Genomic DNA, 225,733 nt, shown 5'->3' with positions numbered 1-225,733 from the left:
ACGGGGATTAGGCAGTAGCCTAGATTAGAATAAGTAACAACCCTTTAAGAAATATCCTGTCATTGGCCTAAAGTAGTACGTTAGACCAGGTAGCTTGGGATCAGATAAAAACAATAATCTGAGCTAGACAAAGTGGTAGCCTAGCTATAAGGTTACATACTAGTGAGTTTCTGCTTTATATAGCCTATACATTTAAGAGTGGTCTAAAAAATCTGGATTAGGCATTAGACTATACTAGGTTAACCCACGATGGCCGGTGCCACAAAAGTACGACGGCTGTGTATTGATATTTACAAAAAAAAAAAAAAAAATGAAAAAACCATACAGTAATAATATTTTTTGCTTGAATTTATAAGTAGTTGGTATCATTGAAATTGCAAGAAGATGAGCATTTTGAATATGCTATTTATTTTTCTATATATTGTTAACTAGTTTGGGTACCATCAGAAAAGTCTTCAGAAATTACAGTTGCAAGAAAAAAAATAAAATTGCTTTGAAGCTGGATTATTACAAAACTTATTATTCCTATTCCTATTTGTATTATTAGTGTTGATTGTTGAAAGAATTTAGTCTTGAAAAAGTCCTGAAAAAGACAAAATATTCTGTCCAGCAATAGCATGGTAAAAAATTATGTATCAACATATCAAGTGACACTTTTTCACTGTGTAGTAATTCTGAATTACGTACATAAGTAACCTTGAGTATATAATTCTGGGTACCCACGAATTCAAGAATGAAGCTTCTTCACATGTAGATTAGAGCATTGAATTTATTGAGAGTCTTTGTGGTCGTCATCGTCTTCATGTTTCCTCTTAGGATGACCTTTCACCCTAAAGTAATGTTGCAGCTTTGGCCAGCATTGCATCCAGGACACCAGTGCTTAGAACACTTGGGACAAACAGCACATAATCTTTGCATGCAACCATCTAACCTGGCATATACATGGCTTGAACCAGGTGAACTGACTGGAATAAGGTTACAACTTGGTAAATTAGAAATTTGGCTACCTGGCGACTGTCGAATGAGAGGGTAAGATGCAGCATCCTTGACTGACACTTTCAATAATGTCACAAAGGAAGTCATCTCGCTTGGATGGCTTATCAGTATTTTGCTGATAAATAATATAAGCATTTAGAACTGAAATATCTGTGCAGCATAATGATAAATTTTTTGTCCGAAAGGTCAGCACTTCCCATACCAACATTATAGTCATTTATGGCTTTAGGGTTGACTTTTTCTCCGTGTCTTGTCTGTAATGTAACATTCTCAGCATAAGCATATGTTGTCAAAAGGTAAACTGGTTTACAAGTGGCTTTTTCTTTGAAACCACAGGTAAGCAACTTTCCTTTTCTCACGTAGACAGTATCACTTCTGCCGAGCTTCTGCTTGACCAAAATTTGAGGCAGAAATCTAGAATTAATCTTTACTGTTCCTGTGAGTGATGTCTTTTGTGTTAGTAGGGCTTCTGCCAGAGGAATCTTTGTATAAAAGTTGTCAGTAATCAGGTGGTAACCTGTATTGAGAAGCTTGCTTTTCTCCATTATATTTATTATTACTGTATGAGTAAAGCCTTGCCGACTTCCAGTAGCATAAAAATCACGTCCTGAGTATAAAATCAATATGATAAACATATCCAGCAGAAGCTTCACATAGTTCAGACTTTTTTTATCCCATATCTACAGTGCCATCTATTGGGCATATATTGTATGAATGCACACCTATTGTGCATACCAATCATGCTTTCATCAAGGGAAACAGTCTGCTGAAGAATGTAATGTTCCTTGAACAATTTATTACAGGAATCTAAAAGAGGGCATACTCGAAATCAGGGGTCATACTGTGGGTCACCTCTGGGCTTATTCAAGGTATTATTATTCATATGAAGAAAGCTACTAAGAAGATACCTATATTCATCTTTTGGCATTTCTCCAAAAAAAGGAATCTGAGTTGAATGAAAAGTACTCCAGAAATCCTTGATATCCTGCTCTCTTATCAATCCCATGAACAAACTAAGACCTAAAAACTTTTTAATTCTTTCACAAGTTACTGGTTTCCATCTTCTCTCACCCACTCTTCCTTACTAGCTAAAAATCTGTCAGCATATTTGTTGGTTTCACGAACAAGAATATCTATAATATCATCAGTTACAAATAAAGAAAAGTATTCAATAGGCTTTGCGTTGCGGTTAGGAATCCCTAAAGGGCCTACATTTCTTTGGGTAAAAACAAAATCACTCCCACAATCAATGCCTTCAGGTGGATAAACGTGCCCAGGATGAAGCAACAGGTACAGTGTCAAGATCGTCATCATAAAGGTCACTATCGCTGATATAATCATTACTCTCATACTCACTATGGCTGTCTAAATCATGAGCACTTGTTTCTCAATCACTGTGATAATCAATATCAGCCATTATAAAACAAAAACACTTACTTTTGCATAAAAAAAGTTAACTTTTACTGGGCCGGCAGAGAACAAAAAATCAGACTGATAAGCTAGACAGCCCCCACCTCCACCTCCAACCCCAAATTAAAAAATTTTTTGGCAATTTTGCTTTCTAAACGATCATTGATTGGCTACACTAGCCTGTGATGTTGATAGAAGGTGGAGCTAAAGCCATACATATAGGCGAGGAAGGAGGGAAAAAATGCATCCACAATATAGATGCTCTCAAGTTGATAGCAATGAATGCATCCATTGTATGGACGGGTCGTCCTTCATGGGTTAAGAAATATCCTATTATTGGCCTAAGTAGTATCTTAGACAAGATAGCCTGAGATTAAATAAAAACAATAACCTTGGCTAGACAAGATAGTAGCTTAGCTATGAGGCTACATATTAGTGAGTTTGTTTTATATAGCCTGTACATTACAGCTCTGTAGCTTATTTGTAAGGCTACATATTAGTGGGGTTCTTATGCAGCCTGTATCCTTAAAGGTGATATAAACCCAGTCCAGGCAGTAGCCCAACTAGATTGAGTAGGAACTCCTTTAGGGAATATTCTACTATTAGCCTAATCAGTATGTAGATTAAATAAAGCAGTGGCTGAATATCAGATAAAAGAGTGATCTTGGCCAGATGAAACGGTAAACTAGATTATAAGAGGGTATTTCCTGTATAGTTTATATCAGTAAGTATGATTTAAATAAGCCTAGACTTGGCAGTGGCCTAGAATAGGTTAAGTGAGAACCTTTTAAGTAATCCTCTATTCTTAGTCTAAAGGTAAATTATGCTAGAAGCATGAACCTAAGCCATATAAAACAGTAGCCCGGGTTAAATAAACAAATTGGTTTATAGCAGTTTGCCTGAATGGCATGACATTCAAAAATTAAATTTCACATAGCCCTTGCACAAGGACTAACAGTGTTTAGTAATACAGCTATATACTGGTATCAAAATTAACCAAAATCTTAGTGTTTTAAGTTAATGTAGATATTCAACACATAACAATTTAGTAAATAAAATATATTACAAACAAATTAGGAAAAATATATTACAGCTACACACTTGTAATCAAGTTAGCCTGTAATATCAAATATACCCCTTGATGATACTGATAACCCTTGGCAAGATGCCTCTATGTGCATTTTTTCTTCTGATGCTAAGTATCTAATTAATGAGAGAAAAACCATGGTCAAAGTTGTATATGTGGAATTTAGAGACGGGCCAGCATTCCTTAGTACAGAATGGCGCCTGGTACCACCTTCAGCAAACATTGGGAAACCACTAAAAGAAACGGTTTTCCTACCTGTGTCTATAGCATTAAAAGCTATAGAAGACACCCTTTACCAGGTCAATGGAAAATGGATCTCTACTGTTATCTTGGATAAGACCAAAACTGCTCACTGAGTAGCCCCAGCCTTCTGTCCCTTCGCTTTTAAAATAACTAACCATGTGAAGGCAGATTATCAGAGTTTTGAGTGATTAAAAAATGAGAGACAATGGCAGAATTAAAGCCATTTGCCACGGTCATCCCAGTCTCGAATAATTCCACCAAGGAATGGGCAATGCTTCAATTCCTTTTTGAAAGGAAAAAGCTCCCTCTAAATACAGTCACTCAGCAGTTTGGGACCCCCATGATAAGAATCTCAGAGGGGACAGCTCGGCAGGATTTCATGATAGGATCTGCCTCCTTAGTATTATAACCTCTACCACCTTGCTGGAAGTTGCCACCAAAAGGCTTCCAGAAGATTCTAGAACAATTTTTGCTGTTGTGGCCAAAAGTTTTATGAGAACCCTATGGGAAGCCATCTATGAATTTCTAGAATGGTGCATAAAAGTGTATTGTAAATGGAAACACTGGAGGGCTCCAACAAGCCACTCCCCAGTGTGACTTCATTATTACACTCTAACCCATTCTTTAAGGACCTGTTTGAGGAGTCTTTTGTGGCTCAGCGAGCAAGCCTGCCAGCAGAATTGTAAAGTGTACGCTCTCCTTGGAAAAAGGTAATTCAGGAAACAAACACCGGAAACTTCCCTTTACCCAACCCAAAAAGGCTCGCTATGACCAAATATATAAGCCTTCAGTCACCCCTAAAAGTTTCCTTCAAAAACAGTTAGGTGGTCAGAAGGGACAACTGACTGCAGGGAGACAACAGCAACAGCAAGGATATCCTTTTCACAGGGTCCAAAGACACTCTTATAGGGGAAAAGGGAAAGCAACACTTGTAATACTTATCAAGGGGAAAGGCAGAGAAAGAGGTGGATCCCAATAGGAATTGTATGGTTGGGGGTTGGCTTCGACAACACCACAGGCAGTGGAAGTCTTCCTCTTGGGGACACAGCATCATTTTCAATGGGCTGGGGTGGAAATGGTCTCATCCCCCTCCCCCCCTTACATGCAGAAGGCCCTGTTAAAGGGAGCAATAGAGAAATATGTATATTCGCCATCAAGCACTTCCCTTCAGCGTCCCCAAGAAGAATTCCTCCGAAGGAATATTGATCCTCGACCTATCAACATTGAACATGTTTGTCAAAAGTTTCAGATGACTGCAGTTGCCCAAGTACATTCATTCATTCCTCAGGGGACCTGGACAGCTGCTAAAGATCTGAAAGATGCATACTAGCACGTCCCTATCACCATTCCCTCCTACCCCTTCCTAGGGTTCCGGACAGGGCAAGGTACACATAGATTCAAAGTCATGCCCTTTGGGCTAAACATTGCCCCAAGAATTTGTACAAAATTAGCAATGGTAGGTGTCTGAGAACTCAGACAAGAAGGAATACAGCTCATAGCCTACCTAGATGATTGCTTAATCTGGGGCCCCACAAGAAAATAGTGTTGAGGAGCCCTAAGAGCAGTGGTCAACAGACTCCAGTCAAAAGGCTTTTTAATAAATTGGAAAAAATCCCGCATCACGCCCAGCAGACATTTTCAGTGACTGGGATTGTGTTGGGACACACTTCACGGCCAGTTGTATCTCCCCTTCAGTACTGAAAACATAATAAGGAAAGACCTCAAAACGTTCCTTACACACCCCAGAGTTTCCAGATCCAATACTTAGATTGCAGCAAAATAATGTGAACAAATTCTGGGTATCACATGCAAGAAAAAAGATGTGAGACCAACCTCATCAACAGAATAAAAAATTTTGGGAGATACTTCAGTCTTGGACCCGGAAGGAGTCCCTGGCGAAACAGGTCACCCTGGCTCATCTGTACGAGCGACAATACTGTACACGCAGATGCCTTGTTGGCTGACTGGGGAGGACATTGGGAGGATCTTCAGGTGGCAGGGAGGTGGTCATCTACTCTGAGAATTGTCATATCAATTTCCTGGAGTTGATGGCTGTCTTTTTGTCTCTCAAAAACCTCAAACCTCCAAAAGAGACAAACATTTTGTTGGTTCTAGACAACATGACTGCAGTGTCCTGCATCAAGAGGTCGGGATCATGTTCATCACCTCTCAATATGGTAATGCTAGCCATCCTTCGAATGGCACAAGCAAGGAAGTGGCACTTGTCTGCAATTCACCTCACAGGGTCTCTCAATGTAATAGCAGCCCCTCTATCAAGGAAAACAACAGCCTTAACAGAGTGGATGTTGGACAACCACTCTTTTCAAACAATAGCCAACCGGATGTTGACCTGTTTGCCACATACAAGAATCACAAACTTCCAGTGTATGTGTCTCCAAACTTGGACAATCAAACAACAGCAAGAGATGCCTTCCTACAAGACTGGAACAAATGGAAGACAATACTGTATACCTTTTACCTCTATTGTCCCAGATTTCGAAAGTTTTGAGCAAGCTTCTAACCTTCAAAGGAACTACTTACTTAATAGCCCCAATTTGGCCAAACAGACATGGGTTCCTGTCGCTTCAACAACGAGTGAAGAGAACAATTCCACTACCATCTGCTGTTCTGTCCCAGACAGTAGGAGGGAAGGTCATCTACACGTCCTCCTTTCTGAGCCAACACCTTCATTTGTGGATTTTTTAAATATTGTCTATCCATGCTGAGAGCCCAGTTGAGATCTCTATGGAAACACTTAAATTTTCTCATATATCTTTTTAAAGACAAACAACTTGCTGTTGTAACAGTCATGGCATATAAGGCAGCATTAATAGAACCCTTTCTTTATGGATTTGGTATTGACTCTAGTATAGAAATTGTCACTTCCCTTCTTTGGTCTTTGCGCTACAAAGACTCACTCCTGTAAGGTTTCCAATTACTTGGTTCCTGAATAAGGTGCTTAGACTGCCAACCCCTCAATTCAGCAGATCCAATACAACCACAACTCACATGCTGCAAAAGGTGATCTTGATTGTGTTAGCATCAGGAGCTCGTATTAGTGAACTGGGCTGTCTTAGATGGAGACGATACATCATACAAACAGCGGACCATCATTTATTACTGTATTGTTCCCTGGCCCATCATTCCTTTCCAAGAATGAGAATCCTTTTAAGAAGGAAATCTATTTTGATAAGAAAACTCAATTTAGCAGACAAAACGTCATGCCTGGTTCAAGCACTAAAGGTTTACTTAGAGGTCACGGCAAACACCACAGAGGGTCCAATTTTCCTACACCCTAGAACAAACAAGCCACTCTCTCTACAAGGACAGAGAATTATTTTAGTGTCCCTCATGAAAAAAGGCAAATTCATGCTCCTTTCATAGGTCACATGATATTAGGAAAGTAAGTACGTGGCTGGCCTTCTTCAGAAACGTCTCTTTCGAAGAAGTCTCCAAATGTACAGTAAACACCCCATATTCATGGATGCGTACCACAACCCCTCACAAATAGTTTAAATCCACAAGTAGTTAACACACCCCCCCCCTCTAAAAATGCTTATAACTGCCTGTATACCTTAAATATATTCTTTAAATTAGTATCCTACAACAAATTGAAATGACATTATTAATATCATTTCAAAGTTGTCTTAAACATTTTACCCTTAAAAATATATACATAAGTACCTCTAACCTTTCCAGCCAATGACAGAGAGAGTATAGATGGGAATCTGTCTATGATTTATTGGAGGCAAAAAGAGGAAGAGAGAGAGAGTTATTTTTTAGATATCAAAAGATGGGAATTCATGATTTATAATCGAGATTTTTCAGTATCCGTATAATCGTCTGTGGGCAACATTATCTCCCCTTCTGGCCAATATGTCAAAATGTCAAGTTAATTGACAGGTACTTGCACCCCCTCGCCCTGAAGAATCTGAGAAAAGACTGGGAATGATATGTTTTTGTTTTAAATTTTTAATGATTTAATATACAAATGCAAAAAGTTGTAATTATAACATGGAAAATATAAAAAAAAAATTAATAACAAAGTAACGTCACATTTCTCTATAAAACTAAAGTATACAAAACAAATAAGCATATGTTACTTATGCATCTCAGTGACAAAGAGAGAGATTTTTCAGTATCTTCGTAGTCCTACCCTTGAGGTCAGTATGTCGATGTTTGACATATTTGACTGGTTACACCCCCCTTGCTCCAAAGCTTCGGGAAAAAGATGAGGGGAAAGAATTTATATTGAACTAAAATCATACTAATTCACTATGTAATTTTTAATGAATTGACATTTTGCAGTTTTTAGTACATTAATATTAATATTTTAAAATTAGTAAATCATTTCTTTATCATACAAAACAAGTAAACATAATGTACATATTACATATGCATAAAAATTCTCTCATTTCAGTAACAGAGAGGGAGAGAGAATTATTATTTTCATATTTTAATATTATTTAAACTAATTTTCAAATATTAATATTTGAAAATTAGTTCAGTTAAGCTCCCGTATTCAGTCTCACAATTCGCGGATTTCTCTATGGAACATATATACACATTATTTGCTGAAAATTCCCCCATTTGTGGTATTTTTCACTGAGAAATGTTCACTAATTACTGTATTTTCATGTCATTTTCATGACTAAATGCACTTTTTGATAAAACTATTAAAATACTCAGGTACCCAGTTAGTGCTCGAGTTACGATAACTCGCCTTACGATAATTTGATGGGGTAAGCAATTAATACCGATACAACAATATTTAGAAAATATTTTTAAATTTCTCATTTGCGCAGGCAGCAGCATACAATCAGGCAGTGAGAGACCAAATTACAATAGACCACCTTCTTTTCCTCCATCTCTTTATCCCATCTTCTAGTTAAAAAGGTAAAGGAGAATGATAAAAGTATTGTTAACAACGTTATACTCTTGTGTAAATGCGTACAGCCATAAACAACTGAACAAGAAACTGGTGTTCTGCTTATAACCGAATTGGATAACAATAGCCTGTTTGCTTATATGTCAACCATCGCACATTAATAAACAATTACAGTAGTTATAGTATGAATGAATTTAAGTAGAATAGGACTGATATATTTTTACATTATACACTTATTCGGTATGGATAAAAGAATGGCAAGGAAATGTACTGCTAAATTTAGGCTGCAAGTTGTTGCTGAAGCTGAGAAAACAATGTTCAAGCTGCTAATGACTATAAATTGTCGTGCATCGGCAACATGAATGAAACTCGACCGTAATTAAAATGGGAGAGGATGTATTTTAATCAAAACTACTGGGCATAAAAGAACACATATTACTACTTTTTTTATGTCGATAAACTCGTATCATGATAAAATCAAGTGAAAATAGCGAATGGAATCTTGATTTTTTACACAAAACAAACATGCCCCCAAACGGCCATTGTCATCTATTAATGAAAAAAAGAGGTAAATTAATTTCACAATGAGACTTAAGTTATATATCGACTTGAAAACACTTCATATAACGAAAAAAAACCTTGCCCCATTTAAATAAAGTATTTAGAGATTCATTTACGCTAATTATAAGCAAGAAAAGCACTCTGAACTGAGTTGAACACAGCGAAATAAACTTACCGCATAATCTATTTCCAAACAAAAACATTTATTGCTATGATCGCAATTTATAATACAAAAGCAATATAATATATACAATATTATTGGATACAACATGGAAAAGATGCATATTCATTATGTTGATGTTTGTATAATACGATATTATACATTGAATTATCATAAGTCACTCTGCATGAACCTCCAGAATTAGCTGATATTAATAATTACTATACCATGTATGTATAGAGTATACTCCATAGTGTAGGCTAGATTATCATATTTGTATACATGGTACTGAATACCCTATTGAAGGCTAGGCTATATTCGAGATATGTGTTTTCCAACAAACGATGGGTTTTTTGGAACCTAACCCCATCGTAAGTAGGATAATACCTGTATAAGTATTTTTAGAGTTTTTTTGTTTTTGAACTATCAAAATATGCAGCTCTAAGTGTTTTTAGAAAGTATCTAAGTATTCGCGGATTATAGCTATTCACGAGGGCGTGTGGTATGCATCCCCCCGAAAATGGGGCATTTACTGTACTGTAAATCATTATTTTATCATAAAATGTATATGTAGGGACAGTACAGTACAGTATATAGCCACAAAAATATTATGAAAATACAGAATATTGCCATACGAAAAAATCCGCGAATGGGTGAGTTTTCCAGCGAATAATTTATAGATAGCTTCCACAGAAAATTCTGCAAATTGCTGAGTCTGCGAGTTGTGAGAACGTGAATCCGATCCGGGGGATTTACTGTACAGGGTGGTCATCAGAGAAAGTATTCTTAAAACATTATTGCCACGAGCTCAAACAAATTCAACTATACTGTGTATCAGTAGGTGGTATGGTTAGTCCTAACCTCTTAGGCGCTACAGCGGAAAACCAGGGGTCTTCCTGATGGGTGGTGCTAGCTATCGCTCAGGGAAGGTGCGACAATACTGCAACCAAACCCAGCATGCTTATGTAAATCACTGTAGAACTATATCCTAAAACATAAGTTATGTTTAATAATTATGTTCTTTGTCACCAAAACCTAAGGGGTATTTGGAATAAAGAATGGGGCTTGAAACTTGTGGCTTGACCTCGGACCAGAAATGTTTTTTCTTTGGGTTGTTGGGATTAAAATTTGAGAGCTTAAGTCATTTCGTCAGATGTAAATTTCTTGTTGAAAGTTCCTTAGGGAAAAACAAGCGATTACCCTATCAAAAAACAGCTTTTGACATAGGAAAAACTTATTTTTGGTAGTTGTTGTTGAGTCCTCAAAACACACCCACTGTCCTGACGAAAAGGGATGTGATTTGGGCGAGGGATCATCCTGCATTGACAAACAGAAAGTAGTGGCTTCTTGGTCTCTTGCCAGTCTTTTTGTTGACAATATGGTGGACTGCGCATGTACGATAATCGCTTCCTCTTCTAGCAGGTTTGATGAAGGAAATAACCTGGGTACAGCTTTGCTGTAAGGTAAGGGAAAGAGCCCTCTTATCTTTGAGTCCATTACATACTCCATCATGTGTTATAGTGTTTATCAGTATGACACAATACCTGGCAAAGAGGCCAACTAAAAGAGAATTCTTTGATATTAATTTGGTCACCATAGAGCGTTGACAGACCCATGGAAGGTAGCTCCTTGAGAACTCAACAGCGACCACCAAAAATAGGTTTATCCTACATCAAAACCTGATATATATATATATATATATATATATATATATATATATATATATATATATATATATATATATATATATATATATATAGTGTGTGTGTGTGTGTGTGTGTGTGTATGTATATATATATATATACACAGGCAGTCCCCGGTTTACAACGGGTTCCATTCTTATGCCAGCGTCATAAGCCTAAAATCGTTGTAAGCCCAAAATCATCAAAAATCCTTAAAAAAATTTACTTTTAAAGCTCTGAGTGTATTGAAAATGATATAAACTGCATTTTTATTGAGTTTTTCATCAAAAAACCTCCAAATTTTGATTATTCTGCCGTTTTGAGCCATATTTCTTCCGTCGGATCAGCGTAGAAGTGCATCGTGAACCCTGAAACGTGTCGGAAAACGGGAAATAATTTCTGATGAATATATGTGAAAAGTGTCGTAACCTTGAATGTCATAAGCCGGACTTGTCGGAAACCGGGACTGCCTATATATATATATATATATATATATATATATATATATATATATATATATATATATATATATATATATATATATATATATATATATATATATATATATATATATATATATATATATATATATATATATATATATATACATATATATTATATATATATATATAGAGGCAGTCCCCAGTTAACAGCGATCCGGTTTTACAACTCTTGTCTAGTGACAAAAATCGGCAATTTTTGGCGCCGAAAATCACTGATTTCCACTTATCGGCGCTGATAATTGGGTATTGGCGCCAATACATAACTAACAGAGGCACCAATAACCAAAAATCAGCACTTTTAGTGCTGATAAGCCCTGAAAATTGCTGAAAAAGCCCAAAGATCAATTTTCGGTCAGCGGCAATTTTCGGTTATCATCACATCCTCAGAACGGAACCCCACCAATAAGTGGGGACTGCCAGGTGTGTGTGTATATATATATATATATATATATATATATATATATATATATATATATATATATATATATATATATATATATTTATTTATTTATTTATTTATGTGTTATACATTATATAAGAAACCTGGTTGAATTATAAAATTATTCCAGAATTATGTTAGAATTTAACCTAATGAGGAATTGTTGAAATTTTTCATCTGGTTTGTGGTGGTAGTTTTTCACCGTTTAAAGTAAGAGTAATGAATGATTTATATAAATAATTTACATTGAGTATACAGCTGCTTGCTAAGAAGTGCAAAATAGTGTCACACATTTTATCCAGTGGTAACTATAAAACTTCATTCTTGCTCTTTTACAAGGTAAAGTTTTAATTTTAAGAAAATATTCAATGCACAGGAGAGTGGTTAGGAATACGTTTTGATAGCTTAAGCAAGATTTTGTTATGTTGTAGGAGGAGGGAGTTTAGTGTAATGAAACTGTACTGTGGACTTTCATTTATTGCAGCTACATTAGGCTCATTTATTATCTTGGAAGTATTTGTTCTTACATGTGTTATTTTTGTTGTCTTGGATGGTGATAAAGTGGTGAAGTGCAGAAATGATAAACAGTAACCTTCCAAAAAAATAGAATTTATCCTTTTTATTTTCTAATCACTTTCTTCATCTAACATGAATGGAAGACAATACAGCACTAGTTTTGGGTTGTTGTTTTACCTTAGAGCAGTGATATTTATATATCATGTCAAGAAAATTAATATTGACTAGATTTTTACACCAGCTCACCCAGCCATAATGTTTGACTGAGATGCCTTGTATTGGCTTTTGGTTCCTATGGTGATACAAACCTCTGCTTTTCATAAATGGGGTTATCAAACTCATTGTGCTTGTTGGTTATGTACAGACAAAAAAAAAAAAAATGGCTGCCACAGGTAGGCCTGGGTCATCTTCCCAGACCTATGTTGGCCTACCTTGTCCATTTGTTTCTAGCTGTGCTCACAGAAGGCTGTTTTTGTGTACAAAATGCTTTGTGGCGATGCCTTTAGTGTTTGATGTGTTTGTTGTTCACCTTGTATGTCCCACTTGTGACCCCTTTGTTCTCGTGATGGCTACTGTGGAAAGAAAACTTTAATCTTGTCGTTGTTCAGGAAAAGAGAGGTCCTGCATAGTTCATGTCTCCAGGGGCAGTAGGTTCGTATTCTGTGTTTTTGATGTTGGTGGCATGAGTGTTCAAGCAATATGACTTGTTCAGAACGTGACAGTTAGTGGCCTCCTCAGTGGAGTCACTATGAAGGACAATGACAGAAACAGAAGGGAAATGAATTGTTGAGGAATCCATGAACCCTTCCCCCATCCCTACTTTAGTTCCTTCTTTCCCTTCACCCTCCCTCAGTAGCAGTGGTGGCATAGACGAAGTCTTGTTCTGCCCCTGGGAAGGAAGGACCATCAGCTGAGATGGCAGAAATGTGGAAAGAGACATTCTCCATCCTTCAAGAAGGTTCAAGAAACCAATGTGGCAGCTCGTGTAAGTTTCCTGTAGATGTGTCCCACCCCTTCACCTTCCCCCAGCATTAATGAGTAGGGTGGGAAGGGGGTGCCCTAGACTTAAGAAGCAGCCGAGGTCCCCTGCTTACCCCCCCCCCCCTTCCAAGTTCAAAAAAAGAGAGAGAGCTTGCAGAAGAAGAGCAGAGCGAGACATTTCTTTCTCTGCCTCTCTGTCACCCAGTGTTTCCCTGCTTCTGCCATGGTTTTTTTTTATCCTGGTTTTGAGTTATAGGAAGTGTGAAAGTGCACCTGTGTATAGGAACTATACATATGTTATTAAGTAGGTATTAGCAATTTAATCTGGTCTGCTTCTTGCATGGCATCACTAATGTTAATGGCTCCCAAGCTTTTCTGACTCAAGGCACCCCTGCCAGACATTTCTGAAGTTCCCAGTCCTAATTAAAATAACCATGTCTGTCAGTATTGTGTATTAAATTCAGTGTCACTGTGACAAAACTTCATCCCTGAATAAATTGAAAATGAAAATACTAGTTTGTGCTCTGATATTGTTTTATTCAACATTAAAGTGGATGAAAATCAAAATGTAATTTTAATGGTAGTTATAACAGTTACATACTAAATTCTGTATATGAGTAATGAGCACTTTGATAAAACTGAAACAAGCTAACAAGGTATAATAGGCCACACAGTGAGAAAGCATAGTATTTTTAAAAAAACAAAAAATTCATGTGATTGGTACAGTTTTAAACCACAATTTTGTGTTCTGTGTGAAACATGTTTTCTTAAAAAACAATTCAAAATGTTCAAGTGTTCAGGTAGAAACATAAACGTGTGTTTTTGGGTTTATTTCATTTAAAGTAAAATGGATTTAACCATTTGTAAATGAAATATGTTCTTTTTTAGAACAATTGTCATTTGCTTAGGAACAATTTCTATTTTTCAGGGGGTAAATACTTTCATAATTTGCGGTGCTTTCAAATGGGGAATAAACTCCAAATGGAGTCAGTCTTAATATATCTACAAATTTTGCACTCAAAAACATTTTCACACAGCCCATATGACAAAACAAAAATGCATTTACAAAAACTCAGGAAATCTGAGGATGTTTCATTAATAAACACAACCTGTTTAAATATAAACATAAATATTTTCATTACAATGTGCCAAAATGCACAATTTTACAAAATATCAATACTGCTGCTACTATGGATGAGAAAGAGAACTGATAATACAAAAGATTTTGCAATTTTTTACTTTTTATTTTCCCTAAATATTGGAACACCCCTAGCTAATCATACAACAACACCTCTGATGTCTGTCCTCAGCTGGGGGCAGGAACTACCAACAGGATTAACTACGTCAAGCAAGACACGCAATGTACTTTAAAATTGAAATCTGTCATGTTTTCTGTGGGTTGGGTTTACTGGCCTTTGCCAAGTGCAGCACTATCCCACCATCCTTGTCAGTGTGGTGGTCAGCTGTATGAATGTTTGGTAAGGTTTATAGAAATAATAGCAGTTTTCGTATTAAAATTGTTATTCCTGTACTTGCCTAACACACTAAGTACCCATACAACTTCCCCACAATCCAGTGAGCAAAACTTGAAGCTATGTACCAACAGGAATATAAGGATGAGATAGGCCGATAACCATGTACAGAAATAACCAATTGTAATGTGGAAATTGGTATTTTATTAAATTCTCTTAAAAAAACATAATAATGTGGAAGACTATGAAATTGTAATAGTCCATGTAGCAGAAATAAAGGAACCTCTTTAAAAATAGCAAATATAGAATTTGAAGGACAAGATCTTCCGTTGAAAATTAAACTTTTGTTTAAAATAGAGAAGACAATATTTTCCTAAACCCTTGTGATGCAGAAATTTCAGTGAATATGGACACATAACAAAAAAAAAAATTAAAAAGACCAAAGCAGCTCCAGATGTGCATACCATAGATCAAATGATCACAGGTCACGCAACAAACTGGAACTGTCATGAACCAACTTGCATACACTAAGATTTGATTTGATAGTGAAGGAGTTGGAGTGGTTGGACAACAAGATTGAAGAAAGGTGCTTGCACAGTTGTCAGATTCACCACGCTAGATCTAAAGTGTGCACGTTATATATACAATAAACCCCATATTTGCGGAGAATGCGTACCGCAAACCCCCCCCCCCCCTGCGAATAGCTAAAATCCGTGAACACTTAAAAACCCTCCAAAAACACTTAGAACTGCCTATTTTGATAGTTTAAACACAAGAAAAATCCTCTAAAAATGCTTATACCTGAGTAGTTTAATAGTTTTATCACAAAAAAGTGCGTTTAGTCATGAAAATGATATGAAAATACAGTAATTAGTGAATATTTCTGGGTGAAAAATACCGCAAATGGGCGAATTTCTGTGAATAATTGGTAGATACGTTCCACAAAGAAATCCACGAATACGGGGGGTTTACTATACAACACTAGACTAAGAATACTTTAGGATATTGGTGGAATGACCATAAGAGAAGCTAGACTGAAACTGAAAGTAAGCATTTAATGATCCAGCAAAAACACACGTGAAGCAAGATATGAGATGAAAAATATTAAAACGAAGATTAGAAGAATGAAAAGGCCCTGTTGATTATTGGAAGTACTGTATATCATGAAAGACACTCCTAAAGACGTAAAACGGCAACTTTGTACCCTTACTTCCCCTACCATGTGAAGTAACCATCTTTAGCGATTCACTAAGTTCAATAAATGCAATAAACTCTTATACTCCAAAAAATCAAATTGTAAATGCAATTAGACATACATTACATGAAATGAAAATGCAAAAGATATCTGTTACTCTGTTGGATACCATCTCACATAGGATTAGAAGGCAATGAAAAAGCTGACACCTATGCAAAAGAGGCTAGAACACTCCCAATATCAGCAGAATTATTACCATTAGAAGATTATACTAGATACAGTAAAGCGGTGATTAAGAAGAAATGGCAAAATAACTGGAGGGAAAGCAATCTTAACAATAAATTAAGAGAAATAAAGAAACTGTAGACCCGTGGCCATCATCCTATCAGAATTGCCGCAGGTTTTCAGTAATGTTGACACGGCTAAGAATTGGTCACTAAACTGACACATGGTTACCTGATGAGTAACCCCATGCCCCTATACCTATGTGCGAAATATGTAATATACAAATAACAGTAAAGCATATTTTTAAAGGTATGTCCAAAATATAGAATCCAAAGAGACATTTTATTTAGAAGATATTCCTTTAAAGATATACTGTCAGAAAATGACAAATTTTCACTTTTTAATATTTTAAAATTCCTTAAATTTAATCATTTATACAATAAAATATAAGATTCATAGAATAATTTATAATATATTCCTAATTAACTTAATTAGTTCTTAGATTAACATATGTCGCTAGGTTTAATTAAATTATTAGAGTTTAAATAGCTTGTCTAATCCTTCGGGCCACCCCTAGGAGAGTTAATATTAACTCAGTGGTCTGGTTAAACTAACGTTAAAAAAAAAAAAATACAGTTAGTTCTCAATTTATGTCGTAAGACCTACGTCATTTTGTGATTAAGTCTCACAAACTCCGATAAATTTATTTACAAATTCTTGGATGTAAATTAAAACTTCGCGCGGGGACTAGTTTGCACACGGAGTGACAAATAACATCGTCCCGCGCTGGAATACAGGGAAGACGGCGTCTGTCATTCACTGACTGTAAGCCATCTTGAATTAACCTGTCTTTTAATTTGAGATATATGTGTCAGCCGAGACACACCCGTGTTCTCATCTAGAACAACAAATCTATTCCATGTCTTTACTTCTACAACACGAAAAGGACCTTCAAATTCAGGACCTAGCTTATAGTTCAACTGATTCCCGACATTTATTTTCACAAAAACCCTATCTCCCACAGCAACTTTAACTCTATCTGGCTTTGCATTGCTCCTATTAACCATATCCTGAGTTTTCACCTCAAGATTCATAGCAAGACCCGCATATCTCTCTTTAGCCATGGAAACAAGGGTCCTGATCATTTCATCACCTGATGGAATAGGCAACAAATCAAACGCACCCAACGCTGGGTAACCAAACAGCGCCTCATTGGAAGACATTCCAATGGTATTACTAACCATTTTATTTATACTATGTTGCACCTGTGGGATATATCGATCCCAATTTACATCACTTCCCCCAACGGTCATTCAAAGAGCTTCAATGACCTTCCTATTTGCCCGTTCACACAGCCCATTAGCTCCTGGTCTATTGGTCTATAGGGAATAATAGTGACCTTCCGAATGCCCATTACATCTGCAAGACACTCTAATGTCTTATTCACAAATTCCCTCCCATTATCAGTAATCAGAACCTCAGGAACCCCATAACGACAAATATACCCATTAAAGAACGCAATTGTCACCTCTTCCGCTGTTTTATGCTTCAATAGAAAAATCTCTGCGAACCTGGTTAATCGATCAAAAACCACCAACAGGTGCCTATGGCCATAACCAGATTTACAGAAATTTCTCAAAAGATCAGTATGGACCCTTGAGAATGGCCTACTCAGAGTAGGAAATGAACCCGATTTACAAGAAACGACCTTTGATGCCTGACAAGCATTACAGACTGAACAACTTCTCACAAATGCAGACTGCCAGACCTACCGTGAACAATATCTAGCACTGTAGGTACTAAACTCCCAGGAACAACTATCTGCTTTGTATCACCTTTATCCTCACTATTCCTCATTCTGTATCTAATCTTCCTAACTAACAAATTACCCTCTAATTCAAGCCCTGCAAAAGGCGGCTTATACCCCTTCCTAACTAATTCCCCTTTAAGAAACGTTTTTGCATCTGCCAAAATCTCATCCTCATCCTGCTTAGCTTCTACTAAACCAATATCCCAATCTATGCAATCTCCAGATACATAAAATACATGAGTACCATCTGCATCAGAAAAACTTCTACTAATGGCGTCTGCTACAACATTATGTCTACCTTCTATATACCTAAGCTTAGCATCAAAATCCCTGATTGTCAGATACCATCGAGCTCTCTTTGAGGAAAGATCCGGCTTATTAAATAGATCCAATGGCTTATGATCCGTCAGAACCTCTACTTGATTGCCCAACAGCAACATTTTGAAATGCACTGAGCTAGACACTACGGCAAAGGCCTCTTTGTCTTCTACCGACCATAACCGTTCATTACTACCTCGTGTCTTAAACTTCCTGCTGTAAAATGCAATCGGATGGTGTCTTCCATCGAACTTCTGCAAAAGGCATGCCCCTATACCATCATAACTCGCGTCCATTACCAACGTGAAAGGATGTTCCAAATCTTGCCCCCAATCTGAACAAATAAATCTGGCAAACACGCCATAGGGTAGTGATCAGGAAAGGTTTTCTCGTTCAACTTCCTAAAGTCCACACAAATTCGGACTGAACCATCCTTCTTAGGCACTGCCAACAACGGGAAATTAAAAGGCAAGGAACTGGGCCTAACAATGCCTTCTTCCTCCCACTTGTTAACCTCTTGCTGTACCTGTTCTCTAATCTTAAAAGGAGTTCTATATGAAGGAACAAAAATAGGGTTAGTCTTGTCCTCCAACTGAACTTTGTGTTCTAACACATTTGTTAATCCTAACTTGTCCCCTTTGAGTGCAACTATGTCCACAGACTCGGCCAGAACATTTTCTACACCCCCAGCATATTCTTTATAATCAGCGTTGGCTAAATGATCCTTAAGAACCTGCCTCCTAGCCTGTAAATCTGCTTCTGAAAAACTACAAAAATCCCCGACAATAGCCACTGAATTATCTTCATCAACCCAGTCAACAAAGTCGATTGCATAAGTATCCTTTTTGGTAATTGAGGACTGAATCATTACAGTTTAGCAATTCCACCCAAGTACCCCGTGAACCCGATACATAGAACCTGTACAGTGTACACACTACCCCCTTCAGCTTCTCGCTACACTCATGCACACACATGTCTGGGTTTATGCACTCCTTTCACTCAAACATTCGCCATAGCAACCATCCCATGACCTAGCACCATATCATCCACCAAAACCCCCTTATAACACTTCTCATCCCCTGACACGTGTTCATCATCCACCTGTAGATACTCATGTACACCCGATCCATCCTCATCCACTACACTCACATCTGTCCCCTCATAAGGCACAAACACACCAGGTACTCCCACAGTTATACCACATACCCCTGTATGAACCGAGATTTTCCATTTCTGACATGCTGGATGACCCAGTTACAAAGTATTCCCCAAAGCAGCCCCTCGTATAACCAAAAATGGTTTTGTAAAAGTTTTACCCCCAAGAGACAGATCCACATCTACATATCCCAAAACCCGTAACCTATTTACTTGAACATAGCATACTGTATCTGTAGCAAGTCTCAAAGATCGATCAGAAAACATTGATCTAAACAACTCATAATTCATCAAACTAATAGAGGAGCCTGTATCTATAAAAACTCTTACATTTATCCCATGCACAGACCCTTTTACTATTGGCTTTGACCCTGAGTGTTCCCCCAGAAGTCCTATATCCCAAGAAACACCCATCCAGTTTTCCTTTGCAACTGGTTGGTTTTTAGACAATGCTCTCTGATCACAGGATCCCCTCGAAAAATTCGCGTGAGGAACTTTCTTGTCTGAGCTACCAAAATTCTGAAATACAGGCCTACCGTTATACTGTCCCTGAGACGGACAGGACCGCCAGGGATGACCATAACTCTTACAACTGCCACAATATTTAACACGGCAAAATCTCTTAATGTGTCCCTGTAAAGTTCCTGCTAAGCGGGTCTTCTATGATGGCGACCCGTTTTCTATGCCACTCCTATAGTAGCGGGTCATGCAGGAGCAGCCATGCTGAATCATCCAAACTAATCTATGTAAATTTATACCTGTTTCTAACTTATATTGCATATGTTTCTTTTGCTCATGTATCAGAATGTTGTCAACTTGATCATTGTCCATTTTGCAACTCAAGAGTGTATTTATTCATTGTATTTATTGTCAAGAGTAATTGACCTCAGGTCACCCTGGTTCTCATTGTATTCCTCGGTGTGACGTCAGTCTGCTGCTATATAAACCGCCTGTGTCCTCAATAAATCAGCAGTAACTTTTCTCCTGCTCATTCTTTAGCACCTTTTAAAGTGGTGACCCCGGAGTGGTTCCTGGAGCCATTAGCAGACTCACGCAGCGACTTAGTCTTGGCTCCACGAACTACCCCACGCCCCTAGCAGACTAATGACGGTGCTTTAACCAGTTTGGGCGTGCTGACTCTTGTCGGCAAATCACCAGCGACATTAACGGACTCATACGGCGCGCTCACAAGTGCGTATTGACGCGAGTATCCCCCTCCAATTAAGAGGGCTAGAGTGAGCATGGACACGAACATTCCCTCCCACGTTCAGTTAGCCGCGAACCTCGCGGACTCAGACATTTACCTCCCGCTCATATCACCCGTGCCCTCCCCCATGCCAAGATTCATGCGCTCCTCCACGCTGCTACCTGCGCCCTGCACACTGCCCTGCCCGGCAGATCAAACAAAAGCCGCCCTCGCCATAAAGCTACCAACCTTCACACAGGGGAAACCCATCATCATGGCTTTACAGGGTCAAGGGTCAGTTCAGGCTGGCGGGAGTCACGGACGAGGTGCTGCAAGCCGACGCAGTAATCAACGCCCTGCAGGAGGAGGTCTACAGAAAACTTGTCCCGTGGTTGTCTGCCACACGCCCCCTCACCTACCGCGACCTGAAAACATCCCTCATTGAGACATGCTCCCTGCTGATCGCCGAGAGGGCTGCCCGCGCCCTCGACCTCGTCACCAACCCCCGGCATGACCAGAGCATCATGGAGTCGTGGGGCATGATCCAGGACCTCTTCACCCTCCCCGGCACCGACAGCAGCGGCAGGCAGGCCGAGATCAGGCTGTCGAGGGAGATCCTCCTCTGTCAGCTCCTCCCAGAGATCCAAACTCAGATCCTCGATCCCTACACCATGCCGCTCGAGGACTTGATTAGAACGGTGCAGCAGCTGACCGACTCCGCAAGGGCAGTGAAGTGGTCATCAGGGCCCGCACACCCCATCAGTTCCATTCAGCAGGAGGAGGGCACAGAGGAGGAGATAAGCATCGTCACCAAAAGGAGGCCAGCATATCATCACAAGAAGAACCCACCGGGCCCTTGCTACTACCACTAGCGGTACGGCAAGGACGCCAGGAACTACCCCCTTGCTCATTCGCCCATCCAAAAAACGGGGGAGGCGGCGGCCAACAGAACAGGCCTCCATGGCAGTAGAGGAACCCAGGAGCCCAAAACCATTAGGCTTCTAAGTCCGCGACACCATCTCCGGCAGGATGATGTTGGTCGACACCGGGGCCGTTCGATCAATATTTCCACCATCCAGGGAGAACCTAGTGCCCGCTGGACCTGGCTGCCTTCCTGACGGCCGCCAACGGGCCCCCCATCCTCTCCTATGGCACCAGGCTCTTGTCGATCTCCATCCTTGGCCGGAGATATACGTGGAATTTCGTCAGCACGGACACAAGGGCCCCACTCCTGGGTGCGGATTTCCTCGCCCACTTTGGGCTGGCAGTCGACATCGGTTGCAAGCGTCTCCTCGACACCAACTCCTGCCAGTCCCTCCCACTGGCACCGGGACCAAGAGTGCCTACCATCTGCTCCGTCGCCCCCACCAGTACGCCCAGCTGCTGAAGGAGTTCCCCTACGTGTTCAAGCCCGAGCTCCATCAGGTACCTGGGGCCCCAGCAAAACATGGCATCTACCATCACATCAAGACAAAGGGCCCCCCCTGCACATGCAAAGTTCTGGAGGCTTCCCCCTCGGCACCTTCAGGAGGCCAAGGACGCCTTCGCCGAGATGGAGCGGATGGGGATATGCAAGAAGGCCTCCAGCCTGTGGGCCTCTCTCCTCCACATGGTGCAGAAACCGGATGGCTCCTGGAGACCCTGCGGCGACTACAGGTGGCTCAACCTCACAACTGAACCTGACCATTTGCCCCTGCCAAACATGCAAGATCTTACAGCCTCCTTTCACGGGGCCAAGATATTCTCTAAATTAGATCTTTTAAAATCGTACTTTAGGTACCAGTTGCTCCAGAGGATATCCTGAAAACCGCCATCATCACCCCCTTTGGGTCCTATGTCTTCGCCTTCTCCACCTTCGGCCTGAGGAACGCTGGGGCGACTTTCCAGAGGCTGATGGACGGCATCCTGGGGGACCTGAACTTCTGCGTCTGCTATGTGGATGATATCCTTATATTTTCCAGGTCCCACAAAGAGCACCAGGGGCACATCTGGGCAGTCCTGCAGTGCCTGCAGGAGAACGGCCTCGTCGTCAGATTTGACAAGTGCACCTTCGGCGTCGAGAAAGCTGACTTCCTAGGCCACGAGATATCCCCAGATGGCGTCCGCCCACTCACATCAAAGGTCGCAGCCGTCACCAGGTTCCCCGCCCCTACCTCTGTCAAGGCCGTCCAGGAGTTCCTTGGGATGGTAAATTACTACAGGAGGTTCATCCCTGGGATTGCACACACCATTGCCCCCCTGACGGAGATCCTGAATGGCCAACCAAAATCCTTAGTGTGGGGACCCAGCCAGCAGCAGGCCTTCTCCCTGATGAAGGCCACCCTCGCCGAGGCAACCGCCTTGGCCCACCAGGACCCAAGCACTCTCCTCCAACTGACGACGGACACCAGCGGCGTCGCCTGCGGAGCTGTCCTGGAGCAGATCGTCGACAGCACCCCCCAGCCCATCGCCTTCTTCAGCAAAAAGTTCAACCCCGCAAAGGCCTGCTACAGCACCTTCGACAGGGAACTCTGCACAGTGTACTGGGCAGTCCGGCACTTCAAGTTCCTCCTGGAGGGTTCGCCCTTCACAATCTACATGGACCACCAGTCGCTGGTTCACGCCTTCACCAAGCAGGGGGACGCATGGTCTTCCAGGCAGCAGCAACACCTCGCGCCCGTCACGGAATTCACCTGCTCAATCAAGTACCTCTCCGGCAGGAAGAACCATAGCAGACGCCCTCTCCAGAATCGAGCTCAACGCGGTGCAGTTTGGGATCAACTACAGGGACCTCGCCCGGGAACATGTCGCCGACCCAGAGACCCAAGCCTACCGCACCACCATCACGTCCCTAAAGTGGAAGGACATGGCCCTCACCCCTGGGGGACCAAGACTGTGCAATGTCAGTACCAGCCAGCCTCGCCCCCTGGTGCCTGCCTCCCGCCACCTGCCTCCCGCCGCCTGCCTCCCGCCGCCGCCAGGTATTCAACGTCATCCACGGGCTGTCCCACCCCTCCGGCAGGACAACGTCCAAGCTGCTGACAGAGAAGTTTGTCTGGAACGGGATGCAGAAGGACGCGAGGACTTGGGTGAGACAGTGTCGCTGGTGCCAAACCAGCAAGATAGGACGTCACACCGAGTCCAGGGTAGGGGAGTTTCCACAGCCAGGGAGGCGATTTGGTCACACACACATCGACGTCGTCAGCCCTCTTCCCCCATCAGGCAGGGCCAGATATCTCCTGACGATCGTCAACCGCTTAACCAGGTGGCCTGAAGCGACGCCCATGCAGGAAGCCACTGCCAGTGCGTGCACTGAGGCCCTCCTCTCCAGCTGGATCAGCCAGTTCGGCATCCCAGACCACATAACCACCGACAGGAGCCCTGCCTTCCTGTCTGAGTTGTGGTCCGCACGCCTGGGGACATCTCACCACACCACCACCGCTTACAACCCCGCAGCCAACAGCTTGGTGGAGAGGTTCCACAGGTTCCTGAAAGCGTCCCTTATGGCCCGCTGCACCGCTGAAGATTGGAAATACCAGCTGCCTTGGGTCCTCCTCAGGCTGAGAACCGCCCCCAGAGCCAACGGCGACCCGTCCGCAGCAGAGAAAATCTACGGGGAGCCCCTTGTAGTCCCGGGCAAACTAGTCATGGAAGATCGGCACAACCCGTCAGTCCAGAGGCTTCGCGACATAGTCAGCAAATTTGCCCCCTGTAAGCGGACGTACACCAACAGGTCAGTTGCCTTCACGCCTCCCGGCTTGTCCTCCACCACCCACGTCTTCGTCAGGGATGACGCCGTCCGCCCCCCCCCCCCCCCCGGTAACCAGGCCCTACAGGGGCCCTTCCACGTGCTTGAGAGGAACAACAAGGCTTTCTGCCTCGCCCTTCACGGAAAAGACGACTGGGTGACGATCAACCGCATCAAGCCCGCCCTCCTGGAGGAAGAAGCAGGTGTTACAGCACCACGCCCTCCGCCAGAGCAGTCGCCACTGCAGAAGGAGATCACGGGGCTGCCCCCAGAAACATCCGCCCACACCCGCAGCCAGCCACTCCCACACACAACACAACCCCCAGCTCACTTCGCGTAGCCATGGTACTCTTCAACGCCCCAGCAAGATACATGGATTGATCAGACGTTACCCATCTGGGGGGGGGGGAGTATCTGTAAAGTCCCCACTAAGCAGGTCTTCTATGATGACGACCCGTTTTCTATACCGCTCCTATAGTAGCGGGTCACACAGGAGCAGCCATACTGAATCATCCAAACTAATCTATGTAAATTTATACCTGTTACTAACTTATATTGCATATGTTTCTTTTGCTCATGTATCAGAATGTTGTCAACTTGGTCATTGTCCATTTTTGCAGCCCAGAGTGTATTTATTCATTATATTTATTGTCAAGAGTAATTGACCTCAGGTCACCCTGGTTCTCATGGTATTCCTCGGCGTGACGTCAGTCTTCCGCCATATAAACTGCCTGTGTCCTCAATAAATCAGCAGTAACTTTTCTCCTGCTCATTCTTTAGCACCTCTTAAATCCCTGCATTACAATTAAAGCAACGAACCCGTGGGGTCCGCGAACCAGCCAACCATCGATCTTTGGCTATTCCGAACTTCAACAAAACCCTTCGAACGGCGAACTGAATCTCCGCGCCCTACACAACCATATGCTGATCTAACGAATCTCTGATCACTATATCCTCTCCTCATTTTTGCAGCTTTTATCTTCGTAAATAAATCCGTTCACTTATTCTTGGCTGGTCACAAATGCAAAATTTCCCCTTACAGAAAAACACAAAAAAAGAAAACAATTTCCCCTGAAAGAATTCCCACACAGTAAGAAACCCAGGATGTTAATTCCCATTATTTTAACAATTCTCAAAACTCAAAAAAAGTGCTAATCAAACCCACAATCAAATCCAAAATTAATTAAACCCACAATTAAATCCAAAATCAATTAAAACCACAATTAAAAATTCATTAAACCCCAAAATTAAATTCAAAATTAATTAACCCCACAATTAAAATCAAAATTATCTAACTCCACAATTAAATCCAAAGTCCCATGGGGAAAAAAAATAGGCGGGCCGAGCACACAGCTGATTTGCAAAGTGGGTCAGGATCAACTTAACATCAAGGGCCAGCAAAAAAAAACATTGTCTCGAACGTGAAAGTGAGAGAGAGAGAGAGAAAGGGAAAGAATTCGTCTCTCACCCCCTCAGTGCAACACCTCACTCCCCCTATCACCCCATCCAAGGCCTGCTGAAGCCTACAGAAAAAAATGCTGTGCGCCAAAACCCTGAAGAGACAGGCTCGCCAGTCGTCAGGGCAAAAAAAAAAAACAAATTGCTGAGTAAGCTCATAGCAACCGCTTCTACCTTATCATACACATATGTATGCACCCAAAATGAAACACGTACATGTGTAATTATAAAAAATAAAAAAAAACAGTTTAAAAAACTAGGAAATTTATACATACTTGCGTAAGAAATGTTTACACACAGTAACTCAACAAATATCAAATAAATTACTACCCAATTATCAAAGTCCCCAGAGATAATGCAGTAATAAAATACTCACCTTATTAAACCCTAAACGCTGATGTGAACTGCCAATTGCTATTTATAAAAAGATATGAGGCACACCCAACATTCAGATGCGCGGCACAGAGTATGGTGAAGACAGCAAGACACTCCGCCCAAACTAATGACGTCACTGACATGTCACTCAGGTGATGACGTGACTGACAGCCACCACCCGAATTTTAGTTGCAGTGCAATAAAAATCAATCCCATCTGAAATTAAAATTAACAATAAAAAAAGTAATGATAACACTTACGTGCACCTTCTGCTTGACGAACGTGAGAAAGCTCTCACCAAAGAAAGAGAGAGAGGGGGAAAAAAAGAAACACTTGCACGTTTTCACATCTTTTAACACATACAAGTGAGCAAGATACCTCAATTACTCACACTGCGCCGATTATATATGCCTAAACACTCCCCAGTATGAACTAACACCTGTAAGTCCCTATTCACATTAAAACCTTGTGCCTCGAGAAAAACTGACTCAGGCATGTCTCACAACATCTCACTACCCTGAATCACTGACCCCATCAAAATCCTATATTGAGTTGCCAATACTAGTATTAATAAGATATGTCTCTTCGGAAGCGTATCCCTAACTATCTATTTATCTATCTATGTGTAACACTGCTGCAACCACTGTTAAATGACCCTATCCCCAGGTCAGATAGGGTCATCTTATTGCTGTAATCTGTTTTAAGAACAGAATCAATCATCTTACTTTCCTAAGATGTCTCTGGTAGCCGAGGTCATCCTGGGTCAGGAAATTCCTTCTTTGTTGAATTCTGTCACTGAACCTATCTTAAACAAAGGCCTACTGGAATGAAACACTGATAAACAAAATTAGACTTTATTTGCAAATTTAACGAAGGTGATTCGGCAAAAATTACGATCATGAAATGGAGTGAATTTCCACCCCCTATAAATGGAAATCACTACTAGAGGAAATCCTGATTCACAAATATTCAGGTTACTAATCCGAGACCAGCTAATACTAGTGACTAACACCCTGGTCACCAAATAAAGTAATAAGGTCATAATTATTCTAGACCACAATAAATGTCATATAGTATGTAAAAGAATAACACCACTTCCCAAATTAGTTGTTCTCACAAGATGAACCCAGAACTCCTGTCGAAAGAAACATATTATATATTAAAACCTGAAATGGTGTAAAATACATGAATATTCAAAACAGGAAAATGCACATGGAAAATGGAGCAGGAAAATCCATAAGGGCGACACAGTGGGGTTTCACTGCAGCAGTACTAGGTCTTTCCACGAAATGTCTGGAAAAGATATGAAGTGTTCATGAGCTATTGTACTCACTTTCTAAGGCGACAAATAACAGATTTTCCAGTGGCGATCTTCCAACACTTCACCACTAACCAAAACAGACCCAGTCTCTTAATGAAGCCCCCCTGCAAGAGTCTATCCCCCTTTTAATATGCCATAAGCGAGCGCAACACACATACGCACTCACACAATCATTTCTTCCGGAAATGTGATGACCTCTGGTCAATGTTCGATCACGCTGTCTCCATGGACTTAAATCGTGATCAAATAGCTCTCTGTATCCAACTGTGCAAACCTCTGACGTAGACACAAATACACCTGCAGTGGAAGTACCACTGCCAGGCCAGTACATGGTCCTTCAAAGTTGTCCCAGACTTAATATATATATATATATATATATATATATATATATATATATATATATATATATATATATATATATATATATATATATATGTATGTATGTATGTATGGTCCCCCTTACACATAACAATAATTGTAATGGTCATTGTTACCGCTAGCACTTATGAGTATGTGTGTGGTCATTGTACAAAAGTGGGCGGAGCCTGGTGATTAGACGATTTTCGCAGGTTCACGATCCCGATTAATGTCTGCAGTTTCAGGATTTTTTAAGATGGCCACAACGATCTGTGGCGGTGCCCTGGTGGCAGCTTGCTAAACTATGTAGTACAGCTTTGCTCAAATCTGATGCAACATGATTCTTTTGTATCATCCAAATTCTCAGACTCAACATACCGTTGCCAAATAGTGTTGAACTTTTTTTTGATTGTCAGTGTCATACATGTCGACAAGGTTGTGAATTCACAGCTAGCACTGTTATCCCTTGGTTATATAAATATGATCCCATTTATGCTTTGGTATAATTCGTAGTGATTTGAACTGATTTTTCTTTTTTTATTGCTTAGCTCAAAGCTTGGTGTGATAAGGTTAGCAGTGCCATCAATGACAGCGCGCTAAACATGCTCTTCAGGATGGTCAATGTGTAAGGGACTGCATGGCTGTCCTACAGGCACGCTTGCGTGTGAGTCAGCCATCGGACAAAACAAGACAAAGCATCCCGCTTCCTCTCTCTCCCTCCCGTGCGTCAGTGGCAATCGCTCGAAAGAAGGCAACTTCTACCATACAATATTCCTGTTATTTCTCTCTAACCATTGTTGTCTCGATTCATGTACAATCACCACTACTTGCATTGCCATGCAAGCATTCCGATCATGTACTCATAATGTTCCACTGAATCTTCTGTATCAAACTACATGTATGTTTATGTTTGTGAAGACGCCAAACGTCTCACCATTTCACATATATTATGCTACTGCATTGTATTCATTAATCTGTCTCGAATCTCATGCAAATGTCCATATGTGGAATTTACTGGCCTTTCCATTGATATATGTTTTATCATTGTACATTTATTATGTCTCTCACAATCGCCATCTGTTTGTCTGTCGACAAACACAGATGTCTGAAACATAATCTCTGTTTTGCCTTGTCTGTGTGTAGAAACTACATTGCAGCTCGCACCAGCCAATAACAACTTTGAAGATCCTGTACATTGATTCAGTAAGGAACCAGTAATAAACTAGACATCACCCAGCCAGTACATCACTCAAACCTTCCTTACACTGGTGACCCCAGAGTGACCCAAAGGAGCTGATGGTAGACGTCCGACCCACGATTATGACCCATGCGCCAACAAGCCCTTCGCCGCCTCCCAGACTCAGCCTCCCGTCGTTCCCAAGGCTTCAGTAGGTGTCTGACCCTCCAAGATGACCCACCCCACCACCGGAGCCCTGGACGCCTCCTCCAGGCAGCCTGGAGGGACCTGGAGCAACCTGAACGAACTGTAAGGTCTGTAAGGACGCTGCCCCCCGAACTCATACCGGACGAACTGACCAACAAAGGACCAGCCGACGTCATCCTTCAGCCTGCTGTCATCCCCCTCAAGCTGACTACCGAAGGATCAGCCGACATCATCCTTCAGCCTGCCGCCATCACCCTCGAGCTGGCTACTGAAGGATCAGCTGACGTCATCCTTCAACCCGCTGCTGTCCTCCTCAAGTTCCTGCTGGCCGGCGTCATCCTGACCGGCATGGCCCTTCAGCCTGCTGCCCGCCCAAAGCCCAAGCCCTTCACGCCCATTCGAGTTGTCAGCAAGACGATTTCCGTTATCGGGTCCTTGCTTTTGGGGGGGGAGTAGTGTAAGGGACCACATGGCGGTCCTACGGGCAGACATGCGTGTGAGTCAGCCATCGGACAAAACAAGACAAAGCAGTACTTGTCTCCCTGCTCATTATTTCGCACCTCTCTCACAAACGCAATTAACTCTGCAGCATTATAAAGTAGACCTAATAAGCTCAACATTCGTAATAACATTTTCAAATTAGGGATACGAATTACAACTTTTCTTTGAATGTTGAAGTTTTAGGCTGTGTTCAAGCTACCTGTATGTTGCCAAAAGATTTATGGACCTAAATAATAATTTAAGCCTTCTGAAATTTAATCTCTTATTACTAAAGAATTTATTTGTAGAGGTTACCTGTTCTTTGAAGAATAAATGATGATGATGATTTTAATTGCATGGAGAAGATGCTGTTAATCGAAATATCTACTAGTATTAATGTCAAGGCCTATAGAACACTTGTTTTTTAACTGGCTTAAAACATTATTTTCTTAAAGGTCTTTCTGCTCGCTTTTGGTGTATAATTTATTCATTCATAAGGTAACTTGAAGTGCAAGAATCTGTAGATAATCACATGATTTCTGGCCAGAAATTGTTAATATAGAGATGTGAATGCTAAGTATAATGTATTTATAGTAAGTAAAGAAATCTAAGACACCTAGGCCTAGGAACAATATCTTTGCTTTAACAAAAGAATAATTGCATAGGCGAATATTTGCTAGTGAGCCATAGTTTTTGAAGTGGTTAAGAAATATAACTTAATTAATTTTATTTTTATGAAAATCCAAATATTCCTCTAACAAATGTAAAACAAATGGTTTCAAGATAATTTCATCGTCGCTACTCATTGTTGACCTATGTCCCAGGTGATTTATGTTGCGCCACCACTCTAATGGTTTCGTCACACACTGTCTGCTCTCTGCTCACCCGTTGATATCGGTGGATGTGTAAGAGACCAGGCCCATTGCACCGATGGCGGTCTCTTCCAAACACACGCGTGTGTGTTCGTCATCCATCGGAGGGAACAAGACAGACAAGAGCACCCCATTTTCTCTCACGCAACTTCTATCATACAATATTTCCGTCTGTTTCTCCCTAACCATTGTTGTCTTGATATATGTATAATCATTGGAAGCAATACTGATGTTATGACAATTTTTTTCGTTAACATTTGAACTGAGGTTTGAGGATGACTTATTTTTGTCAAATGCATCAGCGATGAGTGAACAAAAACTGTTTTTGAGGAATTTGGCTACACGTGATATTTTCTTACAGTTTTGAAATATATGACAGATTTCACTCTTATTAAAAACGTTATGGCCTGATTGTATGCAATAACAGTGTTTTCGCATTGAAATAATAAATAAATCCTATGCAATCGTGTCGTGTTGCGTAAGAGCATAGGTGTACAACTATGCTTTTCAGCAATAAGACATGATTGCATAGGATTTCGTTCAAAATTCATGGACTGGCAACTAACATGCTCCATATTTTTCTCTTATACCAATGCGAAAACGCGATTATTACATACAATAAGGCCATGGTATGTTCCATAAGAGTGAAATCTGTCATATATTTCAAAACTGTAAGAAAATATCAAACTTTCGTTCACTCATTGCCAATGCATTTGACAAAAAAAGTCATCATCAAACCTCAGTTCAAAACGAAAAAAATTGTCATAACATTAATATTGCTTCCAATGCAACCATAAAATTTGAAATAGTCTTATATGATTGTTTTTTTTTACACCTCAACGCTGAAAACATGTAAATAAGTAAATACAAAAGTAGAATTCATCCACCGATATCAACGGGTGAGCGGAGCAACATGAATCACCTGGTGTAACATTGGTCGCCAATGGGTAGCAACAATGAAATTATCTTGAAACCATTTATTTTATCCTTATTAGAGGAATGTTTGGATTTTCATAAAAATAAAATTATTTAAGTTATATTTTTTACTTCAAAAATTATTATTCTTTTGTTAAAGCCAAGATTTTATTCCTAGGCCTAGGTGTGTTAGATTTCTTTACTTACTATAAATACATTACACTTGGCATTCACATCTCTATATTAAAAATTTCCGGACAGAAAGCATATGAAGTTATCTACACATTCTTTGCTTCAAGTTACCTTATGAATGAATAAATTATACACCAAAAGCGAGCAGAAAGACTTTTTAAGAAAATAATGTTTTAAGCCAGTTAAAAAACAAATGTTCCATAGTCCTTGACATTAATACTAATAAACATATTTCGATTAATAGCCATCTTCTCCATATAATTAAAATCATCACCATCTTTTATTCCTCAAAGAACAGGTAATCTCTGCAAATAAATTCTTTAGTAATAGAGATTACATCTCAGAAGGCTTAGATTATTGTTTAAGCCTATAAATCATTTAGCAACATACAAGCAGCTTGAACACAGCCTAAAACTTCAACATTCAAAGAAAACTTGTAGTAATTTATATTCCTATTTTGAAAATGTTGTTATGACGGTTGAGCTTATCAGGTCTACTGTTATAATGCTGCAGGGGTATAGTTACGTTGACTAGCCCGAGGAGCATGTTAAGCGCACTGTCATCGACGGCACTGCTAACCTTATCACACTGTGCTTTGAGCTAAGCCATGAAAAAAAAAATCAGTTCAAATAACAAAGGTTACGAATTATATACCAAGGCATAAAAGGGATCATATTTAACCATAGGGAAAATAGTGCTAGCTGTGAATTCGCAAACTTGTCGACATGTATGGCACTGGAAATAAAAAAGAAAAAAGTTTAACACTACTTGGCAATGTTACGTTGCGTCTAAGATTTTGGACATTACAAAAAGAATCAAGTCGCATCAGATTTGAGCATAGCTGTGCAAGTATTCAGATTACATCTCCAGCTCTTACTGACCCTGTGTGGCATTGCCTTGGTATTCTGCTTCTTTTCACAGCATAATCGATTGTTTGAGTAATTGACTTAATGAGCCTTTTCCAGGAATATCTATACAAATTTTAACCATGCAGCATAAAATAGAATATACCATTATATTTTGTTTATCCCCCACCTCTCTCTCTCTCTCTCTCTCTCTCTCTCTCTCTCTCTCTCTCTCTCTCTCTCTCTCTCTCTCTCTCTCTCTCTCTCTCTCTCTCTAATGTGTGCACACTTTTTTCTGTATCTTTTCTTTTTCCTAAAATCTTTTATTTTAAAGGGCTTTAAGTCATTTGACATGCTCATAAAATTGCAAGTACTGATCTTGTACTTATTTTCTAGTTGTGTGCTGCCCGTTGCAAGCTCGAGCACTATACATGACAACAATTAAATGCCTTTTATTTAATGACAATATTACGTTAACAAGCGATCTGAGACATAGTAATGATTATCTATTATAATTTATTGGTATATAAGCTAATTTTATATATGATTATTAGCTAAGCCTCAGGGAAAAAAAACTCTATGTCCTCTCCTGGGAATTCCCTGCACGTATCTAAATAAAGCGTTATTATTAGGATAAGGGAATTGTATCCAAAACCCCTAGAACGTAAAGGTTTTGTTCCTTCTATGTAGTCACTATACCCAGTTCTTCTGTCAGTTCATCGAATCCGGCGTTAGAACTCGAGTATAGACGAGTTTTTGGGCTGAGTCAATCCACTCACCAGGACAGATGAACTGATGGAATTACCTTAAATTCCTCCGACCGACTGTTGGGTGACTGCATGTGTGGATCGGTATGCAACCATTTCGTGTCAGTCTCCGCCGGATGTCTCCTGTGATGGATCTCGGCCGCTCTGAACCGATTGTGCAATGCAAATCAAGAGAATAAAGATTCCGGGAAAGAAATTATTGATATATATATATATATATATATATATATATATATATATATATATATATATATATATATATATATATATATATATATATATATATATATATATATATATATATATATATATGTGTGTGTGTGTGTGTGTGTGTATAGGGTAGTCCTTGTTTATGGAAAATAATATATATATCCAAAAGACAATCGCCAGTCTACTATATAACATTAGGCCTAAATCACTTCTCTTGAATATGTTTTCTCCCGCTTCCTTTTCCCTCAAAATTTGGAATCCTAAGGTCCTCCATGAAATGTATGATATAGAAAACGAGCATGGCTGAAATTACAGAGAATAAGAAGTATTATTGGTGGTACTTTTATATATGCAACAGAAATACAATGACGTTCTAATTTATAATATATATAATTTTACTGCAGACTTTAGGATATAGAATAATATGCCACTCGCTTAATACGTATTTGATTACGTTATAATGGCACTGCATCTCTTGCATTACCCCGACAAAGCTACGAAACCCGTGCAGCAAATATGACGAAAACTCCTAAGATGTTTTCAGGAAAACTAATACTGTATTAGCTTATGATACTCGTGGACCCCAGGCATTTGAATAAGGGATTAAAAATTCAAATACTTGCCAATAAAGTTGCCACACTTGAAAAATTTGAGCCATGAGTTTACGGAATAAAATGGGTTTCATAACTGAGCACTGATAAACATTTGAAGTTGCACATGACACTAATAAATTCTATTGAGACTGAGGCTGTACAAATATATTTGTGCAAATATCACATTTTTAAAAAATTTGAATCTCCAACGATAATTTCAATTCAGTATTCATATTTAGTTAAATTAACCCTTGAATTTGTATGTCCAGTTACTCAAAAATGTTTTGCAACATGTACCAGAAGTTTTCGTTCACCTAACAATCATCCATTCGCGTTATATATACAAGAAAATGTGCCTTTCTTATTCGAATTTGGTTATTAATTATATGGTTAACAATATATGAAAGAATGGTGAGTGAAAAATCTGTATTACGAAAAATAACAAAACATTTTGAAAAATTTTACTCATGATGTTAGGGTAAAAGAGTCAAATAAAAAAATTATAATCAGTCATCCATTCAGTCCTTATGGGAGTAAGTTCAGATACTTTCTTCTTCATGGATAAATAAACCAATGGAAAGTATAGGGAGAAAATCCGGTAACACCCAAAAAGTTAAGTATACCTTAGTTTATCCAGACCACTGAGCTGATTAACGGCCCTCCTAGGGTTGGCCCGAAGGATTAGAATTATTTTACGTGGCTAAGAACCAATTGGTTACCTAGCAACGGGACCTACAGCTTATTGTGGAATCCGAACCACATTATTACGAGAAATTAATTTCTATCACCAGAAATAAATTCCCCTAATTCTTCATTGGCCGGTCGGAGAATCGAGCGCGGGCCCAGTAGAGTGCTAGCGGAGAACAATACCAACCCGTCCAATGAGGAACCTAGGTAACACCCACTGGATACTTAGTAGCAGAGAGAGAGAGAGAATGTAGGATGGTTGATTGTGTGTGATGTATGTTGTCAGGAGGAGAGCGGAATTGGCGCCAATGTTTCCCGCGCGTCTGCACCTTACTTGCAGTCACGCCTCTGTACTGACTGGGCGTGTAATAAAGCACTGGAGTGTCCCACTGGTTTCCTTCTGCCTCTAACATGGCGCAGTGAGTAGGATGCTGTAAAAGGATAAGGATGTCTACACCAGGGATACCATCTTTCACGACAAGGAGGGAACGACGATCCTCCAGGGGTGCCCACAGTACTCCCGTTGGAGTGGCGCCAAGATCACCAGCTCTTCAACATGTAGTTCCCGAAGGGCGAGACGTGTTGCAAGCCCTTAATGACCGCTTGGCCACAATGGCGAGTGGCTTGTGTCTACAGAGCAGTCCCAGGGCCCCAGCCCCACCACTACCAGAGAATTGTGCTTTGGAAATGTCGCGGCCTCCTTCAGGACTTGGAAGCGGTCCATGACACAGTGGCTTAGGCTATATAATTTTCAACCAACGGATGCAGTTCAACACATTAGGCTTCACTGCACCCCAGAGTTGCAACGTACACTGGATGCCAGGTATAGTGATGCACAGTGGGCTAATTTGTCTCCAGAAGGGCTTTGGATGCTATAGGGGCCATGGTTCTGCGCTTGAACCAGGCCGTGCATTGGGCTGAAGTTTTTGTGTATATGCAAGGACGTGTGGAGTCAATTAGTGAATATTTTGCAAAGTGCTCTCAAAAAGCCATGGATTGTGGCTTCCAGTGTCCTAGCTGTCATAGCGATTCGTCCGAATATATGCTTATTAGGAAGCTTATGGTAGGTCTAAGGGATGAGATATTGAAAAAGAGACCTCTATAGGTCGTGTGATTCCATTTGTAGTGTAGATGCCTTATGGGCAGTGTGTGTGACATATGAGGGCAGCCCGCAAAGATGCTTCCATGCCCCAGCATGACACATGGCATCGAGAGCCACGTGCGGCCGATGTGGAGACAGACCCCAGCCCCTGGAGTGTGCAGCGGTGAAGAGTGGTGAGAGGTCCTCAGTTTCCATCAATGCTCGTATGTGTGGGAACTGTGGAGTGCAGCATGAGCCAAGGAAGGTTTTGTGCCCGGCGAGAAATAGTGTTTGTCATGGCTGTCAAAAAATTGTCCACCTGAAACGGTTCTGTAGGAGCAAGAAGATGATGGTTACTGCTTCATCAGTAACACTGGGAGCAGTCACCGCCGGGGTACAACCCAGTGTGCAGCCTACTATACAAGTGATAGTGTCCTCATCAGTGCATGGGCCTAGGCCTAAGGGTCACAAGCCTGTACGGGCTGTGGTAGACACAGGGACCCAAGTGTGTGTTGCAGGCCCCACCTTGCTGTCGACCCTCATTGGAAGACCTGCCCTTTCACAAAACTGCAGGGGCCTACGTGATGTTGCCAATGTTCGATTGGAGTGTATGGGGACTGCCCCTCTTCGCATTCAGTACGGTGCCAGGACAACCGTCCAAGAAGTGTATTTCATCAAGTCTGCAAGGTCTTTCTTTCTTTCATTGGCTGCTTGTAAGGACCTTGGCCTCATGCCCCAGTCCTTTCCCCACCACCTACCAGTGTCAGCAAGCCTCGCACTGGAGCATGAGGTCCCCACACCCATTGGGCCATCCCTGCCTAAGCCCTCATCCATGCTCTTTCCACCAGTGGAGGAGAACGTCCCAAAGTTGGAGCAGTGGCTCTTGCGCCATTTTCATCATCAACTTTCAATACAGAGGGAGCCCTCTCAGTCATGGAGGGCAAGCGCACCATATTCATCTACTGCTGGGGGCAACCCTATGCATGCCACACCCCAGCATCAGTGCCGAAGCACTGGGAGTCAGAAGTGAAGAAGCAGTTGGACCAGGACATCAAGAAGGGCATCATTGAGGAGGTACCCACTGGTGAAGCAACAGAATGGTGTGCGAGGATGGTCATTGTTGCCAAGAAGTCAGGTCAGCCCCACCGCACTGTGAACTTTCAACGCCTTAATGCCTCCTGCAGGAGAGAGACGCATCACACCCCTGCTCCTTTTGACATGATCTCTGGGGTGCCTTTACATTCCTTCAAGACAGTGGCAGATGCGCATTGGGGCTTCCACCAGGTGGAGTTAGATGAAGAGAGCCGCAGACTCACAACCTTTATCACACCCTGGGGCATTACTGGTACAGAAGAACACCCATGGGACACTGTTCAGCTTCAGATGCCTACACCAAGAGGTTTGATGATGCCATCAGGACATCCCCAAAAACACAAATGTGGACGATACTCTTCTGTATGACAACAGCATCGAGGAGGCCTTCTGGCACACCTATAATTTCTTGGACACGTGTGCCAAAAAGGGCATAACCTCAAGCCAGAGAAATTCAGTTTCTGCTGAAGAGAAGTGAACTTCGTCGGATTCCAGCTGGGATGGGATTCCTACAGGCCCACAGAGGAGAGTCTAGCTGCCATACGGAGATTCCCTATGCCAGACAACCCCTCTGTGACTGACATCAGGTCATGGTATGGCTTTGTCAACCAGTTGGCACCCTTCCTCGCCACTGCCCCAACTTACTGATCGTGACTGATCACCGCCCGCTGGTCAAGCTCCTGGGTGATAGAGAGCTGAAGGATATACTAAACCCAAGACTCTTCCGTCTCAAGGAGAAGACCCTACAATACAGGTTCCAAGTAAGATACTTGCCAGGAAAGAGGGTGCGCTGCTGACTTCTTATCACGCTTCCTTGCTCTCTGTTGCGAACCAGATGACAAGGATTCTGAACTTGAAGAGATATGACTGCTGCCCTTGTCGCTGCTTGGGCCACCGCCCTTGAGCAAGAATGCCTCATACTGGATGAGGAGAGGGTCAAAGAAGCAGCCTCTAAAGACCCTGTGTACCAGCTGCTGGCAGCTAAAGTTGCAATAAATGACTGGCGCCCTCCAGAAGGCACAGGAGGTGGCCTGCCTACATCAGTTTTTACTCCAGTTAGGGACAGGTTATCTATGGTAGAAGACCTGATAGTCTACACTTACTGAACAAGGATGCCCACGTCTGCTCATCCCAGAGGAACTTCGCTGTCAAGTCATTACAGGCCTTCATGCAGGACATCAGGGTAGACTCCATGCTCCATGAGGGCTAGACAATCGGTTTACTGGCCAGAGATGGAAGGTGACCTGCAGAGCCACAGGGATGGATGTGCCTCTTGTGATGTACATGCTCCATCACAACCTGCTGAACCATTAGTACTCACACCACCCCAGAATACCCATTCCAGTCGACAGTGGTGGACATGCTACAGTTGGAGGGCCATATGTACATGGCCTATGCAGACAGGCTCACTGGGTGGCTGGAAGTGGCACACTTCCCACATGGCACAACATCATCAAGAATTATATCGGTCTTGAGGACATACTTCACAAGATGGGGAGCACCAGAGCTAATCTCGACAGATGGGGGCACAAACCTCATTAGTGAAGGGACCACATCATTCTTCAGAAAATGGGGGGTTACGGTACGTCTGTCGTCAACCCATTACCCCCAGTCTAACAGAAGGGCTGAAGCAGCAGTCAAGACTGCCAAGAGGATCATCAGGTCTAACATAGGCAAAGGAGGCAGCCTCGATTGCAACAAGGCATCCCTGGCAATTCTTCAGTACCTCAATACACCCCCTAAGGGGTTTGACAAGTCCCCAGCACAGTTCGCTATTGGCAGGCAGCTCAGAGATGGAGTGCCAACACCCAGACAGCATTACAAGGTGGAGAGACACTGGGATGAGATAATTCAGCGGAGGGAGCTACGAATGGCAGAGGCCCAAGAGGAGACCCCACCACATACTGGTATCAGAGAGCTTCTACCCCTGGTTGTAGGCTGCAGGGTAAGAGTGCAGGATCCTGTAACCAAAACCTGGGACCGATCTGGGTTGGTAGTGGAGTCTAAGGGCCACCGACAGTATCTCATTAGGCTGGATGGAAGCGGTGGTGTCACTTAGAAACAGGAAGCACCTGAAAGTGTTAAAACGGCAGCTAACGTCCTCAGCCATTCCCCCACGCCTGGAACCCGCTCCACCTCGTCCAAAAAGGAGCACAGTGCAACCCTCATGGATGGGCGAGTATATCATGGGTGATATCCAGCGTTAACCCATGCTTGTGCTTGTGTCACCTTGTACAGTTACATTTTGTTGTCCCTTATGCTCATTTTATCTTTTGTTTTCAGTGAGCTGAATTGGATAGAAATTCTGTTGTGCAAACATATTTTATGCATGTACTATATATTGTTGCCATGCATGTCCTTGTATGTTGTGACACTCAGTGTTAACCATTACTTTTGTCCTATGGGGATCTTCCTTTTACAGCTTTCTTTGTCTATATATATGTATTTAATACATATTTACTTATTATTTTCATTTAATATTTTGCCATTCTGCCATGCCATAATCTTAGGGGGGGGGGATGTAGGATGGTTGACTATGTGTGATGTATGTTGTCAGGAGGAGAGCGGAATTGGCGCCAATGTTTCCCGCGCGTCTGCACCTTACTTGCAGTCACACCTCTGTACTGATTGGAAGTGTAATAAAGCACTGGAGTGTCCCACTGGTTTCCTTCTGCCTCTAACAGAGAATGAATTATTAAATAAATGAAGTATAGTAATGACGAAGAGAGAAATAAAGGAATTGTAATAATGATAGAGAGAAATAAAAACTTGTTAAAAGGAAACAGGAGGTAATTTTTCTGACGCACCTGTTTCATGAACTTACGACGGAGTTGGCAAATAGCACAGATGTCACCATTATAAGCTTTTGTCCGAAAAGTTTTGAAGTATGGTGCAAAACATTTTTGAGTGACTGTACATGGACTTCTATGTCGTCACGATCCTTGGACACATCATTTGTGACATACGTTAGACCTGACAAGGAAGTGGAAAAAGCTCCGGTAATGCATTACCAAAGTACCACTACTACTACCACTATCATTTCAGTGTAGCTTTTTTTTTTTTTTTTCGTCTGATGCTGAGGTCAAATAGCGATATCTGGCATCTCTCTGTGGCCACACTGACTACGACTACATCTTTCTTTGTAATAAAAAAAAAAAAAAAAAACTTTATAACTGCATTAAATTTTGGTAATTAAGCTTTGATAATGAAAAAAAAACTACCATAAAATATATAGAAATATACTTTTTTATTTAATCCTTAAATAATAAAAGTTTAAAGATGTATCAAAGTTTATAAAGTCGAATCAAATATCTGTCTCCTAATGACAGCCAACTTTGACCATTACTGAGGCAAATTATGCAGATGCAATGGCAACGGCAACACTGACGTTTAGTCGTAAGGCGGCCAAGAAAATCGTACGACCACAAAAGATGCCCAAATTCGAAGACGGCAAAGATAAGTCCTTGAATATCCTCACATAAATACAAATGCAGTACATAAGATTTAATTCATTTGACTAAAGCTGACATGATGTGAGTACTACTGTTTGACATTTTCCAAACACAAAAGACGTCTACTTGAGATTCATTAGATACTTAAATTCTTTGGCAACAGATTTTCTTGTTTTACTAATCAGTACTAATCAATTACTAAGACTTCCAATACTGTATTTACTAACATGTATTGTATTTTGTTTTATTTTATTGTATTGTAATTAAGGGAGATGTTTAGAATTTTTGTAATTTTTAAGTGATTTTTTCAATTTACTTTAATTCAAGGGAAGAGTTTATGGTTTTTTTTATTTTTAAAGACCTGGTTTGTCTTTAATTTTTTCTTTTTGAGATATTACTGCCATAACTTAATTCAGTTATATTTGACGTTTAAGAATTTACTTACCATTAATGAGTAAATGAACAGAAAGAGATCGGCACGTAATAAGAAAGTAAGAACTCCTGTTCATACGAGAAGCCAAACAAAGCAATTGAAAATGGCTACTCCTACTCCCTCAGCTTCATCAAACTTAACCTCCACGGTTGATCATAAACTACCTGCGAGTGACCATATTAACAGGTTTTGGGAAGGAAGGGAGAACACAAGGCTTGTAATCTAGAAACATGGATTGAGCAAGTAGAAACATAGCTGGAACAGACACACAAATTAAATGAACCAAAACCTACCTAGATTTGTCTTCAGGAGATATAGGATGTTACATTCATTCTGGTGCCTATAGAAGAGTTAAGAATTGGGAAGAACTAAAGCAATACCTGAGGAGAATATATTCCACAGTAGGCAAAACGGATCCTGTTATCAGCCTCAAAAAGATAGTTCAAAAGAAACTACCTCAGAATGAATCCTCAGTTGTTTAGCCATTTCAAGGAATGGAGCCATTTGGTTGCAGTCACTCCATGGTCAACGACGTTAGGAGATCAAAGGGTAATAACAATTGAAAACTGCCATAATATGTTTAGGTTAGCTTTGCTGTTGGGAAGCCTACCATCAAAGGCTACTGAAAAGATGAATCGTACTTGGGGTTTAAAAGACGGCGTCATTGAAAATGAAGTGAGGAAAATTTTAGGTAGAAATCATGAAGAGAATTATCTATACAGACCTTTAGTTACTGTAGGACAAGAGAAAGGGAAACCTAGTCACCAGAATAGGAGATCTAGGACACCAGCTAGAAATCAGAATAGGAATCCAGGTAACACATATCAAGGAAGACCTTCCACAGTTACATGTTACAACTACCAAAAGAGAGGGCATTACGCAAGTGAATGCTATGGAACAGCTTATTGTCCTTACCACAAGAAAACAGGACATAGTGCCAGAGACTGTAAGAGTAGACCTAGACATAGATCACAGTCACAACGTAGAGGTAGAAATCGTAGTCAGTCTCCACAGATAAGAAGGTACAGTACAGAGATCAGAATTATAATAGAGATCAGAACAACGACCAAACTGCAAACCTAGTATACCAACCAGATCAAGAAATATCAGACGATTCGACAGTAAATTTTTGTATCACTGGTATCATGGACATTCCTACTTAGTAGAAGAAAAGACTAGAGCATCACCCTTAAACCAAACTAAGTGTATTAGCAAAAGTTAGTGTAAGAAATGAATATAGTTATAGACCTGTATTTCCCGCCCATGTTAGTTTAGCAAAGCCTATAACCATATTCTCTGATACAGGAAGTCCCAAGAATATAATGTCTGAAAAGGTGTATCAGGCATATTTTTCTCATTTAAGCTTAAACTCAGTAGTAGACTGTAAAATCACAGATGTCCAGGGAAACAGAATCGAACTAGTAGGACAAACTGATTTACCTTTTAAGTTAGGAAGAATCCCACTTAAAGAAAAGGTTCTAGTAGCAAGGAGAATTCATTTTGCATTTGCACACCTATTGATTGGTTATCTAACTATGGCTAGACAGGGAACCACAAATGACGCGCCTAGAGAACAATTAGTGATCACAAGGAAGCATAGGAATTGTAGAATACCACTATGTAAAATGATAAGAAGAAACAAAGCTCAGAAAACCTCCTTGCTGACAAGTATCTTAAGAAAAGATAACACAGAAAAGGCATATAGAGTATGTAACACGAATGCACAACTAATCAGCAATAACCTAGAATCTTACCAGGAGATTTATCTGAAATTAAACATAGAATTAAGACTTAAACCAGGAGAAAGCACCTGGATAGAATGCACAGTAAATCCATTATATGAAGGAAAAGAAGTTCTAACCCTCACAGAAGGAGCACAAGTAAATGGAATACATTATTCCTCCAGTCTACACGAAGTTAGACAAGGTAAAATAGCTTTACAAGTTATAAATAACAGAGGAGGAAAAGTTAGGTTATCACAAGGTACTGAGATAGGTTTAGCAGAAGTATATACTTTCCCCTATTCAAGTAGTAGGGAAGGAAACAGTAGCAGCTATTAATAAAGAGCACAAAAATTCAACTCACGAACCAGAAATGAGAAAAGCAAAGATATGGACTCACTTGAAAGACATCGAAGAAGACTGCTAGAGAGAAACTCATTGATTTACTGAGTGAATATAATGATATAGTCGCCATAGAGGGAGACACCCTTGACAATACAGGAGAGATAACCCATAGAATAGATATTCCACAGAATACTAAGCCAGTCTACATACCTGCTTATAGAGTAGCACATTCCCAGAAAGAGATTATTGAAAGAGAATGCAAGGGATAATAGAACCATCAAAATCTCCGTGGTCTTTTCCACTTTTGCTAGTTCCAAAGAAAGATAAAACATACCGAGTAGTAGTTGATTTTAGAAGGTTAAATAAGATAACTGAGAATGATCCTTATCCAATGCCATCCATGAGAGATCATATCACATCCATTGGAGCCAAGAAATATTTCACCACAATAGATTTGTTGCAAGGATTTTTACGAATTCCTTTAGACGAAGAAAGTAAGTCTTTGACAGCTTTTTCCACTAGTAATGGCAGATACCAGCATATGAAAATGCCCTTTGGTCTAAAGTCAAGCCCTGTAACATTTGAGATTAATGGATAAGATTTTAGGTGATTTGTTAGGCAAGGATGCACATTGCTATATAGACGATTTGGTAATAGCAACAGATACAACTGAAGAACACATCGACCAGTGAGAGAAGTCCAAAAGAGAGTGAGGATAGCAAATCTAAAACTAAAGTTAAAAAAGTTCAATTTCCTTAGAAGGAAAATAGACTGCTTGGGACATACTTTGAGTGAAAAGGTTAAGTCAATCAAAGAGTATCCTACACCTAACTGTAAGAAAGACGTTAAATCATTCTTGGGTTTGGCAGGTTTTTACCGAAAATTTATAAAAGATTTCGCTACCATAGCAGCGCCACTGACTGAATTATTAAAAGAACACATACCGTTCTGGTGGTCAACCAAACAACTGTAGGCATTCGATGAACTGAAAGAAAGATTGACACACCCACCAGTACTTAGTTTTCTAGATTTTAATGAAGAATTCTTCTTAGCCACAGACGCAGGCCGTACTGGTATAGGAGCATGCTTAATGCAAAGACATCATAATAAATATCGTGCTGTAGCTTATTACAGTAGAAAGCTAAAACCAACAGAAGTAAATTACTCAGTAACCGACCTAGAGTCTTTAGCCATAATAGGCGCCTTAAAGCACTTCAGATGCATAATATTTGACTATAAAATAACTGTATTCACTGATCATTCAGCTGCAGTAGAAATGTTAAAAAATCCTATTTTTTCCGGCCGTGGAGCTCGATGGGTTATGACTGCCCAAGATTATCACATAGAAATGAAATGTTTGCCAGGGAAAACAAATTAAGTAGCAAACGCATTATCAAGATAAAGATACATTCCACAAGGAGATAGTGTAAATATGATTAGCCAAGAAACAAAGACAAGTGAACCCATATGCAATGTATTTACACAGAAGAACTTTCCAGGCAAAACTTCATAAGGAAACAAAGAGAGGGTGGAGATTTGAAAGAAGTTTTCAGGTTTGTAAAAAATAAGAAGGAATTTGGTCTACAAGAGCAAATAGAAATAAGTAAGAAAGTTGGATGTCCCATAGATGCAGTGAATATCAGAGACAACGCATTAGTCTGGATGTGTGAAGAATGTGACCCATTTAAGTCTTTTCAAGGTGTAACTCACAACAGAATAGTTCCTAAGAGCCTAAGAAGTAAAGTTATTGAACTAATGCATGATGATGATATGACAGCACACCCAGGAAGAGGTGAGACAGTTTGATTAATTAGAGGATCTTTCCATTGGAATGGAATTTACAAAGATGTTAGCAACTGTGTGAAAAGCTTCAATACTTGTAACAGTTATAAAGGAGGAACAGATAAAGAAGTTCCTCTAGGGAAGTATCCCATTCCACAAACTCCATTTGAAAGAGTAGCAATAGATCTCATCACTAACTTGCATACCACGAGTAAGGGGAATAAGAATATACTAGGGTGTATAGATGCACTTACCAGATACACAGAGCTAATACCAATAACAGGAAAGGGAGCTAAAGAATGTGCAGTCGCTCTCTTTGACAAAATCTTTTGTAGATATTCTGCCCTACAGCTTATATCTGACAATGGTACCGAATTCAATAAAACTAGTGCAAGAAATCTGTGATGCATTCAAAGTAGAGAAAGTAACAATACAACCACATCACCCAGCTAGCAATGGTTTAGTACAAAGAAATAACAGAAAGGTTCTAGATGCATTGAGGCATACAGTAGGACAGGATCCTGAATGGGATATCAACTTACCTTTAGTCCAATTGTCATTAAATGCTATAAATCATTCCAGTATCCAAGCAACGCCCATAAAAGCTTTGATGGGATATGAACCATGATTACCATATGCATGGCTGAATCAGCCAATACAGCCAAATTATTCTGAAGACATCATGAAGATAAGAATTAGTAATTTCAAGGTAATTCATAAACAGTTACACAAGAATCTAGAAGAAGCCCAGAAGACCATGATCGACAAGCATCAAGAACGATTAAAGCCAGTAGATTACAAGATAGGGGCTGAAGTCTACATCAAGAAGGAAGTAAGAAGTGGAGTTAATTATAAGTTAGCCACTAAATTCACAGGTCCGTACAAAGTCATAGATATACAGTACAAGAAACAAAAGTGAAAGTGACGAAAGTAAAAAAATCAAATACCTTCCACATATGCTGAATCACTGGAAGAGGGACTTTGGATAAATGAAGACAAAGTCAACAGAACTAAGTAAGTTAAGGAACCAGAATTGACTGAAGAATTCGAAAAAGGAAAAACTAGGTATAACCTAAGAAATAGACGAGTCACATTTCAGTAATTATAATAAGAACAAACCCATCAATCATCCTATTATTCCCTGTATTTGATTTCTTTATTGCTAAGTTTACCTTCATCGGTTGACTTAAGAATAAAACTTTTTTTGTTTTGTATTGTTGCAATTCTTACTTTGATTAGTTGGTTTAGTAGCAAAAGTTCGGGGTTAGACGTCAACTTCGAATTTACTTTTCTTTGACTATAAAGGGAATATTTAGGAAACGAGGGAATGCAAGTACATTAAAAAAATTAAATGTAATCATTTTAAGGAGTTTATCAATTATATAAGTTTCTAACCAAGCACGACTAATATCTTTTAAGAAGGAATTTCCTAGATAGAAACATAAAGAAAAGGGGTTAAGATAGACGCTGAATAATTTTAAGAAAAGAATTCTTTTACCATTAATTCAGATTTTATTACAGTAACTAACACACTTACCTTATTTACTCTTATTTACTTGTTTAGAAGATTTTAATCAAAGAAAACTTACTAATTATTGTTACAGTAAATATAGAAAAATTTACAAGTACTAATCTCTTACCACTTTCTTTAATTGAGTTGCCAATCATACCTTTAATGTTGAATAATGAATATACAAAACTTATCATACGAGAAAAATACTTATAGTCACATCAAAGAAGTCAAAATAAATTTGTATAAACACATAACACACTTGTTGGCACATACAATTACACAAGAATATTCCTCCAGGACGTTTCAAGAAGGGCAAAATCGAGAAGGCAGCCGTCAAGTCTACTGTACATCCCCCTTCGCATGGTTTACCAAGAAATGCTATGACTTTCGTCGTCGTCAGAAGTGAAGAAAAACATATTTATCAAATTCCATAAATAAATAGTAGGGCGATAGCCACCTGAATAGCATAGGACTGAGGACTGAGTAATGATTTTGTAACTTGGATAGCAAATTGTATTTTGTTTTACAAGTACATTTGAATATTTTATTTCATTTTGATTGAAGAAATGATTATTTTTATATTCAATTCAATGCTTTAAAAGTTATCTTATCAATTATGTGATTTTCCTAAGGAGCATGTGTTAGGAGTCCTCGTAGATATACTATTTTTGCCTTAGTTTAGCTGGAGTCAGCTGGGTAGCTGGCCGAGATTATAATGGAATTGAGTCTATAATTGAGTAAACTAAATATCTTAATATCCGCACGAGGGCATACAGAAAATCATTGATAAAGACAGAGCAACACAGAAAGGGGCGATAATTGAACTAAGTGATTCCAGATGCCGAGTTGGACCGTTCGTCACCCATTTGAATCAAAGTTGTTTATCACACACTGCACTGGGCAGATGAGCTAATTTAGATCTTGACCTCGCCCGATGACGTCTCGCACACCATAACATTAACTCGATAACAACCTTTGAACGAATTGCGTAGATAATTAAACGTGAAACATTAATGAAAAAGGGAAGCCCATCTGGACGAAACTTGGGAAAACTATACCAGATTTCGGCATCGAATGTATACCCATATATGCGAAGACTCTGGAAGGAGAGTCAGTTAGAAAAAGGTGTAAGAGCCCGACGCCGTCTCTTCCTCACGTGTGTGTTCGTGTGTTCGTCAATCCAGTCCTTACACTGGTGACCCCGGAGTGACCCAAAGGACCCGGCCGACCCAAGATGACGACCCACTCGCCAACAGACCCTTCGCTGCCTCGCTGCTTCCCGCTGTTCCCGAGTTCTCAGTAGATGTCCGACCCTCCAAGATGACCCACCCCACCACCGGAGCCCTGGACGCCTCCTCCAGGAAACCGGACGAGCTGACCAATGAAGGGCCAGCCAACGTCATCCTTCAGCCTGCTGCCGCCCCCCTCGAGCTGGCTACCAAGGATCAGCCGCTGTCATCCTTCAGCCCTCGAGCCGGCTACCAAAGGATCAGCCTCCTTCAGCTATCCCCCTCCAGCTGGCTACCGAAGGATCATCCGACGTCACCCTTCAATCCGCTACCATCCTCGAGTTCCTGCCGGCCGGTGCCGCCCTTCAGCCTCCTGCCCGCCCCTAGCCCAAGCCCTTCGAGCCAATTACAACTGTCGGCAAGACGATTTCCGCATCGATGCCTTGCTTGGCTGGGGGAGTATTGTAAGAGCCCGTCGCCCTGACGCCGTCTCTTCCAAACACACGTGTGTGTTCACCTGCAGCCAGACGCTCCCACGCACAGCGCAACCCTCGCTCACTTCGCATAGCTGCGGCACTCTTCAACGCTCCAGCGGATACATCGATTAATCAGATGTTACCCACGTCTTGGGGGAGAGTATTTGTAAGAGCCCGATGCCGTCTCTTCCATACGTGTGTGTTCGTGTGTTCGTCAATCGTCATCCATCGGAGTGGACAAGACAAAACAAGAGCATCTCATTTTCTTTCTCTGAAGGAATGCGACTTCAACCATACAATATTTCTGTCTGTTTCTCCCTAACCATTGTTGTCTTGATGTATGTACAATCACCACTACTTGCATTGCTATGCAAGCATTCTAATCATGTACTCATAATGTTCCAACGAATCTTCTGTATCAAACTGTGTGTATGTTTCTGTTTGTGAAGACGCCAAACGTCTCACCATTTCACATATATTAGGCTACTGCATTGTATTCATTAATCTGTCTTGAATCTCATGCAATTGGCCATATGTAGAATTTCCTGGCCATTCCATTGATGTATGTTTTAACACTGTACATTTATTATGTCTATCAATATCGCCATCTGTTTGTCTGCCGACAAACACAGATGTCTGAATCTTTTACCTCTGTTTTCACCTGTCTGTGTGTAGATGCTACTTTACTGCTCACACACGTCAATAACATCTTCGAAGATTCTGTACATTTATCTCAGAAAGGAACCACCAGTAAACCAGTTAACACCCAGCCGGTATGTCACTCAATCTCCTGTCCTTACAAAGGCATCGGGTCAGGGAGTGTGTGATGTGTGCAAAGGTGACAGTGAAACTGTAAGAGCCCGATGCCGTCTCTTCCAAACACGTGTGTGTTCGTCAATCGTCATTCATCAGAGTGGACGAGACAAAACAAGAGCATGTCGTTTTCCTTTCTCTGACGGAACGCAATTTCAACCATACAATATTTCCGTCTGTTTCTCCTTAACCATTGTTGTCTCGATTTGTGTACAATCACCATTACTGGCATTGCCATGCAAGCGTTCTAATCATGTACTCATAATTTTCCACCAAATCTTCTGTACCAAACTGTATGTATGTTTCTGTTTGTGAAGACGCCAAACGTCTCGCCATTTCACATATATTATGCTACTGCAGTGTATTCATTAATCTGTCTCGAATCTAATGCAATTGGTCATATGTAGAATTTCCTGGCCTTTCCATTGATATATGTTTCATCACTGTATGTTAATCATGTCTTTCAATATCGCATCTGTTTGTCTGCCGACAAACACAGATGCCCGAATCTGTACCTCTGTTTTTACCTGTCTGTGTGTAGATGCTACCTTACCGCTTGCACACGTCAATAACATCTTCGAAGATTCTGTACATTTATCTCAGTAAGGAACTACCAATAAACCAGTTAACACCCAGCCAGTATGTCATTCAATCTCCAGTCCTTTCACTGGTGACCCCGGAATGACCTGAAGGACCCGGCCGACCCAAGATGACGACCCATGTGCTAACAGACCGTTCGCCGCCTCGCTGCTTCCCACCATTCCCGAGTTCTCAGTAGAAGTCCATCCCTCCGAGATGACCCACCCCACCACCAGAGCCCTGGACGCCTCCTCCAGGAAACCTGAAGCCACCCCTGCACTCGTGCTGGACGAACTGACCAATGAAGGACCAGCCAACGTCATCCTTCAGCCTGCTGCCGCCCCTCTCGAGCTGGCTACCAAGGATCAGCCGCTGTCATCCTTCAGCCTGCTGCCGCCCCTCTCGAGCTGGCTACCAAGGATCAGCCGCTGTCATCCTTCAGCCCTCAAGCCGGCCACCGAAGGATCATCCAACGTCACCCTTCAACCTGTTCCTGTCCTCCTCGAGCTCCTGCCTGCCGGCACCGCCCTTCAGCCTCCTACCCACCCGCCCCTAGCCCAAGCCCTTTGAGCCAACTACAATTATCGGCAAGACAATTTCCGCCGATTGCCTCGCTTTGGGGGAGTATTATAAAGCCCGTCGCCCTGACGCCGTCTCTTCCAAACACAACGCACCGCACCCTCCGCCTGAGGTACTCCGAGTAATCAGACATTACCCACGTCTTGGGGAGAGTATTTGTAAGAGCCCGATGCCGTCTCTTCCAAACACGTGTGTGTTCGTCAGTCGTCATCCATCGGAGTGGACAAGACAAAACAAGAGCATCTCGTTTTCCTTTCTCTGACGGAACGCGATTTCAGCCATACAATATTTCCGTCTGTTTCTCCTTAACCATTGTTGTCTCGATTTGTGTACAATCACCATTACTGGCATTGCCATGCAAGCGTTCTAATCATGTACTCATAATGTTCCACCGAATCTTCTGTACCTAACTGTATGTATGATTATGTTTGTGAAGACGCCAAACGTCTCGCCATTTCACATATATTATGCTACTGCATTGTATTCATTAATCTGTCTCGAATCTCATGCAATTGGCCATATGTAGAATTTCCTGGCCTTTCCATTGATATATGTTTCATCACTGTATGTTAATCATGTCTCTCAATATTGCCATCTGTTTGTCTGCCGACAAACACAGATGCCCGAATCTGTACCTCTGTTTTTACCTGTCTGTGTGTAGATGCTACCTTATCGCTTGCACATGTCAATAACATCTTCGAAGATTCTGTACATTTATCTCAGTAAGGAACTACCAATAAACCAGTTAACACCCAGCCAGTATGTCATTCAATCTCCAGTCCTTACACTGGTGACCCCGGAATGACCCGAAGGACCAGGCCGACCCAAGATGATGACCCATGTGCTGACAGACCGTTCGCGCCTCGCTGCTTCCCGCCATTCCCGAGTTCTCAGTAGAAGTCCGACCCTCTGAGATGACTCACCCCACCACCGGAGCCCTGGACGCCTCCTCCAGGAAACCTGAAGCCGCCCCCGCACTCGTACTGGACGAGCTGACCAATGAAGGATCAGCCAACGTCATTCTTCAGCCTGCTGCCGCCCCTCTCGAGCTGGCTACCAAGGATCAGCCGCTGCCATCCTTCAGCCCTCGAGCCGGCCACCGAAGGATCATCCAACGTCACCCTTCAACCTGTTCCTGTCCTCCTTGAGCTCCTGCCGGCCGGCGCCGCCCTTCAGCCTCCTACCCGCCCCTAGCCCAAGCCCTTTGAGCCAACTACAATTGTTGGCAAGACAATTTCCGCATCGGTGCCTCGCTTTGTGGGGGGAGTATTGTAAGAGCCCGTCGCCCCGACACCGTCTCTTCCTAACACAACGCACCGCACCCTCCGCGTGAGGTATGCCGATTAATCAGACGTTACCCACGTCTTGGGGGAGAGTATTTGTAAGAGCCCGATGCCGTCTCTTCCAAACACGTGTGTGTTCGTCAGTTGTCATCCATCGGAGTGGACGAGACAAAACAAGAGCATCTCGTTTTCCTTTCTCTGACGGAACGCGATTTCAACCATACAATATTTCCGTCTGTTCCTCCCTAACGATTGTTGTCTCGATTTGTGTACAATCACCATTACCGGCATTGCCATGCAAGCGTTCTAATCATGTACTCATAATGTTCCACCGAATCTTCTGTACCAAACTGTATGCATGTTTCTGTTTGTGAAGACACCAAACGTCTCACCATTTCACATATATTATGCTACTGCATTGTATTCATTAATCTGTCTTGAATCTCATGCAATTGGCCATACGTAGAATTTCCTGGCCTTTCCTTTGATATATGTTTCATCACTGTATGTTAATCATGTCTCTCAATATCGCCATCTGTTTGTCTGCCGGCAAACACAGATGCCCGAATCTGTACCTCTGTTTTTACCTGTCTGTGTGTAGATGCTACCTTACCGCTCACACACGTCGATAACATCTTCGAAGATTCTGTACATTTATCTCAGTAAGGAACTACCAATAAACCAGTTAACACTCAATCTCCAGTCCTTACAAAACCTCAAAACTTGTGAACTTATATAAAATTTCTGAATGCCCACAGTAAGTGAAATTCTAAGTCCAAGAATTTTACACTGTGCCTTTTAAGATAAAGATTCGGTCACTACTAGCCATTGAAAGGTAGAAAGGTTATACAGCTTAAAGACTAAATAAATGTATTTAAGGGGAAACATAATTTTCATTTAACCAAAATATATAAAAGGAAAACTTTTGAAAATTTGGAAGACAGCCAACATCTGAGCACGATAAGCGAAGCTCCAACATAGTTAATTATTGAGCAACTTGTTCCTGTGGAAGTGAAAGCATGCAGCATAACAGACAGTTTATAAGAAGTGATTACCTTCCCCACTACAAACATCCTTCATAATTGGTGGACTGAAAAAACGAATGTTTTCATCTTATCAATATGTTAAGTTGACCACTCGAAGTTGAAGTTGTCTATGATTGAGAGTGCGTACAGAAGTCAAAGCCAATAAATACAAGCCACGTCACTTCCAGGACGCCATGTGTTGTCAAAAGTTACACCTTTCACCACCTTGCTGGGCCCCTGCTGCCAAAAACCACATGTCATCTTTCTGGTTCTCATGGAGCCAGACGAAGTTAGTTATGAACATACCTCTGTCTCGTCTGGACGGCGCTAATGCGCGTTTGAGACATGTCCAATTGGCGGGAAAGCCGCAATTACGCCTCCTCAAACGAGTATAAAAGGTGGAAGCGGGCTCAAATGACCGGCTCTCTGATCCAGAACGTGTTAGAGATCACTTGGAAAATTAGTAAGCACTTCGAGGTTCCCTGTTCTATCACCCATCTTATGGTACAGCAAGGTAGGATAATAAATTAATTGAATTCTGTAAATGTGTCCACGGAGGTTTAATTGTAAGTTATTTCAAAACCGGTAGTAAATATCTAAAGTTAATTTTTTTGCTATATGTGATATTATTTAACTAAGAGAATTCCATTGTAATCGTGTATCCATTAGTGATGAGTACTTGTATGTAAATAGTTGTAAATAAATTAGTTTTTAAGTCAACATTTTAAAACTGTTGTCTCATTGAGCCTTCCTAGTTTGTAGACGTCCTCATCATCCTTTGCAATCCTTTAGTTAACAACATCAGCAAAGAAACAGTGCGTTGTGGATGAAAATTCGCAACACCATGTTTGTTTACATTTAAGGCAAGGTGCACAGCGCTCCAAACGACCTTGGGGCGTAACTATCAGTTTGGTGGGTGACAGCAAAGCCTATTAATACTTTTTTTGGTGATGGTATGCTCTGAAACAGCTTAATTTCACCAAATTAGTGGAATTTGCTTGACAATGCCAGCTTATTGTTTAGCTTATGAATGTAACAACGACAAGGTGTTTGAAAAGCAGATCCAGTTCGGGGCCCCTGGGTGTTTCAGTTGCTGCTGCCATGGTGGCCTGTGTGGCTGGCCGCCGCCTCCCCTGTTTTTTTGGAGGGAAGAAAAGGCAGGGGGCTTCGCATCTCTAGGCAGCTTTCCCAAACCTCTGGTGGCGATAGCAAAGCCCTGGCCTCTCCTTCTTCTGCTGGTGGGATGGCTTCTTCTGGACGACAAAGTTGACGCCCTCTGTGGTGGGGTCCTCCAGCTGGAGGCAGTTGATGGCGGGCATGGGCACCTTCTTTGCCGCCTTTGTGGAGTCCGTCAGCTTCTGCGCCACCCTGATCAGGTCCTCGACTGGCAGGGTGTATGCCTCTGTGATCTGCCCATGGACCTCTGGCAGTAGCTGCCACAGGAAGATCTCCCTTGACAGGCTGATTTCTTTGCGCCTGCCGCTGCTGTCAGTCACGGGGAGGAGGAGGTCCTGGAGGACATGCCATGTTTCCAAGAGGTTTCCCTCCTGCCAGTGGTTGAGGGCAAGGTCGAGGGCGCGGGCAGCTCTCTCGGAGACCAGCAGGGAGCAGGTCTCGACGAGAGTGGCTTTTAACTCGTAGAAGGTGGTGGGGCTCGAAGTTGTCATTAACCACGGGGCGATCCTCTTGTATATCTCCTCCGGAAGGAGGCGATGTCTGCCTTCAACACCTCGTCAGTTAGGCCTGCTATCCTGAATTGCTCCTCGACCCTGTAGAACCAGGACGTTGCATTTTGGTGGGTGAATGGCGGCAGCCTTATGCTGAGGGCTGCCTTTGGTTGGTCCGTCAGGGGGGTCATCACGTGAGGTGCAGGTACCGGCGTGGAGGAGTGCGCGGGAGGGGGTTGCACGAGGGAGGCGTCTGCCTCCGAGAAGTTCGCGGTAATTTGTATGTGGTTGGGAATGTCTGCGTCCATGCTCATTCCGCGCTCTCACTTGGAGTGTGAGGGAACACTCACGTCAGTACACTCTTGGGAGCATGCCGTGTGGGTCCGCTAATGACAGCGGTGACCTGCCGACAAGGGTCGGTAACACCTGAACGCTTTGTTGGAGCGCCGTAGTTAGTCCATTAGGGTCGTGGGTTGGTTCACCGGGCCAAGACTTAGTCGCCATTTGGGTCCGTTAATGGCTTCTGGGAACCACTCTGGGGGTCACCACTGTGGGAGAGTGTGAAATAATGACCAGGAAGACAAGTACCGCTAGTTTATTGATGAAGCGATCCGCTTATAAAACGGCGTGTGGACGTCTGCATATAATGCAGAGACCGCTGGTACAAAGATTTACAGGTGACCTGAGGTCAAACTATTTCTCTACAAAAACAGGACAGGCACATACAGAAAACATAATGATTAACATGTACATGTTACAAAAATACTTTGTTACATGTACATAATGCATAGTCACTTGAACAGACAATAAAATATACAATTCACAATAATGATAATAATTTGTGTTCAGCCGACCCAGGTCGAATGTGAAGACACCACAGAAAATGGGATGTTCATTACAGAGAACGTGTTGAGCGGGGACTTTACACACCTGTTTCCTGGCTCTGGAGTAAAAAGAGAACAGGTAATGCGTGCATAGCTAAGATGTAATCATTTGGTAAAATCACGTTTGGTAAGTCAAGAAGATGCTGAAATGCCCGTTATGAATGGAAATTAAAATGGCATCGCAAAGGTAGTTTTGGTGTACTTGACATACAGAAAACATCAACGTAAAAATGCATTCAATTCTTATACACTGTGTAATCATACCCCACGAAGCCAGCGGCATATGATACAAAAGAAGCACGTCATTACTAATTGACGTTACAAAGAAAATCCTATACTAAAATGAGCTTCTGACTTTTTGCAATTTTGAGAAATTCAGAGAACTCCTCCACACATTACTTGTGTAACTTTATTCGTTTGGCTAAAAATAAGATTGCAAGAACGACGCAATAATCAGAGTTGTTTTGAAACACAGTAAGATCTAAGATACACCAAAAGGACCTTTAAAAATTTGACCAAATGTTTCATTGTCAAAGAAGAAATTTCATATCTCCAAGAGGACTTGGATGGATTTCAGAACATGCAGAAATTACGCAAAATAGAATTGCTCTGACACATCTGCAGACGAAAAACCTCACAGATGTGCCCGCGCGAGTTCGTATGAAATATGTGACATCTGGCTCGAACAGCTGTTCAGTGCTAAAGGTACTGGCCAGTTTTCCTCCAGTGGAACCAGTTAAATTTCAAAGGTGTTTCTAAGTATGATCTTTATACCATAATGAAAACAGGGTCAATATTATGTTCAACAGAACTACTGCAATAACGATTCTGTAACACTTGTGCAGAATCCTTATTTCGCTTATGCATATATAACTAGGATCAGCAAAATATGCATAACACGACATTCTACTACTCAGCTTAATCTTGAGTTGGGATCATTATTTATGATGGCCCTCCTTTAGCTATTTGTATTTTGAACGGCTCGTTTCATAACTGCTATTTGCCGATATCTGGCTGACGGATATTCTCACCGTTTATCCAGGCATGGGGCCGACCCTGAGTGGGGATGGATTGACACCCAATCCTCAGTGGCTGGGTTGCACGACGCGACATTCAGTCTGAGAAAGCAATTCCAAAGGGAAATTGTGGGAAAACAATTACTCTCAAAATATGAACGAGTTTATGTCGTCGTCTTACATCTCATTGCAATAATGCAGTCGTTTTAAATTGTTATGAATAGCGTTCCTGACTGAATAATAGCCGCCAATGCTGAGTAATTTTAAAGAAACTGTAATAACATTTCGCTAGTACCGAATGCCATTGATAGTTTTTTTCTGCCTTGTGCATGTTTAGACTTAATTGTTTGCTAACCTCTTCTTTTTTCTATTTTCTATTTTTGTCCAACCCCAAACCCTCTTGTAAAGTGCTCATTCAGAAAAAAAACTAATGTTATTCCTTCCTCGAATTTAACTTTGACAAACTAACGCTACCAGGAGTTGTGCTACATGAAGGAAATGAGGTTGATAATCAGATTCCACTCGAGATGGCCACTCTTGGAGAGTCTTCGGCCATCTTCCATCTTTACCCAGCCTTGGGGTGCAAATTTATGCTTGCAACTTTTAGCTTAAAATGATAATTTCCAGCAAGATTTCTCTGACAATATATTCGTCACGGTAATGAAAGTAGTAGTATTTAAAAGCAGCTCTTAATCGTGCCAGCAAATGTTTCTCAACGAGATCATTGGACTAAGGAACCAACTTTACAGAAAAATTGCATCTTGTCAGTGCAAAGCCATGGGACTAGCAGCACAATATATTTTTGCCACATACACCACCGTGACATATTTTTGTTGGTGAATGTTATTTCGAGGTTGAGTGAATTTGATAATAAATTAAATTTGTAGCTTAATGCTAATGAATATATATATATATATATATATATATATATATATATATATATATATATATGTATATATATATATATTTATATGTATTATATAGTAGGATATATCTATCTATCTATCTATCTATATATATATATATATATATATATATATATATATATATATATATATATATATATATACAGGTGGGTGTGGAGTGGAGTGTAGAATTTTGGCCAAAGGCCAGGCGCTGGGACCTGATGTCATTCAGCACTGAAAGAAAATTGAGAGTAGAAAAGTCGAAAGTTGCAGCAGCAGGAAAACCTCGCAGTTTCGCCATGAAACAGCTTTTATGGGAGGGTAGAAAGAATGATATAAGAAGGACGAATATGAACCGTGGTACAATGAAAGGGGTTGCAGCTAGGGGCGGAAGGAACGCTGCAAAGAACCTTAAGTAATGCTTACAGTGCACCGCGTGGTGTGCACTGACGACGCTACCCTCCTGTGGGAGAGGCAGGTGTGTGTGCATGCGTAGGTGGCCCAAGGTCACCGCAACTAACGGTAGTGGTGAAGATTCGCGGTGATGTAGATGAGCCTTCTGGGTATGTATATCGTGGGGCTAACGTGGAAGTTTTAGGCACAGGTACTTCATCTGCAATTTACCTATTGAACTACGAATGTAGCAGTGAATATTTTGTTTTTTCGCTTGGCCACTCCTGCTTGAGGAAATGGCTTAATGCATTTATGTATCTGTCTATACATACACACACACATTATTTTATATATATATATATATATATATATATATATATATATATATATATATATATATATATATATATATATATATATATATATATATATATATATATATATATATATATATATATATATATATATATATATATATATATATATATATATATATATATATATATATATATATATATATATATATATATATATATATATATATATATATATATATATATATATATATGTATATGTATATGTATATATGCACTGTAAGCATTACTTAAGGTTCTTTTTGTCCCTTCGGCCCCTAGCTGCAACCCCTTTCATTCCTTTCATTGTACCTCGGTTCATATTCGTCCTTCTTATATCATTCTTTCTACTCTCCCCTAAAAGTTGTTTCATGGCGAAACTGCAAGGTTTTCCTGCTGTTGCAACTTTCGACTTTTCCACTCTCAATTTTCTTTCAGCTCTGACTGACCTCAGGTCTCAGCGCCTGGCCTTTGGCCAAAATTCTATATTCCAATCCTCACCCACCTCATATATATATATATATATATATATATATATATATATATATATATATATATATATATATATATATATATATATATATATATATATATATATATATATATATATATAGTATATATGTATATATATATAGTATATACCACAGTGCCCTCTTAACTTCTCAACCTAAGGCTTTGAAATGGCAAGTGTATCCAAAAAGCGTGAAGAATTCGGGAAGTTAAGATGGCATTGTGACAATTAAAATTACTTACGTATCTGGTAAAAGGTGACCTGTGGATTCTATATATACATACATATATATATATATATATATATATATATATATATATATATATATATATATATATATATATATATATATATATATATATATATATTGTGAGGTCAAAGAAGACAGAACTGGGTACTGATTGATTTATTACCTGGGCATAAGGTATACATAGCAGCGTGCAGACGGAAATGTGGTGCCTGACCCCAGGTCTCTGTGACCCGCACACTGAGTGAGAGCAATTTGTGTTTGTTAACAGTCAATCCAATAACAATAGCAAGAGAATGTACATACAGTGATAAAATATATATTGGCGAAAATACCAGGAAATTCTACATACAAATATATACATGAGATTCTTGCTGCGTTGATAGATGTGATACATGATCGTAATTGATGGGTAAAGAATACGTCTTTACAAGTACTCCCCCCCCAAGACAGTTATTATGAAATAATGATTGGATGATCTGTTGAATGTTAATCACGGTATCTTTTTGGGAGTAGGAGTAGACCCCAAGTTCTTGATATCTGTGGTTGTGGGGCAGTTTCGACTGCTGAGTCGTCCGGCAGTTTTGCCAGGTGGATGACATCCTTAGTGCGGCCCTTGGGACGTCCTCGGCCTTGTTTCGGGATGCCGATCTCTTCATCTGAGGTCTTGTTTTGTGGAGGAATTCTGGGACGTCTGCCGGTTTCCTCCCAGGTTCCGCTGTCCATTAGGAAGGCTGGCTTTAACCTGTCGATAGATATCCAGTCTTCCCGCCCATGGATGTTGACGAGGTATGCCTTGGATGTTCTACTGACGACTCGGTATGGTCCTCTGTATGGTCTGGTCAAGGGTGGGCGGTGGGCGTCGTTCTTCATGAAGATGTGTTACAGGTTTTCAGGCCTTCTGGGCTGAAGTTATGGGTCCTGTCCGTGAAAGTCTTCTGGCAAGGCGCGAACTTCTTCGCAATTTCTCTTAGTCTTAATAGTAGGGCTTCCGTGCTGGTGCTTGTTGATGCTTCTACCATTGGGGTTGCTTCTGGCCATCTTGTGGGATGGTCTATGACTGTCAGGAGGTATCTGGCACCCCCTGATTGTGACAGAGGTCCTACGACGTCTACATGGATGTACCCGAAATATCGTTGTGGTTGAGAGAAGTCTCCGATACCTGATTCCGTGTACCTTGTGATCTCACTTGTCTGGAACAATATGGTGTTCTTCACCCATTCTCGTACATCCTTCCTGATCCTGTGCCCCACGAATTTCTCTGTCATCAGGTGCATTGTTGTTCGTCCTGATGGATGGGACAGCCTGTGGATGATGTCGAACGCCTGCTTTCATCGTAACTTGGGTATCAGGGGGCGTGGGTGGCCTGTGCTGGTGTCGCAGAGAAGTGTCGATCCGGATTCACCTATTGGCACGTCTTCCCACTTCAGTGCGGTAAATGCTGTGCAGTAAGCTGCCGTTTCCAGGTCTGTGGCCTGTTCCTTCGCTAGATCTTCATAGTCTATGCCCAGGTGGACTGAATTTATTTCAATCCTTGGTAGGGCGTTGGCTACTGGGTTCGTCTTGCCGGGGACATAACTGATGGTGCATCCAAATTCGGAGATAGCAGCCAGATGCCGTTGCTGTCTTGCCGACCATGCATCTCCCGCCTTTGTGAACGCATGTACCAACAGCTTGTGGTCTGTCAGGATGGTGAATGGGCTGCCATCCAAGAGGTACTTGCAGTGCCACACAGCTTGGTGGATTGCCAGCAGTTCCCTGTCAAGTGCACTGTAGCGGGTCTCTGGCTGCTTTAACTTGCAGCTAAAAAACGCAAGCAGGCGGAGGGAACCGTCTACTATCTGTTGCAGCATGGCTCCGCAAGTGACATTGCTGGCATTGGTGGTAAGTCTCAGGGGGACGGCGGGGTCTTGATATGTTAAGGTGGTGGCTTTGGTGAGGGCTGCCTTCATCTGTTCGAATGCCTTTTGCTGCGGGACTTCCAAAGTCAGTGCTTTTGGCTTCCCCTTCAGCACTCCGGTTAGGGGATACATGATGCGGGCGATGTCTGGCACAAATCGTTGGTAGTAGTTGACCATGCTGAGGAACTCCTGCAGGGACTTGATTGTTTTTGGTGTTGGAAAATCCTTCACTGCATCCACCTTGGAGGCCATGGGGCAGACACCTGTTGGAGAGACCTCATGTCCCAGGACGTCGTCCATGTAGCAAACGCAGAAAGGTAGGTCCCCCAAGATGCTGTCCATCAGGCGTTGGAATGTGGCCCCAGCGTTCCTGAGGCCGAAGGTGGAGTAGGAGAAGGTATATGTCCCAAATGGCATGATGATAGCTGCCTTCAGTATGTCGTCGGGATGTACTGGCACCTGAAAATAGGACTTGAGCAAATCCATTTTTGTGAATATCTTGGCCCTGTGCAGGGCTCCTGTTAGGTCCTGTTAGGTCAGGTGTTGTCACTAGGTTCAGCTGACAATAGTCCCCACAGGGCCCCAAGAACCATCTGGTTTCCTCACTATGTGGACGGGGGGACACCCATGGACTCGATGCCTTTTTGCAGATACCCATCCTTTACATCTCGGCGAATGTTTGTTTAGCATCCTGGAGTTTCTTAGGCGGGAGGTGGCGGAACTTGGCATGTGTCGGCGGGCCTGTGGTGGTGATGTGGTGATGGATGCCGTGCTTGGCTTGGGTACCTGGCACCTGACGCAGTTCTGGCTTGAAGACATCTGGGAATTCGTGCAGGAGGGCGCTGTATTTGTTGAATGAGATGGAGCATATGGCAGGCATTCCTGGTCCAGCAGAGAGCGGCTGGGAGCGGCAGATTCCGGTATCCAGCAGGTGTTTTCGGCCAACCTCCACCAGCAGTCCATGTTGTGCAAGGAAATCGTCACCTAGTAATGGAAACTTGACATCCGCGATGATGAAGGGCCATTCATATTTATGGCCCAGGATGGATATTCTGCGGGTCCAAGTTCCGTAGCAGCAGATGGGGCTTCCATTTGCGGCCACTAGTGTGGCTGTGGTGCTGGATGTGCGGTCGTGGTCCTCCCCGATGGCGGAAATACTGACTGCGTAGCCCCTGTGTCTATCAGCATCCATCGTTCCGATATGGCATCATGGATGAAGAATCCTACTGGTTGGGATTCTCTAAGGTTTGTGGCCACTGCTGCTATGGGTGGCCGCCTTCCTAGTTTTTTGTGAAAGAACAGGGGGCTCTGCAATTCTTGGCGTCCTTTCCGAACCTCCGATGGAAGTAACACCTGGCTGGATTTGTCCTTGTCTTCTGCTGCTGCGGCGGCACCTTCTTCTTGTATACTGCTTTCATGTCTCCCTCTTTGGCTTCTTCTGCTACCAGGCTGCAGGCTACAGATGTTGCAGCTTGCTTGGAGGCCTTGGTGGCCTCGTGGAGTTTGTGTGCAAGGCTCACCAATTCGTCCATTGAGAGCGCGTCTGCTTCCATGATTTGTGCCCTCATCTCCTGTGGAAGGTGCTGCAGAATATTTCCCATGACAAGCTGATCTCCCTCCTCCACCCGTCTGAGTCGAAGCCCGGCAGCATCAGGAGACCTTGTAGTTCATCCCAGGCGTCCCTGGGTGATGTGCCTCCCAGGGGCTGGTTCATCAGGTCAAGGGTGCATTGGGCTCTCTCTGGGATGGGCATGGAGTACGTGTCAATGAGTGTCTTTCGTAGGTCTTTGTACTTGACTTTGCCTGGCTGTAAGTCCAACCATGGGATGATTCTGTTGAAGACCTCCTCCAACAACATTGTCATGGTGATGTCTGCTTTGGCTTCCTCGTCCATGATTTTAGCTACATGGAAATGGACGTCTGCCCGTAGGAACCAGGATGTGGTATTTTGCCGCGAGAACGGTGGCAGTTTCATCGCCTGGGTTATTGCTGACTCTGAAGGCGAGAGAGGGATGCAGAGGATCTGTGTGTCCTCGGAGCGACTTTCTACCTCAGTGTCTGACATTCTGAATTACGCCAAAACACGAAATAAGCACCGTATTTAGTCTGTTAATGGTGTCTGGGGCTCATCAGAAGTCAAAACTATACACCGTGTGGTTCCGTTAATGACTTCTGAATAGGATCAATGTGAATCGTAAATTGCAGGGCCAAACCATTCAAGAATGCCAGAACATACCTGAAGAAGGTACGCCATAATTAGCCCATTAATGGCGTGGGTGTTCTCCAAGGAAGATGCTTTCAGAGGTCTAGACTTTGTCACTGCATGGTTCCATTAAAGGCTCTCTGAAGGCAAAGCAGCCATAGAGAGTCTATTAATGGCGAAGCCAAAACCGCTGTGTTTACCGTAACTGCGGGGTCACCAGTTGTGATGTCAAAGAAGTTAGAAATGGGTACTGATTGATTTATTACCTGGGCATAAGGTATACATAGCAGCATGTGGACGGAAACGTGGTGCCCTACCCCAGGTCTCTGTGACCTGCACACTGAGTGAGAGCAACTTGTGTTTGTTAACAGTCAATCAAATAACGATAACAAGAGACATAATGTACATACAGTGATAAAATATATATTTGCGAAAAGGCCAGGAAATTTTACATACAAATACATACATGAGATTCTTGCTGCGTTGATAGATGCGATACATGATCGTAATTAATGGATATAAAGAAGACTTCTGTACAATATATATATATATATATATATATATATATATATATATATATATATATATATATATATATATATATATATATATATATAAATATATATATATATATATATATATATATATATATATATATATATATATATATATATATATATATATATATATGCTTTTGCTGATTTTCTCCGGTATTTGAAGGTAGGGAATCGGAAATCGCTATGTGAAACTAAATGTTTTTCAATGCAGGAAATCTGTGTTCTTATTAAATAGATGAAAAGTAGACTGCTGTACACGCGGAAGAAATTCTTTTTCGATTGCATACAATATATTGTGCTCTACCTACCAATTATTGTCTAAATATGCTACTGTTAGATGTTGGAACTTAAATTAATTTTCAGGGAATTCATCATTGTATAGATTGTATCTCGTTCGCATGTCTATTGAAGTTGCCAACAACTGCTATCAAACAAAGCTAGCGAACAGATAGATTAAAGTCATCATCATCAAGCGATTATGAAATTGTAATATTCTGTGTCATTTTCATCATATTTTGTTTTGATTAGATTATACAGTTCTTGAAGTCTCCTCTCGCTCCTAAGGAAATATTTGCAAAATTTTGCAAACAAAAGCAATCTCGATTAACGGGTATTTTGGTAAGGTGTGGTATAAAATCACCAACTGGCACCTTTTTCAGGCACGTGTAGTGGCGGGCGGCAGCTCTGCTGCGTCAGACCCCGTCACCCCGACACAGACGCTGCAAGGCATACGAGGCGACTGCTGAGCAAGTACGTAGCGCTTTTGTTGTGTAAGAGTGGGCTACTTTCGGACAGAAACAACCACAGTTGACAATGAAGTGCCCCGAGGCGAACTTTTCTGAGAAGACAAATCGAAGTGACATGCAGCTTTACCAAGGTAAAATGGACATTTTGTTTGAAGTGACTTAGCTTCCAGTAACTTGCTCGTGTGAAAGCATTGATTCAGGCCCTCCCGTCCACCAGTACATTTAGGGTGCAGGCCTTCTTTCTCCTTTTTTATTTAAATCAGATTAACGCTAGGCCGTATTCGTGATATGTTCATTCACAAATATCAGCGGCTTGTATAACCTTTATGTACTCTTTGGTGTGCGGGCCATGGCTCTCAGAAATCAGAATTGATTGCAATGATGACATAACCTGAAACGATGTTTACACACCACCGTGCTTTTAAAAATGTCGCATTTGTTGTCACTTAGACCACATAGCCTAAATACCTTTTTTTGTAGGTTCAGTGTTAGCTAGAATTTATTTAGTTGTCACTTGTCACTTATTTCTTCTATATCACAAACCATTGTGCAATATAGTTTAGTGTAATAGCTAAATAGTTATTAATGTTTTTGGTTTAATAGCCTAGACAAATCATATTTTAGGCTAAAACTTAGTATGTTGAGCAGGACGTTTTATGGATGTCTTCATCTCCAGATGGGGGAATTTAGGTATACTTTGATTAATGCTGAAGTAGGACAAGTCCCTAGGACTTAAGTGCAACATACAGTATAATAAAGTTGAATTAAATGCGTAAGCTCTTAGAGTTGCTAGAAAGAAAGTTATTGCCTGTGTTTTTTGAAACTGCATTTGCTACATGGTTAAACTGTTCGGTTGCTAACCCTAATCTAGATTCTCTCTCTCTCTCTCTCTCTCTCTCTCTCTCTCTCTCTCTCTCTCTCTCTCTCTCTGCACTTCATGTCCGCACTTAGTCCATCATCCTGGTTTCACGTGTCCTCAGCATCGTTCCACTGTCTGTATAGCTTCTGCTGTCTCTTAGCGTAGGTTGCACTTCCTTCTCTTTATTTGCCTTGTGTGTGACTTCAGAATTTGGCGTTACAGAATTTGGCGTTAATGCCGTGTGGACCCATCTTTGCCTTTTCTGCCCCTATTTCAATTAGGGCCACACCTCTTACTTTCATCAGTGTATAGATTTCCACTGTAAGTTTGGGTGTATCACATGATGTTTCCTTTTCCTCTTTTGTCCACATAGAATTTTGATTATAGTGCCCTTAAATTTCTCTCTCTCTCTCTCTCTCTCTCTCTCTCTCTCTCTCTCTCTCTCTCTCTCTCTCTCTCTCTCTCTCTCTCAGCAATGTATAACATTCTCTCTCTCTTTTCTTTTCTTTTCTCTCTCCTATTTTATCCTTTTAACATTTTCTCTCTCTCTCTCTCTCTCTCTCTCTCTCTCTCTCTCTCTTTTCTCTCTCTCAGCAATGTATAACATTTTCTTTTGTTTTCTCTATCCTAAGCGTTTTCAAAGTATGTCATACTTGGCTCTTATGTAATCACCTGTGTTACAATCTCCCCTCTGAGAATCGAGTTTTCGTCTTGCTCATCTGTGTATTTCATAACTAGGACTGCCTACTTTTGTATGATACCCAAATCCTTCTATGTAGCCTGCAGTGCCAGTCTGTATAAAGCACTTGTATGAATCCTCACAGTTTGAAAGTGTCTTCCTTCTCTTTGCTGTGTCACTGTCTAGTGTTGGCTATCTTGGCTTTGGACTAAAATTTTGCCCTTCCTTTTTTGCTTGGCCGTATCATCTGTATGTATCATCTTATAACTGAATTTCCATCATTCTAGTTCATTCGTTTTCTGTATGGTGCACATCTCCAGGAATCATCACAAGTGCGAATTTCCTTCCCCCTTGTGTTTCTCTTTTGCTTCGTGAAATCCATTGTGACGCTGGTTTTAGTAACCAGGATTCAATCAGTAAATCGTGAAATCCATCCTCTTTGTATCTCAGTAACTTTGGATTTTTGTCCTTCTACCTTTATCATGGTCGTAATTAATAGGTGTGAATCCTCTAAGTTACGCAGTCACTTTCCGCTGCTCACAGCCCATTCCCGTATGCAGTTTCATTACTTGATTCGTTTCCTTTAAATTTGTTCCTTGCCAATTTTTCGTCTGTATCATATATGGAATCCCGTTTTTTGGCCCTGCCTTCACTTGCGATTATCCCAGTAGGCTATCTCCTTGCTTTACGACGTCGGCTTGCCGTCCGATTTCCTCGGTTTTCGTCTCTCGCTCTCTGTAGATATTCAGGAATTGGTATGACCTAGTTTCGGCTCTACTCTTGTCACCCAGCTGATATCATCCTTTGCCCTTTCACGGGAGTATTTGGGTAGATTTGTTTCCACTACGTTGCACCCTCATATCTTTAAAATTGTTTCAATAACATATCCGCTCATTTTACTTTGGTTTTCCGGGGGTTTCATTTTACCATCAAAACTTTGTTTGCCCTTCCATGACCATCGAAGGTTTGTTTGAAATAGACCGTATTCACACTGATTTATTTAAAATTCCTTTTATCTTCGTTGAATTTCGCTTTTCATTTTCCGTTCACGGTACTTCTTATATTAGTTTAGATTTCATTGGGCCCTCATAGAATTGTACACAATTCAGGATACCGTCTTAGATTTATTTAAACTTCAATATACCACCATGAATTTGTTTGACCAGAATTTGAACATCATCGACTATGTTATGTTAATTGTGCCCTCACTAATTTGTTGTTTTTCAGTAATACCCTTCTCGATTCATTGAAACTTGAAGTAGCTTCGTCAGCTGAGGAGCAGTTCCTTAGGTTGGGGAAGTAGTTCATCAAGAGCGCTAGATACACACACACACACCCACACACTATATATATATATATATATATATATATATATATATATATATATATATATATATATATATATATACATATACATATATATATATACTATATATATATATATATACATATATATATATATATATATATATATATTATTATATATATATATATATATTGTTATCAGGTGTGGAAAGTAGATTTTAAATTTTTGTGGAAGAATATTCTAGAATTTTCAGTAAGATGTCTTAGCCTTTGAAATCCTGATTTAGTAGTTATACTGTACGTTCCAAACATCTGCTAAACGCATTGATCTTGAGATGCTAATCCAGATACGAAAGTCTGTCTTTTTCCCACTGTTCATGGCTTGGTTATCCCTTTTGTCTGTTCGAATTGAGAGTTAGGCTCCACTCCCCGGTCTTTTGAAATAATTTCTGGTGCTTTTTTTTTTTTTTAATAGCAGAGCGTTGTCCCTCATTTGCATCGAAAGCAAATCAACTGTTGGGCCCCACAACCTCTTGCTCCTCCGGTAGTCCCTCGCTCTCTTGCCTTAACCTTCATTGGTCAGCTTTGTTTTATTTCCTCTTGTTCATGCTACTTATGTTCTGTTTGATAATCTGTTCTCCCTTTTCCTCTCTCCTCCGCTTTACTATTATTGTATTCCATTTAGATTTTTTACTTTACTTTCCGTTTAAGGGTCCGTTCAAAAATTACGTAACACTTTTGTGGGGGTAATTTTTGACACCCTCTCCCCTTGTCACACTTCATAACACATGTCCAGGCTCCCCCTTGAAAATTATGTAGTAGTAGTATTAAAGTAGTTTAACCAGACCACTGAGCTGACTTTCAGCTCTCATAGGGCTGGCCTGAAGGATTAGAATAAAATTCCACATAGACTAACGTCCTCATACTGTAACATACACACAATAAATACATTTACTCATGCTTCCATACTTAAAAGGTATATTAAAATTCATAATAAGTTAAGTAATATTTATAAGAAAATTAAATTTAAATTCGACAAATGCTATAAGGGGTTTCGTGCTTTTACTTTTTACTTTTTATATTTTATTAATTACACCAAGGTTCCTCATGAACAGCAAAATCGGAACGCCTGAAAATGTAAAAGATTTTGACAAAATTATATAACATCAGCTAGTACCCCCCCCCCCATTTAGTATGTTTCCCCCTTTTTAATGCAGTAATATATTAAAATCTAGTCTAATACCTGGAAATTATTACCTATAGGCTTTTCTTTATACTTTTATGGTATTAAAGATTCAACGATAATTTGAAATGAAAATGTTCTCTTATGCATTGTTTAGAAGTGGATTAATTTAATTTGTGATATTTTTTAAAGTCATATTTATGCATAATGTAGAGAATGTCGGAGCTCAGAAAAGGGATGAGTTCGTGATATATGGCAAGTAATACATATAGTAGAAAATTTTAAAGTACAAACAAGGGTTGAGTTTGGGATTTTTTAAAACATTTAATTATGCCAAAAAAATAAATAAATACCTGATCTCAATATTACTAAAATATAATCGAAGTTTATTGCAGAATCTTTGCTCTCTCTCTTTTGTCCTGCTGCATTTATAGCTTTTCAATAGAAACAAAAGAAAAAAGCTGAAAATTTTGTGTAACATGGGTGCACCCACCTTCTCCCACTGCCACACTCATAACCCTTTACAATACCCCCATCTCCCTAAGGCGTTACGTAATTTTTGAACGGCCCCTAACTTGTCAGTAACCCCTAACTTTGGCTGAGATGATGAGCAAGGTGCGGTGCCTCACAGCGTTGAAAGGGAAAGGCGATCGCGAAGCCTCGGCCTTGCCCTACATCATATGCTGCAGTGGCATGATTTTGCATCGCCCGACTGCGCAGGAGCAGAAAATGGGAATGAATAGGAAATGGGTGGAATAATCAGTAACGAGTAAAAATGGTGGCGTCTAAGTTAAACGTTAAGTATACTTTAGTTCAACCAACCAGACCACTGAGCTGATTAACAGCTCTCCTAGGGCTGGGTCGAAGGATTAGACTTATTTTACGTGGCTAAGAACCAGTTGGTTACCTAGCAACGGGACCTACAGTTTATTGTGGAATCCGAACCACATTATACCGAGAAATTAATTGCTATCACCAGAAATAAATTCCTCCTCTAATTTTTCATTGGCCGGCCGGAAAGTATGTTGGTGTCTGACCAGTGGAATGAAAATGAATGAAAATTATTTCAAGGCTAAGCATGTGTGGCCGAAACTAAGTAGAGTACGAAGAAGTAATGCGCGGCAGACTTAGTAACGGAGGGAAAGCATATTGACTTGAAGTTAGTCAACAAACAAGTGTTGAGACGTAAAACTGACTTTTTAGTTCAATTACTAAAGCAATCAGTTTTCTGCACAACACTAGAATGAGATCAACCCTTGGCAGGATGCAAGGAGGATTTAGACATGGAAATGAGATCTGTAGTAGAAAAGTCTAAAGGAAATTGAAGGACCGAACACGAAATGGAGATGTCAGATCATTCTTGTAGTTGAACCAGTATGAAGCTTTGTATCGGTAAAAGGGACTGGAAATAGCTGCAGTCCACAATGCAGAAAGAGGGCAGCCTCAATACCCTCCAAAAAATAAGCGTCAGGTTTGGTTTTAGGTCTAAAATCATGTTACAAACTCGAAGTAGAACATCAACTTTTAACGTGAAGTCTGTTGAAGGATCGGTTGTGAAACGAGATGAAGGATCTGTTGTGAAACGAGAAGAAGGATCGGTTGTGAAACGAGACTGTCAAAAAAGGACAACTATTTTAGTAAACAGAACGAGACATTTTGAACAGAGACTTCAAACTGTGCCTTGCTGCAAAAGTGAAAATGGAAGTGGGGAAGATTGATAAGAGGAATTGTAGTTCCATGAATGCACACGAAATAACGTTACAAAAAAAATGAGTGAGATTTAGCAAAAATTGGCCCAGCAGTATTCCAAACGTCATACGACGAATAGAGAAGGAAATCTGGATTTCTTCCTAGAGATGGTCAAAGATAATGTATAAGATTTAGTAGTACAGTATATGTGCCGTTCATCTTTATCATCGTATGATAAACTAGTGTTGTGATGCCAGTTCTTACAATTTCAAGGAGAACGGTTTGGCGCTGGTTTGTCGTTGATGATGCAAAAGTCATTTAAGTCACAGAGATAGTGGCAACTAACGTTAAGGCTGTTCAGTTAAAGATCAAGATAGTTGACTATCTTGATCTTTCGTCATGGTAGCACATCAGCTTAAGAGGACACGTGTCACCAGTTCTGCATTCTCTCTCTCTCTCTCTCTCTCTCTCTCTCTCTCTCTCTCTCTCTCTCTCTCTCTCTCTCTCTCTCTGAGTTGGTTCACTTGTGCAATTATGGGGACTCTTGGAAAAGCTTGAGTTTGTAAAAATCACATTAAGGAAAAGAATTTACTTCATTCTATTACAGGAGTTAATTAGTTCATTTCAGAAAGTTCTCCAGTCTTTCTCTTTCCTTTAGGTATCGTCCTCTCAATGACTTTTGGTCTCATCTTCAGTAACAAATACTAAATACTTGCTCCTATATCGCATGGCCCAAGCCAGCTTTGAACCCTAAAGTATAGTGTCTAAAGTATAGTGTGATGTCTTCCGTTATTTAAAGATCGTAATAGAAAGTTGCTTTTTTATTTCAAATATTTATGTAAAGAATAAGAGAATCCTTCTTGCCCAATTCTTAAGCAAGATTAGTGTCTACAATATACAAATTTGGTGTTTCATTTTAACAATAGTCTTGGCCATGTTCCCGAATTCCAAGCGACTGAGCAGTGTTACCAACCGATTTGGTACACGATGTTACCAACTGACTTGATACTCTAACCCTATGTACATGCAGTATTACCAACCGATGTGACTCGCAAGTATTAACTAACTGATTTTATCTAGATTTAACCAGCTCTATCCGGCTATGTTATCTTGGTAGGGACCACTTGAAATATTTGTTAGTCGTTGGTCAAGTTATCTGATAACTGAAGGCCAGCTATCAGTGATATTTATGTCAGGGGGTTAGAGTACATAACCATTTTGTAAGCCTTAGCCGACTTTAAGTGTAGGTGCAGGTTTAGTCCATTAATGATATCATATAATACTGTTATCTGTCAAGTTGTATTAAGCAGCTCAAGATACCACTTAAGCATAACTTTACTGAATCAGTGTATTTGTCTTGAATTTTTAGCTTGAATTTTAGGCTTATAAACATTTTGTTTAAAGTACAGGGTCATGGTATGCTCAATTATTGTTCTTTAACGTAACTAAGTAGGATGATTGACCTGTGTCTTTTTTTCTTTATTTTTTTTCATATCGTGGTGCTGTGCAGAAGCCCTGTCATGGTAAGGTGGTTCATAATGATGAAATCATACTATGTCTCTTTCGCTCTCTTCTCTCTTCCTTGCCCCTGACTTTTATCCTGTTAAGCTCAGTTAACTTGTCAAATCTCGAAATTCTCTTGTGTCATGTACTTTTGTTGAACGTTTTCCCTACCTCTTGTGTGTTTGTCTTTTCATTTTCTTCCCTTTACACACACACACACACACACACACACACACACATACTGTACATGTTTATGTTGTATTTTCACTAGTTTTCTTGTGTATGAATACTTACAGACAAGTTTAAGACACGCAAGTGTTTTTTTTTTTTTTCACATAAAGTGTATGCTGTTTTCACTCACTTATTCAAGTCTTTTGACTTCCACATAATCTATAGGAACAGTACAACAGCTGCTCTAAGATTTTCGGTGTTGGAGGTTGTTTTAATGCACATTATATATTTTTTTAATAGATAACTATCGAAAGGAGTTTGTAAGTTAGTATATTGTTTTCGTGTGAGAATGAGAGAGAAAATAAGAGTAAGAGTTAAACAAAGGGTGAAATAACTAGATTTCCATGATATAAGTGTAATGTGTGTGTGTGTGTGCACCATGTAAATCTTGGGCTTCCATTGGCTGGAAACCCTTGATTAATAGCTTCTCTCTCCGAGAGCCTGGGTAAGATGGTGGCTATCCTCTTTCTGAGGTTTTTGAAGGAAAAGACACCTTTGATTATCGATCTGGTTTTAAAGTGATTCTTGAAGCTGGGTCTTAACTTGCAGTTTAGTTATAGTCAAATTAGACAGATACAAACCTGAGACACTCATGTTAGATGGTGTCTAATCAGTGCTTGAGGGAGGATGTGTGTTTGCATACTTTTTATTTATGTAAATTAAGTATTTTTTTGCCACGGATATTATTTATGTAAGTAAATTAGGTTTTGCCAAGGATAGAATGCATTGTTAAGTTCAGTGACCAATCAAATTAAGCTTGGACGCGATGTCTCCATTCGTTGCCCAATGGACACCTGTCGAGTAAATCCGTTTCTCAGGTGTCTGTTAATTTATTTATCTACTTATTTATTTATTTATTTATTTATTTATTTATTTATTGTATTATGAACTTATGATCCTTTAAATGAAGAGTAGCATTTGCCATTACTTACTGAGGAAAGTCTTGGTTTTCAGCACAAGCATTTTATTGTTTTGTCAGTGTAATTGATTAATGCGTACCAATATGTGTATCTCTGCTACTGATATTTTGCAGCGGTTTTTTTCTTTCGTGTTTGTTGATTGGCCTGTAGCCGAATGAAGAGGAAGAAAGGGGGTTTCTCGGAATAATTTAGAATAAAAACTGAAAATTTAAGTAGCATGGTTCATTGATTGACTTTCCTCCACTGAGCCACTGTCGTTTGAATTTTAGGCCTTTGAAATGCACAAAGAATTATTCTTATAAAATGACGGTATTATTATTATTATTATTATTATTATTATTATTATTATTATTATTATTATTGTTGTTGTTGTTGTTGTTGTTGTTGTTGTTGTTGTTGTTGTTAACAAGCATTCATTTGAGAACAAGCCAAGAGGCCATGAATGATTATTCATATGTGAAAAATAAAAAGAGTAAGGAAGAATGAATTAGTCATAAAGATACACGATAATAAATGGTTTCCATTATATATAATTTATGTCATTACAAAGGAAAAAAATTATAAATATATATATATATATATATATATATATATATATATATATATATATATATATATATATATATATATATATATATATATATATATATATATATATATATATACTGTATATGTGTGTGTATGTATGTATATATATATATATATATATATATATATATATATATATATATATATATATATATATATATATATATATATATATATATATATATATATGTGTGTGTATATGAAACTGGAGTAAATGAAATGATTATTGAAAGCAAGAAAATGGATATACCAAAGAACATACCCTCAAGCAAAAAAAAAAAGTTAAGTATATCTTAGTTTAACCAGACCACTGAGCTGATTAACAGTTCTCCTAGGGCTGGCCCGAAGGATTAGACTTATTTTTACGTGGCTAAGAACCAATTGGTTACCTAGCAACGGGACCTACAGCTTATTGTGGAATATCACTGGCCGGTCGGAGATTCGAACTCGCGACCAATAGAGTGGTAGCTGAAAACGGAACCCGCTTACCCAGCGAAGTACCCCTCAAGCAAAAGAACGGCCCATGGCTGTGGAAGGCCGTGGTACAGAGACTGTCGCACAGCCCTAGATAGGCATGACTTACACAAGGCATAAGAGTGATTTTGCAAGCCCAAGGGCTCCAGTAGGGAAAGCAGACCAGTATAGAATAAATGAAGTAAAGAATAGACTATATAAGTGAAATAACAACGAAAAACACAAGGGATAAAAACTAGTAAGACAATGATCTGAGACTAGTGCGAGCCTGCCCAATCAAAATGCATTATTTTGCACCTTACCTCCACCCCGAGAGGCTCCAGCAATTCCACATCAAAACTAAAAAGCCCAATCCAAAGTTTGGTCACAGCTGGGACAAAAATTGTAGAAAACCGTGTGTATTGAGCCTCACGAAAGAAAAGACAACTGTTAGAATTAATTGACTCCTAGTACCGCATTGTGGATCGTATAGACTAGGAAAGTCTTTCAAAGGAAGAGGCGAGTCTGTTCATTCACCTTGTAATATCAGTTTCTGGTGTAATATCCCTTTGTAACACCTTACCCATAATCAAACCATTTAATTCTTACCTGTACAGTATGTTAGTTCTTCATTGGCTGGCTTTCAGACTTTAACTTGGATTTGCATCTGCTTCTGTTTTGATTGCAGCAGAGTAGAAGTACAAATCAACGTTTTGTTTTTGTTATAGTAAACCATTTGATTAATCTCTCTCTCTCTCTCTCTCTCTCTCTCTCTCTCTCTCTCTCTCTCTCTCTCTCTCTCTCTCTCTCTTTTATGTGGATTCCACCCGAGCTGTGGATGTCTGGCAAGCAGAAAGTCACAAGTAGTCTGCCTCAAGGTTCAGTTCTGCATCGTTTGGTCTTTATTACGTAGAATATGTAGATAAATGGCGTGGACGTCTTGTGATTGTTAGCAAAACAAGAAAGTTACCCAAAATTGGTATCACTGCAGAAAGGCAGTTACAAGACCTGGAAATAAACTGACAGATTCCTTTCAACTCAGAAAAATGAAGGTCATGGACATAGGTCATAAAAACGATAATGTCGAATGTGAAAGGTCATAAAAACAATAATGTCGAGTGTGAACTACTGGATAAAAAGATAAGGGTTGCCGTCAAGAGAAATGGCTAAAGTAAATATCACTAGTGTGAGGTACTTTAAGTAGTAACCGAACTAGATCCAGTGGATGGACACTGGAACTAAATTCTGTGTACTTCAGCCCTTGTGGTAACTTCTCTACAAAATAATATCGTTTTGGAACAAACCCTCTGCTGGGGTTATGAATAATAGTAATACCACCAGCCAGTTCAAGAATAGACCAGATATATATACTGATTGACAAATTTGTGTGAATTTTAGGTTCCCCTCAATTGGACTGATGAGCCTAAGGCACTTGTATACACATAGCTCTCTCTCTCTCTCTCTCTCTCTCTCTCTCTCTCTCTCTCTCTCTCTCTCTCTCTCTCTCTCTCTCTCTCTCTCTCTCTCTCAACAGCTTCTATAGAGTGGCCATGACCCCTACCTTACTCACTCTGTTAGTTCCCATCTCGGTTTGGTTATTGATCTTAGTGACCATCAAGAAATATTCAGTCCCTAGGAATGGGTACTGTCTGTAGTATTCTCTATACAGCAGGGAGTGCTAAAGGTATAAACTTTATAATGTCTCCTAGGCCTCAATGTTGTTGCTTTTGGTCTTTTCCTCGCATATGTTCCCTTTCAAACTTCCTTTGGCCTTCTGATTTATTTGAATTTTTTTTTTAATTTTCATGTTGCAATTTTTTCTCCAAAGAGAGTCCAGAAATTTTATTTGGATATCTGATTAAACAATGATAATTTTAATTTAATGGCTTAGCATTAACCAAATATTATGCAGTAGTTTGCCATACATATATGTGGCGTAGTCTCCGTGAATGTATTTTATCCTACTGAGAAGTATTATTTTTAATTCTAAACATTGGCAAGTTCCTCGTGTCATTTTCCCATCATTTTCAATTTAATTTTTATTCTTTTATTATACTACATTCCTTGACAGATATTCCATGAGTCTAAGGCATGTGCTCAGGTAGCAATTTGAGCATGTTTGCAGTGTACATTGGTCTAAATATACATTGCAACATATAAATTGCACCGTATTTGTACACTATTTCAAATTGCACATATTGTGGTGTATATTTAACTGCATTCACTACAAACTTGTACACATTGTGGTATGTGCACGTTTGTAAAGTATTTTGGGCTAAATACAAGAAGAGTATGTATGTACAGTACGTATGTATGTATGTATGTATGTATTGGTGTATGTTCTGTAATAGCAGATAATGTGCTGCGGTGAAAATATCTCAGCAGCCACACCACCACCACCTCCAAAGGGTAACCAAGCTTATCTCAAAAGTTATGTGAACTTTAAAGTCTTTAGGGCAGAGTAGCTTTGGTGGCAGTAATTCCAGGGGTTACTCAAATGCTAACTTAGTCTTCCCATCTGTTGCAGCCTCTCACATCAGTTGTTTTGTGCATTGGATAAGTTTTTTATTATATTCAGTTAGAAGTGACAGTGAATGTGTGGTGAGTGTGGACTTCTCATGGACATTGGGAAAGATTAATTGTAAAGAGCAGTTTTAGTTAATACACATTTATCTAACAAACAAAGACTTTGTTCCATAGAAATTTTGAGCCTATATATCCCCAAGTCTTGGCTGGCTACAATATATTGTAGGGTGTTTTTATGTGTCTCCCTTTATTCTCTTGCAGTCTGTTTTGTTTTTCATTCTTCTTTCCATTACTCTTAGTTGGTGTAAGTATATTGTTTTTATGTTGTATTCTGTGCCTCTAGAAAAAGCAAGGCACTGTATTACTCTATTATGTATTTTTTCAAACAAATTTTATTTCATAATTATGTAAATTTAATTCTTTTAGGATTATTATACTCAAGTTTGTATTACCTTTACTGTTTTGTACAAGTAATAAAGTATTATTATTATTATTATTATTATTATTATTATTATTATTATTATTATTATTATTATTATTATTATTATTATTATTATTTTGAAAATTGTTACTCCGTCTGGTAAGTTCAATATGTAGTAAGTCTTTGAGTCTTCCTATTATTACGTTCTCACTGGCATTTATGGTCGTTAAGTAACTGTCCATTTATCCATTTTTTCTTCATTGGAGAAGGATACAAATACTATGAGGATTCTTTTGATAAGGAAATTTGACAGGTGCAGAAATTATGGTTAAGGGTGAGATACAGATGGAATGCGTAGGTTGTCAAGGTATTCAACGATGATATTTCATATGGGGTATCATGACAAACCTTCTCTCAGGCTCTGATGAGTTTGTGTGCATCAGGGTTGCTGAGAAGGCTGATTAAAGGAGTTGGGTCCTGCTTCTTCATAAGGGGGTCCTCTTTGGGTGGTAGTGTCTGGTTTTCATTTGGTGTTATTTGACACGACCTGTTGTTATTATATTAATAATTAGTTACATGCTGCTGGCTCTCTCGTCTGGATGTATGGTCTTGTTGGGGTACTGGGTTACACAAGTTGTTGGTATGATGGTGTATATTGGTTGAGAGGAGAAATGTTTCGTGTGCTGTACTCGGGATATTAAGGGGTTCTAATATCCGTAGCTTGCCTTCCATCAGGGACACTTCCAATTACATGTATCTTGATGTTGTTGATAATGGTGTCACAAGTGGTGGTTTGTGCATTTCTCATATAGTTATTGATGGCCCCTTCTTGTACATGGCAAGAGATCCTCTTTGCCAGGTGCATTGTCATCATCCCAGTTTCGGAGCTGGAGAATCCATGGACTTAGCCTGTGTGTTGGCAGACAATGTTATTTCGTTTGAGAGGGTCTTGTAAAGAAGGGCTGGGTTATTTTTCATTATCAAATTTTTTTTAATTTTTTTGGTAACAAATCACCAAATGAATTTTTTGCTGGTCAGGAATACTCTGTCAGTAAAGGAATTCTTTAGGGCTTTGTCATCCTCTAGGAACTTGCTTTGTGTTCTGCCTTTATAGTAGAGATTAGTTATGGCCTTCCTGGAGGCCCTTCGTTGCCTGAGTCGGTAGAGCTTCAGACTGTCACTCGATGGGCCGGAGTTCAATTCCCCCGGCCGGCTGATGAAGAGTTAGAGGAATTTATTACTGGTGATAGAAATTCATATCTCGCTATAATGTGGTTCGGATTCCACAATAAGCTGTAGGTCCCGTTGCTAAGTAACCAATTGGTTCTTAGCCACGTACAATAAGTCTAATCCCTCGGGCCAGCCCTAGGAGAGCTGTTAATCAGCTCAGTGTTCTGGTAAAACTAAGGTATACTTACTTGGCCTTCCTGGATGCTGGTTGGTGTTGCTCAGTGCTATACCATTGGTTTAGCATTTTTAAAATACATCTTTTATCTTTGTGGGTTTCTTACTATTGGGTAGGACACTGATTCAGGCCATTTATGCAGAGCCCAATTTTTTGGGTGTTTTACTGTGTATGGTGGTATCAAAGCCTTCATCTGCTTAAGTAACCAATAATCCTGTGATTGGGAGTTCCTCATTGTTACTGAATTCAATGGTATAACATAGGTTACTATATTCTTCTAATGTGCAGCAAAGTGGGAGATGCCCATTGTTACTGAATCCAGTGGTGTAACATTCTTCTAATGTGCAGCAAAGCTGATCCTCTTCTTGATCATTATTGGTGAAGGGGACCTCCTGTCCCAAGCAAGAAGGTGTGCCATCAATAACAATATGAGAAATGCACACACTACCACCATCACTCATAAGACTTACCAGCAACTTTAAGATAATCATCAGTGCCTCTGATGCCAGACAAGCTACAGATATTTGGAGCTCTTAATATCCTGAAGGAGAAACCTGACAAAAATACAACACAGGAGACATTTCTCCTTCCCACCAATATACTCCATCCTACCTACAACTCCTGTGCCCCACCACCCCAACAAGAGCATACATCCAGAGAAGAAAGCCAGCAGTACGCCCGAGAGGTGCTCTCTGTGAGTGGGAAAAATTACATAATCATTCCAGGCAAGAGCCACATAACACCAAACAAAAACTAGGCACTACCATGATACTTGCAGCAGCTGAGAAACTGCTAACTATTTTTTTTACCTGTCAGATCCCCAGCAGAGCCTGAGAGAAACGTCTTCTAGACAGCCAACAGGTAATACGGGTCGACCATCACTATGTGATGAGGATAGTGTAAAATGTAAATTTTAAAAATCATAATGTAAGTGTAACAACATGAACCAAAATAAGCAGTAGCAGTTACCTGATGCCAGCGAATGGGTTTGTGCGTCGTACGACGTACCCTATGCAAAACATAATAATTTTGGGTAGTAAAAATAAAAAATGAGAAAATACAGTAAAAATATAGATGACAATAGCATAGAATATATATAAAAAAAATTGCAAGTCCCAATGATGCCACATAGTGATGGCATCATTGGGACCTGCAAGATGCCGTATTAGTGATTTTGTTGGATTTCAGAGTGGTTAGCTTAGAATACACTTAACCGTTAACCACTGCATCCTACATTTAATAAAATACCCTGCAAATCAGTACAAGTTGGTTAATAAGGAAAAAAAGGAATATTAAATGAAATTCAAGTGAATTTTAATGAAGCAAGGGAAAAATAAATGGTACAGGTAATTCTGTTGACTTACATTCACCACTGCTGCTTCCAAAGTGAAGAGCTGAAATTTGGAACTAACCACCTTGACATGTCTTGAGGTGAAGGGCTGCCAGGATTCCCATCGTCTTCATATTGGAATTTTTTTATAAATTCTATGCTATTGTCATCTGTATTTTTAGTGTATTTTCTCATTTTTTATTTTTACTACCCAAAAGAATTATGGTTTGCATAGGGTACGTCGTACGATGCACAAACTCATTCGCTGGCATCGGGTAACTGCTACTGCTTGTTTTGGTTCATGTTGTTACACTTATGATTTTTAAAATTTACATTTTACACTATCCTCATCCATATTTTTTCTGTATTTTTTAGTTTTTTTCCCATTTTTACAGCTCAAAAGATAACCGCAGTCATGTGCATAGTGTACATATTATGAATGCACAAACTCATTCGCTGGCATCAGAGAACTTGGTACAGCTGTTTTTGGTTTGTGTTGTTACTTTTTTTTATGTTTTTATTGATATTTTACGGTATTCTTTATTTTTACTCTATTTTCTCATTTTTTACTTTTACAGCATCAAAAGATAAACGCACACATATACAAAGTACGAATGCACAAACTCATTCACTTGCGTCCGAGAACTTGCTACAGCTTGTTTTGTTTAGTTTTGTGACGTGTATGATTTTCTTATTTATATTTTATGCTACAGTATTCTGATTTATATTGTATATATATATATATATATATATATATATATATATATATATATATATATATATATATATATATATATATATATATATATATATATATATATATATATATATATACAGGCAGTCCCCGGTTTCGTGTTCCGACTTCTGACGTTCGAGGTTACGACGCTTTTCAAATATATTCATCAGAAATTATTTCCCGGCTTACGATGCATGTTCGGGGTTACGACGCGTCATACGCCGATCCAACGGAAGAAATTTGGCCCCAAAACGGCAGAATAATCATAATTTGAAGGTTTTTTGATGTAAAACTCAATAATAATGCAGTTTACGTCGTTTTCAATGCACCCAGAGCATTAAAAGTAAGGTTTTCTTATGATTTTTGACGATTTTCGATTTTCCAGTTTACGACGATTTTGGGTTACGACTGGCAAGCAAGAACGGAACCCCGTCGTAAAACTGGGACCGCCTGTATATATATATATATATATATATATATATATATATATATATATATATATATATATATATATATATATATATATATATATATATATATATATATATGTGTGTGTGTGTGTGTGTGTGTGTGTACTACTATTTATCTTTTTTTAACAACCAAGAAGATGAATGGAACTGTATGCATAGTGTATACTGTATAACGCATTTGAGCACAAGTAGCGGCAGGTTGGTGCAGTGACCCTCATGAAATTTGAAAATGGGCTAGCTGAAATTAGTGCCAGATTAGTGATGGAACTGAATAAATGAATGCCAGATTAATGATGGTTGAACTGTACTAACAGAGTTCCTCGTCATCCTACCCCTCCCACTTGTGCCTCACGCTTACCTGTAATTTTTTATACCTGCTACAATTTCTTTGTCAAAGGAATTCTCACACTACAGTACCTGCATCTTTTACTCTCTCCAACAATGAAGAAATGAATATTGGACAGGTATTAGCAGATTAAAGTAATAGCAAGAATATAATAATTAGGAAGATTGAAAAGACTTGCTACAATAAGCTCAGTAGATGCAGCAATAATTTCCAATACTGTGCGATACGTATGTTTACAAGAAAAGTCTCCTTCCAGTCTGTTACTATTGTTATTGCTGTTACTGCTGTTTATGTTTTAAATATCACTTGTTGCTACTAGTATTCATTTAATTTAAATATTTATATAATGTATAATATAATTCATTTTAGCAGTGTAATTTTCAGAAATGGTGGTGAAATTAGCACTCTTTATTTATCCTCACAATTTAAATGATACTTAGTCATATCATGGTTACCAGAGCATACTTTGATATTACAATGAATTTCTAAACAAAATTAATGGAAAATTTTAGTAATTGTTAACTTATTTGCAAAGCTAGCAGTTGACATATGTAAAAATATCGCTAGTGTTTTGTCTCACCATGTCTCTTTCTGATAGTTTGCCATTCCTTTCAGCATGGAGCTCATTGCTTCCCAGCTGGAGGAAGACTATGATCAGCCAGTGGTGACGAGGCTGTATGAACAGTGTATGTCTGCTATACATGAGCTGAAGAGTGCCCAGCACAACCCCCACATTTCAGTATGTATGGGAGAAGTCTTTTTATGTTAACGTTTATATAGGAATTATTTGTATTTGATGCCCAAGTATAAATACATTGGAGTAACGTAGGTTGCTACATTTTTTAAACATGCAGTATTTTGCTCCACTTCTGCTATATTGTAATTGTTTAATTTTTCAACTAGTTTGATTAACCCTTGATGGATCTATAGGTAGGTTGCTTTCCTAATGGAGAAGATACACTATAGCTCTTAGTTTCCAGTTGAATCCTCTCTCAGCAATTCCAGTGCTTCTGATCTTTGTACTCTACTCTTGTGTAATCTTGTGCACTTCCTAATATTCTCTTGCATTTCTTAACAATTATAAAGGCATCTGACCTGAGTTGTATTATGGAAGTTAGCTGATGAATTGGTTCCATTCCTTTGCTGTTTTTTATTCTAATTAATTTCTGAACCTTACCACTGTTGCCTCATTTTCTTTTGGTAAAGTATTTGAAACTTGACTCAACCCATTTTCTGAAACACTTTGAATCTAATGCTCCTTTCATATTGTCAAATTCTTCTTCACAGCACCGTATGCTATGAGTCTAACCCTCCTTTCATATTGTCAAATTCCTCTTCACAGCACCGTATACTATGAGTCTAACTCTCCTTTCTTATTGTCAAATTCATCTTCACAGCACCATATGCTATGAGTCTAACGCTCCTTTCATATTGTCAAATTCATCTTCACAGCACCGTATGCTACTGTAAGGAAAGATATTCTGGTACCCCTTTTCCCTGTTTCATTTGTCTTTGCTCATCTTTTCATGGGACCTGTGGTACATGATATCTTAGGCATATGACAGCTAATGTGATTCTAATAAGCTGATATTTTTTATAGATTTACTCCCTCCATGCATTAGTGGAATTTTACCTTCATGTTTAGTTGTTTTTTATCATTTGTTGTTGCCATTGCAACATTGGGAAAAGGGGAATCAAAAAGATTTCTGAAAGCTCTCTGTTTAGATTTATTTTTAAAGATATTTATACTCATGCATAACTGGATTTGTTTCTCCACTGGTAGTAAGTATTCATGAGGTCTAAGGTACTGTTCCATATTCATTCCTTCCTATTGATCAAGGATTTTTTCCAGTATACCTCCTATTTTACTCATAATCCTGTGGATAATTTAACCTTACACTTTTTTTCTACATTCATCTTACCAGCCATATCCTTCAGACGATACTGTAGTGTCCAATTGCTGTTTTCTATCAGCTTTGATATTGTGAGCTTAACTGAATTAGAATTCTGTAAATTAGTCAATCTGGATGCCTCCAATATATAGTCTGTATATTTTTCTATGTCCTTAGCCTTCCAATCTCTGTTTTTTTTTTTTTTTTTTTTTACAAAATGTGATTGAATATTTTTATCATTTGATATTGTGGGTGTTCAGGTTGCCTTGTATGGAATATTGCTCTTACATTTGGGTTGCTTCATCTTTTGCTACCCCTTAATAGGATTTAATCCAAGGCAGTTTGACCAGTGACATCTTTAATTCATCTCTCAATCCTTTACCTGTCCAGTATGAGGTAACTCTCTCTTTCTCTCTCTCTCTCTCCAGCTAACCCTTATGGACAGTGTCAAGTTTATAAACCAAAGAGGGCACCAAAGGGAAATCAGTTTTCAGAGAGAGACAAGTAATAGGAAATGGTGATAAATAAATAAATATGAGGGAATAGAAAGTAAAATCGATACACCTGAAATTTAGATGTCAGCAGAAAGCAGGAATGAGTTTGCTTCTCACTTAAATATTTGGAGATCAGAAGATTTCACAACTGTACTTGGCAAACTATTACACATTTTAGTTGTAGCAAAGATATAACTAGCAAACCGAATAGTATTAAACCTGATGCTAGAAAACAATACACAGTCTGCATCAGCAGCCTGCCTAGTGTTGTGTGTAAAAATAGGTAGGTCAGGTGAAGTGTAGAGGATGTTTGTTTTTGTAGTAAATTTTATGAAACATACATAATGAACTCACTTTGTCTGTGCCACAAATCAACATTAAAAGTTGGCAAAATAAACTTGACTTATGGTATAACTCTGTCCAAGAATTTGATGTGGAAATCATCACTGGAAGGCAAATTGGAGAACAGTATTTCAAACAAGGGAGAAGATAGTTATTATATTTGGTCTCTTCTCCATGAAGATCAAGGGGAGAGTTATGCTCCCCATGAGGTGGCTTTGGAAAATCCCATATGTCACCTTATCACTCATTTACTCTAAAAATATTCCAATCATCAAACTGCGCCAAGCTTTAGAATTTTCTCCTTGCATCGTACTTTCAAAACTCGTGTACGAGTAAGCTGTTTTACTTTCAGAAGGACCTTTCACCTCCCTCATATTTAAGCCTGTATCTTCTACATTTTCCAGTTTCTGGATTTCTGCAGTTACAAGGTGTAGAGGGGGCATTTGGTTGTCCATCCCTTAATCTTTGCATTTCAGTCCCTTCCGTAAGACATTTTCCTTTAGAGATGGCCCCAAAGTATACTAATCTGGTGTATGGGTGGCCTCTTTTGAAAGGGTGCTAGCTTTCTATCTAATTACTAGACCAGTGTTCCGGGCGCACTGGTGCGCCGTGGAAGACAACCAGGTGCGCCCTAAGATAACAAAAGATTTAATTTATGTAATATGTTTATATTTTAAAACTCTGATTTTCATATATTTTAGAGACATCAAGTATGTGGTTTCTACTGTAAGTGTGAGTCATGTCTTCGCCACTTGACATTTTGAACTGGAAGTAAATTCCTTAATGACTGTATTTTCAAGAAGCAATGGATAATCGTTTCACTTTTCCTTTCTTTGGGGATTTAAATCGATCGTTACTCACCTCTCTCTCTCAAAAAAAAAAAAAAAAAAATAGATATTGTCTATAATTCCATCTCCTGCTAATCTTCTTTTGAAATGTTGGCCAAAAATGACAACCAGTAAAGGCCAATGACTTCACCGTATGGTAAATGAAAAGGACAAATTTGATATAAAATTTCCCTTGAGGTCAGTTTGTAGTAGATGATAGAATTAAGTAGGACTAAACCAAAATACAGTAGTCCAGGTTGGTGACACATAATCCAGGTTAATAACTTCACCATGTGGTGAATGACAGTTCAAAGGGGGTTCATAATTCGGGACAGTGACCTCTTTGTCCTACAAATGCGAAGTCTTCTGCGATTGCGGTCAGTCTGAAGAGGCACCCATGTGCTGCTACATTACTTTTCAAAGTTCTCATTCAAGACACTCACTGACTTATAATTCTTGTTTTTTTTTTATATATTTAAAAAAATTAACTACCCATAGAGTGACATGAAGTGTCCAGCCAAGAAAAATAAGAGCAGACCCATTCGCATACACGACAGAAGTTGTTCAAGTTATGGCTTCCTTCATGTGGGCTGGATATGAAAATCAGCCTCAGCCATCGTGTTTGGTTTGTGGATGCAAAATGTCAAACGAGTCGGTGCTTCCTAGTAAATGCAGCAAGCATTTTCAAACATCACACTGCAATCTTCAAGGAAAAGATGTACCTAAGTTATTTCAAAAGATTACTTGATCAACGCTTTCAAAAGGAGAGCAGCGGTGTCTGAGAAAGCTCAAATCGCTTCTTAGGAAATATCAGAAATGACAGCTGTAAAAATGAAGTCACATGCTTTTGCTGAGTCTATTATTTTGGCCGCTTGTAAAAAGATGGTGAAAACTATTTCAGCAGACAATGTAGAGAAACAAATAAGTAAAATTCCATCATCAAATGATAGTGTTCAGAGGCGCATTCTAACAATACTGAAGAAAATTTTTGCGGTAATAAACTTCAGGATTCATACTTTGCACTCCAAGTAGATGAACCAACCGACATAGCCAACAAAGCACAGTTGCTTGCCTTTATTCGCTTTATTGATGGGGAAACTATAGTAAATCAGTATCTTTGTTGCAAAGAACTGCTTACCACCACTGCAGGTGAAGATGTGCTTCATAATTGAAATCATTCTTTTGAGAAATGGAACATATCCTGGAAGTCGTGTGCTGGGGTTTGTACTGATGGAGCTCCACCAATGACTGGTTCTGTTGAAGGTCTTGCATCTTTTGTAAAGCAACACCATATCAACACTATAACAACTCAGTGTTTCTTGCACAGAGGCGCCCTGATGGCAAAAACACTTGGTAATAAATTGAAAGAAGTTTTTGATCAAGACCAAGTTGCTGAAATGGTAAAAGCTCGTATATTTGAGCTTCTTTGTGAAAACATGGATTCACAACACACACGCTTACTTTTGCACACACAAGTTTGATGGCTATCAAGAGGGAAATTACTCTGAATTTCGTCAAGAACTATTGGCATTTTTTGAGAAAGAAAATAAAAGTAAATTTTGTTAACTTCTGAAATGTGAGTTTTGGACTTCAAAAATGAGACATCTGATCAAAGTGTTTGAACACCTTAATAGTCAGAACGTGTCCATGCAAAATGGAAATTAAAACATTCACTTATCTACCGACAAAATTCAAGCATTCCAGAAATAACCAGCAGTTTGGAAAAGAAAAGCTAGTTCAGGCTGTTTGGAAATGTTTCCTTTGGTTCAAAAAGGCCATTCAGACAATTTAATTCCTTTAATAGGAGATCACTTAGCAATTCTGGAAGGTAATCTGAACCGAGCAATACGATTGGATTCGCAACCCTTTCTTTGACATTTCAACTGATGACGCTGGCTTTTCGTTAGCAGAAGAGGAGGAGCTGGCAGCCATATCTGCTAATCGTGGCTTAAAGATCAAGCAGAAGGAGGTGCCCATCAGTCAGTTCTGGATTTCAATCAAAGAAAAATCTCCTTCAGTAGCTAGGAAAGCTTTGACTGTTTTACTGCAGTTGTCCACATCGTTTCTCTGTTAACAAGGATTTTCTCTACCAACATTAAATGTAAAAATAGATAAAAACTAAATCCATTGATGAAGAGATGAGAGTACAGTATGTTTATCACATATAAGGCCAAGATTCAGAAAATTGCGAAATCTCATCAAGCATGTTTCACATTCAGATACTTAAATGAAAAATATCTTAAAAATAAATGGTTATTTCAGGTACGTCTTTATCATTTTCTTATTTTCAAATTTCATGACTAATTTTTCCATATCAAAATCAAAGATGCGCCCCAAAAGTTTTGGTTTTTCGTAGGTGTGCCCTCAAGTAAAAAGGTTTGAGAAACACTGTACTAGATACTTAATTCTCTGCTTGGGCCAACAGGGACACAATGGATTTTTCATTAAATGGGCCTAAAGATCTCTTCCCTCCATGGGATCTAACTCTGGTCTTTTCCTTGTGAGTTGAGATGATTAACATTGTTACCGGAATAATCATCAGTTAACTTTTTAAGTGTAATTAAAGTTCTCTATTGCTAACAAATATCATGAAAATATAATTAAATTAATATAATTTAGGAAATATAATTTTTAAATAAGTATAAATGTGTTTGTTTCTCCTTCTCAAATGCATGTATCATCTTCCATAGGATTCTCTAGAGAGCCTCCTGGAAACGCTGTCTCTTCAGCAGTCTTCACTTGAAGTGCGTCGTAGTGGACCTGGATGCCTTCGGAAGCGTACATTAAGTGAAGGCTACAGATTAACTGGTGGTAATTATTCAGAAATTAATGTAACTTATCTTTTATAAAACGGAACTAAAATGGGCTCAAACTTCATCAAGTCTGGACACTGAAATTAGATTTATTCCTACACGATTACAAACTGTCGGTCTTTACATGGGAATTACCTTCAACGCAAGCTGGAGCAGGCTATTCTTCACAACAAAGTTGTTTGGTAGTTGAACTACCGATGGGAGGGGCAAGGGTTACCCTCACCACCTCCCTTCGCTGAGTTGCACAACCACTTGCTTTATAGCCTTCATCCAGAGTGGACACGCTACTCGCCTTCCTCAGCCTGAATGTTTGCCAACTGTTTTCCTGTGCTTCAATCCCTGTTTTTCCTGTTTTGTTCTGTTTTGTGTGATAATGTTGATATTTTGATTACTTTCTTGATCTCTTGCAAATGCAGACCCAAGAGTCATCTCTACCTGAACCCAGTCTTTGTCCTGGTGTGGGAAAGCGGCGGTGTAACTGTTTTCTGTCAACTGTTGAAGTAGACCCTCACACCGTTTGCACAAAATGCCACAAATGGGTGTGTTCAATTACTGATCCTTGTATTGAGTGTCACGATTGGTCCCCAGAGCAGTGGATGTGGTTTGCTGGAAAGAGAAAATCCAGGAAGGCTGCCTGCCTGTCCCCAGAGGGATATTCTCTGAAAATTTTCCTAGCCTAATCCATCTGAAAATGCTTCAATTATGCGATCCACCCATCTGTGCACATTGTTCTTCTTTCACTATACAATCCAGCTTACGACAACAAAAACCACAAAACAGGCTTACAAACCAAAATGACCGACCTAACCTTCAGGGAGCTCTCTCTACTGTAGTACAATCTGTTCAACTCTGCCGCCTGTATTTGTTTACATTTTGCTCCCTCCCACCATTTTCGTCCTATGACGTCACAACAAGAACAGATACTTTTTAAACATAAAGAATGCTTTGCTATAAAAACATCTTATAAAATTAAACGTGCTTTTTATACATTTTGTAATGCCCATACCATTTCACTAACGCAGAAAATAAAAATAAAATAATGACTAACTTATAAAACTAACATATAATCATTCTCCTCTGAGGACGCCAGGTAGCTCCTTGTCTCTTTCCATGCAACTCCCCATTGCTGCTACCTCTTCTAGGGGAGAGGTCACTCCCCCACGTTCCCCTGTAGCTTCGGCAATGAGTGGTTGGCATGGGAGGGCTAGGGCTGATTACGATCTCTTGAGGACTTCCTCCGTTTGGTTGGGGGATGAGCAACCCCCCACCCCCAGAACAAAGGAAGGCAGCCCCTACTCGCCTGTCTTTTGCAGGTCTGGGAGAGGTCAAGAAGACTTTCCAAGAACTTATGGATCTCTGGCCCTCCCTAGGTTTTCCCGGGGAGCCATTGGTATGGGACTTGATTGCACACTTATGTGCCTCCAATTTGCCTCCTGTCTCTTCTGCCTCAGTAAATGGGACTATGGTTTCAGTTACGGGTTCTAAGGGAACCACGACTATGGTCACGTCAACTTCGGTTGTGTACCCGGTCCCTTCGACCTCTGTACTCCCGCCAATGTCTCCTGATGCTAAAGATCTTCTCCTAGACAAGTTGTTGAAGAGATACAAGCGCGACCACAAGAGGGCGTCAAAGATGAGATCCCGTTCGCCATGGTTGTCTTTATCAGTATCTTCTTCTCCACCTGCCTTCGCCTCGTCCCCTCCTTCTTCCAAGGGTCCCGTTATGTGGACAGACCCAAGGAAGGAAAAGACTGCTTCTCTCAACTGTAAGAAGGCCTGTTGGCTCTCTCACAGCATGTCTTCTTCCATTGAACAAGCATTGGGAACTCTCTACGGCTCTCCCTTGTCCCCGGACAGGGAATCTGCGTCTTGGGTCTCCCTGGACATCTGAGGCGTGGAAGCGGCCCATGCTCGGGTCAGCCACAACTCTGGCTCCCACTAGTCCTGGGGCAGTTCTTGCTCGCGTGAGCGGGCCTCCTCTTCCTGGGATAACTTCCGAGCAGGTTTGCAGGATCGTGTGTATCCTCCCAGGGACAACCCCCTTTCACCTTCACGTGATGGAAGCTCTCCCAGACCCTTGTATTGATTGTCACCACGGGTAAACAATCGTTCACGGCCTTCTTCTCCTACCAAGACTTCAGCGTCTGGCAGGTCTGCAAAGGGTGGTAGGCCCCTTGCAGCTGTTCCTTCGTCCTCCTGGAGGTATACCGGTAGCTGTGAGACGGACAGGACTCGGGTTGGCAATGCAGAGCGAGTGACGTGAGAGGACTGCGACTTGGAAGGGCCAGAAGGTCCTCTTCCCAAGGATGCAGACACCCTGAGCTGCAGAGGTCCTATTTGGAGATTGTCAAACTGATTCGTCAGTACAACAATCTTGGAGAAGAGACTTTGGCCTCCAGTGAAGTTGTTCCTCTGGGCCTCAAAGCACTGGTCGGTGCCCTCAAGGAATCCTCACCTTGGATTGAGTTGCCATGGTCGAAGCTTGCCGAGTCAGTCCTTGGCCAAGTGAGTTCTCTCGCCTCTGGGAGGGAGAACTCACTTCAGGCCAGCTGCACGTTCATGCTGCTTCCTCCGCCTCTCCCTCATCAGAAGAAATTCTATAAGCCCATAGAGAGGTCAATTCCAACAGCACAGGTTGACCCGGACTTAGTTCGTCTCAGTCCAGGTCTGTCATTGGAGCATCTCTGTGTGGAGGGCATCTCCCCCTCGCATCAGGATTCGGTGACTTTGGAGATGGCTGCCATGGCAGTGTTTCAAGCAGTCTTTTGGATGGACCATTGGTCCACTACCATGGTTAAGATTATCACTTCCTCTTCATCACACACTAACGAAGATGTGGCTAACCTTAACAGACTGTTCCTATCTGGAGGAGGATGATCACCTACCTAGCCCACCAGGCAGCTAACTTGAGGACAAACTTGATGCTCAAAAGGAGAGATGCAGTTCTCTCCCTAGTCTCCAAGTTTGTTGGTCTTGAGTTAGTCTTGAACAAACTTGAGTCAGTCTTGACCTTGAGGAATGGTCCGTTGCTGGGTTCCACTTCTCCCGCTGACAGGGAGCAAGTGGACGCCGTGGTAGATCGTCGAAGAGTAGATGACAGTGACCATCTCGTCCACCATGCAGTGGCAAAGACCTCCAGGCCTTTGCGCGCCACCTTTGGGTCAGGCTGGCCCTTCCTCCTTGGGTCCTAGGAAACCCCAGAATCCTAAGGTCCCTCAGGAAGGGTGCAAACCAGCATTCCTTTCGGTCCTCTGCCCGGCCAGGTAGAGGAGGTAAGGGGAAAAAGGGAGGAAGACGCTAGGGCCGGCACTCCCCTCCACATGCTGCCATTGGTGGGGTGGTGCCTGTTGAGCCATTGGGCAGTAATGGCAGCAACACAGCAGGATCTTTCTCGTAGAGAAAGCATCAGGGGGATAGAGGCTGGTCATAGATCTGTTTGCCCTGAACCGATTCGTTCACCAGACTCGGTTCAAGATGGAAATGACACATTCAGTACTCACGGCCATCAGGGAGTCCGACCTCATGCTTACAGTGGATGTGCAGGATTCGTATTTCCAGATACCCATCCATCAGTCCTCCTGCAAGTTCCTCTGCTTTATCCTCAAAGGGACAGTGTACCAATTCAGAGCACTTTTGTTTTGGGCTTTCAACCGCTCCCCAGGTTTCATGTGAGTGTTCACCCTGTGTCGACTTAGGCCTATTCGCACAGGATACACCTTCTGAGGTATCTCGATGATTGGCTAGTCCTGGCGAACTCTCGTTCGAAGTTGCCCCAGGATAGAGATTGCCTTCTCGATTTTTGTCACAGCCTAGGCATTGTGATAAATCTTGAGAAGTTGGACCTCATACCCAAGCAGAGGATAACGTACCTGGGCATGCTGATAGATATGGCAGCAGTGAGTCTTTCCCTCAGACTCCCATGTCAGCTGGTTCAGGGAGGCAGTGCAGTCATTTTTGTCCGGACAGGAACAACCAGCTAGGGTGTGGCAAGTTGTCCACGGTAACCTGTCATCTTTGGAGAAGCTGGTCCCTCATGGGTGGCTTCACCTTCATTCCCTTGAGTGGAGAATGAAGGCATTCTGGTCTCAAGCAAGGGACCCACCATCCCTTCTCATTCCTCTTTCGAGAGAAGTGAGACAGGACTTAGCCTGGTGGATAGACGACAGGAACCTCATAATAGTTCACACTCGCCCGCCCAAGATGCTTCTATTCTTGGACGCTTCAAGAGAGGGATGGGGCGCACGCGTGGAGGAGTTGATAACTTCGGGGGTGTGGAATCAGAATGACAGGCACTTCCACATCAACGTTCTAGGCCTCCAAGAGTTCCGGGATTGAGTGATGGGGCACTCTGAGCAACAATACCACGTTAGTGGCAAACGTCAACAAGCAAAGGGGACTAGTGTCCCTTCAGCTTCACCAGTTGATGTTGTAAGTGCACGAGTAGCAGTAGCACACTCAGTGGAGTGGTCAGCCAGATACATCCCAGGCAAGAGGAATGCAGTGGCAGACAAACTCAGCCGTCAGGGTCAAGTGATAGGGACAAAGTGGTCCCTACACCCAGACATCGTGGAGAGATTGTTTGGCTTTTGGGGATGTCTAGTAATAGACCTCTTTGCAGCCTGGCACAACAGGAAGTTGCTGGTGTTCTGCTTGGTCATCCCAGACCCTTGGGCTGCAGCAGAGGACGCCTTTCAGCACCCCTGGGACAATTTCAATGCACACACTTTTCCCCCCATCCTGTCTTATTTGTCAGGCGATCAACAGGGTAATGACCACCACAGATCTCAGCATGACCCTGGTGGCTCCCAAATGGCCACATGCCGAATGGTACCCGGACCTGCTAACTCTGCTATCCCAGGCACCAAGAGAAATTCCTCCTTGGTACAACCTCCTTTGCCAACCCCACAGAGAGGTTCCATCAGTCCATAGAATTCCTATCCCTTCATGTTTGGATACTATCCAGCGTTTCTTGCAAGAGAGAGGCTTTTCTCACTGAACAGCATTAGAGATGTCTGGATATCTTTGGAAATCCTCTGCAGACTTGTACTAGGGGAAATGGGCCATCTTCTGTGGTTGGTGTCATGGAAAGGGTTTCTCTCTGTTTGGAGCTACTATTCAGCAGGGAGTGGACTGTCTCGTCTTACTTCGCAGATAGAAGCATCTCTATGTTTCAGCAATCAAGGGCTACAGAGCCGCCCTGGGCCTAGTCCTATACCTAAAAGGTATACGTCTCTCTCCCTCATGAGAGATCTCCATGCTGATGAGAAGCTTCGAAAAGTCTTGCACTCCCAGGGAACTCAGGCCCCCTGAGTGGGATGTGACTCTCATCCTTCGAAGCCTGACTCATGCTCCATACAAGCCTCTACGAGAGTTGTCAGACAGAGATCTGACCCTCAAGAATGTTTTTCTGCTTGGCCTGGCATCAGCGAAGAGAGTAGGCAAACTCCATGGTCTTTTTTGTAATGTCAAATAACATTTATAAGTTAGGTTTTCCCTTTAGTGGGAAAGACTTGTTATAATTTTCTTTGTTCTCCTCTGTCATGTACTTTTCTTCTTGATTTCCCATTTGCGCCACATGGAAAGAAATCTTAAGTCAACTAAATAAATTGAACGTCCATTTCAGATTCACCAGCCAGTTTCTTTTATAGTAAAAGAAATCTTTATTAAACTGTATAATTAAACAGTAATATCTGCAATTCCTCCTTGCCAGTAATGTATGTTTCTCTTTTAGAATATGCTTCACTGTGTAAGGTTACAGTGCCCACAGATACTGGTAAGTTAGATCTGATGCTGGTGTTAGGTTTAAAGCTGTGGGTCATGTGCTTTCTAAATACTGTAAAAGAAATTCCAACCCTCCATAATTTTGTTATTTTTAAACTCCTGAGTTCACTACTGTATACTCAAGTAGTTTTGCTTTAAGACACCCACAGGCTATTGGAGATCTTGAAGTGGTTTTATTTATGAAATTGTTGCAGTGAAGAGATTCACTTTTGCTGAGTAGTCTCCATTTTGCTTGGCAGTGGTAAAGCAGACACCAGGGTGGGAAGCTTAGCATCAAACATGCAAAAAACTATTCCTTTGATATTTAGACACACTACCCAAGGTATTGAGAGAAAAATCAAAGAAATTTGACATTGTTGTGGGAGAGTCCGACTATCAGTAACCAGAATATGTTGGAAGTGACCAGCTCTCTCATCGATATACAGTATGCCCATGAAGAGGGACACTGCCTTCTATCATATACTACGTTCATTTTTAGTGGATTTTTAAATGCTGGTTAAGTCCAGGCCATTTTCAGTGACTTCTCAGTTCTCGTAATTGTTCAACACGTCATGGTAGAGCACCTTAGTGAAGAGAATACTATATTTTTATTTACAAATCAACAAGGATTTTTTTAGTTTCCTATAAAATGTGGTCTTTGCAAATTGTAGTTATTGCTTTGTCATCTTATATTTACATCATATGACCATTTTAATAGAATTTTTAAATGCATGATTCCTTGGCAGTAAATTGTAAGAGTACAGTCATTAGGTGAGATTATTTTAATTTTTCCTATTATAGAAATATAAATTTTAATGCCAGTTTTATGTAATAATCAGTTTTTCAAGATCATACAGATTCTACTGTCTACAGCTTGTAATTTTTTTTTTTAACTTTGCTGTCATTCATGGAAGTGTTCAAAATTGGTACTGTATAAAGGTTTGGCATCTACAGTAGTTAGATACATTTTTACTTTGATGCAAGGTTCTTTAAGCAAGTTCATGATCACTGTCACAGTATGTGATATACAGTTTGTATACAGTTTGTGTATAGACAACTAATGGAGAAATTCGGGGAAAAACAAAGGGACCTACATATGGTATTCATTGACCTTGAAAAGGCTTACGACCGAGTCCCCAGACAAGAGGTATGGAGGAGCCTGAGGGAGAGGATGGTGCCAGAGAAGTACGTGCGATTGATACAGGAGATGTACCGGAATGTATTTACCAGAGTGAGGAGCAGTGTTGGGGAGACGGAGGGTTTTGAGGTGAGAGTAGGATTACACCAGGGGTCGGCTCTTAGCCCATTTATTTTTAACATAGTGATGGACGTTATCATAGAGGAAGTAAGGGAGGCAGTACCGTGGAACATATTGTATGCGGATGATATTGTCCTGTGTGCAGAGAGCAGGGAAGATCTGGAAATGAAACTGGAAAGATGGAGACAAGTACTGGAGGACAGAGGAATGAGAATAAGTAGATCTAAGACAGAATATATGTGTACCACCAATGATGGGGGTGATAGGAAAGTGTTCAGCTTGGGGAGAATCAATAAAAAGAGTTGAAAACTTTAAGTATTTGGAATCCTTTATTAATGCTGGAGGACGTATGGAAGAAGAGGTAGAACATCGGGTACAGGCAGGCTGGAACAACTGGAGAGCGGCCTCCGGAGTTCTTTGTGACAAAAGAGTACCGCTGAGGTTAAAAGGAAAATTTCATAAGACAGTGGTAAGAACAGCAATGATATATGGCACAGAAACAGCAAGCTTGAGAAAGACAGAGGAGAAGAAGATGGATGTGGCAGAAATGAGAATGCTTAGATGGATGGCTGGGGTGACGAGAGAGGATAGGATCCGAAATGATTACATTAGGGGGTCTACTAAGGTGGTGGAAATATCAAAGAAAGTGCAGGAGGGGAGGCTGAGATGGTATGGACACCTGTTGAGAAGAGATGAGGACCACGTTGGTAGACATACTATGGGGATGGAGGTCCAGGGAAGAAGAAGAAGAGGGAGACCAAGAAAGAGATGGAAGGACTGTGTGAGGGGAGACCTGCGTGAGAAGGGAATTGATGAGGCAGAAGCACAGGATAGAAATAGATGGAAACAGCTCATCCGAAACGGCGACCCCATATAAAAATGGGAACAAGCTGGGAAGAAGAAGAAGATATAGCTGGTGGTGGGAAGTGGCGTAGTGGCTTTATTATGTGGTGTGGTTAAAACACTTATTAAAAGATAAAATATACAATTTATTCACTGTGTTCTTCACAGTGTGATTTCACTTTTTACTGGGTGTGGTCTAGTGGAGGTTCTGTGTACACACACACACACACACACACTCTCTCTCTCTCTCTCTCTCTCTCTCTCTCTCTCTCTCTCTCTCTCTCTCTCTCTCTCTCTCTCTCTCTCTCTCTCTCTCTCTCTCTGGAATGGCTCCCCTCTTACCTGCTGCTAAAAGAAATTCCTTTAAACAAAGTCCTGGGTTCATCTTTTTATATGGGAAGATGGGAAGGGATGTGAGGTACGTTACCTTCTATCAGTCTGCCCACTCTGCTGTCTACCTGACTCTCTGCAGCATTAACTTCAAGCCTTGAATCTTAGTACTTGAAGTTTGTGTTCCCATTTCCTCTCAGCTTCCTGTCTCTGCCCTTTGGCTTCTTGTCTTGTTTCTTTTCTTACTTTTAATTCATAAGCTCTTTACCGCTTCTGCTTCTTTGGTTACTCCCCTGTTTTTTTCTGTAGCTTGTAAAATTTTCTTTTCCTTTGTCTCATTCTTGAGCCAATTCGGTGAGTTTTAGAAGCTTTGTTGCCAGTTTCATTTTACTTCTCTCACCTTATATGCTAACATCAAAATCACACCAGATCATTTATGCTGATTAGTCCAGGGACAGTTGCCAAATAATTCCACAGCATGTGAGATATATATATCATGTATTGTAACAATTACTTTTTTTTTTTTTTTGCAGTAAAATTATTTGCATCCAAGGTGTTTGTCCAAATTTTATACTGTCCTGTTGTTTGAGCATCAGATCTGACAACTGTTCACCTTGACCAAAGGTCATATGGTCTAGTTCAAGGTCACATATATTTTCTTCAATATGTCCTTCATCATTACCCATGCTGCTGACTTGCAAGTTTTTCTAAATGTGTGGTGTTTATAGTACTATTCTTTATGATAGATATTTTTTGGTCAAATATGTTTAGAGTTCTTTAGGTATGTCCTTTTTATTATCTTTTGAGTCTTACATGCTATTGTTGCAGTTGCACTATACAGTAGTGATAATATTCATTACTTCATCATAAAATGAAGGCATTCAGTGAGAAGAGGTTCTTTTCAAAATACTGTAATACCAGCTACACTTTAAAGATTTATGTACAAAGGAAATTAATAAACATTGTTAACTGAACTTATAGTAATGAAACAGCTTACTAGTAAAAAGGAGAACAAAACATTTTTGATTGATAAGAAATTTACATGCACTTAAGGCCAGAATATTATGAGAGTCAATGGTGTTTTATTATAAATGATAATTTAAATTGTTAGAAGAGTAATGTCAAATAGCATATATGGGGCTGTGCACCAAAAAGTGCTTGACTGCCAGCAGTTTACTCCAGTGGGAATACTCTCCTGATCTTTTACTCCTAAACTGAAAATATGCGTCTATCCCTTCCAGAATGCTAAGATGATTTTTGTCCTCTTACACACATACAGTACATGAATAATGAAAATGACCAAGGTTTGAGTTTGACTAATATAAAATGAGGGCATGCTCCCTTGAGTATCAGCCACAGCTTTGCCTTGAAGGTATGACAGTCTTGTACCTCTGATGTTGATTAATATCTTGGGCAGTGTGACAAAGTGCTTCACTGTCAGCTGTACCATAATAAGAACACTTCCTTCTCAAAATGTACTGTTAGGTCAAGTACGTAAAATCATTCATGTACATATACTTATTCAAATGGAATGAAGATACCTAAGCTTGATATTATTCCAAATGTGTTTATATAGTTTCATGACAAGAGAACGGGAAGTCATCTATCCTGCCATTACCTTAAAAATGTGCAACTGTATTGGTTACATCAATCAGTTGGGATCTTTAGTATTTAATTTTGAAGTTGAAATGACAGGGTTCTCTTTCAACTGAAGCAATATTCTCCAAAGTATGATCTGAAGGTCAACAGATCATGGCTTAAAATTGAAGTCACTTTAGTTGCTACTTGTGCAGTGAAAATCGTGGTGGTTCGTACTATCTTGTTCACCTTATTTCCAGGATCCAAACTTGTGCTGGGACCAAATGGAAATGGAAATAGATATTGTTTTGGCATTTGTGGAAATGTCATTCAAGGCAATGCTCTCACTGACTCTTTTCTTATTGCAGGTGTTACCATCCTTTACGAATACCTTTTGTAAAAATTCATACATATGATTGTTAGAGTTGGTAAGTTGTTTAGGGTAAATTCATTTTATTCTGAGTGTGTTGAGAACTCTTGACTAAGCAGTATGCAAACCATATTTCAGCACAGGGAAAACATTCTTCCTTGTTCACTCTATGTTGTTTACTGTCTGTTGCTTAGAGTGGATGTATTGTATTAGTATTTTTCCTGTATCATTATTACTCAAAGTCTAATGTTATAGATATTGTTTCACAGCTAGTGCTAGCAGTGGACGAGGACCTCTTTCTCGAACAGTGTCAGAATGCATCTCATCAACTGACAGAGGAATATCACTAGAAGATATGTTGATGTCATGTAATGTGCAAGGAGGATCTCTTGATGACATTGTAGGACTGGAAGACGTGAAGCAGATTTTGAGGGAAGCTGTAATAATGCCTAGTCAGTACCCACAACTATTCCAAGGTAAGTAGAATTCTATAATATTTTTTATTAGGTTTTGAAGTTTTTAAACTTCATGATGCACAGTGTGTTAGGATGGGACTAGGCATTCACAGATGACAATGGATGAGGAAATTACACAGAAATTTAATGAGAATGAACTTACGTTTTTCAGTGATGTACAGTAGAACTCTTCAGAATAGACATCAAGGAAGTTTTCTATATTTTCCTTGAGAGTAGTGCTCTTGTCCACATTTTTCCTCCACCTGTGACTCTGTTAAAAAAGCCAAAATAGATAAAAATTGTGAGTGAAAAGGTAGTATTACTATTTGTCACTGTAATTATAGGTGGAGCAAAGCCATGGACAAGGTTGTTGTTGTACGGACCTCCTGGTACAGGGAAGACAAAGCTCGCAAAAGTTATTGCTGCAGAACTGAACTGTAAATTTTATTGTGTCTCATCTGCCAACATATTATCATCATGGATTGGAGAGTCTGAAAAGTAAGAATTTTTTTATCACACTGCAACTCATGAACATGAAAAGTCAGCTGAATGTAACATTATATGCAAATTAGGTATTGGTAATAGGTCCAATTATAGTAATCTGAAGAGGTATTGGTTTTTCCTTTCAGACTAATACAAGAACTATTCCAAAAGGCTCGTGAACAAGAAGGTCAGAGTGTCATTTTCATTGATGAAATAGACTCTCTCTGCCGAAAACGTTCCCAGAGAGAAGATGAACATTCCCGAAGGTCTGTTGGAGTGTCATATACCCTTACTATATGGCATTATAGCACACAGCATATAATTTGTATTAGTTTCATGAAATTTAAACAATTTACTACAACATCCTGCTTTATCTTTGCATGTATACAATGGTATTTTTCCTGCTTCCGAATTTTTTGGTGTTCATTATAAAGCTAAAGAGGAATAGTAAAGTGTTCGTTTTCTTGTTGCTTTGACAGTGTCAATAGTAATAAATGTCACAATCTTTTTAAGGTAAATTGCATTTTTCTTAGGTATATAAATCTGTAGCCTTTTATGTGGCAGGTATACCTATGGTGTGAGTTGGTTCATTCGTTAAAGCTTGGTAACAATCTAGTTAATTATTACATACAGTTGACCACCAGTATTTGCGGGGGATGCCTACCACCACCCCTCACAAATACTTAAAATCTGCAAATACTTAAAACCCCTCTGAAAACGCTTATAACTGCCTGTCTTAATAGTTCAAAACACCAAAAAAAAAAAACTAAAAATGCTTATACCTGAATATTTTAATAGTTTTATCACAAAAAGTGCATTTACTCCTGAAAATTATATGAAAATACAGTAATTTGTGAATATTTGTCCATAAAAAATACCACGAATAGGTGAATTTTCCGCAAATAATGTGTGTGTATGTTCCATAGAGAAATCCACGAATAGGTGATTCCATGAATCCGGAACCGCAATTTGGCGGGGGTCGACTGTATTTGGTAGGCAGAGGAGGTAGGCTACTACCAACTTACTGATTATTAGGATTCACTTTTTCCTTCAGCATCAGGGGCAAATATGGAGATGGTTAGGGATGGGATTATGATAAGGTAATGTCTAAGAAAAAATGATTTATCCCCCCCCCCAAATTTTTTTTTCTTACAAGAATACAAACCTTCACCTTACATTAGGAGATTCATTCCATTGGTAAGAGATATTGTCCAAGTTACACGGCTGCAGTTGTTCCTACCACCCAGTATTGCGAGCTTGCATCTCACATACAAGGATAACCCTTATAACCTCTACAGCTTGGCAAATGTGATGTACAGTCATCCTTAATTCATTCAGGGGAAGGATGACTCTTGCAACCACCTGTATAACTTGGCAAATGTGTACCAGTCATCTTTCATTCATTCATTCTGACCTTATCCCATGAACCTTAGGTTAGATGCTTTTATATCCATTGGAGCTTGGGCAGCTACACAGTATGATGACCAAGCACTGCAGGTCCTAAGAAGAAAGTGTCCAGTGACATGGCATGATATCCCTTAGATGAAGGTAAAGGTGGTCTGGTAGTGCCTGACATCTTCCCTCAGTCCATTTGCCACTGAGAAATTTTTTTTTAACACAGTTGACAGTGTAATGCTCCTGACTATGTAGGCTCTCTTCCAGGGTTGAGAATTGTTTCCATCCCTAGGACGAAATGATGTGCTGGACAAATGTTGAGTGTTACTTTTGACTGCAGATATTGAGATCTGTTTCCTTCCTGTAAACTTGTACTGTTGCAGCTTTGATTATAAAAATTGGGTGATACCGTAATGGAGATAATTTTTCTAAAACTGATACACCTTGGAACTGATCATTAAAACTTTTTCTGTCCCATGATAGTAGTAACTGGCATATTCATCCTGTAACTGAATCCTGGATGAACCACTTGAATGAAAATATCTGCATCATCACAGCTGCTTCATAACTGTGTGTGGAAGTCTCATCAGTAGCGTAACCCCTCTTCCCCTTCCCATCATGTACTTCAAAATTCACTTGACTCGTGCATTCATGCTCTTCTTTATGTTATAACACTTTTGCCACAGTAGCAACCTAGCAGTTAGTGGGTTTTACATCTGATATCCTTGCAAAACTGTAAAAAACATTTCCTAGGTAGCAGCCTGTCTTCTCTTATTCTCTATGACCAGAGTACTTCAGACATACTTATCAATCTATCAGTCTTTTCACTTTATACTCACATTTTACATCTTGTTTCCAACAGTTTCAGTCAGTTTTTCTTAAACTATGATATTACAGTTATCTGAAGAATATCAGTCTTATTTCTTTTAATTTATAGTCACTAGTCACACTAAACTTTATATGTAAATGTATGGAGAAAGAATATTTTGAAACATATCTCATTATATTTATAGGTCTGTAAATGGAGTTGGCAAGAAGACTTTTTGTAGTATCCATTTGGCCCCAGCTACATTGCTGTATGCCATCTACTTTCCATCCTTTCTTACTGAACTATTCCCACATAACTGTCCAAATTGTTTAACTTTACTGGTCTCTAAACTTCACCTCTCATTTTAGAGCAGATCCTTTGGGCAAGCCTTACAATAGTTTAGAAATGTGACTCAGCTGTTTGATTAACTAATAATAATAATATAATTAATAATAATAATAATAATACTAATAATAATAATAAAGAAATATAGAAAATTGAACTTGAGTGTGTCATTTCCTCTATTAAAAATTTGCTTGAAATGTGGTATAATATAACCACAGAAGGAAAGTCACTTGACCACGTACTATTGAGCATTATCATTATGTTGTGGCAGGGAAATTAGAAATACGAAATGGATATTTTTTTATTTGGTAGGAATTAGCTTTAGTACTTACTTGTTTTTCAGTACAAACTTATGTTGTGAGATACAGTGTACTAAGGATGACTTTTCTTTAGTCCATGAATGTTATAAATTGACCTTGTAACTTTTTTAATCATCAGAGTCAAGACAGAGTTGTTGAAACAAATAGAAGGCATTGATGATGAAAACTCGGCAACTGTCTTTCTCTTAGGAGCAACAAATTGCCCCTGGGATCTTGATCCTGCCTTTCTGAGGCGCTTTCAACGACGAGTGTTTGTTTCACTACCAGACAGGCAAGTATTTATTCTTATTTCATGAATAAAGAAATCAGGGAATCTCATAAGGTTACATTTATAAAGATTTCAATTTTCTTTAAATCTTGATCCACAGAATCTTAGTAATTGAAAATTAAATTTAAAATTTTGTGATATTACCAGTAGCATAAACTTTATGTTAGATAAATTATTTTGTTTTTATACAACGTGGGCACTTCCTGCTAACTTTTCTCTGAGCATGAAAGAAACCATATTGAAAAAACCAACAAAGTAAATAGTGTGTGTGTGTGTGTGTGTGTGACAGCATAGTAGTTTTATTTAGTGTTTCCCATAGTTACCAACATGCTTAAGTAAGTTGAGGAAGATTTTATTGTAATTTCTTGAGAGCAGAATGTTTAGTTTTGTAATTTGTGTGAAACTTAGAAAAAGCATTCTAAATCATTTGAAATTTTTAATATTTAGCTCTATAACAATTTAATATCAAAGCTTGATAAACTTTGCCATGTAGTGTATGAGACTGCACTTGAAGGTGTGAAGGTGCCTGTATTTGCAAACATATAATTCAAGAGAAAGTGTGAGAATGTCATGAATTTACCATACTGTTGTCATACAGTTTCTCAAAATCTTGGTCAACTCATTTCCAGCTTAGATGTAGTTGTTTCAAGTCCAAATCTTTACTAACCAATTTAAGACTACTGTATTTGAAGCTTAGATGCAAAATTTGTAAGTTTAATATCTTGACAATTAGTGCCATCATTTTATTGTAAGTTACTGTTACTGTTTTATAGTAATTCTGATTATTGTTAACTTATGTGTATTGTAGGATATAGAGTACATTGAACAGAGAATTACAAATGTTGAATGTCAGTTTTGTTAAATTGTACATAGTACCTCTGCTAAAATAACTTGTTCTCTCATGACAGGGAAGGACGTCGTCAAATTATTTCCAAGCAGTTTACAAGTGTGCCACTTCAGCTAACAGATGCAGACTGGATAAAGTTACTTGATGCAACAGAAGGATATTCTGGGGCTGATCTTACTCACTTAACCATGGCTGCAGCATTTCAACCAATCAGGGAGTTGCAGTCTTCAAGATACTGGAGGTTTACAAAGGGTAAAGACAAATACTCTACCTTTGATTACCATCCATTCATTTAAATCAAGACTGAATCCAAGAGGTTGCATTTCACCCTTAATATACTTTTTAAACAGGAATATTGCTGGAAATAAATTAAGGAAATAGGTTTCCAAAGTAGGTGCTTACGTAATTTTGTTATCTAACAATGAAAATACAAGGCAGGGATAGGGAAGAAGTTTATATCTAGTTGCAAGCACTTTATGGTTGTTCTTCAACTATTTTGTCTTCATAGTGATATATTCTCAAAGTCCATTTTGTTGTATTTGTTTTCACAGTTATTTTTAGATTTAATTTTTTATAGCATTACAGCGCAGTATATGTGTATGAGTTTTGTCCTGTTAGCCCGGTTTTCTCTCCGGTTTTCTCCGGGGGTTTTCCTGGTCTGACTAGGCTAAGTCGCTGCTACGGTACTCTGCTCCGGCATCCGTTCCAGCATGGCCACTTCTCATACGTTTTCAGCTGGTTTTGTCGAGTGCAGGAATGCTCCGCTATCCTGCAACAAGCCAGCGGTCACAGAGTCTATAGTTCCCATTCCGGTGCGCAGTCTGTTTTGGAGAATTTATAGTTTGGCACGGAAGGTTGTGAAGTTCGCTATGCTCTCCCCGAGCAGACTTCTTGATGAACCCGTAGGTTTTATATACACCTGTCGGTTTCGTCTCCGCCAAACTCCGCCTCATGTTGCTTATTCTTGGCTTGGAAGGTTGTAAAGTACGCTATGCTCTCTCCGAGCAGGCTACTTGATGAATCCGTATGTTTTATTTACACCAGTCGGTTTTATCTCCGCCAAACGCCGCCTCATATGGCTTATTATTAGTCGTTTGGTACCCGGCAGGTTGCGTTGTACGCTATGCTCTCTCCGAGCAGGCTGCCTGATGAATCCGTAGGTTTCATATACACCTGTCGGTTTTACCTCCGTCAAGCTCCGCCTCATGTGGCTTATTAATAGTCGCTCTATCGGTGTTTGGGCTCTCTCCGGGCGAGATTCTCGGTGGATCGGTAGGTTTTATATACGCCTATCGATTTCCCTCCGGCAAACTCCGTCTCCGGGCGAGATTCTCGATAAATCGGTAGGTTTCATATACACCTATCGGTTTTTCCTTCGCCAAACTCCGTCTCATATGACTTATTAATAGTGGCTCCTCCGGTGTTTGGGGTCCTAATTTTCCCCCTTCCTGGAGGCCGGCCGCAAGCCTCGTAACTCTGCTGTTTACGGAGAGTTTTCTGAAGACGTTGTGGCCTTCTGTCTCGTTCTCGAACCTGTGAACATCGTCCCGGAGCGATAAGTAGGTGCGAGAATAAGTGAGGCAAACCTTTTCCGCTTAGCTCGGAATTAGGTGAGGCAAACTTTTCCTTTAGGGGATTCGTTAGCTCCTCATCCCTTTTCGACGGTTCCTGGTCTACCGTCCCTAAGGTGAAATCAGTTAAAAAAAAAAAAAAAAAAAAAAATTTTTTTAAACCAAGAAGACCCGCTCAGGGCCCCTCGAGGACGTCTCGGATCTCTAATCCGGTGCCGTTCACGAGTTTGGCCTCGTCTTCTGGAAAGGGACACGGCCCAAGCAAAGCAAGGCGGTTACCCCCTCCTTCCTTTGTTGAAGACTCTTTTACGGGTCTCCTTTTAAGGAGCTCGATTTGAGGGTCATTGTCAACCTATCAAACTATCTATCTACCTCATGGTCCATGCCTTCCCTTTCCCAGGAGCTTAAATCCCAAAGAGATTAATCTCAAGACTCATTGTCAATGGATCACCTGTAAAATCCTGCTCCGTTCCGGAATTCTATCGTTCCGGACACCTCCGCCTCTTTTCCCCTCCGGTCTGGGGAACCTTTGGCGCCTAACCCTTTATGCTTCCCAGCATGAAGGCACCCTCCTATCGGGGGTGTGGGCACACGGAGGTTGGTGGAATTGCATTTCTTCCCTTCCGGCCTGGTATCCCCTTATCCGGGTTTTACCAGACTATCAGAAGGAGCATGGTATCTATCTGGCAGGATCCCTAAGAGAGCCCTCATCTTCCCTAGGGGCTGGGCACATCGTCTCCGTTGAGAACTCTAATGGAGTGGCAGGCGGAGAATTCCAAGTTCACGCCAGCTATGGGGTCTTACCGTGTTCTCTTTGAGAGCCCTGCTTCTTACCCCTTGTGCTCCGAATGTAGCCCCTCTTATCAACAGGCTTGTTTCGAAAATAAACCGCTGACGCATTTCTGGGAGACAGATATCACAGATACGTTCACAATGAATCTTCTAACCCCGGACTACGCTTCTAATTTATTCAGCGTACAGCTCCCTAAGCTTCCGGAGTCAATTCCGGAAGCTGAAACAGGGGTGTAAGTCAGGCTTGCCAGGCCCTGGAATTCTTTGACTTTAACAGAAACAATGTCTGTGGTATATAATGGCGGTTCGTTGTTTCGGGTCCTGATAAAATCTCTCTTGTCAGGTTTTCTGCAGGTCCCGCTTTATTTCATCAGTCCGGTTGGACAGCTGAAAACACTTTTTTCGCCAGCCATATTCCGCCTTGAGCCGAAAAATCTTATGAACAAGTTTCACCTGGAGAATTAATCTTTTCCCCAGGTGGGCGTTGTTACGGTCCGTCCGGGGCTACTAATGTTAATCAGAGCCTCCGTTCTCGTGGGTGTCTACCTTACGAGCGGAAACAATCTGATCTTGCCGGGCCCTATCCCAAGTCCGGCAAGAAGTTCATGTAGTTCAAGCGCCCCCCTGCTCAGGCGGTGGTGCAGGCTCTTCAGGTTCCTGCCCTGGACAGCCGTCAGCCTCTCACTCACAGCCTCCACCTCGATGTGTGCGGGTTCAGCCAACACATCAGCCCCTTGTAACACCCCCGTGTGTCTCTGCCTCCCCCATGTGCCTCCGCCGGAGTTTTCTTTGCTTCATACGAAAACCCAAGGAAAGAATTTTCACTAGACATTCTGCCAGAGGCTCTGACCCTCGGGGTTATCATAGGAGCAGGGAAGCATCCTGCCCCTCTCCGAGAAATTGGGAAGGCATACGCTTCAGGGGAGACAATCAAGCCTCCTCCCTGTAGTATTTCTCATATGGGTGGGAGGCTGTACCATTTTCGGGGCCACTGGAACTTCAGTCCCTGGGCCCAGAGTATAGTTATCAAGGCCCGGGGTGGAGCTGGACTGTTTGTCCCCCTCCCCCAATCAGGTTCAGTCAGCTTCCGGCCAGAGTTCTGGAGGCCATTTCAGTCTGCCAAGGAAGTTCCCTTCCACTGGAAAATTTTTCCGGGCGTGTCCCGTTTATTTTCCTCATTCAATGCGGCAAGTCTCGGTTGCTTTCAGTCTTGTGGGTTCGGATCCTACTGCTCCGTGGAGCCGTAACCACCTCTATAGACCTTTCCGACGCTTCCTTTCACATCTTGGTTGCAGAAAGGTTCTATCCTTCTTGGGATTCAGACTCGGGAGCAGGCGCACCCCTTCAGGTTCATGCCCTCCTCAATGCAGCCCCCAGAGTCTTTGCCAGTTTGAACAGTACCGTAGTTCAACAGCTGCGGTATTAGAAGGTTATGCTAGCCGCATATCTAGTTGCCTGGCTCATTTGGGCACCCAGCGTCGGGAATTGCCTGAGGGTGCCGGTCATTATAATCGGTTTTCTAGAGTCTCTGGGCTTCTAAGTACACAGGAAGGAATCCCACCTGATTCCGGAGAGTAGCCTTCAGTAGTTGTGAATCCAGTGGAAGCGAAGAGATAGCAAGGGCGACCTAACATTTCATCAACACAAGCATACCTCTCCGTGCCCAAGAAAAGGTCTTGGGCTCTCCAGTTTGCTTCAGTGACAGTTCTCCTTCTGAAGTCAAAGCTGGAGTTTATAACCGGGGTATGGCGGAGTCAGGGACGTGTCTCCCTGATTCCTCCTGTTTGAATAGTGGCCTCCGGCCTTGCACAACTGTCAAGTGCTTATCGAAGTCAGTTCCTCTCCAGCTTTCCCCTCTGGTCTCAGTATTCCACACCGTCACCTCTCTGGGCAGGTGGGGTGGATATTTTTTGGCCCCATGAAGTACATGGAACTTAGTCGGTCACGTTCCGGCAGTTCCATATCAACGCTTTGGAGGGCTGTGGCAGTCTTCCTGTCCTTGGGAAACTTCTTCCTCCCAAGAGGTTTCATTTTAGGCTGGTTCTGAACAAAACAGCAATAGTGCGCTACGTAAACAAGTGGGTTCGAACTCGAGTTGCTTCATTCAGGTTATGGTTCATTCTTCTCCATAACCGACAGACACAAGTGCCTCTGTCTGCCACCCTTCTCGTAGGGGTCCAAAAGGTCACTACTTTTTCCCTATCTAGGGCCTCCCCCCTGGTGTCGGAATAGTCCTTAGACGGAGTGTCATTCAGGTAGTCTTGTGACCTTTTCCTGTACCTGGAAGTAGGTCTGTTTGCAACCCAATTCAGCCACAAACTATCAAGCTGTCACGACTGGTATAAACTCAGCCTGCGTCAGCCCCCTCAAAGTTCTGATGCCCTGGCTTTGTGGTCTTTGTGAATCTTACAGTTTAGGAGGAAACTGATCTTGGTCCTGTTATTACTGTTTTCCTAAAATCACTCAAGGGATCCTACTCTACTGCAGTATGGTTCTGCAGTTAAGTAACTAGCACTCTTCACATAGTTTTCGAAGCTACAGTAATGATGCGGCCGCATTGGCCCCGAGGAAAGTGTTTTGTTGGAACCAGACTCACAGGCTCTTAACTTTCATCCCTAAGGTCTGTGTTCATCTGAGACCAGTATTCCGTCCACATTCAGTTTCTTGGTCTTTGAGTAATGTATCGGAGCTAGCTTCGGTAACCAACAATCATCTTGTTCTTACCTTTCCTTGTTGGGGAAGACCCAAAATTTTTAATCAGCTTAGCTTCTAGTGTTAGTTTTCCTGTACTGTCTGCCCTGTCTAGCGGAACCAATCATTTTGGTTTCCCCTCATCAGGGTAGTGTTGTGAATTCCTCACCCTAACTTTCTATCTACAGTTGAAGGTCCTCATTTTCGGTGGTCACCTTGGAAAGTACTCCCCCTTTTACAAGGTCTGTTTCTGTGCCCAGTTTTCTCCTTACAGGCTTATTTAGACAGGACCTCGCAATTTTGTCAGATCCTCTCTTTTTAAAAAAAAAGGGGGGGTTACTGTCATTGTGTCTGCTATTAGGCAGAAAGTATTTTCTTAATACAAGCCTATTCAGGTTCAATTCTAAAGCTCATGATCTTAGACGGTGACCACTTACATTATTTTCATTACATGAATTTAGAGGACCTTACTAATGTTCAGGGTAAAATTCTCCTAGTTTTCAACGTCTCTATTTAAGTTTTTAATAGCATAAGAATGATGTTTATTTCTCTTTTATTATTTCATCGGCTGACACGGGACCCCGATCCAGAAAAAGGATTTTGACAAAGGAAAATCTATTTCTGGGAGGGGCCCGTGTCACCCGTGACCCACCCCTGTTTTTTCATTCTCTCCTCCCATGGTAAACATCATTCTAGTGGGGTGGGTGCTAACATGGAATGCGACTAGTGTTGCCTTGTGTACAGTCCGTGAGTAGTGCATGGGCTTGTATCGGCACCTCTCTCAATGGGACTTTTGACATTGGGAATCTTTATAGGGCAGGGTCCCGTGATTGTGACAATCTCACCCTTTACCACATACGACTCCATTTCTTGGAGCTCGCTCTGGGGGTAGTAACCCCAGCTTTACATTTAGCTTTTCTCTGGTATCTAGCAACGGAATTACCTAGAAATAAGTGCTGAATGGATTATTTCACCGGGTGACACGGGCCCCTCCCCAGAAATAGATTTTTCCTTTGTCAAAATCCTTTTTTTGGAAAGGGGAGTAGTGAATGACTGGAAAGAGAGAGAGTGTGGGTTATGCAGAAGAATACCATAGTTGCTTTTAGGACTTATGTTAGGTTATGTAAAGAATTGAGCAAAAGTACTGGTTTTCTCATTGTTTTACTCTATGGTTAGTGCTTTATACATTTCGAATCGGAAATTTCATGATTTGTGGAATACTGTATCAATTGATAAAGACCACTTTGTGCAGGATTTTGAACTAGTAAAGGCATACATTCTGAGAAGTGCTGCAAGAAGTGTTATAATGTAAGCTGTAATGGCTCCCTATATTGTCTATTCATATGTTATACATTCTGTATGACAATTGTGTAAAGCTCTCTAAGGTACATTTAGCATTTCCTACAAGATTCATATATAAAATACTTCACTGATTGATGGCACTCTTAGGCTGCCCTTCAAGCCAGCAGTACAATTCGAGATTTTTGCTACAGTATTAATCTTATTGATGGAATTGAAATATTGAAGATTTTACCTACAAGCTTTGTATTTGTAATAATCATCTTCACTCTTTTATGAGTGTTGTTATTTTTATGATAATGAAGTTTAAGAAAACTGCCGAGCAAATATTTGTTAGAAACTTTTAAAGTTCCATAAATAAGTCTAAAAGTGTTGATTTACAACTTCAACCCTGTCTCTTGTTGCACTGTAAAATTAAACTGATTGGATGGAAAGCTAGCGAGGTGGGAAGAGGTCAGAGGAGACAAATGAAAATTAAAAGATTGAAAGGTTTATTGTTAATGGGAATACTGTGCCTTTCTGATAGTCACTTCCAGTGGTAATTTGTGGAGTGAATATTGTATCGCTAGTGAAAAAATTGTATCTCAAATAACCATATAGGCAGAGTTGACTGTAATGTATTTCATATCCAGCCATCATAGTACTCTACCTTCACATTATCCACAAGTGAAGAGCTGTAGATAAACTTACAAAAAATACTGTCATTGTTATGTATCTTTATTGAATCCTTATTAGGGGTCATAGTGTAAGGAGAATGCTTTTTGTACATATTTGTTTCCTGATAAAATCTCAACCTGATAAAATCTCAACCACTTTTATGTGTATCATTCTGTGTATCTTTTTGTGAGATAATCTTGAATATATTGTCATTTTTAAAGGTTATATTAATGTAACTGAAGGGATTTGAAAATTAAGGCTTCTGAAATACTCCTCCAATTTGTTTACAGTTTACTGAAAAAATTTAATAGAAGATACATTTTTATTCTTGTAATCATTATTCTGTTTTTTGCAGATAACAAGATAACTCCTTGTTCCAGTGATACCTTGGGGGCAATGCAGTATACTCTTAACAAGCTTCCTGCTGATATGGTAATTACAGTTTACAGTGATTGCATGTAATAATAAGTCTGGTTGTACAGTATCATCAAAGTTGAAACCATTAGGTTGGTTAACCTGTAAGGCACAGCTCCATCAAATGCACTTCTAGTCATTTTTACGGGCTACACCTGTTATATATAGAGGCAATCCCTGCTTATCGGTGGCATCAGTTAACGACGTCTCGGTTTTACGACGCCTAGCTAACAATGTTTGTTAACCTATTCTAACTCATTCAGAATAAGTAGAGCATTTCAAACCGTCAGTGTTATCGTATAGCCTAAACGATTCGAAATGTACTGACCTAATCGTAGCCTAAGTCTTACACTATGACACCCAGGTTACTTCATTCTTATGATAGTTGAAATTGTGATTATATCAATACATTGCGTTGTGTATATTAATCTAAACATAAACAATATAAACTTACTGTTGGCACATTCAATGTTCCTAGCTTGAAATACAGTAGTCAGATTAGTGTGAGCACAATATCTGTTTCGTGTTCCTCATCCAAAGCACACCTCAAGAAATTCTCCTTACATTTAGATATGCATATCTCCTAAAGGAACTTTTCCCTAAATGTACTTTAAGGTGAATAGGAATACTTAAGTGGATTTGAAGGCACCGACAACTGTTGCTGCATTCTTGAGTCCCTACTAGCTTGAGCCACTCCGTATCAAGGTTATGAAGAGACTGACTTCACGGCTGTCTTTCACGGCTGTCTTTGACCGACACCAAACCTTCAACTAACCACAGGACAAACAACCAATACCGGTAGTTAAGCACTATTACATATACAGTATACTGTACTTACAATTAAACACACAAAACAGCCAAGAAAACATTTTTCATTACTAAATACAAACACAACAAAACATAATATCCTTCTTCTACATAATACACATTTCCACTATACGTAAATGTAAAGAGAATACATAAAACTATACCACAACTTGTGGAAAAGTACAATCTCTCTTGTCGCAGTTTCGACATAACCAGATTTTTGGCACCGGTTAGTAGTTTATCAGCGTCGGTAGGGAGTTTATTGGCATCTGTGAGTGGCATAATTTTTGTGATGTTCAGGTTAACAACTATTTTTAGTTATTGGCGCTTGGTCGGGAATGGAACCCCCATCGTTAACTGGAGACAGTTGTCGAACTTGGCAACAAGGCAATTAATTGGTGTAGATGGTGGGTGGGAGAATTTCTCTTATTCACCCAGTGCTGTATTCATTTTTTCTTTGGCTACCAGATAGAGAAAACGTGTTTCCCCTCTCTATCCAGTATGGTCATTGGATATGGATGATTAGCATGCTACACTTGTTGCTGTGCAAATGCATTTGTTTCTTTTTGTACTGTGTAGTTTTCTATGTTATGATGCACCAGTTTGGTCTTGTTTTTCTTTCATTATGGAGAAGAAACATATTCAATTTCATGTGAACCTTAATGGTAGACCAACATAAGTACAGTATTTCTCTTTTTGTAGGGTAAAGATTGTACTTATTCTTTACCCAGGATGCACATGTGTTATAAGGGAAAGATTGAGTACAATCTTTCCCTTATGACACATGTGCACTTATTCTTTACCCAGGATGCACATGTGTTATAAGGGAAAGATTGAGTACAATCTTTCCCTTATGACACATGTGCATCCTGACCCTCTTCCCAGTGGAAGAAGTTTGGTAGAGGAGGAAGAAGGACAAGAGGCATTCACCAGCTTCTTTGGGGTCTAATACTCCACCAGTGACACCACTGAACCATCCAGCTTTTTTTTCCACTGATTTCCATTCCTCCTCCTCCTACACCTAGATCTACCCTTCAAGGAGGATTAGCTCATCCCTTGTAACAAACCTCTCATACCATCTCATCAGGGGACAATGAATCGTGTGATGCTCAGGAATTGATTCATACAAGTTCTGTATTTGCAAAAGATATTTCCTACTCTTAATTTTCCAGGTAGTCTGTCTGTGGCTGCATTCCTTGACGACCTGGCAGGAGAGAAGGACAAACCAAGCCTTCTTTGATGTTGCTGCTGATCCTGTTGTTTTTACAGCCCCCATGGCTTCTTCTTCTACAGCAAAGGAAGAGGATCCTCTGGTTGCTGTGGTTCTTCCAGTAGGTAACCCTTTGGCAGGTGTCTTGATGTCTCCTGTTCCAGCCTCAGCCAGCCCTTCAGTGTGGAAGATAATGAAGGTGTACCAGGGAAAAAGGAAGGAACATTCTCGCTGTTCTTCCTTTTAATCATCTTCCTCATCATCATTTTCGTTGTCCTCCTTGTTCCCAGATTCACTTCTTCCACAAAAAGGAGAGGAAGGGAACATCTAAGCCCCTCTGAAAAGATGCTTTTCTGGTTTGGGACAAGATCATGAATGAGTGAGAGGGCTCTTCCCACTTCCCACATTCATGCCTGGAGATTATCCAGGGAGAGAGAGAAAGACTTTTCTCCTGGGGTACCTCTGTTGCTTCTCTGCAAGTATGTACCAAGGAAAGTAGGGCATATTTTGTGATTGGTGTTATAGAAGGGGTCCCTCTCCAGTTGGAGCATCTGGCCAGCAAATCACAGACTTCCTTGTCTACTTTCACAATGCAAACTCGTCAGTTTCTGAGGTAAAAGGCTACCACTCAGTCTTTACTCAGGTCTTCAGACTGAAGGGACTGGATCTCTCCATTTCTGTGGAGAGATCCAGTCCCTTTGAATAATCCTGTCCCCCTTGAAAGCTCCAGCTCCTGGAGTGGAACTTGTTAATAGTGTTACAGAGCCTTACTATGCACCCCCTACCTGTTCCAGATGAGACATTCAAATTTTTCAATTTTCTCCCTCCGAGACTGTTGGTGGAGACCTGGATGAGATGTTTATTTGCCTGGTCTGCGCCATAAAGTTATTACTTGAAAAGAACACACCTCTTGAGGCAGGGATGTAGCAGACTTTTTGTTAGTAAAGTACAGGTAGGTGTAAGGAGATGCCCAGGAGCACCTTATCTTTCTGGCTTTTTAAGGTAATCAGGCAAGCCTATGACTTCTCTGCAGAGGCAGTCAGCCTCCCACCTTCCTCAGGAGCACATGAAGTCAGGGCTTGAGGTTGTCTATCACTTTTCAGAACTTCACAGTGTTTCAGATAATGACGTCAGGGGTCTAGTATAGCCAGACTGCCCTTACCTCACTCTTGAAGGTTGTCACCCACAAGTCGATAGATACTGTCTCTTTGGGACCTCTGGTGGCTACTCAACAAGTTGTGTAACTTCCCAATTTCTGATCAAACCCTTTAGTATTTCATCCGAGTATCTAAATCCAGGATAAGTCTGGAGGTGAAAGTATTGAATGACTGGACCATCATCTCTACTGAGAGTAGCATCTGGCCCAGAATACATGTTGGAATTGGATAAGATGCAGGTGAATGCATAGTGACCGCCTATTTTTTAGTGTAGTTTTAGAATGTGTCACCTTCTGTCCTTCCTCTTCAACACAGGGGTGGAGGACTTGGTAGAGCTTTTTTTGAATCCAATACTTGGTAATAGCCAGAATTGGCTGCCTGCCAACGTAACGAATCCTACAAGGGATGCCACGGTTCTCCAAAATCTTTTCTTACTGGAGTCCCCGCTCTTGTTTCAGGTTCTTTAGCCCAGGTCCCAATTGTTCTGGTCAACCCATTTCACCATTTCATTAGGAGTTTCCAGGAGTCATGACAACTTGCTTGCATATGCAACTGGGAGTATACAAGTCCCTGTGGAATTCAACTCCAGTCAGTTGCAGCGAATACCCCTCTTCTAAAGCAGAAGTCTTCAGAACTGTATGTATAAAAAGTGTTGGCTGTATCCTTGTTGGAATAAATAACAAAACTTAAAGTAATTCGTATTTTTGTAGGTATAAAATCCAGAGCCTTTTATATAAGTTCAACCCACCTCAACCACCCTTTGTACCCCTGTAGTCAAAGGAAAGAGATAATAGCAATGGGCGAGTGAAGGATGTATCCCTGCTCTCCCCCTGTCTCTGCCAGTTAACTGCCTTGTTACCAAGTTCAACAACCATCCTCAGCTCGCCCTAAAGACTAGTCCTTTACGGTATATAAAAGGCTTTGGTTTTTATACCTGGGAAAAATACAAAATTGCTTCATGGTTTAGCCCTACAGTTTCAAACTCTCCTCAAAACAAAAGCTTGTCTAGTATGAGGTGACTAAATGGCAAAAATTTAAAAAGACCAGAACTTTGTTTCCTGAAAAACATTGCCTTGCTGTAGATTTTTTTAATAACCTAATTATGACTGGTGAAATGCTTAGACTTTTATACATGTGGTATAAAACAAATTTTTCAAGTAATGTGTTACAAAGCAGACTTTTATGTTAAAGTATACCTCAGTGCAAGCTGGAATTGGTCATGAAAATTTGTAACAAGGTAGTTAATTGGTAGTTGGTGGGACGAGTGATGGCATACCCTCATTCATTTGCCTTCCCCAAGCATTTTCTCCTTCAGCATCATAGAAAAAGGTTACTTTAAAAATGTGTTGGTTTCTATGTAGGAGAGGTTGTTTCAGCTGACTGGAGATTGAAACTCATCCAGAAATGCCTTGCTCCCTGTTAGCGAGGGAGTGACGACTCCCTCAACTCATATTTGGTCTGGTATATGTATGACAGAGCTATAGGACCCTGAGCTGGAGTAAATTTCGATTCTCCTTCATTATAAAGCAATCTTCATAAAACCAAAGGTAACCCCATAAGGATTACACGTCAGAAGGCAGCTACATCTGGATGATACAGTTGATGGGTTCAGAATATAGCTCTACCACCATCCAGTGAAAAGGAAGAGTGTAGGGAGTTGCATCATATCTGCGGAAGTGAGTTACAATTAGTTGCTCGAGTAGTCACTTGGATGAACACCTTGTCCAGCATGTTCTCAGGCCATAGGTTTGCATGAAGGAAGACCATCTCATCTGTCACACATACCTTGTTGTCTTAACTCCTCTATATAGTTTAAGGGATTTCTGTAAAATGTGATACAAAGGCATGTCCATCACATTTTTCTCATTGCAACTTGTACATGGTTGAAGGGATCTCCTACATGATTACAAGGTAGACCATCATGCATAGTTCTGCATCTTATCTGTCTATTCATCAGCGTAACACTTAGTTTAAGGAATTTTAGACAAACTTGTGACAAAGTGAGATCATCTTGCGCAGATATGTAAAACAGGATTGTCTGAAAACTTCCTGTACTATTGGAGGGATGTTTGTCAAACTTTTGTGTATGTTCAAAGACTGCAGTGTTACTCTAAGTATTTCATTAGACAAAATTCTCTTAGAGAAAAACCTGTTGGGGACAAGTATTGCTAGTACAGTATTTTTTTTTTTTTTTTTACTGGATTTTGCTATTAATTATACATATAAATTTTCTGTTCTTGTAATTTTTTTGCAAAAATTTTATCAGATGTATTAAAATCTTATTTTTTATTATTCAGTCCTATTTTATCTTCTTTAGCTAAATGTGGGCATTCTGTTCTGTGAAAGCTTGTTATGCAGGTTAATGACTTTCCAGATGAAGCCCTAATAATGTACAGTAATGGTCACTGTGAATAATGCATATGAAAAATAGTTTAGGTATAATATCAGATGCAGTCATAACTGTCCCTCTTTTAACAAGACTGGATTAAAGATTTTTATATTGATTTATCAAAAATGAATAAGCTTTTACTTCCATTATCAAAATTTTCCATTACCTGGATTTTTGGCAAACTAAAAATTATTTGTAAGTTGATAAGAAATATGTTGCATTAATTTTTTTAATGTTGAGTAGTACTATATACATATCAAGTTGCACTTCATGTAACCAAGAGTGGGGACCTATGGTTCTGTAGCAGGTAATAGTTTTTTGTACTATAATAATCATTATTACTGCAGTGTGCAGCATAGTGAGAAACTAACAGACAGTTAAATGGTAGTTGAGGCTAATTTTTTTACTTCAGATAAGCATGAAATATAAAATAATTGCAGTTGGGATTATTTTTTTAACTTAGATAATCATGGATTGTTCAGTAATAGCCTATCACACAATTTAATCCCAAAATGTTATTCCAGATATTGGCTCGGGAGGTGGAGATCAAAGATTTCTTAACTGCTCTCAAAACTACCCCAAGCACAGTATCTTCAAGCTCTATACAACAGTACAATGATTTTGCTTCTATAGTGCATCAGACATGAGATGTATCAGAGCTTCCTCATTGTATAAAACTTTAATTTTTTTTTCTTCAAAAGGTAATGGTCAAACCATAACTGGAGGATATATTTTTCATGACATTAAAGCTCATTTATTTTCTTATGAGAAATACTATGTACTCTTTGTATTCTAAGCTTTTGATCTGAATAGATATATCTTGAAACTTGAGAAGCTAGTGTGTATAATTAACTTTTGCTCTATTGTATGTAATTAACTTTTGCTCAAGACATTATTGTAATTGCTAACCTCTTTATTAAAGGTGATTCAAGTAGTATTAAACATGAAATTTATGTCGACTTTTCTACATAATATTCTCAAGCTTTCAAAAAGTAGTACCAATATTATAAATCTTTGCAAAGCAATGTTACTACAATAATGACATGTTGCAGCGACTTTACTATTATGCTTGCATTATCTAATTACTGCAGTCAACACACTTGGCCCTTAAAAATGAAGGAAAGTATTAAAAAAAAAAACACTGAAGTGGCATGTATCCATCAATGAATGCAAATTATTTCTTGGGAATGACAAAATTTGAATTTTATTAATAGTTTATTTTCATAAATTCAATTATCAATAGAAAGAAATATGAACAAAGGTCAAGCATGATAGTTTATTTTCATAAATTCAATTATCAATAGAAAGAAATATGAATAAAGGTCAAGCATGACTGTAGGTGAAAATTAAATTAAAATAACTGCGATGAGACCTTGCTATGGGAAAGTTTCAAGCTGTGAAAATCAAAGATTTAATTTATCAAATGTTACAATAAAAGTTTACTTGTGAAATAAAAATGTATACAATATAATGTCAGTGGTGTGATTTAAATTAGGATCACTTTTCAGTCCTACAATACAGACATGGAATTACATCATAACAGTGACTAATTTTGGGGCAGAATTGGCATACAAATTAAGCTTAAGCTACCAGCTTAGAGATCCCAAGATACTCTGATAACAATAGAGTGCACTAACTGTTCTTTTTACAAATACATGTAGTCAACATAAACCATACATAAGGTACTATTAAGAAGCAAAGTTAAGCCTGCTGAAATAGCAGTTACATAAGAAGAATTTAAAGGTATACGAAAAAAAAATTGAGTGCACAGGAGAGAAAGAGTAGCATGGCAAGGTTAATGAATATTGCAAATATATGGTTTGTTTACACTACATGTATTTACTACTTCATTGCACTTGGTTGTATCACATCCATCCCTAATTTAATTAATTAGAAAGACTAAGACCACTAATATTTACAAGGGAAATTTTGATTTCAATAAATATTAAAATGCTCTATTGACTTAAACTAACACAGGTTTCTAGCCAATAAAATAAAAACATAATAAGATACTTTTCTGGAAACTTATAAATCTGAACTTGAATATTAGAGAAGTTACAATGTAACCTAAATTTCAAGGATAAAGAGATTTCATAAAATAAAAGCCATGTTTATCCTTAAGAAAATTTTTGAGGGGAAATCTTCCCATAAAGAAAATCATTACCAATCACTTCTGACAGCAAATTCTCTTGCTTGTAAAGATAACTCTGCCTACAATCCTTGGTGCAAATTTGTATATCAAGCCCTAAAAAATATTGTACAATTCTGATGACAACATTCTCCCTTGGCAAGACTTAAATTCAAAGTTAAAAACATTTATAAAATCACAAACTTGTTCAGGTCTTGTTACAAATTCAATTTGACCTGAAAACTATTACCCATTGAATACCCTGGTGAAGATTATATCGAGGAATCTTAATATATGATTTCAGTTTTCATAGAATGGAAGATAGATATCAATGACTGACACCTAGTTAAATCGTAACTACTAGTACCCTGAAAACGAAGGCAAAATACGGCACTATACTTTTGGTGAATTAATGTATGTTGTGTATTTGACAATATCAATTACATCATAACAAGGAACACAGGAACAAAAACACCTATAGGTTAAGTGCAATGTAAATGGGAGAACATGAATTTCAGACAATGCATCCAATACTTACAAAAAAAAAAAAAATATACGATTTCCCAAAAACTAGAATTGTTTAGGAGCACTGCCCCATAATCATATTTGTGCAAAACAATCACTCCAACCATACAGGAAACCTGTTTAAGGAATAAAACCTTATCCTTGATAACAACAAAGGATTAAGGAAAGCATCTACACTGAATCTGGGTCCAATTTAAATCCGTGTAGAAATTTAATCAGTCTTGGAAGCTATTACAGACACAAAACAAAAAGAGAACACATTATTACTAACTGAATGCTTATAAGTGTTAGAATGACTGGACTGGAGCCCCAACAATGAAACAGTGATGCTGTCCCAAAGATTACAAGCATATCTCATTGAATTCTTACCAAATAACTTGGAAAGTGACTAGGTGAATTCTTTATAGCTCTACTCCATTTTTAATTTTCTCATAGTCATGCCATATGCCTTCAAAATTACATATTTATACCATGTCACTCCCTATCTAATATTTGTATCACTCCCTACCATGGAGTAAAAACTACTTTACATGAGGAGTTGGCACGTTCTTTTCCCAATATTTCAATTAATAAATAGTTGAACAAAATGCCATTAACATACTAGATAACAACCACCATTTGAAATGAAGTATAAATTCACTATATATTTAACACACAGCAAATCTGTGATATTGTATCTGTAACTGAAGAATGAAAAATATAAATATAACTAAGTACTGCCTTTTAGACAAACCTCCTAAAGAAAATGAAGTAGAGGAATTTCAACAACAATTATTCAACAATACATCCACTGCCTTATTACATTATGTAGATCACATTTACCATGCAACTTGCCAAAGTAGAAAACTATGCCATAGCTCCAAAGACAGGGTTGTGTCTACAAATGCTTGGCCCTTTCTCTTCATATTCTGCTTTCGTATGGCAAACTTGATAGAAGTCCGGCTGAAGAACAAGAGAAAAAATTGCCAATCTTAATAACTGGTCATGTACATTATCTAAAACACATTACTTCAATTATTCTTGAACACCAGACAAACTTGTCCTAGTATCGCAGTGATACCAGACAAAACCCAAGTTGGAAAATAATCGTGATCAAAAACTTCATCCATTGGATTAGTTCATTACACAGAACAGTTTAATATGATCACCAAGCACAAAACTCTCTCTCACAAGGCTCCTTCAAGAGTTTTGCTCTGAAAAAAATAAAATTATGCTTCATCTACCAACCAGCTGAAGCAAGAGATGTACTGGAATACTCAATTTATGAAAGCGAAGGTTCATATCCCTGTAGGAACAATTATACTTCATCTACTCAATTATAGCTATAGTACTACTTGTCATTTATTGGAGACTGAAATTTAGCCTTCACTTATTCACAAAAAATATAAATCTATTTATTGTAAACATATGGGGGAAATGGGTGGCTATTGTGTAACCATGTCATATAAAGGTGGTCCTTATTCTCGACTGATTATACCACTTGTACATTTCTGTTTAGTTTTGATGACTGCTGCATCCCTAATGCATATTGAGTCTGCTGTGCTTTAACTTGCTATTATTCATTCCATCATCTGGTCAACTGAAGCAAACTTTGCTGGTTTATCTGCATCGTCATTTCCTTTAAAACCTACGTGCATGGGGTCCCAGCATGGCTCAATATTTGTACTGGCTTCATGTATGTGTGGTAAAGGGAATATTTTGGGAAAGTGATGTTTACGTACTTCTATGGTACTTACGCAAATACTGAAAGTTGCACTTTTATGAACATCTATTATTAAATATCACAATGGCAGATATTGAGTAAATCCTACTTCTGGTTAAACTATTTAATAATTGGAAGATTTGATCCAACCGTTATTGCAGTGCAGACCTTTTTCTTACATACTTACAATGTTTTGGTGTTTTTAATAAAACACCAAAACATCGTAAGCATATAAGATAAAAAGGTCTGCACTGCAATAATAGTTCTTAATAAAAATTTTTATAATAGAGATAAGAGCATGTTCGGATTTTATGCATCAATCAAGAAGGAGGAAGTTCAACTGCTGGAGTTTGGTTACATTTAAAGTGTCACGAGTCTATTAGTTTTAACCAGATATGGTGATCAGTGATTATTTATGAAAACCTCACTCAGATCAAATAATTTTTTTTGGCAAGCAAATCAACGGCTTATGTCTTTAACAGTACAGGCAGTCCACGGTTAATGGCGATCCAGTTTTATGGCGCTTATCTAGCAGCGAAAATTGTCAATTTTCGGCGCTGAAAATCGCCGATTTCCGCTTATTGGCACCAATACATACCTAACAGAGGTGCTGATAACCGAAAATCGGCACTTTTCGGCACCGATAAGCCTGAAAATCGCCGATTTTCGGTTATCATCACACCCCCAGAACGCAACCCCCGCCAATAACCGAGGACTGCCTGTATTCCAATTTCTATTAGATCACAGTGTAAGAGCAAGGGTGGTTCACCACTCTTAGGTTTACTTAGAGAGGACTTAACCATACAAGCTCTAGTGCACATTGTGTCTTTCATTATAAACTGATACAAAAAAGTCTTTAAGGTGCAGTAGATCCATTTATTTGACTCCCATCACCAATTACTGTACGTGTATTGGTCGAACTACTGCTAAACAGTAATATTAGGGTTAGCTTGTCAGCACATTTTTACTTCTGATTTTTAGATAAGCTGCACAAGCTTTCCAACTGAGGTGTCCATCAAAGATTAAGCCTTGGAATTTTAGTTTGGCTTATGTGTATTAGGTTGCTTTTCAACTTTCATTCAATTTCATCATCTTAACCTTTGTTTTATAGAGAATTGGAAGTTGAAGTCAAAGAAAATCATCCATATACAGAGGTTACCAGGAAGTTTTAATTCCAATATCAGAAAGGTTTTATTTTTATCTGTTTTGGCTAACTTTCTTTTCATTTTTATACTAGACAATTATTTAGATTTGTGCACACGTTTCAACAGGTTCTCTGAATGTGGTTCAAGTTTAAAGAGGAAACCTGGTCTTTTATGTATGTCTTTTTGTAAGAGATTTTTTCATGGATAAGTATCTTATCTTTCAACCAACTACAATTTAGTACCTTTTGCTGAGATTTGTGTCCTTATCCCTCCAGCAATAGAACATAATTTCCTTGGAAGATGCATAACAAGCAAACATGTATCTATTCATGTCACTGTACTATATTTTTTATTGTTATTTGTCCTCAAACTTGTGAGAATTCCACTATATCACAAATTATAATGAACTGCCAGTAAACACAATCACCACAGAACATAAAAGATATTGATAGTAAGGACAGATACTGGTAATTTTATATTATTACAGGCAGTCCTTGGTTAACGGTGGGGCTCTGTTCCCGACAGCGTGACGATAACTGAAAATCAGCAATAATGGCACCGATCCCTGATTACTGGCGCTGCCAGTAAGTGGGGACTGGTGCCAATAAGCGGGGATCAGCGCCAATAACCGGAGATCAGTGCATATCGGTGCCAAAAATCCAGTTATCGTCGCTAGACAAGTGCCATAAAACCAGATCGCCGATAACCAAGGCCATAATAACGGGGCTGCCTGTATTTTATTTTATGACTAAGTATAACCCAGTGAGTTTTAATTAAAATTTATAAAAATTATGACATATGAAAAGAAAATATTTTTTGTTAAATTACGTTAAAATGAAATTTGGGAAACACTTCTATAAGGTGTCGAGTTCATTTATGGTACAGGAAGGCATACCACAGCACTGAAACTACCTCATGCCAGCATATAAGGTGCAGGGTGATATTCTGGGACTTTTTATATAAAGCATGAATTATAAGCCCAAAATATGGTATATAAAAATTACTTTCATGCATAAGCAGCATACCTTGGAGCATAGGTCAAAAGAAGATTTTGTTTCAGTAATATGTAACCTGGTTTCCAAAAAAATACTTTTGTTTCAGTGCCTTAATGTTACCATTTTCTGATTATATAATTGTTTGATAAAAATGTGTTGTTTCAGCAACTGTAAAATATATTTTGTAATGTTAATTGTAATTAATTTAAAAAAGGTCCGCTGAACAATCTAAAACTTGTAAAGAGACTACCATGTAAAAAAATCTCACAATAGTTCTAAGATCCACTGGTCTAAATTATGCAATATACACAGATGGGTCCAAACCCCCTGTTGGTAGGGACCTACTGCAATACTATATCCAGTTTACCTCTCAATTCTGGCCAAGGTTTTCAATTTTTTGTAGTGGATTTTATCCCATGAATTTGATCTTATGTGCTGCTGCTCATCAAGGATCAGTCCTAAACCCATTTTATTTTACCATAATAACAAAGGAAGCTACAAGGAGTGCAGTAAGGGAGTTCCTCAGAGCTGCTATATGCAGATGACATTGTGTTAATGGCAGAATCAGATGGGAAATTCAACTGGTGTTTGAATGCAAAAGCAGAGAGGAAAGAGATGGCTGAAAATCAACATAAGCAAAACAAAGTTTATAGTGACAGGAAAGAATGCAGAGAAGTAAAAAGTGATTGTTTGACAACTGTTAAAAAGGTATAACATTATCAAATAGAGCTGAAACTTAATGTATGTATAAGGTATGTACAGGCAGTCCCCGGGGTTACCTCAAGTTCAGGTTATGTCATTCCGGGCTTATGGGGCTTGCCTCATGGCGTCGTTAACCCTGATTTTTCAGCACCGTAAGTGAATTTACAGCACTGTTACCCACTTTACAATGCCGTTACCTGGGCCTACGGCGCTGTAAGCGCAATTTATTCCCATTATAATTATGATGCTTCAGGTTACGCGATTTTCAGCTTACGGCACACTGCCAGGGGCGGAACCCCTGCCATAAACTGGGGACTGCCTGTATTACTCTATACAACAAAGACATGGGCACTGACAAAGAAAATGGTGTGGCTACATAATGCTAAGATACACACCTACAGTGCAATGGAAATATTGCATTACAAATGAGAAAGTTGCTGTGAAATGTCTTCTGGTACCTAGTGACTTGGAAAGATACAAAGATGATTTGGATCTGATGCAAAGGGCTGAGGAAAAGTCAGTCAGAAGAGTAGTACTGCAGGTATGGAAGCAGTAGGAAGAAGAAATCAAGGGAAAAGGACATAGATGAAAACCTTACCATACTGTGGAAGGAAGTCATTTAAAATTTAACTACATAAAGGGACATCCTGTCATTAAAATGTTGATGAAAACATTATCCTGATTGTTGCACTGTGATTGTTTTTTGCTGAGGAACTGCTATATCTCCAAGTCATGGATGCTGTTATACCCTAATCTCAATGATTCCAGTATGATAAGCATCTCATGATTTTAAGTCTGATTCTATGCCTAGGATTTCTTTAAGGTTTGAAAAACAATTAACTAGGTTTTAGTGGATACTTTTATCAACTGTTCCAATATTCTCTATAGCATGCCATACATTTCTCACATGGGACATAAACTTCCTAAATGCTCTCTACAACTGTTCAAAATGTTGTTAAAATGGCATTCATGGGCACAAGAGTAGCTATACTGGATTTAATGCTTCTTTGGGGTGGGATATCTATACCACACCCACTTTTACTACCATTCATCATAATTTAAAGGGAAATTTTGCTCTGCTCCATAGTCATGATTTTATTTTCATTAAGGATTGACTCCAGATGGGTCCTACCAACGGCAATCAACCTGAACCTACAATTAAACTTCAGTGTCTTAGGGGCCAATAGTACATCAAAGCTGGATAATTATGTTGTGAGTTATCAAAATTGTATTAAATGGCATGTAGGATTTGTCAATATCAATCATGACAGGACAAAAGGTAAAAAGAAGGTAAAAGATAAGACAGCACTGTAAGTTTAGCTAGAGCAAAGCAACTACAGTGATACCTCACTACTCACTGGCTTCAAAAATCGTTGAATTTGGTACTCAACACATTTTGACAAGAAAAAGCTGTCTTGGTACTCATCGTTTGGTTGATGCTCAATATGCAAGCTAATACATGTTTGTCTTGAGACACCATGACACATTTCCTCTTCCACACCAAACAAAGAGTAAAGCATTTGTCACAGAGTAGCTCTCAGTCAGTGCAGGATCCGTCTCAATCCATTATAACCTTTTTGGTAAGTTTTTTTGCATTTTCATACTATTTTTGTGCATACTCTACATCGTGGCTCTGGGGTGAGTCTCATTTTCAGAAGAATATCCTAGGCTAGGTTTACTATGCCTATCACATTTTTGGACAGTTCCATTGATAATGAACATTACATCTCAAGTTAGTGTTTCCAAAAAGCAAACAATCGGTGAACTAAATGCAAATCGTCATACATTTAAGCAGGTTTACCAAACTTATGGCCTGTCAAATAATTAATTACTATCACAGTACTTATAATTAAAACCACTTACTGCACCAAGCAAAACACTGGCACAAAGAGCAGCCAGCACTAACATAAATATCCAAGTTGCCAGTGTTAAGTTACCGTAATGATCATACATTTAATAAGAGTTGCATTACACTGACTTAATAAAAATTTGCCAGTTGTCAGTGGTGACTTCCATAAGTAAACATAAAGTGAACTTCATTAATATTTCACCCAAGGGACGAGAAGGTCTTAAGAAAGTACATATAACACTGAATTTAAGCTGCAGCTGAATAAAAAATGAATGATGGGCAAAATGTTTTGCAATAGGCAAAATCAACATCCGGAACTGACGAATCAGTACTTTGCTTAATTTTAAATTTACTGCATATACATATTCAACGCCCAGGGATTCGCAGGGGATGCGTAACACTAGCCCTTGCGAAGCTCAAATCCGCAAATACTTAAAAACCCTTTAAAAATGCATATAACTGCCTATTTTGATAGTTCAAAACACCAAAAATGCTTATACCTAAATATTTTAATAGTTTTATCATAAAAAGTGCATTTAACCCTTAAACGCCTACTGGACGTATCATACGTCGACTAAAATTGTCTGTTGGGTGTCAAGTGGACATACCGTAAGTCGACTACAAAAAATTTCAACCTTCGGTCAACTTTGACTCGACCGAAATGGTCGAAAAACGCAATTGTAAGCTAAAACTCTTACATTCTAGTAATATTCAATCATGTACCCTCATTTTGCAACAAATTGGAAGTCTCTAGCACAATATTTCGATTTATGGTGAATTTTTGAAAAACTTTTTCCTTACGACCGCGCGGTAACTCAGCCGAAAATTTCAGAAATTCTTTCGTCATTTTGTCGTAATTTTTGCACTGTTTTATATTAGCCGTTACATAAAGTTTTATATATGAAAATGTGTGCAATTTCGTGTAAAATACAGCAAAATACAACCCATGGTTGTAGCTTTTATCAGTTTGGAAATATTTTCATATAAACCACGATAACTGCCAAAATTTCAACCTTCGGTCAACTTTGACTCGACCGAAATGGTCAAAAAACGCAATTGCAAGCTAAAACTCTTACATTCTAGTAATATTCAATCATTTACCTTCATTTTGCAACAAATTGGAAGTCTCTAGCACAATATTTCGATTTATGGTGAATTTTTGAAAAAACTTTTCCTTACGTCTGCGCCAGAAATTCTTTAAATCACGTTGTCGTAATGTTTGCACCGTTTTATATTAGTCGTTACATAAAGTTTTATATATGAAAATGTGTGCAATTTCATGTAGAATACAACAGAAAATAACTCATGGTTGTAGCAATTATCAGTTTTGAAATATTTTCATATAAATCACGATAACTGCCAAAATTTCAACCTTCGGTCAACTTTAACTCCACCGAAATGGTAAAAAAATGCAATTATAAGCTAAAACTCTTACATTCTAGTAATATTCAATCATGTACCTTCATTTTGCAACAAACTGGAAGCCTCTAGCACAATATTTTGATTTATAGTGAATTTCTGAAAAAAAACTTTTTCCTTACGTCTCGCACGGTAACTCGGCCGAACATCTCAGAAATTCTTTTCGTCACGTTGTCGTAATGTTTGCATCGTTTTACATTAGTCGTTACATAAACTTTTATATATGAAAATGTGCGCAATTTCATGTAGAATACAACAGCAAATAGCTCATGGTTGTAGCTTTATCAGTTTTGAAATATTTTCACATGAATCACGATAACTGCCAAAATTTCAACCTTCGGTCAACTTTAACTTGGCGAAATGGTCAAAAACGCAATTGTAAGCTAAAACTCTTACATTCTAGTAATATTCAATCATTTACCTTCATTTTGCAATAAATTGGAAGTCTCTAGCACAATATTTCGATTTATGGTGAATTTTTGAAAAAACATTTTCCTTACGTCCGCTGTAACTCGGCCTAACATCTCAAAAATTCTTTCGTCACGTTGTCGTAATATTTGCAATGTTTTATATTAGTCGTTACATAAAGTTTTATATATGGAAATGTGCGAAATTTCATGTACAATACAAGCGAAAATAACTCATGGTTGTAGCTTTTATCAGTTTTGAAATATTTTCATATAAATCACGATAAATAGAAAAAATTTGACTTTCGGTCAACTTTAACTCGACCGAAATGGTCGAAAACTGCAATTGTAAGCTAAAGCACTTACAGTCTAGTAATATTCAATCAATTAGCTTCATTTTTCAACAAACGGGAAGTCTCTAGCACAATATTTCGATTTATGGTGAATTTTTGAAAAAAACATTTTTTTACGTCCTCGCATTATGAATTCATGCATCATTTTGTGATAATATTTTCTCTGTGTTGCTTTGATCGTTTTACAATTTGTTATATACCAAAATCATCGCAATTTAGTGTACAATACAAAGAAAAAAAAATAACCCGTTAGCTCTAACCGTTTTGCTCACAGCGCGATTTGTATAAAATTATATATGAAAATTTTTTTTTGCGCTGTCATATATTTCAATATTTATATATGATAATGATATTTTTTTCATTTCTGATGGTTGCATACTAAACTTCAGGCAATGACAAAAAAAGGAGCCACAAATGAACTCTTAATCTTAAAAACTAAGCGTGCTGTGATTTTTTTTAAAAACTTTTTCCGCTTCGCGCTTAGCTCCCTAACGCCGCCGCATACTGGGAGACGTTTTTGTAAATAAGAGGCTCGGCGTTTAAGGGTTAATCACAAAAATTATATGAAAATACAGTAATTTGTGAATATTTCTCTATGAAAAATACCGCAAATAGGCGAATTTTCCGTAAGTACCTGTACTGTATATATGTGTTCCACAGAGAAATCCACAAATCCGGAACCGCGAATAGTTGCGGGTCCACTGTAAATAAAGGTAAGATGCAGTTTTAACCCCGCTTTGATAATTTACAAAAAATATACCTCCTATTAACGTCTTATTTAACTGTATACACTAATAGCAATGTTTTTAAAATATAATCAACAGTTTTTTTAGAATAAAAACATTACCAGAACGCAAATGGCGCATGATGGCACTGTTCATGTTTTATAATATGATAACTATGGCAATACACAAAATTTAAATGTGTTAAATAAAACATCAGTTTTATTAGAATTAACATTACTCGACGAACAACTGTACTATTTGACTTTTGCAAATGATTACTATAGGCATAACTACTGTAATCAGGGCCAACAGTTCATACACATTTTGTACCTTGAGTACGATGCGTTATCCTAAAATCTGATTAAAAATTGTTTAGGATAGTTGCATGATACAAGAGTACAGTATATAGAGTTAAACATATGAATGTTCACAATAAGTGGAACTATAAACAGCATTAAATTTCATCAATCTTACACCTATGACGAGACACTATCATCCATGAAAAAAATTGGTTTTTAGAATATCGGATAAGGGATTGTAAACCTGGGGTGAAAATAGAGATAGAGAGAGAGACTGATTTTTCTGTGGAGTTCTACATGACACGATTATAGTCACCATCATGAAAAAATAATGATTTTTATGATTGAAATCAATCTTTTAGGTACTTACCCTCTATCATTTAGCTTTATCTGCAACTGCTTGGCACAGGTTCGACAAGTGTTAAAACTGACACAATCGTTAACCCTTAAACGCCGACTGGACGTATCGTACGTCGACTAAAATTGTCTGTTGGGTGCCGAGTGGACGTACAGTACGTCGAGTACAAAAAATTTCAACCTTCGGTCAACTTTGACTCGACCGAAATGGTCGAAAAACGCAATTGTAAGCTAAAACTCTTACATTCTAGTAATATTCAATCACTTACCTTCATTTTGCAACAAATTGGAAGTCTCTAGCACAATATTTTGATTTATAGTGAATTTTTGAAAAAACTTTTCCCTTACGTCCGCGCGCGGTAACTCTGCCAAACATCTCAGAAATTCTTTCGTCACTTTGTCGTAATGTTTGCACCGGTTTATATTAGTCGTTACATAACGTTTTATATATGGAAATGTGTGCAATTTCATGTAGAATACAACAAAAAATAACTCATGGTTGTAGCTTTTATCAGTTTTGAAATATTTCCATATAAATCACGATAAGTGCCAAAATTTCAACCTTCGGTCAACTTTAACTCGACCGAAATGGTCGAAAAACGCAATTGTAAGCTAAAACTCTTACATTCTAGTAATATTCAATCATGTACCTTCATTTTGCAACAAACTGGAAGTCTGTAGCACAATATTTCGATTTATGGTGAATTTTTGAAAAAAAAAAAAAAACTTTCCTTACGTCTGCGCGTGGTAACTCGGCCGAACATCTCAGAAATTCTTTCGTCACTTTGTCGTAATTTTTGCATCGTTTTATATTAGTCGTTACATAAAGTTTTATATATGGAAATGTGTGCAATTTCATGTAGAATACAACAGAAAATAACTCATGGTTGTATCTTTTATCAGTTTTGAAATATTTTCAAATAAATCATAACTGCCAAAATTTCAACCTTCAGTCAACTTTAACTCGACCGAAATGATCGAAAAATGCAATTGTAAGCTAAAACTCTTACATTCTAGTAATATTCAATCATGTACCTTCATTTTGCCACAAACTGGAAGTCTCTAGCACACTATTTCGATTTATGGTGAATTTTTGAAAAAAACTTTTTCCTTACGTCCGCGCGGTAACTCGGCCTAACATCTCAGAAATTCTTTTGTCACTTTGTCGTAATGTTTGCACCGTTTTATTTTAGTCATTACATAAAGTTTTATATATGGAAATGTGCGCAATTTCATGTAAAATACGACAAATAATAACCCATGGTTGTAGCTTTTATCAATTTTGAAATATTTTCATATAAATCACAATAAATAGAAAAAATTCTACTTTCGGTCAACTTTAACTTGACCGAAATGGTCGAAAACTGCAATTGTAAGCTAAAACACTTACAGTCTGGTAATATTCAATCAATTACCTTCATTTTGCAACAAACGGGAAGTCTCTAGTACAATATTTCGATTTATGGTGAATTTTTGAAAAAACAAATTTTTTATGTCCACGCGTTACAAATTCAGGCATCATTTTGTGATAATATTTTCTCTGTGTTGCTCTGATCGTTTTACAATTTGTTATATACCAAAATCATTGCAATTTAGTGTATAATACAAAGAAAAAAAATAACTCGTTAGCTTTAACCGTTTTGCTCACAGCGCGATTTGTATACAATTATATATGAAATTTTTTTTTTGCACTGTCATAAATTTCAATATTTATATATGATAATTATATTTTTTTCATTTCTGATGGTTGCATACTAAACTTCAGGCAATGAAAAAAAAAGGAGCAAAAAATGAACTCTTAATCTTAAAAACTAAGCGTGCTGTGATTTTTTGAAAACTTTTTTTCCGATTCGGTGCTAACTCCCGAACGCCGCCGGCATACGACAGACACTTTTGTAAATAGAGGCTCGGCGTTAAAGGGTTAACGAATGCTCCCAACAGTTACCCCCCCTCCCACCCTTTGTAGGGTTAGGGTAAAACGGCGAATGCTTCAGTTGCCCATTCTACTCTTAATCTCTTAAAAGGGGAGCGGGGGGGGTTTCAGTGATAGAGGGTCTGATTTTATCATAAAAATCATTATTTTTGAGGTGAAACTTACCCTCTTATCATTTAGCTGGCTCCAACATTGTGTGCTGGAGGTGGGCAAGAGATTCCCTATAACTGAATTATTAGATATAAATATCCTCAATGCTGCTTACCTGATGAATATGATCACATGGCAAGTACTTGTCGGATGAGGATCTTCACCAAGCGAGGTCCTCTATCTTAGGAGGTGGAACATGAGCCCCAAATGTAGCCATTGGTTCAAGATGTGCAATGCAGAATGGCAATTTATTGGCCCCTGTGCCTCAGGCCTGCAGAGCTGACAGGAGCTACAACCACAACAAAACTATGATCCTTCAAGAGTTACCACCTACCTGAGTTGCTGTGGTACCTCACACCCAAAAACAACAAGCCCAAATTGGAAGAAAGTGGTACTCAATCAGCTAAAAAAAAAAAGACTTTGTCCTTGTCCAAGAACAAACAAAGGAAGGACAACTAAAGTATAAAAAATAATCCAAATCAAGTGGAGTAAAGTACTGTGTATGAACTCATCACATACAGTTCCCCTTTACCCAAGGAGGAGGTAGCTAGAGAGAACCTTTATCTGTTTGTGACACAAAGCGAAGACTAGGAGATAATCTCCCCTGTTGAAGCCAAATGTCCTAGCACACAGCAGTCTTCATACTGGATTTCTAAGTCCCTCAAGTAATTGGAAGCGAATACAGAGCTACACCTCCACTGTGCTGCCAAGACTAGACAGTCTAGAGAAAGGTGCTGGTGAAAACTAATACAGTATATGTAGCCACTGCTCTGACATCATGTGGTTTCACCTTCAAAAGGGGACAATCCTCTGTAGAGAATGCATGGTGTGCCTCCAGATTTAAGGATTTAATAAAGAAAGCAATGGCATTTTTAGACATAGGTACCTCAGGCTTCCTGACCAAACAAAATAGGTTCCTACACTACTTCCTTACAGGTTTCAGATGGGACGTATAATACTTCAGAGCCCTAACAGGGTATAAAACCAGCTCTCCTTCCTCAGGAGTTAGTTTCCAGCAAAGGGATAAAGAAAACTCTACAGAGAGCTTTGGCCTTAAACATCGTTCTTGGCACAAAAGGAAGCCAGAAACAATAATTCTACTCCAGTACATGAAAACCCTACACTACTAATGCTGATATTGCTTGTAATTCACTTATTCTTTTGGTCAAAGTCAAAGCCACCAGAAAGAAGGTTTTCAAAGAAAAGAGCCTTGAAAGAAGCCTCTCTCAGGGGCTCAAAAGGAGGGCCTCTAAGGTGTTATAAGACAATATCTAGGTTCCATAAAAGAGGTTTCTGAAGAACCTTCGGCATTTCCAGTTGAAAAGAGTGTACAGCTTCACCTAGGTCAACATCCTTAGGAATATCCAATCCAGTATGCCTTAAAACAGAAGCCACCATGGATTTTTAGCCTTTGATGGAGGCAACAGACAAACCTTAAAATATCTTAAGGACCTGGACTTGCACCATGATCTATATAGTTCCCACTGTTTCTGATATATTAATGGACTTTCTCCTTGCAGCGAGGATAAAGTCCCTAGACGACTCTGAAAAGCCTCTAGCTCTGAGGAGCTCGTTAACAGTTTCCAAGCGGTTAGACGAAGCATGTTGATGTTTCCGTGTAGCCTCCCTGTCCGTTGAAGTAGATTTTTCCAAAAAGGTTACTGTCTGGGAACTTCTATTTACATTTCTAGAAGGCCTGTGAACCAATGTCTCCTCGGCCACCAAGGCACGATTAGAATCATGGTGGTGTTCCGGAACTCTCTCAATTTCTTGACCACTTCCTTCAACAGTGGAAATTGAGGGAAAGCATACAAGAATAGTATGTTTTCCCAGTCTACTGCCCAGGCTTGAGGATCCGGAACTGATGAGACATGAAACTGGACATGATGACTCAACTTTGTTGCCAAGAGATTGATGGGAGGTTGGCTGAACTCTTTCCAAATTGCCTCGCACACAGTCGGGTTTAACGTCTATTTGTGGGAGAGTACCTGTCCCGGACAACTTAGCATGTCTGCCAGAACATTCAATCAACCAGGTACAAACTGGGGCAAATCCATGGTAATGGTTACTAACGTTTCTGATTTTGCGCCCCCTTGTCTTCTTAGGTACGACAGAGACGTTGAGTTATCCGAAAAGACAGAAATTACTTTGTTGGTCACTACCCTTTCCAGCTTCTGCAGCATAGCCAACAACTCCTTGCAGTTTATGTGCAGATTCTTCTCAACATTGGACCATACTCCGGAAGCGACCTGATTCCCCATAACTATGTATACCCCAGCCCTTGTCTGAGGCATCCAAATACAGTGAGATGTCTGGGCTCAGGGACTCTAGAGACTTCCCAGCAAGCAGTATCTCTACGGACATCCACCAATGAAGGTAAGGGAACAGAACTGGGTTCCAGGGCAATATCTCATGGATTGGCTGTGACACTCTCTGCCAGTGCCTCCTTAAGTGCAAGTGAAAAAGTCTCATCAGTAGTCGAGCACCTGGGATTAACTTCTCCAGAGAAGACACGTGGCCTAACAGAGACAGCAGCATTTGGCTGGCATGCTTCCTGAGGTGGCGAATTCGCTTGCGATCGACAAGATTGTCTACTCAAGAAAAGAACAGAATCTATCACCATCCCAGGTAGGTCACTCTTTGAAATGGTTCCAGTGAAGACTTTGCTACATTTATCAGTAACCTAGGGCTTTCACTCACCCCAGAACCAGCTCTCATGCCCTCAGGCAATCCTCCCTGGACTTTGTGATGATTATCCAATCGTCCAGTATCTTTACTCCTAGTACAGTAAACCCCTGTATTCGCAGGGGATGCGTACCGTGATTACATGTTACTTTTATAAGTTAGTCATTATTTTATTTTTATTTTCTGTGTTAGTGAAATGGTATGGAAGTTACAAAAAATGTATAAAAAGCACGTTTAATTTTATAAGATGTTTTTATAGCAAAGCATTCTTTATGTTTAAAAAATATCTGTTCTTGTTGTGACGTCATAGTAAGTGACGTCATAGGACGAAAATGGTGGGAGGGAGCAAAATGTAAAACACAGGCGGTTGAGTTGAACAGATTGTAGTATGGTAGAGAGAGCTCTCTGAAGGTTAGGTCGGTAATTTTGGTTTGTAAGTCTGTTTTGTGGTTTTTGTTGTTGTAAGCTGGTTTGTATAGTGAAAGAACAACAACATGAACAGGTGGGTGGATCGCATAATTGAAGCATTTTCGGAAGGGTTAGGCTAGGAAAATTTTCATACCTCACCCCCCTGCGAATAGCTAAAATCCACGAATACTTAAAACCCCTCTAAAAACACTTAGAACTGCCTATTTTGATGGTTTAAACACAAGAAAAACCCTCTAAAAATGCTTATACCCGAGTATTTTACAGGTATTGCCCTACTTACGATGGGGTTAGGTTCCACAAAACCCATCGTTTGTTGAAAAAATCGTAACTCGAATATGGCCTAGCCTACACTAGGGTAATCAGTACCATCTATACATATATGGTAGCCTAGCCTACACTACACAGTATCCTCTATACATATATGGTATAGTAATTATTAGTGTCAGCTGATTCTGCAGGTTCAATGCAGATTGACATGATAAGTCAGCATAAAGAGAAATTAAATAACAAACAAGGCCTAGCGAGGCTCCACCTAGCCTACACTTTGGTATATCATATACGGTAGCCTAGCCTACATTGTACTGTATTCTATTTTCACATATTAACACCGTATTATACAAACATCAAAATAACAAATGTGCATCTTTTCCATGGATCTTTTAAAAAGTTATGCTTTACTACACTGTTTCCAATTGTATATAGTCTCATATATATTGCTTTTGCATTACAAACTGCGATCAAATGTTTTGGTTTGGGAATTGATCACGCAGTAAGTTTATTTTGCCGCATTTAACTCAGTTCAGAGCGCTTTTCTTGCTTCTGTTAGTATAAATGAATCTCTAGATACTTTATTTATATGAGACATATATTTTTCATTATATGAAGTGTTTTTAAGTTGAAATATAACTTAAATATGTCTCGTGAAATTAATTTGACCATTTTTTCGTTAATAGATGACGTTGGCGGCTGGCCGTTTGGGGGCATGTTTGTTTTGTGTAAAAAAATCAAGATTCCGTTAGCTATTTTCTCTTGGTTTCATCAACATACTACGATTTCATCAACATACTACGAGCTTTTCGTATTTATCTTTATCGGCATAAAAACAGTTGTAATATGTGTTCTTTCATGACCAGTAGTTTTGATTAAAATACTTTCCAATTTTATTTGCGGTAGAGTTTCATCCATGTTGCCAATGCACAATAATTTATAGTCATTAGTAGCTTGAACATTCTTTTCTCAGCTTCAACTACAATTTGCAGCTTAAATCTTTTCTCCAAAGCGGATAAGGGTATAATGTAAAAGTATATCAGTACTTAACATCATTTTTAAAATAACTGCGGTAATTGTTTAACCGTACAATGGTTGAAATACAAGCAAAACAGTTGTTATTCGATTCGGTTATTAGCAAAACAACAGTTTCTCGTTCGGTTGTTTATGGCTGTACGCATTTTCGCAAGAGTATAAGGTTACTAACAATACTTTTATCATTCTCTTACTTTTTTTTTAACCAGAAGATGGAATAAAGAGATGGAGGAAAAGAAGTTGGTCTATTGTAAGTTAGCTGCTTGATTGTACGCTGTTGCCTGTGCCTGAGCGAAATATAAAAATATTTTCTAAATATTGTCGTACCGGTATTAATTGCTAAACCCCATCGTAAATTCGAATTATAGTAACTCGTGCACTACCTGTATTTACAAACGCACAAAAATTGCAAACGAACACTAACCTATTTTAACTTCCGACACAACGAGAGCAAGTGAGGTCGGCTTATTGAATTAATGTACCTATTCCAGCCTCTCGGGCCAACGTATCAAACACCGTACGCTGCCTGATTGTACACTGTTGCCTGCGCCTGTCACCCGCGAAATTTAAAAATACTTATTTTCAAAATATTGTCGTATCGATTTTATTGCTAACCCCATCGTAAAAGTGAATTATCGAATTATCGTAAGTCGAATTATTTTAACTCAAGCACTACCTGAACTAGTTTTATCACAAAAAGTGCATTTAGTCATGAAAATATGAAAATACAGTAATTAGTGAATATTTCTCAGTGAAAAATACCACGAATGGGCGAATTTTCTGCGAATAATGTGTACTGTATCTACGTTCCACAGAGAAATCCGTGAATACGCGAGTCCGCGAATCATGAGAATGCGAATACAGGGGGTTTACTGTAAGTGAAGCCATTTCGCAAAGAGGGATAAGACCCTGGTGAAAACCTGAGGTGCAGAACTTAGTCCGAACCAAAAGAGCTCAAAACTGCTAAGTCTTTTCCCCAAAGACAAAGCATAGGAACTTTCTTGAACATTGGTGAATGGGGACATGAAAGCACGCATCCTTCATGTCCACCATAAACATCCATGCCTTTTTCTCCAAGGCCACAAAGACCGTGGAGGCTGACTCATGAAAAAGGAGTCAGTTGAACACAAGAGGTTGAGCTTGGATACATCCAAAACAGACCTCCAACCTCCCGTTCCCTTTGGAACTAAGAATATCCTGTTGTAAAAACCTGGTGAAGTAGCTGGTATTTCCTCTATAGCTGCCTTCTCTAACAGAGAAGACTTTCTGGCTCAAAATCCTTCTCTTCTCTGGGTTGCCTGACCAAAAAGCTATGGGCTGGTTTGAAAGAGGTGGCAAACTCCTGAAAGGAATGCAATAGCCTTCCAAAAGTACTTTCACTACCTAAGCGTCTACCCCTAAGCATTCCAACACTTGAGCGAGGAGGCATACCCTGCCCCCAACAGGTACGTGAGGGCTCAAGGAGCTATTCTTTATTAGGTTTATTATTCTTGTTATAAGAGGAGGCAATAAACTTCCCTCCCCTTGCAGAAAGGGATTTGGAACTTTGCTTGTGAAAGGATACTTTCCTCTTCCAGCACTTTGAGAGGAAGACCTAGCCAAGGAGGCAGCATTGCCCAAAGGACATTTAAAAGAAGGAGAGGACAATGCAGGCGACTTCCCTTTAGAAGCTTGGGACTGATGGATAAAAGACCTATTCTCTGTCTTCTCAGTCTCAGAGGCTATAGATGCAGACATTTTTCTTCAACAATCTTCCCAAAAGGATGTGCTGAAATTAAAGACTGTTCACTAAATGGGGAAACTGAAGGAACCAGCAGAGGGCAAAGATGCGCTCTTCAGCGAACTTTAAGGTTGCTCACGACATGGGATAACTCTCCTGTCACATCATGAAACACCTTATCTCGGGAAGCAAAAACCCTAAGGCCTTAACAAAAGAATCCCTGGCCAAAGGAGGAAGACACTAAACAAACTCCCTCAAACAGTGTTCAACTGTGTTGAGAACAATTTCACCGAGGGACATACCTTCGACAGTGCTAGTCAAACTCTTACACATATTCTCAGCCTATGGAATAGAGAAATGCAACCTGCCTGATGGATCAGCACCTTTCTTAGTTGGAAAAAATCATGGACAAAAAAATGCCATCCACTGCTGGATCAGGAGAAAAGGGGAGAAACTTCCCTGTCTGACACTAATGACTTCCTAGCATGAAGGAAGGGAGGCAAAAGAGAGGATCCTTTAGAGATCTTCTTAGGCAAAGCCTTAGCAATAGAGTCAAATCTCCCATGTACAGAATCTGATAGCCTAAAGGAAGGGACAGGAGAATAATCAAACGCCAACTTGGAAGCTCTCAGAGAGAGAGCATTATTAGAATGCTCCACTGAAAAGAAATGAGGATATATATCCAAACACAACTGAACCAGTTCCTTAAAACCTGAAGTGACTGATTATAAGTGTTCCTCTTCCTTATCCAAGGACAAAGTAGGAGAAGGAGAACACTGAGAGAGAGAGCTGGGCCTAAACAAGTCTTTCCTCATCTGTGATAACTGAAGACGCCTCACAACCAAAGGGTCTTTTAAGACCCGGTGCTAGAATTCTACTAAGCCACTCTGGTAAATACTTGAACTGAGAACGGTCTCTCTCAAGATCTGACTGAGAAAATCCGGCTGACACAGTAGGGCGAGAACCCTTTAACCACAGTGACTTACCTTCCAACACAGAAGCAGCACGATCTGTTCCCTTGATGCCACTAAGAACTCGTTCGCTCGCACTTACCTCCTCACTCCTCTTACTATACAAAGACTCATGCATCATAGACACTAAGGCAACAAGCGGACTCGATGAAGCTTCCCACGGCCTAGAATAAGCCTGGAGTGGCCTTGATGAAGATACTTGCGGAAGCTCACACGGACTCAACACTTCCCGTGGCCTCGAATATCTGACACAGTTAGTCTTAGCTTCAGAAAGACAGCCTATAAAAGCCGCAAAAGCATCGGAACGGACATACCTGTGGCCTTGATGAAATCCAAACTTGGACTACTGTCAACAGAAAGGGAGTCTAGGTGCGAGTGCTTACTAAATGCCTAACTAAGGACTCCGGAGTCCTAGAGGCAGCTGAAGGCGCAGTGGCATCGTTCGCTGCCGAACATGATCAGTTACCTGGTTCGGATGAATCGCTATAATAACCTTGTGACAACACATTCAAAAGCAAAGGCCTAGACCTTTCACCCTACCATGAATGTCTAGGTGAACGCAATTTGTGTTTGTCCACCGAGGACCATGAAGCACAGGCAGGGGACAGACGGCACAGTCCATGAACATCCTGGGATGTTAGTCCTTGTCTGGGAACCCCGAAACTACCAGGCCTGTCGGCAGGAGGAGCCGATGGGACAGACAAGGCTTGTCGGCAGGAGGAGCCGATGGGACAGACAAGGCTTGTCGGCAGGAGGAGCCGATGGGACAGACAAGGCTGTGTCTGCGGAGTTGCCAATGGAATGAGGGGACAATGTCCCTGCCAATGGAATGAGGGGACAATGTCCCTGCCAATGCACTAGATACATTACATGCAAAAGATTCAAACTTGTTACATAAAAATTAAATCTGAGATTTTACAGAATCAATGTCAGACTGCACTGAATCTAACTAACTATCCTGAGCTGACTTAGTGGGTGTGGAAGATGTGAATCTACTAGAAGAAGAATCAATAAACCTATCTACCTTTTGATCAGAAGTTAATTCTAAGGAAGACTTAGATGCAAGAATTAGATGCAAGACTAGCTGTTCTCTTTACACTCACTGTAAGTTTCTCCTTCTCTCTTCTAATACAATACTTTACCATCTTTGCTATCTGTTGCAAAGACCATTCCCTGCTATGACCACAACAGCTGTCCGAATCACAAGTTACCCCATGGTGATCAATGCATAATTCATGTGTATTGTACTTCAAAGAAACCAATCTGGTCTTGAAACCACTTACCTTGCAAAATCTAAGAGATTTTGATAAGGAAGACTGAGAAGAAGAATCCATAGTGAAACAATAATCCACAATCTAGACGATCCAATTCAATAACCATGACAACAAACCAAAAATTCAGAACACCTGTCTACACAGCCTTCCTTTTTCACTGACCAGCGTAGAATGAGCAACTGAAACATTTGCCGTTTTACACAAATCTACAAGGGGTGGGGGAGTAATTACTGGGAGCATTTGTTAATGATGGTTTCAATTTTAACACTTGTGGAACCCACACCAAGTAGTTCCAGATAAAGTTAAATGATAAAGAGTACGTTTCACCTAAAAATTAGAGCTACGCTTTATTAACCCTTAAACGCCGAGCCTCTATTTACAAAAACGTCTCCCGTATGCCGGCAGCGTTCGGTGAGTTAGCTCCGAAGTGGAAAAAAGTTTTTTAAAAAATCACAGCACGCTTAGTTTTTAAGATTAAGACTTCATTTTTGGCTCCTTTTTTTGTCACTGCCTGAAGTTTAGTATGCAACCATCAGAAATGAAAAAAATATCATTATCATATATAAATATTGAAATATATGACAGCGCAAAAAAAAATTTTCATATATAATTTTATACAAATCGCGCTGTGAGCAAAACGGTTAAAGCTAATGGGTTATTTTGTTTTTCTTTGTATTGTACACTAAATTGCAATGATTTTGGTATATAACAAATTGTAAAACGATCAAAGCAACACAGAAAATATTATCACAAAATGATGCATGAATTCGTAACGTGAGGACGTAAAAAAATGTTTTTTTCAAAAATTCACTATAAATCGAAATATTGTGCTAGAGACTTCCCGTTTGTTGAAAAATGAAGCTAATTGATTGAATATTACTAGACTGTAAGTGTTTTAGCTTACAATTGCAGTTTTCGACCATTTCGGTCGAGTTAAAGTTGAACGAAAGTCGAATTTTTTTCTATTTATCGTGATTTATATGAAAATATTTCAAAACTGATAAAAGCTACAACCATGAGTTATTTTCCGTTGTATTGTACATGAAATTGCACACATTTTCATATATAAAACTTTATGTAACGACTAATATAAAACGGTGCAAATATTACGACAACGTGACGAAACAATTTCTGAGATGTTCGGCCAAGTTACCACGCAGACGTAAGGAAAATGTTTTTTTAAAAAATTCACCATAAATCGAAATATTGTGCTAGAGACTTCCAATTTATTGCAAAATGAAGGTAAACGATTGAATATTACTAGAATGTTAAGAGTTTTAGCTTACAATTGCGTTTTTACCATTTGGTCGAGTTAAAGTTGACCGAAGGTTGAAATTTTGGCAGTTATCGTGATTTATGTGAAAATATTTCAAAACTGATAAAAGCTACAACCATGAGCTATTTTCTGTTGTATTCTACATGAAATTGCGCACATTTTCATATATAAAAGTTTATGTAACGACTAATGTAAAACGATGCAAACATCACGACAACATGACAAAAGAATTTCTGAGATGTTCAGCCGAGTTACTGCTCGCCGATGTAAGGAAAAAATTTTTTTTTTCAGAAATTCACCATAAATCGAAATATTGTGCTAGAGACTTCCAGTTTGTTGCAAAATGAAGGTACATGATTGAATATTATGTAAGAGTTTTAGCTTACAATTGCGTTTTTTGACCATTTCGGTCGAGTTAAAGTTGACCGAAGCTTGAAATTTTGCCAGTTATCGTGATTTATATGAAAATATTTCAAAACTGATAAAAGCTACAACCATGAGTTATTTTCTGTTGTATTCTACATGAAATTGCGCACATTTCCATATATAAAACTTTATGTAACGACTAATATAAAGCAAACATTACGACAACGTGACGAAAGAATTTCTGGCGCGGACGCAAGGTAAAAGTTTTTTCAAAAATTCACCATAAATCGAAATATTGTGCTAGAGACTTCCAATTGGTTGCAAAATGAAGGTAAATGATTGAATATTACTAGAATGTAAGAGTTTTAGCTTACAATTGTGTTTTTTTACCATTTCGGTCGAGTCAAAGTTGACCGAAGGTTGAAATTTTGGCAGTTATCGTGGTTTATATGAAAATATTTCCAAACTGATAAAAGCTACAACCATGCGTTGTATTTTGCTGTATTTTACATGAAATTGCACACATTTTCATATATAAAACTTTATGTAACGGCTAATATAGAATAGTGCAAAAATTACGACAAAATGACGAAAGAATTTCTGAAATTTTCGGCCGAGTTATCATGCATGGCGTAAGAAAAAGTTTTTTTCAAAAATTCACCATAAATCGAAATATTGTGCTAGAGACTTCCAATTTGTTGCAAAATGAAGGTACATGATTGAATATTACTAGAATGTAAGAGTTTTAGCTTACAATTGCATTTTTCGACCATTTCGGTTGAGTCCAAAGTTGACCGAAGGTTGAAATTTTTTGTAGTCGGCGTACGATGGTACGTCCACTTGGCACCCAACAGACAATTTTAGTCGACGTATGATACGTCCAGTAGGCGTTTAAGGGTTAAAGGAGTCAAAACTGTGGCAAAACAGAGGTCTTAAACACTAGAGAAAGTAGGAAGACTGTTGTTGACCGGTAAGCGGTTTATCAGCACCATTAAGCAGTTTACTGGCGTTTACGTCATAAACACCATTTATTACCATAATTATCTGCAATTTTCGGTTAGTGGCCCTTGGCCGGGAACGGAACCCCCGCTGTTAACCAGGGACTGCCTTTATCAAAAACCACCAATATTTTCAATTTGGTAAGATTGCTTACAACTCAGACAAGTAGGTTTAAGTATTAATAGGATAAATACCAGTCTGTTATAAATCAAATACTACTGAAATCATTCACTCAAATGTCAATGACAGACAAGTGGAGATAGCAATCAATTTACATAATACTGAGAAATGGATAACGAAGGTCAACCTGAGCACTGTAGAGCGATCCCTCTAGGGTAAAGTTTAAAAGCAAATTACTGGCATTTGTGGTCTACAGCTGACCAGACTCTTCTTACAAGGTAGTATACAAAACTCACTCATTTTTAACTGGCTCTCTAAGTAAGGTTATAGCATAAATAAATGCTGGAGTGCTCTCCTCAACATATATCAAGTTCTGAACAAAACTGACTCTGTGATTTCAAACACAAACTTTAATAGCAACTGCTAAATATGAAGTCAATATAATAAAATAAATTAGAGTTTGGGGTGACAATGATAATCAATTACACTGAAATTACGTTTAGAAACTCAAGGTAATTACTAATCCAGGTTAGATGTAAAATGCCAAGAGGAAACTCCAGGCTTTTACTTAACATAAAGTGACCTGTAGATTTATCTTTAAAATATAGACTTATAAAATGCCAAGACAAAACACTGCATTACCTAAATAACATGGACCTGAATAACACCCCTCTTATTCCAAATTAACTCTTACAATAATTATCAACATCACAAGGGTACAATTACAGAAAAATAATACAAACAGGTAAAAACTATGCACAGACAAACTACAAGATTATGGCAAATAATACTTACAGTTGATGCTAACATTGAACCACCAAACCATACTGCATAACGTTGCATCTTGTGGGCTATGACATTCACATCAATTGGCTTTGGCTGAAAAGAAAAAGAAGAGATACACTAACAGCTTCCATATCAGTGTCTCCACAACATTCTGAAAATAGAAGTAATTTCTAACCTGGAGAGAAAGCAATTTCATTTCACTTGAGTAATATGCTACAGACCACAATATCCCTTTGAATTCAATAAAAAACAAATCACTCTTGAAGTGGCTATATATAAAAACCTTATTCTTGATGATTTGCAGTCAAAATACTACTGTTAATGAAAACTTCGAAAACTCAGTACTAAATTTATTAACAAATTAAAATGAAATTAAAAACTGCACATAGGCACATGCTCTCACACTGAAACACATACATACAATAAATACAGTTACTCTGGCTTCCTTACATATACACTAAAAAGATATATTGAAATTCAGAATATAAGTAATAATTAAAAATTTTTTCTTTTAATTCGACATGCTATAAGGGTTTTCATGCTTTTATTTTTTACTTATTTTTATATTTCATTAATTAAATTACAGTTCCTCATGAGCATCAAAATCGGAACGACTGAAAATGTAAACGCTGTTGGTCATACTTTGGACATTCACGTAACACATGTCTGACCATTATTATCACCCTGCACTCTGAGCACTCGGGAGTCTGGCCACGTGCGGTGCTCATTAAGTGCCCTATGTGTCAGACGAGTATGGCCTATTCTGAGACATGTTAGAATTACTTGTGCGTGTCTCTCTCTCTGATATGATGAACTCCCATTTTTTAATATTAGGTTTTATTTGTTTTAATTTGTTACTTTCAGGTTCTTCACTCCATGTATATTGCCATTTATTTATAATACCCATTTTTATGTGTGTTACATAATCAATAACAGGATATTCACTTTTGATCTTGTCATGTGGGTTGCTTCCTTGGCTGCTTTGTCTGCATCTTCATTTTCTTTGATCCCTACATAGGCAAGGATCCAACATATTTCTAAATTTTTTCCATTATTATGTAAGTTATGGATAAATAATTTAATTTGCTGTACTATATTATTTTTTTATTTGTAACTCTGAATAGCTTCCATAGCGCTTCTCAAGTCACCAAAAATCACATTTTTTTAGCTGATGCAATTCCACACAATTCTGCTGTGAATGCTGAAGCATTATTAGGGAGAGAGAACTGATAAGTTTTGTCTTGGGACACTGCAGCATATCCCACTCATGTTCTGATTAGATCCATCTGTATTATATACAGTATACTGCGTAATGTGGACCTTTTTGGTTTATATGCGCTATTGTATGTTGTCTATGGTGTTCTGTGTATATGAGTAACTTTTTGATAAATATTTCAGGTGTTTCAGTGACTCAAACAATCTTCTAGCTCTAATTGGGAAAGGTGGAGGATGGTTATTTATAAATACATCTCTTAACTCAAATAATTTTTTTGTTGGGGAATCATTTGTCTGAATTTTTAGAGCACTTTTCATTGTCACTAGCTCTCTATGGAGAGACAGAGGTAGTTCACCACATTCAACTTGTAAAGATGATTTTGGTGACTATCTAAAGGCTCCTGAGCATATTCTAAGGCCTTCATTGTGAACAGGGTCTAACATTTTCAGCACTGCATCAGATGCTGAGCCATATACTTGGCTTCCATGATCAATGATAGACAGTACTGTTGCTTTATACAGTACAGTAAGGGTATGTTTATCGGCTCCCCAAGTAGTGTTCGACAGTTTTTTAACTAGATTTAACGCTCTTTTACATTTTGATTTTACATGTGTTACATGGGCTTTCCAGCTCAAGTGAGTATCGAATACTAATCCCAAAAATTTTCCTGTTTGGCCAATTGGTATACTATGGTTTCTGATTTTTAAATCTATTTCTTCGCCTTTTTTCCACTTTTTATGTTTATAAAACATGATTGCTTGAGTTTTATCTATGGAAAATTTAAAGACTACAGATGCAGCCCATTTATCTATTTATACTATGCTTTTATTATTGATTCTTTCTGCTCTGCATGTTTTATTCAAGATGCTGAATAATGTATGGCAAAATCATCCATACACAGGTTACTTTTAATGCCAATAGGTAGATTTTTACTGATATCATTAATTGCTAAAGTAAACACTGTGCCACTAAGGACCCTTCCCTGTGGAACACCATTTTCAAGTGGAAATGTTCTAGACAGATCATCATCAATTCTCACCTGAAAACCGTGATTTGTCAAAAATTTTTATATAAACCAAGGTAAATGTCCATGGATCTTGTTGTTTTGTAAAGTTTTTAATACAGCATACCTCCATGTAGTATCGTATGCTTTTTCATCATCAAAAAAGATAGCTACAGTAATTTGTTTTTGTTCAAAACCTCTACGTATATGGTCTTCTAAGTTAGAGAGAGAATTTAATGTAGATCTGTTACACTGTTACCCGAACTGAGTGGGAGTCAAAAATTTTATTTTCTCGAATGTGACATGTTAGTCAAGCATTTACCATATTCTCTAACAATTTACATAAGTAGCCTGTTAAAGAAATTGGTCTGTAATTATTTACATTACAGGGATCCTTTCCAGGTTTGAGGATAGCAATTATTATAGCTTTACGCCATTCATCTGGAAATAAATTCTGATGCCATAAATGATTATAAAACTCTAATAAGTATGACTTTGCCAAAGGTGCTAAGTGGCAGATCATCTCAAGACAAATATTGTCATCTCCAGGAGCAGATTTATTGCTGTTCAAGAAAGCATATTTCAACTCTGACATATTAAATTTTCTATTATAATATTTATCTTCTATTATTTCAAAATTTATTTTTATTAATTCTATTTTATTTTTCTTTGTATGGAAATGTTCATCTAAATTTTTATCACTACTTACATTTGCTAAATTTTTTCTATTATATTACTTATTTCTTTTGGATCAAGTGTTCTTTTCCCATCTTTTAATAAGGCATGCCTAGGTGGTTTAACATGGGTACCATTTATTTTCCTGAATTTTCCCCATATTTTTTGTATGGGAGCATTATCTGAGAGATCTGATACATATTAACTCCATTAAATGATTCTTCCTTGAATTACTTCTTTTTTAAATTTTGCAGATATTTTGTTGTATACAGATTTTAATGTATCAATTTCTAGTAATAAAATAGTCATTTTTTGTAAAGTTCCTTCTAATATCGGTAACGTTTTATTTATTTTGCTGAACTTTCTATTCAAATTATCTAATTGTCTCCCTGTTGAGTGTTTTATATTTATTAATTCTGTTAACTTATCTGACCACCATGGAACTTTGTGTTTTGTTGGATGGGGTTTTGATTTTGGTATTGCTTTATCAGCAGCATTTTTAATGAAATCAACAAGAAATTTATTAGTTTCATTATGGCCTTTTAAATATTCAAATGGTGGGATATTTCTAGTGTGCATTTCATATCACTCCCAATCTGCTTTATGAATGTTACAGTGAGGGGCATGTTTTGCAGGATTATTTTGTAATAAGGAAATTAATATTCAGAAATGATCACTGGTGTGCAAGTCATCAACTGTATTCCAATCTAATCACTGGTGTGCAAGTCATCAACTGTATTCCAATCTAATCTGTCAACTATACTTGTTGTACACAGAGTTAAGTCTACTGAGGAAAATGCTTATGTGCTTTTGAAAAATATGTGCTAATTTCATCATCATTTATACACATGTCATTTGAATCCATGAACTCTTCTATTTTACTACCTGTTCTATTTGAGTCTATACAATTACAGTCCCACATCGGGTTGTGAGCATTAAAATCACCTACTATTAATGTCGGTTCCTTGGTACTGTTAAGTAAATCTTTAAGTTTATCAATGTCATAAATTTTTATTAGGTTGGTTGTATAAATTATAAATTATGTAATTATCGTTTTTCATTTGTATTTTAATACTTGATATTTGCAAGTCAGTAAAGTTTACAGGTACTCTGTCATAACATATTTTGTTATGTACATATAAATGTACATATATAGCAGTACCTAAATTTCCTTCTTCTTCTCTAGATGTGATAATAAGGTATATTTACCTATTTTTTAAATTGTTTTGTTGACATGTAAACATAGTATCATTGGTTCATATTCCCTTAGTAATCGTTGTATTTCTTCCAAATGTAATCTGGTCTGTAGACCATTTACGTTCCACTGTATAATATAATTATTGAAAGTATTACAGCAAACCCACGTGAATAGCTAAAATCCACAAATACTTAAAAACCCTCTAAAAACACTTAGAACTGCCTATTTTGATAGTTTAAACACAAAAAAACCCTCTAAAAATGCTTATACCTGAGTATTTTAATAGTTTTATCACAAAAAGTGCATTTAGTCATGAAAACATTATGAAAATACTTTAATTAGTGAATATTTCTCAGTGAAAAATACCGTGAATGGGCGAATTTTCCGCGAATAATGTGTATATACGTTCCAGAGAAATCCGCGAATACGGGGGGGTTTACAGTACGTTAGTGTGTTCGAGTGTTATTTTCTTTTTGTGGATCTTCAATTTGTATTTATTCTAAAATCCTATTTACAACATTCATTTGTTTCTCTTTATACGATATTACGTGTCCAATGCACATACAGCCCTTTTCGTGAGTGTCTAAACTAGCAGTTTCTTTATTTCTGTATCTTATAAAGTTTCATATGGTGTTTGATAAACTGTCCTTTGTTTTGCTTTTGTTTTTGTCGCACAGTTCAATGAAATATTCATTACAACCTCGTGTTTTCACGTGTCGTTTCTTCATTTACTCTTGCTGCACCTATTATTGGTGATGGAGTAATCTCTTTTCCCATCCCATCACATAATCATTCTTGTCAATGGTTTGTTCCTCTACTATTTCTTTGATGTTCTGGGTATCTGTTCCCACTGGTTTTATTATTACTTTAGGAGACAAAGGTATATTCTTATAATTTTTTTATTTTTGTTCTTTCTTTGGGTCTCCCATCTTTATTTTAATGGATGCATCTCTAATAATAGTGGGTTTTTTTGTTGGTCTTGGGTGGAGTTCTCACTAAAGGTCTCTTTTTTTTTCTTTAGCTCCTAATTCATCATAACTATCTTCTAATATTTCTGTGGTGCTTGTATTATCTTCTAGTGTTTCCATTTCTCATAATATCTCAAATGAATTTGAACAAATGTCTGTATACATTTCTTGGTTCTTTGCTACATTATTTTCTTCTTGCAAAGTCGTTATTTTTCTTTGAGACTGATCTATCGGGTTTGGTTACTCTTATCTATTTCCATTTTTGTTTCACTGTTTGATCTAGTTACAGTGGAAAATGTTTGTTTCCTAGCGGGATCATGCATTCCTCTAACTTGTAATTCTAATTTGGCCTCTTTTATAAGCATTCCTGTCCTTTTCTGAAGTAATTTTAGTTCTGTATTGTATATATAATACATACACTCCTTAGATCTTGCATGGTGATTTTGTCCACAGTTAACGCATTTCGGTTCACTACACCTCCACTGTGTGGTATGTTTGTCAGATCCACAATATGCACATACAGATTTATTACAGCAATTTTTCCTTGTATGTTCATACATACTAGTTTTAGCACTGTTGTGGTTTTGGAACATACTGTCTCAGTTCTCTGCTTTGGCCCATGGTTTTAGTTTTAAGGGTAATTCATGGCCTTCAAATTTTATCTTTGCTATTCTCAGTGTTTTTCCATTACTCCGTCTACTGGCTATGTCGTATATTTTGCAATCTTGTACATTGTTGTACCTTTTTTTTAAGGGAATCCAGCAATATATTCTTTTCTATTGGTTCTTCATCATTATCAGGGAGTACTATGGTATCCTGTACACTGTTCACATTGTCATGTTTTTTTATATGTACCTTTATATTGTCAATATTTTTTATAGTTAAGTAATTTTCTTATTGATTTTTTGTTGTGGTATCTATCAACCACATCTGATCTTTTATTTGTCTGAACGACATTTCAGTAGTTGAATGTCGACTCAACAGGAAGTTTTCCAGTTTCAATGCCGATATTTTCTTCTCGGTTTCTAAGGTCAGGAATCGTGACCAACTTCCACTTCCAAAGACGGAGTCGAAGTATGCCAAGGTTGGGTCAAGATATTTGCTTTTTTTTGGGGCTTGCTTTGTACTGGAGCACAGGGTTCCAGTGTAATTACATTGGGAATTTTATTTGATTTTTCCAGAGAAAGGTTGTCAGAGGAAGTTCCAGCAGTTGTCAACTGTGCCGAGTCACTACCATCAAAGGGCCCAGGGGTACTTGAATCTTTATTTCTATTTGTCATAAAGATTTGAGGTGAAAAAAAAAAAGAAAAATTAAACCCGAAAACTTTAAAAAGATATCATTAGCCTTTCATGAAGTTTATCCTTCCATCAATGGCACAAGTGAGAGCCAATTCCCAAATGTCTGTGTCCCTAACCTACCCCACAGGGGATGGCATAACATGATTGGAGTGGCCTAAGTGTAAGCCAGACCCGCTTGCTAGGACTGAAGGTATTACGAGAATACTATCATTCCCACCCTAATCACATTATGGGCAAACCAGCTAGAATGCCTGAGAGTCCTATCCCCAGAACCAGACCCCCCCTGGAATCTGTGGTCCAGCCCTAAAGAACAGTTCCGCCTTTGAATTACCAGTCTGATAACTCTCAGGTCCAAACATTATCGGGCAGTTGATGGTCCTACCACAGTTCTTACTAATTAGCTTCGGATATAAACCCAATCCCAGTTATATCTTTTCCTATTTAACAGGTCCAATAAATTTGAGCAAAAGTGGAAAATTCCACAAAAATTAATCCAAAGAAGTATGTAATTACACATATGAGACTCTTGGACTCAAACCCGGGACAAATTCCTGGGGTTTAAGAGTCCTCTCACCATATCAAAGGGGGCATGAGTCACTGAGATTGCTCATTGGGTGCCTCGACAAAAACAACCAGCAGATCAGGATATTTAAGTTTGGAGCCAACACAGCTTCAAAGGTCATTCCAATCCTGAGAATGACCATAACAGAACTAATCACCCTGCAAAATCAGGAAGAATGGCTGATAGACACAGACATCCAAGTGGTCCCATGAGGGACAGAAGGTGTCCTCCAGCACAAACCTAGATCTAAAACTGGTAATAGGAGCTTTCTATCAAACTAGGTGGCAAACAGGTCAATCAGTGCCACAGGAAGATCTAAGAACAATTTGTCCCTATAACCTGTCCTCTGTAACTGAACTGATTTGCCACCACATCCCCTTTACCAGCTGTGTACTTTGCCATCAAATTAACAGACTGGCAGCCCACCCCCTTGCGCACAGGTTGTGCCAATTTTTGCAGAGTAAGGAAGGCAATCTCCCCTCACTTGCTGATGCAAGCTACTACCATGGTGTTGTCACTAATCAATACCCAGTCAGGTTTTTTATTTCATTATATCTAACAAGTACAGTGTAATTCATACATTCACCTATATCTCATTCCCTCTACATATAGTAGTTTTCATTACTGTCAGATCCTCTTACCTTAATTCGACCACCACTAAGTTGCTCAGTGATGCGCAAACGTGCATCCACAATTCTCTTCAAATCTCGCTGTAGACGGCGATCAAAGTCCTTAAACATCGTTGAGCCACCAGAGAGAACAATATTCTTGTAAAGTGGTCTTCTCACATCAATGGGACAGTTCTGAATAACATTGTCAACCACCTCACTAATTGGAGTTGTGAAGTCTGGATTGGCAAACTGAAAGACAATTGGGATACAGTTTGGTTAAAATATTTTTTTACATTTTTAATCAACGTTCTCGCTAATTTTACGTCACAAGTGCAGATTAACAAAGTCCAAACCCAAATGAATATAATGTCTACTGAACAATAATAAAAGTCCCACTTTACTTTCTGATGAAAATTTTTTTTTTTGCTAATGATAATGTGAAAAAGGATTAAAAAAAAACTGAATGAAACTATTTAATCCTAGGAACAAAAAGAAATTCACTTGTATGAGTAGCTCATATGTCACTACTTTTCCACATAATGCTCTCTAGATGAACATTAATAATTAATAAAACAAAATACAGGGAAAATCTTGGGGAGGAAAAGAAAATGGGACTAGAACTTCATGTAGTATACAACAAAGTTGCACAAAAAAAGGCAGCACAAATAGGAGAACATATTCCACAGTACAGGCAGTCCCTGGTTATCAGTGATCCAGTTTTATGGGGCTTATCTAGTGATGACGATAACTAGAATCGGCGCTGATCCCTGGTTATCGGTGCCAATCCCCCACTTAACAGTGGCACCAATAACCGGTATCAGCGCCAATAACCAGGGATCAGCGCTATTATCACTGATTTTTGGTTATTGTCACGCCGTTGGGAACGGAACCCCCGCCAATAACCAGGGACTGCCTGTACTAAAGTACAGACACTGCCCTACTTATGAACATTCAAGTTACAAACATTCATAGATATGAACAGACATGGTCACAAGTTCAAAATTTTGCTATGAGCACCTACTGTGCTAGTAAGAATTTTTGCAAAGAACAGAAGAACACGAGGAAGAAGTAGAGCCTGTTCCTTTAACTCCTCATGTACTCTTACAATCATGAGAGTCCTCGTTCATACTCGAAAAATATTCCTTCTTATTTCTATCTTCCAGATTCAACTCAGTTTGTGATGAATTCCAATTTTCTATATTTACAGGTACACAATCCTTTATCTGAATTTCTAAAAACCAAAAGGCTCTAAAAACCAAAAACATTTTGTTGAGAGTAGAGCGTCAATTCATAAGGTTGGTAGTTTAGCAAGCTAACGGCTGACCTGAGTCATTTGGGTGTGTGCTGCTATTCAAATTATTTTTCTTACTAAATCCCAAGAATTGACCTTAGAAAATCCCAAGATTAACAAAATAATCCCAATAAAATAATTGTACATCTCCCAAGCCTTAGAGTCTAAAATAATCTCTCTCTCTCAGGAACAAATACTGCTAACATGAGTCTCTTTAACTAATGGATAAAGTATTAGCATGTATGCAGACACTGCTTGTGTGTATGTTCATAATGTTTTAAAAATGTGCAGTACAGGTAATACATCTTCGGAACGCAAAAACATATCTTCGGAACACAAAAAACAAACATAAATTTTGTTGTTGTCAGTCACGTGAACTATAAAGGGTGTACTATAATCAGCAGGGAAATAAATGGATTAACATTTCTTGAGAGATTAAAGAGATGAATCTCTCTCTCTCTCTCTCTCTGAAAAGATACTGCTAATCTGAGTCTCTTTAACCAATAGGTATTAGCATATATGCACACAGTGTGTGTGTTCATAATGTTCTAAAAAATGTGCAGTATGGGTAATACATCTTTGGAAGGCAAAAAACAAATTAATAAAAAATACACAAATTTTGTTAGTCTGTTGTGTGAACTATAAAGTGTGTGACCAGCAGGTATACAGAAATGGACTGACATTCCTTGAGAGATTAAAGAGATGAATTTTGTTTTGAAGATATGTCAACGCAGCATTAGTAAATATCTTCTGAAGCAAAAAAAAAAAAAAAAATCTTTTGCTGCAGAAGAATCTCTGAACCAACAATTTTGCACTCATTCTATTCTTCGTGTAATTAGTACAATACATATACTGTTAAAAACTACATACTGTACTGTATTTAAAACACACATACATACATCATTAGCTTCACATGAGCAAAACATTCTTTCTCAAACAGATTACAGTTAAAACCTGACTGGCTTGCTGGTTGCCATGGAGATCTGCTAGCCAATGACTGCCTCTACTTCTGTTCTATTTACAGACTTATGCTGTGATGGAACTAACTTTGAACGCTGCCATGATTGTGATAATGTGACTGCTGATGGCAAAAATTACTCAATAATTTGCTTTATATAATTACTTTTTCGTGAAAACAAGAACATAACAATTTTAACTTTAATATAATGATATGAAAAATCCCACGCAGAGTGTCCTAGTGATCAAATGTATGACTGCAAACTGATTACGACATAGTGACAATAAAGAACAACCCTCTCCACAAGTTGAATTACAATTACTTTGATAATAATGTATATTTTTGCATTTTACTCAATGTTTTTGTTGAAAATAATACAGTCAACCACCAGTATTTGCAGGGTATAGGGACCACAAACACCCACGAATAGCTGAAATCCGCGAATACTTAGCATCCCCCCTCTAAAAATGCTTATAACTGGCTATTTAAATCATTCAAAAACCAGAACCCCCTATAAAAACCTTTATAACTGCTTATTTTAATAGTTCAGACACCAAATGTATACTTATCATCCTACACAGAACATACCTTAAACTATCATCTAAAACACTTTAATATCATTTCAAAGTCATATTACAACATTAACCTTAAATATATATGGCTTACAGCTAAGTGTGAAAACTATTCAAGTTACCTTATTTTCAAGTACATCCATTTTCTCTCATACCTTAAACTATTACCTAAAACACTTTAATAATGTTTCACAGTCATCTTAAAACAATACCCTTAAAAATATATGGCTTATAGCTACTGTAAGTGTGAAAGCTATTCAAGCAACCCCTATTTTCAAGTACATCCATTTTCTCTCATACAGTATTGAAAGTCCTGTTTTCTTTTTTACAGTACACAGGGAAAACACTGGGAAGTTAAGTACTGTACAGTACCTAAATATTTAATATGCATTGAAACAAGAATATATTTTATTATAGTTTGCTGTGTTTACATTAATATTAATGTTTGAAAATTAGTAAATCATTTTTTATCATAAAAAAATCTATTTAGTCATAAAAATACCATGAAAATACAGTAATTAGTGAATATTTCTAAATGAAAAATCTGCAAATTACATTAATTTTCACGAATAATTCAGTGACAAGTTCCACATAAAAATCCGCAAATACGTAAAGCCGCGAATCCTGAACTACAAATAGGTGGGGGCCGACTGTATATGTTAGTAGACATGTCTTAATTGTACCACTATTTTATTATTAATGATCTTAATTATCTCACATTCCTTTAACAGTATATTAATATAAATAACAATAACCTATAATGAATAAATAACTATAAAGAAAAAACAAAAAAAGAAAAAAAATTTTTTTTTACTGCAGTAGTGATGTTTGATTATGCTCCTGACCCCACAGTTCCGAAATCCGAAAAATTCCAAAAACCGTAACACATGTGGCCCCAAGATTTCAGATAAAGGATTGTGTACCTGTTGTAAGTATTTGTATGAACTTCAAATGTCAGATGCTGCTCCTGTGAAATTTTCTCCAAGTTCATAACTTTCAAAGCATGGAAAAAAAATGACAAATTTTAAAAGTAATTTGTATTTTCATAACTATACAAACCTGTGGTCTTTATATAGGAATTACCTTCATCACGGCTGAAACCAGCTGTTAAACTTTTAACTACCAAACGAACGGGTGGGAGTCCCGCCTGCCCGGTCAGTAGAACATCACTTTACCTTCGGCCCAGGTATCAGCTTGGTGTCAGCTTGAGGGGCAGCATGAGGTGGATATTTAACTATAAAGACCTCAGGTTTGTATAACTAAGAAAATTACAAATTACTTTTAAAATCTGTCATTTGTTCCTACACAATATACAAACCTTTCGGTCTTTATTATAGGAAGACTTACTTCATGAAGGGTGAAGCTGAGTAAGTCTCTGAACTGACTAGTAGTTCGCCACACCTAGGTCTTCTTCCTAGTCGAGAGAGTGAGGAAGAGGAGCATGCCTCTGACCACTGAACAAGTATAGGAACTGGATGTTCAATTGTCAGACATCTGGGCACTTTCTCGAATAAATGGGTACAAAAGCAGCCTCATTTGAGAAAAAGGTTAGGTTGAATCTTGTGTTTGAGACAATGGAAAGGCCATGTATAAGCCATGGGTTTGCACTGTCTGTCCCCTTCTCCCCTTATTAGAGAGAGGGAAGGATTGCTTCTGTACATCAGAGAGATCACAGAATGGTTACTCAGTTATAGCGAACTCACCTGCATTGCAGCCCGTTCCAATGTGACAGCTCGATAACCTACCCTCTGCCCGCAGGGTAGGATAAGGTTGAGGAAAAGGGGGAGGGGAGGAGGACCAGTCACTCAAACAGACACACACTCTCTTCAGCAAATGTACTCCTTAGGTGAGATGCTACCTGTCCCCTTAGAGGAGCCGGGTGAGCTACACGACTTGAGTAGCCACCACAGAACCCAAGGAAAATGTGTCCAGGGACTTGTGGGCAATATCCCGAAGATAGAAGGAGGTGAAAGTGGTCTGTCGCTACTACACCCCTGCCTTCAGAACCTAAGGAACCGACAGATTCTTCCTGAAAGTGAGGGTCAAACCAATGCCCTGACCTCGTGAGCTCTCGCCCGGAACGTACTGGAGCCCTTCTCGCCTGACACAGAGTTAGCCAATTTGATTGTCTCACAAAGCCAGAAAGAGATAGTGTTCCTGGACACCTCCTCCTTGGTCGAGCCAGCGCTAATGAAGAGTCGTTGACACTCAGGCCGGAGATGGCAAGTTCTCTTCAGATAGCACCGCAGCACTCTAAAAGGGCATAGTAGCATCTCATCTGGATCATCACCTACAAAGTCCTCTAGGGAGGGGATCAGAAAGGACTCGAATCTGGCATCAGTGACTGACGGATTCTGAGTTTTTGCTGCAAAATCCAGGACGAAATTGAGCATAACAGGATGTTTCACATCAAAGGAAAGTCCGTGCAGTTTGCCTACTCTCTTCACCGATGCCAGGGCAAGCAAGAAAACGGTCTTGAGGATCATATCCGTCTGACGACTCTCGTAAGGGCTCGTACAGTGCAAGAGTCAGACTCCTAAGTATGAGAGTCACATCCCACACAGGGGGCCTGAGTTCCCTGGGAGAGCAAGACCTTTCAAAGCTCTTCATCAGCAATGATATCTCAAGTGAGGAGGAGATATCTACGCCTCTCAGGCACAGGACTAGCTCAGGTGGCCCTATAGCCCCTAACAGCTGAGACAGAGAGGAGCTTCTCTGATGAGGAAGTCCGCTACTTGCTGAACCAGTGGCTCCGACTGGAGAGAGACCCCATCCATGTCACCACCCACAGAGGATGGCCCATTTCCCATGGTAGACTGCAGCAGAATACTATCACAGGTATCCAGACATCTCTGTTGCTGTGCGGTGAGAAAAGCCTTTTGCTTACAAGAGATGCTGGGCAGTCTCCAGCTGTGAAGTGCAAGCAACTCTATGGACTGGTGGAACTGTTCCACAACCAGCTGAAACAGCAGGTTGTGCCAGGGCAGAATCTCTCTCAGTGCCTTAGCAAGAAGAGCTAGCAGGTCCGGATATCATGCGGCATGTGGCCATTTGGGAGCCACCAGGGTCATTCTGAGGTTCCTGGTGGTCATCACCCTGTCGATCACCGGATGGAGCAGACAGAACATTAGAAAGGCGAAACATCCAGGTTGTCCCATGGGTGTTAGAAGGCATCCTCTGCTGCAGCCCATGGATCAGGGACAATGGAGCAAAACACCTGGAACTTCTTCTTGTGCCAGGTGACAAACAGGTCAATTGATGGGGACCCTCAAAGATCAAATAGCCTTTCCACGACGTCCATGTGAAGGGACCACTCTGTCCCCATCACTTGACCCCAGCGACTGAGCTTGTCTGCCACTACATTCCTCTTGCCTCGAATGTATCTGGCTGACAGCTCTACCAACTGTCAACTGGTGCAGCAAGAAAAACACCAAACCTCCTTGCTTGTTGCTGTACACCACTACTGTGGTGTTGTCGCTCATCAACACCACCAAGAGTCCCATCACTCGATCCCGAAACTCTTGGAGGGCCAGGAAGGCCGCCTTGAGTTCCAGGATATTGATGTGAAGGTGCCTGTTGTCTCGGTTCCACATATCTCAAATCAGCAACTCATCCAGGTGTGCGCCCCATCCCTCGCTCGAAGCATCTGAGAACTGAAGTATCTTGGGAGGGGGAGTGTGCAGGGACTCCTATTACGAGGTTCCTATCATCCAGCCACCAGGCTAAGTTCTGTTTCACCCTCTGCAAGAGAGGGATGGGAAAAGATGGAAGATCCCATGCCGGAGACAGGAACTCCTTCACTTTCCACCAGAGAGAATGAAAAAGAAGCTGCGCATGAGGGACCAGCTACTCCAAGGATGACAGGTGACTGAGAATGACCTGCCACTGCTGTGCTAGCTGTTCTTGCTGGGACAGGAACTTTTGCGCTGCCTTCCTGAACCTTCTGATACGAGTCTGAGGGGTAGACTCTTGCTGTTGGCTTATCTATCAGCATGCCCAGGTATTTACCCTCTGCTTAGGTGTGAGATCGGACTTCTCAAAGATTCATCACGACCCCAAGGTCGTGGCAAAACTCTAAGAGATCCCTGTCTTGGAGTGACTGCAGACGAGACTTCGCCAAGACTAGCCAATCATCGAGATACCTCAACAGACGTATCCCATACGAATGGGCCCAAGCTGACATAAAGGTGAGCCCAAAACATAGTGCCCTCAACTGGAACACCATTCCCTCGAGAACAAAGCGAAGGTACTTGCGGGAAGACTGATGGACCAATATTTGGAGATACGTGTCCGTCAAGTCCACCAAAAGCATGAGTTTTTCTCCACATTGATCCCAAGAAGATGAATCCATTTCCCAAGGGGAGCGAACATCCAGATAAAAACTTGAGGGGCCGTGGACAGACCAAAGCAAAGGGCCCAAAGTTGGAAAATTTTGCCTCAAAACACGAATCTCAGATATCTGCTGGAGTCCGGATGGATGGGGACATGGAAATAGGCGTCCTGCATGTCCAGGGTGACCATCCAGTTGCCCTGATGGAGGGAGGACATGACAGTGCGGGTCATCTTCATGTGAAACATCGTCTTCATGACGAAGTTCAGGGCACTGACGTCCAGAACAGGCCTCCGGCCCCCGGTAATTTGGGGACTACGAAGAGTCGGTTGTAAAAACCCCTGACAAACGATCCAATACCTCCTCTACTGTCCCTTTACAAATCAAGGACTCTACCCCTTGAGCATGAGCCAAAAACTTCTCAGATCCTTCCAAGTAGGCTGTCAAGGTGATCGGCAACCTGGACAAGTGAGGCTTCTCTTTGAAAGGAATGGAGTAACCTCTTCTCAGCACTTGGACTACCCATGGATCCACCTCCTGCGACTCCATTCCTCCCAAAAGAGACATAGCCTGGCTCCAACGGGCACATGAAGGACAGAAACTTCATTTCTTAGCGGCGGGCTTGAAGGTTGACTTCTTGATGGACCTCGAGGGAGGGCGCAGGTTAGCTCGAGGTCTGGGTTGAGGTCTTGATCGTGCTCCACGAAAGGGCTGAGGTTGCAAGGGTGAAAATGACTTGGAAACAGAGGGACTTCCCTTAGGGCGCTTGGTGGATTGAGCTAAAAGGTCCGTAGCAGACTTCTTCTGAAGGGCCAACAACACTTCTCTAACTATATCTTGAGGAAAGAGACGAGTCGTGTCCAAAGGAGAAAACAAGAGAGCTGATTTCTGAGTAAACGTTGCTCCCTTAGTAGCAAAGGAATACCACAATTCCCGTTTTTTAAGGATGCCCATCAAAAAAAGGGAAGCGAGTTTGGCGGAACCACCCGACTGCTTTGTCGGCGCATGACAAGACACCAAGCCAGTCAGAAGCAAAATCTTCGGCAAGATCCGGACAGTCTCCAATTTTTCTTGCCAAAGCCCCCACAGTCCAATCCAAAAAACTGAAAATCTCTAAAACTTTAACAAGTTTCTTGACGAGATGATCAAGATCGAGTGAGAAAAATGATAATTTTGGCCGAGGAGAACAAAGCTCGATGCGTAGCATCAACCAAACCGGAGAAGTCCCCTTGGGAGGAGGAAGAAACTCCCAAAGAGGGAGCCTCCATGACTTAGAAACAGTACTTCTTCTTCAGGAGTTTTGAAGGAGGGAAGGCAAAGATAGCTTTACCTTGCTCCCTCTTTGAGGCCAACCAACCATCCACCTCTCGAAGGGCATCTTCTAAGAGGAGGAAAAAACTAACTTGGGGAGACGAGCAGAATCCATAGAGCACCTCCTCATGAGGAAGGCAGACGCAGGCGAAGATGAAAAGGTAGGCTTGAAGAAGCCAGGGAAGTTTGCCAAAAAAGAACTTCAGCAAACTGGAGTAAGTCGACGGAGTAGTCATGCTCAGCTTCTTCCTCATCCGATGGACTCAGAGACAAAGCAGGGCCATTGCCCTTGGAAGATGAAGACCTCTTCAAAAAGCCCATAAGATCCACAAGCTGATGACAAATTGGGGTTAAGGAAGAGTCCTCCTGAACAGACGAGCATGGAAGAGGCGAGGTTGGAGCTGAGTGGATAAAAGTTGGTGCAGCACGGAGAGTGGAGCTGAAATGAGTGAGATGTGCCTGGCAGGAGACTGGCGCTAGTGAGTACGAGACCAAAGAGGAAAGGGCGATGAGCGCTTTCGTGGAAGATAAGAGTGCTTAGGAATAAGCACTGGGTGCTCAAAGACCCTGGGAGACTTCAGGATGTCCGGAGGTGGAATGGAGAAGCTGTACGAAGGTTACGGACTGATATCTGTCTCCTTATACTTCTTAACAAGAGGAGGAGAACTGTCCACAACAGCGAAATGCCTCTTCAAAGGTGTACAGGCCACAACTCGGTACCGTTGGAGCTTCCTGTCAGGCAAAGACAAACAATCAGCACTAAGTGAGATGACTTTCCAATGGTGCTCTGCTGAAGCCTGGGAACGGGCAACAAGCTCGGTGGAGGGGGCAACTACCTGTTGGGAAACCCCACCAGCCTCCATTGGACCTCCGGTATATCTTCTCCCCAGTGTGGGGGAGCAGGACAGGGACCTTCGCTTAGGAGCGCTGGTGGGACAGGTAGCCACCTCCTCAACACGCACAACACTGTCACTTTGCACTGCACTACTAACACTGGGAACAATGGAAGACCTTTCCACAAAGGCTTTAAGTGACACACCATACTCCATAACCGTGTTGGCTAAAAATTCAAATTTCTTGTCAAATCTAGATTCGAGGCTGACAATGGTGCCATGGATTGGAGACAAAGCAGGGGTCTGAGGAGGAGAAATAGCACTTTTCTATCACAAGAGGAGATGGAACAGGAGCTTAACTAGCCTTATTCTCGGCTTTAAGGGCCGTCTTCCTCTTTCTATCCCTATCTAATTTCGCAAAGTGTGATTTCAAAACCTTCCACTTTAGTTCGTCCCAATCCTGACATTCAGAACAAGTCAGATCAATAGATCAATATTACAGTCCTGCCCCCCTACATTTAGTGTGAGAATCAAAAGAGATCTTAACTAATCTAGTCCTACAACCTTCAGAACAGTACCAAACACTAGAAGAACTAGTCAGACATCTTAGCTAATTAGTATAAAGTTAACAGAGATAACAAAATTACTACAATAGCAGAAGAAAAGCAAAATCCAAATACTTCACCAAAATATTGGATGATGACGACAGCACAAAACCAACAACGTTAGTCGGGAGCCACCTGACAACGAATTGAAGCTCTTTGCTGAGTTGTACCTATAAGTCCCGAAAGTGGGCGGGACCTTGTCACCTACACAAACGATAGTAGTGCCACCGCGAAATTTGAATTCTTAGACTGCTGTGTAGAAAACTAGTAACTATGTAATTACTTGGCAAGTCACTTATATAAAAACTGCAGTCCAACAGTAAATCCCCTTTTCTCAATTTAATTGTAAATTATCATCATATTATAAGAAACCCCATTCTCTTTTATTTCCACTACTTTAGTTATGCTTTTTATTTTTCAATTTTATCTTAACATATCTTCAGTTGTAAGTAAATCCCGTTTTCATAAGATACAACGGAGCCAATTAATAAAATGACTCGGCCCTAGTCTCATTAATTTTATTTATGCATTCCTTTCTTATGTATATTTAATAGTTCTTTAATAAGTTCATAACTAGTTTCTCACCTCAGGATGGAAGAAAATTTCTGGTCCAAGGAAACGTTCATACCCAATATCGATGCTAAATGTCTGATTATTGACAGGATTCTTACCCTCATACTGTTTAATCCACTTGGATGGATCACTGTCATATTTGTTGAATTCTTTGGCAATATCCGGGCAGATGTAACTAAACCTTTCTGCAAAATAAGCAGCAAATTACAATGGTAACAAAACTTCCAACTATTACAATTTTATGGTCATCCACAAATTAGATATCATTATCAAATTAAAAAAAAATTTAACAATATTTTTTTACTACAAACCCATCGGTTTACATAGTACACATAATTCTGTGGTCTAGCAACTCTAGACACAAGTCACAGATATAAAAGACTTTCCCCCACTGGCCAGCCACACATCCAGGAACCCAACACACCTTGTGTCGTCTACAGACTTGTCATAAGAAGAACAGTAAGAAAGGAACATATTTCATATAAACTGATGAGTTTGTATGAAAAGTTTTGTCAAAATTCACTTTGTTTCATACAAATACCATCAGTCTACATATGCCAGAAATTGGCTAACCAGTCTGGTTAAACTACTAAATAATAATACAGTAATACAAATGCCTGAGCAGCTGCTTGGGAGGAAAAGCTTCTTACATGGTTATTTGTAGGCAAGGTGTGAGATAGGCAAGCTCTTGAGTGATCATGATCATGATATGTGAGTTCTTGAGACTAACAAGAGGTCATGAAGTTGGACAGAAGCCTCGTTAGTAAGGTCATCGTTTGTAAATTATTCATGTCTAATGCTGAAGTGTTTATTTCATCGGTCTGACTATAAGGGGTAAGAAAACAACTTGAAACTAAGTGTTGGAGGTGCCTCTTGTAAGCACACTCCATGCAGGGGATGATAGGACCGCAAACCCTACCCTATAGGAACTACAATATCTGTATAAGAGAAGGCACAAAGCACCCATAGATGCACTACAGTCCCTTGCAATATCTTTTTACTTGTTGTTTCTCCATCATTATTACAGAAAAAAACGTACAAACAAACAAACATAATAAAAGAGGGTTGGTTGCAACAATTCAACTTTCCCCTCAAACACTAGTTACAGTATTTACTTTACTACAAAATTTCATTAACTCATTTAACTTGCAATGGGGAATAATCCTACTTAAAAGGCAATGATTTCCATTTCTCTAGCATCAAATATTTTTTTATTTTTCTAGACTCGGATGTATCCGTAAGTAACAAAACCCTATGGACTAGAGTCTGTTGAGATGCCAGTGTAACAACAATAGCAAAAAGCTCAATAAGTCTACCAAAACCCAAACTAACCAAGCAGTTGCATTCTCAAAAAAAAGGAACACTTGGAAATACCAATTAATTATTTTATAAAACTAAATCCACCTTCAAAAAGTAAAGGAAGACAGCAAGTCAAAAATTATAGGATAATGGATAAATAAACTGTGACTGAAAATCTGGGAGCACTGTGAATAACTGTTAGTTAACTGAGCACATAGAGAAATGACTCATTCACAGGGTATGACACAGTTAGTTGCCAGAAGAGTGACTGACTGATTTATCATATTTTAGCTATAAAGCCAAGCACTAGGGCAGCTGTTAGGTGAGTGTCTGACCAATGGAAAAGTGTTCTGATTCTGTGGTGGGTGTCTGTAGCCGTTATACTGCAAGGTTAGGTATATGTAAACTCATGGTATTTACATTAAAAAAAATAACCAAAGATCCTTTATCATTATCATATACTGAACTCACCTGGAAACATTTTAACAAAACAGAATGTAAAAAATAATTATCTTAAAAAATAATCTTTCAGAAAATAACTTGTCAAATTCAACAGAAATCACTGATTAGCTATTCAAAAGGAAAACAACCATTTCATAACATAAAAGTACTACAAAGGTTTACCTTTCACTGCTTTTGCAGTTTCCATACTAAGCTGTGGAGGAATGTTTGGCTCACGCTCCCTAAGAAGACTTTGTACAAAGTAAGTAATGTCTCGACCAGCAATAGGAATGTGCTTTATGCAGCTACCAATGACATAGCCATCAGCCTAGGAGTAAAAACACAAATATTATTTATTCCTAGCATTCAAGTACTTACAGTCGTTAGTCTGAGATGATACCTGCTATGTTAAAATTCATCAATATAATGGAAAGTATTAAATTTCTCAATGACTTTGAACACACTCTTCAACATGCTATCTCTCCAACAAAATTACCTTTTCATAATAAAAATTAAGTTTCATATATACTTAACAAGTAATTGCATAGCTAACGTTTCTAACTTGCGCAGCAACTTTCTTCAAATTTGCAGTAGCGTTTCTTCTGTTTTCGTCTAGGTGACAGCTCCCACCCACTATTGAGGAACACGGAAAACAACCTGGCAGTAAAGCTCAATTTGTTTGAACCCTTATGTCCAAAAGAGGGGAGGAGGAGGGGCTCTGATTCTGTAATTACTTGGTAAGTATATATGAAACTTAATTTTACTATGAAAATGTCATTTTCATATAAGTAACTTACCAAGTAATTACATAGCTGAATCCCACATTGAATGGAGGTGGGATACATGGACATATTCTACTCCAAAACATTAAAGCATGGTAACGACTCTGAAATAGAAAAAACACTTGCCAGCACTAAATGTAATGCTTGTTGTTTCCTTACCTGGTAAGAGAGCTAATACAGGTAAATACTGCCTCTGGTTGGTGCTCATCTGAACCCATAGTGACACGGACACTGAGCCATGAGTTGCCTCTGCTTAGTGGGAGATTTGCCCCACAGCTTCCATAGATCTAGACAAACCAGGGGATCCATGGTCCACTCGGTGGGAAGGACCTGCTTTCGATGGCTTAGCTCGTCTGCCATCACATTTAACTTCCCCAGGATAAAGCAAGTGACCAGTCACTCGATTTTTTTTCTGCCCAAAGGAGTAGTTCCCTTCCTGCCTGGCAGAGAAAAGGAATGGGTGCTGCCCTGTTTGCGAATATATGCTAAGGCTGTGGTACTGTCCGCATGCACCACTAATGTTTTATTGCGGACTATGGTCGAAAAACTCTAAAGGCCTAGCTGAACTGTTTTCAGCTCTGTTACATTGATATGTAGGCTTTGCTGACCTGGGATCCATGTACTGGATACTTCCTGATTCCCAAGTAGGGCTCCCCAGCATATGTCTGAGGCGTTGGAATAAAAGTCTAGGTCAGGCCTCAGAGGTTGAAGGGGCTTCCCGTCTGACAGCCACCACTGCAGGTTTGATCTGATCTCCGGAGTGATCTGAAACATGTAAATGTCTGGCTGTGTCTTTCTGTCCCAGTTAGCCTTCAGATAAAACTGGAGAACTCTCATATGAAGTCTGCTTAGTCTGACAAACATCTCTATGGATGCCAGAGTCCCCAGTAGGCTCATCTACTGTTAAGCCAAGCAAGACGAAAGGGCTAGAAAACTCCGAACCTTCTGAAGGCAGCTGGAAATTCTCGTGGGAGATGGAAAAAGTGGAAAAATCCAAGAGTTCAGAGTCATCCCCAAACAGAGGATTTCTTGTGACAGGGTCAACTGGGACTTCTGAAGATTGATAAGAAGTCCCAGCTCCTTGGTAAGAAGAAGAATCTTGTGTAAGTCCTTCATGCACCTATCATTTGACAGGGATTGAAGCAGCCAGCCATCTAGGTAAAGACTGACATTGATCCCTACTTAATGGAGCCATTTCACAAGGGGAGCGAGGGACTAGAATGAATACTTGAGGGGCCGTAGAAAGGCCGAAGCAAAGGGCCTGTAACTGGTACACCTTGTCCTTGAAGAAAAAACCTTAGATATTTCCTGGAATGTGAAAGCATGCATCCTGCATGTCTAAGGTTATCATCCAGTCGCCTGGTGAATGGATGAAAGGACTGAATGGCTTGTCTCCATCTTGAATTTTGTCTTCAGGACAAAATGATTGAGGGAGCTTACATTGAGGACTGGTCTCCAACCCCCCCTTGCTTTCAGCACCACAAAGTCAGTTGTAAAACCCCTCCGTGCTGGTGCTCTTGACTTCCTCTATGGCCCTTTTCTGGATGAGAGAGGAAACTTCCTCCATAAGGGCTGAATGTCTCTCGAAGCCTACCGACTATGCTGTAAATGTGTTGGGATAAGTGACTAATGGGGGGCTCTACAGGAAGAGGATGATGTAGCCCTCCTTCAGAACTCTGATGATCCAAGGCTCCGCTCCTCTTATCAGCCACTTCTCCCAAAACTCTATAAGTCTGGCTCCTACAGGTACATGAAGGACTTCCTTCTCACTTTTTAGGTACTGGCTTGGAAGAGCTCTTCTTAATAAGCTTAGACACAAACCAGACATTTGCATGGTCCTGAATGGCACTCTAGATCTCCCTCCATGAAAGGGCTGTTGCTGGCGGGGTGAGGCAGTCCTGGTTTTTAAACCAGTCGAATCCTTGGAATGCCTAGACGACTGAGCCAACAAGTTCTGCTTAGATTTCTTCTGCAAATCTGACGCAATTCCCTTCACTGTGTCCTAAGGGAAGAGATGATGCTGGTCTATGGGCAAGAACAACAGGGCTGACTTCTGAGTCTGTGTAATTCCCTTGCAAGAGAGCTCTCTCTTCTTCAGTATTCCCAAGGTGAACAGAGTGGAAAGCTCCAAAGAGCCATCTTTAATGGCTTTGTTGGCACAAGACAGAAACCTGAGCCAGTCGGAGGCGATATCTCCAGCTAGATCCTGGTAGGCCTTGATTTTCTTGGCCAGTGCACCCACCGTCCAATCCAGGAAACTAAGTACTTCAAAGACCTCAAAAATATCTTCGACTAGATGATCTAGTTCTGCAGAGGAAAACACGATCTTCGGCGATGAGAATGCAGAACAGTGAGAAAAATTTATTAGACTAGAGAAGTCCCCCTGGGAGGAGGCAATGACTCCCAAAGAAGGAGCTTCGCCCGTCACATAAAACAAGTACCTCCTGCAGATTAAACGAGAGGGAGGAAAAGCAAAAGACACTTTGCCCTGCTCTCTTCTGGCCGAAAGCCAGTCTCCCATCTCCTTGAAGGATTTCTTGGAGAAGGAAGAAAGGACCATCTTGGGAAGTCTTGTCCTGTCATCCGGTTGATTCCTCATTAAAAAGGTTGAAGCAGGCGAGAACAAGGCAGCTGGGGCGATAAAAGTGAGAAAATTCGACCAAAGGTACCGCAGCAAAGCAGCTGAAGGAGGTGCAGGTTCTTGGTCGACCTCTTCTTCTGAGGAAGAGACTGGGGACAGGATATCATCCTGAGAAGGCTTGGGAGTGGAGGGAGCTTTTTTTAAGCAATTCCATAATTTGGGCTACCTGCCGCTTAATAGGAGCCAGAGTAGGCTCATCATGGTTCAAAGGTGGAGATGACGGCAGTCTCTGAGCGGACAAAGGAGGCAATGGGCACCAGGTGCTCAGAAGTGGGCACAGGGTTCTCAGGAGCTGGCGCAGGGCATTCGGGATGTGGTGGCAGACATTTGGAAGTGGATGTCGAGTGCTTATGAGCTGTCACTGCGTGCCTGGGAGCCAGAGCCAGGAGAGGGTGCTCAGCCATTGAGCACTCAGGTGAGAAGGCCTCTGGACTGTCCCATGTAGACAGAGGTGGATGCTGATGGACAAGAGCAGGGACAGAAGGGTCCACAGCGTAACTACAAGAAGGCTGGGGACTGCTAATACACTGCTTATACCGCTTAATAGGTAGCGGATCTGGATGGCAACCAAGATTCACAGAAGGGTGCTTAAGCAGTCGGGAAGGGTCTCAGGTCCTGTTTGTGGCCCCTCCTGTCCACACCAAAGTCATTGGAAGAGCTGGGGGATAACTGATGGACATCCAAAGACATGCCTTTCCAATGGCTGTCTGCCATCACCTGTGACTGTATAACAGGAGCGGCTGAGGGGCTGACTACCATGGGCAATCCCCAGCGGCCTCCCTTGAACTTTCGGTACGTCTTCTCCCAGGTTTGGGGAGCAGGACAGGGACCTTGATCTAGGAGAACCGGCAGGGCTGATAGCCACCTCCTCCACTGGCACTGCACTATCACTTATCACTTTATCAGAAAACACTTTATCCATTATCACTTTAAAGTGACTAACTCAGCCACTGTACTTACTACCAGGCTAATCTTCTTATCAGACCTGGATTCGAGACTGGCGATGGCATTAGGATCAGAAGCAAGGGAGCCAGGCACAGGAGTAGGAGGCTGAACAGTAGGAGGGCAAGGAATAAGAGAAACAGTAGGAATAGGAGTAGTAGGGAGAGCAATAGTTAACCTCTGAACTAGGTTTAGGCATAGGTTCTATACTATGAGATCATTTCTAGGCTCTAGAAGCCACTTTCCTCTTCCTATCTCTCTCTATTTTGTCTAAGTGAGACTTAATCCTTAGTGGACAGATCCCCTCATGAGAGGATCTGGAACAGGTTTTGGGTGGTGGACGGATCCCCTCTGAGGAGTATTAATATTACGCACCATACGATTTGGCTGTATTGAGTGGGAAAGAATTTCCATCACTTCAATGGCCCATAAAGGAATGGTGGCAACTTTAGAATGCTGCTCAGCTCAATCAGTGGGCATCTCCTGGAGAGCATTACTGTTCTTGACTTGATGGGGGAATGTCTTGCTCCTCTCTCTCCCACGACATCTTTTTACTTATTTGCTCATAAATATACCCAAGGATTGCTGTTGGCTTTAGTTCTTATCTTTTATGATATGATGTCAGTTATAATTGTACTTTTGCAGAGAAATATTAGAAAAAACATGAATACCTCCAAAAAGTTACTGTATATCCCGATCTCAGTAAATTTACGTAAATATTTTACAACAAATATAGTCAGAATTTGTTACTGATTTTAGTTCTTATCTGTTATGATATTGTGTGAGCTGTAATTATAATTTTACAAAATAAAATAAAATAAATTATTAGAAAAAACATGTATAACTTGGTAAAATTTACGAGTGTTTTGTAAAGGAGGCCTCACATGGTTGTAAATAGTCACTTTCAACTTCCTGTGGTAAGTAGGAAAAATTTTAAATTTTTTTTTCTTACAACATGTGCTCTTGCATATCTTCCAGTTTCCACTGATATGTTTTTTCTTAAATTGGCCAGCCTTAAAGTTTGCCTGGTCTGGGGCTGCATGATATATAATTAGCCTGTTCCTTAAGGGTTAAGAATCTTCCACTGCTTATTATCCCATGTAGAACATTCATTACAGGTCTTCTCAATACTACAGATCGAATAAGGATCATAGCAAGCTTTAGTGAGCCTAGTCTTCCAGCCTTCGTCGCAATAGCGAATACAGTCATAACCCTAACTTACGCAAGGTTAGGTTCCAGAACCCCTCATGCAAGGCAAATTTTCACCTAAGTTTGGCATGGCTCTAAAAATGCTAATAAATACTTACTTCTAAAGTTTAACCACTAAATCTGACCCTAATCATGCTCCCAAATACTAAGCTAACTTTTAAATGAAATTAAAGTTACTGTAATTTCATTTAAAAGTTAGCTTAATACATTACCCTTCAAAAAAGAAATAAATGGCTGACATAAAAATAGAGAGCTGGAAGACAATTTCTGTTTCTCTCCCCTCTCGACCGATCTAGATCTAGATTTAGAAGTCTCCTCAACCTCTTTTTATTAACTTCTTTATTCTAGGTCTCTTTGTCTTTGTTCTGAAATGCTATTTCATGAACAAACAGTGTTTTTTATTTGGACTAATAAAACTCTTAGTTATTATGTCTATGTTTTAGAACGTATTTGCCACACTACCGCATTCACACTTCGTAGACGTGTGTGTGTGTGTGTGTGTGTGTGTGTGTGTGTGTGTGTGTGTGTGTGTGTGTGTGTGTCCTTACTTGAAATATCAAGTTAAATTATTTATGAATTATTATGGAATTACGGAGACAGAGAATAACACGAAAGGGACAGATAGAGAGAGAGAGAGAAAGTTATTCGTACGTTAGATATCAAAAGCTGGAAATTCAGCATTAAACTAACTTATAAATGAAATTAAAGTTACTGTAATTTCATTTAAAAGTTAGCTTAATACATTACCCTTAAAAAAAGAAATAAATGGTTGACGTAAAAATATAGGAGAGTATGAAGATTTGTATACTATTTCTCTCTCTCCCCTTTCCACCGATCTATTTTTACAAGTCCTCTCAACCTCGTTTTTAAAAACTTTTTTATTCTGTCTCTTTCTCTCCATTCTGAAATGCTCTATGTCTCTATGTTTTAGAACGTTACAGGTAAAATTAGATAAATTTAAAATTATCTACTGTATTGTTAAAGACATACTGAGAAACAGTAATACGTAGGTTGCGCTAACTACGAGAGAGAGAGAGAGAGAGAGAGAGAGAGAGAGAGAGAGAGAGAGAGAGAGAGAGAGAGAGAGAGAGAGAGAGAAACCTTTGACCCGCTAATCAGCAACACTCCCCCTTCTTGTCATGTTAAATCGACATGTCTGACAACTTTGCCATCGAGCTTCTTACAAAAGATGAGGGAAAGATAGTTATTTGTTTAAAATACGTATCACATACGAATTTTGTAGTTACAATTATATTATTATTATTATTATTATTAATTATTATTATTATTGTTATTATTACATATTTAATCTTAGTAATTTTATTAATATTTGAAAATTAGTACTTACTATTAGGTAAAAAATTTATCAAACAAAATAAATAAACATATACATGTACCATAAAAATTCTCTCATCTCAGTAAGAGAGAGAGAGAGAGAGAGAGAGAGAGAGAGAGAGAGAGAGAGAGAGAGAGAGAGAGAGAGAGAGAGAGAGAGAGAGAGAGAGAAATTATTACTATTATTATTTAACGTTGATTAATTTACACATGAAAGCTTGAAAACTTATACATTACACAAAAAATTAACAAACACTTTTGCAGGGTTTCTCAGTATTCACAAATGTTCATGTCTGTGAAAAACTCGTGTATGACAATTAGTTAGGTTCCAATGAAAAGTTCGCGTCTGTGAATTCGTGCAGCTCAAATTGCACAAGTTCGGGGTATTACTGTACTCGAACTGCTGGAATCTGACATAATTCAGAAAATACTAAGAAACTAATAAAAATTATGATAATAAACTATCTACAGCTTGCTGTGCAACAAAAACAAAGCAATTTTACCAAATCCGAAATGACAACTGTAAATAATCGAAAAAGCTGCTGTAAATGGCGCTGATGTGTATACCAGAACCAGCAGAAACATACTGAGCTTACCAGCCAGGTTGTTTCCTGTGTTCCCTAATAGTGGCGAGAGCTGTCACCTAGACAAAAACAGTAGAAGTGCTACCGGGAATTTTAATAAAGTTGCCACTTAAGTCACAAACATTAGCTATGTAATTACTTGGCAAGTTATTTATATGAAAAGATTATTTTCTTACATTTTTTAAATGCAAAAAACTTTAAATAACTGTCCCATACTATACAAAACAGAGAGAATTTATTCAAGTATGAGATTAACAGAGTTAAAGAGAATTGTTACTACAAAAGAAACTATAAGGTGCTCAAAGAACTTTTTTGGGGACCTTGTTTGCTACCTGAATGGTAGCACAAAATAACAATGGCAGATCTCTGCTGGAAACTAATATGGTATCACCCAGATCCTCATTATGGCACTAAAAAACCAGGATTTTAAAAAGTATAAGTCACCTTTCAAAATATTACAGAAACCAAAGGTCATGATATACTGTACAGGCAAAATACTATATATGTAAGATTATTCCCATGAATAATGATATGTGCATTTCTTTTTATACAGCATTTAATGATTTTGATCATAAATATTTTGCAAGATTTTACAGGGATTGTCTAATGCAACTTATATCTAATGAAATAAACAAACCATATGACACATGCCATACAATATCTACTGCAAATCCTGGGGCCTACAATGACAAAACTGCCATGACTTACCACTGGAATGACATGGGTCACACCATCTCCTGAATCAATGACAGTACCAGTCAGTGATCTCTCAGTAGCCTGACGAGATGCCCAAGATGCTGCTAAAGAGAGTACTGCCTGCACTGCAATGTACAGCCCAGGTACATTGAAAGACTCAAACATAATTTCTGAAAAAAAAAAAAGACTAATAAATAGCATCCTACATTCTTTAGTACAACTACTAGAAGCTATATCTTCCTGTCTGGATGACAGCCGCCCTCCCCTACAAGATTACCTCTTTACTTTCCTTTTTATGAAAAAAAAGACCACTGCTACAGGACCATAGAGTGGTTATACTTCCATGGAAGTTTACTATAAAAAAAATGAAAGACAATATTCACAATGAAACAACCCAATGACCAATTATCCACTTAATAGCTGTAGCAAAGGGTGTCCTATATCTGAACATTTTAATGTTTTCACTTAATTACAGCACATGCAAAAGAACACAAGGCTAATAAATTAAAATTTTTATGATACGATTAATTATTTGGCTACTTACCTACTGTTAAAGTTTGCTCATATATTCACACCATTGGGTGAGATCGGCACTCAAAATAAACAAAATAACACATGGCTACCCAACTAGGACTATCACTGTAATCACCTGTTTCCCACCAGGTGGTGTTGGAATGTTTATGTTCTTGTCAGAATTCTTCATGACCACCCACTAAGATATGGGGAGGCTGGGTGAGTTTCCACTCAACACTAAATAAGTATCCAAATAATTAATTTTATCATAAAAATTTTCATTATTTGGAATGAATCTTACCTACTATTAAAGTTAGCTGATTGCCACATTAACCTGTTACGCGTCACCCACGTAATAATACGTTTACTGCGATCTACTCAGTAGCGCCTTCAACGGGATATTACGTTCAAGACTTTAACTCTGCTTTTCAAGCTGTCAGCCCCGTAATAATACGTTTACTCGTATGGAAAATGTTGGAACATCATTTGGTAACACTCTCAGAACACGTAAGCTGTAATTGATGACTTATTTCCTCCCTGGCAACTCTTTTCAGTTGGTCGCTTGATGCCTAGATGACTATTTTTTTTTCAGTACGCTTCGGGCGTTTTCAGAGACAACACGGTTTTGACGTCGTTCTCAATGAATGTCACAAAGAGGAGGCGTATGTCTTCAGGTGAGATAAATCAAATCCTAGACGAGGTGTCTGATACTGAAGACATATTTGATGATGAGAGCTCTAGTTCTGAATCCTCCATGATGAGGATATTGAAGAAACAAACTTTTCTTCCAATAGCGGAAGTGAAGATGACTTCTCATTGCCGAGAGAGAGAGAGAGAGAGAGAGAGAGAGAGAGAGAGAGAGAGAGAGAGAGAGAGAGAGAGAGAGAGAGAGAGAGAGAGAGAGAGAGAGAGAGAGAGAGAGAGAGAGAGAGAGAGAGAGAGAGAGAGAGAGAGAGAGAGAGAGAGAGAGAGAGAGAGAGAGAGAGAGAGAGAGAGAGAGAGAGAGAGAGAGAGAGAGAGATCCCTTTACTTTTGTTGCTGATCCCGGCATGAAATTTTCAGTTGAGGATAAAGAGAATCCATTAGAATTTTTGAGAAATAATTTGATGATGAAATCATTGATTACCTCGTGAAAGAAACAAACAGATTTGCAAATCAGTTTCTAGATGAGAATGTAGAACATTTGTCTCCACATAGATGGATTGTGTGTAGCCCCCTGCTTTAGAGATTGGCATACGAAAGAATAATAGTGCATGTATGTACAACACTTTTCATTCAGTATTTTGTAGTCTTATGAAATAAAATAATAGTAGTAGTAATAGTTTTTTATCCTATCATTTAATAGAATTCCTACTCTTAACTATAGTACGAATTATAAGCATAAAAATCAATATTAACTTTGAAAAACTATCATCAGTGATATGACCGCTAATTGCAAGAAAAAGCGTGACGGTACGTTAGCGGCGAGCTCATCCGGGGGGGACGCTTAACAGGTTAAGTGAGGAACTGAGGATGGTGGGTTAGTGCAGTCAAAGAAACAACTGTTTAGCCTAGCAAACTAAAATATTTTTAATGAGGAAAAACCTAAACATTCCTGCCTGTTGTATGATCCTTACTGGTAAGCAATGTTGCCAGATGTTGGAATCACAGCAAGGTGTAAGGCCTTCATAGTGAGACATGTCAGAGGATCCTTACAGGAAAAAAGGACTATCTCATAGAGTACTATAGTGGCCCCATGGTTGTACACATTTCACATTTTTGCGGTTCACCTTGTCGCAGATTTTTGTAGAACACATCATTCACTTGTCTGCAGGGGAAATTTCACTAATTTGTGGATTTTTCTTTGGGCCATATCTCTAAAATTATCACTGATTTGCTTTTTTTTGTAGAGCAACACTATTTAATTACCAATTGCTGTATTTTTTCATTAAAATATAGCCATGCCTATCCCCATGGCCGTGCATAACCTCACAGCCACGCCTAACTACACGTCCACGTCCGTGAGAATCAGGGGAGGAATCACGATCTCTTCTGGTGACTGTGACTAAGAGTGATGGTAAGACAAACGTCCGGAGGCCCTAGAGCTAACTGGACTTCTGGAAAGGCAGATGTGGGAACGTGAATGTGAAAGAATGTCCCTTGCAACTGGATGAGGAGAACGATGAGGAGGCAACGTCCATAGATGAGAGCAAGGACACAGACATGACAAAATCTGGACATGAGCAGGAAGAACAGAAGGATCTACTACCTGAGATTTCTTGATCGGAGCCTTATCATCTTTTCTTCGAACTTGCACGAGACAAACTGGAGAAGAAGGAACTACTGTAGCTTTCTTCTTGGAACGAGATTCTTGAAGGCAAGAGGCAGACAGACGAGACACATCACCGACAAGAACTTGTACATGTATGGGAGAGTCACGGATGTGGTCTGAAGATGAAGAAGTGGTGATAGTCCTTTACCTCTGGGGGTGAGGCTCAGTGACAAAGTCTTTAATCCTCCAACATCTGACAGGAATGAACAGGAGAAGTTGAAGAGGAAGATCTACGTTGCTTTCTCTTAAGAACACGTCCGCACCTTTGTCAACAGACCAAAATGACTGTGTCAAACATAGCCTGAACGAAAGTTCGCAGCTGGAGCAGCAATAGATGACGTCATAGCAGAACCCTAAGACAGCCATGACATAACAGGAGCAAACGGATTCTGTCCAGGAGCTGCTGATACTGTTGTAGCCTTCAGGCTACAACAGATGATGCACTGGAAGTACTAAATGCATCGTACCACAGGGAGTAGCGAGAGAACTAGCAGAGTGTAGGCCAGGAGGACTAGAAACTGTCATGGCTGCTGACACTGGGATACTAGAAGACATGAAATGGGATAACAGGCCATCTAAGGATGGTACCCCTGAGAGGCCTAACAAGGCCCAATGACCAACATCATCTGCGCATCTGAACCTGGAACAGGGGAACAAGATGGTGCTGCCTCCATCCTCCCGGGAGGGGGAACCTTCTCCCCCCCAGAGAAAGGAGAGGCAGCATGAGCAATGAAATCTCCTGACCTCTCTACCAAAACTTCCAAAGACGGGTCAATGGAAGAATAGGAAGGGGAAAAACCTTCCAAGGAAGGAGAAGCAACTGGAGGGAGCCTATACAAGGGAGATGCAGAACAATGAGGAGCCTGAGGAACATCTACCAAAGGAGGAGAGAACCCTTCCCAAGATGGCGCCTCCGACTTCCTCTTGTGCTGCTGCTTCTTGCCAAAGATCTTCCACTGCTCAAAAAAAAAAAAAAAAAAAAAAAAAAAAAAAAAAAAACATACAAAAAAAAAAAAAAAAAAAAACACACACACACACACAGGCAATAAGGAAAAACCAGCTTTAGGGAGGAGAGCAAAAGAGGCGTCCTCTTCTTACCGCCGTAAGAGGAGGACATCAAAGGACTGAGATTAGGTCGCTGGCCTCTTCCCCCTGACTGATGCCACCAATTCCTTGCATAAACAATTCCTATTGTTTTTTACTGGTTTCCAACTGGCACCAAAGGATTTACTCTAATGTTAAGACCCAGGTTTGTTCCACATATGAACAGTGCCATTTTTAAGATAAAATACAGTTTTATATATACTTACCCAGTAATTACATCGCTGTAGTTTCTACTCACACGGCAGCCTGAATTTCAAATTTTGTGGTACACTTCTTCTTGCTAGAGTAGAGTAGGTGACTAGACTGCGCCCACTTTCTGGGGAAGAGAACTTAGCAACTGGCTTCAATTTGTTTTCTGCTGAAATGTCCATGTGAAGGAAGGCCAGAGGGCTAAAGAGTACTTGTAATTACTGGGTAAGTATATATAAAAATTTATTTTATCATAATGTCATTTTTATATATGCAACTTACTCAGTAATATACATCACATGAATTCCACATTGACAGGATGTAGGAATTCATGGACATATCTATTCCAGTACACAGAGTGATGCACTGAAAAAAAAATTATGCTAGCCTTGAAACAATGCTTGTTGTTCCTTACATGGTGAGAGAGCTACTGCAGGTAGATACTGCCTCTGGTTAGCAATCATCTCAACCTGTAGTGGTACGTGGGCAAGTAGCCAAGGAGCACCACTACTGATGCAGGACTTTCCAGCGAAGGAGTACTACAATGGCTGAGAAAGTATGAGGAGCTTTGTGGCGAAGGATATTTCCGATGGCCGACAAAGTCCGAGTGTTTGCCCTTGTCCAGGGCGAAGTACCACAATTAAAAGACCAACTAAAACACCTAGTCACCTACACCATTAAAAACAAGAGACCATCACCCAATCTCTAAAAACTGGTGGGTACTCAAGTACAGACAGTGCTTGAGTTACAATAATTCACCTTACGATAATTCGATTTTGCGATGGGGCTAGCGATTAATACTGATACGACAATATTTAGAAAATATTTTTAAATTTCCTGTGGGCACAGGCAGCAGTATACAATCAGGCAGCAAGAGAGACCAAACTACAATAGACCAACTTCTTTTCCTCCATCTCTTTATCCCATCTTCTAGTTAAAAAAGTAAACGAGAATGATAAAAGTACTGTTAATAACGTTGTGGCGGAATTCAAACCCACAAACAAAACAACACACAACACTCACCCTGATCTTCGGTTGCTGGAGATGGATAAAGGTCCACGGTCGCCAATCACAGCACACAAAACCACAAAACAAAACTTAAAACCGACCCTCAACCAACAACGAACGAAAAAAAAAAGAAGACACATGAACCATATACACAACAAGAACAGCACACTAACAAGAAAACCAACAACTCTCAAAAGCACACCAAAAACTGTCCAAGACCAACCGACTGACCGGCACTAGCTCTGACTCAAGACTCACTCAAAAACCGAAAAATCCTTCACACATTCCACAGACAGACAGCGCCGTAAACAAACCAACGACCTCATCCCTCTTCCAACAACCGAAGCACTCACTAACGACAATACACTCGCTCTCTCTCTCTCTCTCTCTCTCTCTCTCTCTCTCTCTCTCTCTCTCTCTCTCTCTCTCTCTCTCTCTCTCTCTCTCTCTCTCACAAAACGTTGGGAAATGCTAAATACAAACAAATTTATTCATCCCCCTATAATTCTCCCCCTTTTAGCATTTCCCAACCAACACCTTTCACACTGCATTCAAATCGCCTTACGCAACACCCACGGATGCTCACTGGCAGGTCCTTTAGATCGCGTTCGCGGGCACGCAATCATTCTCTCAGAATCACTCTCGCTTCTAGCAACATTCAAATTCACATCTTCTCCTCCATTCTCTTTCAGATTCACGCTATCTTCTTCACTATTACCACTCTCAATTTCATCCACAATCTCATCTATACCCCCTAACTCGTTCCCAAATACCTCCCCCAGTTCTTCAACTAACCCATCCCATTCGCTCATTGACCTTTCCAATTCTTGCAACGATTCATTCATGCTTTCAATCACTCGTATATTACTGCTACGCTCTCTTACTCTTACACTTTCGCTCATCTCCAACCGTTCACTCACCCCTACACGTTCAGTCAACTCAGTTATATCAAACCCGCATATGCTATACGTTCTATTCATACCATCCCATTCATCCGTATTACACGCTTTATCACTCATTTCCACTTTGGCACTCACACCCCTATCACACAACTTACGATCATTCCGTTCACTTACGTTCTTCCCTTTCTTACGTTTTCTGCCATACTCTATCAAAACAAATTGCTTCATGCACTCGTCAGTCTTTCCAGCAAAGCCTCCCTCATGCAACAACCCCTCACGTACATGCATCACACGCACCGCTTGCATCCTGGAGGATCCACCCATTTGAACCCCCTTCACACTAAGTTTCCCGAATTCGCTGTCACAGTCACCCTCTTTCGTCCACATAAACTTGATACATGCCCTTCCATTCCACATTCGACACACTTCGCTCTCGGTTCTGAACACATTCTCGCATAATGCCCATTCTTACCACAGTTGCCACATATTACATTCACTCGGGTACCCCTACAACCATTAGCAATATGACCCACCTGTCCGCACCTGTAGCATTTAACCCCCCTATCTTTCGTCAGACACTCACTTACCAAATGTCCCGATTGCCCACACCAAACAAGCTCCTAGAGCCCACCTACACTCATTCTTTGTATGTCCTTCCTTTCCACATCTAAAACACTTTCGACTTCCACTCACTGACCTTCCCTTTGTACACTACTATCCCTAACCCGTCCAACCTGTTGTTCCCTTACAAACCCACCATTCATCCTCACTGGCACCTCCACATTACTTGCTCTTACACTCCTATCTATTACACTATCTGCCATTCTCATTGGGCCCCTCAACACTGCATCCCTAAAGCTTCCAAACTCTGGCACTCTCTCATCTACCCCAGCCCTTACACTCACACTTCTGCTCTCTTTTATAACCCTGTCAAGCTCATAATCTTCTACAATTTCCAAAATTTCTCCCCAAGTCAACCTTTCACTCGTCCATCTTTTCTTCTCCTTCCGCTTCAAGTTCACAAATTCTCTCACTCCATCTGGCACTGTCTCTAACAACTTTCGTACTAACTCCTTACATTCATCTATCCCATCATCCCCAAACTTCTTCCTCGCCAATGTCTCCAGCCTACAAGCATACAGTGACAAGGTTTCCCCAGCTTTCATTCTTGCCTCATCAAATCCATTCTTCCTCTTATACTTGACACTTGCTTTCATATGCCTCGCTTGCTCAACTAGTCTAGCTTTCACCTTGTCATACTCAACATCTCCCACACTCATAATAACCCTATACATATCAAGCAAAAACCCAGTCAAATTTTCTCCTAATTCTCATGCCCACACTCTCTTACTCTCCCCATACTTATCCTGACAAAACCTTTCATACTCCCTAAAGAAATCATGCACATCCCTACTTCCATACTCATTATACTTTTCACACCGGGGTACCTCCCTCACATACATAGCCTTTCTCACTTCTTTCTCACTTTCGCTACTTTCACTCTGTCCTTTCATACCCTCTTCCGAATACAAAGAGTCCACTTCCGCACTTACATTCATCTTACTCATTACACTCTTCTTCCCCCTCTTTTTATCCACTTTTATCCACTCACCTCCATCCACCTCACTATCACTACTGCCTTCACCCTCTCCCTTCTTTCCTGCCTTTCCCACTTCCTTACCCTTCTTACCAGTTTCCTTTCCCTTTCCCTTCTTCCCTTTTTCTTCCCCTGACTTATCCTTACTTTCCCTCTGTTCCTTCCCTTGCTTTTTATTCCCCTTTTCCTTACCCTGCCTCTCATTCCCTCGTTTCTTACTTCATATTCCCATACCACTTTCATCACTCACGCTTCCATTCACTTCTTCCTCCTTTTCTTTCTCTCTTGCCCCTTCACACGTTCCAGAGAACCTGCCTCCAACAGCCCCTTCTCCAAAAACACCCTTGAACATACCTTTCACCATTTCTTCCACACCTTTCATCATTCCCTCCAACTTTTTATCCACCCTCTCTTCCATTCTCTCTTCTGACTCTTTCATCTCGCCTTTCATTTCTTCTTTTGCACTCCTTAGCATTCCCCCCTTCTCCTTCAACTGACTCCTCAACTCCTCATTCTCACTCCTCAGCCTCCCATTCTCCTCCTCCAGCCTACCCTGGAGTTCCCTAGCCACTCAGAGTTCCTCTCTCAGTTTCTCTATCTCACTCATCCTGACCTCTTACTCTCACTCTACCCACCACAAACAATCCTAACAGCTATTATACAACAGCCCACGTTGGGCGCCAAATTTAATGTGGCGGAATTCAAACCCACAAACAAAACGACACACAACACTCACCCTGATCTTCGGTTGCTGGAGATGGATAAAGGTCCACGGTCGCCAATCACAGCACACAAAACCACAAAACAAAACCTAAAACCGACCCTCCACCAACAACGAAAAAAAAAAAAAAAAGACACATGAACCATATACACAACAAGAACAGCACACTAACAAGAAAACCAACAACTCTCAAAAGCACACCAAAAACTGTCCAAGACCAACCGACTGACCGGCACTAGCTCTGACTCAAGACTCACTCAAAACCGAAAAATCCTTCACATATTCCAAAAGACAGACAAAAACAAACCAACAATCCCTCTTCCAACAACCGAAGCACTCACGGGGACTAACTCTCTCTCTCTCTCTCTCTCTCTCTCTCTCTCTCTCTCTCTCTCTCTCTCTCACACACACCCTGATTGCTGGAGATGGATAGACAGCCAATCACAGCACACAAAACCACAAAACAAAACTTAAAACCAATTCTCCACCCTCGAATCCTCTTCCAACAAACAAGAACAGCACACTAACAAGAAAACCAACAACTCTCAAAAGCACACCAAAAACTGTCCAAGACCAACCGACTGACCGGCACTCTGACTCAAGACTCACTCAAAACCGAAAAATCCTTCACATATTCCAAAGACAGACAGCGCTGTAAACAAACCAATGACCTCATCCCTCTTCCAACAACAAACAAATTTATTCATCCCCTCTCTACAGAACGTTGGGAAATGCTAAATACAAACAAATTTATTCATCCCCTATTGCGTAAATGTATACAGCCATAAACAACCAAACAAGAAACTGCTGTTTTGCTAATAACAACCGAATCAGATAACAAAAGCTGTTTTGCTTGTCCTTCAACCATCATGTGGTAGTAAACAAGTACAGTAGTTATGTCACAAATGACGTTAAGTAGACTAGGACCAATATAATTTTACATCATACCCTTATTCACTATGGAGAAAAGATCGGCAAGGAATTATACTGCTACATTTAAGCAGCAAATTGTATGTGACGCTGAGAAAACAATGTTCAAGCTGCTAATGACTATACAGTAAACCTCCCGTATTCGCGAGGGATGCATACTGCAACCCCCCACGAACAGCCAGTACTTAAAACCCCTCTAAAAACACTTCGAACTCAATATTTTGATAGTTTAAACACAAAAAAAAAATCTAAAAATGCTTATACCTGAGTATTTTAATAGTTTTATCACAAAAAGTGCATTTAGTCATGAAAATGATCTGAAAATACAGTAATTCAGTGAATATTTCTCAGTGAAAAATACTGCGAATGGGCAAATTTTCTGAGAATAATGGGTAGATATGTTCCACAGAGAAATCCGCAAATACAAGTCAGTGAATAGAGAGAACACGGAAACGGGGTTTACTGTAGATTATCATGCATTGGCAACATGGATGAAACTCGACTGTAAATAAAATTGGAGAGAAAAGTATTTTAATCAAAACTACTGGGCATGAAAGAACATATATTACAGCTGTTTTCATGCCGACAAAAGATAAATACATAAAGCTTGCATTATGATGAAATCAAGTAAAAATAGTGAAAGTAAAAATAGTGAACGGAATCTTGGATTTTTACACAAAACAAACATGGCCCCAAAGGCCAATCTCATCAATTAACAATAAAAATAGCTAAATTAATTTCCCAATAAGACGTATTTAAGTTATATTTCGACTTAAAAACACTTTGTATAACGAAAAATAACCTTGTCCCATATAAATAAAGTACCTAGAGATTCATTTGCGCTAACTAGAATCAAGAGAAGCGCTCTGAACCGAGTTAAATATGGTGAAATAAACTTACCATGCAATCGATTTCTAAACCACAACATTAATAGCTATGACTGTATTTTATAATACAAAAGCAATATGGGAATACATACAATATTATTGGATACTGTGAAGTAAAGCATAACTTTTTAAAAGATATTAATATGTGAATATGGAGTGTGCAATGTTGGCTAGGCTGCTGTATATATATACAATATACCATAGTGTAGGCTGAGCTAATTCTTGTTTGCTATTAAATTTCTCTTTGTATTGAATTATTATAAGTCAATCTGCATGAACCTCCAGAATTAGCTGATATTAATAATTACTAAAACTTATATGTATAATTGTATACTTTACAGCGTAGGCTAGGCTACCACATATATATACAGTAAACCGCCCCACATTCGTGGGGAATGCATATCACCCCCCACCCAAATACCTAAAACCCGTGAATACTTAGAACCCTTCTAAAAACACTTAGAACTGCGTATTTTGATAGCTCAAACACACAAAAAACACTAAAAAATTGCTTATACAGGTATTATCCTACTTATGATGGGGTTAGGTTCCAAAAGAACCCATCATTTGTTGGGAAAAACATATCTCGAATATAGCCTAGCCTACACTAGGGTATTCGGTACCATGTATACATATACCGTAGCCTACCCTACACAATAAAGTATACTCTATACATACACGGTACACTAATTATTAATATAAGCTAATTCTGGAGGTTCATGCAGAGTGACTTACGATAATTCAATACATAGAGAAATTGAATAACAAACAAGAATTAGCTTAGCCTACACTATGGTATATCGTATACATATACGGTAGCCTAGCTTACTCAACATAACGAATATGCATCTTTTCCATGGATCTTTTAAAATATTATGCCTTAATTCAATGTATCCAATAATATTGTACAGTATATATTCTTATATTGCAACCATAGCAATCAATGTTTTGGTTTGGAAATCGATTATGCATTAAGTTTATTTCACTTTATTTAACTCAGTTCAGAGCGCTTTTCATGCTTCTAGTTAGCGTAAATGAATCTCTAGATACTTTATTTATATAGGGCAAGGTTATTTTTCATTATACAAAGTGTTTTCAAGTTGAAATATAACTTAAATACATCTCGTTGTGAAATTAACTTAGCTATTTTTTTCGTTAATATATGACGTCGGCCGTTTGTTTTGTATAAAAAAAATCAAGATTCTGTTCACTATTTTCACTTGATTTCACCATAATACGAGCTTTACATATTTATCATTTATCAGCGTAAAAATAGCAGTAATGTGTTCTTTCATGCCCAGTAGTTTTGATTAAAATACTTTCTCTAAAATTTTAATTACGGTCGAATTTCATCCATGTTGCCGATCCACAATAACTTATAGTCATTAGCAGCTTGAACATCGTTTTCTCAGACATTGTTTTCTCAGCTTCAGCTACAACTTGCAGCTTAAATTTAGCAGTATATTTCCTTAATGATCTTTTATCCATACCGAATAAGGGTATAATGTAAAAATATATCAGTCCTATTCCACTTAACTTCATTTGTACTATAACTATGGTAATTGTGTATTACCGTACAATGGTTGAAATACAGGCAAAACCACTGTTGTTATCCGATTCAGTGATAAGCAAAACAAGTTTCTAGGTCGGTTGTTTATGGCTGTACGCCTTTACACATGAGTATAACGTTACTAACAATACTTTTATCATTCTCTTTTACTTTTTTAACTAGAAGATGGGATCAAGAGATGGAGGAAAAGAAGTTGGTCTATTGTAATTTGGTCTCTCTCTTGCTGCCTGATTGTACGCTGCTGCCCGCGCCCACAGGAAATTTAAAAATATTTTATATATATTGTTGTATTGGTATTAATTGCTTTTACCCTATGGCAAAATCGAATTATCGTAAGGTGAATTATCGTAACTCGAGCACTACCTGAGTATTTTAATAATTTTCTAACAAAAATTGCATTTAGTCATTAAAATGAGATGAAAATATAGTAATTAGTGAATATTTCTCAGTGAAAAATACCATGAGTGGGCGAATTTTCAGTGAATAATATATGTTCCATGGATAAATCCGCAAATAGGTGAGTCCGCAAATCATGAGCCTGTGAATACGGGGGTTTACTGTAGATGGTACTGAATACCCTTGTGTAGGCTAGGCTATATTCGATATACATTTTTTTCCACAAATGATGGGGTTTTTGGAACCTAACCCCACTGTAAGTAGGATAATACCTATACACAGTACCACCCAGACTTCCCTGGAACTCAACACCAAAGTTCAAGACGAAGGTAACAGAGGATGGATAGGGAACTCCTTATGCTTCCTCCCCCAATTGATAAAGGTCGCAGTGTACTGGAATTATCATAAGTCACTTCAACATCATGCAAATAGTGCATAGCAAATACCGACTTACATCACCAGTAGGTTGCTTGAAGTATAGAGGACAGGAGCAAGTTGTGCTTATACGCTAACGAGGCGGCAACTGCCCTAACCTAGTGAGCTTTTACCTTCAAGGAAGGTAAAGAATCTTCTCCAACCTGGGAGTGAGCTTCCAGGATGAGGTTCCTTAAAAAAGAACGAGATAGTGTTATCTGAAAGAGGTCTAGAGTAAACTCCCCCGTATTCGCGGGGATGCATACCACCCCCTGCCCCCGTGAATAGCTAAAACCAGCAATGCTTAGAACCCTTCTAAAAATACTTACAACTACCTATTTTAATAGTTCAAACACACACACAAAACAAACTAAAAATGCTTATACAGGTATTATTCTACTTACGATGGGGTTAGGTTCAAAAAAAAAAACCATCGTTTGTTGGAAGAAACATAAGAAATACCAAAACATATCTCGAACATAGCCTAGCCTACACAAGGGTGTTCGGTACGAAGTACTGTATACATATATGGTAGCCTAGCCTACACTATAAAATATACTCTTTACATACACAGTATAGTAATTCTTAACATCAGCTAATTCTGGAGGTTCATGCAAAGTGACTTATGATAATTCAAAACAAAGAGAACTTGAATAACAAACAAGAATTAGCTTAGCCTACAATATGGTATATTGTATATATACATGGTAGCTTAGCCTACATTATACTCTATATTCACATATATTATACAAATGTCGACATAACGAATATGCATCTTTTCCATGGATCTTTTAAAATGTTATGCTTTAATTCACTGTATCCAATAATATTGTATATACAGTAGAACCCCAGTCCTTGACCGTACCAGAACTCGACATAATCGGATTTCAACGCGAAATGTCAAGTAAATTTTGCATTGGAGCTCGAACAACAAACCGGAATCCAACCTGATGAATCATATGATGTTTGTAAAAAAAAAGTTTCGGTCAGCCGCCACTAGTTGGCGTTGTTGGTGCCGTTCTTCCCATGTGTATTTAAAAGCGTTTAAAGCCCCCACACGCTGCTGCTGTTGTTTGGAGAAATACACGCTTGTACAGGTATATCATTTTTTTGGCTTTCTGCACTTAATTTTCATCCAATCATGGATCCCAATATGTTAGGGTATCATAATATTTATTGAAAGATGTTTTACAGTGATTTTGTACACTATTCCAGTAGACTCTGTATGAAATTTACCATAAATACTGAATGTAAACGTTTATATAATTAGTACCGTGATACGCCACCAGGGTGGCGCTTTGGTTTGTTTACATCTGCTCATGCCACATGATAACAGACATACAGTAATTTGGCTTATAAATACTGTATTATTAATTTACTGTAATAATCAGGCTTGTTTTTCAATGTTACTATTATTAACAACAGTTTTTGTGTGTACCCGTTACAGTACATTCTGGTAGTGCCTAGAGGCTACCTAGCCTAGCCTATGGCGCTCAGTCTACCATCGGTAATATGGCCACATTGGTCATAGGCCAATTTTTTTTATACAGTATGCATTTAAAATGTAAAAAGTGTTTCTGATATGGTTAGTTATTTAAATCTCAACTTATTTAATTGTAATTTGTGTAATGTTTTGTATAAAAGGGCAAGGTGGTCAGGAATTGATTAATCCATTTTCAATTATTTCTTATGGGAAAAATTGATTTAGAATTCAACTAAATCAAATCTCGACGCTTCTTCTGGAATGGATTAGCGTCGAGGACCGGGGCTCAACTGTATTCTTACATTGCTTTTGTATTATCAATTGCAGTCATAGCGATCAATGTTTTGGTTTGGAAATGTTTATGAGGTGTTTATTTCACCGCATTAAACTTAGTTCAGAGCGCTTTTCTTGCTTCTAGTTAGTGTAAATAAATCTCTAGAGTCTAGATACTTTATTTCTAAGGGGCAAGGTTATTTTTCGTTATACAAAGTGTTTTCAAGTCGAAATATAACTAAAATACGTCTCATTGTGAAGTTAATTTATCTATTATTTTCGTTAATAGGTGACGATTGACAATGGCCATTTGGGGGCGTTTGTTTTGTATAACAAAAATTCAAGATTCCGTTCGCTATTTTTAAAACACTTGATTTCATCATAATACGAGCTTTATGCATTTATCGTTTATCGGCGTAAAAATAACAGTATTGTTTTCTTTCATGCCCAGTAATTTTGATTAAAATACTTTCTCTCCCATTTGAATTACGATTGAGTTTCATCCACGTTGCCAATGCACGATAATTTACACTATAGTCATTAGCAGCTTGAACACTGTTTTCTCAGCTTCAGCTATAACTTGCAGCTTAAATTTACCAGTATATTTCCTTGACGATCTTTTATCCATACTGAATATAGGTATAATGTAAAAATATATCAGTCCTAATCTACTTAACATCATTTGTGCCATAACCTACAGTAATCGTTTATTACCGTACGATGGTTGAAATACCAGGTAAATGGCTGTTGTTATCCAATTCAGTTATAAGCAAAACAAGTTTCTTGGTCAGTTGTTTATGGCTGTACGCATTTATGCAAGAGTATAATGTTACTAACAATACTTTTATCATTCTCTTTTACTTTTTTAACTAGAAGATGGGATAAAGAGATTGAGGAAAAGTTGTCTACTGTAATTTGGTCTCTCTCACTGCCTGATTACACTGCTGCCTGCGCCTGCATAAAATTTTAAAATATTTATAAATAATATTGTATCAGTATTAATTGCTTATCCCATTGCAAAATCGAATTATCGTAAGGTGAATTATCGTAACTCGAGCATTACCCGAGTATTTAGTCATGAAAATGAGATGAAAATACATTATTTAGTGAATATTTCTGTGAAAAATACCATGAATGGGCAAAAATTTTCTGCATATAATGGATAGATACGTTCCAAAGAGAAATCCGTGAATACATGAGTCCACGAATCATGAGACCACGAATACGGGGGTTTACTGTAGTTGGATTCTTGAAGGAACACCACAGGTTCCTTGCTGGTCCTCTATTATTATTTTTTTGGTTCTATGGAGATATCTCAGAGCCCTCACAGGGCAAAGAGCTCTCTCCTCTTCTTCAGGACCAAGAATATCTATTAAATTCTTTACTGAGAAAGAACGAGGCCAGGGTTTAGAAAGTTTCGTTCTTCGCCAGAAATCACAGGGTTAGAGAGCAAATTGCGTCACCTTGGGAGAATCCAACATTTTTGTCTATTGCATGGAGTTCGCTAACCCTTTTTGCAGTCGCTAAGGCCATGAGAAATATTGTCTTCCTGGTCGGATCTTTCAGAGAAGACCAGGAAAGGAGCTCAAACCATGAGCCTGCGATCCACTTGAGAACTACATCCAGACTCTATGCGACTGTCTCTTCTTTCTTAGGTCTGGAAGAGTGAAAAGATTTAATGAGGTCTGAAATGCCTTGGTTTGAGGCGATGTCCAAGCCTCTATGGTGGAACACGGAACTCAGCCTAGGCCTATAACCTTTTATCATCGAAGAGGATAGGCCACTGGAAGATTTCACATAAAGCAGGATGTCTGCTATCTGATTTAAAAATGTCTTAGAAGATGAGATATTATTTCTTCTGCACCAAAGTCTAAAAATGGACCACTTTGTCTGGTATACCTTGCTTGAGGACTGGCATCTACAATTGGTAATTGCTTTTGCCACAGGTCTTGAAAAACCCTTCGCTCACAAGAGTTTCTGGACAGATGAAACCCTGTCAGGGCCAGAGTGGATAAGTTTTGATGAAACTTCCTGAGGTGGGACTGTCTGAGAAGCCCTGGTATCGTAGGAAGGAGTCTCGGGAAGCCCACAAGAAGAGCCAGAAGGTTTGCAAACCACTCTTTCTGTGGCCAGAAGGGTGCTATCAAGGTCATTTTGACATTCGAGTGAGCTTGAAGCTTGTTCAGTACCTCCCTTATCATACTGAAAGGAGGGAAGGTTTATAGATCTACACTGGACCAATCCTGCAGAAGGGCGTCTGTTGCTCATACATGAGGGTCCAGAAATGGTGAGCAATAAAGAGAAAGATGTTGTTTCATGGAAGTTGCAGAGAGATCCAGGAATGAATGGTGTCCCCAAAAGCTTCCACAGGTCGTTGCAGACCCAATGGTCCAGGGTCCCTTCCGTTGGGAGAGTTTTTTTGTTTTCAGCTCAACTCACCCGCCAAGACATTCATTTTGCCTTGTATAAAATGAGTGACAAGTTTCATCCTGTTCTGGTCTGCCCAAATCAGGAGTGACCTCGCTGTCTTGAAAAGGGAGAAGGGGTGAGTTCCCCTGTCAACTGATGTATGCTAGGGCTGTGGTGTTGTCCGAGTGTATTGTCACAACTTTGTCACAGACTTCTTCCTCGAAGTGTAACAGTCCCAAATGAATTGCTCCCAGTTCCTTTTGTTGATGTGAAGAAGTCTCTCCTCTAGAGTAAAAGAACCTGGAATTTCTTTGTCTCTTATATGGGCTTCCCAACCCATGTCCGACGTGTCGGAGAAGTCTAGGTCTGGGTTCAACAGAAGAGACTTCCCTTCTGCATACCTGTCTGTGGACTGCCATCACTGCAGATCCTCTCTGATCTCTTCCATTACTGGAATGACGAATGTGTCCGGGCAAATTTTTTGGTCCCACCTGATTTTGAGGAAAAATTGTAGGACTCTCATGTGTAATCTCCCTAACCTGATGAACTGTTCTATCGACGACAGAGTGCCCAGCAGGCTCATCCAATCTTTGGCTGAACAGGTCTGGATTGAAAGGAAGTGGCTGACTGTTTTCTGGCAGGACTCAATTCTCCTGTTGGACGGAAAAGCCTGAAATCTCTGAGAGTCCATCTGAAACTCCAAATACAGAATCCTCTGAGAGGGAATCAGCTGGGATTTTGGTAGGTTTATCAGTAAGCCTAGTTCTTGAGTTAAAAGAAAGGTCCTTCGAAGGTCCGCCATGCATTGTTCTTTTATGGGTGAACTAATTAGCCAATCGTCCAGATAAAGAAGAATGTTGAGTTCTACTAGAAGAAGCCACTTGGCCAGCAGGGCGAGAACCCGGGTGAAGACTTGTGGGGCTGCCGAAAGACCAAAGCACAGGGATCAGAACTAGAATACTTCATTCTTGAAAACAAACCGCGATACTTTCTTGATGAAGACTGAATGGGGATGTGAAAGTATGCATCTTGCATGTCGAGGGAGATCATCCAATCTCCCTGACGAATGGATGAAAGAACAGTTGATCCATTTCCATTTTGAATCTTGTCTTTTCGACGAATGGATTCAGGACACTTACGTCAAGGACAAGTCTCTATCCCCCTATTGACTTGGGGACTTCAAACAACCGATTGTAAACGCTCATTGAAATGACATCCTCGACTATTTCTATTGACCCTTTTTTGAGAAGCGATGAAACCTCCTCTGAGAGGGCTGAAAACTTCTCTGAACCGGCCAAGTAGGCCATTAATGTGACTGGTGTGTTGACTAATGGTGGCCTCTCTTTGAAGGGGATTGAGTATCCTTCCTTCAAGACTTCTACTATCCAGGGTTCTGCCCCTCATGCACTCCATTTCTCCCAAAAGAGAAGGATCCTAGCACCCATGGGTGTATGGAGGACTGATCCTTACACCCACGGGTGCACGGAGGACTGTCTCCTCACTTCCCAGCTGCAGGTTTTGAAGAGGACTTCTTAGTTGCTTGGGAGGCAAAGCAAAAAGTGGCCCAAGATCTAGAGACTGATCGCTGTCTACTTCCTCGAAAGGGCTGTCTCTGAAGAGTCGCGGCTGATCTGGTACTGAAGGAAGACCAATCCCTGGGGTATCTCGTGGATTGTGCCAAAAGGTCCTGTGTTGATTTCTTCTGTAACTCTGAAGTAATCTCGTTGACCACATATTGCAGGAAAAGATGGTGACGGTCGAGAGGTGAGAAGAGAAGCGCTGACCTCTGCGATGCTGTAACACTCTTAGGGGTGAACGAGCACCAGAGCTCCCTCTTCTTCAGAATCCCCATGGCAAGAAGAGAGCCTAATTCATGGGAACCGTTTCTGACAGCCTTGTCCGTACAGAAGATAACTCTCAGCCAATCCAACATGCACTCTTCAGATAAGAGAAGAAAACCTGAATCTTCTTTGCTAAGGCTCCCACAGACCAATCGAGGAAGCTTAGCACCTCTAAAACCTTAAAAAGTGTTTTTAAGAAGGTGGTCCAATTCAGTAAAGGAAATCATAATTTTCGGCGGGGCAAAGGCTGAGCTGCGTGCCAAATCTATTATAAGGCCTCAGAAGTCCCCCTGGGAGAAGGCAGCCACTCCCAGGGAAGGAGCTTCCCAAGTGGTGTAAGACTGGTAAGACTGGTATCTCATTCAAGAGAGACGAGAAGGCGAAATATAAAAGGCGGCTTTCCCTTGATCCTGCTTTTCTGAAAGCCAAACATCAATATCATCCACAGCTTTTCTTGAGGATGAAGATAGAACCAACTTCAGGAGGCTGGAGGAATCAATGGGCTTACTCATCAAAAATGTTGAATGCAGAGCCGCAGGAGTCGTGGAGAAAAGAAGTCCAGGAAGGACAGCAGGAAATATCTCCAAAGGTCAGCATAGCCTGAAAAAGTTGACCGCTGGCCTAAATCCTCCTCTTCCGAGGGCATCTGTGATGCTGAAGGGTTCGGGGGAGCCTTCACTGATGTCAGAGGTTTCTTGAGGAGATCCAAAATACTACTCAACTGACGCTGAATGGGAGTTAGAGAAGGATCTGGTTCTTCTGCCACTAGAGGATCAGTCTTAGGCGCACAAGAAGATCAGAGATCCGGAATTGGTGCCAGGTGCTTGGAGTAATATGCTGAACAATCAGGGTCTGGCACCAGGCGGGCGCCTGGCCGCTCAGAAAAAGGGCGCTTGGGCACTACTGAGTATCCGGGAGTAACTGGAAGTTCAGGCGCTGCTGGGCACTCTGCAGAAAAATACTGGCACTCTCTGGAGGGAAGACGCTTGGAAGACGACAAAGAGCACCTGTGAGCCGCAGGAGAACACTTGGGAGCCAAAATCTGGCAGCCAGAGTGATGATCTGATAAAAAGTGTTCTGGGCTGTCCCCAACACTGCAAGATGGTCTGGGACTCCAGGAAAAAGTTCTCTAGGCCTCTTGATGGGGAGCAGTGACATCTGATCCAAATACGACGAGCGCCTTTTCAAGGGACGAGACTCCTTAGAGAAACGCCACTGGCACCTCTTGCCCAGACTGGGTATTCCGGGACTAGAAGATAGGCAATGAACATCTGAGACGCCTTTCCAACGCCTCTCCATCATCTCCTGTGATGCCACAGGTGCAACCAAGGGGGCAACAACCTATAGGCAGACCTCACCAACCTCCCTTGGGCTTCCAGTATACCTCCTCCCAGGATTAGGGGAGTTTGGCAGTGACCTTTGCCTAGGAGAGTTGGCAGGACAGGTAGCCACCTCCACTATCACTTCACTAACACTTTTTTCACTCATCTTTTCCAATAGAAAAACACTGATTCCACTAATTGGGACACTGTGTTCACCATAACACCAAACTTTAGGTCAACCTTGGTCTTGAGCTTTGTGATGTGATTGGGTTCAGAAGCGTGGGAGCCAGAAGAGGGTGGTACATGAGGACTGGACAAAGAGATACATTGGATACAGGTGATGAAATAACAAGTAAATTAACACTTACCGACTTAGGAGTTGTATCCTGACTAACCAAGGATTTACTCTTGGCTATAGAAGCCGCTTTATGCTTCCTATCTCTTTCTAGTTTTGCAAGGTGAGAAGCTAAAGTCTTCCAAGTATTTTCATCCCAACCTACACATTCATCACAAGTGAGATTAATATTGCATACCTGTCCTTTACAAGAAGTGCAAATAGAATGAGAGTCATACAAAGCTTTTGTTAACCTAGTATTGCAGCCTTTGGTGCAATACTGAAAACTAACCAAGCTAGAATCAGACACTGTCAAAAACCAGTCAAGTTACAAATACTCAGATAAAAAACAAGTCAAAGGAAAACAACACAGTCGGTAATTCTCGTTAGATAACAACTGAACAACACAAACATCTAACGATCGGCAATTCCCGTTGAAGAAAAAGCTGGTCTACTCAAATTCTCACTCTTTCAGTCTATGTCTAGAAAAATTCAAATCTATGCTTGGAATAGTAACATTAAATGAATAATCCTAAATGATAAACTTGCCGAAGGCAACCATAAGCAAAATACTTCACCAAAAGAGGGAGGATACCAAGCAAATCCAAAACCAAGCTGCACTCCTACAACCGTTTAGCCATAGGACGGCAAAAACAAAAATTGAAGCCAGTTGCTAAGTTGATGTTCTTCTTCCCCCAGAAAGTGGGCAGGGTCTAGTCACCTACTCTAGCAAGAAGTGTTATGGCAAATTTTGATATTCAAGCTGCTGCAAGAGTAGAAACTACAGCGATGTACAGTAATTACTGGGTCAGTTATGTTACATATACAAACAACAGAAAACAAGCACAATGCTGCACAGGTGAAAATCAGCCAGAGTCAAAATGATCACTAATGCACACTGTCTGCACAAGGACACAGCATGAAGAATTCTGACAAGAATGTAAACATTCCAAAGCCACCTGGTGGGAAACAGGTGATTACAGAGACAGTCCTAGCGGGTTGGCCAAGTGTTATTTTGTTCATTTTGAATGCTGACTGCACCTAATGGTGTGAAGATATAAGCTAACTTTAACAGTAGGTTAGATTTATTATAAAAAAAGAGTATGTTGTGCTCTTAAGCCTAAATACAAGAGAGGAGACATGTCTGTAGCCATTACTCTCAAAAATTTGGATCTGAAATGTTTGCTAACATAACAATGAAGGCATCCCATACCTGCAGTATGCTTCCTTACTCTCAAAATCAGGATCTGAAATGCTTGCTAACTTTACAATAAAGGAATTCCAAACCTGCAGTATACTCCCTTAAGCAGGCCATACACGTAAAGGACTGACGCGCTGACTGTGCTGAGATTGGCATGAACTGGCCAATCTTTATCGTTTATGTGGGGTAAAAATGACAAACCCAGCGAGACTAACCAGTCCTCTCATCTTGTCAACATGTTCAATTGGACAGGTCAGTCTAGCCAAGACTGGCATTATCCCCCACCAGTCTGTGGTGTGTGTGTGGGGATGGACTAGCAGGATGACTGGGTTGACCCACTTATTTTGATACATACCATGCAGCCTCGTCACTTGATCGGAACGCGTAAACATTCAGTGGTCTGTGATGCGTATGCGTACTTCCTTCAGTTCCATAGAGATAATAGTGCTATAGAGAAAGGATGTCTCAGGCCACCAAGTATTTACCTCATGATTTTGTGTGTGAGTTTATAGAAAAATACAGAAGTCTGCCATGTTTGTGGAAAATACGAAGTGCAGAATATTCTAATAAAGTAAAAAGACTGGCAGCTTATGAGCAATTAGTTGAATTGTGTAAGAAAATGGATCAAGATGCAAACACAGATTATGTGAAAGCAAAAATTGCTACATTCAGAGGTTCATTCCGAAAAGTGTTGAAAAAGTTTTAGACTCGAAGAGATCTGGGGCAGGAGAAGAAGTATTTTGGGAGACATGAGTACTAAAAGGACTCTGAAGGCATCGTCAGTCATTCGGAAGTAATTTCTGAAATCATCTGGGTTATTTTCCTGCAGTTCCTTTAATAAAGACATGTGCGAAAACTTTTGTTTTTCAGCCATGTCTTCACCCATGCATCATGCTTTTTCTTGCTAATTTCAGGCTCCTCTTCCTCTTGTAATAATAGCACTGTTATTATCACACTTATTTTTCTTTTACTTGGTGTCATTATATAACCATTTATAGATTACATATACACTGTGAGGGAAGAGGAAATTAACTATCTACACATTGGAGCAATGCTACGTCCTCTCCCTTGTATGTATGATACATGACTAAAAATTACGTAACCATTTTTACAGCCCTCTTGAAATGTGCTGGCAAGTCAGTAGCGTGTGTGGGTATTTTTCACCTGACAGGAGCGCCCGTCCAGTCCAGTGGGACAAACCCGCTGCCAGTTCTTTATGTGTAAGGCCTGCTTTACTCTCAAATTAGGATCCAAAATGCTTGCTAACACTACAATGAAAGCATTCCATACCTGCAGTATACTCCCTATTTTCAGGAGTATTGAGTGGAGGTTCTGTCAGCAAAAAGTAGTGGTCTTCTGGCTCAGCCCGAAGATATTTGAAAATACACTGCTCCATAAACTTCTCCATGAGATCCCAGTCCTCAACAATACCATGTCGTACTGGGTACTGTCAAGACAAAATAGTTGCATCACTTACAATCAGTATACAAGACTAGCGACTTAAAAGAAGGACTCACTACATCAAAATGATAAAAACCAAGCATCCTCACTCAACAAATGACAATTAACATAATTTAAACTATCACAGTACTTTTTATATCTTTTACAGTAATTGGCAAGGAAACTCCTCCTAATACACTATCAAAATTCAATAAATCAAGTATGACTTACTAGCAACCCATTCCCTTTATAATCAAGAAATACTGTCAACACCAAATGGTTTTATTAATCTGTAATCAAGTGCCACATGCAAGTAAAACACTTAAATAATTAGCCAGCGAACTCACCTTCACAGCATAGCCAGTTGCATCCATGGCTTCATCACCAATGAAAAAGTCTAAATCCTCTACACCCTTGCATAATCGTCTTTGAGATTGTTCTCCTACTTTAGCTGTTTCTTTAATAGCCACAGCAGATGGAATAATCATCTGGGGCTCATGATTACCGGCAAAACCCAACTTTGTGTACCTGAAAACAAAATAAACTAATGCACTTGCATTCTAATATATTTACACAAAGGGATAATATGACAATAAGAAAACATAATTTATCTATTAACCAAGCTTAATTCCAGTGTCTGTCTCGCAGTGCCAATTGCACAAATAATAAAATCTTACCCTGATCACATTTCTCTCTACTGTAATGTATAAATACAGTTGTCCCTAGATATTATATCCTTCATCAGTCTCAACTTCTCATTGGAAAAATGAAGTATCATCTCCCACAGGGAGGGAGGGAGGAAGAAGGAAAACTTTGGACTCTCTCATCAGACACAGTATTGGCAGGTTCTGAGTTTACCCCACAAATCTAAGAATGAACCAGAAAGTGTGTCAAACAAGATAGAAAAGGCCATGTAACTTGCCAACATACATTCCCAAGGCTAATGGTAACAAAAAGACAATCTTGAGTGTGAGATCTCAGTCCAAGACATACCCCATAGGCTCATACTCATACTGAGCTAGAGTTAGGTTGTGGAGGATGAGTCACATCCCAATCTGGAGGCCTATGCTCCTGTGATGGGCAAGACTGTTCAGAGCTCCTCACAAGTATAACAAATCTGCCAAGGATGAGAAGTCTATGCCCTTCAGTCACAAGAATGATTTAAGGCAGTGCAATAACCTTTCACTGAAGTGACTGAAAGGAGTTTGTCTTTATGAAGATAGGCCAGGAAGTCCACGATCCAATGAACAATTTGTCCAACTGGAGAGAGGCCCCTTCCAGGACAACAATCACTGATGAGGACAACTTTCCTGGAGCTGCTAGCTAAGCTCCAACCATGAAGGCTGAGGATCTATACCAACTGGTGATACCACAGAATTTGTGTGGACAACAAGGGTATCTGTCACTGCATCTCAATCACTAACAGGGTCATCTTGAGACCCATAGTGATTAACACTCAGTTGATCATTCAGCAAATCAGGTGCATGTGTCCAGCTTGTCTCACGTGTGCTGGAAGAAAAAGTACCTGATGACTGTGTGTGTGTGTGTGTGTGTGCACAGATTTCAAGAACCAATTCCAGCTTGCACTGAAGAGGACTTCTAAGTATAAGGAAAAAAATCACTTACAAGGTAGTTAAGTTGTTAACTACCAGGTGCCAGGTGGGAGTCCTGCCCACCCGGGCGTTAAGCATTCACTTTGCCTTTTGGCAAAGTGAGGGGTGGCATGAGGTGGGTTATCAGACTGAGGTTTGTATGGTTAGGAAAAATACAAATTACTTTTAAAAATTTGTCATTTGTTCCAACACAATATACAAATCCTCGGTCTTTACAAAGGAAGGCTTACTTCTTGGTGGAGGAATCTGATTAAGCTTCTGAAATGACTGGTAGTTCGCCACACCTGCGTTTTCTTTCTGGTCAGGTAGATAAAGGAAGAGAACCGTGCCTCTGACATGCTGAACGGAGTATAGGAACTGCGTCCTCAGCTGTCAGACTTCTGGGCCTTTTCAAATGAATGGATGATGTAAAGTTAAGTATACCTTAATTTAACCAGACCACTGAGCTGATTAACAGCTCTCCTAAGGCTGGCCAAAAGGATTAGATTTATTTTACATGGCTAAGAACCAACTGGTTACCTAGCAACGGGGCCTACAGCTTATTGTGGAATCCGAACCACATTATGACGAGAAATGAATTTCTATCACCAGAAATAAATTCCTCTAATTCTTCATTGGCGGTCGGAGAGTCGAACACTAGGCCAACAGCGTGCTAGCCAAGAGCTCTACCCACCCCTCCAATGAAGAACTATGAATGGGTGTAAGAGCACATTATTCGAAAAAGGGCTAGGTTGAAACTTGATTACCGGAGACAATAAAGCAATGTATGAGCAACGGGTCTGATTTATTGTCATGCCCACTTCCCTTTGCTAGAGAGAGGGTAGGGATTGCCTCTATATATATATCTAAAATTACAGAGAATAGAATGGGTACTCGATGTGAAATTCACCTGCATCAATGCCAGTTCCAGCATGTGACAGCCTGATAACCTACCCTCTGCCTGCAAGGAGAGGAAGGCTAAGGAAAGTCACTCACAAACATACTATCTTACACAACAGAACACCTTAGGTGAGATGCTACCTTCCTCTTAGAGGAGCTTGGTAAGCTAAACAACTTGTTGAGCAGCCACCACAGGACCCAAAGAAAAAGTGTCCATGGACGTGTGGGCAACGTCCCGAAGGTAGAAGGATGTGAAGGTGGTCTGACATGACCACACCCCTGCCTTCAGTACCTGAGGAACCGATAGATTCTTCCTGAATGCAAGGGACGGAGTAATGCCCCAGAGTTCATGGGCTCTCGCCCAGAACGTACTGGTGTCCTCGCTTGATGCAGAGTATGCCCGTTTGATCACTTCACAAAGCCAGAAAGAGATAGTGTTCTTAGACACTTCTTTCTTGGTCGAGCCAGTACTAACAAAAAGTCGTCTCCACTCAGGCCTGAGGTGTCGAGTCCTCTTGAGGCAGTACCACAGCACTCTAATAGGACAGCGTAGCATCTCATCTAGACCATCAGCAACAAAGTCCTCTAGCGAGGGGGTCACGAAGGACTTGAATCGAGCATCAGGGACTGACGGATTCTGAGAATTGTTATGAAATCTGGGGCGAAATCGAGTGAAACTGAGCCCCATCTCCTTGAGTGTTTTGCACTGAAGGAAAGACCATGAAGTTCGCCTACTCTCTTCACCGAAGCCAGGCCAAGCAAGAAGATGGTCTTTAGAATCAGATCCCTGTCTGATGACTTTCATATAGGCTTGTACGGGGCACGAATCAGGCTCCTCAAAACGAGTCACATCCCAATCGGGGGGGCCTGAGTTTCCTGGGAGAGCAAGACCTTCTGAAGCTCTTCATCAACAGGGAAATCTCCAGTTAGGAGGAGACATATACACCCTTCAGCATAGGACTAGGCCCAGGACAGCCCTATAGTCCTTCACAGCTGATAGAGAGAGGGCTTCTCTCAGCGAACAATGACGAAGAAGTCTGCTACCTGCTGAATAGTAGCTCCGGCCAGAAAGAGGCCCTGTCTATGACACCAACCACAGAAGATGGCCCACTTACTCTGGTACACAGCTGGAAAGGAATGTCACAGGTATCCAGACATCTCTGTTGCTGTGTGGCAAGAAAACCCTCTCGCTTGCAAGGGATGCTGGATAGTCTCCAACCGTGAAGTGAGAGACTCCACTGACTGGTGGTACTATTGCACTCACAGTTGAGACAGAGGGTTGTGCCAGGGAGGAAACTCTCTTGGTGCCTCGGAAAGTAGAGCTAGCAGGTCCAGATACCATAAAGCTTGCGGCCACTTGGGAGCCACCAGGGTCATTCTGAGATTCGGGGTGATCACTACCCTGCTGACTACCCTGTCAATCACACAAAAGGGGTGTGTGTCCAGGTTGTCCCATGGGTGTTGGAAGGCGTTCTCTGCTACAGCCCATTGGTCTGGAACGATGGAACAAAACATTTGCAGCTTCCTGTTCTGGTGAGTGGCAAACAGGTCAATGGAAGGTAGACCCCAAATGTCGAACCACCTTTCCACGATGTCTAAGTGAAGGGACCATTCTGTCCTTATCACTTGACCATGGCGACTGAGCTTGTCTGGAACGTATCTGGCTGACAGCCCCAACGAGTGTGCTACTGCCCACTCGTGCACCTGCCCTGTCAACAGGTGAAGCTAATGAGATACTAGGCCCCCTTGCTTGTTGACATATACCACTACTGTAGTGTTGTCACTCATCAACACCGCCAAGTGTCCCATCACTCGATCCTGAAACTATCGGAGAGCCAGGATGGCTGCCTGAGTTCCAGGATACTGATGTGAAGGTGCTTGTCACTTCGGCTCCACACACCAAAGACCAGCAACTCCTCCAGGTGTGTGCCCCATCCCTCAGTTGAAGCATCTGAGAACAGAAGCATCTTGGGAGGGGGTGTGCAGAGGCACTCCTATTATGAGGTTCCTGTTGTCCAGCCACCAGGCTAAGTCCTGTCTCACTGCCTCTGAGAGAGCAATGGGGAGGGACGGGAGATCCCATGCCAGAGACCAGAACCCCTTCATCCTCCAGTGAACACTGAAGACAACGAAGGTGAGGCCACCCATGAGGGACCAGCTTCTGCAAGGACGACAGGTGTCCGAGAACGACTAGCCACTGCTGAGCTGGTTGTTCCTGCTGTGACAGGAACAACTACGCTGTCTCCGAGTCTGCTGATACGTGAGTCTGAGGGAAGGCCCTTGCTGCTACCATATCAATCAGCATGCCCAGGTACTTTATCCTATGCTTGGGCGCAAGACTTCTCAATATTTACCACCACCCCGAGGTTGCGGCAAAACTCAAGAAGGCAATCCCTGTCCTGGAGCAACTGCAACCGAGAGCTCACCAGGACTAGTCAATCATTGAGATACCTCAACAGATGTACCCATGTGAATGGAACCAAGCTGACACAAGAATGAACACTCGTGTGAACACTTGAGGAGAGGCTGAAAGCCTGAAACAAAGGGCCCTGAACTGGAATGCCATCTCCTAGAGGATAGACCATAGGTATTTGCAAGAAGACGGATGGATGGGTACTGCATTTGGAAATATACATCCTTCAGGTCCACTGTAAGCATGAAGTCGGACCATGGACTGATTCTGGCGAACAAAACGGTTCAAGGAAGAGAGATCTATGACCAGTCTCCAACACCCCGTTGCTTTCTCTATGAGAAAGAGTCAGCTGTAAAAGCCTGGGGACCGATCTATCATGACTTCCATAGTGTCTTTCTTCAGCATCACCTGCACCTCCTCCCTGATGGCGAGGTCCTTCAGTGAGCCAATACATATGTACGGAGATGGACCCGGTTGTTGGTGAGGGGTGGCTGACACTGGAAGGGAAGTAGGTAGCCCTTCCAAAGGACATCTACTGCCCGTGTCTCAGCTCCATATTGCTGCCATGTTGGCCAATGGCTCCACTGGCAACCCCCCCGCCAACAGCAGCATGTAAAGGGGAATGCTGACCCTAGCGTCCTCCTCTCCTCTTCTTACCCTAACCTCCTCTTCCAGCCTAGAAGGAAAGCTGAAAGGGGCACAACTGCACTCCTTTCTTGGTGTGGGCAGAAGAAGGCTGGGAGTTCCCCCGAAAACCCTTTAAAGCCTGGGTCTTCTTAGGGCCCATGGAGGAAGTGCTAGCCTGACCTGAAGGCCGGGCTACAGGGGCACCCCTAGACTTAGCAATTTTGGCCACTGCCTGGTGAACAAGACGGTCATTATCCTCAATGCTACGCTTGTACACCACAGCATCTACCTGTTCTCGAGGGAAGAGAGAGGTAGATCCCAGCAGTGGCCCATTCTGTAGGGCCAGAGCAGATTCCGGGCCAACAGAATTGGAAATATGATTCAGGACAACGTCCTTCCTCAGTAAGACCAAGTTCGCTCACAGGTTTGCCATCTGGTGGGCCAGGTAGGTGACTGCCCTACCTCCAGATTGGCAGTCTCCCAAAGGTGGAATCTTTCCCTGGAGTAATGAACCCTGAGGTCCAAACAGGAAACTGCCTGGAAGGCTGCCAAGACAGTTGCTTTCAGGTTCGCTGCTACAGCAATAGACCCAGACCTAAGTGAACCAAGTCTGGGTCAACCTGTTTCGCTGGCAATTGCCCTTCCGAGGGAGTACAACACTTCTGTCAAGGCAGAGGAGGAGGAAGTAGCTTGTCCGAATGGTTAGAGCAAAGCGAACTCCCTTTCCCATATACAAGAGAGTTCACCTGTTCCAAAACCCCTTCGGAAAGTGTGGACTAGGCAGGCCCACTGAGGTTTTGGGTTCCTTCTTAGAACCCCAAAAGGCTTCGAGGTGTGATGGACAGTCCACAGGCACAGCCATGGTCCTTTCCCCTAGATCATTATGCTTACAAATCAACTTCACAATCTCTGGAAAGGTCCTCTGTATCTCAGGGGTGTCGAATCATGGAGAAGAGGACCCTCAGGTCCTTTCAAAACATGGTCATCCAGATCAACCCTCCCTGCCGGAAGGAGAACCTCAGCAGAACCCCCAGATCCCTTCTCGACCACTTGGGCATATGTATGGATGATCCAAGGGCCAAACCCGGAATATGAGCCTTCATGGTGGGGCTATGTTGATGTGTGACGTCCCAATCGGAGACCATTCTTTCCATCTGACATTTCCTGGTATAACCCCAGGAGGTTGAGGGAACAGGTGAGAGAGATCGAGCACCCTTTCCTGTCTTGTAGGAGGCCGAAGCCCCAGCATGAGAGGAAAACTGTGGGCGACCGCCAACCTGCGGTGGCGATGGTTGCAAGGGTCTAGGAGAGTGGCCCTGCACAAGCGGACATGAGGGGGGGCTGTCCCGAGGAGAGCGAACAGGTTCATGCCTGGTATACGCGGAAGCTATCCCCAGGTAAGTGGCTCGTTCACGCAAATACGATCATCGGTAGCTTTCTCTACTCAAGTGTCTGAAGAGACACGGGTACAGGTAAGCACTACACTAGTTCTGGGAGGTGACTTCCCAGAACTAGTATCGAGTATGCGGGTACTCTTCGAGACCTGCGACCTCAATGCTCCTGAATCACTAGGTCTCGGCAAGTCCTGTGACACAGGCCCCGAGTCCAAAGACTGGGGAGAGCACACAAGAGATCCCTGTGGCTCTCCCATGGAGGGAGGCACTCTGTCAGAAGACCCATGACAGGACTTCTTCCGGGCGGGAGAAGTAACCTCCTCCTTCCTCCCCAGTGAGCCTTCAGCAGGGTGTGGAGGGGCTGATCCCCGATGGAGGGGTGAGCAGAGGCAACACTAGAAGGTACAGCAAAGGCATCCCTGGAATGTATCTGGCTGACAGTTCTACAGAGTGCACCACAGTTCACTCAGGCATCTGCAAAGTCAACTGAAGCAACAGGAGGGAAACGAAACCCTCGTTTGTTGACATATGCCACTACTGTGGTGTTGTTGCTCAACAACACCACATAGTATCTAAAAAAAACTGATCCTGAAACTCTCGGAGGGTCAGGAAACTGCCTGAGTTCCAGGATGTTGATGAGAAGGTACTTACCGTCTCGGTCGCACACCTCGAAGACAACGGTCTTACAAGTGTGTGCCTACTCCCTGGTCACTCCCTGGTCAGTGCATCTGAGAACAAAAGCATGTTACGAGGAGAATATGCAGGCATATTCAGAGGTTCCTGTCAATCCAGCACTAGCCTAATTCCTCCCTCATCCTTCGAGAGAGGAAACGATTAAGAATTGGAAGCAGATCTTCATTCTCCATGAAGAGAATCGAAGGCGAAGCTGCCCCCAAGGAGCCAGCTTCTGCTGCAATGACAGGGCAGCGATGACAGGACACCGAAGACGACGAGCTCTAGCTGGGTTGGCTGCCCCCGAAGACAGGAACATGGGAGAAGGCAGAGTCCTCTTCAGGAATGATCACATCCAAGGAGGCAAAGCCTTGAAAAAGCGAAGGATCACAGATTCATCAGCAGACTGCCTGGAGGGACACCATAGCAGTGTCCTCCAGGTTTGCAGTCTCTTGTTGCGAGAGAGACCACCCTTCACTGCAAAGAGAAACAGTGAGAGATCTGAGTCCAGAAGAGCCAAAGCCAGAACAATCTGCTAATTGGTGTAAGACCCCTCTGAGGCAAGAAGAATCGCTTCTGCCAAGGAAGAGGAAGGGGAAGGAGCTTGACTGGGTGGCTCGATCAAAAGTGAATTCCTTGTCCAGGGAAAAAGCATTCATCTGGTCGAGAATGCCCTTATATCAAGCAACGACTGCAGAAGCCCCAATGAAACCCCTGCAAAGAGCAGTGAAGAGTAATTCACAGGGGATGCCATGGTCCTCTCCCTGAGATCACTGTGCTGACGAACTGGCATGAAGATCTTTGTGAAAAGAAAATCAAGGGTGTGCACACCCCCAAGGAGAAGACTTTTGAGTCCTCCTGGGGCACGACACTCCCGATCTCTTCTCCTTGGAGGGATAACCTCGCCAGAACCCAGAAAACCATCCTCAACTATTCGGATGTACGGCAAGCCGATCCAAGAACTGAGTCCAAGACGTAGATCCAATAAGAAAAACTTGCTGGGGTCCTCTATCCAACTCGCATCCCCCGCCAGCAACTGAAAGGGTTTGAGGGAAGAGGAAAGGAGAAAAAGCACTCTTACCTGTCCTGCTAGAAGAACCAGCTGGAAAGGCCGACCACGGGCGATCATCAGCCGGAGGTGATGACAGCAGCATGGAGGAAGGAAAGCGCTAATGCCACGGCTAAGTGCTAACCCAAAGAAAGTGAAAAGTTCACTTGATCTGAGTCTCCTGAAGGAAAGAGAACTTTGACAGCATTTGGTTCTCCAAACTGAGCCGATCACATAAATACGATCAGGGGCTGGGCGAGCAAGCCGAGCCAAGCCAAGCCAGTCTTTTTACGTGATCAGGGGCTGGGCAAGCAAGCCAAGCCAAGCCAAGTCTTGTAACATGATCAGGGGCTGGGCGAGAGGGCCGAGCCAATATGAACCTATCACGTAAATGCGATCAGGGTGGCTGGGCAAGCAAGCAGGGAGGAGCCAAGCCGAGCTGGGAAAACTCAGCTGTAAACTACAGCTGACCTTAAGACCTGCTTTAATCTCCTTCGAGGCCAAAGCCCCTCAAGAAGAAGGTTTAAAGGGGATTCTTGTCTGCTAACCCGAGTGCTTAGACCCAAGGGTTGGAGACACGAGTTTCGGAACTGACCAAGAACTCAAACGAAGACTGCAAGAAGTTTCAAAACACCTGAATGTCTCGATATCTTCTTTCATCCTGTGCCTAAGCCAGACCGGAGAGCGAACTCCCTAGTACTGATTTGGGGTGTGCCCGAGATTCTGCAGAATCCTGAACACTTGACGACTCGCCGTGCGAAGGAGTCAAAGCACTCAGCGAGACTCCCGAATCTCATAAGCAGAATCGTCCGGAATACTCGCCTCTCCTTCTGAGGAAACCGAAAAGCAACAGGCACAGAACCAGTCTTACTCGCAGACTTCTAAGAACTTGAAACGAGAGAACACACTGCCTCTCCGGAGAGAGGTAGTTCCTTAGAAGTTCCACAGAACCTCTGAAGGGAGCCTCTTCCTTGCCTCTCCAGGCGCTCAAACCCTCTGGACCGAGATACCAGGCTGGGAACCCGACTGAGCACTGGCAGTACTGACAGGAAGAACCGAGACACTTGCATATCTTGATTCTTTCTCTTGGCCTGTGCCTGAACTGGGACACTGAGAGGTCTCTCCGATACTGGTTCGGGATGCACGAGACTCCGAAATTCTCAAGCACTTGGTGTGACTTGACAAATTCGAGTACCCACCACAGCACCAGTCTAGAAGCAGAACCCCTAAGATGGTGACGGTAGCACAAACCGAAGTCTGCGCACCCACAACTCCTGAAATGCAAGACCCTGGGGTAAGTCATTTGGTTCCCAAGCCCGAAGTCCAGGAAGAGACGAAGAGAGATCCCACTGCTTCTCTTTGAAAGGAGGCAGCCTTCCTCTTCTTCAGCCAACAAGCCTCAAAAGAAGAGAAGGCAGCAGAAGACGAAGTCAAAGATAGAGCTGAAGAAGATGACTACATTGCACAGGGCTTCTTCCTCGATCTCTTCTCTGACATCTTCTACAGGATGGTGGTCAGAAGCACAGGAACCACCAGGGAAGCTAAATCAGGAAGTGCAACAGGAGCGGCCTAGGCGACAAGAACACTAGGAGAAACAACAGGAGCAACCAGGGCAGCTGAGGCAGGAGGCACGGCAGGAGCGGCCCTGCCAGCAGGAGCTTCAGGAACATCAGCAGCAGCGATAGGAGCAACCAGGCAGCTGGGGGAGGAGGCATAGCAGGAGCGGCCCGGTGACTGGCCGCCATGGCAGCTGGAGCAAAAAGACAGAAGGCTGTTGACCCCAAGAAACACACACTGGGGAAAGATGGCCTTACTGCAAGGCTATCAAAATTGTGAGTTTGTATATTAAATATCAAACACACGCAATATATACAAAAAAAAACACAGAAAAATCCCACTGAGAAATAAGAGCTTAAAGACAATCAGGTAGAGAGCTCCGAAAACACGTCTGCACAGCATGATGGTCAAAAGCAAAACTGGAATGTTTACATCCGGGCAGGCAGGACTCCTGCCTACCGGACGGCAGTTAGTGCCTAACTACCTTGTTCAAGAGTTTTAACAGCTGTTTCCAGCTTCGCTCTAAGTAATACCTAATGTATAGGACTGATGGTTTCTATATGGTGTTGGAAAAACTGGGAGTTTGGGCAAGGGAATATGCAGGGAGTTAAATACAAGGGGAGACCAGGGGGGAAATGTCCCCTGGCTAGATGCTGCCCTGGGTGGGGTTCCAAGTGAAGCCCTGCAGCAAGGAAACGACTCGGCAACCAGCTGGTTAAAAACCCAGCCCCTTATGTTAGGTTAGGTTAAATCCATCCTTGCATTTCACTCATTTTGAGTTTCCCCATCCACAACACCTTACTTTCTCATAGTGGTCCCTTGAATCTGTAGCATATAAGTGGGGGGAGGTTTGATGTATCTCTAAAATCACAATTTTTGAAAGTAAATTGTATTTTTCCTAACTATACAAACCTGAGGTCCTTTACATTAAGAATTACTAATGGCAAAGCTGGACACAGCCGTTAAACTCTTGAACAAGGTGGTTAGGCAGTACCTACTGCCAGGTAGGCAGGAATACCCGCCTGCCCGGATGTAAACATTCCAGTTTGCCTTTCAGTCCAGGTTCAGATTGAGGGGTGGCATGAGGCGGGCATAAAATGTAATGTAAAGGAAGCGATTCAGAAGGCTGGAGCTACAGCAACGGCCAGGAACGTCACATGAACATCACCAGCAACGACAGGAACGATCAGGACAGCTGCCACAGGAGACCAGGAAGAGCTGCCCAGAGACTGTCGTCGAGTTAACAGAAGCATAACACAGGAAACAGCAGGAGCAGATGGACCACAGACATGCCAGAGGCAATGCCACAGCATACATGAAGGATGACAGCAATCAATCCACATCAGCAGGAAAAGAGTGGGAATGATCCTGACCAGGAACTACTGTATACCATTCCAACCAAGTACTGTGGTCGATCCCAAAGCAACACTGAATGAACATCGAGACTCCTTCATGCAAGATATCTCCTAAGATATCCAACCAACTACTGCTGTGCCTGCGATGCTCACTGTCAACCTGAAAGAAAAAGCAAAGATGATTGGTAGAGGGAGACTCCTCTCGCTACGAGGGGAACTGCCCTACGCAGCGAGAGGAGGCCCCTTAGAAGAGGTCACCCGCGGCCCAACCCCCTTGCGGTCTTCGCCCGACGTGCGAGTGAAAAGGGCAAAGGAAAGAGATCTCTACTGAAGGTGAGTTAAGGAAGAACCTCCAGTGAGAAAGAGAAGGAAGGAGGGGAGGCCACCAAGGGCGCCATGGAAGAGGAACTTACCGATGACACCCGCAACCTCCCCCCCCCGGCAACTCTATAGCGCAGGCAGCGAAAACAACACTCAGCACAAGTATGAAGGAAGTAGTCATGCCCTTGTACACGGAGGACGGGAGCCCAAGAAGGGAAGCGAACTCTTACGTCCCGATCAATGAAGGGTAGCGAAGATATTACGTCCCAATCTAATATCTCCAAACGTACTGGGGAACGCCTTCAGTATCTAAATAAAGGGCTACTGGAAGCGAAGCATTACCACTCGGTTACGCACCTCTAAATATGCCCTCGGCCATCAAACCCGAGACACAAACGCAGGGGAACGACGGCTTATGCAAGGTTATCACAAGTCGTGGGTTTGTGTTAATAAATATCAAGCACACGTAATACATACACAAAAATACAGGAAGATTCCACAAGGATAATAAAGAGCTTAATGACAGTCAGGTAAAGAGATCTGAAAATAAGTCTGCAACGCATGACTGCCGAAAGTAAACTGGTATGTTTATATCCCGGCAGGCGGGTATTCAGCCTACCTGGCGGTAGTTACTGCCTAACCACCTTGTTCAAGAGTTTAACAGCCGTGTCCAGCTTCGCCGTAAGTTATTCCTAATGTAAAGGACTCATGGTTTGTATATCGTGTCGGAACAATCATGGGTTTGTATTAATAAATATCAAACACACGCAATATGTACAAAAAATACAGGAGGATCCCACAGGGATAATAAAGAGCTTAATTAACAACAGTCAGGCAAAGAGATCCAAAAACACATCTGCAGCGCATGACAGCCGAAAGCAAACTGGAATGTTTACATCCGGGCAGGCGGGTATTCCCACCTACCTGACGGTAGTTACAGCCTAACCACCTTGTTCAAGAGTTTAACGGCTGTGTCCAGCTCCGCTATAAGTAATTCCTAATGTAAAGGAATGATGGTTCTTGTATAGTGTCTGAACAAACTACCCATTTACTAAGAGAACGGTAAATCTAAGCAACAGCTCCACACAAGGACTATCACCTTGGAAATTGATTTTTCCTATACTTTTCGTGCTGCTGATGAAGAAGGTGGTGTTGTTTACTATCGGTCAATTATTATTACCCTCATATCTATCCAACATGGTTTTGGGTGGGGAAAATCCTTGGAAGAAAGACCAGACTGCCATGTTGTTGTTATGGAACAGTTCCTAACTTAACCTAGCAGGTTGTGTGGTAGATCTAAGCTAGCTGTCCGCGATGAGCTAGGCTATGGCAATTGACGTTTTTCTAGAGAACTTTACCTGCTAAACAAGAATTTAAAGTAATATTTGGTATTATTTTATTTATGGACATTAATAATGTAGCGTATTTTAACTTGGTTCACTATGTTAAGGAAGTGTTTTGTAGTATTTCTGTATAATATTATCTGTCGCAAATGCCTAGTTCTTATAAAAATCAAGAACTGTCGTTAGCGAGTTCACCTGAGGAAAAGTTGAAGTCCAATGTTACCAGGCAGCTTTGTAAATCTCATTCTACTAGGTGCTTAGTAAATCTCATTCTAGTAGGTGGTAAATTTATCTTCTCAGATGATGCCATAGAACCCATCTGTTTTGGTTGTTGGCTCCACCTTTCAACTTCTGTTATTGGAAGTAATTTTATGACGTCTTAAATTTTGCCTTCTACACCAATCATCAGTATCCTGAGTTTGTTCATTTGTTTATTTGTTATCGACAACCACTTCAAATCACCTGGTCGCAAACTAACTCTTATTGATTTCAGCCAATAACAAACGTTTTGGAATTACTAATACACGTTTTGCCATTCGAAGACAGGTGCTTCAGGCCACTGTTTCGACAATTGCCAATCTACAACTGCCATCTGCAAACATACCTGATTCTCTCCAAATGCTATGGTTTGGTTGGTCCTCGTTAAAGAGATGACAGCGTCAATTGTCACACTTTATGTAACTGGCTGTCAATTTATGACGTTTTTCATTGTTAACCAATCAGAAAACAAACGGTTCCAACAGACCAAGGATTTTCTTTTGCCATCAGTTTTAAAAGGTATGGATAGTGAAATTCAGTTGTGTGACTCTTGTTTGAGCTGATTATTTTGGGTAATAGGCAAATATCATGGTGGTGCATATCCCGAACATGCTCATCCAGGTGCAGATATATTCAGTGACAGGTTAGGTCAGAAAATTAAGGTTAGGTTAGTGCACAACTACAATGTACGTGCAATAACTGGTCATATAGTGCATTTGTATGCCATTTTCTCATGTAAAATTCTTGGCTCGGGTTTTCCCATTTCAAGTGTTTTATGTATTTCGAATTCAGTGTATAGCTGTATACGGTCCGGGGTTTTTTATATGTTTGAGTGTTATATTTAGGTTTTTCCTCCATTTTGCCCTGTTTTTACCTACTTTGTCTCCCCCACCCAAAACCCGCTTCCTAAAGGAGAGTCCCCAAATTGTTATCTAAGGGGAGGGTGGTGGAAGGATTTGTATTCATTTGCGATGGAAATAAACTCAAAATCATTCAAATCACATCATAATACAACAGAAAAACCTATATTTTATGTTGAAAGCAATTAATGTCCATAAGTAAAATACCTAATATTTTGTTGCTTAGCTGTAATTACGCTGTAAATTATCTTAAAACTGGTGTGGCAAAACCCTTTCGAGAATAGCTAACAGTAAAGAAGACCCGCTGGGAATTTGGGTATTTTGGTGGGGTAAATAACTTGGGAAAAGGTTTCGGTACCTTACTGTTGTATTTCCTGTTATGTATGTCATTTGGAACACGAAAAACAAGCGTAAAAAGAAGGGTGAATAAATGGATAGTGGCAGCCGTTCCAAAGGCACTTTTCATTCATTACTAGTACTGCTGATTCTAAGCCTTAACACGCATGCGCTGGCTTTTGGTTCACCAATCAGCAGTTGCCGGATTTCTGAGCTCAGAGAGAACTGCGAGAGACTGGCAACTGACGTTTTCCTATGTTATTTCTCTTGGTGAACAAGAATTTAAAGTAATTACCTCTTGCCAGAACATATGAGCTTGCAGGAATCTTTAAAAATGAAGGTAAGGCATGCAGCGCCGTTCTGCTACGGCAACCTATAGAGGCCACCCAAGTTGAAAGCGGAAATGGTAATGTTTTGTTTCCTGTTTACGAAAGCTGCGAATAGTGTGCAGTGGAGCTAGACTATGGTAACTGACATTTTTCTATGTTATTTTACTTGCTTTACAAGAGTTTAAGGTAATATTTTGCTGGTCGGCTGCTGCTAAACTGTAATTTAACCCTGAGCTGTGTGCGACACACTGGTACAGACGTGCAGTTTTCAAGGGTCACTTACACTTTAGTTAAAGCCAACCGACAAAATATTATTTTAAATTCTTGTTCAGCATGTAAAATAACACAGGAAAACATCAACTGCCATAGGCTAGCTGACCGTGGACAGCCTTTTTTAGAATTACCGGCTGTGTTACTTAGCGGGGGGGTAGAGCCCCAAACGGCCCAGTGAAGGAACTCCTTTTTACCAAAAGCTCCCCTATACCATTGCATGTGTGATAGAATACCAGGATGGCCAGCATACAACTTCTGAGGTTAATTACAGTCGGCCGACCAAAAATAAAGGTAAATTCTTGGTAAGCGGCCAAAATACTACAGGGAAAATCAATTTCCAAAGTGATACCCAATGCAGAGCTCTTGCTTAGTTCTACCAAGACAACAAACCTCGGAAAACGCTCGAGGGACACATCAAAAGATATTACAAATCATATGTTTGGAATGTGATTACAGTTTATAGACTAATGTTGACTAGAATTGTGCAAAAAAAAATTTAGCCTGACTACCTAGGCTAGCAAGCTAGAAAATGAGGCTGCCCTAAGCTTCTGAGCATTTAGCACACCCAAAGGGACTTGATTTGCCACCAGAACACCTAAATATGAATTGCCCAGCATCCTTCATACGTAGGGTGAGGCTACGTGGACGTAGGATAGCAATCCTTTAGACTCTGATGTTAGGCATTGGGAACGGACACTAGTGTAGGGTCCTCTCAGGAGTAAACAACTGTGGCTCAAGACTCGGGGGTCAAGGAAGGGCATCGGCGCCTGGCACTCACCCAGTACCCACATCCACGATGCAAGGCGGCAGTCTTCCCGTCATTTTTCACGAACACGAAGGCCTCAATGACCATAAACCTGAATTTTCTCTTATCGCCAACTGGGTGTAAACACTTCCTCCGCCCTGGCAGCCGCCGCTAACGTCACATCTGATGATAACTTGGATTGCATGCGAGTTCTGATTGGCTGTCGGTCGCGATCTTCGGTGTAAACTTCGTTTGGATTGGTTCAGCGGCTTCAGCCTCTCCTCCCCCTTGAGTCATCCTGCTTCTCATTTTTCCACCAAACAGATTTGGGAGAGTAATGGCTCTCTCTAAACGGATGCCTTTGAAAATTTGGACGTTTTGTATCACGTAAACCAGGTTCTGATAGTTTTACAACGTCAAGTTGTCTTTTTATAAATACAGAAAATTTAAGCTAGAAATTCATAAGCAATAGAGAATCATACATGCTTCTCAATTTATGGGGTAGAAATTTCAAAGCAAGTCTACATTGAAGGTATTGTTTTGTATAATATACGATGAAAACTACTTTGTAATCTTTTCTACATATAACCATGTTTGTAATCCATGAATTTCATTTAAGTGGATATAGAATGTAATCAATCAAAATAACAAAAGACATAATGTATCTGATAAGTGAGACTGATTCCACGTTTTATAAAAAAAAATGGGAAAAAAGCACGTTAAAAGAAGAAGAAGATACATGTAATAATTGAGACATATCTGGTTTATTTGAAAAATGTAGTCCAGTGAACCGAATAATGTGTACTCAAGCCTCTGTCAAGTAAAACTTTTCTTTTCATCGTTAGTAATCATCATCCTTGTTTCGTTTTGGAGAGCTTTGTAGATGTCATTCAGCCTATCCTGCGAGCCCATTTATTTGTTGATTATAGTAGCTTATTTTTTTAATAACTTGTCCTTCCGTGTCATATATGGTTGTTAATAGATAGGGGTTTAGCTTTTTCTTTAACTTCTCAATTCTTCATATATTTTTTTTTCGTTCTTGGAGCAATTCACTGAATAATTTAGGTGCGGTGTATTCAACGACATCTCTGTCGAGGGGTGATGTAAAAGTACACATAGGTGTTCAGGAGTTATCTCATTTATTTCTGATGTTGATGATGATGATTAAGTTGGTTTTATGTCAGCATGGCTTTTTCTCTTAGTTTAGCCCATAAGTGTCACTGGAAGATTTTAAGTGATGAACTTATTGCTAATAGATTCACAATTTCGTGAAAAACAATCTGAGTAATAAAAATCCACAATTATATGGTAAATATATTACAATGTAAAAAGAACCAAAGACTTTCGAACACCTGAACGGTGTTCCTCATCAGTGTTAACGTCAAAATGCAAAGTGAGGGTAGTTTTCTTATGAAATAGTTTTTTAAAAATTGGGGCGGGGCGAGAAGATAACAGCCCATCACGGAAGTGCTGGTTCGGGTGTTATGTAATACCAAATTCAACAGGCAGTTGCGCCAATCTCCTTGATCTTCGTACTTGCGATGTTGAAAATCTGCCTGCGCTGCATAGGTGCCATAGTGGAGACCATCCACAGGGACTTCGGCTATCTGGAGAGGGGAAGAGGAAGCAGAGCATCAGGGTTCACACGGTCAACGTCAGTTTGAAATTAAAATGTTTGATGTAGTGTTTGGCAATAAACCAGTTGATGAAAGGGTCTTCATTAGTAAATGACTAATTATCTTCGAACGATATTCCCATGTTTATGGCAGCACCTTCAATAATCTTCTCACGTGAGAATCGTCACTTTTAAAAAAAGTTCGTGCACCACCCCACATTTTGGTGGTCTATATTTTTAAAAGTGACGATTCTCACGTGAGAAGATTAGTTGAAGGTGCTGCCATAAACATGGGAATATCGTTCGAAGATAATAAGTCATTTACTAATGAAGACCCTTTCATCAACTGGTTTATTGCCAAACACTACATCAAACAATTTAATTTCAAAACTGACGTTGACCGTGTGAACCCTGATGCTCTGCTTCTCTTTCCCTCTCTCTCCAGATAGCCGAAGTCCTGTGGATGGTTCGACTATGGCATGCAGCGCAGGCAGATGCAATCATGCAACATCGCAAGTACGAAGATCAAGGAGATTGGCACAACTGCCTGTTGAATTTTATTACATAACACCCGAACCAGCACTTCCGTGATGGGCTGTTATCTTCTCGCCCCGCCCCACTTTAAAACTATTTCATAAGAAAAACTACCTCACTTTGCATTTTAACGTTAACTGATGATGAGGAACACCGTTCAGGTGTTCGAAAGTCTTTGGTTCTTTTTGCATAGTAATATATTTATGATAAACTTATTCTTGGGATCTGTCCTGCATTTGATATGCCATGCGGACGGAGATGCAGTTACAGGTGGGTTGGTTAGGTGTATGACCAATATGTTACGGGCTGTTCTATGAGCAAGAGCCCGTGCTGGCGTAAAACCAGCTCAATCAATGACAACAACAGCTTGACCAATATCCAACGCCAGTTGATGATCGGGACATATAGGCACGTGACTGGCGGACGCGCTGTGACCGACTGTTGAGCATTCAGTAGCAAAGATTGGCTTTTACAGATCTTCAGGGCCCCCAGAACCCTCAATATTGGGGAGGGATGTTTGGCAGGAGGCGGCATGACTATTTTCTCACACAGATCAACCTTCTGTTACTTTCTTTATGTCAGTTCCATTCCGTTCTGTAGGATAAGGTAATAAATAGGTTAAGGACAGTCAGAGTTTATTTATTAACCTCAAAAACTGTTCCCATTATCCTACTCAATTGTGTAGCTTGAAGAAGCCTCTACATAATTTTTGGCACTCAACATGGGTCCTTTGATAGTAAAGTAAGAGTGGGGTGCAGGTTTGGAAGGTGTTGGGTCAGCGAAGGGGAGCAAGGTTGGAATGAGAGGTAGGATAGGCTGACGTGCATGATAATCAGCATACAGGATAAGTCAGAGGAAGCCATGGCAAAGGAAAGTAGATTGGTTAAAAGTATAGAGGGAATGGATGAGAAAGTGTGTGAGATGGCAAAGAAAATGGCTGAAATGGCTAACAATGGGCCTGTTGTTAGCCAAAGGAGAAAATCACTAAGAAAGGGAAGGGGTTGTTAAGTAAGAGTAAGGGAGGACTCGCCATTGATGAGGGCAGTATGAGTGAGGCATAAGAAAGTGAAAGGGAAGACAGTAGTAAGAAAAAAGAGGGAAGGAAAACACTAACTATGACCCTAATCATGCTCCCAAAGTATTAAATTAACTTTTAAATGAAATTAAAGTTACTGGTTACTGTAATTTCATTTAAAAGTTAGCTTAATACATTACCTTTAAAAAATTACATAAATGGTTCACATAAAAATATAGGAGAGTGTGAAGATTAGTATACTATTTCTCTCTCTCCCCATTCCACCGATCTATTTTTAGAAGTCTTCTCAACCTCGTTTTCAAAAACTTCTTTTCTGGGCTTGCCCTGTGTCGCTGAGTGAAATGTCCCTATACAGCACACATTTCTAGGTATAAGTATTGCTAGATATACCAGAGAAAAAGCCAATAGGATGCCAGAGTTACTACCTCTGGTTCGATACATCCTTATAGGATGTCGGTATGTCATCTAGAGCAGTGGAGGCCACTACCACAGACACTTAACCCAATAGACTCCTCCTCTCCAAAACCCCTCTGCCCAAGAGGTGCCGATACAACGGTCCCACCACCGCTACTACTAATTCTACCCATAATGCACCATCCGAAATAGCACCCAAGCTTTTGGCTAGTTCAGGGTGGGAAATATAGAGAGGGAAGGGTTCACTGAGCACACAGGCCTTCACCCAGAAATAGATTTTCCTTCATCAAAATCCCTTTTCTGGGCTTGCACCTGTGTCGCTGGAGTGAAATAGTAGCAGAGAAATGACCAAAGAAGCTTGTAAATTTAAAAGGATTAATTGTATTAAGAGAAAATAAAAATTTATTTTAAATATGCTTTTTACTAATCCAAAATAGCAAATATAAATATAAATATGTACAAAAAGGGCTATAACTGTCTTAATTAATGCAAAACAATGTAGTTACAATATTAAGATTAATAAGTAAACTAGTAACCATCACCTAGAATAACGAGATTTGGTGAAAACTTAACAACAAAGGTGATAAAGCAAAGCCAGGAATGGATTGTGAAGCAACCCAAACTCAGACAACAAGATAGGAAGGACGGGAGTACAAGCGAGGCAGGTAGGTGAGAGGTACCAATTGGTAGGGCAAGTAAAATATAATACAATTACAATTACATATTACAAATAACAAATTACAAATAATAAAATAATATAATATTAGGCTGACTCTGGGGAAACAATGTTCCCTGCAGCGTCGTCGCCAGCTGCCAAGTACCTCCTTCGATTGCTTCACAAAGCCAGGAGAAAGATGTGTTCTTAGACACTTCTTCCTTGGGAGAGACAGTACTAGTGAAAATGTTGACGACATCCAGGTTAAGAATGTCAAGCCTTTCGGAAAGTACCACGGCTCCCTAATAGGACAGGGTAAAAGTAAGTATAGCTTAGTTTTACCAGACCACTGAGCTGATTAACAGCTCTCCTAGGGCTGGCCCGAAGGATTACACTTATTTTACGTGGCTAAGAACCAATTGGCTACTTAGCAACGGGACCTACAGCTTATTGTGGAATCCGAACCACATTATAGCGAGAAATGAATTTCTATCACCAGAAATACATTCCTCTAACTCTTCATCAGCCGGCGGCGGGAATCGAACTCCGGCCCATCGAATGACGGTCTGAAGCTCAACCAACTCGGCCAACAAAGGGCTATAGGACAGGGTAACAACTGATATGGATCATTGATACAAAATCCAAGGAGGAGGGGAACAAGAAGGACTCGAACCTGGCAATAGATGCCAGTGGATTTGGAATCCATTTAAGACATCTGAGAAGGAATCGAGGTATTGATCCCCTCCACCTGTTCTTCCATCTTCTACACCAAGGCCGGAGCAAGATGAGAGATGGTCCTAAGAGGGCACATCTCTGTTCGACAATTCTCGTAAGGGCGCATGCAGAGCATGGGACAGGAACCCTAAACGAGAGTCATATGCCACACAGGGAACAGTTCCCTGGGATAGCAAGACCAAAGAAGCTTCTCATCAGTAGCTAAATCTCGACTCAGGGAGTTCTAGTAGTGCTGGCAGGAAGAGCCGAGACACCTGGGTGCCTCGGCCCTTTCTCTTGCACTGCTCCTGAACTGGGCTGGGGAGAATACTCTCCAGACCAGGTCGGGATACTCGATATTCAACAAAATCTCAAGCATTCAGAGCAGCTCACAAACGAGCGCCTGAAGCAGCCCCCACCTTAGAGGCGGAACCTCTAGGACTGGAAATGGGAGCACAAACCGAGGTCTGCGCGCCTGCGACTCCTGAAACACAAGACCTGGGGGTATGTGAATCGGTTCCTGAACCCGAAGGTCGGGAAGAGCCAACAAGAGACCCACTGCCTCCTCAGAAGGAGGCAGTCCCTTGACCCCAAAGGACTTGAAGGGGGAAGAAGCAGCCTTCCTCTCCTTCAGCCAACAGAGGTCTATCCGGTTTCTCGGGACCGCCTAGAACCTCGGGAGAGGAAGGGAAGAGGTAGCACAAGACGAAATTGAAGATAAGCTGAAGAAGACGGCAGGTACCTCCACAGGGCGACTTACTTCACCTTCACTCCAACATCTTCTACAGGATGGTGGACATGAAACATCGTAACCTTCAGGGCAGCTAGGCAGGATCACCAAGGAAGTGGCCCAGGACACGACCAACAGGAGAAGCAGCAGGCGTGATCAGGACAGGTGATGCAGGAGTTATGGAAGCAGTTCGGAAGGCAGGAGCTACAGCAATGGCCAGGAACGTCACATGAAAGTCACCAGCAGTGACAGGAGTGATCAGGATGGCTACAGCATGAGACCAGGAGGAGATGCCCAGAGGCTTGTTGCAGAGTCAACAGGAGCAATAACACATGAAGCATAGCAGGAGCAGATGGACCACAGATATGCCAGAGGCAGTGCCACAGCATACATGAAGGCCAGCAATCGATCCACATCGGTGGAAACAGAGTCGGAACGATCCCAATGTGGATCTATGCCATTCCAACTAGGTAATATGGTCGATCCCAAAGCAAATACTGTATGAACGTCGGGACTCCTTCAGACAAAGATATCCCAACTGAGATATCCAGCCAACTACTGCTGCGCCTACGATGCTCACTGTCAACCTAAAAAAAAAAAAAAAATGATGATTAGTAGAGGGAGACTCCTCTTGCTCTGAGGGGAACTGCCCTACAAAGCGAAAAGAGGCCCCTGATAAGAGGTTGCCTGACTGCCCGAGGCCTCCCCCCACCATCGCAGTCTTCGCCCAACAAGCAAGCGAAGAGGGTGAAGGAGAGAGATCTCTCCCAAAGAAGAGATAGAAGAACCTACAGAGAGAGAGAGAGAGAGAAGGAAGGAGAGAAGGCCACCAACGGTGCCGTGGAAGCAAACTTACCAACGATGCCCGCAGCCTCCCCTCCCTGCAACTCTTCCATAGTGCAGGCAGCCAAAAACAACACTCAGCACAAGCAGAAAGGGAGTAGTCATGCCCTTCTACATGGAGGGCGTGAGCCCAAGAAGGGGAGTTAACTTGTTACATCCCTATCAATGAAGGGGAGTAAAGTTATTACGTCCCAATCTAATATATCCGAACGTACAGGGGAACACCTTCAGTATCTAATTAAAGGGCTACTAACCCGGTTACGCCCCTCTAAATACGCCCTTGGCTTTCAAACCCAAGACACAGACACGGGAACAACGGCCCACGCAAGGCTATCACAAATCGTGGGTTTGTATATTAATAAATATCAAACACAAGTAATATATACACAAAAATACAGAAAGATCCCACTGGAATAAATAAAGAGCTTAACGACCCTCAGGCAAAGAGATCTGAAAACAGGTCTGCAACGCAAGACTGCCAAAAGCAAAATCACAATTTTTAAAAGTAAATTGTATTTTTCCTAACTATACAGTACAAACCTGAGGTCCTTTACATAAGGGATTACTTACAGCGAAGCTGGACACTGCTGTTAAACTCTTGAACAAGGTGGTTAGGCAGGAACTATCGCCAGGTAGGTGGGAATACCTGCCTGCCTGGATGTAAACATTCCAGTTTGCCTTTCGGTCCAGGTTCAGATTGAGGGGTGGTATGAGGCGGGCATAATATGTAATGTAAAGGACCTCAGGTTTGTATAGTTAGGAAAAATACAATTTACTGTACTTTCAAAAACTGTGATTTGTTCCAACACGATATACAAACCATCGGTCCTTTACATTAGGAGGGAGGAACCTGAGTGAGTCTCTTGAACTGACTGGAGTTCTGCACACCTCGGCTACTCCTCCTGGTCGAAAGAGCGAGGAGGAGTACCGTGCCTCTGACATATTGATCGGAGTGTAGAAAATGCAAGATCACATGTCAGATACTGGACCTTTTCGCATGAGTGAGGAAAAGTAACTCATACGAAATAGGCTGGGAAGAATCTATAGTCAGAGGCAGTAAGGAAGACCAGAGATAGGGTTTCCCTTATTGCCAGTCTCTCCTTCCTCCCCTTGCTAGAGGAAGGAGCGGAATTGCTTCTTTGATTCTAGAAGAAAAATAGAACAGATGCTCGATGTGTAGGAGGAGGAAGAGAGGCCAGTCACTCTCGGTATCCTTCTCACTTCCAGAACCAACACCTTAGGCGAGATGCTACTAGTCCTCTTGAAGGAGCCGGGTAAGAAAACACAACTTGTTGAACAGCCACCACAGGGCCAAGGAAAATAGGTTCCAAGGGCCTGTGAGCAAGACCACAGGGAGACAAGAGTGTAGTCTATGAGACCACATCTTGTTTCCAGACTGACAGAAACTTCCAGAATGCGACGGATGGACCAAGCCATTGACTTTGTGAGCTCTCGGGTGGAAAGTACCGGTATCGTCATTGCCAGCTGCCAAGTACCTCCTTCGAGCACTTCACGAAGCCAGGAGAAAGATGTGTCCTGGACACTTCTTCCTTGGGAGAGATAGTACTAGCAAAAATGTCGACAACATCCAGGTTACGAGTATCGAGCCTTTTCGGAAAGTCTCACGGCTCCCTAATAGAATCAAGTAATGACTGCTATGGATCATCGATACAAAGTCCGAGGAGGGGAACAAGAAAGACTCGAACCCAACAATAGATGCCGATGGATTCAGAGTTCACTTACGACATCCGAGAAGGAGTCGAGGTACCAAGGCCGAAGCGAGATGAGAGATGGTCCTAAGAGGGCACATTTCTATCCGACGACTCTCATAGGGGCGCGTGTAGAGCACGGGACAGGAACCCTAAACGAGAGTCACATGCCACACCGGGAATAGTTCCCTGGGACATCAAGACCAAAGAAGCTTCTCATCCGTACCTAAATCTGGACTGAGGAGAAGAAGGCTACTTCAGATAGAAGAATAGGTCACAAGGGCCTACGTTCTTCAAAAATGAAAGGGAGAGAAGCAACCCTCGGCAGAGAAGACGAGGAAGTCCAGACTTGAAGAGCGACTCTGACCCGAGAAGAAGTTCCATCAACGACACCCACCAGCGAAGATGGATCCAGTCCCTGGGGCAGTGATGCAGAGGACTTCAAGAGATATCCAGCTATATTCGTTGCCACTCGGCATGAAAGCCTATGCTTGCAAAGAAAGCTGCAAGTTCTCCCAGTCCTGAACACACAGGGATGTGCTGCCTGAAGAACCACTTCTTGTGTAGCTGCTACAGGAGGTTGGGTCAAGCAGAACTCTTCTTGATGCCTCGGAAGCAAAATTATCAGGTCGGTGAAAGGCGAAGTCTTCCAGCATTTGTCTGTAACTCGGGGTGAGCAATGCTTGTGAACCCCTTGCAAAACAGGCAAATATGGAGGGAAAAACAAAGATATCAATTTTTTTCCCAAAAAGACAGCATGCTTCACCATAGTGGCCCATGGGTCTGGTATAAAGGAGCGAGAAAAAAATACCGACTTTGTTGTGCAGGGAGGCAAACAGAAAGACGGTAGGGATCTCACAGTCGACCAGTCTCCTCATGAATCTTTGTGAAGAAAAGAGTGAACAGCATGTTCCATCCCGATCCGGTTTTATGGGGCTTGTCTAGCGACGAAAATCGGCAATTTTCGGCACCGAAATTTTCCGATTTCTGCTTATTGGCGCTGATAATTTGGTATTGGCGCCAATACATACCTAATAGAGGCGCCGATAACCGAAAATCGCCAATAAAGCGCCAGAAATCACCGATTTTCGGTTATCATCACACCCCCAAAATGGAACCCCTGCCGATAACCGAGGACTGTCTGTACAGTGGTTTTGTTCAACGAAACCACTGAGTGTCTCAAAACTCATTCTGAATTCTCGGAAGGCCAAAAGGCTGCCTTGAGTCCAGGGTATTGATGAGAAGGTACTAATCTTCTTGGTCACACATCTTCAAGACAAAATCTTACAGGTGTGCGCCTATTCCTTGATCGGTGAATCCGGAAGTAGATACACGATGTGAGGGCAATATGCAAGCATATTTGAAGGTTCCTTCAATCAAGCATTAGCCTAACTCTTTTCTCATACTTTGAAGAGGAAAGAAGGACGGAGGGATGGAAGCAAACCTCCATTCTCCACCATTGGGAAGCTTCTGCAAGATAACAGGATACTGAGACGATTAGCTCTAGCTGGGCTGGCATTTCCCGAACTGGGAGCACATGAGAGGAAGCAGGATGGAAGTTTGCTGAAAAGAATTGCTGAGACACAAGGGAAATAGATACTTCTCCTGAAGGAATCCATTCCCAGGTATCGGCAATATCGCTGCCAGCTCCAAAGACTCGATAAGTATCATTTCATCCAGGCATCTGCAGTAGAACTTCTTCCTGGTTGATATTTCTTTCTCTCTTCCCTTCTTCCCTCCTCCCTTATGGAAAAGAGGGTGGAATGAGACACAGTTATGCGCACTTTCCTAGAAGGTAAGAAGAGGGCTATGTGTTCCGCAATCTTCTTCCGAAGCCTGGGACTTCTTAGGAGTTGAGGGGGCTGGCTTGAACTTCAAGGCTGAGCTGAGATGACTAAGACCCCAAGGTCTTGCCCACTGTCCAAAGTACAAGGCAGTACCCTGGTTCGAACCTTGATTACCAAGGTATCTGGCAAATCTCTGAAAGAGAAGGGCAGAGCCAAGTAAAGGTTCGTTCCTAAGGGTCAAGCCAACTCGAGAATTACAAAACCGGAGATCCGAATTGGGACAAAGTAATTTTTCTTAGCACCAGAATTGCCCACAGAACTGCAGTCGCCAAGACCCTCCGAGGCAAGAAGAATTCGTACTCTGTCAAGGCAGGGGAAAAGCTTGGTGTCTCAACCTGAATGAACCCCTTCTCCGAAGAAAAGAATTCATCTGGTCGAGAACGCTCTCACAAGCAAGGGCTGCGGCAGCCCCTGACACTCTCGGCCCCTTGGGAACTGCAAGGGTTGCCAGTGATGAAGATTATTCATTGGGGGAGCAGCGGTCCTGCCCCGGGGGTCCTCGCTCCAACAAATTGGCGCGAAGTTCTCCGAAAAACGAGGGTAATCCAAACTTGAAGAGGAAGACCCTTGCTGGACAAAGTGCTTTCCTGGGAAGAGCAGAAAGTTCACTCTAACAGAGCTGAGAACCTAATTTGGAAAAACGGAGTGGGGCCGAGCCGAGCCGATCAAAGTGCGACCAGGGGTGGGCAGGGCAAGCAAGCCGAGCGAGCCGGTCACGCGGACACAATCGGAACTGGGCAGGGGGGAAACTCGTCTGCCATGAACTAGTGCTAGTTTCCTGAACTCTAAACTCCTTCGAGGCCAAGGCCCCTTGAGAGGAAGGTTCAAAGGGGAATTCTGTGTCTGCTTCCTGCATGCTCGAACTCTAAGGTTCAAGACACAAGGATGAAACCCAGCCAAGCAACTGAAGCAGCTGGCGGGCAGTATCGAGAAACTTGATGTCTCAGCACCGAGACACCTGGCGTCTCAGCACCCAGACACCCGGGTGTCTCGGCACCGAGACACCTGGGTTTCTCGGCACCTTCTCTCGTCAGGAAAGCGCTCGTGATTCATAGGATTTGAGCGACCCACGAGACCCCCAAAAATCGGGAGCGGCTGCTTTTGGTTTCCTAAGAAATTGAAAAGAGCCAGGCACAGAGCCAGTCTTAGACGCAGACTTCTAAGACTGGAAGCGAGGGTGCGGCCTGCAAAAAAATGCCAGACCCCACAGGAGAATGCGAATCAGTTCCCGCCCGAGGGCAAGAAGAGCCAACGAGAGAAACTTATCTCCCGGAAGAGAGTTAGTCCCTTAGAAGTCCTGCAGGGCTCCCGAAGGGAATCTCTTCCATGCTTCTTCTGGTGTTCGAACCGATAGGATCAAGACACCAGGCTGGGAACCCGACCGAGCACTGATAAGCACTAGGGGAGCACTTGTGGTGCTGGCAGGAAGAGCTGAGACACCTGGGTGCCTCAGCCCTTTCTCTCGCACTGCTCCAGAACTGGGCAAGGGAGAGTACTCTCCAGACCAGATAGGGATACTCGATATTCCACAGAATCTCGAGCACTCGGAGTGGCTCGCGAACAAGCGCCCGAAGCAGCCCACATCTTAAGAGGTGGAACTTCTAGGACTGGGAACGGTATCGCAAACCGAGGTCTGCGCACCTGCGGCTCCAGAAACACAAAACCTAGGGGTAAACGAGTCGGTTTCCTAACCCGAAGGTTGGGATGAGCCAACGAGAGACCCACTGCCTCCTCGGAAGGAGGCAGTCCCTAGATGTCCAAGGGCATCAAGGGGAAAGAAGCAGCCTTCCTCTCCTTCGGCCGACAGAGGTCTGTCCGGTTCCTGGGACCACCTCGAACCTCAGGAAAGGAAGGGAAGAGGTAGCAGAAGATGAAACCGAAGATAAGTTGAAAAAGACGGTGGCTACTTCCACAAGGTGGCTTCCTTCACCTACACTCCAACATCTTCTTCAGGATGGTGGACATGAAACATGGTAACCTCCAGGGCAGCTAGGCAGGAACACAACGGAAGAGGCCCAGGACACCACCATGAGGAGAAGCAGCAGGCACGATCAGGATAGCCGATGCAGGAGCTACGGAAGCAATTCGGAAGGCAGGAGCTACTGCAATGGCCAGGAACGTCACTTCCACAGGGAGACTTCCTTCACCTTCACTCCGACATCTACAGGATGGCAGACATCGTAACCTCCAGGGCATCTAGGCAGGAATGCAATGGAAGCAGGTACGATCAGGACAGCCGATGCAGGAGCTAAAGAAGCGGTCCAGAAAGCAGCAGGTACAGCAACGGCCAGGAACGTCACATGAAAGTCATCAGCAGCGACAGGAACGATCAGGATGGCTGCAGCAGGAGACCAGGAAGAGCTGCCCAAAGACTGTCATCGAGTTAACAGAAGCATAACACAGGAAACAGCAGGAGCAGATGGACCACAGATACGCCAGAGGCAGTGCCACAGCATACATGAAGGCCAGCAATGATCGATCCACATTGGCGGGAACAGAGTTGGAACAATCCCGACGTGGAATTATGCCATTCCAACCAGGTACTGTGGTCGATCCCGAAGCAACACGGAATGAACGTCGGGGCTCCTTCATGCAAGATATCCCCTGAGATATCCAGACAACTACTGCTGTGCCTGCAATGCTCACTGTCAACCTGAAAGAAAAAGCAAACATGATTAGTAGAGGGAGACTCCTCTTGCTTGCAAGGGGAACTGCCCTACGCAGCAAGAGGAGGCCCCTTAGAAGAGATCGCCCAACCACCTGCGACCCCCACCTCCTCGCAGTCTTCACTCGATGAGCGAGCGAAGAGGGCGAAGGAGAGAGATCTCTACCGAAGGAGAGATAAGGAAGAACTTACAGAGAGATATAAGGAAGGAGGAAGAACCACCAAGGGTGCCGTGGAAGCGGAACTTACCGACGACGCCCAAAACCTCCCCCCTGCAACTCTCTATAGCAGGCAGGTCGCAAATACAACACTCAGCACAAGTAGGAAGGAAGTAGTCATGCCCTTGTACACAGAGGGCAGGAGCCCAAGAAGGGAAGCAAACTCTTACGTCCCGATCAATGTAGGGGAGCGAAGATATTACGTCCCAACTAATATCTCCGAACGTACAGGGGAATGCCTCCAGTATCTAAATAAAGGGCAATGGCGTTCCAAATGGCAGGGGGGGGGGGGTCCTGTTTGAAATCACTCCCGGGGCCCCAAAGTGGGGGGGGGAATGCAAAATTTAACCACTGCTGCTATGACAGGACAAGCTAAATCCATTGGCCCCAAAATGGCCAAGGGCTCCATTTATATTTGGACCCGAAAGTTTGGGGCCCACCAAAGGGCCCCAATTTCTAATTTTGTGAACAAAAATTTAACAAAAGTGTTATGTAAAAGAAATAGGGCTCTCCAGGGGTCCCCTGCCAGTCATAGAGCCCATTATAGACCTCATAAGGATCGGAGGAGGGTGGGTAACGTTGATTGGGGTAAGGGCAGGGCCGATATAGGGCAATTGATTACTGCTTATAGGGGTCCTAATTATCCTCTGAGGGCCCCCATAATGGCCCCATTCGCCCAGATAATACACATTCAAATGATTCAATGAATCTGGCCTTCTGCTTGACCCTTTCACTATGTTCTACCTTCTCTTCACTCTATTCTACCTCCCTTCACTCTGTTCTACCCCCATTTACTCTGTTCTACCTCCCTTCACTGTTCTACCTCCCTTCATTCTGTTCTTCCTCCCATCACTCTGTTCTACCTCCCTTTCACTATGTTCTACCTTCCCTTCATTCTCTTCTACCTTCCCCTCACTCTGTTCTACCTTCCCTTCACTGTTTTTAACTTCTTTTCACTCTGTTCTACCACCCCAAAATTTGTTCTACCTCCATTCACTCTGTTCTAACTCCCTTCACTCTGATCTACCTCCCTTCACAAAACTGAGTCCCTTCTAGCAATACTGATTCATTTAACTCCCTCTACATCATATTGCCATCAAAGTACATTACTGTTATCCTCATTTTTACCATTTATCATTATGTTTAACTGGATCTTCAATAATTCAATGTATACACCTAGTTTTAAGAAATAAAATTCCTGAAATTTGCATTTACAAGTGCCTTTAAAATGATCCTACAATTGCTCATATTCTAAAAATTTTCCTGGGGGGAAGGGCTTACAGCAAGCTCCCCCAAAACCCCCAGCTGCTTTGGCTCACTTTAGTCGCCTCCCACCCCATAAGAGGAGCCCTAAATGGGACTGTGCCCCCTAGGCCCCAATGTCTAGGAACGCCCTTGATAAAGGGCTACTGGAAGAGAAGCATTACCACTCGGTTATGCCCCTCGAAATGCGCCCTTGGTCGTCAAACCCAAGACACTGACGCATGGGAACGACGGCTTATGCAAGGCTATCACAAATCGTGGGTTTGTATTAATAAATATCAAACACACGCAATAGATACACAAAAACACAGGAAGATCCCACAGGGATATTAAAGAGCTTAACGACAGTCAGGGAAAGAGATCCGAAAACATGTCTGCATTGCATGACGGCAGAAAGCAAACTGGAATGTTTACATCCAGGCAGGCGGGTATTCCAGCCTACCTGGAGGTAGTTAATGCCTAACCACCTTGTTCAAGAGTTTAACGGCCGTGTCCAGCTTTGCCGTAAGTAATTCCTAATGTAAGGGACCGACGGTTTGTATATCGTGTCGGAACAAATGGACCTAAGGGTACAGGTAGACTAGACACAGTGTTGGACTGAATGCATCACTACCTGCACACACCAGTAAGAGTGCAGCACCTGCCTAGCCTGAAAGCACGACTTTGGGATAAATTAACTAAAGGCAGTAAAAAAACTAAAATAAACAAACTAACTGAAGAAGACAATTACTTGGGATAAAATAACTAAAGGCAGTAAAAAACTAAAATAAACAAACTAACTGAAGAAGTCAATTACTGTGGTTTGGATAAGAAAACACATGCTTTCAAACTGTGTATCTTGCAACTTTAAGTTAAGTAACATTTTATGATGAGTGTAATGCTAAGTGGAAGACAGGGAGTGGCCCCACTGCCTATGAGGACCCAGTGTACAAAGTCAAGTCAAGAACAATGTCTGTATTTCACTTTTATAATATATATAGCATTCTAGGTCAGGTTAGGATGGGAGGTCCTGGGGCATCCTGGTCAAGGGAGAGCCTGGTTGGGGGATAGAAAGTATGGTTAGGATGCATTTCTGTATTTTATTCTATTACTTACAGCCCTCTGTCAGGACATGTGGCAGGAGGGGTGGCTGGTCAGGTAAGGGTCTGCGTTCCTAGATTAAGGGCAACAACAGAAATGCTTTGCAGGACACTGTGTTCAGTACCAGCCCCGGTAATTCTAAGTATTAGCTCCGCGCCTGTTTTTACCTTGGAAACTGTTTTTTCTACACTTTTAGGGTATCAGATACTGGCGGTAGGGTATCAGATACTGGCGGTGCGTTTGTTTGTTGTCGGCCAAATGGAATGTCCCTCCGCCGTATTTAGTACTGGCCGGGGGAGGGTACCCATATGTTTACAAGTTATTGCACTTGCCGGAAGGGATATGAACTGTTCCAGACAGACGTACCCGTACTCTGTCTTGTGAAGATCGCTTATGGAAACCCCTTGTTAGATGGACTTCAGGGGTTAATTACGGGTTAATTACATTCATGCGACAAAAACTGAAGGTAAATCCATAATTGGCAATAAAAAACTGTAGAAAACGTCAAGTTACGAGGAAATCGCCGCCGCGGAGCTACTACTTAGATCTACCCCAGCCCCTTCAGGATGAATACAAACACGCAAACACAAACATAAGACATAAAATTTCTAAAATTATCTCGGCAAATTTCTCAAATGGCTTCACCTGTACAGCAATAGGTATATACACCCTTTTCTAACCTATAGTACGGTAAAAATGTATTATTATAAAATATCTCTGTACAGAGCTCTTCTGTAGACTCACCTGGGTAAAGTTAGAAAAGTAAGACCAGGATGCACCCCTGTACCTGAATTAGTGACAACATTTCATTATTAACACTTTCACCATGTAACTCCAAGCACAGTAGGCTAACAACATGTATCATGAGGTGCAACCAGACCAGATGTCTTATGGAGTGAATTCGGTACATCATTCCCTAATGTCCAACTAGCATATCCCTTATCTGTTTACTTAGCTATGTACTTAACATTGGTGTAAGTATATGTAATACTCTCCTACTGATCTAGCTTATTCGGTTATCAGGTCAGACACATTATCCAAAATCTCCTCTGATTAAAATACACTACTGTCACATATATACAACTGAAACAGATTTGCTACCTGTGCAGAATTACGAGATTAGGTCTATAGTATCAACTTGCCACTCGACAGCTAATTATTACTGTTCCCGCTGCCGTTCATAAAATTATTGCTTCTCATAAATACGGATCGGAGGATTTCGTTTCCTTTGTTTACAAGACATCTCAACAGACGAGTATTACAGCTCCTGTCAATGTTCGATTCCCTTAACTCTTTCTAAGTTGAAAGTATAACACGTTAAAGACTTGGCTGAATATTAACAACCTTTCATATGTTAAGACTGCATTGATAATTTTAACTCATTTGGCAATTTAATCTACGTTTATATTTGATTAAGGGTTTTGAGAAGCAAGCATTTTAAATGCACGCATCCGAATAAAATACATGGTGGCTTCTTCTTCTTCTTTGAATTCTATAAAATGTAAATGAAGTGTGAGACCTGTTATGAAACTTGAAAATATTGCAAAAATGAAATGAAGAGAAGAAAAACCAGAAGTAAAAAGCAAATATGGCTTAAAAATGACAAGTTGCAAAAAACCTAGGACCATTTGCGCTGTTAGATATATCGTATAAGATATCCATGGTGGTAATAAAAGGGAAAATTGAGAAACACTTAGGAACAAATAAAGAAGGCAATGATTGCCAGCTATGGTTTACAGGAGGAGGTAGAAAAGAAGACAATTGCTTTACCATACAAAACTGTATAGAAGAGAGTTATACAAGTAAAAAAAAAAAACACCCAACAGTAACTGCTCTAGACTTAGTAAAACTTTTGACTTCGTAAAAATTGAGGTAATGGTAGACGTGATGAAAGGATATAGAATTCACCCTGAAAACACTAATACAATTGCATATATATATATATACAGTATATATATATATATATATATATATATATATATATATATATATATATATATATATATATATATATATATATATATCCTCAATATATGCCATCCCATGGATCAATATTTGTTTATCCTCTATTTTATATATATATATATATATATATATATATATATATATATATATATATATATATATATATATATA

At 40.6% G+C, this 225,733-nt stretch overlaps 2 protein-coding genes across 5 annotated transcripts; one reads left to right on the top strand and one right to left on the bottom strand.

The window, feature by feature from the left end:
• Window positions 1-63,698: 63,698 nt before the first annotated feature.
• Window positions 63,699-116,326, top strand: LOC136850239 (vacuolar protein sorting-associated protein 4A-like). 4 transcript variants are annotated; one of them, XM_067123903.1, is made up of 11 exons: window positions 63,729-63,927; window positions 71,022-71,034; window positions 81,056-81,179; window positions 86,686-86,806; window positions 97,217-97,423; window positions 97,747-97,900; window positions 98,032-98,151; window positions 100,872-101,024; window positions 101,930-102,120; window positions 109,234-109,310; window positions 115,380-116,326. In XM_067123903.1, exons 1-11 carry the CDS (start codon window positions 63,864-63,866, stop codon window positions 115,500-115,502), a joined length of 1,347 nt encoding a protein of 448 aa, XP_066980004.1. In that variant the 5' UTR covers window positions 63,729-63,863; the 3' UTR covers window positions 115,503-116,326. The 4 variants fall into 4 exon arrangements, with proteins under 4 accessions (XP_066980007.1, XP_066980006.1, XP_066980004.1 ...); XM_067123907.1 differs by lacking the exon at window positions 71,022-71,034 and adding an exon at window positions 78,375-78,419 and having other exon boundaries at window positions 63,792-63,927; XM_067123906.1 differs by lacking the exon at window positions 71,022-71,034 and having other exon boundaries at window positions 63,699-63,927; window positions 81,039-81,179.
• On the bottom strand, window positions 116,058-208,587 carry Arp3 (Actin-related protein 3). The gene is made up of 9 exons (XM_067123908.1): window positions 208,308-208,587; window positions 192,599-192,779; window positions 192,102-192,258; window positions 169,419-169,576; window positions 161,401-161,545; window positions 159,490-159,662; window positions 149,035-149,253; window positions 141,482-141,565; window positions 116,058-118,450 (listed from the first exon to the last, which is right to left on the bottom strand). Exons 1-9 carry the CDS (start codon window positions 208,349-208,351, stop codon window positions 118,355-118,357), a joined length of 1,257 nt encoding a protein of 418 aa, XP_066980009.1. The 5' UTR covers window positions 208,352-208,587; the 3' UTR covers window positions 116,058-118,354.
• Window positions 208,588-225,733: the final 17,146 nt, after the last annotated feature.

This window comes from Macrobrachium rosenbergii, chromosome 21, assembly GCF_040412425.1.
Source record: "Macrobrachium rosenbergii isolate ZJJX-2024 chromosome 21, ASM4041242v1, whole genome shotgun sequence".
In the NCBI taxonomy this organism is placed as follows: domain Eukaryota; kingdom Metazoa; phylum Arthropoda; class Malacostraca; order Decapoda; family Palaemonidae; genus Macrobrachium; species Macrobrachium rosenbergii.
Note: the sequence above shows the minus strand (reverse complement) of the source record. Positions and strands in the feature narration are given on the sequence as shown.

What these genes read in the sequence shown, in the direction of transcription:
- Arp3 (XM_067123908.1), bottom strand. Translation starts at nt 208,351, where the DNA reads ATGACGGGAAGACTGCCGCCTTGCATCGTGGATGTGGGTACTGG. An exon ending in AAATAGGGAGTATACTGCAG is followed by an intron (nt 169,577 to 192,101) that starts GTATGGAATGCT and finishes TTTTTTTTTCAG; the next exon opens with AAATTATGTTTGAGTCTTTC. An exon ending in GTTCAATGTTAGCATCAACT is followed by an intron (nt 118,451 to 141,481) that starts GTAAGTATTATT and finishes CTTGTTCTTCAG; the next exon opens with CCGGACTTCTATCAAGTTTG.
- LOC136850239 (XM_067123903.1), top strand. Translation starts at nt 63,864, where the DNA reads ATGAAGTGCCCCGAGGCGAACTTTTCTGAGAAGACAAATCGAAGTGAC. An exon ending in AGGCTACAGATTAACTGGTG is followed by an intron (nt 86,807 to 97,216) that starts GTAATTATTCAG and finishes ATTGTTTCACAG; the next exon opens with CTAGTGCTAGCAGTGGACGA. An exon ending in ACAAGCTTCCTGCTGATATG is followed by an intron (nt 109,311 to 115,379) that starts GTAATTACAGTT and finishes ATGTTATTCCAG; the next exon opens with ATATTGGCTCGGGAGGTGGA.